This window comes from Balaenoptera musculus, chromosome 11 (assembly GCF_009873245.2).
Source record: "Balaenoptera musculus isolate JJ_BM4_2016_0621 chromosome 11, mBalMus1.pri.v3, whole genome shotgun sequence".
Taxonomy (NCBI): domain Eukaryota; kingdom Metazoa; phylum Chordata; class Mammalia; order Artiodactyla; family Balaenopteridae; genus Balaenoptera; species Balaenoptera musculus.
Genome location: NC_045795.1, coordinates 103,389,563 through 103,633,109, shown reverse-complemented (window position 1 = coordinate 103,633,109; position 243,547 = coordinate 103,389,563). Strand labels below are relative to the sequence as shown.

Sequence of the window (243,547 nt, the reverse complement as noted above, 5' to 3'; positions counted from 1 at the left end):
GTGCCCATGCTGGGCTTTCCTTTTTTTCCCAATCCTTCTGCAGATGGGTCAACTGATGTTATTTTCTTGGCTCAACCCTTGGACTTTGGAGGGATTTCCACATGTCCTAGCTTTCTCCTCCTCTTTCTCCCCCTAGGGGGGACACCTCAACCTAACTTTGACTCCCAAGGACCCACCAACCAGTTCCCTTATGGGCCCCAAGCCAACCTGTAAACCAGGGGTGAAATGAGCTACCATTTTGGAGCAGTGGGAAGGGGTGCCTGGGAGGGGAGAGAAAGGAGGGTGGAAGGCAAGGGTCTGTAGGTTCGAAGGGGCCACTATTCTCACCAGACACGGCTGACGTGAGCCCCTCTGATCGGGCTCCATTTCAGCACCAGTGCCGCTAACTGCTCAGATCTGTTTGCAAATCTGCGTGATGATTCGAGACTGAATATGGGTAGTGAGAAAGGCTTTCCACCGTGTTCTCTAAATAGTAACACTAATCAAATTTATAGAGAGAGCAGGACAGGAATTTTGAATAAGTATAATTAATGGCTTCAGAGAGATGCACGAGGATATTGCCTTTGTAAAAAAAAAAGATATTAAAAACTTGATTGCTAAATTAGGAAAAACAAAACCTCAATGGATGGGCTGAAAAATGGAATATTCACATTCTAGGAAACCTAAGTGAGGAATTATCATAAAAGTACAAAGAAATAGAAAGCATGAAACAAAAGTCAAGCGACACGAAGGACAGAGTAAAAAATTGTAAAAGCCATCAAATAGGAGTTCTGGAAAGAGAGAATAGACAGATTGGAAGGGAAGAGATTTTCCAAGAAGTGATAGAGGAAATTCCCCCCCAAACTGAAGAAATGCAGGAATGCTGAGACTGATGGGCCCCTCAAGAGATCAGCATGACACTACATCAGTATCTTCAAAGTTCTGGGTGAAAATCACTTGGAACCTATAACTTTATATGAAGCCTAACTATTCAGTATTACAAAGCTATCATTCATTGTGAAGGCAAAATAAAGACATTTCCAGGCATGAAAGAAGCCAAACATTTAAGGCCCACAGACACTCTCTAAAAACAAACAAATGCTGGGTGATGAGCTCTAGCAAGAATAAAAATGATAGGGTACAATGGTGATCAAATAAAACAATAAAAGCTATTTTTTAAGAGTAAATGAGTGTTGACTGATTAAAATAAGACATTTTAAATAACAACGTGATACACCACCTGGAAAAGTGACAGTGTACTCAAATGCTAAACAGTCGTGCCCTGTCCTGGGTGTGTATCCAAAAGGAATGCATAGATACCTGTTCCAAAGGACAGGTGCTAGAATGTTCCCGGTGGCGTAGTTCGCAACACCCACACAATGGGACCGACACAAATTTCACCATCGTAGAAGAGACCACCTGTGACACAGCCGTAGAAGGGACGAGGAAAGCACCACTGCCACGTGCTCCTGTGTGGAGGAGTCTCAGAGGTGTGACGCGGAGCAGGAGAAGCCGTACACAAGGGAACAGACGCTGTGATTCAAACATACAGGTTGAGAGACCTCACGCACTGACCGGTGGTGACGGGAGTGTTGCTGTGGTTTACCTGTGGCGGCGATGACAGGAGGTTCAACAAAGGCTTGTCGAGAACTGGCGATGTTCTGTGCCCCTCTGGGTCCTGTTTGCAGGGATGTGTTCACCTTGAAAAATTCATCAAGTTGTACACTTAAGATGTGGGCATGTAAAGTATGTCTTTATACTTTAATGAAAACAAAATGATCACAGAATAAAAATTCTAGGGAACTGGTAAATGGAGCAGAGGGAAGTAGCACGTGTTGTCTGACTTGGGGTGATTTAACTACAGATAGTGTTTTATAAATATAACCTTAATTAAGTATTTTCAAAGGGTGAAAAAAATTTTAAGAAAATTCAGTTGGTATAACAAAATGTAAGAAAGGGGAGAAAGAAAGAAAAAGTATAACACACAAAAACAAAAAAAAATGGAACAAACAATTCTAATAATATCAGTCATCACAATAGATTTGGGTTAAATTCATTAATTAAAAGAAAAAAACTCTGGTTGGATAAAAGTACAAATTATGTGAAACATATCTAAAAGAAATAATCCAGGAAAAATGAAAGTGAAGGAAAGAAAATGCTAATAAAACAAAAAAAAGATGGTAATATTAAATTCAGATGAAATAGAATTCAAGGTCAAAGCATTTAATAATAAAAGAAAGGGGTATGTCATGCTGAAGAATGGGAACAATCCACAGGGTAACTAATGATCATTTTACTGCACTTAAAGCACAACTTGAAAATACATAGAGCAGAAACCTGTCAGAATTACAAATAGAAAAAAACTAGATCCTCAATGTCTTAGTGGGCAATTTTGACAAAACTCGTAGAAATGAGTAAGTAAAAAGAGGATTTGAATAAAATAAGTAATGAGCTTAATCTAATTACCATTCTGCTCAACTGGCAGAGATTATATATTCTTTTAACCACAAATGGAATACTCTGAAAAACTGACCTATGCAAGGCCGTAAAGGATATTTTAATAAACTTCAAAGAGCTGCTATTATTTAGGCCGATTGAAATAGGATAAAACTAGAAGTTAACAAAAACATTTTAATAGCTCTTGAATTAAAGGGAAAATTCAAATATATAATGTATGAACTATTTAATGTCTGAACAATCACAGATGCACCATATTACAGACTCTGTTTTTCTGCCACAGCAATACTCAAAGGAAGAAGTATGACTTATATGCGTTTATTAGAAAACAAAAAAGATTGAAAATAAATGAACTAAACTTTCAAATAAATTATTTAAAAACCATTTAAACAATCCAAAAAAGTAGAATGATGAGATTAAAGCTAAAGTAGAAATTAATAAAATACAAACAAAAGCAACGCAGCTGGTCAATGAAATAGATGTTTCAATAGATGAAGAGACAAAGGAGAGGAGCTCAGGAAAATAAAGCTATATGCCGATCTTCTTCATAAACACGGGCGCAAAACACCCAAATAAAATGCCGTATAGAACGGAAACCTGAGGGCCGTACAGACGATGGGGTGCTGCCCATAAGGTCACTCTGCCTGAGAATCATCCTATCCTTACTGCAGTCTCAGCGTATATTCCCGGCTCTGCCTTCCTCTCTCTCTCCTCTCTCCCGCTGCCCCCATCTCTCTCTAGAGTTGTGTATACATCTATCTATTTTTCATCTATATGTCCAGCTATATGTCTTCCGAACATGTTTATTTCCGAGTCTCTTGGCCTTTGTTCTCTAATTTGTCTTTTTTCTTTAGTTTCACATTTTTAGTTTCTTTGTGTCTAGATGTTTGTGTGAAAGTGTCTTATTTCCATTTTCGTTTTTAACCTTTTTTTGTTTCTCTCCCTTCATTAAAAAATATCAAAAATATGTAAATGTTATGTTTTTATTAATTGAATGTGTTCCGTGTTTTTAATTTTAAATTATGATGAACAGAACATTTTTATAGTATTATATTTTAAATTAAATTGATTTTTATTTTTTAAAAATTAGCAAATTCAGTTTGGCAGTATATTAAGAGACATCCCAAGAATGCAGGTATGTGTTCAACTTTAGAATAAAAATCTACTGGTTTAAATCACTGCTTTTCTAGAGTACAAGAAAGATCACATAACTATTTTCACAGAGAACAAAAACACTTTTGAAAATATTCAACATATATACTTTCAGGATAAAAAGCAAAGCTTCTAGCAAATTAGGTTCTTTCTTAATATGATAAAGGGCATCGAGACTCTACAGTAATCGTCACCACTTGATAATGAAATAAAAAGAGTCAGTGTTAGTATCATTGTGCTATTCAACCTTTTTATTGGAGATTCTAGCCAGTACTACAATACGAGGGAAAATGTCATTAATACTGGAAAAAAGGAACAAAACTGAGATTATCTGCAGACCATACGATGATCTACCTGGAAAATTCTGAAGAGAATCAATTGGCAAAACCAATAAGAGAGTTTAACAGTGCAGCCACATATAAGATCAGCATAGAAAAAATCAATAGCTTAATTACATACTAGCAAAAGCCAATTATAAAATGAAATGAAAAATGAACTCATTCTTGAAAACAGCAAATTCCATAAAATATCTAGAGAGAAACCTCATAAAAATGTTTAAATACTAAATAAAGACAGCTACCAAAGTTTACTGAATGGCCTTCAAGAAGAGTTAGCTATATCAGCTCTCCCATAAATTAATCTATAAATCCAACGGAACCCCAGTTGAAATCTCAGGAAGACTGTTAATGGTATATGACAAGATGATTTCTTTCCCCGAGAAGGGAAATCTCCAGAGGTGGTCAAGAAAATTTAAAAGAGAAAAACAATGAGGGGACTTTCCTTGTCAGATATCCAAATATCTGATAAAGTTATAGTAGTCAAATCAGTGGTGAGTTGCTATAAAAAGCTAAAGAATAGAGAAACAAATCTAGCAATGTACTATGTACATATGGAAAACAGTTTATCATGAAGTTGGCTTTTTAAATTCAGTGCCAAAACAAAATATTCAATAAATGATAAGGGCTATATATAAAATCTACATAATTGGCTATTTATATGAAAACATTCTATCCAGCATAATCCCATAGCATAATAAAAAATAAACTGCAAATGGTTTTAAAAGGTAAATGTTAAAAAACTGTTTACAAGTTCAGTAGGAGATACTTCCTTACTAATACATAAAATCTACAACCCAAAAAAGAGCATGAATTAGATATCTGAATGAAAAAAGTTTAAACTTGTTTGTCAAAAAATGACCTACAGTTAAAAGACAAGTGGTAGATGGGAGAAAATAGAGCATTGGAAAAGAGGAGTGACATCTAGAGCATACAAAAGCTCCTGCAAACCAGTAACAAAAGGACAAACCAAAACAGAACAAAACAAGCAAGGTGGGCCAAGTATATGAGAAGGTGATTCACAGATAAAAGAATATCAAGGACCAGCACAAATGTAAAGATGCTTAGCTTTAGATACAGTAATAGTCAGGGAATTGCAACTAAAATTAAAACAAAATGTTCCTCTCTATCACACTGGTGAAAACCTGGGAGGCTATCTTGAAGCTCCATTTGCAATGCTAACACAAGGCTTCCACTTAGAGGGTATTTTGTTTAGCATGGCTGAGAGGGGTGACAGAGATGATGGGAGGGAGGTAACGGTCCCCCGCAACGCTCTGGTGTGGCCGCTGCTCTGTGTGGGACCTTGAATGCAGAAAAGGCACAGGCCGCTCTGAAGGAGCCTCCTGGGGCTGCTCAGAGCCCACGGGGCACTCCCCGCTCGGTCCCTCCCTTCCCCTGCTAATAGACGCAAAAGGCTGGAAAACCATCTTGCCAAGTAGGCAACCAGATTTACCACTGAGCTCTCTGAGGAATCCTGTCAATCTGTAGCTCTTATTACAGCCCAGTGTTATTTCCTTAAAGTCTGTGCGTACATTTTAATGATTCATAAAACTCTGTAAGAGTCTCATGGTGGGGAGCGGGTGCAGCTGCAGGGGGTGGAAGGGATTGAGAGTGGGGCAGGGAGCCAGTACCAGGACGGTCTCCCCAGCAGCCCCTCCTGCCCTCCCCCACCCCCACCCCCTTTCCTGGGCCTTCACCCCAGCTCCCAAGCCCCGCACCCAAGGGCCAGGCAGGCCACGCTTCAAGGGAGGCGCCAAAGCCAGGTGGGACCCTAGAAAGGGCTCTGGCTTCTGAGATGTTTGGACCAGGGTTCAGATCTCATATCTGCCTCTTTCCTGCTGTGTGACCTCAGGCAAGCCATGTCCCCTGTCTGAGCCTCAGCTGGCAGGCTTCTTTGGATGATGTGTAGCACAACAATAACTAGTGATAACTGAGTGTCTCCTCTTTGCCAGGTATTGTTCTGGGTCCATGACATGTATTAACTCATGCAATCCCACATCAGCGCTACAGGTAGGTACTGTGCTTATGCCTGTTTTACAGATGGGGAAACCGAGGCAGAGGGAGGTGAAGGAACTTGTTGGAGACCACACAGGCAGCCGAGCTGGGACTGAGATGAAAATCTTCACTCTTAATTACTCAGTTTCTTGCCTCTCTGAACCTGGAGCAACTCGCTCACCAGTAGGGGAGCCCATTCAGCCAGCCAGTCAGTCAGTGACTCAGTCACCGATGCCTTGAGCGCCCGCCCCGTCCCAGGCCCTGTGCCAGGTGCCGGGAATTCAGGGATGAATGAAGCAGACACAGTCCCTCTGCTCCGAAGCTTCTATTTTGGGAACTGTGTGTGTTGTGGGTGATATTGGCTGGAGACCAACGGTAAACAAGTAAGTAAGCAACAAAGATCCAGAGAGTGATCTTTTCAGGAGGGAAGAAAATAAGACACAGCAGTGTGAGGTGGGGGGGTGGGCCTGGCTGGGGAGGCGACATCACGGGCGGGCGGGGCCGCAGGGGCAGGTCAAGGTCTGCTGGCCCCCGTGGCAGTGCTCAGGCTGCTCCGGGGCCGGAGCTGGAGCCTCAGGGCCAGGAGCAGGGCCAGAGCCTGTGCTGGAGGCGGGAAGCCCAGCTCAGGTTACAGCTGTGGGCGGACACGTGCGTGCGCATGTGTGTACCTGCGCGTGCGTACCTGCGTGTGCATGCGTGTGTGGGGGTGGGGCGCGTAAAGAGAGACTGATTCACCAGGAGGCCGCATAGGCTGACCGGACTCTGCTCCGGCTACCCCGCCGCAATCCGTGGCCCACGCGGCTTTGCTAAGCCAACGTCTCTCTCTTCTCACTGAGCTCGCAGCCCCCACGGTCCCCGGCCGCCCACGCGCAGCAAGGTGCCCTCGGGAGAACTGCAACAGGGGGTGACCGTGCTGGAGAGGCGCTGGGGTGCAGGCTCCTGGCGGCCGGTGCACCCTGTCCCTCCCGGGCACACTCGCAGCGAGCGCTATGCACGCAGCTGCCCGGTCCCGAGAGCGGCTGGAAGGGGTGCTTGAGGGGGGCACCGTAAGGGGGCTGCTTACCGGATGCCGGCGGCTGGTTCTGTCAGGCCTGGGGAGTGATCGCGCAGGTTTAACCTGCCGTGGCCAGCCTGCCCCCTCTGCCAGGGCCAGGCCCTGGCTGGGGTGACCAGCGTGACTCCAGGAGAGACTGGCTTCTGGGAGAGATTCCTTTGTGCTGAAAGGGAGAGCGCCCTTCCGCAGCTGCTCCCTGCAGCTGGGCAGACAGAGGTGGGCAGGTGTGATGCTCCGAGCCCAGGCTGGCATCTCCACACCGACACCACGAGGGGAGATGCGGCCAACCTGCTGGGCAGGCAGATGGGAAGAGCCTCCATCCTCCACGGACCCGGACTGTCTGCACTGAGTCCCCCACATGGAGAAGCACACGCTCCAAGCAGGCAGGCAGACCTCAGAGAGGAGAGGAGAGAGCTGCCACGGTGTCACATGCCGAATCCTCGCAGGAATTTCTACCCGAGTGTCAAGCTAATGCCTGTCCCTCCCTGTGGAAGCACAAGGCTGGAGAGAGGAGGCTCCCCGGACCACCAGTGTGTGCCAGGGCGGGGCAGCGGGGAGGGTGCTGCAGTCCCCGTCAAATTCAGATGGTGGTGAAGGGCAGGCTGTGCTTCGGGGATGGGCCCTGTCATCAGCCATCTCCACAGCTACTGCAGAGATGTCCTCCACCGCGGGGCTGCAGAGCTTCCCAAAGCACAGCCCCCAAATCCACAGTCTTCCACTGCCACGCCTCAGGGTAGAAGGACATAGCCAGCATTCAAGGCCTCTGTCCTCATGACCCAACCAGCCTTTCCGGAGTTTTCCCCACCACAGCCCATTCTCCTCCTACTCAGGGCCCTGCCACTTCCTTCCCTAGGGCCACCGTTGGCCAACTATCCTCTAAAGGGTTCTTACCGATGGTCCAAGGATGGATTTGGGGGAGGTTCGTTGAGACTGCTTGGGGCCAGACACAAACTCTTTGCATGAAATTACCTAATCCAATTTAAAGGCACTGATGACTGAGGCAAACTTTAGTGAAGACGAATTACATGGACAGAAAGAGAGGGTCCTGCCATCTACTACTGAACAAAATCTATCCATCTGCCACTTGGAATCATAACCGCCTTTCCCAGATTTCCTCTTCAACCAGGTTTCTGCCTTCCTTCCTTCACTGCAAACCCCACTTCCCTTCAGCGGAGCCAACTCTGCCCCCATCCTCCACCTCCACCTCCGCCTCCACCTCCCGGAAGCCATCCAGCTCACGGTCCGCTCAGCAAAAGCCTCAGCGTGAGCCCAAATGGCCTGAACGCTACAAACGGCCCCGCATCCAGCTCCTCTCGTTTTCCAGGCCTGTAGGGGTGGTTACCAGGGGCTGAATCACCCCCATCCTACAGACGAGGAGCCTGAGGTTTCGCAGGTGAAGAATCACAGAAAACTCGGAGATGCCCCCCAGCACTGGGGCACCACCCCCTCAGTGACGCCTCTGGGTGGCTCCCAGACCGCGGGCCCACCCGAGCCTCCTGTGTGACAGTATCCTTCACTCCAGCCCCCTTCTCGTCAGGGCTCCACTCCTCCCCAGTGGTCTCCAAACTTTAGCCCAGAGGAAGCGTGTGTCAGTACACCGCAAAAGGCAAAGTCAGGCAAGTGACGAGCAGCAACAACTTGCTTTCAAAGGTACAAATGTGCCCGCGTCGCTGGGCGATAATCTTAGCACCCAGGAAACACCTTTGTGAGACAGAAGATCCATGAAACATAGTTACTGTGTGGCAGAAGATGCATGTATGCTGTCAGCACGACACCTGTGCACAGAATGCATTGTGATTTTGTCTCAGTGTGATCTTTCAGCGTCTGGAATTTCTCGGTTATTATCAGTACATCTTTCTTACATGGACCTTCTCAGGAAACAGTAAGGGGTCAATGAGCTGTTCATTCACCAGTGGTGCCTGATGGTCTAGTGTTTAGATGTTTCCTTTCTCCTTCTACTCACAGAAGACGGCACTTCCCCGCTCTTGCAGGTGGGAGGGGCAGTGGGCCTGCATGGCCAGTGGATGTGAATGGGGGTGACAGTTGCCGAGGCAGGGAAAGCTGGGGCTCAGTCCTCTAGGCTCTGAAGCTCACTCGTCCTGCTGAGTCAGCCGAGGAAGCCACATGTTCCAGATGTGCAGGTAAAGAGCATGGTAGAGCCTCTGGTGGCCGGGAATGCCATGTCCCACACAACCACATTTTGCCTGAGTGAGAAATAAAACATTATGTTGTTAAACCTCCACCTCAAATATTTTCAACTTCTACTGAGGTATAATATACATATCGTAAAATGCTTAGATGTTAAGTGCATGGCTTAGTATTGATAAATGTATAAACCATGTAGCCACTATTCCAAGTTTTATTCTCCTGTCCATTTCCATCCCCCTTCCTAGACAACAGTGTTTTTTAGTTTCCAGGATACAAGCCTTGTACTTCTTTGGCTAAATCTATTCCTAAGTGTTCTATTGTTTTTGGTGCTATTGTAAGTGGAATTGTTTTCTTAATTTTATTTTTGGATTGCTCATTGTGAGTATATAGAAATAGAACTGATTTTTGCATATTGTTCTTATACCCTGCAACCTTGCTGAATTTGCTTACTAGCTCTGTTGAGTGTGTGTGTGTGTGCATGTGTGTGTGTGAATTCCTTAGGATTTTTATATACAAGATCATGTCTTCCACAAATAGAGATCATTTTACTTCTTCCTTTCCAATCTTTTATTTCATTTTCTTGTGCAGTGTTGAATAGAAGTCGCGCAAGCAGACATCCTTGTCTCTTTCTTGATCTTATAGGAAAAGCTTCCTTTTGACTTTTAACATGGACAAAGCAAATTCCTTTTCTGACTTTTCTACTCTACCAGCCCATTTCTTCTTCTTCTCTGCTTCTGGAGAATCCAATTTAAGAGACACCAGCTCACACACCTCCCCCTCCCCCACCCCCTATACTGGTTGCCAAGTTATTTAAAAAAGAAACAACTCTCAATAATAATAGCTATTGCTGAATGAGTTCACTAAGTCCAAGCTCTGGGCAAGCACTCCATGTAATATTGGCACCACTCTTATATCAGGAAACTGAGGGGCACAGGTCTAGGAGGAGGCAGAGCTCAGCCTTGCATCCCATCTCACTGCTCTCTTTAGCACTGACTGCACTGTTCTCTGGGTACCACACTGCTCAAGAGCCATCTGACCAGATTTAGGTCACACAGTCACCTCCAGCTACAAAGGAGAAGGGAGTCCAGAGAGGGAAGTATTTTTTATTTCCCCAAGTGCAGAATTTTATTTCCTGATTATTATTCTGAAAAATTTCAAACCCATAGAAACAGTGGAAGATATAATGGATTCCAATATACATATTTCACCTAGATTCACCTATTGTTAACATTTTTCCCTGAACCATTTAAGTGCAGGTTGTAGACACTATGACACTCCCCCAATACTTCCAAATGCATCTCCCTAAAACAAGAAAATTAACTTTAATTCAATAATGTCACCTAGGACATATTCCATATATAAAACTTTCCCAATTGTCCCAAGTACCTTTTTATAGCTTTGTTGCTGTTGTCATTTTAATGCAGGATATAATCAAGATTCACTGCTGTGTCTCATTGTTATGCTTCTTTCATGTCTTGAAACTTGTTTTGTTTTTCATGACATTAGCCTTCTGGAAGAGTCCAGGACAGCTGTTTTGTAGGATATCTCACATTCTGGATTTGTCTGATTGTTTCCTCACGATTGGAGTCAGGGCACACATTTTTGGCAACAACACTCCAAAGGGGACACTGTGTGTCCCTTACATCTCCTGGGGAGGGACATCATGTCATGTTGTCCCACTGTGATGCTAAATTCAGCCATTTAGTTAAGGAAGTGACCTCCAGTTCGCATCAATGTAATAGTTTTCTCTTTATGATTGTTCAGAAATCTGTGGTGAGACTTGGGAGTTGTCACTCAACAGCTTTAGGATCCACTGACGATTTTTGCATGATTCAGTTAATTCACTGAGGGTCACAAAATGGCAATTTTTAAATCTCACACTGATTTGCTGGCATTCTTTTGTAAAGAAGAACCCCCCCCCCTTTTTCTACATCCCCCTTTTTTTTTTTTGGCTGTGTTGGGTCTTCGTTTCTGTGCGAGGGCTTTCTCTAGTTGTGGCAAGTGGGGGCCACTCTTCATCGCAGTGCGCAGGCCTGTCACTATCGCGGCCTCTCCTGTTGCGGAGCACAGGCTCCAGACGCGCAGGCTCAGTAATCGTGGCTCACGGGCCCAGTCGCTCCGCGGCATGTGGGATCTTCCCAGACCAGGGCTCGAACCCGTGCCCCCTGCATTGGCAGGCAGATTCTCAACCACTGCGCCACCAGGGAAGCCCCATCCCCTCTCTTTTAACACATGGACTATTGCATTTTTTAAAAAATGAAATATGTTATGGGTTCAAACTGTCAAATTGCTATAATGCTCAAGTTGTCCCAAGTTTGGCCAGTGGGAACTTAGGCACCAATTTTTCTAACCAGGCACATTGTTACACCTAAGGAAGTTGGGTTCTGTCATAAGGAAGGAGAGAATGGGTACTGGGCAGCAAACAGTGGGCCTGTCATAACACCTTACCTCCTCAAAGTCTCCATTTCCTGGGCCTTAGACTGGGGTAATACTCTCTCAGGATGGTTTCCAGGACTAAATGAGTTGGTCATGGATTAACTGCATGCAAAGCATGTGTGCCTGCATCATAGAGCCTGGTGCCATGAAGGTGCTCAAAAACCATGAACTTCTCTTCCCTTTCTTTCCTCTGCCACTGTTTTTATTAAAATCCTCACCCTTCTTTGGATTTATAACGTCACTATCTTCACCTTTTTGCAGTTCGGTTTTCTTTTCAGGGAAGTAGGGATACACGACTTGCTGGGTTGTCATGAGGCTTAGCTATGTTGGTGGTGTCAGTGTAACCCCACTCTCAGTCTTGTGGGATTCCAGTTCTCTCCCAGGAGTTTGCACATGGTGGGAGCAGGGGAGACCACACACAGGCTCATAGTCACCTGTGGCCCTGACTCTTGTTTTGAGGAATTAGTTCAGTGGTTAATTATTTCATCAACTCAGAAGTGAAATCCATCCCTTTCCTCAATTCTTATAACCCCTTCCACAGTCACAGGGTATTCGGGAGACCTTGAAAAACGTGAGGAACATGGAGTACATGCTGAAAGTGCCCCGTCCAGCCCGTGAGGCCGTCCCCTGGCTGCTGTGGGTGTGGGCTGTTGAGAGCTCACAGACGCCCCCTTCACTGGGCTGCCAATGACCGACTGCTGCGGGAAACAGACGGCCAGTCCCCTTGCCTCCGAGCCGGGCCAACTCTGGATATAATTTGTGCTCCAGAGCCCAGCTTTCACGGCATGTCAGCTTTCTCCTGAGGCACTCCCCCAGTAAACCACTTGCACCAGAATCCCCTACTCAGCCTCTACTTACAGGGAAGAGATGGAGGGAGATTTCCAAATCAAAGTATTCTGAAGGAAACTGGCAGATGTCCTTGTTATCCTAGAGGATAAAAATCCTCTAGTGCCCCCCCCTGCCCCCCCACAATGTCCACCGTCTTCTTCACCCAAGCCGCTCTCATCTCAGAGCATCTCACTTTCTCTTCCACCCTCTGCTCCACCCCGCTTCCCTTCCAGGTTCCAAAAGGCTCCAAATGACCCTTACTATTTCACGGAGCAGTCGTGGGTTCCCCAGTTCCAGATCCCAAACTCAGCTCCGGGTCCACTGTGGCAGATCGACGCGAGTCAGCAGCTCAGAGAACAAAAGGGGGCTTGGTTTAGGTGGCCGAGGCTGTGAGCAGCAGTCACCGCGTTCATTACACGTGTGACCCCGCGAGACAGGCGTGAACACGACGCTGGATGCACGGTGCGTGTCTCCTCAACGCCGAGGGCCGTTCACTGTCCTCCCCGGGCCTTTAGAACAAGCTCTGGCCCCGCCGACAAGGCCCTCTCCGCTCTGACCTTCAGCCCGCCTCCGGGTCTGCTCTGCACCCTCCCACACTCCGGGCCCGCGCTGGGCCCTCGCTCTCCTTCTCCTCCCTCAGGGCCTTTGCACGAAGTTCTTCCTCCACCGCCTCCCCCGCAGAGGGGCGCCTCCCGCCAGCTTCTCTCCTGGCACCGCGACGTCGCCGTCTTCCTCAGCGCCGAGGACGCTCATTCACGGGCCTGCTCACCGCGAACCTGCAGCGCCTCCGCCCGCCCAGCGCGGCCTCCTCGGTGGTGGTGTCCCGGTCACCGCGGCTCCGCTCCTCGGCCGGCCATCTGGCCACGCGCCGTCTGGGTTTGGGCGCAGCGCCTCGTGCTCCTGGTCCAGTGGGCGGCCACCGCGAGACTACAGCCCCCACAATGCCCCGCGACCCGCGCCGCGATTGGCTGAGCCCCGAACTGCGGCCAATAGGACGCGGCCTTGTTGGCAGGTGGCGCCGGTCCCGTAAGTGCCGGCGCACCGGACCCCCTCCCGCCATGGGCAGCGCCGAGAGCCGCGAGGGTCGAAGGGCGTACTTCGGAATGGACCAGGAGGAGCGGGTCCGGGTGCTGCAGGGCATCCGGGTGAGCGGGCGGCCGGCGGGCGGGCGTGGAGGCGTCTGCCGTCGCTCGCCGCGAGAGGGCCGCGAGTTCGGAGGGCGCCGCAGGCCTGGCCTCCTCAGGGTGGGAGGACGGACGGAGACCGGGGGGCGGGGCCTCGTTACCTGGACCCCTGCCCGGGTGCGCCTTGGACATTTGATCCTGTGCCCTCGCCGCCTGCGGACGCCCAAGCGTGTACGAGGACAACGAGCCGCCCCCCCTTGGGTTCCGGAGCCGCGCTGCTGACCTGACTGACCACCTCCCGTGCCAGTCCCCCCAAGTCCCCCCCGCCCCTGTTCGCTGGCCTCAGGGCCTCCTTGTCCCTCGAGGTGCCGGCCTGCTCGACTCGCGATCTCCGCACGGGTTGTGTTCGCGCCCCCAGTTTGCCTTATATCCGCTCTTGCGTTCTTGTAGTTCAGGTCTCACGTGAGGATCCTTTCCTGACCATTCAGTCCAGAGTGCCTGCCCGCCCATCCCCGCGGTCGCACACTGGTTTTTGTCGTAGCGCTCGCTCATCTCCATTTGAAACTTCTGTTGATGCTTTACTTCTTTGTGTGTCTCCGGCCGCAGTGTAAGCTGCTTGAGGCCAAGGCTCTTGTGTGACTGCAGACTCTATCCCCAGACTCTAGAGGAAGAATAAAAGCAGCTCACGTTTGAGTGCTTAGTGGGGGCCGTGGGTTGTGCTAAACCCTTGACGGGTACCCTGTCATTTAATTCTCAGCAGCTCTCTCAGAGGTCGGATTCTGTTTGCCCATTTTATGGATGGAGGACAGGCGAGGCACTGAGACATGAAGTACTTACGCAGGGTCACCTAGGTAACAAGCCAGCGAGCTGGGATTGCGCTCAGCGGGACTCCAAGGACTGCTCATTGAATGCTTCCTCCTGCACCTCTGCCTTGCACGTAGTGGGTGCTTTGTAAACCGTTGCTGAGTGATTAAATGGACGAACCCCAGTGAAGCAGGCACCAAGTGCCCATGGAATGCACAGAACCTGGCATAGGTGAATTAGTTAATTAGGGAGCTGGCTCAGAAAAGGACATCAGGGCACTTCCCTGATGGTCCAGTGGTTAAGACTCTGTGCTTCCACTGCAGGGGGCAAAGGTTCGATCCCTGGTCGGGGAAGTTCCACATGCCACGTGGTGTGGCCAAAAAAAAAAAAAAAAAAGAAAAGAAATGGACATCAGAAGGTCTGACTTCTGGATAGTTGCTCATTAGCTGTGTGACCTGGGGTGAACAACTTATCTTTTTGAGTCTCAATCACCACATCTTTTCAAAAACGGGGGCAGGCTGTGATAATCCTAGGTGCTGCCTTGGATAAGATGATGTGTGTGCACGTGTTTAGAAAAAGTACAGAGTGTTTTGTGGGAGCCTCTATTCTTAGCGTGCCTACTTAGCATATTTGGTACTTGCTAGGTGTTATCCAGTCTTGACCTGGCTTGGGGCAAAGTCAAAATGGAGAGAAGACGGCTCCGCTCACGTTGGAAGGTGAGAGGCAGTAGCCGAATCAGAATTTAGAAAGATGCCCCAGGCTCTGTGTGGGCGCTCTCGCACTGTTGTCACCTGCTTTGGAGAGTGTTGGAAAGTTCAGTCAGTCAGAGTCTTCTAAGGGAACGTCTTCCTTTTTTTTTTTTTTTTAACCTCTTTATTAGAGTGTAATTGCTTTACAATGGTGGGAACGTCTTCTAAGTGGACAGAGGAGCATCATCTCTTTCGGGTTTTATATCAGACAGGCACATTTTATTTCTAGTTCTCTTAGCAGTTCTGCAAGGTACAAATTCTCTTTAAAAATGGAGAATCAGGCTTAGAGAGGTTAAGGAGTTTGTACAAGGTGTTACTTCTGGGACTTTAACCCAGATCTTTTTGGGTACAAGAAATAGCCTTTTCTCACGACTCCAACTTCCCCTGCATGCTCCCAGTGATATGCAAGGCAGTGTGAAAATTCTGTGACAGCCTCTAGCTGTCCTGACAGGGTGCTGGTGCCATGCTTAGTTCTACCAGAGATTGTTAAAACTAGAGGGAGCTTTGGGCAAACTCATCAGAGGGAATAAAGAACTTGTCTAGAGACATACAGTTGGGGGCACCGCCCCATGCTCTGAGACCCCTTCCTTCCTTCCTTCCTTCCTTCCATCCTTCCATCCTTCCATCCTTCTTTCCATCCACTCATGTGCCTGTTTTGAGAAGGATACCAGAGAAAGGAGGTGATGGCAGTGCAGTGTTTGGTGTAAGGTTTTTCCTGCTAGCAAAGTGACTCAAGGGTTGGGAAGTCCACCTTGTCTTTAAGCAGGTGAGTGAAAATCACTAGAAAAGATCATTGGATGAACCAAACGAGAAGTTAATTTAATAGAAGGTATAGAAGGTGTGTGCCAAAGAAGAACATCTGCCCGCTCCTTCAGAGAAAGTTAAATATTCTTTTTTTTTTTTTTTTTTAATAAATGTATTTATTTATGGCTGCGTTGGGTCTTTGTTACTGTGTGCGGGCTTTCTCTAGTTGTGGAGAGCGGGGGCTATTCTTCGTTGCGGTGCATGGGCTTCTCATTGCTATGGCTTCTCTTGATGCAGAGCATGGGCTCTAGGCACACTGGCTTTGGTAGTTGTGGCTCGTGGGCTCTAGAGCACGGACTCAGTAGTTGTGGCGCATGGGCTTAGTTGCTCCACGGCATGTGGGATCTTCCCGGACCAGGGCTCGAACCCGTGTCCCCTGCATTGGCAGACGGATTCTTAACCACTGTGCCACCGGGGAAGTCTGAAGTTAAATATTCTTAAAGACCTCTTGTATTTAATTCCCGTGGCCTGGTCCTGGAAAGCATTCTAGTTTCCTTAAAATTAAATGCCAGGACCTTGCTAGTTTGCATACTTATTTGCATAAATTTACATAGTGAGTTCAAGCCCTAATTCCGAGGAAGGTAAAAGAAATTTAATTAATGCAAAAAGCTGCAATTATATTCACCTGTTTTTCAGAGCAAGCATGTGTGAAATACATAAAGATTTCATTTCAACCAGTATGTTTCATCTCATCCTCCAGTAAGAGGAGGTACACACATGGCCAGAACATCCCGCGTGTGACTGTCCCCTCTGCCCCTGCACAGCCATCTTTGGTGACACAGCTGAAGTTGATTGCATGTCAACATGCAGACCCCTGTTCTCCAGCCTTTGCCTCTTCCAACCACTTGGCTCCCGCTCTCCTTCCCAGGTCACTTCCCAAGGCTGCTGCTCTAGCTGTGTCCCAGGCTCATTTCACCCTCAGGGCTATACCACCTTTACCATCATTCATTGCCATGGGAGGCAAGTCTGGACCACTGCTGAGGGGAAGGTCTCGGAGGAGGTCGTGGGACACAAGGGACAGCACCCCGTGTGCCCACACCAGAGAGGCCACGTGTCCCCGACGTGTGGGTACCGCTTCACCGCCACCTCAGCAAGTGCTCACTGTGAACTGGGCCTGGTCTGGCAGAGACTACAGGGGACAATGCACAGGGCCCTGCCTCATGGAAACCTCATCCAGGAGGGGGAACTGACCAAGAGAAAGAAAGAGGCAGAAGAATAAGAAAGAATTGCAAGTGCCATGAAGAAAACAAAAAGGACGCGAAGAGTGATGGGGCTTCCTGCTCAGGTGGGCTGGTCAGATAGTGCTGTTCGGATGAGGTGACGGTGATGACGGGCCTGGGCCAGCGGGGAGAGGCTTCTCTGCTCTGGGCTGAGTGGTTTCAGGGCACTGTGTCACCTGGTCCCCAGGCTGACCTCGTGAGATCTCATCCCCATGCAGAGGTGAGGAAGCAGGTTCAAGGAGGTGAAGGAACCCCCGTCACAGCGAGTTGGTGGTGGAGCTGGAAGCTCAGACTTTCCGGCTCCATAGCCTGTGTGCTTGGCAGCCACACAGAGGTAGGGATGGTGGAGAAAGTTGGCCAGGTGATGAGGGCTAGATGGGTGATGCAGGGCTGTTTACACGTTTCTCTGGAGGCAACATTGTGGTTCTCTATTCAGGGGTGGAGCTTTGGAAAGATTTTATCTGATGATAGTGACTTTTTTAAAAATGGCTTTATTGAAATGTATTTTACATGTAAAATTCACCATTTCAGGGATTTTTTAAAGCAAATTTACAGAGTTGAGCAACCGTTATTCACAGTGGGATTTTAGAACATTTACGAGGCCTAAAAAGTCCCCTTGTACCTATTTGCAGTCACTCCCCACTCCCACTCCCAGCCCCACGTAATCACTAAGCCTTCTGCCTCTGTGTTGTTTGCATTTTCTGGACATTTCTTGGAAATACATCATGTATCTTTCGTGTCTAGTTCCCTTCACTTAGCACAGTGTTCTTGGTGTTCGCCCCTCCACGTTGTGGTATGTATTAGTCGTTCCTTTTTATTGCCGAATAGCATCTCATTGTATGGATATTCTGCACTTTGTATATTCAGTCAAACAATGATGGCTATTTGAGTTGTTTCCAGTTCTTGACTGTTATGAATAATGCTGCTGTGAACATTTGTACATAAGGTTTTTTTGTGGACATTTGTTTTCATTTCTCTTGGATAGATAACCTAAGAGTAGAATTGATGGGTCATTCTGTTTATGACTTTGGTGAATTATTAGGTTTAACTTTCTGAGAAACTGCCAAACTGTTTTCTACAGTGGCTGTACCATTTTACATCCGCCTCAGCAGTATATGAGGGTTCCAGTTTCTCCATACCCTCACCAACACTTGTTATCATCTTTTTGGCTATAGCAATTCTAGTGAGTGTGAAGTGGTATCTCATTGTGGTTTGAATTTGTGTTTCCCTAATAACTATTCATGTCGAATGTTTTTTCATGTGCTTATTTGCCACCCAGATATATTTGTTTTTTGGTGAAATGTGTATTCAAATCTTTTGCCCACTTTTAATAGCCTTTGATGGTGGTGTTTGTCCTTTTTATTGAGTTATAAGCCCTTTATCATGTTACAACTTGCAGATATTTTCTCCCAATCTGTGGCTTGTCTTTTCTTTTTCTTAATGGTGTCTTTGAAGTGCAAACATTTGTAATTTCGATGATGTTTAACTTATTTTTTTCTTTTAGTGATTGGGCTTTGGCATCATATCCCAGTAATCTTTGTCTAACCCAAGGTTATAGAAATTTTCTCGTATGTTTTCATCTAAGAGTTTTGGCTTTTATACTTAAGTTTGTCATCCATTTTTAGTTAATTTTTGTGTATGATGTGAAGTAAGGCTCTAACTCGTGTTGGCAAATCACTCTGCCATTTTAGGGTGAAAGCAACCATAGACAATATGTAAATGAATGGGTGCGGCTATGTTCCAGTAAAACTTTATTTTTTTAAAAAATATTTTATTTATTTATTTATTTATTTATGGCTGTGTTGGGTCTTCGTTTCTGTGCAAGGGCTTTCTCCAGTTGTGGAGAGCGGGGGCCACTCTTCATCGCGGTGCGCGGGCCTCTCACTATCGAGGCCTCTCCTGTTGCGGAGCACAGGCTCCAGACACGCAGGCTCAGTAGTTGTGGCTCACGGGCCCAGTTGCTCCGTGGCATGTGGGATCTTCCCAGACCAGGGCTCGAACCCGTGTCCCCTGCATCGGCAGGCAGACTCTCAACCACTGCGTCACCAGGGAAGCCCCAAACTTTATTTATAAACTCAAGTGTTGGGTTGGATTTGGCTCGAGCACTAGAGCTTGTTGAACTCCGCTCTAAATCCATCTTTTTTTGTTTGAAATATTTAATTTTCTCAAACTACATTTGTTGAAAAGACTGTCCTTTTCCCATTTGAATTACCTTGGGACCTTGGTGAACATCAATTGATCATAAACATAAGGGTTTAGGGTTTATTTCTTGACTTCAACTCTGTTGAGAATTCCATTGATCTGTGTGCTGTGTGTCTGTCTTTTTGCCAGTACAACACTGTCATGATTATTGAAGCTTTGTGGGAAGTTTCAAAATTGGGAAGATTAAGACTCCAGTTTTGTTCTTTTTTTCAAGATTGTTTGGCTGTTTTAAGTCCTTTGCACTTCCACATACATTTTAAGATCAGTTTGTCAACTTCTGTAAAATGCCTATTGGGATTTTGATGGGGTTTGTGTTGAATCTGTAAGATTACTTTGGGGAGAATTGCCATTTTAACAATATGGAGTCTTCCAATATGTGAATATGAAATCTCTTGTTCATTATTTAGATCTTTTAAAGTTTTTCTCAGTAGCATTTTATACTTTCAGTGTACAAATCTTGCATTTCTTTAAAAATTATTCCCAAGTATTTTATTCTTTTTGATGCTATTATGAATGGAATTGTTTCCTTAATTTCATTTGTGGATTCTTCACTGCTAGCATGTGGAAATACAGTTGATTTTTACAGTTGATTGTTTGTATATTGATCTTGTGTCCTGCAATCTTGCTGAACTCATTTTTTAGTTCTAGTAGGGTTTTTTGTGTATGTGGATTCCTTAGGATTTTATATGGGTAGGGGTCATGGTGTCTGCAAAATGAAGACAGTTTTACTTCTTCCTTTCCAGTCTGGATGCCCTTTCTTTCTTTTTCTTCCCATGTTGCATTGGCTAGACTCTCCAGTACAGTATTGAGGAGAAGTGGTGAGAGTGCATGTCCTTGCCTTGCTGCTGAATTCAGGGAGAAAAAATTCAGTCTTCCACCATAGAGTATGTTAGCTCTAGGTTTTTCATAGTTGCTCTTTATCAGATTGATGATTTTATCTTTTAATATTCTCCATCACCTCTTCCTCTCTGTCCTTATGTCCTGTTTTTCTTCTGTAAGCTTGTGGAGTACAGAGACTGCTCTTACTTATTTGCTTCTGGATCATTAGTAGGTGCATGTTGGATTACATGCTTGGATGGATGACTTGTTGATTGTTTTTACCCACGCTGGTGATCTGCAGCCTGAGAATCTTACTCTACTGCTTTTTACTCTTTCGAGGCTTTGATACAAACTTGTTCCACATGTGTGCAGCAAACTTCCTTTTATACCTTGCCGTTGCCCAGTGACATGCGTCTCGAATGTCTCAGTGTGATCCGCCTTATCGTGTCGCTTTACCTCGCGTCTTTCGTCTTAGCTCACTGCTTAGGGTTAGTGTGGCGAACAGGAGATCCCAGGGGACCTGGCCTGGAGCCCTGACTCTCAGAGGGGTATGTCTCCCTCCTTATGTGCAGGACAGGGCCGCTCTCAGTGCAGGTGCCTTGACAGACGTGGCCACGAGTCCTCCTCACTCTTCCCCTGCTCAGTGCTCTACCTGGCTGACTGTCTGGTGAGTGCCATGGATGGGCCACAACAGGAAATGCCAACTCAGAAAGCCGGGAGTCGGATGGCCCAGTTCTCCCCAGCTTTGCTGCGAGCACACATCTGCGTCTGGCGATGGAGTCTGGCATCGTGGCTTGGGTACTGGTCCCGGGGCTGGGCACTTTCCAGGTGGGTTCTCCTTGATGCTCCCAAAACACCACATCTCCCGCTACTGAGGAAACAAAGGAGCCGATTCTATAGGGAAGCAGAGCACTTTTGGTCCCTCCACCTGGCCCGCAGCTGCTGAGGGTGAGGGTCGTCCTAAAGATGGGACAGTGCCCTCATCGCTCAGCTGGGGGCTCTCAGACTCACGAGTACAGGGACAGCTAGGGCTTCTCTGAACACCCTGTACATTTCCTCCGGGTAGTACTGTGGCGTAACCAGTGATGACATTTACCTGGTGTGAGAGCTCAGGTGACTCTCGGGTGTGTCTCTCACGTAAGATGAAACTCCATCCTGGTACCTGTGACTGTGCCAGTGCAGTGTTGAAGATCTTTCTGTGTCAAGGATAAGCCGTAAAGTAACGTAAACGTAAGGAGGGTTATTGACTTTGGCTCCTACTAGGTTCATCTCGGGTCCACTCCCTCGCTGGGAGGTCTTGGACCCCGTGGGTTCCACCCTGGAGGGAGGTCACCGCATGTCTTCCGCAGCAGCCCTGGTCTCCAAGATCCCACCTGCCGTCTCTGCAGAGCGTTGCCTGGTTCTGCCCTCTTGCCCTCCTGCACTCCACCCCGGCCATCTCTTTTGTCCTCATGTGTGAGCTGTTGACCTCCGGGTTCTAAACACCCAGACCATAGGTGTCCCCATGCTGCTGGCCATGTCCCCCTGCAAGTCTCCTGGGCGCCCGTGATTCACTGCATCCCCCCGCTGCCTCTCCCACTCTCCCTGTTGCTGACGTGTGAAGGTCCATCCAGCTGGTCCTCACACCGGAAGCTGATCCCATGTGCCCTTTTCCTCTGCATCTAATGACAACTCTTGTGTCTTCCCTTCCAGCTGCTTCTGTTTAATCCTCTCCTCTTTACCCTCAGGAACTCTCCATCTCAGTCAGGCCCGCCCCACCTTCCCCTTGCCCATCTGATAAATCGTTCTTTCTCCCAACAGGCTTGCCTGCCACAAATCTGTGCTTCCTGGCGCTAGCAGGGTAATGTGTTTTTAAAAGGTACATTTTACTTTTGAGCAGCTCTCAGGCAGTGGGGATAAAATCCAGACAGTCCCGTTGGAGGTCCCTCCCTTCCGGGCCCAGCGGCCTCGCTCTCAGAGACGGCCCCCCCAGCTGATGGTGTCAGTGATCGTTCAGGGTTAAAGCTGAGGTGCGACCCGCTTACTTCCCACCCATACGCGCTTCCCGCTGTCTCCAGGTTCAATGCAGATTCCTGGGCCTGGCTCCTGAGGCCCTCTGTATGCTGGTGCCACCTTCTCCTGTCGCCGCCCATCCCTCACTGAGGACACGTGCTGCCGTGCTGTTTCGAGCTTCTGTGTTCCTCTGTCTGCAGGGCTCTCTCTCCCTTCCTTGGCTAAATTCCTCCTTGGCCTAGCGACCAGTTCAGGGGTTCCCTCTGTGCTGTCGCTGGTCACCGTCCTGGGTTGGGGAGCTCTGCCCCGTGAGCAGGACCTCGTCTCCTGGTCTCTGGCCCCAGCATGTGGCCCGGAACCGGGCTCAGGTCAGCAAGATCCTCGTTGGACAGAGGTTTAAGCTACTGGCTCCATATTTCTTGGATGAAACCATCAGCCCAGAAACTTTGTGGTATTAATCAACAACATTTAAAACTTGAGGCTTTACATCAATTCAAGCTTTAGTTTTTTGGGGGGAAAAGAATTGAAAGTCTGGTCCACGTTTCCATGTGGCGACCCTTGGCTGGTGCTACGAAGTAGCCACCCTCTCTGGGGCTTTGCTGTCGCCTGTCCTCGCCACGTTGTCCTGGCACTGCTGCTTTGCTGCCAGGCCCGCCTCATTTGTTTTTGTCACCTGCCTGGCCCCGTGGGCGTCGGTGGTTGCCACCTTTTTGCGGGGGGCCTCCAGGACTCTTCTCGTCCAGATACTCGGATTTAAATCTGTGGATCTAATTTCAGCTCACAGAAAACTGAAGGACTAGCCAACAAAATCTCCACAGCAACAGCCGCAGGCAAAGCAGAGGAATCTTCTTAGAGTCACAGGAGGGCAGCGCCTCCCCGGGGTCAGGTGTCTGGGCCCCAGGGGCCGCTGACAGACGGGCACACGCCGGGTGTGGAACCCGCCGGTGCTCAGCCTGCGCGGAGGAGCCGTGGGCCAGGAAGGCCGAGGGCAGCAGGCTGCACTCGGCGGGGGCTCGGAAGGCGGCGCGTGCGTGGCCGCAGCGGCGGCCGTGCAGGCCTCACTGGCTGCTGACTCGGGCCAGGGGCTTCTGCCCCTCCCCCCCCCACCCCCCGTGTGAGGACGTGAGGATGGTCCCCTGGTGAACACCAGAGCCTTCCTGACGCAAAGAGCAGTGCTTGGGAACCAGCCTCCACCTTGCGGCTTCTCAAACGTGTCTAGATGAGTAGCCTTCTCAGACGAGAAAGGTCTTGATTTTCGTACTGCCGTTTCACTAATTCAAGTAGGCTGTCTGTTTTGTGAACACATGCGTGCTCCCCCTTCCACCTCCCACCCCGGGCTCAGTAAAGCACCATACGTGGCAGGAAAGGGGATTGGCAGATCGTGTTTGTCTTGGATTGGCCCTCCTGTGTGCCCGGTGACGTGTCCCCTCTCCACGGAGTGGCTCCGCGTGGCTGCCAGCACTGAGCGTCCTCTCAGGGGCCCGGCTTTGGCTCCGGTCTTGGCCCCTGCACTTAGGACCCTCCGTGATCTTGGGTGAGTTGTGTCCCCTCCTGGCGCTCACTCCTTCGTCTGTGGAATGGGGTGGGCTTGGCTGGGAGCCTGGCAGGTGGAGGTGCTTGCCTACCTGGGCTGGGCTGTTTGCGTCACTGTTTTTCCATGGGAGCCCCTGGCACCCGCTGGGTTGAGTTTCTCCCGCAGCCCTGAGCTCTGTCGCCCCTTCCGGAGTGTGGGGACATTTCACCCCCTCTCCAGTCTGCCTGCCCCGGCGCTCCGATTCCTAATTTCTTGCCCCAGATTTGCCGCTCCCCGTGTAACGTGTCTGTTTCCTGTGGATCGGAGCTGTGGGACAGACTCAGGACCCGCGCACACAGAGCGGTTCCGGGCTTAGGGAGGACGCGCCGTCTCCAGCGAGCGGCTGTCACCTGCCCCTCATCCGTTCCTTTAAGGCTGCAGAATGCGTCTTACGTTTACATGCCGGCTGTCCCCAACTCCTGGTGAATCCTTGCAGGCTCTCCTAAGCCTCCACGAGGAGCGTGCCTCCCCTCTTCATGTCGGAACGAGGTCGCGCTGTGTGGACGGCGCTGCAGACCCCTCCGCTCGCCGCCCGTGCGTCCAGGTGCCGGGCCGCTTCACTGTGTGCTCCCCTCGCCCCGCAGCGTCCTCTTCCTCCTGCCTCCGGTCCTCTGCGGGCTCAGCCCCTCGTCCTGCGTTGCCGACTGTCCTGTCTGCTCCCAGCGGCCCGCGGCCTCTCTCCCCTGTTGTCCCGGGCCCTCAGCGAGCAGAACCCTGGACTTCTCTGGGTGCTGCCCCTCTGTGCCCGTGCCCTTCCCCTCTGGAAGCCCTCAGCCCATGTCCTCTGTGTGCCCGTGTTATCCCTGTCTGACCGAGGGCCTTTGAGGACGATCTTCTCGCTGCCGTGTCTACACTCCGCTGCACCAGTGCGCTGACGGCCCCGGGCCTGTGGTCAGCGTTACCTGGTCCGTGTGTTTGACGAGCACTGGAGCAGCTCAGTGTGCTGGGCGCTGAAGACACAGCAAGAGCCAAACAATCCCTGCTGCCCCGGAACCTGTGTCCTGGTGGGAGTGACGAGAAGCAGGTGCAGTGGAGGGTGTTTTGTGAGGAGGGGTGGGAGGGGGGCACAGAGCCTCGGAGAAAAGGGAGGCCGGGGGAGGGAGAGGGGCCGCGGGGTCACGACCTCTCTGTCAGGACACGCAGGAAGGGTGTCTGTGGCCAAGACGCTGGGACCCGGCTGGGGTGGTTCGGCTTCCAGCGAGCTCGGCTCTCGTCCCTTCCCAGCCCTGCCCGCCTGCCTACGAGGCTGCTGAGCGGTGGCACCTCTTTTTCTCCCGTCCTGGGGGCGAGTCGGGGAGCAGCCTTGGCCCCATGGCAGCCTCAGCCCTGGAGCAGGAGCCGGGCAGCCCGCCCTGCAGCTCGCGGCCCACGGCCAGTGCGCTGGCCTCCGCGCTGCTGCCAGGGGGACAGGCCATCGTGCTAGCTGGCAACGCTGGCAGGGTGTGGCCCTGTGGTGACTGTGACCGGGCTCTTCCCCTCCGTTGGGTCGGGGGCTCTGCTCACTCCCGCCACCTCTCCTGCGCCCAGAAATGGGCAAGGCCGTGGCACTTTTAAAGCAGTGCCTTCTCCCCAGCCTTTTGCTTGTGGGGTGGCCGTGCTACTTACAGGCCCAACTGGTTGACAAGGAAACTCTTTGGGAACTTGCCCTGAACTCAGCTGCTCTTGGGCGAGGGAAGCGATTTGGTCCCAGTCCTGGGGGTTAGGTCTCCAGCCGCGGCGCTTGTGGGAGGAGAGAACCCCTTCCCGGGCTCCACGTGGTTGGCGTGACTCGTGCAGGTGCCAGTCCCGGGCACCACAGTGCTGGCGGGGAAAGTCCGCCTGCACGGAGTCCCCGTGTTACTCCAGGCTGAGGGCAGGTCCACGTCTGAGCCACAGGACATCAGCCTTGGAGGGCGCTTTGAAGAGTCCGCCCAGTTAAACTTTGTGCAGGTTGCGGAGGAGGGAAAAGGCCTGCCAAGGTCACGGGGCCACACGTGGAACGGAATGGCCGGTCACAGTGCTCAGCGGCGACCCCTAACTGTCCGTGCTGTTGACTGGTTCTGGTGTTTTTACGCACCCGGCGTGTGCCTGGTGTGACGTAAGGCTGTTTGTACGCGGCCTGCCTTTCACGTGAGAGCCGGTGGTGGTGGTTCGCTCTGTGCCCGCTGCCCCGTGTGGCTCACCCCGTGTGGTCCTCACGAGTTGTTTCCGTGACACAGACGAATATGCTGACTCAGGCAAGGAGTCCCCTGCCCGAGGTCACACAGCTAGTAAGTTGCTTAGTTGGGATTCAAACCCAGGCCCATCTGACCCCAAAGTACTAATTCCTGAGCTGTGTGGCAGTCAGTCCAGCCTGCGGGGCCCCGTTTCCAGGTGCTGAACGAAAAGCTCTGGGAAGGTGAGGAAAGGGGTCAGGGACACACAGCTGGTGTGGGTGGGCTCCTCTTTCCCTGCACTGCGCTGGGTGGGGCCCTCCATCCGCTGACCACACAGGACTCCGTCTGGCCGGCTGTGACGGCCCAGTGACCAGTGCGCCTGTGGCACCGACTTCCCAGACCCGTTTGGCTCTGGGGGCCTCCACTGTGGTTCTGTTGGTACAGGGAGTACTGCCCAGATGGTGTTTACACACTACTGTGTGTGTGTGTGTATTTGTTGATTAAAAATATTGCTGAATTTTGTAGCAACATTAAAAAATATTATAAATCTCCTGCCAGCGAGAAGCTTGCCAATGTTTTCCTTAACCCCTTACTCACCAGGTGGTGCGGTTCGGTGGGTGCCCCCCCGCCCCCGGGGCCAGGACTAGGAAATCAGAGCCCGATTCCCCTGCGCAGAACCCCCCGTAGCTTCCCTCGCCCTTGGGTCACATTTGGGCTTGGGATCTCGGTCTGCCTCTCCGGCCTGGTCATCTGGTCCAGCCTCCTCCTCACACACGCCTTTGTCAGGCCCTCGGACAGGCCAGACTCGGCCCCTCTCACAGGCTTTGCACTCATCCTCCCCTCTGCTCAGAACTAGATCCTTTTTCCTTGGATCTCAAGATGTGGTTGTGGCGGGGCCTCCTCCCTCCAGGGCGGTGGTCTCCTGTTACTGCCATCTCCTCTGAGGGGTCCTCCTGCCACCCCATGTGCACCCGGCCCTGCCGGACTGTATTTTATTCTTTCCCAGCACTTACCACTAACATGCTTCACAGATTTTAAAGACATATTTTGAAATAGAGATCCCCTGTAATATTGATAGGTGGAAAAATCCACCTCTTACCCTTTACCATCAGTCCCTGTTTCCCCCCTCCCCCAAGCCCAAGGCAACCAATCTAGTTTCTGTCTCTAGAGATTTACCTGTTCTGGACGTTTCACATATGTGGGGTTATACAGTATGCGGCCTTTTGTGTCTGGCTTCCTTCACTGAGCAAGATGGTTTTAGGTTCGTCATGGTGTGGCCTGTGTTAGTAGTTCATCCCTTTTTATGGCTAATATTCCATTATTTTTGTTCACCTACCCGTCAGTTGATGGATATTTGGGTTGTTTCCACCTTTGGCCATTACAGATAATGCTGATGTGAATGTGCATGAGCAAATCGGTGTGAATGTGTATTTGCATTTCTCTTGAGTGGGTACCCGGGAGTGAAATTGCTGGGCCTAATGGTGACTCTGTGTTGAACTTTTGAGGAACTTCCAGACTGTTTTCCACTGTGGCTGCTCCATTTATTTGCCACCAGCAGTGTATTAGGGTTCCAGCTTCTCCACGTCCTTGCCAATACTTGTTACTATCTGACTTCTTGATTATAGACATTCTAGTGGGTGTGAAGTGGTATCTCATTGTGGTTTGAATTTGCATTTCTCTCATGACTAAGGATATTGAGCATCTTTTCATTTGCTTATTGGCCATTTGTGTATCTCCTTTGGAGAAATGACTCTTCCGATTCTTTGCCCATTTTTAAATTCGGTTATTTTTCTTTGTATTATTGAGTTGTGGGAGTTCTTTGTGTATTCTAGATACATGTCCCTTGTCAGATATATGATTTGCAGATTCTGTGGGTTGTCTTTTCAGCTTACTTGATTATGTCTTTTGAAAAACAAAACTCTAATTTTGATGAAGTTCACTATATGTTTTCTCTTTGATTGCTCATGCTGTTGGTGGCATATCTACAAATTCTCTGCCAAAGCCAAGGTCATAAAGATTTACGCCTGTGTTTTCTTCCAAGAATTTCATTGTTTTAACTCCTGCATTTAGGTCTCTGGTCCCTTTTGAGTCAGATTTTGTATATGGTGTGAGGTAGGGGTCTAACGTCATCCGTTTGCACATGGATGTCCAGCTCTCCCAGCACCATTTGTTGAAGAGACTATTCTTTCCCCATTAAATGGTCCTGGCACCCTTGTCAGTCAGTTGAGCACAGATATATAGGTTTATTTCTGGGTTCTCAATTCTCTTCCACTGCTGTGTATGCTTGGTCTTCTCTTGTTCTATAATCATTAATTAGCTATTTGATTTGTATCTGTCTTAAATACTAGAGGGACTCAATTATTATTATTATAATCTTTACCTGCTAAAAGAAGTGGTCATGGTAAAAAACTGAAACACAGAAGTGCCGAAAGGGAACGTCCTGGCCTGGCTACGCCTGCCCCGTGTGCAGGACATGCCCCAGGATGTCTGGTGTGTGCTCTGAGTGGATGCGTACATGGGGAATGTGCGTGTGCCAGGGTCAACGCGTATATATCGCAGGTCTGCGTCTTTATAATTGTGCATCTTCTTTACGAAGTCGAGCTACAAAGTGTCCTCTGACTCTCACGGGTCAGCGGTGGCATCCTTCCACGGCAGGCACGTCTTACCTGTCCTTTCTCGACAATTCCGCGGTGTTTCATAGGAGGCGCGCCATCATTTCTCTGACCACTGCCTGTCGTTGCTGTTATGTTGTTTACTTCTCCTGTGCGAGTCCAGCGCCGCTGTGCACACACGTGGGAGCACTTTCCTCGCCTGGATCCCTGAGGTGGAGCTGCTGATGGTGGACTTCGTCCTCAGGTCATCTTAACGTCTCCCCTCGCTGTGCTTTGTGATGCCTTGCACATACTGGGCACTTAATAAATATTTACTGATGTAAACTCTTAGGGGTTATTATTCTGGATTCATCCCTCACTGGCTGTTCATTTCAGTCACCTGTTTTATGACACCCTCTTACCCATTTCACTTCCTCTACAACGAAGGAAAGATTTGATTATCCAGTCGTCACTGGGGGAGCCAGGGTGAAATGAGTCAGGCCGTGCTGGATTTTCTGCTGTGACTGTGGCCCTGGTGGGACTCAGACGGGAGGGAGAGGTGGCCCCGGCCCTCAGGGTATTTACAGACCATTAGGTGAGGCCGGTAGAAGGTGAGGCACTTCCTAAGAGGTGCGCCTGTTGTAACAGGGAAAGGATTGGGAGAAGTGGTCCTTAACTTGGGTGCTGTCTGGAAGAGCCCACCATAGAGGGACCCTGGGACGCCCACAGGGAAGGGTGAGGTTTGCACAGCTGGAGGCGTCCACCCTCTGTACAGGGTGGGGCTGCAGTGGTTCTCAGCAGAACGGATTCAGGGCAGGTGAGAAGAAGGGGAACTCCGGGTCCCCTGAGTGTGTGGGAGCAGCCGGGAAGCCAGTGGGGGACACGCTGTGGCCCGTGCAGCCCAGGCTGGGCGTGGCGTTGACCTGGCGGGTGCCAGGCCAGCACGAGAGGTTCCTGTGTGGAATTCCTTACGTTGTTGGAGTTGGTCTTGCGGAATTAGTCTGCTCAGAAATCTGGGGCGTGGGTAGAGGGGAGTCTTCACTTCCAGAGGGTTCTGTCATTTAACTGTTCCCCTCAATCCTTCCCACAGCTGTCTGAAAATGTGGTCAACCGCATGAAAGATCCCAGCCAGCCTTCCAGAGCGGGGCCGCTGACCCCTCCAGCTGCCGCCCTTGGCTCCTCTGAAGGCCGGGAGAAAGGTAGGCCGGGGTGGCAGTTCTGGGCGGGGACGGAGTGGGCGGTCCTCCTGGAGATGAGCTGCCGGCTGAGCCCGCGGGCAGTGCATGACGTGAGCGCTTCCCAGGAGAGAGTGGCCCCCGAGCCGGGCGCTGTCCTGTTCAAGGACTGCAGCGCCGTGTAGTCAGAGCCTCTGTGACCATGACCAGGGCCGGAAGTTCCCCACTGTTCCAGCTTCTCCGCACGCAGGCAGTGAGTGGGTGACCTTGGCGCCAGCCCCAGAGCTCTGACCTGCCCTCACGCTCCGGGGTCCTGGCCCAGCTCCTGGGACGGTGCTCGCGGGGCTTCCAGGAGGGTCGCCACCCCGTGCCCCCGGCTCCTTCCCCAGCTCGCTGCGGAGCTGCTGCCTGAGCCGGGCTGGAAGCGCCTTTGTTCCCCTCTGTCGTGTCCGTCACAGGTGAAGAAACCTGTGCTTTTCTCCAAGTGACTCCTGTTAACAAACACAAAGGAACAATAGAGTTTGAGTGGAGAATGTGTGGTGCAGAAATATTAAGATACTACAAACAAGAGAAGTCCTCGTGGCAGCTGATTAATGAGAAGAGCTCGTTGATGAGAATCTGGGTCCCCCTGCTGTAACCTGAGGTGTGAGTTGTACGCTGACGGGCTGGAGGGGCCTGGCCGTGCGGGGCATGGACGCCGTCCCGACCCACAGTGAGTGACTGCGGCCTCACGTTGGCGCTGTCTTCTCCGCCGATCGGCCCCGTTTGGGTGCAAGCACGTAGGAGGCCACGCCCTCGTGTCCACCCGGCATGTCCTGAGTGCCGGCCAGGGATGCGGTCACGAGGCGCGCGCTGGCGCATGCAGGCAGGGAGACGGGGACCCTCCCCCAAGGCAGCCCAGCTCCCGTCAGGAGCCGCCTGCGCGAGCCTGTGGCTTACAGTGTCACGCGACAGTGCGACACGCGGCAGAAGCCCGCAGAAGACGCCCTCGTCCTTTTCCAGGGGGTCATCCTCACCGTCTCTCCAGCCGGCTGGAGAGAGGGTTGAAGAGGCCTAACGTGAGTGAGCGAGCTGTAGAAAGGGGAGAGGCAGAAGGGACGAAGAGGGCAAAAATTGCTGAAATATGTCAGGCCACGTCAGTTTCAGCCTTGGAAGAGAAAAGAAGCATTTGTTTCAGTCCTGCTACGTTTGAGCAGTTTAAAAAGCAAGAAGAGTGGTTCATCTGTCATTCGGTTTTGGTTTAACAAAGTACGTTGCTGTTTGAGGGTGAGTTTTGAGTTTCTGAAGGCTGGATTCGTCAGCATGGGCGGAATGCCCTGAAGTGGACTCATTTTAAAATACTTTTACTTTTAAAATCCAGTGTTTGCTTTTACTTCGGTGATAGAACAAGATTAGAAAAAGAGGTTAAAATTAAACCCTTATGCCAAACCATACCCCAGATGCGTGTCAGAGGAAGTCACAGACTGAACTGGGCGAGGCGGAGGCATGAAGCTAGAGTGGCAGGTAGCTTCCTAACCCCGTACCAGGCGAAGAGACCTTCAGTGAAGGGGAAGAGTGGAGACTGTGACTGTCACAATTAGACACGGTTTAGAAGAAATAAATGAACAAAGAGTGACAAACTAGGGAAGCAGGGCCCACACGGAGTGAGCAGGGTTCATATGTAAAGAGTCCCTGAAGCCCTCTGATGGCTGCACGGAGAATGTGTGCAAACGGTCAGAGAGGTGACGGGAGTCCCAGCTCCACGGAGGCTTGACACACTCGAACCGGCAGGCTGCCACGGAGCGTGGGCGCGGGGGTCCGGCCACGGGCTCTGCGGTGGGTGCACGCGTTACTTTTGTAGTCGTGAAAAAGGAAAACTGTATAGAAAGCAGAAATAAACGTGATAGACCTTACGTCACTAGAGTTGTTGTAAGTCAGGCCCTAAGCCCAGGGAGCGTTCACGTCAGATCCACACCAGGCAGCGGTGCCTCCTGCACGTTCCCGGCCGAGGACCTGGCGCGGCCCCGAGGGATGCCCTCCCCGGCCCAGCGCGCCTGCCCGGCCTTCCGGGAGAGGCGTAGGCCCGGGTGAGTCCCGGGCTGCTGCGCGCGGCGGGGGGCCTTCCCGAGGGGCTGAGCCCCCCAGCCTCCGAGGTCAGCAGCTGAAAAGGTCTTGGGAGAAGCACCCCCTCCCGTCTTCCTCCCAAAGCCAAAAGGTCTTGGGAGAAGCACCCCCTCCCGTCTTCCTCCCAAAGCCTGGTTCTCCGGCCGGGTCTCGTGTGGCCCGCGTGGCTGAGCGTGGAGGCCTGCGATGGGGTGGAGAGCATGTGACCAAAGCCTGAGCGGAGCGGGGACGCTGAAGCCTGGGGCAGTGGGGAGAACGTCAGTGTCACTGCGCGGTGGGAGAGGAGAGTGAATTGGGTTTGCTCGGAGATCCCCACGTTCTCGGCCATGGGAAGGTAGACCTACTGCGACAGCTTAAAGAGCCCAGTACTACTAGAGGTGAAGCAGGTGAAAGGTTGCATAGATGTTCTTAAGTGGGGCGTTGGCCACATTCAGGATCAGAACCCTACAGAAAGGGGTCTGAGAGAAACAAGACGCGAGGAGCCTCCCCCCCCAGCCCCCGCCCTGCCACGCCAGCCGAGACCCCGGGGCTGTGCTTTCAGCTCGGACAGAGCAGAGCTTCCCACAGCCGGTCTGGCCTTTGGGGAAGGTGACCTGGATTCCCAGTGGCCGCAGAGGGAGGAGGGGGGATTTGGATCACCGCACTCAGGTGTCCACGCTGACCCAGCGACCAAGCCGTCCTATGCAGGGCACGGGCAGAGGGGCCTTCGGGCCACCCCTCTCCTGCCCACAGAGTAAGGCTGTGTTCTGTGTCTGCCTGGGGCACATCCATCCATGGGGTGACGACCTGGGCCCTTTCCTGGGTGACACTATGCCTCTGTCCATCCGTGGGTTGCTGCTGATGGACCGACCTTTTCTTCTCCCCCTTTGCAGAGTCTAAGTCGCCCAGGCCGGAGAGTGGCGGTGGCCGGCGGCCCTCGGGAGCGGAGGTGGATCTCCTCGAGAGGTGAGCCGAGGGCCCACTCACCCCGGCCCTGCGCTCCGGCCCGATGCGCCTTCCTCACCGGGTACCTTCTCCTCCTAAAGGCCGAAGTGTTTGCGTCACAAATGCCGTCTTATTTAGGTGGGATGCCAAGCCTGTGATTTAGGTGGCACTAGTCCCAGTGTTTAGATGAAGACACTCCCGGGTGTGGGAGGGCCAGGACTAAATGGCCGAGTGGCCGCGCTGCTAGCCTGGTGCGTGCCGCTGTGTTTGCAGGAGCTGCCTCTGCAGGACTGGCTCCAGGGTGTGGGTGGCCTCTCCCAGCACAGGCCACAGCCCAAGAGCTTCCCTGCCCGGGGGCTGGTAGGCCAGCAGCCGGGCCCAGAGGTGCCCAGAGTGCACCGTGAGTCTCCAGGCCTCGGGGAAGGCGGAGCTGAGCGCCCCTCTCCCTGGGGTGTGGTCCGCGGAGCCCGGCGTGGAGTTGTCACAGCGCTGACTCAGTGAGCCGTCGGCTGGTACTGAGGGACCTCGTCTGCAGCCTCCGGGCCGTGGCCTCTGTAACAGGGACTCGGAGTTAGCGTAGGGGCCCCCCGGTCAACCACGGCTGGACGGCTCCCTCTGCAGGTCAGCCCAGCCATGGCTGTTCCGTGGTCAGGGGTCAAGACCCCACCTTCTGAGAATTTCCAGTCCTTAATCCCAAGAGGCCTCCCAAAAATAAATAACCAGAACCTTTTTAAAAAAATACTTTTAAAGAATTTTAAAACGTTGAAGTAACACATGCTAATGGAAGACTTAGGATAATACATATGAAAGGAAAAAACCTCCCATCGATTCATCATCCCTTGTTAATATTTTGGACTATTTCTTTCAAATGTCTTCTTTCCTCTAGTTTAGGGTTATTTTCTCAAAGTCATGTAAAACTTTGTGTCTTGCTGTTTTTACCAGTCTTCTAATTATCTTGCATTTGTTACACCTCGTTGTAGGCGTGTTTATTGCCGAAGGCGCTGTATGTGGGTGCTCAGTTTTAGAGCAGCGTGTGGCACGGTGGGCCGCGTGGCGCTGAGGGCCTCACGTCTGGCACGTGCCCCCAGGCCGACCTGCTGCGGCCCTTTCACTGTGTGCATTTTCTACACCCTAATAAATAACACTTCTGAGAACATCTCAGGGCCAGTACTTTTTTTCTCTCTCTAGGATGATTTTATTAAGAAGACTGGAAACAGGTCCAAGGACAGGGACACGTTCAGGATGGAGAGCTGAATGTTTAAAAGGCTTCTGAGCCTTCCCGCCCGCGGGTGGGGGAGGTGGGCTGCACCCCCCCCGCCCCTCTAAAGGAGCGGCTCGAGTGAGGGTTGATCCCCTGCCCCGAGGATCTCTCATTTGGCGTTTGGCTGTCTGATTCCTCACCTGGTTGTCAGGCCTCCTGCTCCCAATCTGTATTGTTCTGGCTGAGAAAGTGTCACACTGTCCCCGCACACACCACTCCCAGGGGATTGTCACTGGTGCCTGACCCTCTCTGGTGGCCGCAGCGTTCCACCAGCCTTCACATCCCTGGCCCCTGGCAGATGAAGCGAGCTGCGTCTGCATCTGCGTCTCCTGTCTCTCCCTGGCCCAGGTGTGACAGGGAGCAGGCCGTGGTCCAGGGCGAGCTGCTCCAGGTGGCGACGAGGGACACAGAGGCGGCTGCCAAGCCTCAGAGCGCGTCCCTGCGGCAGGGGGAGGGCGGCATGGACCTGGAGACGCAGCGGTCCGCCCAGCTGGTGAGTGTGGGTCCCTGGCTGGCCTCCTGGCTCAGTGGCCCTGGGAAACAGAGGTTGGCCCTGGAACCTGATGGGTCCGAAGTCCCAGCTTCTCCTCTGTGGAAAGGGTGTCTTTCTAGGGACCAGGAGCGGGGGTTCTTATAGCCCCGGCTCTGTCATTGATTTGCTTTGTGGCCTGTGGCCTCAGGTCTGCACAGTGGGAGCTGGATCGTTGGGTGCTGGGTCCCGGAACCTCATAGGTGTAAGTGCCGTGAGGACATGTGTTCCAGGAGGGTGCAGAGGGAGAGTACTGTGGGCCTGGGGCCTTGCAGCAAGCCAGAAACAGGAGGAGAAGGCCCCCTGGGTGCGGAGCTGAGCTATCCGCCCGCTGGCTGGGCGCGTCCTCCAGCCCCAGGCAGCGTCTCGGACCGTCCTGGTGGTCACACTCGGGCTTGCGAGGAGGTGGTGAGTCGGGGGCCCAGCAGTGCTGGCAGATCGCGGAAGCACACCGGGACGGCTGTTGCCATTCTGGGTACATTTAACCGACGGGAGGTACCATCAGGGTCTTTCTGCTGTGGGTTCAGGCTGCGTGTCACAGCACGTGAGGTCCCAGTGCCCCAGGGGCCACCACATCATCACGGCCCGGGTCCCCTCTCCTGCGGACCCGGTCGCGCTCAGCAGCGGGAGGAGGATGTTCCGGAAGCCCCAGCACAGGTCCTCTGACATCCCTCTGCCTGGACGGCGCCAGGGCCTGTGGCTGGGCCAGCCCTCCCTCGGCAGAGGGAACCGGGAGGGCTCCGCTGGCTGGAGCTGGGGCTCTTTTCTAATCATGTTTGCGGGGAGGTGGGGGTGGGCATCCGGATGGAACTAGGACCGTCAGGAAGTATTAATTCTCTCAGTGGTGGAGTGTGGGGTGTTCCCACACATCCAAGGAATTCTCGACACCAGCCGCGTGTCCTACAGTTCAGATCAGTTGTGACACTGTCTACCCGCGGTGGCATCAGATCCCCAGGTTAAGGGCTTCGTCCCACAGGGCTGCCCCCCCCGACCTCTCCCCCAACTTTGGATGCCAGTTGAAGCCAGGTTGTCACGTGTGCTTCTGACCCGCCAGCTGTAGATCAGAGGTTCCCACGACCCCCTCCTCAGGTTTGATGAACTTGCTAGAGCAGCGTGCTAGAGCAGAACTCAGAGGAACACTTTACTTGCTAGATCGTAGTCTTACGATAAGAGGATGTGACTCAGGAGCAACCCGATGGAAGAGATGCACCGGGGAGGGCGTGGGGAAGGGTCCCGAGCTTCCACGCCCCTCCCCGCACCCCACCCTCCTCTCCCAGTCTCCACGCCTTCCCAGCCTGGGCGCTCTCTGAACCCGCTCCTTCGGGGTTTCTACGGAGGATTCCTTACGCGGGCGTGATTGGCTACATCACGGGCCCCTGGTGACTGATTCCACCTCCAGCCCCGCTCCCCTCCCGGAAGGTCAGGGGCTGGGACCCACGTTCCAGGCCTCTGATCACACGGTGGCTCCGCTGGCATCCAGCCTCATCCTTGGGTGGTTTCCCAGAGTCACCTCATCGACATAAAGAAAGACACCTTCATCCCTCTCAGCACAGGAGATTCCAAGGGTTTCAGGAGCTCTGTGCCAGGAGCAGTGGACAAAGACCAAATACGTCTTTCTTATTATAAATCATGCTGTCATGGCCGGGAATGGGGTGGGGAACAGCTGTAGCAGCATCTGGCACCACGTGCTCCAGAGGCCACCGCCGGGACACCGGGAGCAGCTCACCGAGCTCCACGGAAGGAAGCTGGATGGTGTGAGGGTGCCACTTGGACGCCCCCTCCCGGGAGGGAGAGCGGGCCTCTACCCAGATGTGCAGATCATGCAGCAGGCACGTGAGACACGCAGGTTGAACTGGGCCCTCGGGAAATAGCAACAATGTAGGATCCTCGCCCCTGGGAAACTTTCAGCCTAGTGGGAAGACAGACTTGAACCAAAAACCGGAAACGACCAAACTGTTACAGTGAATGTGAGACGGAGGCAAAGAGAACATGCCTGGGATGCAAAGGCCGTGGTGTCGGCCGAGGGAGCAGCTGGGCTGAGCCGGGCGGGCGGGCGGGAGGCGGCACTGGACGTGGTGAGGGTGAGCGAGCGCGTGCGCACTGCAGGAGGCCGTGGACGAGGAGCCTGCCCAGCGACGCCGAAACTGAGACGGAGCCCCGGGAGCTGCAGGGGTGGGGGCTGTGCTGTGACCTGTGGCCGCCTGGTGGAGAATCATGATGCAGAGAGACACCTGGTGAGGACAGGCAGGCAGCCCGACAAGCTGGTGGGAAGGACCCAGGCCGGGGACGTGCAGGGTTCGTCGGCGTGGATGGAGCGAAAGCGCTGGCGCCTGGGACAGTTACACAGTGGGCGTGGCAGCCTGCAGGGGTGAACCGTCACCTGGAATGTGGTCACCACAGCCAAAGGGATTCACAGCTTCCCTCCCTCCTGCCTCCGGCTCAGGTGTGGCTTTCCTGGCAGGAAGGGTATCTTTAGAGGGAAGAAGACACATCCTGCCTGGACTCGCCCGGACGTCTGGGGGGACGGTGCCCTCTGCCAGAGCTCTGAGGACCCGCGGGGCCCGTGGCTGCCTTCACATTGCAGGTGTCCGTGACTCCTTGTTGGGGCCCCGCTTTTGATTGTTCAATGCCCACTTGCTCGTGCAGTTGGCGCCGCCATTCCCTTTTAGGAACTTACCTGCTTCCTGTCTTGTGTCCCTGGGTGGGATTGCAGCGGCCTCTTTCCCTGCTCAGGTCCAGGCAGGGTCTGGGCACATGGCCCAGGCAGCCAGTCACGCCCCGGCCCAGGACCTGCAGTGCTGGGTGAGTGGGAGGCCGCTGATGGGGAGGACCGCGTCCCACACCTCCGCGTGCCCTGGGCTTGGGCTGGGCAGACACAGAGAGGCATGTGGCTGGTTTGGAAGGCGAGGTGAGGCAGCTCAGGCCTGCTGTGCGCGTTGCCCGGGCAGAGGTGAGCGAGGCCGCCGCCGTCACCTTCACTTGGTCGGTGTGGTCGCAGCTTCTTTAGTGGAGGTAGCCTCAGAACTGTGCTTTGCAGGGTTTAAAGTAAGAGCAGAAAGACGGGGAGAAGAACCTGAGGGGAGCAGAGAGGCTTCTCCCTCCTCCCCCGAGTGCCCGCCGGGCGGGACGAGTGCCGGGCGGAGTGCTGAGGCTGGATCCAGGCTGGGCCCCGGGCTCGTGCCCCGACCCTACACCTGCAGCCTCGTCTGGAGGGTGCTGAGCGCGCTGACATTTAGCATGCCCTTTGCTCTGACTTTTACAGTATGGACTTTGCAATCCTCCTCTGCACGAGGGAATGATTGAGCTCATTACTGGGAAAAGTTCATAAAGCTAATAACAAGGAAAGGTAATAATTTTTATAACCTACTCCTGAGGACCGAAGCGTTCCCGTTTCCTGCCCAGCGGCGCTGCGGTGAGCTGCCGAGTGTTGATGCGCGTTCCTGCGCGTGCGTGTGTCTGACCCCGAGTTCCTGTGCCCGAGCACAGTGAGGCCGAACAAACATCGGTGCTTGGAGCAGAGAAAGGTTTCTTGCAAGGAGACAGAGGGCTCAACCCCCCATCTCCTGAACTCCCCGAAGGGTTTCAGTGAAGTATTTTTCAAGGCCAGGTGAGGGAGGGGAGTCGCAGGGTGTGTGATCAGTGGGTGCACAGTTCTCTGACGGAACATTGGCTGATGGTGGGGTAACGGGGTGGGGTCACAGGGTCCAATATCATCAGTCCTCCGGCTCCAGGAGGCCTGGGGGCTGCTCATGGTCATCAAGTAGTTACCATCTTCCATTTGGTGGGGATTTTCACATCTGTAAAACATCTCAGGAGTGTGCGATAGATACTGTTTTCTGGGCGCTTCTGAGAGGAACTAGAGCAGAGGAAGGGAAGGGCCTGCCCTGGGAAGGCCCCGTAGGGTCCTGCTCGGTGACACGAGGGCTGCGGAGCCTCAGGTGTAACTGGGGTGGAGGCCTGGGCGTCAGCGGGGCCTGTGTGACGTGTGCTTCCCTCTGAATCGGGGAGGAAGTTTGGAGCCCAGATCCCACGTTCCAGAGAGGAATATGAAAGAACAGAGCGGTTTCTTGGCCTCAGTCTTCTGGTGCCAGAGCTTTACAAACCCAGTGGATGGAGCAGCGAAGGCCTGGCAGAGCCTTCCTTTAGGGAGAGTGAGATTTACGACCCTGCCTGTTGGATTCCTGACACGTATTATTAGGAGTGTGAAATTGCAGTACACCTGATAGAAAGTAAAAACTTCCATCTCTTTTCTTTTCCAGTGAGCGATTCTTTTATGACGTTATGTATATGTTCTCTGGGTGCCTGTCATATGTCAGGCACTGGGTTAGTTTATTGATACATGGAAATAAGTAAGATATAGCTGCTGTCCCCGAGAGGCTCTGTGCTTAGGGGCGTTCAATGTTCTCACGAGTGGCCGCACAGAAGACCACGTGATCCCAGCACAGCGCCTCCCCTTCGGGAGGTGATCACCTAAGGAACAAGACGCACAGAGATGCAGGAGGGGAGAAGTAGAAAGAAAGGCTGCGGCTGAGGTCAAACCGAAAGGAATCTGCCCAGGCCCAGGAGGCTCCTGGCGTCTAGGGCCGTCCCTCCGCAGGCAGGCGGGGCCTCCACAGGCCTGGTGTAAGGGCCGCCCCGCCCTGCCTCTGGCCACCCCGCCCCTCCCACAGTCACATCTGCTCAGAGGGCGGGGGGGAGGGGGGGTGCACTTCATTCTTTTACGGAATTGGAGCAGTCAGTTAGAAGGGGTAGCGTGAGGCCTCCTGGGTTCCTACTTTCCTTGTTCAGGTCAAAGTTAAAATCACTCGGCCTTGGGGTTAGAGGACATGACAATTTTTAGAGAAAGGAAAACTACAGGTAGGCTCGTGTGAAAACTGGTTCAACCATATTTTAAGCTGGTTACACACCAAAAAAAAACTTTGGTTTTATTTCTCATATACTTTATACAAACTGGGGGTGGAGGGAGGGCGTGAATCCAGACGCGGGCTAAGAGCTGGCACCACGTCCACGGCTGGCCCTCGGCGCATCAGGCCTGTGTCATGAGGCTGCAGGGGTCGCGGGGACCGAGGAGGGAGCCTGGCACGAGTGTGGGCCCGTTAAGCCCGAGGTGGCGGGCGGGGCACAAGCAGGGAGGAGGGGGCACCTGTGGCGAGTGGACAGCGGGTGGCCCTTCCCTCTGAAGTGGGGCCGGCGCTCTGGGTGCCCAGCAAGGTGCCTTCGGTGCCTTCGGGTGAGAGGCTGGGGCTCCAGGGGCTTCGCAGCCCGGCCGTCTACCGGGTCTGAGGGGCCTCGGCCCGTAACGCCAGAGGCTGGAGACCCTCCTTAGTGCTGACCTCGTGGGGCAGATGGCCGACGCGGTGCCTTCCTGGTGCCACTGCTTCGTATTAGCAGGGCACGCGTCACGGGGCATGTCCGTTAGCGCCGGGGATGAGCACCGAGCCAATGGTGGGCTGGATCCAGGGCGCTGAGGGCAGCCTTCCCTCCTAGGCCTCTCCAGGGACTCAGCTGCTGGCCTCAGCCAGGCTCCTGGGCATCTGCATGCCTGATGGGCCCCCAGGGCCCGGGACGCAGCCTCCCTTGGGGAAACGCAGCCGCGGAGGCTGACCTGGGCCGTCTGACGGGCACCGGGGCTGAGGTGGTACCTTACTGACCTCCCGCTTCGTCCCTCGTGAGGCCCAGGGCCTGGCTGAGAGTCTGGGGCCTTCCTGTCTTGAGTGGGTCTCTTGTGGCCTGGGCGAGCCTGACAGCGGGGGAGACCCGGCACCCCTGCGCGCACTCCGTGCCCGCGGGTCCTGAGGGGCCGGCCCTCTGCCTGGCCCGCGGGTCCTGAGGTACCGTCCGTCCGCCTGGCCTGTGGGTCCTGAGGGGCCGGCCCTCCACCTGAGCCCCGTGGGTCCTGAGGGGCCAGCCCTCCGCCTGGCCCGTCCTGGCAGCAGCCTGTTTCCTTTTTCTGCCCCTGGGATGGAGCTGGGCCAGTGCCTGCCTGCTTCTATGCCTGCTCCAGGATGCCAGCAGGCTGGGGAGAGGGGAAGGCCATGGGTTATTTTAAGTCTGTTGATGTGGTTTATTCATATAGTCTTTGGGGAGCTACCATTCTGCCTGCTCCTTTCTGTGAAAAAAAGGAGCTACCATTCTGCCTGCTCCTTTCTGTTTCAGATTTGTCAATTAGCAGATTGTGTTTGCCTCTTGGGTAGATGCCATTGCTGGCTACTGGCAGGGTAAAGAATGGGAAAGAGGTTATTTGGCTGACAAACCCAGCAGTGGGACAGGGGAGAGTCTCAGGTCTTCAGTAACCCCCATGTCTGCTCAGTGACCAAGCCAGGTCCCCGTCTTGTGTGAGTGTCTGGGTCAGCACGGCATGTGCGCCCATCGGGACAAGTTTGGCTGTAACAGAAGCCCAGGTGCGGTGGCTTAAACGGTGGGGGGCGTGTTTATTTCAAGAACAAGTCGTTGGGCAGAAGGCCTGGCAGGCACTGTGGCTCGCAGTAGGCTCCCTGTCCTCCTTCCCTCTTGATCCGGCAGCCTTCTCAGGGCTGCAGCGTGGCTGCTGTGCCTCCAGGCATCACGTCAGTTTTCCAGTTGGGAAGAAGGAAGGGCCCAAAGCCTTTCCTAGCGAGGTTTTGTTGTTTATGTGGGAGGGGCAGCCTCCCTAGGGGCCTCCTCGGCAGAATGGGGTCATAGGGCCACCTCTGGCTGGAAGCGGAGCTGTGGTGGTGATTTTAGGTGGACATTTGACACCCCCAGATCAAAGAAGGGTCTGGGTGCTGGTCGGGTGGTGGGCTGGAAGGCTCCCTGCTGTGGGACCTGGGGACCTGGGTGCAGAGTCTCTATGGACACAGCACAGCCTGCACCAGCCTCGTTTCCTCGCGTGTCCAGTGGGAACGTCTGGAGCTGCTGGGAGCAGGTGGAGCGTCCAGCTCGCCGTCTGGCTGGTGGGGGCAGGGGTGCCTGCTCCCTCTGCGTCCTGCCCGCCTCCCACAGGATGAGGGGAGGAGGAGCTTCGTCTGGAGGAGGCAATGGGGGTGATTATGTGCAGAGGGGACGCTGCACAGGGGCTGAGGTCCCGTCCTCCTTCCCGAGGATCCGGCACCCCTCACCTGGGCTCCTTCGTTCTGAAGCCGACCTAGGCTCCCACGGGGCCCTGTGCTCTCCTGACTCCCAAGGGTGTGGGGTGGAGGGGCCGTGCTCTCATCGAAGCCCAGGTGAGAGTGCTTCCTGGGCCCCGGGCTCTCGTGAGGCTGAGGGAACCCGCTGCCCGCATTCTTCCCCACGGCAGGCAGCGTATCCCACTGCTGGACGAGTCGGTAGGCTTTCTAAGGGAGGATTCCGGCGCCCTGTGCTTTGCTAGGACCGGGGGGGCCGGGGGTGTGGCTACTGTGTGAGGCCTTTCCATGATGCCCCTGGGCCACACGGCCCTGCCGCCCTCTAGCCTGGGCTTGGCCCCATGTCCCTTTGCTCCTGCTAACTCTGCCCTCTGGGTCCTCCCCTAACGCACCTGGCGGTGTCTGCCCACAGGCCTGCACCCCTGCCCCGTGGCCTCTCCGTCCTTCCGCTCCTGTCCCTGGGCTGTCGGTGTGCAGCCAATGGATGATGGCACGGATAGGCTCTGGGTGTCAGACGGTGTGCAGCACAGACGTTTGTGGCCGGCCGGTGGACCCAGGGCCGCCCTTGTCTTCCCACTGACATGCTGGCCATTAATAGAAGAACATTGTGGGCGCCCTGGGGAATGTCAAGCAGCTGCAGGTTGGCGCGGGAGCCCATCGTGTGCTTACCCTCCTCGGGGAGGGTTCCTGAGCCTGGAGTAGCTGGTCTGTGGCGGGTGCCCCGTCTTCCTTTGTCCCTCCGACTGTCTGCGGGGCTGCCTTGGTGTTCGCTCCAGAGCGGAGGGCTTTGCACCTCAGGGTTCCCAGCCCCAGCCACTGCTGGGCCCCTGGACTGGGGCCGGGCCGGCCTGGGGGCCGCCGGGGGCCAGGTACCTGCCCGAGAGCCTCACCTCAGGCCGGGTCGCTTGGCCCAGTTTCTGGCCCTGGTCCCAGCCCCAGTGGAAGCCCCTTCATGACTGCAGGGGGCCACTGGGACCACTGGCTCCTCTTCCGGCTCTAAGCTTCCGGAGCCGTTTTCTTTTTTCGCTTTCACCTTGTCTCCTTGTTCTCCTTGAGACCGGCTGGTGCTGCCCCGCGTTTCATGACTGGGGTCTGAAGCCCGGGAGCAGATGACTCGCCGGAAGAGCTGGGTCTTGCTCTGGTCAGGGGTGGTCCTGCAGGAATTGCTGGAGGCTTGGGTCGGCTGCGTTCTCCTCTGCTCCGCGTGTGGGGTCTTCCTGCACCTCAGTTTCCCCCCCAATACGGTGGTGGTGAGGATGCCCGCAGCTCAGAGGTGTAGTGAGGGTTAAACGAGGTGTATTTTAGCCTCTAGGAAGATGTCCGCACTTAGTCGGTCCTCAACAAAAACTGCACCTGGACGTTTCTCAGCCAGGCCTGAAGTGAAAGCCTTCCTCCCTGTCGGTTTCAGGCTCATGCTCCTCAGCTCCCCGGTCGTTGTTGCTGCTCTGCTGTCACGTGGGCTCTCCTGACCTTGACCTTCACCCCAGGCGTCTGCCCGACCCGGAAGGGTTCGCCCCCTCCTTCCCTTTGTCCTCCTGTCTGGCCCCACGCCCGCTTCCTCTGCACCTGGGCCTGGGCTCCCAGGGCCACTGCAGGGGGTCACGCTGGGCTGGAGGGTCTTGGGCTCTGACTCCATCACTGCTGCTGGCTCAGCCCTCTCTTCGCCCTGTTCCAGGGGCCCCTGTGCCCCCGACCCGGCGCTGTGCCGTGCCCGGTCCGCACCTGCTGGCCCAGTCCTGGCTGGGCTTTCTTCGTCCTGGCCTCGCCTCCCTCTCTTCCCCTTGGAGCTGCTCTGTCCCCTTCGCCTGCCGTCTGAAGTGCCCCCGCCCTTTGCTGCAGTGTCTTGAGATCAGAGTTCGCTTCTCAAACTCCTCGAAGTTTGCTTTTCACGGCCGTTGATCCTTCGTTCTCAGAAACAACAGATCTGGTGACTCTCCTTCTTCACGTTTCCTCCGTGGGGTCCTTGACACAGAGGAGCTGCCCTGTCCTTTAAATTCTCCTTCTGCCCCCCCCGCACCTGCCTTTCTGCCTGCTTCACCTGCCATCCACCCGGTCCTGCCCTGCCAGAGCCTGCGGGCCGGTGGGAGAGGCAGACCCCGGCCAGTAGACGCTCACTGGATCACAATGAGGGAAGCGTGACGCGGCCGGAGGGCCAGGAACTCAGAGGACCAGCAGGACCTGCGTTAGACGGAGGTCAGCGAGGGCTTCTCTGGGGGGCGGACCTGGGAGTCAAGACCTGGAGGAGCAGAAGGGGCGGGGCCGGGGGCCTGGGGCCAGGGGTGGGGTGGGGCGGTGAGCTGGGGAGCTGCCAGCACAGTGTGGGGACGGGGCAGGGCCACTGTGGAGGGGCTTGTGGGCCTGGGGGGCGTGCAGCTTGGGTGCAGTAGGGGCCCCCAGGGGGGTTTTCACAAGGTTCTGTATGGAGAACAATGGGAAGCCGCCACAGTCCTGCTGAGAGGCCATGGCGGCCTGGACAGCGGACGGCGGCCAGTGGGCGGGAGGAATGGGGGGAGGAGTGGACACGTGGGTGAGGGAGAGGAAGAAGGAAGGCTTGTGCGGGGGTCTCAGTGCCCCAGGGGGGCCCGAGGAGTGCACCCTCTCTGGCCTCCTGCCTGTCCCCATTCCCAAATAGGCGAGCTGTCTGGGGGGGTCCTGGTGTCCAGGAGGGCAGAGAGCAGGTATGTGAGGAGGAGGCCCCCAGGTGCTCCTCCTCCAGGTAACAGGCCAGGGTGGGGGGTGGTCCGGCGGTTCCTTGTCCCAGGATGGGGAAAGGGACCATAGTGCACGTGCCCACTCAGTAGTTTGAGGGCAAGACCCAGGCGCCCTCCTGGACAAGCCTCGTTGCCCAAGGTGGCCGCGTGGCCGTGCCTAGCTGCAGGCTGGGGGCAGCGGGAGACCTGCTCTGGGGTCCCCACAGAGCCCCCCTCATCTGCTGTGCCCTGCCCTCTGCTCAGGGCCTGTGGGTGCTGCCCAGACGGAGCCCTCCGGCAGAGCGTGTGCAGAACAGCCAGCTTCCCCCCGGCCCTGGGCCCTCGGTCACTCGCCCTCACTGTGCTGCTGTGACAGCACTCCGTTCCGCACGTCCGGCAGCACCTGCAGTAGGCGCCGTGCCCCCAGCTCCGCCCGGACTCCACACGGCTGTGCGGGAGCAGAGGTGTCCCTGAAGAGTAGACTGTTTTTGGCTGTCCCTTCCCAGTGGCCACTGGCCGTCCAGGCAGCTGGCCTCGGGGCTTCCGCGGAGGCCTCAAACTTAGGCCTGTTGTTGTGAAGAGGCCCCGTCGGGAGGCTGAGTGTGCTGAGGCCCGCGGCTCTTCCTGGGCCACCTGCCCACGGTTGGGCCCCGGCCAGGTCTCACAGAGGAACGGTGGTTTCCAGCAGGTCAGGTGGAGTCAGACAGGGGAAGTCCTCCTGGGCTGGAGCAGGATGCGGGGGCGGGACTGAGGTCGGGTCCCAGCTGGCCCGGCCGCCGGTGCCGGAGTCGCGCGGGGGCCTGGTCCTGGTCGAGGACGGCCGCCTCTGCAGCGCGAGGCCCTGGCTCAACCCCCGGTTCCCTCCCGGGCCCTCCCCTGCGAGTAGAGCCACGGGCTTTCGTGCTAACTCCCCTGCCGTAGCCTGAGCCTCGTGCATCCCGGTTAGCGCTGCCCCACCTGTCGCCGTAAGCGGAAAGCCCTGTGGCAGGTGCTCAGCCGCTCCCATGCTCACGCGGGATCCGGCGGCAGTGTCCAGGCCCAGCCTGCCCCCTCCTCCCGGGAAGACGCAGCTGACTGAGGGCGGCTGGTGCTCTGCTGACCCCAGCACAGCCCTCCTGACCGCCAGAGGCTCTGGAAGGCTGTCAGGGAGAGATGGACATGGAGGGGTTTTCCCTGGAGCCCCGTGGGGCTGGCGTTCGGCCCCGGCCTGTCCTGGCACTTCCTCACTCTTTCTCCCTGAGAAGAATTTGCCTGTGTTGCCCTAACTTGCTTCCTGTCTCTGCTCCCTTGGGGGAGCTGGGGATTCTGGTCCTTTGCTGGGCTCTCTGGCCAGAACAGTCCTGAGTTTCTAGGATCTTAGCGTGGAGAATTTTTAATCATTTGGTTACGTCCAGCAGCTGGCATTGGAGGCTGTGGCCTAGCCTGGGCTCAGGAGCCAGACAGCCTGGGACCAGTCCTGCGTCCTGGCTGTGCTCCTTGGTCGTCAGTTAATCTCTCGCGTCCCTTCTCTTAAAGGGGGCAGTGGTCATGCCTGGTCAGTCCCTAGGTTTTCTGCAGAGTCTCGAGATAATGCACGGAAAGTACTGGGGGGTACTTGGCACACGGCAGACTGAACGTTGCCCTCGCGCGGCTCAGTGGGGGCAGGGGTGGGGGGCACGTGAGTCCTGCTGTCCCCCCCGCCCCAGATGCGCCCCTCACGCCTCACGAAGCTCCCTCCTTTGAGGCCCTGGAAAGGGGTTTCTGTTCTGAAGAGGTCACGGCCGGGTTTGGACCAGACAGATCTGGTAACCTGGTACCTGCGGTTGCATTGCCTGCGCTCACGGGGCTGGGGGTTCAGGTCGGTGCTGCTTGTGCGGGTTTGGGAAGGTGGGGAAGAACCCAGCGACCCCATCCTGCTTCTCATCCCGTCACGGGAGCGGGCGGAATGACTGTGGTGTTACCACAGCCCGCATCCTCGTGCCCTTGGTGGTTGGAGCCTGAGGCCGAGTCCTGTCCTGCATGTTGGGCCCACGAGGTGGCAGTCCTGGGCCGCGCTGGCTGGGAGGCCGGCTGCAGGGAGCAGGCCTGGGCGGGAGGAGGGCCTGGATCTAGCTGAGGGGCTTGAAAGGCCCCTCGTCCTGCCTGACCTTCCCCTGCCCCCTTCACCTTCTGCCGGGAGATCTAGGCCTCTGTCCGTCCCCAGGCCTCCCTTTGTTGTGCTGCTCTGGGGGCTGGTCCCGATCCCCCAGTGGGGCTGCCCAGAGGGACAGGGGTGCAACCTGTCTTCCCGCCCGGTGGGGCTGCCTGGGGGAGGGCTCCCCTCTTCTCCTGCGGTATTCTCACCCAGAAAGTCGCTGGCGTCCTGTAGAGGAGGGACAGCGGGGACCAGGTGAGGGATGGGAAGCGTTGGGGTTTCCTGCTGGGCTGAGCTGCGCTCCCGCTCACAGCTGCCCGCCGCTTTGCTCCTGGAGCAGCTAAGTCCCTGCTTTCCTGGCCACATACTGAGATTGGGGCCAGAGAAGAGTCTGCAGTCCTCGTCCCGGTGGTCTTCCCAGCCGGCAGACGGAGGCGACATGGGGTTCCCTCCACAAGCGCCTCCTGCGGGGCCAGGCCACCGCACGTGCCTTCTTCTCAGCTCCCTTTTGCAAAATGAGCAGATTCTGACTTTGCTGTGGGTGGACAGATGCTGCGGTTTTGGCAGCGCTGGGATGTTTCAAGGCCCGGGGAAGTCAGCTAACAGCACCGACTGGAGCTTCCCACGGCGAATAGCTGTTGGGCTTCAGGACCCTCCAGCTGGCCTCCGAGGTCAATTGGCAGAAGGTACCTACCTTCAGTTGACTTTCCTGCTGAAACCAAGATCCTGGGGGCTCCTGCTGCCCTTTCCCGGAGGCCGAAGAGGAGGGGTCTGCAGGCGCTCAGCTGGGGTCTGTGGCCCCTGCTCACCTGCCGTAGCTCCTTCCAGGCCACTGGCCGCCGGGGTGGGTCCTGGGCAAACACTGCAGAGCTTGTGAGTCGGGACCTTGTCGGGCCTGGAGACCAGCACCTCCTGCCTCTCTCCCACCTCCCCTTCCCCCAGCAGACAGGCACTCTGCCCAGAGCCTTCGTGGGCCGCCTTCCACACCGGCAGGGAATCAGGGCCTTTGGGCTTTCTTCTCTCTCCCCCGTGGGCCACGGCGCTCCAGCGTGCGTCTCAAGTCAGAGCCCCCGGACCTGGGGCCACCCGAGAGACCCAGCGGGGCGTCTTCCCTGGGGGTGGGGGATGGTGTCCCGGTTCTGGGTGGAGAGTTCCCGGCAGCACAGACGTCCCTGTGGCCCTGGGCTTTAATCTCCGTTTACAGGGACCTAGGCCATGTCAGTCCATAAAAGAATCACAGTGGGGGCTTCCCTGGTGGCGCAGTGGTTGAGAATCTGCCTGCCAATGCAGGGGACACGGGTTCGAGCCCTGATCTGGGAAGATCCCACATGCCGCGGAGCAACTAGGCCCGTGAGCCACAACTACTGAGCCTGCATGTCTGGAGCCTGTGCTCCGCAACAAGAGAGGCCGCGATAGTGAGAGGCCCGCGCATCGCGATGAAGAGTGGCCCCCACTTGCCGCAACTAGAGAAAGCCCTCACACAGAAACGAAGACCCAACGCAGCCATAAATAAATAAATAAATAAATAAATAAATAAACCCAAAGTTCAAAAAAAAAAAAGAATCACAGCGGACAGAGTGACAGGTCTCTGAGCCATAGTCTGCACGGACCGGAGAGGGAGGTGCTGAGTCGTAGAAAAGCCCAGAACATCCACCTGTGTTACTCAGACCAGTTGTGTGGCCTTGGTGCCGTGTCTGCGGGCGTCAGTGTCTCCACCTGTGCCGGGGCCGGGTGCCCCTTCAGAGCCTCCCTCGGGAGACGTGCCAGCAGCCGGCTCAGGGTCAGGCCCGCACAGCGTCTCCTTCAGCCCCTGCGCCCGCGCGCGGCCCGTGGAGGGTGTTCAGACCCCTGTACGCGTTGTGCCGGAACACCCCGTGGCCCCCCTGGGCTGAGCTCCTTCTGAGGTGCTGGCTGTTGGCGGAGGAGGGAGCTGGGGCAGGAGGCCAGCCCGTCCAGGAACATTCTTCCTGGCGTTTCCTCTCCAGAGTGGGCAGCTTCGAGTGGCTCAGCTGCCAGATGACAACCCTGTGTGCTCTCCCTAATTGGTGTTCAGGGGAGATTGATTTTTGCCTGTGTCACTGCTGCTGGAGCCCCGACGCCTCTCTCCTCAGGGACTACGTACCTCCAGATGAGTTTTGTTTTCAGCCACCGCAGCATCCATCCTCCACTTTTCTAGAAGGACGCGTTTAGGAGAGATGAAGGTAGGTACCTTCTGCCAATTGACCTTGGAGGCTGTCCCTTGGAAGGGTCCCAGGAGAGAAGCTGACGGTGGACGAGCAGATGGCCACCAGCAGGAAGTGAGTCTGTGGCCAGTCTTCCTGGATCTGAAAAGTGGTCATCTTCTAGACTCCTGGGGAAGGGGGTCTGCAGGAAAGTCGGAGCCCCTGAGCAGACGTACGATACCCTGCCAAAGGGGGAGCCAGGTCAAGCGCAGGGCGGACGTCAGGCGCAGAGGGCACCAGGAGGGGACTGAGGACGGGAAGGGTACAGGAAACTCCAGCTCTCCGCACGGTCGCCCTGGCTGGCTCGCGGCGGATGGACCTCGGCGGGGAGGGGTGTGCAAATGCAGACCATCGGAGCTGGGAGCAGGTTCCCAGCCTGTCACTGGGTAGGGGACTGAGGCCCAGATGAGGTGGCGGTCCTGTCCAAGGACCTGAGCTGGTGCCCGTGTCTGAAAGCCCCTGGCCTGTGTCTTGGGCTCTGGGCTGGCCGCGCCGGCTGGGGTCATCTCTGAGGCTGGGCTGCACACGTGGCCTCAGGAAGTGTCTCTCACACCGTTCCTTGAAATCTGGTAGTTTCCCTGAGCTCCCCAAGGATTCTGCAGTATATCTGTATTTGAGTCACTGTAGCTCTGTTTTTGGCAGCCTGATTATTTAGGCCTGACAGGTAGGCACAACTGTCTCATTAAATGCAGATATATTTGTGTGGCTTGGAAAAAAAAAATGGAACATTCCATTAGTCTAAGAAAAGAATACCGGTCGTTCCTTTTATTCGTAAACTCAGTGTATTAGAATTTGCTGTCATGAAATGTATGAAGTGGAAACGAAGCCTGTCTTGTCCCTCGTTGCTGTGATCTGCTCAGGTGCTGGGTGCTGTGGTGCGTCCCGGCGGGTGTGTGTGCAGACCCTCCTGTTGCCGGGGCAGGGACAGGCTCTGCAGACGCGCCAAGGCTGGAGGGCCCCTCGCCCAGAGCCCTGCAACAGGTCTGGGCTCTAGGCGACATCCCCCCGGGCGTGTGACAAAGAAGGAAAGCAGGGGGTTGGGTTGGAGAGTGGAGGACAGGTGTGCTTTTCTCTCTTCTGAGGTGGAATTCAGGTCACACATTTTACATTTAATTCAGCGCATTTCCTGCATTCACATTCTTGTGCGACCGTCACCTCTACGTAGTGGCAGAACATTTCCGTCACCCTTGCGCGGCTCTTGGGTGTGCTGTTTCCTATGGGACATAGCCTATGAGCAGGGGCGGGCAAGAAGTGAGGAAGCGACCGGGGAGGACCTGGGGCAGAGCTTGCCCGGTGGAGGGGACGGCGAGTGGGGCGGAGCTGCTCTGGGGACTCAGGGGCCTCACCGGGAGGCCAGGAGCTGGGCACCGAGCAGGGGGAGGGGGCACTGGAGGCGGGTGGGGGCCTGCGCGGCTGGCACCTTGATCCGGTGGGCATGCTGCAGGCACTCAGTAGGTGCTGCGTCCTCCCCGGCTGCCCCCCTGGGTCCCGTCATAGCTCTTTGTTTATCTCAGTCTGGTTACCTGCGTGTATCCTGTTAAGCGAGGCAAGAAGGCGTGACGTGTGTTTCGTTTGTGTCCTGCTCCTGCAAACTGACTAGTGGTCACACATCTCTACCTCTTCCTCCCATTTGTTTCCTCATGGATAAAAATCTTGAAAAAACATCAAACAGTATTTACGATTTCCTTGATAAAATTGCAGTTCTACTTTTCTTGAGGGCATTGCCTCAAGAAAAAAAAGATATGACCTATCTGGCGAAGGTCCAGGGAAAGAGACCTAAAATTAGTAAAGCAGGGCTGAGGTGGTGGGGTGAGAAGGAAGCAGGGCTTCTCTGGGAGCAGTGCTAACAGTGGGGCTCCTGTGCCCCGTCAGGCCAGGGCTGCGTTGTTCACAACGCACGGACTCCTTCACCAAACCCAGACCAGGGCCAGGAGGGGTTTCTCCAAGATTGAATGGGAAGTGCTGGTCTTACTGAGCACAGGGCATCTTGGGGGGAACACCATGAGGTGGCACACGCCAGAAACCTGAGCCAGTTTTAAGGAAAGTTTAGATCAGAAGTGGCTGAGCAGGCTGCAGAAACAAGTGAGAACTGGCAACGGAACACAGCAGCGTGCGGTGAGGACTCACGGGGCCCCTCCCAGCCGCCTGCTGCCCCGAGTGTGGGCCCAGGGGTGCCGCGCTGGAGATGCGGGGCTTATGGGAACTTTTAAATGTCAGCAAGTATTCAAACTGAAAAAAAGAAGAGGAAGGAGTCGGAGGAGAAAGAAACTGTGATATAAACAGGACCAGCCTAGAGGCTGAACTATGGTCCAAGGCACACTGACTTCCAAACTCTGGTTTGGATGAGCCTCCCGTCAGGTCTTTCGGGGGAATGCAGGCTGTCAGTAAGTTTACGAGCTGCAATTCAGGACCGGATGAACTCTTGTAAAAGCCCTCTGCGGCCCCGTTGTAACCTTAACTTTGTCGTCTGTAAAACAGGCCACCAGGAGCATTAAAATGTTGATTAAAAGGCGCAGTTAAATAGAGGAGACCCTCGGCGAATTGACAGATCTTCCTGTGGCCATCCGTGCCCGTCAGCAGTGCTGCCCGGTGTCCCCTCCAGCCTGCAGCCGTCTGCTATTTTTAGCTCTTCTGTAACCCCATTAAACCATACTCACCTCCCCGGGCCACTGTATATTTAATTATGTAAATGGCATAACAAATCACTGTGGTGTTGAACTACATCTCATTTCTCAGAGCAAATCAAAGCACGTTCCACCGTGTCTTGTTGATCATCCATCCCGCCTGGAAGTAGGCGCAGGGCAGGGCGGCGGCTTTCTCCTCGGGAAACAAGTCGGGGAGAGGGTGGTGTGTGGGGAAGGGCCTCATGGGATGGATGCGGGATTGCTCTGAGCAGTGACTTTCCTCTCTTAACTCAAGGTGTGCGTTTCGTGTCTCTGTTAAGCTAGCTCATGGCAGACTCATTTTCTTCACTTGGCTTTAACTCTCCAGCCGCCATGCAAGGTGGTGTCTGGGCGAGGAGGTGGCTGGCTGTGGAGGGGAGCTGGCACGCTGTCCTCTGGAGGCCCCCGCGGGAGCCCGCTCTGACCCCGGCTCAGGTTGAGGCCGGGCGCCTGCTCCCAGCAAGGCCACTGTCTGTCTGGCTTGCGTCGCTGACGTTGGAATTCAAGCTCCTTTTCGTGTGATGGGTCTTCAGTAAAGAAGAAGGAGTGAGCTCCCTTCTTGGCCTCCGTCGTGGTCTCAGGTGCTCTGTGGAGTTCTCTGCTCGTCCTCTCAGCTCTGCAGCTGCTTAGCTCCTCCGTCCCGCAGCCCAGCCCTGCGGGCCGGCTCCCACATCCTGCCTCCCCTGGGCCAGGGCTTTGATTCTGGCCACTCCCTGCAGAGATTCTTTCCGGGGCCGTGTCTCACGACACGATTCTCTTCCTGCCGGGCTGGTGCTGGGTCTCCCTGCACCGCTGTGCTGACGGCTGAGCTGACCGCTGGGTCCTGTGAGGTCCTTGCAGGTACCGTCCTCTCCTCCGTATCATCGGGGACCTCGTCTCCCGAGAATGAGAACATTCTCCCCAACAGCAGCGAGGTGACTGTGCTTCATACCTGACACGGAAGCCGGGGGCAGGTTTCCTGGGTGGCCCAGTCACGTCCTTGAGGACTGGCTCCTGAAAACCCAGGGTTGGGTCAAGGGGCCTGCGCTACGTGTGCCTGTGCCTCCGCGGTGTCCCTCCATCTGTAGAACGGCCGCCAGGCACCGGGCAATCTCTCGTGACGCTGGCGGTGCCGAGGCATCCAAGCCGTGGTTTTCTAGCGTGTCCCTGAACTTGGTGCAACTGGTCATTGCCTCACGATTAGGTTCGGGTCAGAGCTCGTGTTCCTCTTGGCGAATCAGCTCAGGGGCACGTGATGCCACCTCGCCTCAACGTGTGGGTGATGTTAAGTTTGATTGTTGGTTGAGGTGGGTGAACCAGATTTCTCTATTTCACAGCACCTTCTCCCCTGAGGTGAGCTAGCAGTCTCGGGAGTCACGCTTTGGGACTCTGGAATATGCTGCTTCCAGCCTTTTATCCAGTGATTTTCTGTCCATTCTATTCGTAACATTCTTCACATTTTTAAACCATTCTTCTACTGTGGTGAAGTATATATAACATAAAATTTGCCATCGTAACCATTTTAAGTGTACAATTCAGTGACATTAAGATTATTCACAATACTGTACAACTGTCACCACCATACGTTTGCAGAACTTTTTCATCTTTCTAAACAGAAACTCTGTCCCCATGAAACAACTGCTCCCCAGTCCCTCCCCCAGCCCTTGGTAACTCCCACTCCACGTCCTGTGTCTATGAATCTTACTGCTCGAAGGGCCTCATGTGAGTGGAATCACACAGGATCTGTCCTTTTGTGACTGGCTCACTTCATGTGGCATAATGTACTCAAGGTTCATCCATGTGGTAGCAGGTGTCAGAATTTTCTCCCTTTTAAAGGCAGAATCGTATTCCATTGCATGTGTAGACCACATTTTGTTTATTCATGCACCTGTCACAGACACCTGGTCGCTTCCACCTTTTGGCTATTGTGAATAATGCTGCTGTGAATGTGGGTGTACAGATATCTCTTCCAGACTCTGCTTTCAGTTCTTTTGGTATACACCCAGAAGTGGAATTGCTGGATCATATGGGAATTCTATTTGTAGTATTTTGAGCATGGAACTGCCATGCTGTTTTCTGTAGCAGCTACAGCATTTTCCATTCTTACCAGCAATGTATAAGGGTTCCAATTTCTCCACTCCCTCACCAACATTTATTCTTTGCCGTTTCTGTTTTGTTTTGTTTTTTTATAGCCATCCTAGTAGGTGTGAAGTGGTATCTCGTTGTAGTTTTGAGTTGCATTTCTCTGATAACTAATGATGTTGAGCATATTTTAATATACTTCTTGGGCATTTATATATTTTCTTTGGAGGAATATCTCTTTAGATTCTTTTGCCCATTTTTAAATTGGGTTGTTTTTTTTTATTATTGGGTTGTAGGAGTTCTTTATGTATTCTAGATACAAGTTCCTAATCAGATATATGATTTGCAAACATTTTTTGTTTGATAGCTTCTTGATAATGTCCTTTGATACAAAAAGTTTTTAATTTCAATAAAGTTCAGCTTATCATTTTTTCTTTTGTTGCTCATGCCTTTAGTGTTGCATCTAAATCTATTTCCACTTAAAAGGTCATGAAGATTTACCCCTGTGTTTTCCTCTAAAAATTTTATTGTCTTGATCCTTGGTCCATTTTGAGTTAGTTTTTTATATGGTGTGAGGTAGGGGTCCAACTTCAGCCTTTTGCAGGTGGACATCCAGCTGGCCCAGCACCATCTGTTGAAGGGACCATTCTTTCTCCATTGGATGGTCTTTGCACCCTTGCCCAACATCAATGGCCACACGTATATGGGTTTATTTCTGGGCTGTCAGTTCTCTTCTGTTGGCCTACCATCTATCCTTATGCCACTACCGCACTGTTTTGATTGCAGTAGCTTTGTAGGAAGTTTTGAAATTGCAAAGTGTGAGTCTTTTAATGTTGTTCTTCTTTTTCAAGATTGTTTTGGCTATTCAGTCCCCGCTGCAATTCCATGTGAATTGAAGGATTGATTTTCCATTAACAGGAAATAAAAGATGTTAGAATTTTGATAGGGATCGCATTGAATCTGAAGATTGCTTTGGGTGGTTTATTAGTTTCCTAATGCTGCCGTAACAAAGTAGCACAAACTGGGATGCCTTAAAATACAAATAAAGGAGTTCTCAGGACCATGCTGTGTCTGAAGGAACTCAGGAGGAATCTGTTCCATGCCTTTCTCTTGCCTTCTGGTGTTTGCTGGAAATCCTTAATGTTCCTTGGCTTGCAGCTGCATAACTTCAATCCCTGTCTCTCTCTTCACATGACAGTCTTGCCTCTGTGTCTCTGTCTCTATGCCCATATTTCCCTCTTCTTGTAAGGACACCAGTCTTACTGGATTTAGGTCCCACCCTGATCCATTGTGACTTCATCATAACTAATTACATCTTTCCAAGTAAGGCTGCATTCTAAAGTTTTGGTGGATGTGAATTTTAGGAGGATACTATTAAATTGTTAGTATTGATTTCTTTTTCTTTTTTTTTTGATTTTTTTGATGTGGACCATTCTTTTAAAGTCTTTATTAAATTTGTTACAACACTGCCTCTGTTCCATGTTTTGCTTTTTTGGCTGCGAGGCATACAGGATCCCAGCTCCCCGACCAGGGATTGAAACCACCCCCCACACAGACCCCCCACCACACACATTGGAAGCTGAAGTCCCAACTGCTGGACCGCCAGGGAGGTCCTGGTATTGACATCATAACGATATTAATTTTTTCTAACCATGAACATGAGTGCTTTTCCATTTATTGAAGTCATTTAAATTTCAGCAGTGTTTTGTAGTTTTCGGTGTATAATTCTTTCATATTCTTGTTAAATTTATTCCTAGGTATTTTATTCTTTTATATGCTCTTGTAAATGAAATTGCTCTCTTAATTTTATTTTTGGATTGTTCATTCCTGGTGTATAGAAATACAGGTGATATTTGAGTGTTGGTCCTGTACCCTACAATTTTGCTGAAATCATTTTATTAGTTTTAATAGCTTTAGAAGTAATAATACCTTTAGCTATTGGAACTAATAGCAAATGGAAGTGTCCTTCTATTGCTAACTTTTCTGAGAGTTTTTATTATGAAAAATACCTTTTCATAATAAAAACCGTTGGAGTTTGTCAGATGCCTTTTCTGCATCAATTGAGATGATTACATGTTTTTTTCCCTTTTGTTCTATTATTGTGATGTATTATATTGATTGATTTTTGTCATGTTGAAACAGCCTTGCATTTCTGGTATAAATCCATTTGATCATGGTGTATAATTCTTAGACTATGACGTTGGGTTTGGCTTGCTAGTGTTTTGTTGAGGATTTTGCCTCTGTGTTCATAAGGGATATTAGCCTATATCTTTTTTTGTGATGTTGTTATCTGGCTTTGCTGTCAGAGTTATGCTGGCCTCATAGAATGAGTTAGAAAGTGTTTCCTCCGCTTCAGTTTTTTGGAAGAGTTTGAGAAGGATTGGAGTTAATTCTTCTTTCAGTGTTTGGTAGAATTCACCTGTGAAGCTATCTGGTCCTGGCTTTTCTATGTTGGGAAGTTTTTGATTACTGACAGAATCTCTCTACTTGTGATAGGTCTTTTGAGATTTTCCATTTATTCTTGACTCAGTTTAAGCAATTCATGTGTTTCTAGGAATTTGTCCATTTCCTCTAGGTTATCTGAGTTGTTGGCATACAGTTGTTTATAAAACTTTCTTATAATTCCTTTAATTTTTGTAGAGTCAGTCCCCACTTTCGTTTCTTGTTTTAGTTATTTGTATCTACATCCTTTTTTCTTTCTCAGTCTAGCTAAAGGTTTGTCCATCTTTTCCAAGAACTGACTTTTAGTTGATTATCTATTTTTTTTCCATTCTCCATTTTGTTTACCTCTACTTTTTTTTTTTAATTGAAGTATAGTTGATTTACAGTGTCATGTTAGTTTCAGGTATACAGCACAGTGATTCAGTTATATATATATGTGTCTGTATATATATGTGTGTGTATGTATGTGTGTATATATATATATATATATATATATATATATATATATACACACACACACACACATATATATAGGGAGAGAGGGAGAGGGGGAGAGAGGGAGAGAGAGAGAATCTTTTTCAGGTTCTTTTCCGTTATACGTTATTACAAAATATTGAATATAGTTCCCTGCTACACAGTAGGTCCTTGTTGGTTATCTGTCTTATATATAGTAGTGTGTATATGTTAATCCCATCTTCCTAATTTATCCCTCCCCCCTCTTCCCCTTTGGTAACCATAAGTTTGTTTCCTATGTCTGTGGGTCTATTTTTGTTTTGTAAATAAGTTCATTTGTGTCTGTTTTTCCAGATTCTACATATAAATGATATCTTATTATATTTGTCTTTGGCTTACTTCACTTAGTATGATAATCTCTAGGTCCATCCATGTTGCTGCAAATGGCACTATTTCACTCTTTTTTATGGCTGAATAATATTCCATTATATATATATATATATCATACACATATATACACACCCCACATTTTCTTTATCCATTAAACTGTTGATGGACATTTAAGTTGCTTGCATGTCTTAGCTATTGTAAATAGTGCTTTAATGAACATTGGATGCATGTATCTTTTTTTTTATAACTTTATTTTAATTTATTTATGGCTGCATTGGATCTTTGTTGCTGTGTGCGGGCTTCCACTAGTTACAGCGAGCGGGGGGCTACTCTTCATTGCGGTGCACCGGCTTCTCATTGTGGTGGCTTCTCTTGTTGTGGAGCACGGGCTCTAGGCACATGGGCTTCAGTAGTTGTGGCATGCGGGCTGAGTAGTTGTGGCTTGCGAGCTCTAGGGCGCAGGCTCAGTAGTTGTGGCTCATGGGCTTAGTTGCTCCATGGCATGTGGGATCTTCCCGGAGCAGGGCTCGAACCCGTGTCCCCTGCATTGGCAAGCGGATTCTTAACCACTGCACCACCAGGGAAGTCCCATGCACATATCTCTTTTGAATTATAGTTTTCTCCAGATATATGCCCAGGAGTGGGATTTCAGGATCATAGTAGTGTTTACCTCTACTTCTAACCTTTACTGTTTCCTTCCTCCTGTTAGCTTTGGGTTTAGTTTGCTCCCCTATTTCTAGTTCCTCAAGGTGTAAACTTGGATTATTTATTTATTTATTTATTTTTAAAGATTTATTTATTTATTGATTGATTGATTGTTATGTTGGGTCTTCGTTTCTGTGCTAGGGCTTTCTCTAGTTGCGGCAAGTGGGGGCCACTCTTCATCGCGGTGCGCGGGCCTCTCACTATCGTGGCCTCTCTTGTTGCGGAGCACAGGCTCCAGAGGCGCAGGCTCAGTAGTTGTGGCTCATGGGCCTAGTTGCTCCGTGGCATGTGGGATCTTCCCAGACCAGGGCTCGAACCCGTGTCCCCTGCATTGGCAGGCAGATTCTCAACCACTGCGCCACAAGGGAAGCCCTAAACTTGGATTATTGATTTGAGACCTTTCTTCTTTATTAATGTAAGCATGTATGGTATAAATCTCTCTCTGAGCAGTACCTTCACTACATTCCATAAGTTTTGGTGTGTTGTGTTTTTATTTTCATTCATATCAAAGTATTTTCTAATTTCCCTTATTTTTTCTTCTTTGACCCATTGGTTAAGAGTGTGTTATTTAATTTCCACTTATTTGGGAATTTTTTCAGTTTTCCTTCTCTTATAGATTTCTGGCTTCTTTCCATTGTGGTCAGAGAAGATACTTTCTATGATTTCAATCTTTCAAAATTTGTTGAGATTTGTTTTGTGGCCTAATATAAGGTCTGCAGCAGGGTGTTCTACATATGTCTATAAGGTCTAATTGTTTTATAGTGTTGTTGAAGCCCTCTATTTTCTTATTAATCTGCTGTCTAAAGTTCCATTCATTATTGAAAGTGAGGTATTGAAATCTCCAACTATTATTATAGATCTTTGTATTTTTCCCTTTTATTTTGTTGATATTTGCTTCATATACTTTGGGCTTTTGTTATTTGATGCATATATGTTTATAATTGCTATCTATTCTTGATGGATTGACCCTTTTATCAATAAGGGTCAATTATTTATATCCTTCTTTGTTTCTTGTGACTATTTTTGACTCCAAGTCTATTTATTTCTGATATTATTATAGCCATCTAGTTTCTTACTTTCGCATGTTATATCTTTTTTCATTCTTTCAGTTTCAACCCATGTGTCTTTGGATTTAAAGTAATTCTCTTGTATACAGTGTATAGTTGGATCATGTTTTTCATCTATTTTGCCAGTCTCTGCCTTTCGACTGGAGTGTGCATTTACATGAAGGTAATTACTGAGAAGGAAGAAGTTAATTCTGCCACTTTGCTATTTGTCTTCTGTATGATTTATTGCTGTTTTTGATCCCCATTTCTTCCATTACTGCCTTTTTTGGGGTTTATTGATTTTTTTATGTAGTGAGCCATTTTGATTTCTTTCTCATTTCTTTTTGTGTTTATTCTTTAGATATTTTCTTTGTTGCTTCCATGGAGATTGCATTTAACATCCTAAATTTATAACAGTCTAATTGAATTGATGCCAACTTAACTTCAATAGCATAAAAAAACTCTGCTCCTACTCACAGAGATGGAAAGTAGAATAGAGGTTACCAAGGCCTGGGGGAAAGGAAAAGGAGGAGTTATCACTTAATCAATATAGAGCTTTTCTTTGGGATGATGAAAAAGTTCTGGAAATGGTTAGTATGATAGTTGTACACCATTTTGAATGTACTTACTGCCCCTGAAATTGTGCACTTAAATCTGGTTAAAGGGTAAATATTATGTATATTTTATTGCAATAAAAAAGTTAAAAAAAACTGCTCCTATACAGCTCTGTCCCCCCTTTATATTATTGTTTTCACAGTTATATTTTTATACGTTCTATGCCCAATAACAGACTTGTAATAATTTTTTAAGACATTTGCTTTTTAAATCACCTAGGAAATAGAAAATGGAATTACAAACCAGAAACATGACAGTACTGGCTTTTATATTCGCCCATGTATTTACCTTAACTGGAGGTCTTATTTCTTCATACAGCTTCAGGTTACCCTCTAGTGTCCCTCATTGTAACCTGAAGGGCTCCCTGCAGCATTTCTTATAGGGTAAGTCTAGTGATAATGAACTGGCTCAGATTTTGTTAATCTAGGTTTGTCTTAATTTCTCCTTCATTTTTGAAGGACAGTTTTGCTGGATATAGAATTCTTGGTTGAAAGCTTTTTTTTTTTTTTCCTAATACTTTGAATGTGTGTTTCCCATTGTCTTCTGGCCTTTATGGTTTCTGATAAAAAATCAGCTGTGAATCTTTTTTGAGGATCCCTTGTGTATAACAAGTCTCTTCTCTTTTGCTGCTTTCAAGATTTTCTCTTTGTTTCTTCAGTAGTTTGATTATAATTTAACTTGGTGTGGGTGTCTTTGAGTTTATCATACTTGAAACTTTTTGAGCTTTTCAGATTTGTAGATTCATGTCTTTCATCAATTTTGGGGTGTTTTAGCCATTACTTTTTCAAATATTCTTTCTGCCCCTTTGTCTGTTTCTTCTCCTACTGAGACTCCCATAATACAGATGTTAGCATTCCACAGGCTCCTCAGATTTTATTCACTTTTCTTCCTTCTTTTTTCTTCCTGCTTCCCAAACTCAATACTTTCATTTGTCCTATCTTTACGTTTGCTGATTCTTTCTTCTACTTGCTCAGACCTGCTGTTGAACCCTTCTCATGAATTTCATTTCAGCTCCAGAGTTTTTGGTTGGTTCTTTTTTATAGTTCCTATATCTTTTATTGATATTCTCATTTTGTTTATATATCATCTTCCTGATTTCCCTTTTTAGATGTCCATGATTTCCTTTATCTCTTTGGACATATTTAAATGATTTTGTTTAATAAGTCTGATGTCTGGGTTTTCTTGGGGATGGTTTCTGTCAGTTAATTTTTTCCCTTTGAATGGGCTATACTTTCTTATTTCTTTGTATGCCTTTTTACTTTTTTTTTTGGACATTTGAATATGATAATGTCGTAACTCTGGAAATCAGATTTTTCCTCTTTCCTGGGGTTTGCATTATTTTTTTGATTTTTTTTAAGGCCATAGTAATCTATTTGTTTAGTGACTTTTCTAAATTATTTTTGAAAGACTGTATCCTTGTGTGTAGTCACTGAAACCTCTATTCCTTTAGCGTGTTCAGCGAATGTTTTGATAGAAATTTCCTTTTATGACAAGGGATTAAAACAGAAACAAAATACACCAGAAAAAAAGAAAAGGAAAACAAAACCTAAGCCCTTTCCCACTCTTTGCAGATTGGCTCTGTGCTGGGGAACCCTTTCAGCAGTCAACCAACTTGTACTGAGCCTAGAGATCAGCCCAAGGTAAAAGGTTAGAGGCTTCTCAAGTCTTTCCTGAGCATGAGTCTTATCACTGGCCCAGATATTTCTGTGTACATGGTTGCTTTTAAACGTCCTAATGTTTCAAAGACTCTCCTCCAAGTCTTCCTCCCAGTTGGTTGTTGTCTGTCTGAACTGTAATCTTTTCCCCAGCAACGCCTTTCCCTTTCCAGCCTGAGTTCTGAGTTAGGTGAAGAGAGATGTGCCTCTCATCAGCCCTTCAGGCAGCCCCAGACAGGGTTAGAACAAATGTACCCAATAGTTTACAAATAAGATCTGCTCCTCCTGGAACCTGGGTCCAGGGCCCCATGTTGGAAATGTGGGCTGCTACCTGCCACGGGAGGGGCAGGGAAGGGCATTTGAGAATGCCACAGAGCTTTGCTACTGTTTTCACGTTGCCTTTTTCTTGATTCAGCATTCACTTGGTTGCTGTCAACCTTTGGCTGTTTTTTAGAGTTCTGACAAAGCTGGTTCTGAGAGTTTCTGCGTATTTTTCAGAGTTTTTGTGGGAAGATGAGAGCTTGGAGCTGTTTACTCCACCACTATCCTCGCCATTGACGATTCTTGTCTGAATCAATAAGCTGGTGGTTGCAAAATTGTCATTTTGTATTTCTACAGTTTCCTCTACATTTATTAGTTGGCATTGTTCTAGAAAAAGAGCTTTATTTTCTGTCTCTTCTGTTTATTTTATTAGTATTGATAGGGATTTAGATTTTTAAATAGCTCATTAATTTAGATAAATTTAGTGAGGTGTAATTTATATATAGTAAAGTCCATACGCTTTAAGTATCAGCTTGATGACCTTGGCAAATGTAACATGTAACAACTACCTAACAATCACCTCAATCAGCTTATAGGACGTGTCCTTTTCCCCAGAAAGTTCTCCCATGCTTTTTTGCAGTGGCTTTTTTGTTTTTACCATTTATTTTGAAGTAATTATAGATTCACAGGAAGTTGCACAGATAGTGGGGAGGGTCCCCATGTACGCTTCATGGAGTTTTCCCCTAAGATTACATCTTGTGTAGCTGTAGTGCGGTATCAACACTGGGAAGCGGATACATTGTGTAAGTGTAGTTCTGTGTCATTTTATCTGGATTCCTGCAACCAGGAGGTCTCTGTGACAGCTGGCAGGGTGGGGTTGTGTGGAGATCAGCCTCCCCCGCTGGTCCTCTCTGATCCCCTCCCCCCACACCTCCCACAGCTGGAAGGTGGGGGGGCCCAGACTGGTGAGGGTGGGGCTGCAGTTGTTTTCTGTGTCAGGCTGGAGCTGGGCAGTTACCGTCGGAAAGTTTCTGTCTTGCCTGGCTGCTTCTTTCCTGGTCCTTTGGTAGAAAAAACAGGCTTTCCTGGGGGCTTTTGGTCACTCCCACTGGCATCCCCTTGAGCACCAGTCCAGGATACATGGGGCAAAAAGGACACAGGAAACACACTGCTGGGTGCGTGTGAGTGTCCTGAGGCCCCAGCCACACGCCCCCTTCTCTCCACCTCTCAGGGTCCTGTCGTGTTTGTTTTGTGCGGAATGTTCAGAGTCCTTAGCTGTCTTACCAGAAGGAAGGGGAAGAAGCCTGTCTCCTCCTGCGGTGTCTTATTTTTTAAGCTTCAGATGGTAAAAATTCTTGATACCTGCTGTGAACTCCTGTCCACAGGGTGGTGATGCCCGTCTGCATCCTGCCAGCAGTGTGGGAGGGTCACGTGCCAGCCCTGGGGATTATCGGCCTGCATAACGCGTGTTGCTCTGAGACGCAGAAATTGGTGTCTTGTAGTGTTATTTTTTGTTTCTTTGGTTTCAAGTGGAGACTGAGTATTCTTCACGTTCGTTAGCCTAAGTTTTTCTTCTCTCGTGATTTGCCTCTTCATGTCCTCTGAGAGAGAGAGAACTGAAAACTGAGCGGGTGATCAGCTACTGTGTTGGTCACGGTCCAGCGAGGAGACAGAAGCCACAGGCCTCATTTGAACAGAGAATGTGTATCGAGAATTGGTAACTAGGTTATTGAAAGGGTGTGACGGGAACACGGAGGTGTAAGGAGGCAGCTCCTGACGCTCGGGCCGGGGTCGGGGAGAGGCCTCTGTCACCAAAACGGGGCCCCACGAGAGCCCAGCGTTTCGGGGAGGGTGCTGCTCGGCTGGGGCTTCTGTGACCCGCGGAGGGTGTGCATGAAGTCTGTCCTGCAGGTTTTGGGGAAAGCTGCAGACCAGCGTCAACTGCTGCTCTAGGAAGCGCTGTGCTGCTGGTGAAGGGGCACAGTGATGGGGGAGGGGCGGGGCGGGGGAGAGCAGAGCAGGGGGCGCGCCCTCCCCTCCCCTCCCCTCCCCTCCCCTCCCCTCCCCTCCGTCCTTCCATGCAGCCTCCTCCCAGCGTCCCCTGATGGAGACACGCACCGTGGGCAGCTGGCCAGGCCTAGCATCAGAGGCGATGGGAGGGTGGGCTGGGACCTGAGACCCCTGTGGGCAGGGCCTCTGCTGGGTGTGGGCGGAAGACCCGGCTCTGCTGTGCCCACCGTCTCAGTCCTTCTGCCCCGTCTGTCGTTTGAACGTGTTGCGGTCGTGACGGATTTTAGCGCTAACGTGTTTTGGTGTAGTGTGGCCCCTGCTCAGTTTTTGCGTATGAATGCTGTCCTGTGTTCCCTGCGTGTGCTACGCGTGTGCCGTCATACAGGATCAGCTGTGAAGACACGTACGCATCTCGCAGGGGATGAAACAGGTTTTCAAGGGTGATTTTAATCCCATTTGCTTCTCCCTTTGCTTTAGGACCTGTCTCCCCCTCACCTCCCAGTCCTGGAGGGTGAGACCTCATGTTCCGGTCAGACCGGGACCCCCGTGGCTGGAGCGGACACACGCATCCCCTCCTGTCCCCACATCCATGCATCCTCCTTGGGTAGATTTTGAATTTGTAAGGACTGGACCGTGTTGGTTACCCACAGGGCTGAGGCACTTAGTAGTGGCTCAGTAATTTTTGTTAAGTTAATATTGATAGCAGCAGCAGCAGTATTTCTTTTATATATAATTACTCATTAAATCTCACATCAACTTTGTGAGAAGTTATCATTACCATATGTCATCGATTCTGAGGTGAAAATCTTTTTCACATCTCATCTCTGAATTGGGGATGCATTTTATCATCAGTGGCATCTTATCCCTCATCTTTTTTCTTGGCGATAATAGAATATGGTTCATCTTACAGTTGCAGGTGTCTTAGGTTCAGTTAAATCTGGTGTTATTCCCATTTTATGGATCAGGAAGCTGGGGCTCCAGGAGGCTGGGCTTGGGAGCCTGGCTCTAGCCCCCGGTCCTGGCCCCTGCTGGCCCTTCCTCTCCGAGCCTCCACGCCACCCCCCTGCCTGGTCTGGAGCAGACTCCGCGGCCCAGCTGGCCCTCCCCTGCCCAGGCCCCTCGCAGGTCAGCTGACAAATGTCTATGACTTCCATTTAGTGGAGCTGCATTTTCCAGTCTAGACTCCAACTCAGCTCATGGGGTAAAAACCACACATGGTCAAAAATCCCTGCGTACACCCGTGAGGAGGGCGGGCTGGGCTGGGCGTGGGGTTGCACTTGGGTTTCCTGCCACATGAGGTGAATCGCTGTTCTTTAGCTCCGCACCAGGTGAAATGGTGGCTTGGGTTTTGGGGTCTTGTTGTCGGAAGGATACTGACCTTCAACCCTAGACTTGCACTTGTGAGTGTAATGAGACAGTCATCCTCCAAGAGACACACGGCAACTGAGGTGGCCTGAGGGAGGTACGTCTTCTGCTTACACAGGGCCACCCCACAGCTGGTGTCCACGGCAGGGCTCAGCTGCGTGGCAGATGTGGCAGCCCCACAGCAGGCTCGCCCGGCTCCTCTCCCAGGCGGTTGTGTGCTGGGGAGAGTGGCGATCTCAACACCTTTATTGAGATGCGACTCACATGCCATACAGTTCTCTCTTAAAGTGTCCAATTCTGTGATTTTTAGTATGTTCCTAGAGTTGGGTAACCAGCACCACAGTCAATTTTAGAACATTTTCATCACCCCCAAAAGAATCTCTTCTCATTAGCAGTCACTTCCTGCTTCCCGTCCCTGGGGTCTTCCTGTTCTGGGCATGTCAGGATGTGGTCTTCGTGTCTGCCTTGTCATTTAGCCTAATGGTTTCAGGGTTCATGTATGCCCAGGCACGTGTCAGTACTTCTTTCCTTCTTATTGCTAAAAAATATTCTATTGTGTGGTTACGCCACATTTTATGTATCCATTAATCAGTTGGTGGACATTGGGGTTGTTTCTTAGCTTCTTGCTTAGCTGTTTTGAGTAACGTACATTTGTGTACAAGTTCTTCTGTGGACGTGTTTTCATGGCTCTTGGGTGTATACCTAGGGCTGGAATTGCTGAGTCAAAGGGTAACCCTGTGTTGAACCTTTTCAGGACTGGCCAGACTGTCTTCCGAAGCGGCCGCCTGCACTGTGTTACATCTCCCAGCAGTGTAGGAGGGTTCCAGTTTCTCCACATCCTCGGCAATACTTGTTGTCATGTTGTTTTGAGTACAGCCATCCTGGTGGGTGTGAACTCGTATCTCATTGTGGTTTTGATTTGCATTTTCTTAATGGCTAATGGTGTTGAATATCTTTTCACATGCTTATTGGCTGTTTGTGTATCTTCTTTGGAGAAATGCCTATTCAGATCCTTTGCCCATTTTAAATTGGGCTATTTGTCTTCTGTTGTCCAATTGTAGGAGTTCTTTGTATATTCTGAATAGTGATCTTTTATGAGATATATGGTCTTCAGAATTTTTCTCCCATTCTGTGGATGTCCTTTCACTTAGTTGATGGAGTCCTTTGAAGCACAGTAGTTTTAAATTTTGATGAAGTCCAGTTTGTCTATTTTTTTCTTTGTTGCTTTTGATGTCACATCTAAGAAACCCCGTTGCCTAATCCAACGTCCCGAATATTCACACCAGTGTTTCTTCTAAGAGTTTTATAATTTTTTGAGTTCTTACATTTAGGTCTGTGATCCACTTGGGTGAGGAATGGGTCTAACTCCACTCTTCCCAGACAGAAGTCTGGGTGTCCAGTTGTCCCAGACCGTTTTTCAACCATTTGTTGAAATGAGTATTCTTTCCCTTGTTGAAATGTCCTGACATCTTGCTGAAAATAAAACAACTTAGTTTTTGCTGGGCATGTATAGTTGATTTCATACTAGATAAACGTGGGTATGAAGCACTTCTACGTGTTTATCTCATCTCCGCCCCACTAGGTTATAAACTCCTCAGGGCAAGAAGTCACATCTTCTTTATCTTTGATTCCTTCCACATCCAGGCGGTGTCTGATGTACTCTGGACTCCCGTGGGAGGGTCGCAGGCAGTAAGGGCCTGATAATGAGAGTGCAAGGGAATATTCCTCTCCGTGTGGTCCGGTCCCGCCAGAGCCCGCAGCACTGAGGCTGCAGTCAGACAACCACGTAGGGACTGGGATTTTCCTTTTCACTTTTATTTTAACGTCTGATTATTTAAAAAACAAAATCTTGATACGCCGCTCGTGTTGGTACACAGGTGCCCCTTTTAACGGTGTGCGTGTCAGGCCCGAGAACCCAAGGATGTCTCCTCATTCTGTCTGTGCTATGGCTTCCGTCCAGGGCAAGTGATCGTGATGATTTCCCATTTTTGCTAGTTATATAAAGTTTTAAAACCAACGTAAGCGAAAAATCGAAGGTAGATTTTAAGAAGAGCACTAAATAAGGTGCTGCACAGATGTTGCAGAAATCACCAGGGAACACTTGAATGATGAAAGGGAAACACTTAAGCGGGGGGGCTTTTATTTTTTCTATTCATTTTTCACCTGTAATTTTATTTTTGAACAGATAACACACTGACATAGCTGAAAAGTCAAAAAGTACAAAAGGCCCCTTCAGCCATTCCTCTGGCCGCCCGGTCCCCCGTCTTGGGGTAAAACTTACTGATTTCTCGTGAGGTCGTTGACTACTGTACAGGGAAAAGCACCAGTGGTCCCCTACCCTTTGCCTGGTTCTTTCTCGCGTTGGAGGGTCATCCTTGACCCAGACTGGCGGTCTAGACGTGCGGTGGCCTCAGTGTCCGCGTGCTGGGGCCCTTGACTCTCCTGTGTCTGTGCGGACATTTCAGGCGTTCTGGGCTCGTTAGGCGCGTGGGGAGGCTGTGCTCCGGGGCGCAGTCGTGCAGTCAGGGCTGCTGCTGGCTGCAGGGGACAGGCACCCGACTGCGGGAGACTGGGCGGCCCAGGCGCGTGTTGTCGTCCTGCACAGAAGATGGGGCGGCTTCTCCACGGCTGTAGGCCGTGGCACCCCCGCGGTCACATGGGGCGTGGGTCCTCACGCCACTGTCTCAAGGGCGTCAGGACGGGGCAGGGGCATGGATCTGTCTCTTGATTCTGGCAGGACAGCTGTCCAGCGATTTACGTGCGCATCTCCTTGGCCGGACCTGGGACCTGGGACCTGGGACCCTCTCAGACCATCACTGGCAGGGGACAGTGGGTGACCATGGCTGGTTGAGGTCGTCACAGTTCTCTCCAAGGCTGGCAGAGGGCTTGCCTTTCCTGAGATCAGCTGCGGGCCTTTGCCGGGACGTGGGGGATGAAGCTGGGACAGGGGTTCATGCTCTGAGGCGTTTCCAGCTGGCGTGGCCACCTCTGAGCTCAGGGACGGGAAACAGTAAGTTCTGATGTGGCCCGAGGCAGGCAGAGGTCGCTTCAGACACAAGTTCCGTGCAGTAGAGCTGGATCCCTGGGGCTTTTGCTTCAAAGATTCTTCCCCCAGGAGTGCGTCCTTCGGGAGAAGTGCATGTCGCAGTCTGTCCGTGAGAAGAAAGCAGAAATGCCTCTGCCCGGGTCTGTGGAGTCTGCCTGAGTGGTTGGGCACCACGGAGGGTTGGGGCGGCCAGGGTGACTCGGGTGGGCAGCAGGTGACTCCTGCCCGGTGCTCCCCCTGCCTTCCGCTCTTGCCCCCATCCCCTGCTCTGCCCACGCCTCCCCCGGCCCCTTAGATCGCTGCCTGCAGGCTGGGAAAGGGCCTGCTTTCCTCCGCACGGGGATGGGGAGGCGGAGGGGGAGGGGGACGGGGACTCGGGAGGCAGGTGTGGAGACCCCGCCTGGTCTGGCTGGGGCTGCCGGGAGGGGCCGGGGAGGCCGGCCGGGCCATGCTCATCTGCGTGTTGGTCCTCCCGTGGCTGTGCCAGTGCCCACGAGCCAGCGGCTCCTGGTGAGGCAGGGAACAAGCCGGTGATTAATTGCCCTTTTTAAACTGTAATTATGTCACTCACCAGAACCCGTGAACATTAATTCTCGATCCACAGAGTGAGTAATTGAATAATGAAGGGCTGCCTGCTTGCTGTGCTGTGTTCGTGCCCTTGCCTTTCGGTGATGCCGGGCCCTCCGTCTCTCCTGGTCTTTGGATGGTGCCCACTCCCCTGGTGATCTGGTGCCGGTTCTGCGCTTCTGACTGCGGGCTGCTGGCCTCACCTTTCATTGGCGGTGATGTCACCTGCTCTGGGGACAGGGACACCAGCCATTTCCGACTCCAACCTGATGCTGCTTTTGACTAAGTCCTCTTCCAGCAACAGAAGGCTGCCTTGGCTAACTGCAGCAAGAGCCTGAATTTACTGGAAGGATCCTGGAAGGGTTTTGGGAGGCTCACGGAGGCAAAAGGAAAGATGAGGAAGGGGGAGGCCTGAAAGAAGAGAGTGGACCCGGGGCGGGCGGGGCACCGTCGGGTGGTTAGTCCTGTGAGACGCGGGCAGGGGGTCTGCGCCCGCCTGGCCAGGCTGCCCCCTCACGTTCCAGCAGCTCACATTCGGAGCCAGTGGCACCCTCGGCAGCGGAGGGCAGCGCCTTTGGCTGACTGTGTCCCCCCCTCCCCCGTCCCCATCCGCCAGCTCTTACCGAGGGCGGGAGCTGGGCAGGCCCGTGCAGTAGAGGCCCGTCCTCAGCCCTGGGCGTCCAGCTCTGGGCTGTCACAGCAGGGAGTGCCCGAGGCGGGAGGGAGGATGGCATGCCGGGCACCGCGTGTCTGCCCCTCCAAGCTCTGGCCTCCCTCCTCACAGAAACCGCCGCGCACGTCCGTGTGGGACTTCGCTGGCTCCGCGTCCCTGAGACTGGCTGCTCCTGGTGTCCTGTTACGTCACGCCGTTCGCCGCATTGGGAGCTCCTGGGCAGGCTCATTGCATTTTGGACGAGGAGCGTCAGAAAGACCTTGTGTTTTAAGAAACGCTTAGACAGGGCGTGCACCTCCAACACCCCTGCCCCCAGAACAATCCCACGTCCTATTGGTTTGGCTCTTCCAGTGAAGATGCGTGGTGTGGAGCCACGGCTTCCTTTTGGTCAACAACTGTCATGTATGAGATATTGGGGGGGCTGGAGTGCAGGCTGGGGCCCCCGTCAGCTGTGCTGGCCGCCAGTTTACCTGGGGGGCCTCTTGGGTACACACTGGGGTCAAATTCACAACCTTGGCTTCGTCGTTGAGGAACTGAATCTGGGTTCGTGGTTTGCGGAGGGAGGGGGGCCCCCTGACTCAGCACTCGCGGCCCCGCCCTTCACGTGCTGCCTGTGACTCTGCGCTCAGCTGGCCCCTTGACCTGTGATCTTTTTTTTTTTTTGACCTGTGATCTTGATGGGCTCCTAGAGAAGGTCTCTCCTGGGACTTTCATCAGCCAGTGTCCTTCTTGCTTATATATATATATATATATATTTGAATTTTTAATTCAATTTTTAAAGGTTACTTTCCATTTACAGTTATTATGAAATATTGGCTCTAGTCCCCTGTTGTACAGCATGTCCTTGAGCCTGTCCTACACCCAATAGTTTGTGCCTCAGGCTCCCCATCCTATACTGCCCCTCCCCCTCACCACCAGTAACCGCTAGTTTGTTCTCTGAATCTGTGAGTCTGCTTCTTTTTGTTTTATTCACTAGTTTGTTGTATTTTTTAGATTCTACACGTAAGTGAGATCGTACAGTATTTGTCTTTCTCTGCCTGATTTATTTCACTTAGCACAATGCCCTCCAAGTCCATCCATGTTGCTGCAAATGGAAAAATTTTGTTCTGTTTTATGGCTGAGTAGTATTCTATTATATATATACCACATCTTCTTTATCCGTCATCTGTTGATGGACACTTGGGTTGCTTCCACATCTGGCAATTGTAAATAATGCTGCTGTGAACATGGGGATGTGTGTATCTTTTCAAATCAGTGTCTTTTTAAAATATATACATACACACACACACCCGTGAGTGGAATTGCTGGATCATATGCAAGTTCTATTTTTAGTTTTTTGAGAAGCCTCCATACTGTTTTCCACAGTGGATGCACCAGTACATTCCCATCAACAGTGTACAAGGGTTTCCTTTTCTCCACACCCCCTTCAACATTTGTTATTTGTGTTCTTTTTTATGATGGCCATTCTGACCAGTGTAAGGTGATAGCTCATTGTCATTTTGATTTGCATTTCCCTGATGATTAGCGATGCTGAGCATCTTTCCACATGCCTGTTGGCTATCTGCATTTCCTCTTTGGAAAAATGTCTATTGAGTTCTGCCCATTTTTAAACTAGGTTGTTTGTTTTTTTGATGTTGAGTTGTATGAGCTGTTTATATATGTTTTAATCCCTTATTGGTCATATCACTTGCAGATATCTTCTCCCATTCAGTAGGTTGCCTTTTTGTTTTGTCATTGTGTCGATGGTTCCCTTTGCTGTGCAAAAGGTTTTAAGTTTAATTAGGTCCCATTTGTTTATTTTTGCTTTTATTTCCTTTACTTTAGGAAACAGATCCAAAAAAATATTGCTTCAATTTATGTCAAAGAATGTTCTGCCTATGTTTTCGTCTAGGAGTTTTAGAGTATCTGGTCGTATATTTAGGTCTCTAATTCATTTTGAGTTTATTTTTGTGTTTGGTGTTAGAGAATGTTCTAATTTCATTCTTTTACATGTACCTGTCCAGTTTTCCCAGCACCACTTGTTGAAGAGACTGTCTTTTCTCCATTGTATATTCTTGCCACCTTTGTGGTTGATTAACTGACCATGAGTGCATGGGTTTATTTCTGGGCTTTCTGTCCTGTTCCATTGATCTATATGTCTGTTTTTGTGCCAGTACCATACTGTTTTGATTACTGTAGCTTTGTAGTATAGTTTGAAGTCAAGGAGCATGATTCCTTCAGCTCCGTTCTTCTTTCTCAAGATTGTTTTGGTTGTTCAGGGTCTTTTGTGTTTTTATACAAATTTTAAAATTATTTGTTCTAGTTCTGTGAAAAATGCCATTGGTATATTGACAGGGATTACATTGAATCTGTAGATTGCCTTGGGCAGTATGGTCATTTTAATAATATTGATTCTTCCAACCCAAGAATATGGTGTATCTCTCCATCTGTTTGTGTGGTCTTCAGTTTCTTTCATTAGTGTCTTGATTATGTTTTTAATTTTTTCCTCTCTGTTGACTCCTTCCCCTTAGCTTATATTTGCCCAAGATTCCCAAAGCACTTTATTTTTTTTACCCACTTCCAGTGGTGTAGAAGCTGTGCCTCCTTCTATTGTCCTTGTGATTATGTCTGTATATTTAAAAAATTTAAAATTTTGAAACAATTTTAGGCTCACACAGAAGTTGCAGAAACAGTGCAGAGATCCCCATGTACCCTCCCCCAGTGATGACACCTTACATGCACCACAGTACAGGGTCTGTCAACCTCAGCACAGTGACACTTGGGACTGGACATGCCTTTGTTGGGGAGGGGGTGTGTCCTGTGCCCCGTGTGATGTTTAGCAGCACCGCTGGCCTCTACTAGATGCCAGTGGCGCCCCCACAAGGTGTGACAAACAAAATTGTCTCCGGATGTTACCAAAAAGTCCCCAAAGCATCCCAGTTGAAAATTACTCTGTATTGAGTTTTCTGTTACTGTTCTAGAAAGTCACCACTCGCTTCCTGGCTGGAAACAGCACTGCTGCTCTGTTGGTCAGAAGTCCGACGTGGTGGCCAGATTCTCTGCTTGGAGTCCACTGGGCCAAAACCAAGGTGTCATCTGGAGCCTTGGTGCTCGCTGGAGGCTCTGGGGAAGGAAAATGCTCCCAAGCTACTCTGGTTGTTGGCAGAATCCAGCTCCTCCCCACAAGGCCCGTCCTTCTCAAGCCAGCAGCAGACATCCACTTCTTCTCGTGCTTTGATCTCCGATCCTCTTTTCTACCACCAGCTGGTAAAAGTTGTCTGCTTTTCCTGAAAGCAGTGTCTTATGTGGTGACACTGGGCCCACTGGATAATCCAGGATAATCTCATCTCGTTCACAGTCTGGGGATTAGGGTGTAGACATCATTGATAGGCCCACCTGCTGAATACTGCCATAGTGCAGAGATCACAGCCGGGAAGTTACAGCGGCAGTAAAACCTCAGCTAACCGCAGACCTCCTTCAGAATCATCAGCTTTCATATGTACTCATTGTTTACCATTATTACTGTTTTTTTGGTGTGTAGAGCTGTCAGATTTTATCATAAATTTTTATCATATACATACACGCATACACACATATTTTTTCACGTAACCACCCCCACATTCAAGGACACAGAGCTGTCCCATCAATCCCACAAAGTCCCCCTTCCTTCAACCCTGACCTAGCAACCTTTGTCTCTTCTCTGTGAGCATAATTTTATCATTTTGAGGCTGTTATGTAAGTGGAATTATATATGTGTCACCTTTTGAGATTGGCTTTTTATTTCATTCAGCATAACGCCACTGAGATCCATCCAAGTTGCTGTTGTGCATCAATAACTTGGTCCATTTTATTGCCGAGTAGTGTTCCATTTTATGGATATATCAGATTGTGTACCTGTTCACCTGTTTGAAAGCCATCTGAGTTGTTTCCAGTTTTTGACTGTTACAGGTAAAGCCACCATCTATGTATACACATGCCCAGGCTTTTGTGTAAACCTAACTTTCACTTCTCTGCCATAAATAACGCAGGAGGGGGATTGCTGGGTCATTTGGTGAGTGTATGTTTAACATTATAAAACACGACCAAACTGTTTTGCGGGGTGGCTGGCCTATCTTACATTCCTAACAGCTGTGTGTGAGTGATCCAGTCTCCATATATCTTTCCCATGCTTGGTACTGGCAGTATTTAAAATAAAAAATGTCAGTAAATAAAATAATTAGCTATTCTAGTCGATGTGAAGGGGTAGCTCACTGTGCTTTAATTTGCACTTCTCTAATCGCTAATGACATTGTGTAGTTTTTCACGTGCTCCTTTAGCATTTGTAGATCCTCTTTGGTAAGGTGTCTTTTCAAGTCTTTTGTCTGTTCCCTAATTGGATGGTTTGTTTTCTCACTGTTCAGTTTACAGAGTCCTCTGTATCTTGTCCCTTATCATATATGTGATTTGCAAATATTTCCTCGCAGTCTGTGCCTCACCTTTTCATTCTCTCACCAGTGTCTTTGCAGAACAAAGTTTTTAACTTTGAGGAAGTTCAGTTCATCAGTTATTTTCTTTTATGGATCATGCTTTTGATGTCATATTTAAGAGCTCTTCGTCTAACTCTAGGCCATGAAGATTTTTCTCCTGTATTTTCATTTAAAAGGTTTATGGTTTTACGTTTTACATTTAGATCTATAACCTGTTTTGAGTTCATTTTTGTATAATGAATGGTTTAATTTGAGTTTCATTTCTTTGTTCTAACACTGTTGAAAAGACTGTTCTTTCTTTATCAAATTGTTTTTGAACCTTAATCAAAAGTCAGTTGATCATATTTGCTTCAGCTGTTTCTTCAGTTCTATTGATCTGTGTTTATTCATCTGCCTATACGACACTGTCTTGATCACTTTAGCTATGTGGTGAATCTTAAACGTGGATACTGTGATTCTCTCAACTTTATTGTTCTTTTTCAAAATTACTTTAGCTCTTTGATTTGCTTTGCCTTTCCATAGACATTTTAGAATTTGTCTATATCTGCAAAAAGTTCTACTGAGACTTTGATAGGAATTGCATTAAGCTTATAGATAATTTGGGGGAGAGTTGGGATCTTTATAATGTTAGGTCTTCCAATTCATGAACACAGAATGTCTCTTTAAATTTTAAAATCATGTTTGATGTTTATCAATGCCTTGAGGTTTTCAGCATACACATCCACATGCATTTTGTGTGTGGGGTATGTGTGTGTGTGTGTCTGTTGCGGGGAGGGGGGAGCTGTTGTAACTGGTATTGAGTTTGAAATTTTGGTCTCCAGTTGTTCATTGCTAGTATTTGGAAATAAGATTGATATTTTTTTCTTTGTTTTTTTGGCTGTGTCGGGTCTTAGTTTTTTTTTTGCAGCATGCGGGATCTTTGTTGAGGCGTGTGGGATCTTTCGTTGCGGCACGGGCTCTTTGTTGTGGCGCCCAGGCTTCTCTCTAGTTGCAATGTGTGGGCTTCTCTCTAGTTGCGGCAGTCGGGCTTCTCTCTAGTTGTGGTGCAGAGGCTCCAGAGCACGTGGGCTCTCTAGTTGCGGCACTCGGGCTCTCTAGTTGAGGCACACGAGCTCAGTAGTTGTGGCACATGGGCTTAGTTGCCCCGCGGCATGTGAGATCTTAGTTCCCCGACCAGGTATAGAACTGGGTGTCCCCTGCATTGGAAGGTGGATTCTTTACCACTGGACCACCAGGGAAGTCCCAAATAAGATTGATTTTTATGTGACGGCCTTGTATGTATCCTGTGACCTTGCTAACCCAGGAGTTGTTCTGTTAAGTCCTTAGGTTTTTCTGCTTAGATGGGCATATCTGCAAATAGGCATAGCTTTTTATTTCTTCTTTTAACAATCTATTTGCTTTTAATTTTTCTTGCCTTGTTGCATTGGTTAAAGCTTCCAGTACTATGATGAATAGGGGTGGTGAGAGTGGTGGACCCCCTTGTCTTGTTCCTGATCTTTGGTTGAAAGCATTCAGTCTTTTCATTATGACTTTAGCTGAAGATTTTTATAGATGCTATTCATTAGATTGAGGAAGTTCCCTTTTATTCCTAGTTTGCTGAGAGTTTTTATGATGAAGGGGTATTGAATTTTGTCAAATGCTTTTTCATCACTTGATATGATCACGTGGTTTTTCTCCTTTAGACTTTTAATGTGGTTGTTTACATTGATTTTTGTGATTATTGAACCCGTATTGCATTTCTAGAATAAACCCCACTTGGTCATGCTGTGTGTGTGTGTGTGTGTGTGTGTGTGTGTGTGTGTGTGTGTGTGTGTGTGTATGTACACATATATCTATGTACACACATGTGCTGAATTTGATATGCTACTATTTTGTTGAGGATTTTTACATCTGTTTTCATTGTTATTAATTATTGGTAGCCTTTATTCCTTCCTTCCTTCCTTCCTTTGTAAATGTTAATCTGGTTTTAGTATCAGGGTAATGCTGACCTCATAAAATGATTTAGGAAGTATGGCTCCTATTTTCTGGAAAAGAATTTATAGAATTGGTGATGTTTCTTTTTTCCAGTGCTTGGAAGAATTTGCTAGTGAAACTATTCAGGCCTGAGATTTATTTTTCAAAAGGTTAACTATGAGTTCAATTCTTTAATAGTTACTGGACTATTGAGATTATCTATATCATCTTGGATGAATTTCGGTTGTTTGTAGTTTTTGAAGAATTGGTCCATTTCATCTAAGTTGTTGAATTTATATGTGTAGAGTTGTTATAGTATTATCTTATCCTCTTAATGTCTCAGGGGTCTGTCGTGATATCTCCTCTTTGTTCTTGATGTCGGTAATTTGTTCTTCTCTTTTTTCCTTTGTAGTTTTATTAGAGGTTTATCAATTTTATTAATCTTTTCAAACAACCATCCTATGGCTTGATGGTTTCTCAGTCTTCAATTCCACTGATTTCTGTTTTTAGTCTGTTTCTTTCTGTCTGCTTACTTTGAGCTTATTTTGTCTTTTTTCCTAGTTTTTTGAAATTAGAGTGTAGAGTATTGATTTGAGACCATTCCTCTATTTTAATATAAGCATTTAGTGCTGTGTTAGTTACAAATTATCCCCAAACTTAATGGATTAAAATGACATTTGCTATTTCAGTTTCTGTGGTCAAGAAACTTGATGTAGTTTAGCTGGGTCCTTTGCTTCAGGATTTCTCCCAAGGCTGCATTTAGGGTGTTGGCTAGGGCTGTAGGCATCCCAAGACTAGCTTAGGAGGACCCACTTGCAGGCTCACTCATGCAGAAGTCACTGCCTTGGTGGCTGCTGGCCAGAAACTGCCCTCGGTTTCCTGGCACATGGCCTCTCCACTGAGGTGGTGACAACACGGCAGCTTGCGTCAGGAGAGCAAGCGAGAGAGAAGAGCCAGAGTGAGTCACAGCTCTTGTAACCTAATCAGGAAAGTAACACTCAGTCACTTTTGTTGTGTGCTCTTCATGAGAAGCAAGTCACTCAGTCCAGCCCATGTCTAGCAAGGGGAGGGCCTTACACGATGCTGTGAATATCATAAGACAGGGGTCACTGGGTGCTGCCTATCGTAGAGGGTGTAGCTTTCTCCCTGAACTCTAGCTGCAGCCCAGAGAGTTTGAAAAAATATGGTAAAATATACATTTACCATGTTAACCATTTTTTAAATAAACTTATTTTTTAATTTTATTCATTTATTGTTTTTGGCTGTTGGGTCTTCATTGCTGCGCATGGGCTTTCTCTAGTTGCAGGGAGCGGGGGCTACTCTTCGTTGCGATGCGCGGGCTTCTCATTGTGGTGGCTTCTCTTGTTGCGGAGCACGGGCTCTAGGCATGCGGGCTTCAGTAGTTGTGGCAAATGGGCTCAGTAGTTGTGGCTCGTGGGCTCTAGAGCACAGACTCAGTAGATGTGGCGCACGGGCTTAGTTGCTTCGCGGCATGTGGGATCTTCCCAGACCAGGGCTTGAACCTGTGTCCCCTGCATTGGCAGGTGGATTCTTAACCACTGTGCCACCAGGGAAGCCCATGTTAACCATTTTTGATTGTATAATTCAATGGCATTAAGTATGTTTACCATGTGGTACAACGATCACCAGTGTCCATTTCCAGATCTTGTCATCACCCCAAACAGAAACTCTGTTCCCATCAAATAGTAACTCCCCATTCCTCCTCCCCCAGCCCCTGGTAACCTCTATTCTACTTTCTGCCTCTATGAATTTGCATATTCTAGACACCTTATAAAGGTGGAATCATATAATATTTGTCCTTTTTTATCTGACTTATTTCACTAAACATAATGTTTTCAAAGTTTGTCCATGTTTTAGCAGGTGTCAGAGTTTCATTTTTTTTTAAAGGCTGAATGATACTCCATTGTATGTATCGAACACATTTCATTTATCCATCCTAGTGTTGGTGGCCATGTGGGTTATTTCTGTCTTTTGGCTACTGTAATGCTGTTACAAGCATTTGTGTGAAAGTATCTCAGTCCCTGCTTTCAGATCTTTTGGGAGTATATCTAAAAGTGAAATTGCTGGATCATATGGTAGTTTTATGTTTAAGTTTTTGAGAAACCACAAGGCTATTTTCCACAGTAGTTGCACCATTTTTCGTTCTCACCAGCAATGCGCAAGAGTTCTAACATCTTCATGTAGCCTACAGATTTTGATGTGTTGTCATTTTGTTTTTATTAGGTTCTGTATAAACACTGCATCATTAAAAATTTTTTTGTGTCCCATGGTTTTTTAGAAGTGTGATGCTTAATTTTCAAGTTTTTGAAGATTTCCCTGTTATCTTCTATTATTGAAATCTGATGTAATATATTATGGTCAGAGAAGATATTTTGTATGATATCAGTTAATTTGAATTTGTTAAGCTTTGTTTTATGATCTAAAGGTGAAGGCTCCACATATTCTTGAAACTAATGTTTATTCTTTTGTTAGGTGAAGTGTTCTATACATTTTAGATGGGTCCTGTTGGTTTGTGGTATTGTTGATTCTTCTGTATTGTTGCTTATTTTCTGTCTAGTGGGGTTTTTTTCAGGTTCTTAGAGAGTTGTGTTGAAGTCCCTAACTGTAATTCCAGAATTGGCTATTTCTGTGTTCAGTTCTGTTATCTGCTTCATGTGTTCTGGAGCTCTCTTTGCATACACACTTAGGATTGTTATGCCTTCTTAATGAGTTGACCCTTTTATCATTATGTAATCACCACTTTTTCTCTGGTAATGTTCTTTGCTCTGAAATCTCTTTGTTCAACGTTAATATAGCCTGTTTAGCTTTTTTTGATTACTATTTGCATGATACATCTTTTTCATACTTGATCTTTTTCTTTAATATATAGTTTTTTTCATTGCTTCTTTTTTTAGTAAATTTATTTATTTTTATTTATTTATTTTTGGCTGCATTGGGTCTTCATTGCTGTGTGCAGGCTTTCTCTAGTTGTGGCGAGCGGGGGCTACTCTTCGTTGCGGTGCGTGTGCTTCTCGTTGCTGTGGCTTTTCTTGCTGTGGAGCATGGGCTCTAGGCATGCGGGCTTCAGTAGTTGTGGCTCGTGGGTTCTAGCTCTAGAGTGCAGGCTCAGTAGTTGTGGTGCGCAGGCTTAGTTGCTCTGTGGCGTGGGGGATCTTCCTGGACCAGGACTTGAACCCGTGTCCCGTGCATTGGCAGACGAATTCTTAACCATTGCGCCACCAGGGAAGTCCCATACTTGAACTTTTTTTTTTTTAATTTATTTATTTAATTTATTTTTATATTTGGCTGTGTTGTGTCTTTGTTGCTGCGCACAGGCTTTCTCTAGTTGCGGCGAGCAGGGGCTCCTCTTTGTTGCAGTGCGCGGGCGTCTCATTGCGGTGGCTTCTCTTGTTGCGGAGCACAGGCTCTAGGTGCGCGGGCTTCAGTAGTTGTGGAGTGTGGGCTCAGTAGTTGTGGCTTGCGGGCTCTAGAGCACAGGCTCAGTAGTTGTGGCGCACGGGCTTAGTTGCTCCACGGCATGTGGGATCTTCCCAGAGCAGGGTTCGAACCCGTGTCCCCTGCATTGGCAGGCGGATTCTTAACCACTGTGCCACCAGGGAAGCCCCCATACTTGAACTTTTAATCTACCTACACAAAATTCTTTGCTAGCATGTAGTTTGGTCATTTTTAAAGCTGTTCTGAATTCTCTTATTTTAACTGGTGTGTTTAGATCATTTATATTTAATATAATTAATGATATATTAGGATTTAAATTTATCGTCTTTTGTCTGTATCCACCGTTTTTCATTTCTATGGTTTTACTTTCCTATCTTCTTGTAGGTTACCTGAACATTTTATAGTACCTCATTTTAATTTATCTAAAGCAGTTTTGAGTATCACTTTTTCCTTTTTTTTTTTTTTAAATGAAAAGCTTTCCAGGCAGATGTCGGAAAGCCACTTCTACGGCATTGAGAGTTACCAAAAAAGGGCCAGGCTTTCTCTCCCCGTCAGCTGACTGCGATTCCACATCTGTGCTGCTCGCAGAGGAGGAGAGGCTCCCGGCCTGGCCACCTCCAGCCCCTCCCGCCCTGCACGCCCCCTCCCCTGGGCCGGGTCAGTGCCACCAGGCGGCCGTGGTGCGTGCTGAGGATGGTCAGCCAGGCCCGGGCTCTGTCCCTGGGCCGTTTGCCTCCTCCTGGGGCTTCCCCTGACCAGCAGGTGGCCTGCGGAGCCCGGTGCAAACCCTAACCCACGTCAGCATGGGTGGGCCGGCCTGGGGAGCCCGGCTGGCAGAGGGCAGGGTTCCAGCTTGTGGTCCTCTTTTGTTTTCCATGGAGCCCTTTCCTGACCCTCCTAACTCAGGGATCTTCTCCCCTGGAGTCGTGTGCATGTGGGAGGCCCTTTGCCATGGGGCTCACGGACGAGCTTCTCCTGTCTGCGAATAGGTGCTTTGGGGCGTTTGATGCCGGCCCCTCTCGGGCTCCGTGGCTGCCTGCCCAGGGCGTGCACATCCCTGGAGACTCCACGGCCGTCTTGCAGAGGTGACCGGTACCCTCGGACACAGCCGGCCTACCTTTCACTATGTTTATTACCTCTACTGGTTGTGACTCTACATTGAATGCAGTTTCTAAGAGGAAAAAAACGAAGGCATATGAAGTGATCGCCTATCCATGTGGGCCCAGTGTTCTCGGATACAAGTCACCATGGCAACCTGGTGGCCTTCACATCTCACCAGTTAGGAAGATGAACTCTCCTGCCTGCAGATGTGAGCAGATTGGCCATTGTTGTTCAGTGCTCTGTGCCAGCAGGCCTCGTGACCTGGAGCTTCCTGGACGGGGAGGGAGGGCAGCAGACGGCGGCCTGGCCCCGCCGTCCCCCGTGCCTACCTGTTGTCTGAATCCGTTCTCTGTGACAGCCTGGTCCTCCTGCAGTGGGCTCGGCACCGCCAGTGGGTCTGAGGAGGCCTCTGTGAGTGCAGACTGGGATGCCGGCCGTGGGGCTGTGGTCTGCACACCTGTTGTGTCTGCTCCCAGGCCCCTGGGCAGGTGTGAGGATGGATTTTTAAGGTTCAGTTTGGCAGGTCAGCTTGCAGCTGCTGGTGTGGTCCAGGTAACTCTGCTGTCTCTCTCAGCCTCCGTTTCCGCTGGCTCAGCCCTTTCTGTAAAGCCTGCCCATCCTCTGAGCCACACCCCATCCCCCCACCCCACCCCACCGCATCATAATGGGAAGGTGGGCTTGCAGGCTCCGGGTTTAGGCTCTTTTTCCAGAACACACTGAGATCAGGTATGGGTACGTGGCCCTGGACTTTGACAGCCGCTCAGAGGGTGATCTCGGAGCCATTGTCTGAGAACAGGCCGGGCCTGTTCCTGGGCAGCTTGGCTTCCCTTGTCCACTGTCTGAGGCCGAAGGGCCAGACTCTGCGTGCTGCCTGAGGGCGGTTCCAGCTTCTGCGGCAGCCGCAGGGCTGGAGAGATCAGCAGAGAACTATACATATCTATGCTTGCCCCTCAGGTCCCTCCCGTGAAGAGGCCACGCAGGCAGCAGCGACACGGGCTCGCCTGCCCCTGTGCCCCGGCCCAGGCTGCGGCCTGTAGCCAGGCGGTGACCGGCGGGGTCGCATGGAGGCCGGCTGGCCGTGCCTTCGCGGTCTGTGTTCCTCAGCCCTCGCCTCCGAGTGGCCTGAGATCACAGTGGCCACCCCTGATTGAGGCCTCTTGGGACAGACGGGTGTCTAAAGGGACGCCCGCGTGCGTGTCGGAGGCCACTTGCCTGTAAGTGTGTGCACAGGGCATGTGGGCCCCAGCAGCCCCAGAGCCCCACACAGGGAGCCCCTCAGGCCCAGACCCCGGCCGTGTCCCTGAGGGGCGTAAGGGCCTCGCGAGCCTGGCTCTGGAGGAGGACTCCCCGCCTAGAGGGAGATGCGAGGAAAAGCCAACGGAAGGAGCCTTTCTAGGCCGGCTCCTGGGCTTCCTTCGTTACGAGAGACCATGTGGCTTAGTGGAAAGAGCCAGCTTGGAGGCCGGCCTGGGTTCCAATCCCGGCCCTGACACTTGCCAGCTGTGTTCTTGGGGTGGTGGGCACCCCTGGCGGTACCACTGTCCTGTCTGTGCCCGGGACCCCTTCTCCAGGGAGCCGCCCTTCCTCTGCTGGAACCTCTTACTCCTAATGAGTGGGCAGCCTTCTTACTTCGTCAAGGTATTTAAAAATATATATATATTTTTTATTGAGGTATAGTAAGAAATGCAGCGATCTTAAGTCAGCACACGTTTCTCCCCAGGTGTGATAGCCCCTGCATGAAGATCCAGCTCACTTCTGTATCGCAGACGGCCCCTCGGCCCCTCCTGGTCAGCTCTCCCCACAGATGACCCTGGCCAGCCCCGGCCACCATGGGTCGGTCTGCCCTCCCTCCCTGGGTGCCCTTTCTCCCCGTCTGCTGTGCTCCGCTGTGCTTTCCCTGTGCCGTGGCTGGGGAGCATTTGTCTGTGGAGACCACAGCTCACGGACCAGGCTGCATGCGGACATTTAGTTGTTTCCAGTTTGGGACCCCGATGAGCGATGCGTTTTCGTACGTGTGCTTTGTGGACATAGCGCTCGTTTCTGCTGCGTCTTTAACTGAAGGGGAACAGCCACGCAGCTTTCTCAAGTGCTTGTGTGGATTTCCGTCCCCTCCAACAGCGCGTGAGAGTTCCGGGGCTCCCGTCCCCACCCCCCTTTCTTACTGTCAGTTGTTTTAGTTTGAACTGTTCTGCTGGAGAAGCAGTGGTTGTGATTTGCATTTCCCGATGATTGTGGAGGTTGAGTAGCTTTTAAAATGTTTATTGGCCATTTAGATAGCCTCTTTTGTGAAATGTCAGTTCATATCTTTTACTTATTTAAAAAAAAAATTGGTTTTTTTTTTTTTTTCTATCAGTTTGTAGGAATTCTTTATACATTTTGAATCTAGTCCTTTGTTGAAAATGTATAACGTGCATGTATCTTCTCCCAGTCTGGGGCCTGCCTCTTCATTCTCTTAGTAAGCTCTTTTGTTAAGTCCCGTTTGTCACACTTTTCTTTTACATTTAATTCTTTTTGTTTCCTGTTTAGAACGTCTTTGCTTATACTATGGTCATGAAGATATTTTTCATTGTTTACTGTTTTCTTCTAGAAGCACTTAAGAAAATGACAGCTTATTGTAGATATCATTCACATATCATAAAATTTACCCTTTTAAGGCATACACGTTACTGTTTTTAGCATATTCATTGAATATTGCAGTAATCACCACTAATTCTAGAGCATTTCGCACCATCCCCCCAAACAATTACCGTTAGCAGTAATTCCCTATTTCCTCAGCCCTGTCCCCTGGAAACCATTCATCTATTTTCTGTACCTATGGATTTCCCTATTCTGGACATTTCATGAAATAGAATTATATAATGTATGGGCTTTGTGTCTGGCTTCTTAAACTGGGCATAATAGTTTCAAGGTTCATCTATATTGTAGCATGTATCAGTGTTTTATTCCTCTTTTATGACCAAATAAGACTCCATTGTATGGGTGGACCACATTTTATTTCTCTGTGCATCAGTCGATGGCATTTGGGTTGTTTCCACCGTCTGGTTATTATAAATAATGCTTATAAAAACGTTCATAAATAAGTTCTTTTTAGACATAAGTTTTCAGTTCTCTTGTATTGTTATTACTTGGTAGAATTATTCATGTATACGGTAACTCTTACCTTTATCCTTTTGAGGTTCTACCAGACTGTTTTCCGAAGTGGCTGCACCATTTTACATTCCCACCAGCATGTGGGAGGGCTCCTGGTGCTCCATCCTTGTCAACACTTGTTATTGTCTGTCCTTTTGCCTAGAGCTGTTCTAGTGGGTGCGACTGGCAGCTCTTTGTATTTCCCTAATGATTTTGAGCATCCTTCCATGTGCTTATTGGCCGTTTGTATATCTTCTCTGAAGAAATGTCTGTTCAGATCCTTTGCCCTTTTTAAGTTAGGTTATTTGCCTTCGTATTTTTGAGTTGTAAGAGTTCTGCGTACAAGCCACTTGTGAGATAAATGATTTGCAAATATTTCCACCCATTCTGTGGGTATCTTTTCACTTTCTTGATGATGTCCTTTGAAACACAAAAGTTTTAAATTTTGATGAAGCTCAACTGATCTATTTTTTCTTTAGTTATTTGTGTTTTTGCTGTCATATCTAAGAATCTGTTGCCAAATTCAAAGTCATGAAGATTTATCCCTGTATTTTCTTGTAAGAGTATAAAGTTTCAGCTCTTAAATTTAGGTCTTTGATCCATTTTAAGTGTTTCTATACGGTGTGAGGTAGGAGTCCAGCTTCTTTCTTTTGCATGTGGATATCCTGTTGTGTTAGCATCATCTGTTGAAGGACTGTTATTTCTCCATTGTATGGACTTGGCACCCTCATTGAAATCAATTGACTGTAAATATAAGGGTTTATTTCTGGCCTCTGAATTCCTCCCATTAATTTACACATCTATCCTCATGTCAGTAGCACACTGTCTTATTACCGAGCTTTGTGGTAAGTTTTGAAATCAAGAGGTGTGAATCCTCTACCTTTGTTCTTTTTTCTGATTCTTTTGACTGTTCGGGGTCCCTTGAGATTCTGTATGAATATTAGGATGTATTTTTATGTTTCTGCAAAAGAAAAAAGTCAGCTGAGATTTTGATAGGGATTGTACTGATGCTACCTTTCAATTTTTAAAAATCTTTCTCATTTAGGTCTCTAATCCAGTGTGAATTAAAGTTTGTATAAGGTACAGGTAGGGATATACATTTATTACAAAGGTGACTCTTCCCTCCCTGGATTGCAAGAGAACCTCTGTCGTTCATCAGTTAGCTTTATGTGTGATGGCTGTTTCTGGACTCTGTTCAGTTCAATCAGTTTCTTTCCTTTTATAGTAGGTCTGATTATCTTGTGTATTAGTCCTCTAGTTTTGTTGTTTTCAAGATTATTTGGCTTTTCTAGGTTCCTTGCATTTCTATATCAATTTTAGAATCAGTTTGTCAGATTAATATCTGTAGATTAACTTGGAGAGAGTTGAAATCTTAACATTCTCGAGTCTTCAGTTTCTCCCCCCCCCACCATCTCTCTCTCTCTCTCTCTCTCTCTCTGTGCGTGTGTGTTTAGGCCTTCTCAGCAATGCTTCATAGATTTCTGTGCAGTGATCTTAGATCTCTTTTGTTAGATTTACTCCTGGGTGTTTTATATTTTTGGATGCTAATGAAAATGGTATTGCTTTTCATTTTAATTATTTTTATTTATTACTAGTATATAGAAATGTGATTAATTTTTATTTAATTTTTATGACGTATCCTGCGACTTTGGTAAATTTACTTATTAGTCCACGTATTGTTGTGTAGTTTCCTTAGGTTTTTGTACATACAGTCATGTCATCTGAGTGTCATGGCAATTCTACTTTTTCCTTTCCAGTTCAAGGATGGGAATTTTTAAAAATTTCATTTATTTTCTTGCCTTGTTGCACTGACTGGACCTCCAGTACAGTTTAGGATAGAAATTATTATCTGGGTGATGTTCTCTTAGTTGTGGACATAGGAGGAGATGATCAGTATTTCACCGTTAAGTCTGGTGTTAGTGCAGGTTTTATAGATACTCTTTGTCAGATTTCTGGGCTAAGTTGCTGAGTTTATCACGAGTATGTGTTGAATTTTTCAAATACTTTTCTGAATCTGCTCAGGCCCATGTGTTTTTCCCCTTTTTTCCATTAAAGTGGTGAATTATAACTGATCGTTTTAAAGGAGAGATTATTGAGATATAATTTACATATAGTAACCTCTGTCCTTGATGTCCAGCTCTGTGACAGCCCCTCCAGGGTGTGGCCCAGCTTCTGCTCCCACCCTGGGGCCAGTTTGTGCAGAAAAGCCCAGATGGGATCCAGTCGGTGACTAACGGTGGGGGAATCCTGGAGTTCTTGGGAGTCCATAGGGAGGACTCCTGGGCTCGGGGGATCAGGGAAGGATGGCACCCAGGCTGGGCTTGAACTTCCTGCCGCCCTCTGCCTGCCTGATGATGAGAGGTCCACCGTTCTCGTAGCTAAACTGCGGGCTTGTGAGCAGGGGTGTGGTTTATGCGCAGAGCACGGGCTTAGAGCCTGCAGAGGAGAAAGCAAGGAGGCTGCTGAGAGCCAGGAGTCAGGTCTGCCCTCCCCTTGGAAGCTGAGGCTCCCTGTGCTGGCTCCCGCTGGCTCCCGACACTCGGTTCCCCAGGCCACCTGGGGATGGGCGAAGGCGGTAGCGCTCGCCTCCCCAAATGCTCCTTTGGGGAGAGCACCTCCTTGCCAGGAAGGGTTGCTGTGTCCATCCCAGAACCTCCGGGCAACGCCTTGCCCCAAGAGATTTCTTGTTGCCGCCTCTCCTGTCATTTCTGGCTCTGGCCTGCCCGCCTGTCCGGAGGCCTGGGCTCTGGGGGCCTGTGGGGCAGAGGGGAAGGACTGGTCTGAGTTGGGGCGCAGGTCCCACCGCGTCAGTGCCGCCTCTGGCGTCAGCTCCTGGTGTCCTCCTCCTGTCTGAGTTGCTGGTCCCCGTCCCCTGGCTGCCGTGTCATCCCCTGTGTCCTAACCGGGTGCCTGTGTCCCTGGTAACAGCCAGGATTCTTTGGCTGGAGACCAGCTCTGACCTAAACAAAAGGGCGTGTGTTGGAAGGGTATGGTGGACCCGGACCTGTCAGTCTGGAGCCTGGATGGGACAGGACACCGGCATCTTCTCCTTTGGGGCCTCTGCTCAGGGTGGTCCCCGCCGGGCCATGTGTGGTCCTTCTGAGAAGAGGGAGTGTTCAGTCTTGGGGGGAGCCAGTGGGGGTCCGCCGGCCTGCTCTGCACCCTTGGCGACACCCTCCTGCGTCCCAGGGACCTGTCACCACACGCGCTCTTCTCGCGTTCCAGCCAGGAACTTATCAGTTTTATTGATCTTTTCCCAAAACCCACTCTTGACTTTGTTGATTTTCTCTATTGTTTGCTTTCTGTTTCCTTGATTTCCACTCCTGTTCCCTTATCTCCTCTCTTCTACTTACTTGGGTCTAATTAGCTGGTTCGTGTTTGTTTTCCAGCTTTGTGGGCTGGACAGTGGACCGTGGACACTTCGGTCCTTCTTTGCTGAAATAGGTATTTAAACCTCAAGTTCCCTCTAATGAGCGTTCACTGCACAGCACGGGCAGGTCAGGGTCAGCCTGAGATGGGAAGAGTTCATGTGCAGGGCTCGGGGCTCTCCTCTTTGGGGTCTTCCCCTCACTCTCCAGCGTGGCCCCGAACTCAGATTTCTCATTTTCTCTTCGGTTTCTCAGCTCCCAGTGTGGCACCAAATGGGACCAGTTCTTGAAAACTCGTGGAAATGGCGGCCCCTCCTGCCGTGTCCTCCTTCCACATGGCAACCCTCCTCCTGCATGAAACCGTGTACAGGCCCTCGTGTCCTTGTCTATTGAAGTAAATGCTGACTCAGGAGTGAATGATGGGAAATGTGAAAATGGAGAAACAAAGAGTAGCTGTTGGGCTGGGGAACTGGGAACAGCTGAGACTACAATTCTGCCACATCACAAAATCACTGAACTCCCAGTTCCCTGAAAGATGCAGACAAAGGCCTGACGCACGTTCCTAAGTTGCTTTTGCAGGAAGCTGACCCACCAGATGAAAGCTGCTGACCACAAGCACATAGACAACCCCCCCCAGACGTGTTGAAACCAGAAGGGTGATGATGCTTGATGTTTCATCAAGGTGAAACTTCACCTTGATGCCATCCAATCCCAGGATTGTCCACGAGCTGACCACGCCCCGCCCCTTGAACACTATACAACCCCTCACTACCCCCTCCGGGGGGGGACACACAGTCTTGAGGGCATTAGCCCGCTGTGGCCCCCTTTGCCTGGCAAAGCAATAAAGCTGTTTCTTTGCTACTTCACCCAAAACTCTGTCTCCACGTTTCTATTTGGCACCGGCGCACAGAGGCTGAATTTCAGCAGCAAGCTGCTGGCTGTGCTTGCTTTTCTCCAGGGCCTTCAGATGGTTGTCCCTTGTGTTTGGTCCAGAGCTTGTCAGGGCACTTGGTCCGGGAGGAGCAGTTCTGCCACGTGGGCCACGGGCCGTCTGTGTCCACAGACTCCGTAGGGCTCCCGCTGCAGGAAGGGGGCCTGCCCAGCCAGGCGTGCGGGCAACTTTAGCCAGGCCCCCCCGACAGCTGCTCCCACCAGCTGAACCCCCATCTCCATCTTTGCTCAGGGGCCATCGCCCCACCGACCTGGAAGGCCGTGTGCCGGGCCCTCCCTGCCCCTCGCGGCCCCCGGATGAGACCTGTCCTTCCCTGTCTGTAGTCTTTTCTCACAGAGGCCTCGTCAGGGACACGCCCTGGGTCCCGGCCTCCTCATTGGTTGGCTAAACAGGATGTTGGCCACAGGGTTTTCCTCTTCTTTGCGATCGGCTTCCAGCACCGCCGGAGACTGGCCTTCGCGACGGGCGATTCTGAGTACGAATGTCCCTCGTTGAAACTCTCAGTGCCTCCCCATTGCCGAGACCCTCACCATGGCTCGGGCGGGGTCCCTTGGACCCCGTTCCTGGTTCCTCCTTCCCCTCCCCCTGCTGCTCCTTCGCTGAGAGGAGGGAACGGACGGCGTCTTCGGCTCCTGGCGCTGTTGTGGTCCCCATAAGGGCACTGGCTTGTTCCCTCTGCTTCCCGGGTCCCTGGGAACAGGACTCAAGCGGCAGCCTGACCCGGTAGGGGGGCTGGTGTGGGACCAGGTGACCAGAGCCACTGCAGGCCCGTGAGAGGATGATGGGCCGGGTGGGGCAGGCCCGCGGAATGCGGTGCTGGGAGGGTGGGGAGGCCCCACGTCGTCGCTGTGGGCCGATCAGCTTACAGACCCAGCCCTCGAGTTACGCTCCCCAGGGCTTAGAGGTTAGTGGGGCAGACGAGGCCCAGAGACACAGTCCCCATGGGGGGACCGGGGTGTGACGGGAGGCTCACGCACACAGGTGTACACGCGTGCACGTGTGTGCACACACCCGCACCCCTTCAGCACTCCGCGGGGCGGAAACCCCGCACTTGCCCCCGGAGCAGGGAGGTTCCCCCTGGGGTCGGGGTGCCCACTGCACACTGTGTGGCTGGCTCTGCCCCCACCTTGGGGCAGCTCACCTCCTTCCTTGGCCCCGGTACCGAAGCCTTCTGGCTCTTTCCAGAAACTCAGTACCTCTCTTAAGGATGGAAGATTTACACTGTTAAAGACAGGCGTCAGCATGCTAGTTCTGAGCAGTACTTTGAACAGCGGCAGCTTTGTTAGAGTGACTGGGGGGGGGCCTGGCCTGTGGTGCTTCTCTGACAGAGGCCCTGAGCCCCAGCCCGGCCCTGCCATCGGCGTCCACGCCTGGACAGTGGCAGTCGTGGGATGAGCCGTGTGGTGGACAGCAAGTGGATAACCTCCCAGGAGATTCTTGAAGGTTTGGCCCTTGCGTAAGGGCCTGAGTCATGCTTCTGATAATGTGAATGTGTAAGTTCAGTTCTGAGCTCGAATGGCCAGTGCCTGCATGCTAGGTGCACTGCCGGATGGACAGAAGGGGCTTGGGGCTTCCCCCCACAGAGCGCGGCTGTCGGCAGGGGGATCAGTAGATCGCTTGGTGTAACAACAGTTAGAATAACTATAAAATCTATTTAAGTGCCCCGGGAGCACAGATGGGAGAAGCCGTTGTGTTTGGATGCCGAGGGAAGAGAAGATACGACAGTCAGATCTTGACTGCAGCCGTAGAAACCAGCCCCGCTGTTGTGAGCAGGGAGGGAGGCTGGGGGCCCGGATTCAGGGGATGGTGACTGTCGGAGCCTGAGCCAGGTGCCCGCCCCGACGAGTCGTCCCCAACACACCTGCCCCACAGAGAAGTAGGACAGCACACCCCTGCCCACACACCTCAAGGCAGGAGTTTACAGGGGGCTGGAGAGTCCAAGAAGGAAGAGCATGTGGGCAGAGCCTCAGAGAAGCTGCCAGGCTGGCAGGCAGGATGCAGAAAAAGAGGCATTTCTGGCAAAGAACAGTAGGAGCCAAGAGCGGAGCCGTGGAAACCCTGGCGTGCCCGTGAAGGGGGCGGCGTTTTCAGGTGGTCGAGTCGAGGTCAGAGGAGAGTGGTCCTTCAGTGCCGCCTCCACGAGGCGGCCTGGCAGAGACTGTGGGCGGGCCCGCAGGGTCTGAGCAGACCTGGGATTGGCCCCGTACCATCGTGTGTCTCGAAGGCCATCAGGGTGGCCGCCACCGTCCCCCGTAGCCTGGCCTCTGGGCTGTGCCACGGAGGCCCCACGCCAGCGCTGGGGCGGCTCTTCCAAGTTCTCGCGTCCTCGTGGTCTCCGCCCAGGTCGTGGGAGCCAGCGGGGGTGGTGGGACAGTGCTGCACGGAGCCCGGCTCCCTCTGGGCGGTTGGAAGCTTGGCCCGCCTGCCTGCTGACGGCCACGTGCTCAGGCTGTGACCAGGCCCCTGGCCACCCGCTCCTGGTGAGTCAGGGCCGCTCCCCCGAGCCGTTCACCTCTGAGAACGTCTTCAGTTCACATCAGGCCGGGAGGGTGCTCTGGACACCTCGGCACGGGGTGGGGTGGGGGGAGCCCCCACTCGCAGCGGTGGCTCTGCCCGGTGCACGCGGCCCCTCTGCCCGTGGCCTGGTCCTGTGCGAGAGCCGCGGCCCAGGCACCGTTGTGTTTAAGCCATGTCTCTCAGCTCTGATACCTGCAGCAGCAGGCGGCGGAGTGGAGTGCGGCCCCCTCCCCCCGCCAATCTTGTCAGCCTGCAGATCTGATCACAGGCACTCCTCGGCCCGACCGGCTTATTTCAAGTGGCGTGTTGTTACCCTGCGCTGAAAGACAGCCCCTGCCTCGCTCCCAGGCGGAGGTTTATTCTCCATCATTACTTTTTAAAAGGTGTTCGGCTAGAAGATTGCCTATTATTTCCTCTGTGAGCCTCTCCTCACTGCCGTTGTGTGGCGACAGCTGACACAGCCGCGGGGGGTGCTCTGTGCGCCTGCCCGCGAGTCACCGTGCGCGACAAGAGGGAATCAGGACGTCTTCCTGGGCAGCAGCCTTCCGGTTCGGCTTTTATGAACTGGGTTTAAAAAATAAATAAGTCAGATCGTATTGGTCTCCTGCTTAGAGCTCTTGGGTGCCCCCTTCCTTTGAGCACAGCTGACCTCTCTCCACTCCCAGGGCCCGGGCACAGCAGCCTGTTCCCCCGGGAAGCCTTCGCGTTTGTGTCGTGTCCTCAGAGGCCCTGAGTGGTCACCACCCCCCTCTCTGGCTGCCCCTGTCCTCCCAGCCCTTCCCCACGTCCGTCCGGCATCCTAGCCGCTCATCAGCATGTCCTCAGCCTGCCATCCCCCTGCTGTGTCCCTCGCTCCAGGAGGGCTCCGGACACACGAGCCGCCGGGACGCTGTGGTGGCTGATAGTCTGAACAGGCGGAGACTGGGAAGCAGCGGGGCCTTGGTGTGGGGAGAAGCAAGGCCAGAGAGGGTCGTGCAGTGCCGGGGAGAGGAGGGCACCTGCAGACGGGCCCAGCACTTGGCTCTGGGAAGGAAGACGCACGGCCCCGGGCAGAACTGTCCACGCTGGGTTCATGACCCATTTTCCATTTTCTCGTAGGCAAGTCCAAATGTTTTTCTGTAAAAATCCCGGTTTGGTAAACGCTGGTGACCAATTCAATTGAAAACCAAACCAAACCAACACCACCCAGTAGACCAGAGGAGGACCAGGCAGTTCATGGCCATGAGCGGGCCTCTCCTTCCTTCCCTCCCTCCCTCCCATCTTTCATCCACTCAGCAGTGACCCTCGCTGACTTCACAGCTTCAGTCCCGTCCTCCGTGCCGCGTGGAGAGGTCAGGGCTGTGACCCAGTGGCCCCCTCTGGGTGGCCTTCCCGGAGGAGGCTGGGCAGTCCCCGGCTTTCCCCAGCAGGAGACCCACGCGGCCTGTCGCTCTGCCCAGCCCCCTAGGCAGCCACCTTAAGCGGAGTCGTGCACGTGGTTACATTTAGTTTCCTGACCTTTCCCCTCCCAGGCCGGAGCCCCCCTAGAAACCTCGGGGATGGTAGCACCTTCCAGGACGGTTTGCTTGGAGACCCACGCGTGCTGGGACTCTGTCCCTCTGGGAGGGGGGCCATGACTTTAGCATCTCAGCTCTGCGTGACCTCACTGTGTGGCTCTGGGTGACTGCATCACTCTGTGCCTCGGTTTTCTTGCCTTTTAAGTGGGTTTAATGGTTCCTTCCTTATCGGACGGTTGGGTGAGTTGAAGGAGCACTTGAGTCATTGTTTATAAACTGTTGATACGTGGTCACTGCTGTTCTTACTGACTTGGCCCTGTCGTTCAGGAGTCGTCTCTGATCCCTGTTTCTGTTACAATCGAGGTGGTACCTTCCGCCCAGCACCTGGGTGCTGCTGAGAGGAAGCGAGGGTGCAGGGCGCGGGGCCGACAGATCAGACGCAGTGGATGCGAAGGGGCACGGCGGACGCACAGGGACGCGGCGGCCTCGTGTTTTCCTGGTCATGTCCTCTTCTTACTCTGCTGCCTTGGAACCCTCCTGCCCTGTGAGCCCTCCCTGTTTAGTTGTTCTATCAGTATCTTGAGAGATGTTAAAGTCTTTGACTATGATTGTGGATCTATTTATATTCTTCTTTAATCTGTCAAATTTGTTTTATGTATTTGGGATTTTTGTTATCAGGTGCATACACATTTACAATTGTTATCTCTTCTTGACTAATTTTCTCTTTTATGATTGTGAACTGCCCTTCTTTATATCTGGTAATATTTTTTTGTCCTGAATTCTCCTTTATCTGATATTAGTATAGCTATACCAGCTTGCTTATACAGCAAGTTCACTGCATACAAATGAGTTCTGTTCCGAGAGCGCATTCGTAAGTCCAGTTTGTTCATAAGTCCAACAAAGTTAGCCTTAGTTAGTTAGGTACCCAACTAACACAATCGGCTATATAATAATGTACTGTAGTAGGTTTATAATACTTTTCACAGAAATAATACATAAAAAAACACAAAAAGTAAAGAAAACATTTTTAATCTTACAGTACCTTGAAAAGTACAGCGGTGCAGTACAACAGGTGGCACACAGGGGCCGGCATCAAGTGAACAGGCAAGAAAAGTTACTGACTGGAGGAGGGAGAGGAGGTGGAAGATGGTAGAGATGAAGGATTGCTGGCAATAGGAGACAGAGGGCAAGCTGCAATTTTACTCACGCCTGACGTTGATGGAACGCACGTTCGCATCTTTGAAAGTTCGCAACTTGAAGGTTCATGTGTAGGGGACTTACTGTACTTGGTGCGCACGATACACCTTTTCCCATTTTTTAAAACCTGTTTGTATTATTTTTTATCAATAACATATAGCTGGGGTTTTGCCTTTGCATTGGTGTGTATGGTAAGCAGAATAATGGCCCCCCAGAGACGTCCGCCTCCCAATCCCCAGGACCTGTCAATGTACTCTCTTGCATGGTAAACAGGGCTCTTCAGATGTCACTAAGTTAAGAATATATGGTGGGGAGACTATCCTGTATTATCCAAGGATGCCCGGTGTGATCTCAAGTGTCAGGGAGATTAGGAGAAAGTGAAATCAGGGAACGATCAGGGAAAGAGGGAGACAAGAGAGTCAGAGAAGGAGACGTGATAACAGTAGCAGAGGTCAGGGTGACATGGGGCCATGAGCCAAGAAATGCAGGCGACCCACGCACCGCGCTGAAGAGTGTCCCCCACTCGCCGCAACTGGAGAAAGCCCTCACACAGAAACGAGGACCCAACACAGCCAAAAATAAATTAAAAAAAAAAAAAAAGTATATATATAAAAAAAAAAAAAAGTATATATATAAAAAAAAAAAGAAATGCAGGCGACCCCTAGACGCTGGGAAGGGCGAGGAAACGGGTTCTTCTCCAGAGCTTTCAGAAGGACACAGCCCTGCTGACACCACACTTGTAGCCAAATAAGACCCATTCGAGACTTCTGACCTCTAGAACTGTAAGAGAATAAATTTGTAGTATTTTAAGCCACTAAGTTTTTGCTAAGTTCTTACAACAGCAAGAGGGAACTAATACAGGGGTAAGTCTGTTTATATTTAATATCATTATTGGTATGAGCGCATTTAAATTGACCATTTGTTATTTCATTTGTTTGTTCCATCTGTTCTTTGTTCCTCTGTTGCTGCTTTCTTGTAGGTTTTTTTTGAGGGAGAGGGTGGAGATGAATCAGTACATTTTAGAATTCCGTTTTATCTCCTCTACTGACTTTTTATTTGTGCTTTCTTTGGTTACATTTTTAGTAGTTATTCTAGAAATTACTTTTTAAAAAATCTATGCTCAAGAAGTATTCTGTTACTTCAGGAATTATTTAAGAACTTCACAAAAGCACCCTGCTTGGGATTTTTCTGAGCTTCTCAGATCTATTTGTGGTCTTTAATTAATTTTGGAATATTCTTGGCCTTTATCTCTTCCCTTTTTTTGCCCCATCTTTCTCTTTTCCTACTAGGACTTAAATTAAAGGTATGCTCTGTTGTTTAATATTGTCCTGTAGATCTTGGGGGCCCTGTTTCATTCTGTTTTTCATGCTTTGTCTGCTTGGGTTTCAATTTGAATAATTTCTAATCATTTGTTTCCAAGTTCATTGATTCTTTCCTCTGCTCTGACCAGTTTGCTAGTGAGCCCACGATTTCTTGCGTTTTCGTTTGGTTCTGTCCTAGTTTGGGTGGTGTCAGTGAAGGTGGAGGAGGGACCCCTGAAGACCCTCTCTTCCATAAAAGCAATGAAAATGGACAGAGCCTATTTTTTCAGAACTGAAAGTTAACCAAAGACTTGTGGCCATCCAGGAGCATTTGTTCAGGAAAAATGGGTGAATCTCAGTAAGGAGAGTGAGGTTTGTGGCATTTCAAATTGTCCTATTCCCATCCTCCTCTTCCCAACCTGAGACTAGCGGCTGGCGTCTCCTCAGGAGTAATGGGAACTGGAGGGTTCCTGTCTTCCTGTAGGAAGTCTCCATGACTTCCCATGCGGTGCCCACCCTTTCCTGCTAGAGTCTCCGCCGTGTTAACCCTGGTGACTTTGAAGTCCCTCTGGGCTAACTCCGGGCCATTGTTGCATCTGGCTCTATTGAGTATTTCCTCTCTATGGTACATCTTTATTTTCTTGTGTGTGTGTGTGTGTGTGTGTGTGTGTGTGTGTGTTTAAATGTTTGATTGAATGCTGAACCCTTTGGGTAAACAAGACAGAACACTGGGCACTGCAGTATATATTTGTGCCAGTGGAGGGTTTTCCTTTGTTCTGTGAGACCCTTAGTGTGGGGACTGGGTCCCTTGTAAGTGGCATACAGTTGGATTTCCTTTTTCTTTCTTTTACCCAAAGTGGTGATCTTTTTCCTTTAAGGCTGAGGTTATTTGGTTCGTGGTCTATATTCATTATCTGTTGCTAAATAACAAGTTACGCATTTAGTGGTTTAAAGCAGTAACCATGTATGACCTCACAGTGCCCGCAGACACCTCATGGTGGACACCTCGTGGGTCCTTGGGGCTGGGACTGGGCTTGGCTGGGCCTCTGCTTCTGGCCTCTCATGGCTGCAGTCCCGTCCCAAGGCCCTTAGGCCATTGGGCTGAGGCCCCTCAGCTCCGTGCCACGGGGGCATCTCCGGAGGGCAGCCCACAACACCAGGGAAGCTGGCTCCATGGGTGTGGACAAGCAGGCGGGTGCCAGACAGAAAGCACGACCTTTGCCCCTGGAACTGCCCCCTCTCGCTCCAGTCATAGCTGCTCATCAGGATTTGGGTTTCACTCCAGGGCCCAAGCTGGGGGACGTGGGATCCCGGGGGACCATCTCAAAAGCTGTGATCCCTGATTACTTATACTGATTCCTGCAACCTTGCCTGGTCTTTCCTGTTCCGTCCTCTCCTCCCCTCATTCTCCTCCAGCCCCCGCCTCACCTGCTCGGACCTCCCCCTCCTCCCCCTCCTCCACCTGCCCTCCCTGTGCATCTGTGTCCCCCGAGCAGCCACAGGGCAGTTGGACTCGGGCCCATGCTCTGCCCTCGAGTTTTCTGGCTCCTCTGTTGCTGTGCGTCCTTGTCCCCGTTGCAGGACAAAATCTCTCTACTGCGTCCCCATTTCCTAATTTCCCCCTAACTGCCCTCAGCTTGGGGCTTGTCTCATCCATTTGATTCCTTGTTCCTTGAAGAAATTTACCTTTATAATATTTACCTGCTGGGGGGCTTGCCTGTTTCAGGTTCATTTCTTCTTTTTTAATCAGAAGTTCATTTATTTTTTTGAGCACCTTAAACTTACATGTTTAAAATCCTTTATCAGTTGGAAATTTGAACACTGGCTGAATATTTGATGATGTTAAGGAATTCATTTTTTTGGTATGCAGTGCTACTGGTTCTGATTAGGAAAATAAAAGTCTTTATCTTTTAGAGAAATATATTGAAGTACGTGCGGATGAAATGACCTGCTGTAAGGAATCTGGGGGGAGGGAGGGGTGGGTGCTGTAGGTGAAACAGGATTCCCGTTAATCATTTTTTTTAATATTTCCTTTTTTTTAAAGTTAATTAATTAATTTTATTTTTGGCTACATCGGGTCTTAGTTGCAGTCTTGCAGGATCTTTGTTGTGGCATGTGAGATCTTTCACTGCAGTGTGTGGGCTTCTCTCTCTAGTTGTGGTGCACAGGCTCAGTAGTTGCAGCATGCAGGCTTAGTTGCCCTGCAGCACGTGGGATCTTAGTTCCCCAACCAGGGATTGAACCCGTGTCCCCTGCATTAGAAGGCGGATTCTTAACTGTTGGACCACCAGGGAAGTCCCTAGTTTATCATTTTGAAGCTTAGTGATGGCTATCTGGGTTTTTAAAAATATTATTATAAATTTTTATTTATTTCATATTATTTAATATATATTTTAATATTATAATATCTGGGTTTATTTAGTATTATTTTAGTACAGTAATACAATTTTGCATAATAAAAAGTTTTTAAAAACCGTGTCATAACGTCCCATCACGTGAATTTTGTCTGGAGTGAATTCGCATCAGCTGCTGGTTTGATGGGCAGCCTTTCTAAGCTTACGCATCCTCACCGTATTTGGCGTATGGTTTGCAGGCTTGTTTTGAGCACAAGTTTTGGTTTTGGTCTTGTTGGCTTTGTTTCTCTCCTATTTCCTTGTCTCCCTGTCGAGCATTTTCGTGGCACCAAGTGCCAGCCAGTTCCCGTGCCACCCAGCTGGGGCCCTGGGTTCACGGGGCTGGAGCTGTGGCCTCTGGGCTGAACCCAGCTTCCGGCAGGTTGAGAACCACGGCCCGACATGGGGTCCTCAGGATTTTCAGGTTGGCTTCTTATTCTGGGGGAGCCCTGGCCCCACGCCCACCTCTGCCCAAGGTGGTGGCTTTGGCCTCGCCTGCCTCTGTGCCCGTCTGTTCTGTTGGACGTTTGCATCTTGTTAGCAAATTCGGCTGTGTCTCCGTGGTTTTATCTGCCTTGTGTTTGGAGCAGGGCAGGTGCATCGAGCGTGCTCATCCGACAGGTCCCTTCACTTCCCCCTTCAAAGACTGTGACCCGAGAGCGGGCACGCATAATGGTGACATGTTACCTTTGTGTTGGAGACAGTGTGCTTTATTCAGTGTTTTTCCCCAGAAGGCCGACGGGGAAATGTCTTAGGGAGAATGACGGTCGCTACCATGCAAGCTGTCCGTCTGTGGTTCCCCAGCCCGTGTCCATCTGCAGTTGTCCTGTTTTTCTGTCTCTTCTGCTGGGATCTAAGCTCCATGAGGACAGGAGCTCCCCCTCACCCCCAGTGCCCCAGCCACCTTACAGGCGTGTGTGTCACGTGGCAACACCCGCTAACGTCTGGCTCTGACCTGAGGGCCACCTGCCTGCCGTGCGCCAGGCAAGGGCCGGACGGTGGCCGCTCTGCAGAGTGGGCACCTCCGTCCGCCAAACCTGCGTCACCGGCACAGCCTCTGGTCCAGGCGCCAACACCGGGCGTTTGCGCTGCATGCACTTTCTACAGCCCCTGCGCCAGGCCAGCCCTCGTTTTTCTCAGGCAGAGGCAGGCCAGGGGCCCTGACTCAGGGAGGTCCCAAGGGCTCCGGGGACATGGGCCTCCCCGTGAGGAGGACGTGAATTCCTGCTTCGTCTGAGGTAGCATCGTTGTGCGTGGGCCTAATGTGACCCTGGCCTTGCCGTTGGGGTTTCCTTTGACCCCTGCACAGCCCGTGGGGGGAGTCATTCCGGGTTTATGTGTCACACATGCGTGAGCTGGCGCTTGGGGTCAGGGACTTGTTGAAGGACCCCTGGCTGGTTGAGGGTGGGGAGGGGGCTGGCCCGGGTAGCCTGCTGTGACCTTGTGAGGGTCCTCGGCCGTGTGCACCAGTGTTCTGTTTGCTCCCGTCAGGAGGCCGAGGGGCAGCTGTCCCCCGAGGCCTAGGATTCTGGGTTCCAAGGCTGCTCACCTTTCAGCTCCCTGGCCCTTGGAGACAGGTGGTTTGCTCAGCAGAAGGAGGACATCAGGGGGTCCCTGCCGCTCAGAGCTCAGGGAGTGAGTCGGCGGCACATGTGCTCTGGGGACGGCGCAGTGCTTCCGGCCTGCGTGCCTTGAGGCTGCACAGCTTCCGTCCAGGCCCTTCTCTGCCCAGGCTCGACCCCAGCTCCGCTCGTGGCTTTGAGCTTCAGGGCCGTCACCTAAGCCGCTGTGTTTCTGCGTTGTGATGGGGCCCTAGTCACCCTGCCTGCCTTTGGAGACCGTGGGGCGCGTGTGCACACGCTTGCCCTGGTCAGTGCTGCAGGGTCCCCTCTTAACGGCAGTAGCAACGTGGCACTGCGTGGGCTTCCGTTCGTAGGTCGCAGACGGCTAACTGGACTCTGCTCTCCCCGCAGGCCGGGGAGCTGGAGAGCCGAGAGGCAGAGCTGAGACGCCGCGACGCCTTATACAAGGAGCAGCTCGGGCGCCTGGAGAAGCAGGTGAGCGGTCCGGCGGGAGGGCGGCTGGGCCCCGAGCTCCGGGCGGGCTCAGGAAACTGACCCCGCAGTTCTGCGCCGGAAAGAGGCAGTGACAGTGTGACCGTCGCGGTACAAATACACGAGCACCGTTACTGATTTTCTCCTGGGGGTCAGGGATCAGAGGGCCCTTCTCTACTTTTCTGAAGATGAGCCTTTGAAAGGAACAAGTTTCAGAGGCACATCACCTGCCCTTTTTCAAATCTGCAACAACGAAAATTCATTTGGTAACTTTGTAACTTGCTTCCTGTTTGGGCGGCTTAGTATGTTGATCATGAAGGAGTTTTCAAAGAGACGCTGAAACCGTGGCAGGCGACGGTTGGCAGGTTAACCCATGGCTCTCCCTATGCCTGAGACCGTGGCCAAGCCACCGCACGCCTGCTGTCCCCGCGGGTCCTGGAGTCCCTTGTCTCGGTTTGGAGCTTTGAGGTTGGCGGGGTCTTGCAGGCTTCATGGCAGGCACGGGCACTGGAGCCTGTCCGTGGGGACAGAAGGGGGCCACCCGTTGGTGTCTGGGGGACGCCAGGCGTGTGAGGTGTGCAGCACGGAAGGTGACTCTCCTCCGGTTGTCCTTACAGCCCGTGCCCTGCTTCTTTCTCACCGTCCTCCCGCTCGTCCTAGGTCAGCTCCAGACTCCTCACATAGGCAGATGGGCCCCTTCTTTTAAGTGAGGTTTGCCTGCGTGGTTGAGAGCAGTTACTGAAAGCTTCCAGAAGAGGTGTGCAGATGCTTAAACACTAGCATTTTGCAAAACAGGAGCCGGGTCTCTGGAGGGAGGTGGGGTGGAGGGGGAGAGGGGCTGGGCAGGCCTAGTGGGCCTTCTCGGGGGACAGTTGTGTTCCTGTAGTGGCTGGGACCACGGAGAATCTTCTCCAGTTGCTGTTGCTGTTGTATTTTTATATAAATTCTGCCTCAGTTGTTGAATGCTCAGACTTTGACATTTTCAGCTTCTGCACCTTCCAATCGTCAAGCTCCTTTTTTTTTTTGGTTTCCTTTTACGCTTGGAAATTGATGGTGGAAAGCTGTTTGGGGCAGACTTGGAACAGCGGCTGGATCATCCTCGACCCCTCAGCAGCTGGGAGCCAGTCGGGGTGGGGAAGGTCGGGGCGGGAGGCGCAGAGGCCCGTTGCCCGGAGGACGCCGTCTGGACCCGGCCGTGTGATCGGCGGCGATGGGCAGGAGAGCCCGCGGAGTCCAGACCAGTGTTCAGGGGAGGGGACTTCGTGACCCTTCTGTGCCCGTGACGGTTATTCCTGAGTGAGGGGAGCATGTTTTGTGGGGCGCCTGTGCCTCGTGATCTTCCTGCACAGTTGTTCCTGGTGCCCAGGCCGCCAGGCTGGAGCGAGGAGGGCTTTCCTTTTCCCGCGAAGAGAGGTGCGCTGCTGTGTTCACAGCGGCCTCGCCAGGGTCTCGGCCCAGGAAGCACAGCCGGCGTGATGTCCGTTCAGGCGGGAGGCAGAGAGCAGCGTGCACTGACGGTGGGGGGCTGGGCACCAGCCCCGCCGTCCGCTCCGTGTTCTCTCCCCTGCAGACTGCAGGCCGCGCTCCAGCAGCAGCGGGTGTGTCTGAGGCTGTCTCATCTCCAGGGATGGCCTCTTCTCCAGGCCTCGCTGGGCCCAGGGCCAGGCAGGTGGGGCGGGCGGCTCCAGGGTCCAGCAGAGCTCAGCCCTGGTTCCGCCTCAGCAGCACAGCAGCCTGGGACTTGGAGCAAGTTGTCTAAATTCCGGAGCCTCAGTTTCCTCGTCTTTGAAACGGGAATTTCAAACTCGCGCTGCCAGCTGTCTGGGGGACGCGTGGTTGTGTGCGTAAAGCAGCCCCCGGAGTGCCTGGAGGACCCACCCGTTCATCCCGCGTTAGTTTGGCTCTGTTCAGTGCTGGGCAGTGGTGGTTCCTGCCACACGGAGCCCACAGTCCAGGGTGGGAGGGGAGGGGATGCTGAGGGCTAGGGCCCCAGACGAGGGACGCCTGAGACCTTCCTGTGACCAGTGGGCCTGCCAGCTCCGTCAGTATGGTCTTACTTTTCTAAACTCAGCAGCTGCAAGTGGAGAGGGCACTTTTGGGGTCTAGTTTCAAAGAGTGAGGCAGGGAGAAAGGGAGGACCTTGGAAACGTGTGTTCTTCCTGGATTTCGGGCTCTTTCCCCAAGAGGTGCACCCACTCCCCGCCATCCCAGCCTCTGCCTGTGAGCAGTTAGTGCTTCTCCTGGTTTCCGTTTTTTTCTCCTTGGGCTTGCTTTTCCTAAGGAGCGGCTGTGCCTTGATCCTGCCAGGCCTGCAGCCTTCTCAGTGCGGCACGAAGCAGCCCTGCCTGGAGTCCCTGAGCCTCTCCAGGAAAACAGGAGCTGCTTAAGGTTCCGAGGAAGGGGAGTAGGTTCAGGGAAGTCCGCTTCACAAGAGAAGGTGGCTGCTGGTCAGGGGTGCAGGAAGAGGGCCCAGCCTCACGCTTCGGGGAAATGAGTTACAGCCCAAGGCGACCCTGTCACACACTCAGTGGAGCGGCCGCCGTGGGAAGGATGGGCACCAAGGATGGCGGTTCAGCCTGTGCTCCCAGGGGGCCGCCTGGCCAGGCCCCCTTGGGAAGCTGTCACCCAGGGTCCCTGGAGCTGAGCAGAGCTATGCCCTGAGGCCCGGCCTTTCCTAGCAAGAATGGGCTGCTTATACCTGTGCTAGCCGCCTCCGATAAGGTGAGACAGGAGGACCCTTGATCCAATCCGATTCTTTTCACATGTAGGAAAGCGGCCCCAAGGCAGCTCAGTGGTTTGAGAGTCAACTGGTACAGCGGTGAGTGCTGTGCTCTTAGACCTAGAGGGACCTGGGCCGTGTCCCTGACACCTAAGACAGAAGTGGGGAAGTGGGTCAGCCTGACCTGTGTCCCATCTGTGGCCACCCTGGTTGCCGGCACTTCTGTTTCTAAGGACTCAGACGATAGAATCCTGTCGGGGGTGTGACTGGTCACCAAACTTAGGTTTCCCAAAACCCACCTTTTCTCCCTTTGCTAACGTGGACATGGTCCTGTCTGGTATCTTCCCATTTTCTCTGAATTCTTAGTTGCCAGAGCAACAAGAGTCTCCGTCAGGGAGTTCAGAGCTTGCGTGACTCGCCTGGGTGGGGACGAGAATTCATCTAGCATGCCAACGCTGTCTGCAGCTGACCCCAGGTATCCGTGTTGGATTCACTCTTTTCCATCTCCTGGGCGGAGGCTGGGGGTTCCGGGGCTCTTTCTCTCCACCCCCTGCTGACCGCACCCCTTCTCACCAGCATGGGCCTGTCCTGGTCCCCGTCTCTCCTAAGCAAATTCTAAAGCCCTGTCTTTGTGCTCGGCATTTCCCAGCAGCTCAGCCTGCCGGGGCCTCAGCCCTCCTGGCCCTACTCCCCGGCCTGGCCATCCGTCCCATGGCCCCTGTGCCCTGTCGGGAGCACAGGGCAGAGGTCACCTTTGTGCCCTTCCCGGAGATCACCTGCACAGGTGCACTGGGCTGAGGCCGGCTCTCCATCCCGGGTCTCATATCAAGATCGGTTGTGATTGTATTTCTCGGAAGAGTGTTTTTAAAGACCTTACTGCTTAAGCTGTCCTCCTGCCGTGGAGGTGTCTGGTGTCCTCGCCGCCTCGCCGGCCGCCGCAGTCGGTCCCCAGCTGCCGGCACTGCTCTCACCCTGGCTTTCCAGTGCCCACGCACAGCTGCTACCTCTGCCCGGGGGGCAGGCACCTCCCAAGGCTTTGTTTGCCTCCTGCAGGCCCCGTGTGTGGACGTGGCCCTTCCTGCTGGGTCTCAGGGATCACGTGCAGCTTGCACGCGGCCCCACGGCCTCCTCAGTGGTGGACGTGGGATGTACGTCTGGGGCTGGCTGACTTCAGAATCCTAGTCCGGCCGCCCTGTTCACACTGGGATTTATCTTTTTAATGGGCAGGCAGATATGCTCCAGAAAGGAAATAGCCACGTGGCCCTGCCTATTCTGCATCCAGACTGCGTCCTCCTAGACAGTCTGATGCCACGTCCTGCACTTGGAGGTGACTGTCCGAGGAGCTGTCCCCTCAAGGCAGCCCGTGGCGCTAAGTGCCCAGGTTGGTGTTACGCCTGCTGTAGTAGAAGGTCTGCCTGCACCTCATCCTGCCCTCAGGGTCAGTGACGGGGGTCACAGTGCAGTCGAGCTGGGAGGAGCCTCAGGAAGGAGAGTGGTCGCTGAGTCAGGAGGAAGCGGCCGCAGAGCCGCGTGGCAGGGACGGTGCAGTGGCCGAGCGCATAGCATGGCCAGGCACGCGAGGCGGTGGTGGGTGTGGGGGCCATGCGAGGCCACTGCAGTGGCTCTGTATGCAGGGCTCACGTCTCCACACGGACCGTCTTCCTGGGAACTCGCCCCGCAGCTGGGAAAGCCAAGGTCTGCTGGACTCTTTCCTCTCCCTGTCTGTGTGTTTCCTACACTCCATCCATCCCCACACTTCCCGATGGTTAAAACTGTCCCCTCCTCTGCATCCACATCTCCGTCATCTGTCACCCACATGAGGGCATCGTCCCTGATGGTCTCCTGGCCTTAGTGGCCGTCCCTCTGTCCCGTCCAGATTTCTCGTTGCCTTGTCTGCACTGTGCTTCCTCACCCGGCCCTGGACGTCACCTGGTCGGGCCCTGCACGCCCTTCAGACTCCACCCCACCATCTGCTGGCCCAGCTCAGTGTCCCCAGCCCCTGATGGGGGTCGGCCTCTTGCCCCAGCTTGAGCTCCAGGTCGGGACGTGATTCTTACACGTACAGCAGCAAACCTGCAAATCCAGAGCAGAGGAAGCGGGGGAGGGAAGGGTGCTCTGTGGACACACGCCCAGCACAGGTTCTGGGGCCGCGGCCTGTGTGCCTACCCACCCGAGGCCAGCCCGCGGGTCCCTGCAGAGCGAAGGCCTTCCCACCTCTGTCAGCGGCACCTCGGGCCCGTCGCCAGACACGGCGGACGTGGGGCTGGGCAGGCGCAGCTCCCACTGCAGGGCAGCCGGGCCGGGGCCGTCCCGGACACTCGGAACCCGGGGATCACGTGGGAAGGGTGTGGAATGTAAAGATTCTGGGGCTCTTGGTGGCCTCTTGCCTGGTGCCTTCTTAAATACACCAGAGTCAGTTTGGGGGGGTCTTGGCGCTCTTAGGATCTCACAGTACCAGCCTCTAAACTCAAGCAGAGGGAGGTTAGGTTATTTACCCGAGTTAAACGGCTCAAGAAAGGACTTCATGTCTTGCTTGAAATGCCTTGGGATGTAAAGATTCCGGCCCATCACTGTCTCCGCGAGGGCTGTCCGTGTGGACCCCGTGGAGCCGGGTTCCTGCCGTCCTCCCAGGAGGAACACAGGCCGTCCCATCTCTCGTTCAGAGGGTCACACTTGGCAAGTGTTGTGGACGTGCTCATGGCCTCTGTCGAGAATGCCAGGCGTCACTAAAACAAACAGACGACGTTGCGGCACCTCGTTGTTGGTTACCAGCTGGCAGCTTTGCGTAGAACAGCGGTACCTGCGGACACCTGCCCCAGGCGTCCCTGTGGCACCTGCTCCCACGGCCCACTTCCCTGTGGACGCCCAGGAACACGTGTTGTCCAGCGGAGAAGCCGATCGGAAGGCGCTGCCAGTGGTCCCGAGTGGAGCCCCTTCCCATCAGGTTGCCGGTAACCCCTGGACCCAGGAGCGGTGTTGCTGGCCTTGTGGGTGGGGCTCTTGGGAGGGGCCCGGGGAGCTCTAGCGATACGAAGCGGCAGGAGGCGCTTGGGGGAGAGCTGGTGTGAAGCGCGAGCTCGGTGAGGAGTGGCTGAGCTGAGCTGCCGGGACTGCGGGGCTCCGGGAGGCAGCGGGGCCCCTGCCAGCTGACGTGCGGCTGTGAACGTCCCGTTTCGTCGCAGTGTTGCTGACAGCACCTCTCTCCCCCAAACACGTGACCTTGAGCACACAGGCGGCTCTGTCCAGGCTGCTCCTGATCCTCTCCTGGACTGCCCTTCCCCAGGGCGCCCCAGGGGCTTCCTGGGGAACAGGATTCGCTTCGCGGAAATCGCCTCACTGCAGACTCCCATCAAGGCCGCGCCTTGTTTCTTTGAGATCGCCTCTCAGATGTGTTAATGATGGAAGAAAGAATGAGAACGATGAGGAAAGTCTGGAAAAAACTGGATCAGTAAAATTTAAAGAGGGAAAGCAGACAAACGACTCAACAGATGGAGGAATTGAGCAGAAAGGAGAGTGGGTTTAAATGGAATCAGAGAGGCATCTGAAGGGGTTTTGAAAGGGAAACACAGAGATTACGAAGATTTTAAGTCGCTGGGCTCTGAATGATTAACTGCTGACTGAGGTTCTGAGGCCAAAATCATGCCTCTGCTGAAATGAGAAAAAAAGACAGATGTGTACGAATCTCCTTAGTTTTCAAAATGAACCTCAAGAAGGATAAACCAGAAACTAATGAGATTTTTTACCTACAAGCGGGAGTGGGAATGGGCTGGGAAGACAGGGAGGGTGTGGGACATCTCTGAGTGTGTTTTTTATAAATAGTTTGACTTTTGAACCATGTTAATGTTTTTCTTATTTAAAAATTAAATCGACAGAGATGGTTTTAAAAATTAATACAAGCAGAAATAAATGAACCCAGCCATCTATCAGACAGATACCACCCACAGAGAGGGACTTCCAGAGAGAAGATGTCTGGGCTCCCCTCTCCCTGCTCTCCCCACCAAGTATAGATGGGAACCCTGGAATAAGTTGAGAGGCACCACAGGACTGTGAAAGGAAGGAAGACGAAGAGCTGGTGAGGGACCCTGGGCTGGAGGAACAGCGCGGTGGCCCAGGTGCTCACAACCCCCTCCCAGTGACAGAAGGCAACCAGGGCCAGTGTCTTCGGCCCCAACCTAGTGGCAGACGGCTTCGCAGGTCGGCTCACATTCCTCCAGATTGAGATGGAGCCCCCCAGCCATACTGGGGGTCTGGTGAGAGCCCCTGGCATGCACCCCCAACAAGTGTTCTTCGTCCCTGGGGCCAGAGACTCCCTTCTTCCCCCGAGACCCCAAATGGCTCGACAGCACACCAGGGGGACCCTGCCACAGCAGGGCTGGGGGCAGCCAGGGAGCACTGGCCTGGCAAGAGCACTTTGTCCTGTGGACCAGAGGGTCCTTGCTCCCACCCAGATCATCGGTGAGCTGCTGGCCGGCAGGGGATGTCCCGCCCACAAGTGGCTGGGGCAGTGCTCCTTGTGCCCTGTAGGCAAAAGATGCCTGACAGTGGCAGGGGGACCCCTCCCCAACAAGTGGCTGGCGGGGGAGCACAGCCTGGGGAAGCACTTCCTGCTCCGCAGGCAACCCTGCAGGGTCAGCAGGAGCCCCAGTGCCTTGGAGGAACCAAGTGGACACAATAGTGCAGTAAAGGCTCTGAATCCAGATGCTGAGCAAATCCCAAAGATAAACCCAAAGAAAGCCACACCTAGACTCACAATCATGAAACTTCTGAAAGCTAAAGACAAAACTTGAAAGCAGTCAGAGAAAACCAATGTTACGTATGCAGGGAGGCCGATTTGATCGATGGTGGAATCTCATGTAAAATCATGGAGGCCAGAGGAAGTGGTGTATTTCCTGAGTCCTGAAAGAAAAACTCTGTTAGCCATGAATTCTACACCCAGCAAAACTATCCTTTAGGAATGAAGAGGAAATGAAGACGTTCTCGGATTACAGAGAGCTAAGAGAATTTGTGGCTGCCCAGTGTACCCGTAAGGAATGGCAGAGTAAGTTCTTCAAACAGAAGGAAAGGATAAAAGAAATAATTTGGGAATATGAACAAGAAAGAAATAACAAAGGAGAAATAAAAAAATGCAGATAAATACAACATAATCCTTCTTCACATGAATTTTTAAAATCATATTTGATTGTTGAAACAAAAAATATAACATCGTATGATGTGAGGCAAATGCATGTACAAAAAATGCTCAAAGTAGACTTTAAAAAGTGGAGAGGCTGGAGGAACCTCAGTGGAAGTGAGGCTTGCAGACTTGACCCTGAGCGGTAGAGCGTCGGCAGCAGCAGGTTGTATATTACATGTGTGCATTGTAATGCTCAGTGCAGCCACTGAGAAAGTTAGGTGAAGCAGTGACTCAGACACACTATTAATAAATCAACATGGAATCTGGTGAAATGTTTAACTGACAGGAAGACAAGAAAAGAGAAATGGAGGAGGAACAGAGGGAACAAACAGAAAACATGTGATAAGATGGAAGACTTAAGCTCTAACTGTCAGTAATCACCTTAAAGGTAAATGGTCTAAATATACCAGTGAAAAGGCCGAGATTGCCAGAGAAGATCACACAAACATGCACACACACAACTCTGCTGTCTATAAAAAACTCAGTTCAAATACGGTGACATAGATGGAAAGTAAAAGGGTGAAAAAAAGATATGTCAGGGCTTCCCTGGTGGCGCAGTGGTTGAGAATCTGCCTGACAATGCAGGGGACACGGGTTCGAGCCCTGGTCTTGGAAGATCCCACATGCCGCGGAGCAACTAGGCCTGTGAGCCACAATTACTGAGCCTGCGTGTCTGGAGCCTGTGCTCGGCAACAAGAGAGGCCGCGATAGTGAGAGGCCCGCGCACCGCGATGAATAGTGGCCCCCGCTTGCCGCAACTAGAGAAAGCCCTCGCACAGAAACGAAGACCTAACACAGCCATAAATAAATAAATAAATAAATAAATAAATAAATACAATTAAAAAAAAAGTAGATTAAAAAAAAAAAAGATATGTCATGTAAACATTGATCCAGAAAAACATAGGAGTGGTCATTAATATCAGATAAAGTACTTCAGAGCAAAGAAAATTACTAGACACAAAGAAGGGTGGTATATGATGATAAAAGGATCAGTCTACCAGGAAGGTAATAGTAATACACATACACATAGTAATCCTAAATGTGTATGCACCGAAGAAGAGAGTCTTAAAACATGTGAAGCAAAAACTGAGTGGGCAGAAAGAAACACACAAACCTAAAATAATAGTTTGGGGACCTCAATATCCCCTTTTCTCAGCAACTGATAGAAGTGCTAGACAGAAGATTGTCAAGGATGTAAAGGGTCTAAATGACACAACCAACTAGCAGGATCTGACATATAAAGGATACTCCAACAATAGCAAAATGCATGTATTTTTTAAGCACCTGTGGGACCAGGATAGTCTATATCCTGGGCCCTAAAACTAACCTTAACAAATTTGAAAGAATAGAAACCACATATCAAAATATATGGGATATAGCTTAAGCAGGGTTGAATGGGAAATTTATACCAGTGAATCCCTAAATTAGAAAAGAGGAAAAGTTTCAAATTAAAAGGTCAAGAAATTAGAAAAAGAACAGCAAAATAAACCCAAAGCAAGCAGAAGGAAGGAAATAATAAAAGATAAGAACAGAAAATATAATCATAATAGGAAAACACTAAAGAAAATTTATGAAACAAAATGCTGGTTCTTGGAACAATTTGATAAAATTGATAAACCTCCAGCAAGACTGACAAAGGTATAGAGAAGACACAGGTCACCCCCATCAGCAGTGAAGCAGGTTGTATCCCCACAGATTCCATGGCCACTGGGAGGGAATGAAGTAACACCACTTTATGCTCATAAATGCCACAACATAGAAGAAATGGACCAATTCTTCGAAAACCACAAACTGCTAAAACTCAGCCAAGATGAAACTGATAAACAGAATAGTCCTGTAACCACTGAAGAAATGAACTTCATGACTTTAAGACTCCAGGAGAAGAAATCTCGAGGCCCAAATGGTATCTCTGGAGATTTCTACCAAACAGTTAAAGAAATTAAAACCAATTCTACGCAATCTCTTCTAGAAAAGAGAAGCTCAGGGGAAACTTCCCAACTCATTTTATGAGGCCAGTATTATTCAATACTTTGTCAGACAAGCAGTGTTACCAAACCAAAGACAAGAGAAAACTACAATGTCTCTCATGAAGTTAGACACAAAAATCCTCAACAAAATATTTGCAAACCAAATTCAGCAATGTATGAAAAGAATTATATACTATGTGTGTATACACCATGTTGTGCAAAGTGGGGTTTATTCTGGGTGTGCAAGGCTGGGTCAGTGTCTGAAAATCAATGAAATCTGTTATATCAACATGCTGAGGGAAAAAACGTATGATCATACTAATTGATACAGAGAAGTATTTGACAAAAATCTACTCCCATTCATGACAAAAACTCTTGGAAAATCGGGAATAGAAGGGAACTACCTTAACTTGTTAAAGAGTGTGTACCAAAACCACCAGCTGTCACCAGAGACATGGATGAGATTCTGAACGCCCCCCACCCCACCACGGCAACAAGGTGCCTGTCAACACGTCCACTAAAAGCAGGGTTAGAGTTACGCCACCAGTGAGACACTAGCCTCTGCAGTAAGAGAAGAAAGAGAAATTAAAGGCTGTGGGTTAGAAAGGAAGAAATAAAACTGTCCCTGTTTGCATAGGATACGATCATCTGCATAGATGACCTAAGGAATCCAAGAACAAAGAAGAGGAGACCCTAGGACTCATAAAGGCTTTTAGCAAGGTCACCATACACAAGACCCACACACGAAAATCAACTGCATTACAGATTGCTATGGACTAACAACATCTGGTACTGAGATTAAAAGCACCAAAAGCAAGATCCATAAAAGGAAAAAAATGTTACAATGGACCTCATCAAAATTAAAAACTTTCGTTCTGTGGAAGGCCCTGTGAGGAAGATGAAAAGAGGAGCTACAGACGGGGAAAAAAATATCTACAAACCACACACCAAGCAAAGGACTAGTGTCTAGAATGTAGAAAATACTCTCACGATGCACCAGCAAAAAATAAATAAATAAAAACCAACAATCCAATTAGAAAAATCCACCAAGGGGATATACAGATGGCAAATAAGCACATGAGAAGACATTCACCATCATTAGCTATTGGATATGCAAATTAGACCTGCAGTTAGACATCGCAGCGTACCTATTGGGGTGGCTAACATCTTATCTTGTGAAAAAGTGAGGCGTGTTCAGAACATGGTGAGGGCATGTGAGTCTATACGGAACCCAGGAGATGGCCTGAAAGAGGTCCCACGAGCCGAGTTCGGACACCTTGTCTGCGCAACACAATAGTGACGACAGAAATGGATTATAACACGTTGGATTTTAAAAAGAGAATCTAAGTCCAAACTGACATAAAAACATACAGGAACAAAAGGAGGAAAGGAGAGGAAAACTGTCTTTACGATGGAACAACAACTAATAAATGTGCAGAGAATGATAGACAGTCACCCATTTGCCACTGTTGTAATAATAATCAATTCAGGCAAAAACCATGACTGTTGGGAAGTAGGGTAATTATGCTTTTACAGCATCACTCTTCAGGTCACGTGCTTGTGGTCGAGGGAAAGGGTGTGGTCGCAGGTCTATGGTCCTACATAGCAAATCACCTCGAAGCTCAGAGGCATCAAGCAGCCGTTGGTTAGGGTCACGGGCTCTGAGAGTCGGGGGCTCAGACAGGACACAGGAACAGCTTGGCTCTGTTTCCTCAAGTCAGAGGCCTTGCCGGGGGCCATATGGTGGCTGGGGGCTGGAACCATCTAGAACCTTCTCCCCCCCACCCCTGGCAGTGGATGTGGCCGTGCTGGGGCTTCACTGGACTGTTGGCCGAATCATTTACGTGTCCCTTCCGGGTGGGCTGTTCCAGGCTTCCTCCCAGAGAGCGAGGCACCAGTGTGCCAGGTGTTCACGATCCCACCTCCAAAGCCACGTGATGTCACTTTGAAGCAGCCACAAAGTTCCACCAGGGTCGGGGGAGGAGTGTCCCGTGACCTCATACACCGACGTGTCGATGGGGGACATGGCTGCAGCCCCTCGGGAAAGCAGAGCAGCCTAGCGGCCACCCCCTAACTCCTCATCTCAACGGTGGGACACACTGAGGGACGGCTGCCTCACCTCTGCCGTTTCTCCGCCAGGAATTTTAACCCGAATCTAATCATGACAAAACAAGTGCTCAAACTGAGGGACATTCTCTGAAACAACTGTCCTGGCTTCTTGAAACATATCAGTGTCCTGAAAGGCCAAGAGAGGGTGGGAGCAGGTTAGACTGAAGGGCAGGCAGGGCCACGTCAGCCAGGCACGACCTGTGACCCTCGACTGCGTCCCGGATTGGGGGGGCTCCCTGGGGCAGCTGGGAACAGTCAGATACAGGTGATATATTAGAAAATTATCCTATTGATGTGAAGGGTCCCGACTGTGGTAGTTGTTTAGTGTTTACTCAGAATATCAGAATTGATTTGCTCTTGGGAGATGCAGCTGAAGTGTTTGGAGGCAAAGGGTCGTGATGAGTAAAATATCGATAACTCAAGTGGCTTCAGCCAGAAGGAGCGTGCGAGTGGGTGGATGGGCAGAGCCCCAGTGAGCGGTGAGTCCAGGTGACGCGCACCTGGTGCCTGTCACGCTCTTCTCCGAGGTGCGAGATTTGAACGCGGGGCTGGAAGGAGCCCGCGCCACACTCTCCGCCTGAGCAGCAGAAATAAGGTTTCCAGGAGGATGGAAGGAAACAGAGGATGTTAAAGGAAGAAGGGGCAGAAAAGGCAGCTGCAGGGCTGCTCTTTGCAGGAGGGTCAAGGTTCCTCCAGGTGCAAAACTTTACCCTTTCAGCCGCGCGGCCTGAGCGGGATCAGCGGGCGGGGAGGAGAGGCCGCATGGCATCTTCCAGAAGGGCGGCCCTGGCGGAAGCAGAGGCCATCAGGCTGGACCGAAGGGCCCTGGGCATGGCCCCGGAGGCCGGGCATCAGTGCTGAGTCGGCAAAGGAGGGCAGTGGGGCCTGCCCTGGGCTCCATCTCCCCCTGCTCCCCCCACGGTGCCTGCGGGTGGCGGGAAGGGACGTGACCTGGCTCGGCCACCCCAGCCCGAGGCTTGGGGTTGGTGGGGGGACAAGAGCCGCCCCTGCCGCCTGCCAGCCGCTGGCCTGGGGCCGTTCTACCCTCTGCGCCCGGAACTCGTGCCGGGAGCTGCCGGCCCCCAGGGCTGTGGCCGGTGGACTCCGCTCCGTGGGAGAACAGAGCACCTGGGGGTCAAGGTCCTGGAGCCCCCCATCAGCTGCCGCCGCCTTGGGGTCCTGCAGCCTCGGGGTCCCGCCGCCGTGAACACTGACCCCCCCTTGCTCCCGATCCGTGGTTCCAGAAGCTAGTAGTTTAATTTCCTCAACAGATCACTTGTTGGTAACAATAGTGGTCACGACAGCTCCCGTTCCTTCAGCACCGACTGCTGCCCCCGAGGGTGACACGTCAGGAATCGTCTCCCCCGGTGGTTGTGAGGGGCTGTCACTCCCCCCCACGCAGCAGCAAATGTCCCCAGTAACCGTGCTGGCCTCTGTCCCTCCTCGCGCAGACGGCCCCCTGACCCCCGAGGGCGGCTGCCACGTGCTGCTCAGGCCAGAGGGAGATCTTTTTAAACGCACCTTACTTATTTCTGGTGTATTTATTCGTTTATTCTTGGTCTTCTCCCACTCCTCTGAGCACAGCCCAGCACCCCCCGACTCCAAGCCTGTTTCATTTAGGAGCTCGTGCTTATGAGCTGTCTCTACAGCCCATAAGCTGTTGGGCTCTATTTGCGGGTATGAGAATGGGACCTTTTAAAAAATACCCTTTTGCAGCCCCCAAACTTCAGGCTTCCGTGAGAACCTGTGCGGATTTCTTCGGTGCTGTGACATTTCCTGTTTGCATTTGCACAGCCCGGAGAGCAAACACATACCGGTGGTTCAGGTGTGTGTTCGTGCATGTCTCAGCTCATCAAGGTATTCGTTCTGTAGAAGGACCAAAACCCTCATTTGCATCTGTTCGTCTCTTTGTGTCAAGCGCCTGGACTAATCCTTCCCTGGAGGAGGCTCCGGGCAGACGCGCCCGGTGGGTCCGGCTCCCAGCCTCAGGCTCTGTCTGCAGAACAGACAGCGTGAAGTGTGTAACAGCACCTGGGGACTGGCGGGCAGTAGGTGCTCCTCACAGGCGAATCCCCTCTCCTGGAGGTGAAGTCAAGAAGAAAAGAAATCTTTTCCCAGAGTCTCTTAGAACCTTTAGTAAACACTTAGCAGGAACCTTTACGGTACTTGAATTGAGTTAATTAGTCATTTTTGCAATAAAGGAGAGAATTATTTTTAACTTAGGTAATTTATACCTCATACACATTGAGCTATATTATCCCCGCAAAGCCTGCTGTCTACCAACATTTTGAAACTGTTCTAAAATTAGAAGTTGGAATCAGAGGAGGTGACAACCATGAAGAAAACTCACCTGTGTTTAGGAGAAGCAAGAGGAGGTCTGGTGTTTCCGCAGAACTGACGACGGGGTTGAACGTGTTTCCAATTACTTTGGAAGCCAAGGGGGCCCATGAGACGGGGGCACGGAGGTCGCCAGACTTCCCCTTTTCCTCTTCTTTTTTTCAGCCCTCTTTCCTCCTTTGATTTTCTTTTAAAACTTCTCAGACCACAAAATATCAAGCAGCTAGGAAACTTAATACAAAGGACCACATTTTAGTGTCCCACTGTAGTTTCCGATGTTGAAATAAAAGTCAGGTTTCTCAGAGGATGGAGCTCTTTGTGGAGCGGGAGCCACAGGCGGAGGTACGGACTAGTCAGTGACAAGGCAGGCTTAACCTCAGGGTTTCCGGGACCGGGAGCAGCGTTTCCCACCTTGGGTGCCAGGGAACCCCCGGGATCTTCCTTAAACACCGACGCTGGGGCCCCACCCCAGACCACCCAGCAGCCTATGGGCTGGGCTCAGGCGGCCCCGCGGCTCCAGGGTTGAGGGCCACAGCGAGCTGCCCGCGGGTGCGAGGCCTCGGGGGCGGGAGCCACGGAGGGCAGGGCGCCGCCAAGGGCGCCGGGATTTTAGGAAACGGCTGTGGTGGCCGTGGGGGCCCTGCTTCTGGGCACCTGCGCCCCCCAGGTGTCCCAGGCACTCAGGTCCCCCGGGAGCTTGTGCTTGGTGGTGCCGGTGAGGCCTGGAGCGGTCCGCCCGACCTTCCCCGGACGGGCTGGGCCGCGTGGGCCGCACGCCCGACTGGCCAGAGGGCGGGGAGGCTTTCGGGGGTTGGGGGGGGGGGCGGGGGACAAGGCTCTGGGAAGCAGGGCGTCCAGCCTGTAGCTTCCGCCGGCAGCGCCCTCTGGTCCCAGGGCCGAGTCTCAGTGCTGAGGACCTGTGCGTGCCGAGCCTGCCTCCCCGGGCGCCTGATCAACACCCCTGTGGCCTGAGTCACTGCCCGCGGGGGCCGATCCTGAGACCTTGACTCTGGGGCCCTTTGCTCGGGGTCGGGTCACCAGTAAGTCACAAAAGTGGGGTTAAAATTCATGTCCCTTCATTTTTAAAATTCCTTTTTGTTTTCTATTGTGCTCTGCATTTTGTTTTCACACTCTTTAGATATTCACGTAGCCAAACATGTTTCTGGAAGTGTAAAACCCAGCTAACCGGCGCACAGGCCCGGCGGGCTGCCTGGCTTCCTTGTGAGGGCAGTGCTGCCCGCCTGGCGGCCGTGTTCTGGCCCCTTCCCCTGCACTCTCCGCAGCCACCCCTCCCCGGGCCGCCCCCCAGGAGCTGACCCCGGTCCTGACCGCCCCGTCTCCGTCTCCGAGGGCGCAGTCAGTGGTCCCTCCAGAATGGAAATCAGACCGCATTGTCCCCTGAGCAGCCGCCGGCTTCCTGCCAACCCTGAAGCGGGCCCTGTGTGAGGTGGCCAGGCCCCGGCCCAGCCGCCCGCTGACCGACTTCCAGCCACACGCCTCCTGCTTTCCCAAGAGCGCGCCGCGGTGGTCCCAGCCTAAGCCTCCCCTGAATCTCGTTTCCCTCTCCATGTCCTTCAGGTCTCCACCCACGCTGTCCCGCAGAGTGGCCTTCCTGGCTGTGTCTTACCCCTACCCCGCCGTGTCCTTTTGGCACTGGTTCCTGGGTAGAATTGTTGTTTTTCAGGAGCCAGGCTGCTAGCTCTGCGAAGGCCAGGGCTGCACCTCTCTCGTTTACTGCTGTGAACAGTAGGCACTCATAAATGAGGGGAAGAAACCGACGAGCCCTGGCCTGCTGGTCACTGGCTCCTCGGAGCCCCAAAGATGGCCCATCACTGCCCAGGGACCCGGGGCCCGGCGGGGGTGGGCGAAGGCAGAGGCACCCTGGCGCTGGGGAAACCCTCCTGTCTGTGCCTGGCTGCAGCCTCCGTCGTCTCTGAGGTCGGGAAGCGGCCGTCTGCCCACGGCAGGAACTCAGCCTCGGAAACAGGCCTGGTGGGGGCAGCGGTCCTGGAATTTCGCGAATTACAAGCTGTGGGGAAGGTTCATCTGAGGTTGGAGCCTAAGCTCGTTGTGGGGTCTCCTGGGCCGAGGGGCGGACGCGGCAGGTGGGTTGGATCAGCCAGGCCTGGAGTGTGACCGGGTGCAGAGGTACCTGGGTGAGAGCTGAGGGTTGCGGGGTGTGATGGGAGGGGCTGGAAGCAGGGCCCAGGGAGGGAGCGGAAGTGAGGGCAGGAGAGTGTGGGAGGAGTGGAGGGTAAAGGCGTGGTCAGTGGGGTGAGAGGGCAGGTGTGCCACGTGGGGCTTTCCGGGGGGCGGGGTGGAGGGGGGGGGTCACAGGTGGGACCATCCTCAGGATCAGAGGGGGTTCTCAGGTGGGACTGTCCTGGGGATGCTTGAGGATCCTAGGTAGGACCGTCAGGTTGCAGTTGGGATCCCAGGTGAGGCTCTCCTGCAGGGTGGGAGGCCCTGGGTGTGGCCCTGAGGATGGTGGCCGTGGATGAGTTTGGATGGTGTGCCTGAGGATGAGGAGATTGTGGAGGGAAGGGACCCCGGGGTTGAAAGGCTCTCAAGTGGACATCCATGAGGGCAGGCAATGGGGGCAAGATTGGCCCTTACCCATCCTGGGTAAGTGTCGGAGCAAGTCTGGAAAGGGGTGCCTTCTCCACTATCAGCAGAGTAGAGCATAACCGGCCAGCTTCACTTGGTCATTTTTAGCAATAGTAGTTGCTGAAAGGGCAGCGCAAGGGGGTCGGGGGAAGGAGCAGAGAGGAGGGAGGAGCGGGGTCGAGGTGGGGTCTGGTGACTGGGGAAGGAGCCGGCACCAACGGCGGGGAGGGGCAAAGACGCTGAACTGGCTTCACAAATAGCCAGTTGTTCAGTCCCTCAACAAAACAGAATTTCTGTCCCTTCACCTACTGTGTCACTGACTGCACGCCCAACAGTTTTAAAAGTTTTATGTTGACTATTTGGACTTTTTACAAAACACTTTTGTCTTTTCTTTTCTTTCTTATTATTTTCAAGTCAGAGATTCTCCAAATGCCCTTGCGTTCCTGTGGGCTTGGAGAGCCTTTGGTAATTAGGCTGGTGAGTTTCCCGTATCCCTGATGACTGGCTGGACGTGTTGAAGCCCCGCAGGGTCTGGGGTCTCCCCTCCTCAGTCTGCTCCCTGCAGAGTCTGGTGCTTCCTTGAGCCCCGGCCCCGGCCCCGACAGCTGCGCTGACTTTGCCGGAAGTGTCCCGGCTCCGGGCCTTCAGGTTCCTCTAGGCGTAACCGCGCGTCTGCCCTGAGTCCAGTCTGCGTGGCCCTCGGGACGTCGGACCCCTTGCTGGAGGCGTGCACGTATGCGAGGCTGATGGGTCGGCTCTGGGACCTGCCTCTTTCCCTCGAGGTTCTGGCCCCTGGGCGGGATCGTCTGCCTCTGACCATCTGTCTGCACCGGCAGAGGGATAGACATTCCTACCGGAAGCATAGCTCTGGGTGTGAAGGGCCAGTCTGTTGGCCGGTCCCAGCCACAGCGCCTGGCATGGGGGTCCGCTTGAACCCCGTGGGCCCTGTGTCCCCGGTTGATGGTTCAGAGCAGAACCAGTGACTGTCTCTCTTACCCTCACCCGAAGTGTTGCTGAAGCGCTCTCACCTGGGGGAGGGGTCCCAGCTCCTGGTCCTCACGTGGCCCCTGCGGCCTCTCTGGGCCCGGCGCTGCCGGTGGGGCTGCGTCCGCGGAGCGGCAGCTCAGAGACTTCCACTGACCAGGCAGACGCTGCGTGCTCGTCACGCTCTTGATCTGCCCGGGCGGAGCTGCCCCTGCTCCCCTTTTTCAGCCGCTCCTGGTGGGGCCGCTCTGTGCCGGCACCGCCGGCAGCTCTGGGGATAGGTCAGGCAGAGGGGCTGAAAACCCCTCCCTTGGTGGAGCTCGCCTCCTCCAGGAGATGCTCCTCTCTTTCCCTTGGCTGACGTGCATTTGGGTGTTAAGTGTTTAAGACGTTTATTGTTTCCTCTGTGCCAGGCCCCACGAGCTCGAAGCGTTTTATATGTGCCATCTCAGCGGCATTTGTAGCGATTCCCACGACACTGTGTGGAGGGCGCTCTGGGACCGTCCTCGTTTCACACAGAAGCCCGGGAGCCAGACGCCCCCCGCGGCCTGCACCCACCCTCACGGCCCGGCGGCCTCTCACCGTTCCTGGGGCTCCCCTCCAGGCCGGCAGACCGAGCTCTGCCGTAGGGACCCCCGTCCTGGCTGCAGTGGGGACGGACAGCCCCCCTCAGTCCCCAGCCTCCTCCCTCCCCCTGCCCTCTCTTTTGATCTCCAGAATCCAGGCCCTTGGAGAAATCAGACAGTATGAAATATGAAAACTGCTTGGGAAGTGATTGAAGAAACACTGACTCTTGAAGCCTGTTGAGATAAGGCTCACACCTTCTCACTCACGTTATTTAATTTTTAATGGCAGGCTTAATTAATCGAGATCAGGTCTTCTGGTTTCAGACTCGCTCGCAGCAGCTGGAGGGGGAGGAGGGCCTCTGAAATCGTGGGGTCTGAATCTAGGGGAGGAGAGATCACCGGTCGGGGGGAGCAGGGGGCGGCGGGGCTGCGGGGGTCGCTGTGTCGTCCGTGCGGCCGCCCCACCGCTCAGCACACCCTGAAGAGTGGAGCCTTGCTCAGCCCCATGGCCTGCGGCCCGGCTGCCGTGGGACCTTCAGCGCTCAGCAGGGTCTTGGTGGGGGGGCCCCCGGTCCTTCCAGAAGCCCCTTGGTGAGTCTGCGAGGGCCCTGCTCTCACTGGCTGAGGCCTCAGAGCGCACGGCTTCCGGCGGCCCCAGGAAGCTGGGTGGACCCGGAGCTGCTCCCTCGGGGCGCGTGCGGGGCGCAGTGCGGGGCAGGGGGTCGCTGGCGGTGCTGTCCTGCTCAGGCAGGTTAGATGGGCAGAGGGCGCAGCAGGGGGCGGTCCTCTGAGCCATCCTGAGGCTGTAGAGGAAGCTGCGCTGGGCTATCACCACTTCTTGGCCTGCGGGCACTTCCTGCGACTAGCCTCACCGACCACAGGTTCGAGCTGAGGTCGCAGTCAGTGCAGCCGCTGACGCAGGTCTCCCCAGCCGGGCGGTGCGTCGAGGTGCAGGGTCCCAGCGTCCGTGGGCCCATCTGGGCCGCGGGTGCTCCCCTGGGAAGGGACGGTGCCCAGCTGCTCTCCCAGGGGGGCAGGGCTGAGCCGCGAGGCTGTCTGTAGGAGGGGACGGGCGGCGTGGCTGGGGGCTTGTGGCTTCAGAAGGGGCAGTGGTGGCGTGTGGGTGGTACGGTCGTCCCCTGAGCCCGCCCCCCTCGGCGCCCCGCGGGGAGGGCTGCCCGCCTGACGGCTAGGAGACAGGGCTCGGGGGAGGAAGTGACCCAAAGAGCAGACGCCATGTGCAGAGAGAGTTGAAACATGGACCTCCCAGGAGAGCATCTGCTCAGCGGAGAGGGCCTGACCTGATCCACCTGTGTCCTTACGCCCTCCCCAGGGTCAGTGTCGGTTGACCGTCCACTGGTTGAGGTGGAGTTGGAATCTCTTGGCTGGAGCGTCGGGGCTGGACGGCTGGGCATCAGCATGTCCCTGTGGAGGGGGGCAGCCTGGCTGGGTGGGGAGAGCCCCCGTTTATTTCATGCCTGTTGTGCGCTGGGTGTTCGCAGCTCCTGTTGACCATCAGAGGGGCCTCGGCTGTCTCCCCGGTTCAGAGGTGGGGAACATGCCAGGGAGCGGCGGGGTGGCCTCAGTCAGCAGCTGGGGGTGGCGGCCCGGCAGCGGGCTCGCCCCAGCACAGCCCAGAGCAGAACCCCTGCCCTTCGTGGGCTCAGCTGCGCCTCGGAACACCCTTCCGCGTCCCTCCCAGCTGGCCCTTCCCAGAGGCCGTGGTACCAGGATAGGGCTGCCGGCCTAGTTCCGCCCCCCACCCCGGGTACAGACTCCGCCTTCGCTGCCCTGCAGGTGCTTCGGGGACGTGCTCCCCGCGCCCGCCTTGGTTACCTTCCCTGCAGGTGGATGATGGGGCCCATGGGGTACGGCGCTTGCCCCGCACGGCTCTGATCTGGGCACCTGTCACCTCTTCTGGTCCAAGTGGTCTGTTCCTTTTGGGCCAGGCTCCCTGTGTACTCAGTGGAGGTGGAGTTGGGAGAGCCGGGCTCGGAGGCCGACGGGCCGTGGGGTCTCCGTTTCTGTGGGTCCCTTCACCTGCCTCACTGGCTCCTTGCAGGGCCTGACTGACCGGCACCCGCGGGAGCCCTGAGCCACAAGCCTGCGTTTGCCCATCTGTGGTGGGAAGGGGCTGCCCCAGGCTTGCGCGGGCCCAGCAGCTCCACAGGGCATCTTGCTGGGGCGTCCGACGCCAGACCTGTGTTGGGCTTCCTCTGGGTGGTTTTGTTCTCGAGCCTGCGTCCTTGGAGGTGTTGGGTCCACCTGTGAGGCTCACGGGGCTCAGCCAGGAGCTGGTGTTGGGGGGCAGCTGTGTTTACGTTGGTCTCCTCTGGAGACGTGGCATGCGGGGTGCTGGGCCTGGGTGGCCTGAAGCCACTCGCCTTGGGGCACAAAGAAGTGGAGTGACTGTCCGGAAGGACGCTGCGGTGGCCCCAGGCTCCAGCCCAGCTCTGTCCTGCTGCCATCCCCACACTGCTGGCCCTGTGCACACACGGGGTGACCTCGGAAGGAGGGCAGCATGTGCCTCTGGGACTGCCTGGCAGTGCTGGTGAGTGCGGGGGTCCTGGGCTGTGGTCCCGGCACTGCTGCCTGCTGTGTGGCTTCGGGCAAGTTGCTTCACATCTCTGGGCAGCAGAGTCCACGTATAAGATGGGGTTGGACCAGACGAAGGCCCGGCAAACTTTTTCTTTAAGATAGTGACTGTCTTAGGCTGTGTGGGCCTCGCTGTCTCTGTGGACACTGTCGTAGCCCAGGAGCAGCCACAGCCGTGCGGTCACAAATCGTGGGCAGGGCCGTGTGCCCATAAAACTTTATTTACACGGTGGGGCAGGCCGGGCTGGGCCTCGCTCGCGGCGGGGGTGTGACCCCTGAGCCAGGGGCTCCATGTGTCCTGGCGGCCACGGCTGGTCCATGAGGAGCTGGGCCCTGCCTGCGATCCTGGTCAGGAAGTCGGCATGTGTGGACTCAGTACGGCTGCGGGTGGGGTTGCGGCCGGAGAGAAGCTTCCATCTGGTAACGGGTCGGGTCTGTTTTCTCTTTGCAGAATGTCGAGACGTACAGACTGTCTTCACAGCAGTTCCACAAGGCAGCCTCGAAGATGGAGGGTGCGATCAAGTAAGAGCTTCCTCCTCCTGAGCTCCGCCTGCGTTTGTAGAATCTCCCTGCCCCGAGGCCTGATTTCAGGCTTCTCCAGGGTCTCAGATCCCTGCGCCCGGGGTCGGGGCAGAGCCAGCCTCTCCAGGCCCAGGTCCTGCGTGTCCTGTGAGCTGGGCCGGGCACTGCGCTCAGGCCCCTGCGGGAGTCGAGAAGGGGTGCTGCTGGCCCCCCCGCCCCTGGGCGGGTTCCGGAGCGGCCTGGCCCTGAGCCGCGAGCCTCTGCGTGACTCTCGGTCGGGGCTGTCTTGCCTCCGGAAGGATGGGGTCGAGTGGCACAGGGCTGAGCACCAGGCTTCTGTCCGCCTGTCCTGCTCCTGCGCTGGGGGCCCGGGAGCCGAGCGTCAGGGACAGGGGCGCGGCAGCCTGTCCGCTGCAGACGCGGCTGCTGCTTCGGGTGCAGGTCCAGGAAGGTCTGCAGGGGCCCCGTGGGGAAGGGAGAGCCGGTCCTTTGTGTGCAGGCGTCCCTGGGGACCCGTCGACCTTCGTCAATCCGCTGGGGCCCCCACGCCTGCCCCTCCCCCTCCCAGGCCCGGTGCAGGGGGGACCGGCTTGGATCTGCCACCTCGAGGTGACGGCGTATGGAGGTTTGGGGGACCAGGGGTGAGAGGCCGCTGCTGAAAGCCGTGGGGGTGCCCAGAGGGGGCACATCCCGTCCAGACCTGGCACCGCAGGGACCCCCGAAGCCGGGGAGGTGCCGCGAGTCCTGGTCGAGATGACTGAAGGGAGGGTGTGGGGAGGAGAATCTTCTCTTGCAGTTCAGCCCTGGGGCAGTGACGGGAGCTGGGGAGCAGGACCCTCCCGCTCCCCGGGGGGCGACGGAGACCTGGGACCCCGAGGACGGAGCGTTCTCGCTGCCCCGGTGGAGTCCCCACTCCTCCCAGATGAGATTCCGGCTCACCGGCATCACAGGCACTGAGTGACAGGGAGAGGCTGGGTGACAGCCACCCAGGAATGTGACCCCCAGAAGTGGGCAGGCCCTCGCCAGGCTCCCGAGTGGGGCAGCCCCCGCCCTCTTTCCCTGGATCTCGACCTACCTGCAGGGGAAGGAGCTGGAGAGCTGCCAGGACTCTGCCGTCAGCGCTGCCGCGTTTTGTCACCCACCATGTGGCCCAATCCTGAGGGGGGACTCGGGTGGATTTGACTGTCACCTCCTTATTCATTCTCGTGCCCTCTGAAGGCAAAGGGGGTTGGCGTGTGTGGTGCAGGAGGGACTCTGTCCAGGGCATCCTGGACGATGCTCCCCGTAGAGCGTGTGACTGAAGGGTCGGTGCCCCTCGTCTGCTGTCGGTGGTTCCATCTCGCAGACCGGGAACTGGGGCCAGAGAGGTCGGATGGCTCCCTCACCTGCACAGTCACGCCTGGACGTGCGGCGGGGGCCAAGCCCGGCTCGGACAGCTTCGGGGCCTCTGGGCCTCACTGTTTGTCTTGGCGGCTTTGCTGTCCCGTGGAGGCCCCTGTGGACGTAAGGTGGGCGGCGGGACGGAGGTGAGAGCCCAGCAGACCTGGACTCAGACCTCGGCCCCGCCTCCTGCTGGGTTTCCTGTCTGCAGGTGAGACCCCCGTGGACAGTGGACCTGGGCCGTCAGCGGCTGCTGCCGTGCCTGCGTGACAGTGGCTAGCGATGGCGGTCGTTTATTTAGTCGTCCCTTCACCACACCTAGCATGGCATAGTGTGGAACAGATTTAACATGTAAATTGAGTTTACTAAAAAAACTGTTGCAATTTCCCAAACAGAGCCAACAGGAGGCAGAGTTAGAGATTGTTTTACTTAAAACCTGGGGTGGGGACCGACCGAGTCCTTGGTAGGAGAGTTCTTGCATTTGCAAATGTGTGTCGACTGTATGGTAAATACCACAGAAGTAAATGCAGCTGCTGACCGGTCACATCGGAGCATTTTCTTCTAAGACAGTGGGCGTCTTTTAGCAACTCTGAGTCCATGGAGTGGTCACTTAGGTGGTTAACCAGATGCCTGTGCGTCTTTCACACACGGACATGGAGCACAGAGCACCTCCATCCGCCAGGCACCTTGCTTGGCACTGGTGACAGGACCACAAAGAAGACAGCTTCCGTTCCTGCCAGCCAGGCACTTACAGCATTTAGGGGATGACAAACAACATTTAAAAACTAACTGCACAAAAAGCATTTGCCCAAACAATGGCTGATTACAGTGATGAGCCGTGAAAGACAGTGAGTGAAGAAGCCCAGTCTGAGGCCCCGACCCAGACCCCAGACCCGGGCGGGCATGGGGTGGGGGTGTCCTGCACTTAAACTGACTCCTCAGGACCCAAGACGTGGGCCAGAGCGGGCAAGGAGGGAGAGAGGGCTTCCCAAAAGAAGGTCAGCAGGTGCGGAGGCCCCAGGCAGGAAGCGATTAGCATGTTCAAGGCACTGCTGGAGGAGTGGATGAGGAGACTGGGCAGAAGCCAGAGCCCAGGACTTTGTAGCCAGTTCCAACCCGCTCTCTTTCCTAATATATGCATTTGAAGTGGCAATTGCTCTCCGGCTTTAGCTGCACCCTACAAGTTTTGGTATATAATTCTGTTCAGAATTTTTCTGATTTCTTTGACTCATAGGTTGTTTCAAAATATATTGCCTACTTTCCAGACACTGGTAATTTTCTAGTTCCCTTCTAGAGCGTTGACTTCTGGTTTAATTCTGTGATTAGAGAACATGCTGTAAGTCCTCGAGACACTCTGAGAGTCTTCACGGCCCAGCGAGAGGTTGGCTCCGGCGACCTTCTGTGTGCGTGTAAAGTAGTGGCTCCGCGGTGACATCGCTCAGCCGTGCCCAGATCCTCTGCATCGTTACCCTGTGTGGATTTATGGGTTCTTCCTGGGATCACTTCCTTCTCACTGAACTACTTCTTTAGTGTAGTTTGCTGATTACAGAGTCTCTCTGTTTTGAATTGTCTGGAAACATCCTTACTTTACCCTTAATTGGAAGCAGATAGCAGTCCTTGCCGTTGGCTTTATCAGGGACTCTTTCTACTCCATGATACCTATTTTTCCCTGGAGAAGTCGGTGTGGATGTTATTGTTCCTCCTTTGTGCTAGTTCCTGTTTTCTCCGTCTGATTTTCAGACTTTGTCTTTGGTTCTTTAGCATTTTGACTCTGGTGTGCCCAAGTTTAAATTTTCTTTCTTTTTTCCTGCTTGGGGTTCATGCCTTGGGGTTCGATGTCCTTTCATTAGTTTTAGAAAATTTTCAGTCATTCCTTTTTCAGATAAAACTCTGCCTGTCTTATCTTTCTTCCTCTCTGGAATGACTGTGTCTCCCGTGTCTCCGTGCTCTTTTTTCTGGTTTTCCTCACTGTTTCTTCATCTCCATGCTGTAACCTGAGTCTTCTCTACTGACTTTTCACTTCACTAATCCTCTCTCTAATGTGTCATCTGCTTTAAACCTATTTATTGAATTCTGAATTTCAATTACTGCATTTTTTCAATTCTAGAAATTCTGTTTGCATTTTCTCCCCCGGTGTCTGGTGGGGTTCTGGTTTTTGCCACCTGAATTCTTGAACATATTAATTGTAGTTATTTTGAAGTCATCTGCAGGTCTGTTTCTGTTGCCTGTTTTTCCCTCGTGGTCCTGTTTCTCCGTGTGCCTGGTAATTCTTGATTGAGTGCCAGGCGTTATAGAGAAGGTACAGAGGCTTCCCCAGAGGTGCTCGCCCCCTTCCTTGATGGGCCAGTGTGAAGGCAGATCACGTAAACCCTGAAGGGCTGAGCTGGCTGGGTCCTGCCTGCAGTCTTGGTGGAGCTCAGGCTTCTTGACTGACCCCTGTCCCTAGGGTCTGGCTGTCCAGGGCGCCTCGTTCTTGGCGAGCTCTGAAGCCCTATGTTTGCTTCCTCAACTCTATGAAACTTCTGAGAATTCTACTCTGCCCTTCAGTGGCTTTTTACTTAGGTTCTGAGTTTCCTGCCATGAGGCTTCTTGAGCTCAAGGATCTGAAGAATGCTCTAAAGGAGGAAAACCCCTGCGTGTGCCTCCCTTCTCCCTGGAGTCCCGATCCCTTGAGTCCCAGCCATGCTGTGTCTCTTCCGTCCCAAGAGAGCTCCAGAGGCCCTGCTGGCTTCTCCGCCTTTTAGCAGAAGCTGTTTGCCCAACACTAAGAATTGGCAAAAACTCAGGGGGATGGGGGGGGAGGCAGCTCCAGGAATGAACACTCACCTCCAGGTTCCCTTCTCCTCAGGAGAGCGTAGTTCTTCCACCAGCCACTCCCCTGTGGCTGGGCGTCCCAGCTTCGCTCTTGAGGAAGGGGTTAGAGTTTGCCAAGCAGAAAACAGCACCGTGGGTCACATTGGCTGGGTTAGACGCTGATGGACAGTGACCCTCCCAACGTCACGCTGGCCTCTCGAGCTTCCCTGAGGCTGCCAGGCCCAGCATATCCTCGGGGCTCAGCAAGCACTTGACCTGAGGAGGAGCACGGGCGGCGAGGCCAACATCCACAGGCTGGGGCTCTGGTTTCGGAAGAATTCCATTGTTGGGGCAGAAGCAAATCACCCAGTACACACGCACACACGCACACACGTGCACACATACCCTCTACCTCACAGCAGCGCGGAAGGCGGAACTGCTCAGGTTTCCTGAAGGAAGAGATTAAGACCCCGGGGAACATCCTGCATTTATTGTCACATCTATTTTTTATGATAACCTCTGTCCTCTTCCTGTGGGAGTCATCCAGAGCTGCTCTCGGCTCCCTCCTGGCAGGAAACTCGTACAGCCCCCGGCCCCACAGAGGGCGGCCCTCAAAGAGGTCAGCACAGCGGAGCCGAAAGAAGAAGGCTATTAACTGTTTCCTGGGACTGAGTCACCATGCTGCAGGGACCGTGACCAGAGAGGTCTGGTCCGCGAGGACACGGCTGCTGGGCTGCCCACCTCACCTGGGCCGGGCTCCTGCCTGCCATGGGCCCACCTGAGGGAGGGGCTGGTTTTCAGGTGTGTGGGCTTCCCCGTCTGCATCTGTCTGGGACCTAACGATGGGGTGGTGATTGTCTATGGAGACGGTGCTTGTGGGCTTGAATCCTGAATAGGACGGGTTCAAACATCCCCTAATCCAGGTGGTGCTGTATTAGCCTGAATTCAGAGGCTGTTTCTGTCTCTGACTTCCTTTCCTTACCTAACCTGTTAAAAGGAGGAGCATTTTCTATTCAGAAATTTACCAAAACACGTGGTTTAAACGGGTGTACCTGGCTCTTTGAGAGGTTGACAAATTAAAACCCATTTAATAATTCATTCACAAGACAAAGTGCAGGTGATCCGTTTCTTTCAGGATATCACGTGCGGCGGCTGTGCCGGGGCCTGTGTGGTTCAGGGTCTCCTGGTGTGAAGCGCGTGGCAGGGGCCGAAGCCGCGTCCAGCACCTGGCGGGCTCGCTTCCTGGGCTGTGAAACGGGGCGGGGCTGGTGCCTCTTTTGCTCAGGCTCCTGCGCGGGCTGAGTGGTCCCCACGGGTGCTCCGGACCCACGGCAGGGGTAGCGCGGCATCCGAACCAGGTCCGAAGGAGCCCAGACCTGCTCTTTCCTCCTGGGCCGCGGTGCCCGCTCACAGACGTCCGGCAGAGACGTCGCTGCAGGCTGGCAGGCTGACTGGCTCCCATGGCCCGCGGGCAGCGGCCACCAGGTTTCTCCGGGCAGAGTCTCCTTGTGGTCTGCTCGTGACTGGCCTCGAGCGGGGAGGCTCCCCCTTCAGGGACTCTCCCCGTGGCCTGCCCCGGCCCAGGCCACGTCCACAGAGACGGCTGGGTGTGTTTGCCATGTGACTCGCCGCCCCCGTAGGGCTCTCTGTCGTCCTTTCTCTCTGCAGACAGGACTAGGTGGCGGTGATCTGGGGCCTCTCCCATGGCTGGTGCCACGTGTCAGGGCGCACGGACACAGCTCCCCAGGCGGCACCGCCCTCTGGGCTCGCCGGGGTGGGCCTGGGGCCGAGACCCCTGCTGGGCGCCCCTTCTGTCCCCACACCGTGCTCCACTGGCCCTCAGGCTTGTGCGGGCAGGAGCCGTCTTTGCTGCTCTGTGTCCCGGGCCCCGGACCGGAGCACCCGCGCGGTATATCCGGTGTGATCATTGCTTTACCAGCGCGTGAATGACGCCCTCCTGGGCAGAGGCCGCGGGGCTTCCTGGCTGATTCGGCTCTGCCGTCAGGGCCGTGTGGGCAGAGACCCGGGTGCGGTGCCGGAGAAAGCAGGGACCTGCATGGGGGAAACAGGTGTCAAGGGTGGGCCTGAGGCTCGGGTGCGGCTGGAAGGGCGGCCTGGTCGCAGGCGTGAAGGGCCTTCTGTGCGTGTGAGAGAATTGGAATGCGTCCTGCAGGCAGCGGCAAGCCGTGAGAAAGCTTGTAAGTGGGGATTCGTGTTTTAGAAAGATGACTGGCAGCATCTGGGAGAGGCCGAGATGGCGCCAGTGCCGAGGTGGAGGTGGGGAGCCCACGTGGGACCCGCTTTGGCACCGCCAGCCGGGGACTCTCCACCTTGGCGGACACACGAGGCCCCTGCACATGAGCTGGTCCCCCGACGCACAAGCAGTCAGTTAGGCAACGCGTTGCGAGGAGGATACAGTAGGACAGTGGGTGGAGGGTGGCTGAGACTCTGGGGGCTGTCCCTGACTCCGGAGCAGAACCGAGAGATGAGAAGGGGCCGTGCAGACCCCCAGGCTAGGGCGCCAGGTGGGGAGGCCGGGGTCCAGCAGGAAGGAGGGAGGCTCCTGACCGGGGAGAGTGTCTGGGGGTCCCCAGCCAGGAGGGGCAGGGCAGCCTTCTGAGGACCACAGGCGGTGGGCTCAGAGCCTGTCCTGTGGGGTGTGAAGTCCCCGGCGGACCCCACCCCACGTGGCCACAGCCTCCAGGGGCGGCCGGCCTCCGCCCGGTGCCTTCTTACTGCTCAGAGACCCATGACTCAGGAAGCTGGGCTCAGAGACGACAGTCTGTTAATCCCTCCCCTCGACAAAGACGAGATTGCCCTGCATCCCAGCTCTGTTAATGACTCGCTTCGGGAATAAAGCCACCGTCCCGAAAGCCTCCGTTCTTTGTGCCACTTTCGTTTTTCTTGGAGTGTCACATTTTAGATCAGCTTCTGGGGATTAGATGCTGTTACAGTGGAGGAATCTTCTTTTTCAGTCAGTGAAGGGGTTACCACTGAGTGGCGTCATCCTTGGGTTTATTCTTCCTAGTCTGTTGCCTCCCTGTTCCGCTTCCCCAGAGAAAGCTCTGCTTAGGGTCCCGCGTGGTCATCTGTGCCAGCACCGCACGCCCTGTCCTCCCGAGAAGCAGCCCTGCCGAGGACTCGGGACAGTCGAGCGGTTATTGTGTAGGTCTCAGAGCCCCTCAGATCTGGGCCCCGTGCACGGGCTCCCGTCCCTTGGCGGCGACAAGGGCAGGGCTCTGCTGACCTCCCGGGACGCCGCACCGTCTCCGGGTGCCAGGTGCCACAGGACCAGGGCGGGGGTTCCCGGAAGGGTGATCTCTGCAGCCTCTGCGAGCACGTTCGTGAGAGGTTCGTGGTTACGTGTTAGCATCCCGACAGCCTCCGGGCCCCTGGAGGAAAGGCTGCAGGGTCTGAAGGGTCGGGGGCTCCACCCACCCCGTCCAGGAGCTCTCTGTCCTGAGGGTCCGCCTCCGGAGAAGCGGCGTGTGTGGTACGGGCTGGCCACGTGCCACCCTGGGGCTTCCCTTGCACTCACTGCACGGCTGTGGGTCCAGGCTGGAGGGGACCCTGGTTCTGTCGTCCAGGACAGGCCCCGTGTTCCTGGTGTGGTCAGGCCGCAGAGAATCGAGAGCCACCACTCCGAGGCTTCTCCACAGTCCAGTCTCTGGGAAGTTGAGGGTACGTACCCTGGGCCATGATTCCTAGGAACTCCTTAAAGTGTCCCCAGACCGTCACTCCTGCTGTTGCCCCCTGCCCCCGCCCAACGCACGCACAAACGAGGTGAGGCCGTGAGCCACCGTGTGGAGGCACCCCGAAACCACAGGGCCCGTGGGCAGCCCCGCAGTGCCGTCCCAGCTCGGTGCCGCCGCCTGGTCAGCTGGACCCCACTGACCGTCCATGCAGCGCTGCCGGCAAACCGACCCCCAGCTCCTACGAGAGACTCCTGGCGGGGTCGTGGCGCTCTGACTCTGGCTGCCCCACTCTTCTGTGAATTCCACGCGGTGGATGGACCGCCTTTCAGGCGTCTCGTGAGGACAGTTGTCCCACTGCCTGGGGGTTTCGCTTAAGCTGACACACGATGTCCCTCCCCACCTGTCCTGCAAGCAGCCTGACCGGTGAATTGGCTCATAGCGGTCACCTCGGGGTCCTTGGCCCCGGCAGGGCTGGCACTGTCCCCTAGGGCGTCACTGTCACAGCCCTGCTTTTGTCAGAGCCGGGCTGCGGGAACGTGCTGCCCCTTTCTTTCCTTTGACATTGTCTCCTTCGTCAGGTAAACAAGCTTCTACCTCAGGCAGGTACGAATTTCTAAATATGGGTTAGAAATATAAAATGGTTTAAAAGTAAAAGATTTGGTCACCTCGGTCCTAGATGAGAAAAATGTGTTTATGATACGTGGTTCCTTGTCTTAAGGACGACTGCTCAGATCTGGGAGTCGTTTTGGGAAGAGCGTGTATCTTGAGCGTGGCTCTGGGGTTCCCAGGTGACTGCATGTCCCCTGCCGTGTCTTGGGTGATGCAGGATGCTAGCCGCAGCCGTGGGCGCTGTTTCCGCCTGGACCTTGGTTTCTGGTGGCAGGACGGCAGTGCTGGCGTGAAGCAGAGGGGGCCCTGGTGTCCCTGTGATGCCCCTTCCTCTATGCCTCCCACTCTTCAGGGCCTCCCTCCCTCCCTCCCTCCCTCCAGGGACCGGGCATTGAGGCCCAGCACAGCCTGTGCCGTGCTGACCACTAGGTGATCTTGAGCCAGGTGTGAGCACTCCCGGGCAGGCAGCCCCCTCCGCCCTAACCCAGTCTCATGATGTCTAGTCCTCCAGACCCTGACCTGCATGGTAACTAGTCCTCAGGGCCCAGGCTGAAATCCCGGAAGGAGGACAACACCACGCGGTGAAACAAGGTGCGGCCGCGTCTGCTTGCCTGGCTGGAGAGTGTAGGGTGGGAACCATGGTGACAAAAGGCTCTTTGCTCTCAGGGTTTGGTGCTGTAGCTTCTGTGTATCAGCTCAAAACCATGTGCAGCTTAGTCCAAATGCCTGTTTAAGCACAGGCCAAAAGTCTGGTTGAAGCTATAACAGGAAAAATAGGATTTTTATAATACAAAGCTTGCCATTTGTCTTGGATATAAAATTTATGACACTTTCCGTATGGTAAAAATGACCAGTGAAGCTGTGTTTATTTCTTCAAAGGTAGCAGAATGCATCTTGAGGAATTAAGAAAAATTATGAAGGGTGATTGTGCAGCATAGCGAATCTCTGACACAGATTAAACGGAACCGTTGGGGAGGTGAAATGCATTCCAGAGAGGGCCGAGCAGTGCTGGGGCGGGTGGGGCAGCTGGGCTCCGGCTTCGCTTGGGGCCGACGTGGCAGGAAGTTGCCGGCGCGAGGCCCACGGGTCCACGTAGATGCCACAGCAGGACGGCCTGGGCGCCTCCCGTGCGGCGTGTGTGTGCTTGGCCTGTGCAGCGTGGGTCCCACACGACACCTCGCACAGTGAGCCCAGCCGGAGCAGGGGCCGCAGCTCCTGTGGGCGGGCGAGGCAGACGGGAGGGAGGCCCTGGCACTCGGCGGATGCTGCCTGTGGCCCAGGCACCTGGACGATGTCACCTCACTCGTTCTGTGGACAGGATCACGGGGAGTCGTGCCGTGAACGGGCTTCCCAAGGGGACGGCGCCAGTGGTCAGGAGAGGCCCGTTGCCCAGGCTGCCCCTGCCAGCCTCCCGCGTCCGCCGAGTCCACCCGAGGGGAGAGGGCATGAGTGCCGGGGTCTGGGCTTCCTCTGAAGGCTTGGGAAGCTCTGAACTGATGGGAGTGGACGTGTTTCAGGACAATGGCCCTGGAGGTAGCGGATGAAGTGTATTGAGCTCAGGCTGCCGTTCGGCCCTTGTGTGGTTGATTGTTGTTACGCCCGAGTGTCTCTGCCCTGATTCATGCTCGTTTCAGCCTGTTGTGCCAGCCTGTCTCTCAGTGTGTGTGCTTGCGTGTGCACGGCGGGGCGGGTGCATGCGCCAGGGGAAAGGAGAGAGGGTGCCCGTGACACCTGTGATTTGTGACCACGGGGAAGGCAAGGGTCACGTCCTTCCCGTTCCTGAGCAGCGATGGGACAGGTGGGGTGCTGGAGCCATACGGTTGGTCTCGTAGCAGATCCACCAGAATAGGCGTGCATTCCTTTGACTCTGTGAGCAAGTTGATTTCTATTTCAGACTTTTCAGAGAGAAGCATTTCTTTATTTGCTCGTAATTCAACAAAGATTTAGCTCCTACTTTGTGCACGTACCCATTTGCTTTGCATTCTACACCCACCGGTCTTCGTCCTGTCTAATTGTGTGTGTGCGTACAGATATACATAATAACTTGCAGTGCACTTGTAGAATCCATCCAGATCTATAACGTATGGATGTGGTGTCTGCACATTGTTTGATTTGCTATTTACTGTAGCACCTTGAAGTCATCAGTGATGAAAATATCCAGATGATTATGTATCTTTACAGTTTTTCAAAATGAAAAATAGTTTTGTCTTCTGATTAGAAAAATGATACATGAATATTGTAAAAAATCAAACGATGCAGAAAAGAATTAAAAAGTTAAAAAAGCCCAAATTTCGCCCTGCTTAAGTTGTGGTGACGTCACTCTGAGCTGAGCACACACACAGTTGGACATAAGTGGGCTCGTGGAAACACACGTCACCTCCCTCGTCCGCATTCTGTGGGCCTGTGTCCATGTCGGTAAATGTGCATTTACATGTTCACTTTTAATACTACATTGTTATTCTAGAGGGTCAGAATTTATGTAATCGATCACTTATTGATGAATCCTGGGGAGTTTTCTGATTTTTTTTTTACCAATATAATGATAACTGCAACAAATAGGTTTATCTGTCGTCATGCACTTATTTAAATCCTCGTAGAGGGAATTGTTGGGTCAGAGAACACACACACACACACAAACTGTGTATTTATATGTGTATATTCATGTGTTTACATTTTACTTACTGGCTGTCCAGAACAATGGAGGTCCTGTACCAATTTTCACTCCAAACGGTGATGCTGGACGGTGTCCGTTTCCCCAAGCACAGGATTTTAACAATATTTCTAGAAAACGTCTTTGCCAATCTCACAACCAAAACCAAACAAACAAAACCTCTCTTTTTTTTTTTAATTTTATTTATTTATTTATTTATTTATGGCTGTGTTGGGTCTTCGTTTCTGTGCGAGGGCTTTCTCTAGTTGCGGCAAGTGGGGGCCACTCTTCATCGCGGTGCGCGGGCCTCTCACTATTGCGGCCTCTCTTGTTGCGAAGCACAGGCTCCAGACGTGCAGGCTCAGTAGTTGTGGCTCACGGACCCAGCCGCTCCGCGGCATGTGGGATCTTCCCAGACCAGGGCTCGAACCCGTGTCCCCTGCATCGGCAGGCAGATTCTCAACCACTGCGCCACCAGGGAAGCCCAAAACCTCTCTTTTTTAAACTCCCTCATTTCTTCCAGGATCAGTGAGGTTAAACCCTTCCAGAAATTACTAGCTGTTTGCATTTCTTCTTTTGTGAACTACTTACTTATGGCTTTCGCCCTTTTTTCCTTATTAATTCTTTTTAAAAGGTCTTTGTGTGACGGTGTTATTAATCTTTTATTTCTGTTGTGACTATTTTTTGAGTTTAATTTTTGCCCTTTGGAAGTTGATGGGGGGATAGGGACCCAGTGCATTTTTGCTGTTGTTAATTTTTCTGTTTGTGACTTAGGTTATATCACAAAGGCCTTCCTTACCACCATACCCATATTTTTAGGACGAGTACCGCTATGACTTATTCCCCGCTAAGGCGTGCTCCAGATGACCCCACTGTGGTTTCTTAGGTGTGGGGTGTGAAGTACAGATGCACCTTGGTTCTTTCCCAAATGGGGAGCCCTCTGTCCCATCAGCAGTGATGTAAAAGTCCACCCAATCCTGCGCTAACGTCCTTGGGTCTGTTTCTGGACTCTTTTCCGGGGCCAAGCCTGCACGTTTTAGATATGTATAAAACATATTATGCAGCTACACTAATTTAAAATATTAAATATCCATCAGAGCAAGTTTTCTACCTTGGTGACCTTTTTCCAACATGCTTTTTCAAATGAATTTAGAATCACTTTGTCAAACTTTCCCTACCCCACTCCCAGCTGGAAGAAAAAAAGGAAAACCTGGTGGGCTCTTTTTTGGCATAAATACATCCTTTTGAATACATTCAGTCCTCTCAAACTGCCGTCCTTGTTGTGTTTTATTTTGCCTTGTTTTGAAATAATTTCAAACCCATAGAAAGGTCACAAGAATAAGAACTCTTGCCTTAAGCCAGGTGCCCGATTGGTCATGCTAGAGTCTGCGTCCTCACCGCCTCCCTCTGGACAAAAACGCTGTCTCTTCCTGACGTGGTGACCTGTTGCCACTAAGTACTCTAGTCCAGCGTGTACCTCCCAGGACCGTCCTCCGTGACCACACAGAGCTCTTCCGGTCGGGAAACCCTCGCTGACTCAGCCGCAGACCACAGGCACGCCCCGCGCTGCCCGCCGCAGCCCTCTCCTTTCTGGCCCAGGAGTTTGTGCTGCAGCTCCGTGACCGTCAGTCTCCAGTTGGGACAGTTCCTTGGTCTTTCTCTGTCTCTCGTGACCTTGACACTAGTCTAAAAGGGTACAGGCCTCTCCTTCCGAAGGGCGACCCCAGCCTGGGTCCGCCCGATGTTTCCTCGTGGCCAGCCTCAGCCCGTGCGTTCCTGGCAGGAAGGCCCCCCAGATGGTGCCGTGCCCTTCCTGGTGGGTCCCATCCCTCCACTAGGGGTGTGGACCGTGACCCGGTCACGGTGGGTCTGCCTGGTCCCTCTGCACAGGCTGTGTCCCTTGTGCTTGATCCCGGCTGTGCGGGAGGCTCTCCAGGGTGTGTCCAGGTCCTGATCCCTCAGCCTCGGCCTCCAGGGACTACTGTCCCCTGAACCAGCCACCACAGTCGGGGTGGCCCATGGCAGTTGTTGACTTCCGTCGTTTCCTCTACATTTATGAATTGGATTAAAGGGAGAGTTTCCCTTCTCCCCCACTTAGGTGTTCGTTTGTTTGTTTACGTTAGGAAAGAGTCAAGGAGTCACAGTGCCTTGCTGGGTTGTAATAAATTCCCTCGTTTATGTTGTTGTTCACGTGGTCCAGGATTCTGCCTTCAGACAGACTCTTCTGTCCTTTTGATGTGTGGCTTCACGCTCTGAGTGGCCTTCACTCTCTGGCACGGGTGTTCCGGCCCCCGCCCTGGAATCAGCCACGTCTCCAGTCTGTTCTGTTTACTGCAGAGTGGTGCTTAGAAACCAAGGTCTGGGCGCTGGGCGTGCCTGCTGCTGCTGGGGTGTCAGTGTTTCCAGGTGCTCCCGCACAGGCGTGCACGTTTACGTGTGTGAGTTTACGCACACTCACGCGTACGTGTGTCTGAGCACGTGAAGTTGACACGGGTTCCCCGGGTTCCGGCTCTAGGGTTCTTGCAGCTTCTCCGTGTTTGGAGTTCCCTCCTCGACGGGCCTGGCTCCCTTGTCCTCCGCGTGCTACACCCTCACTTGCTCCATCACTGACCTTTTGTGCTCAGTGTAAACCGCCCTCACCGCTGCTCTGGCCGCTTCCCCGCCCTGGGCTGCACCGCGCACTCCCTGCGGCCCCTCCGGCAGGAGGGCAGGAGGGCGCCCACCCTCGTGCTTTGTGCTCGGTGACTCCAGGCTGACGGGAAGCACAGCAAGCCCAGCGCTGCACGGCTGGGGGCCGCGTCCCTCCGCCTCCCGGCTTTGGCTCCCCCTCCTCGGATCAGGTGGCGTCAGGGTCTCGCTGGGCTCCGGGGACCGCAGGCGACTCGGATGCTGCTGAGGGTCAGCTGTGGTTCAGAGCGTAGCTGAGGGTGAGGAGGGGGCTGACCGTCCCGGTGCTTCCTGCACGGAGACTCCGGCCCCTCCCCGCCCTCGGCGACGTGTGAGGTGCATGGATGGGTGACGCCCTGAGGCCCTTTGCACCCCTTGTGTCGGCGACAGTGGACGGGGGTGTGGCCCACAGAGCCAATCAGCCCCAGCATCCAGGGACGCCCCTCAGAACACCGTGGGTCAGCCAGGTAAAGGCCCCTGTGGTTTCCAAATGTGCTGGGAAACCGTAGAGCGGGGGACGGACCTGCGAAGACCCCACCGCGCCAGCTCTGCACTAATCTGTTTCTTCACTAAGATTATGTGTCAGGTTTCAGCTGAGGACACATTTCTGCAGGCTGAGGGGGGAAAGCTGCGTGGCGGGTGGAGGGTTAGGGTCTGGTGGGCCGGCGGCGGGCAGGGCTTTGGGAAGGGTCTGAGTCAGCGGACGCAGGGGCCGGGTGGGAGGAGGCCCCGGGGAGGCAGTTCCTGTGACGACAGGAGGCCTGTGCGGGCCGGACGCAAGGGCCGGGCAGGACCAGGGGTGGGGGGTGCCCAGGGGCTCCAGGCTTCAGCTTCGGTCCCATCACAGAGGGGATGGGGGACACCCCAGCCTCAGAGTCACTGCAGGGACGGCCCAGGGTGGAGCAGCTGTGCCTGCTCACGTCACCGGGGGTATTTCTGCCTGAGTCTCACCCGACGGCGTCGGGGGTTAGTTCCTGCCTCTGTCCCTGTGTCCCCTGTCACCAGAGCACACCACACCACACCACAAGCCTATTCGGGGGCTGGGAAATGCTGGCCGTCCTGCACTGAGGCTTATGGTCTCCGCCGACCTAACTCTGCCGCGTGTGGAGGGCTGTGTGGTCCGGCCCAGCCCAGAGGGAGGCTCCTTGGTTTGTTGGTTTCCAGTCGACACTGAGCTCCTGGCTGCTGCGAGGGTCCCACCCCCGGGGCTGGGCACAGGAAGGGTCCCCCAGGAAGTGGAGTCCGTCCAGAGGCAGCTGGAGAGCAGGCCCAGGGCCACCCACAGGCCACAGAGGCAACAGGCTGGACCAGGCGGACATCTGGACGGTCAGGGGGAGACTGTCTCCCTGGGCTGGGTCATCTGCTGAGCTCGGCGTCGGCGGGGACCCTGGACGCAGAGGTAGTAAGCTGGTCCCTGCCCGCGGGGCACTCCCGGTCCAGTGGGGCCACTCCGCGCAGGTTTGGCTCCAGCCGCCGGGTGCCCTTGTAGGTGTGAGCCGTGCCAGCCCCTCGTGGGTGAGCAGAGGTGACACAGTCGATCGGGGACACTTGGCTGCAGTCAGAGGGGACGGGAGGACGGAGGCCGGCAGTGAGTGCACGCAGGACCTCGGCCCACACGGTGCCTGTGATGGCAGCCTGCTACCAGGACACCAGCCAGCACCCCCCCGGAAGTGCCCCTGTGCGGCACCTTGAAGGGCGGGCGCATCCCGGGGGCTGGGAGCCAAGGGGCAGCCTGGGGAGTCGCCCCTGCCGTGTCACGCCCGCCGCAGGAGAAGCCTCAGTGTGGCCTCGGCCGCTCCGTGCACTGTGGACCGGCAGGCAGGAGGCCTGAGCCAGTGTTTGTGGCACCGTGCTCTTCCTGGGGCCAGGGCCCTGCAGCAGAGGGACGTGGGCCGGGGTCCCTGCGGGGTCTGGGCCTCGGTGAGACCTTACATGAGAGCAGGAGGTGCCGGCCCGTCCCTGGGCAGCAGGCAAGTGGCCGGGCCTGCACGGAGAGGAGGGGGCACAGCAGGGCTTGGAGAGGCCCCCCAGGTGTGTCACAAGGAGGTGGGGGAGGCAGACTGGGGGCGACACCAGCCAGCAGGTGCCGTGGCCCAGGAGACAGGGAGGCCTCGGGGAGGGGAAACAAGAGGATGCCGGCAGACGGGGTCCCGGGGGTCCTCAGGCGCTGCTGCTGCCGCCCCCTCCCCTGGAGCCTCCAGCCCCCCGGCCACTGAGGGACCGTGAGGAACGGCTCTGCGGCCCCAGTGGTCCTGGTGTGGCCCTCTTCGGACCCCCGCGACCCCCGCGACCCACGCCTCCTTGGGCTGCGTCCACCCCACACGTCTGGTGAATCGGGAGGCTCCTCGGGCGGGACGTGTGCTTCCCCTGCGGCTTCTTCGCAAAGGACCAAAGCCAGGAGCGGCCTCCCTGTGCCGTGCACGTGTGCGCCTGTGCACGTGTGCGTGCGGTGGCAGTCCCAGGGAGGAATCCTGTCACTGGCTAAGCAGCCGTGGGGGCCACTTTGCGCTTCGTTTCCTCGGGACCAGAGCTCTGCTAGGCCTGGGCTCCCAGAAGAGCGGCCCCCCGGGGGGGTCCCGTGGGGCCTCTGGCGACGGCGCGTCTCTGGGCCCCACCCGCCCGGGCTGAGTGGCGCGTGGTCGGCAGCGGCCGGCGAAGCGGGTCCTCAGCGAGCAGCTGGTCTCGTCGGCCCCTGGGCCCTGGCCGGGCCGCCGCGGAGCCTGCCCCGCGGCTCAGCTGGCCCTGACAGAGATGGATGTGCAGCTCCGTGGAGCCCCCGCACCTCGCCCCCGAGCCGTGGTAGAAAGCCTGCTCCGTGCGTTCACCCCCGCCAGCGCGTCTCTGAGATGAAGTGTCAGGAGGATGTCTGATGGCCCAGTTCCACACCAGCGGTGGTAATGGGAGAAGGCTGAGGTGATGAGATGTCGGTCAGTGAAGCAGAGCCCACAGAGGGACGTGCTTGACGTCGCACTCGGGCCCGTGAGCAGCCGGGCCTGTGTGAGCTCGGAGGGGGCCCGGCCCCGCGCTGGCCGGTGTCGGCCCTTCCAGTTGGCAAACTTCTGGCTCCCCTGGGAGCCTGAATCCCATGTGTCTTTTGCTTCTTCTCTGTACCCTTGGTTCTTTCTCCCTTGGAACTTTGGGGGAATTTTCCAGACTTGGAGTGGAGCTAAATGGACACAGCGTGGAACCAGATAACCGGGCTCTTATGCTGGCTCCGTCTCTCGCTGTGTGGCCTTGGGCAGGTCACCTGACCCCCCTGACACTGGTGTCTCCACCTGCAGGATGGGCTGCTGTGCCGGGTTAGGACCTGGCAGGGGCTGGTCCTTAGCATGACCTGGACCTCAGGCCCGGCCTGAGATGCAACCTGGGACGAGAGGCCTCCCACCTGAGCCATTTACCGCAGAGCCTCTGTCACGCAAGATGCGTGTTTCTGTCTGTCAGGGGTGACTGGTGAGCCGTCTGCCTCCCGCTAACTTCTGCCCAGCCGGCACTCGGCGCTTTCCTGCGGGGCTGGCTGCGTGCTTCCCGGGGCTGCTGTGGCCCACAGCCGCTCTCTCTGAAGCTGGAGGGCTCCCGGGCGTTTGTCCAGCTCCTGGTGTCACCGGGAGGCTTGGCATCCTCGGCCTGTAGGCGCATCACCGCAGCCTCTGCCTCCGGCGTCACGTGGCTTCACCTCTGGTCTGTGTCCGCGGTCAGTGTCTCTCCTCCTCTTAGGAGGACACCAGCCACGTTGGATCAGGGCCTCCCTGCCCGACCGTGACCCCATCCTGACTAACTGTACCTGCCAGGACCCCATCTCCAATCAAGGTGACATGCTGAGGCTCCAGGAAGGGCGTGTTTTGGGGGAGGCGCCCCTACCCGCTGGCCTTCACGTGCGCAGCGGGTTCCCAGGACCTTGGCTCCACACCTTGCCGCAGACGCCCCTTCCGGGCCGGCACAGCCGAGCGTCTCAGCTTTGCCACAGGAGAGCTGAGAGCAGTTCCCAGCCGCGGACCGAGAACTTCAGGCGGCGTGAGGGTCCGGTTCCCTGGGGCCGGGGCCGTGGCCGTGTCTTCCCTGCAGGGGTGTGGTTTCAGCCCTGTCCCTTTCACTGGGCTCCCCCAACCCCCATGCGGACCACCCCTGCCCTTGGGGGGAAGGAGGGCAGAGCCGGGAGTGAAGGGGAGGTGCTGGGGGCTGCAGAGGGCAGGTCCCTCCCCAGTGGCCTTGGTGGCCTTGCTGTGTGACTCGGGTGAATGATGGGTGAGCATGTGCAGTGGTTGTTTCACGAAGCTGTGTCCCCCTCCGTCCTGGTGCCCTCGCGGCAGGGTGGTCCTCCAGGCCACGCCCATCATGGGCTCCCCCGCAGCTCCGAGCCTCCCCGGGCCCTGCGCCCTTGTGGGGACAGACTGGCCTCGGACGGGGGACCTCTCGAGTTCAGCAGGGGGAGAGCAGGGCCAGAGAGAAGGGAAGGACGCGGATAGGAGGGACTGCTTAGCACAGGGTCCAGCGAGCTGTAATCGCCCCAGAAATGGGTTTGTTAACCTCCTTGGAGTTGTGGAAACCCGTGGGCTGCTTTATGTTCTAGGACAATCAGTGCTCGCAGTGGAGAGGGTGGGCTATGGGGGTGTCGGGGACAACGTGCCCAGCGTACGAGGTGCAGGAGGAGGAGGGTGTCGGGCCCCTGTGGACGCCCACTGGGCCGCTCGTCCCGCAGAGACCACACTGGCCGTGAGTCTGGCGCAGAACTGTGGGAATAGCGGGGGCCCCACGTGGGGCTCGGGGGGCATGCGTGGAGGGAGAGCGCTAGTGGAGTGGAGGGAGAGCGCTAGTGGAGTGGAGTCAGAACGGGGCCTCCAGCCTCCAGGGTCAGGTGGGCTGCGATGGGCCCCTGTGCAGGAAGAGCCTGTGAGGCTGGACCAGGGGAGTGGGAGCAGAGCCCTGGGCAGAGCCTCTGGGAGAAGAGAGCGGGCTGGGGGCGGGCGGGTCAGGAGCAGAAGTGGTTTGGGTTTGTGGTCTTCTTAGACTCTAAAAAGGTGAGGTGTCTTCAGCAGAGAGCGGAATAGCGAAGGTACGAGAGGGAAAGGCCACTGGGAGAGGCCACCCAGGTGCTGGGGGAGAGACGGGGTGGCTGATGGGGTGCCTTGGCCCTGCAGAAGGACCTCCTCTAGGTAGGAGGCAGGGCTAGTGAGGCTGGGATGCCAAGGAGGGGTGTCTGTGCCCTTAGGGTGCTGGTGGCCCTTGGGGGGCAGGGGGACGGGGAAGCAGACCCCAGACTGTGTGGGGAGTGGCACGGAGGGCTCAGGAGAGCTGGGCCCCAGGGCCTGAGCACCAGAGGGGGAGGAGGCCCTTCTGGAAGGGTCACTGTGGCCTGGGGGCAGCTGCTCTGGGAACCATGCAGAACTGCAGCCGGCAGGGGGTGCAGAGGAGGCAGGACACGGGCGGGTTTGGCCTCCGCGGACCCGAGCCAGGGGCCAAGAGGAGCGAGCGTCTGCGGGGACTGAAGGCCTCTGGGGAGGAGGGATGGAGGAGGGGAGGCAGGAGGAGGAGCGGTGGCCTCTAGAGCAACCCAGGTGGGGTGGGTTAGGTCCAGGGAGAGAGAGGATGACCGTCCCTGCTGTTTGGGAGTTGCAGTGGATACATCTGCGGTTTTCAGTTAGATTGGAGAGAAGCAGGAACGTTATAGTTAGAAGGTGAGAGGGAGACATCTATGATGGCGGGGGAGGGGGAGGCATCTAGAACGAAGGAGGTGGGGGAGGCATCCAGAACGAAGGAGGGGGAGGGGAGGCATCTGGAATGAAGGAGGGGGAGGGGAGGCATCTAGAACGAAGGGGGGGGGGAGGCATCCAGAACGAAGGAGGGGGAGGGGAGGCATCCGGAATGAAGGAGGGGGAGGGGAGGCATCTAGAACGAAGGAGGGGGGGGAGGCATCCGGAACGAAGGAGGGGGAGGGGAGGCATCCAGAAGGAAGGAGGGGGAGGGGAGGCATCTAGAACGAAGGAGGGGGGGGAGGCATCCAGAACGAAGGAGGGGGAGGGGAGGCATCCAGAAGGAAGGAGGGGGAGGGGAGGCATCCAGAACGAAGGAGGGGGAGGGGAGGCAGCCAGAACGAAGGAGGGGGAGGGGAGGCAGCCAGAACGAAGGACGGGGAGGGGAGGCATCCAGAACGAAGGAGGGGGAGGGGAGGCATCCGGAACGAAGGAGGGGGAGGGGAGGCATCCGGAAGGACTCCTGGCTTCTGACTAGGTGGGTGACCGGAGTGGCAGGGACGCCACTCACCAAGATGGAAACTAGGTGGGAAGTGGGTTCCTTGGCGCTTGATGGTGAACGTGGTGAGGAATTGGCGGGTTGGGGGTGACATGCTAGGCTGGAAGTCTCCAGGGACCCGGGGGGGGGGGGCCAAGCGTTGGAGTTTGGGGTGTGTGTTGTTGGGATGGACTGGGGTTGGCCCTGGGGGGAGAAGTTTAGGGTGTTTGGGGCAAAGGAAAGGGAGGAGGGCCCTCTGTGCCCACGCAGGTGGGGAGGGCCGGGTTCCCAGCGCGGGGTGCCTGGCAGTGAGAGAGACATGGTCGGTCTCCCGAAGCTGGCAGGAGGCAGCGGGCAGTGGTCAGGCGCGCCCAGGGCAGCTCTTCCCTCTGCCTGGTTGGTGGGCAGTGTTGGTTCCTGGACAGAGGGAGGAGAGGGTTGATTCCTGGCTCGTGTGAGCCTTTTATCACAACTCTCATCCTGGAAACGTGTCACTTCCACCGGGGGGTAGAGCTCGGTTCACAGGTGGCACTGGGGTCATGGTTTCCATTCCCAGAGGTGACCACGGTGCCGAGGCCAGCTGGCCTGTGTGAGACCCTCACTCCCCACAGCGCCTGGTGGTCTTTGCGCCTGTCACTGTGCAGCCCTGAGGGCCGTCGGGGAGGCGGGCTGGAAGCTGGGTCCCTGAGTACCTGTGACACTGCCAGATGGCAGCCGTGTGGGTGTTGAGAACTGACCCCACAAGCCGATCCTGGGCTGCTGTGCGCAATGGGCCCTCCTTGCCCCCTGACCCTGAACTCACAGCAGGACGTGGCAAAGCCCCCAAAACCTGTGTGCCCCCCCACTGGCCCACAGGGCACCTGCTTGGGGTCTCTTGGCTCCTTGGAGAAGGGACACCACGATGGGTGCCTTAAGATTCCTGAGAAAGGAGCACCATCCGGGCCTGGGTGAGCCGTGAGCTGTGAAGCACAGGTCAGACGGGGCCCATCTTCCAGCCGACACCTGGGCCCAGCCCCAAAGCCTCCTGTCGTCGCTCTCGTCTGCCAAATGCCCACCCCGTTCTCCGCCCGCCACACCTGCCCTGCCCCCCTCACTCTGCAGGCTCCTGTCTGGCGTCTCAGCCCCTCGTGCAGAGGAGGAGAGTCTGGCAAGTAAGGGGCGCTGACCTCTGAGGGGGCCAGCGTTCACCCCCCAGAGCCTCCCAGACGGGAATCCTAACATGTCCCTCAGCTGGGGCGGCAGGACTACTCTCCGTCCCTGGAGAGGTCACTGCCCTGGGTACCTTCTCTGTGTGTCCAAGCAGCCTATAAAGCCTGAGCTGTTTGCATGCAGTGGACGGGGTTGCCGCGGCCCCAGCTGTGTGACCCAGCCTCGCCTGCTCCCTGCCCCGTCCCATTCACGGCCGGTTTGCAGGCAGACAGGTGAAATTTCTTGTGACTGACATTTTCCTGACACCCTGTCTCCTCGTGTTGTCGCTGACAAATGCCAGAGCAGAGGGGCGTCCACAGGCCCACGGGTGGCCCTGGTGTGAGGGGCCGGATTCTGCTCGGCTCCTCCCTCTGTTTCTCCTGAACTGGGAGCCCACTGGGTGCTCTGCGAGGTTTGCCCTCAGAACGCACAGGGGCCCTGGTCCAGGGACCTGAAGACAGAAGGTGGGGGGCAGAGTTAAGAAGCCGCTGCTCTGCCCATTTACAGCCAGCGGTGAGTCGCTTCTGCCGTCGGTCTGGAGAGGGTGCGGCTCCAGGACGAGCCCCACACCACTGGCCAGGCTGCCGGCCGTCCTGCCCGCGGACGCCTCTTTCCATGAGACCTGCAGCTCCGACAGCTCTGCTGGCCGCACCCTCAGGGGCCACGGGTGGGAGCTGTTCATGGGGAGCGGGGCTGGATGGGAGCTGCAGCTCCAGGGGCCGCGGGGCCAGGGGAGCAGGAGGCCCGTGTGGGAGGACGGCAGGCGGGTGCCAGGACGGAGCCCGAAAGATGGGGCCTCGGGGGCTCCCCGCCAAGGGCAGGTGGGGACGGAGGAGCCCAGAGGGAAATGCAGAGGGAGCTGTTTCCAGGGGAGGGCAGCAGAGAGGAGATGCCCGTCCGGAGGCGTTTAGAAGACCCACCATTGGACGTGCCCGTGTCAGAAAGGTCTTGAACGCGGAGGGAGGCGCATCCTGCAAGCACTGGGCAGCCAGGCGGTCACCCCACTACAGCGGCAGACGGAAGCCAGTGAGGGGACCCCAGGGCCCGGGAGGAGAGGGTGGGCCCGGGAGCCCGTCTGTTCTCCCGTGCGAAGGTCAGCGCCGAGGAGAGACACGTGTCCTCCTCAGGTAGGGAGCCTCCGAGCCCGTCTGCACGGTGCAGGCAGGAGCAGGGCCGCGTGGGGCTGTAGGGCCGCTGCGTCCCCTGGATGCGCCCTCAGGACCCGGTGGAATCCCGGGTGGCGGGCAGGGCCTTGTGGGGAAAGGGGGCCGTTTCTCCCACCACAGCCTTGACCTTCGGAGCCGTGGACCTCAGCGTAGGCGTGGCGGCTGCTCCGCCCCCGTCCCCCCTGCCTCCTGCCTGTTCAGCTTGTAAACCATCAGTTCTGTCCAAGCCACGGATCTTAGCTGATCACGGTCACTCCCTCGTCAGGGATTGTCTGGGGGTGGGGGGCGGCGGTGGGAAGGGAGGGGGCTGCAGTGTGTGGTCAGCAGGCCTGAGGACCAAGCCCACACGTGGGGCCCGGGGTCCCGTGGGCATCGCTGCCGGGATGGTGGCGCCGGGCGTGTCGGCCGCAGATGGGTAACGAGAGCCGCTGAGCCCTCCGTTCCTGGTCTTAAGGGATGGATGTGGGTGGTTGAGTTGCGTTAAAACCAACGTTCCAGCCCAGCACCTGCTGCAAGGCTGGACTTCTGAAACTAGATCCGGGGCCGGGGAGCTGTCGACCTGCAGGCCCCGGGTGACAGGAGCAGGGGTCCTTCCACTGCCGAGGCCTCCCCGGCGCCCGAGCTTGGGAGGGCAACACGGGGCCCAGGCTTAGCCGCGGCTCCGAGGTTCCTGGTGGACCTGCCAGAAACCGTGGAAACCCTGTGAGTGTGTGTCCCGGAGCCCCTGCATCCTAGTGTGGGACCTGGGCCGGCCACCTGCCTCCTCGTCCTCTGCTGCCTGGTTTGGGGTTGGGGCGGGCGGTGAGAGATGGCAACCCCGCCCGGAGCTGCGAGGAGCAGGGGCCTGAACACGTGAACACAGGAGCTCGGGGGCGTGAGTGCATGTGCGTGTATATATGTGCACGTGTGTGAGTGTACAGCTGTGTGCACAGGTGTGTGTGCATGCACACGTGTGTGCACGCATGTGTGAGTGTGAGAGGGTGCGTGTACAGGGGAGCATGTGTGAGGTCCGGAGAGAGGGGAGGGTGGGAGGGGCAGCGGGCGAGGCGTCAGGAAGAAGACCCCCGTGACGGACTTGAGAATAAGCTTTATTTCCCTTTTCCATCTTTGTTTCATATTTTTAAAAAGAGAACATAAAATCATTCTTCAAATGAATACGTTTAGAGTCTAGTTTTAGGCTCTGAACCTACCTTGATAAACAAAGAAAGAAAAAATAGTAAATTCCTCTAAAATGCTGCAGTGATATTCTCTAGGAAGTGACAGTCTGAACACCTTAGTTTTTTTTAAACATTTTGTGGTTATCCAGTTTTCCTCATCGTGCATGTATTAGTTTCAAAATCAGAAAAACAGCTTTGTGGGAGACGATGGTGGCCCACACCCGGGGCGGGAGGTGCCCTGGAGGCCTTGGGCGGGCGGGGTCCCCCAGGGCCACCTCGGCCCCTCTCTGGGGGGTGACCGGACACCGCGGCCCCCATGCCTGGCCCGTGGCACTGCCCCAGGCTGCCTCCTCCTCTCCGCAGGCCCCGTAGGGTGGAGCCCGTGTGCTCGGGGCTGCAGGCCCAGATCCTGCGCTGCTACCGCGAGCACCTGCAGGAGGTGCTGCTGTGTGCGGACCTGGTCAAGGCCTACCAGCACTGCGTCGGCTCAGCGCACAAGGTAGGCGTCAGCTGCGGCCTCCCGCCCGCCCTGGGCTCCACGGCGGTGGGCGGGGAGGGGGTCTGTGGGTGCCGCTAGGCCAGGTCCGAGAGCAGCTCTGGGTGAAGTCAGGCCCTGCTGTCCGGGGTGGCCACCGGTCCTGACCTCTGGGCAGCAGGGGGTGGAGAGGCCAGGGTGCAGGGTAGGGGTCGTGGAAAGGGCCAGGCTGCCCTGTGGAAGGGGGAGAGCTGAGGGGGCAGAGGGCAGCCACTCCCGCGCTGGCCTGACAGGGCCCGGCCTTTGGTGAGTGGAGGTGGTCATGGTTGTCCGGGTCCCACGCGCTCCCCAGCCCCATGTTGGGGGGCACTGCAGGCTGTCCTAGAGGCCCTGCCCTGAGGCGTGGTCCTCCTTCCTGACCCTCCCTGCCAGGTCCCCAAGGTCCCAGGCCCCGCCAGTCTCCCCTCAGGAGCCTCCGGCTTTAAAGGGTCCCTAAGAGCACTTTGCTCCTGGGAGCTGCCGGGCAGCAGGGAGGGAGCAGGTCAGAGACGCAAGGCTCCTCCCCAGGGCTGCTGCGCGAGCTCCAGCCCCGCGAGGTGCTGTGTCCCACGCGCCAGCGCCTGGGTGTGAGGGCTCTCCAGGCGGTTTCACTCTAAGCTGAGAAGAAGAGAACAGAGGGGAGACCTCGTGGGGCGAAGGAGAGCTGGGTCTCTGGGCCAAGACCGTGTGCACAGGGTGCAGGCGGGAGGCTGGCGGCAGGCCACGGGCACGTGCTGTGTGGGCACCGGGCACAGAGGTGAGGAGGCCCCGTGCAGGCCTGGGGACCCACGGGGCAGGACCCTCTCCATGAAACGGGCCCTCGTGGAGCAGAGCCTGGGGGACACGCGCGCTCCCGGTGGACCTAATCTCTGTCCTCCTTTGTAGGGTTGACGCAGGCCCACTCCGGGCCTGGCAGCGACTTGGAGCCTGAAGAGGGGACCTGTTGTGGGACCACAGTCCAGAGACCGCAGGCGCCGGCACCCCTGCTGGCACCTCCGACGCCCCCGTGCTGGAGAAGTAGCGTGTGTGCCCCTGTCCGCAGACAAATAAAGCAGGCGTCCTTGTCTTCAGTCGTGTCTGGGCTGCCAGGCGGGCCTGCTGCCACCTCCGTGCCTGGAGCGTGGCCCCAGGTCAGGCTGGAGGACGGGCACCCACCAGCGCCAGTGGGGCAGGCGGGTGCGGGCCTAGCCGTGCCCAGAGCGGGCGGAGGTGCGCGAGGGGAGCAGTTCCTCGTCGGGGCGCAGCAGGGGAGCAGGCCAGCTTCCTGACAGGCTGAGCTTGAGTCCAGCGCCGGGTGGAGGGCTCCCGGGCAGCCAGAGGCTGGGAGAGTGGGAGCCCAGATGGGGGCCGGGGGCGGGGCACAGACTGTGCACAGCTGGGCGTCTGCAGAGAGTAAAGCTGGGGTGCAGGGCCAGGTGTGGGTGCCAGGCTGGGAGGAGGTGCTCCTGAGGGACCAGCGCAGTCCAGCCCCTCTGAGGGGTGTCGCCCTGGCCTTGGGGGGAGGTGGGCTCAAGAGAAGAGCCTTGCAGACACCTGGGGTCACGAGTGACCCTCGGGGGCCGGGGGCGAGTCCGGGGACAGATCAGGCCGAGCCTTAGGCGCTGGAACTGGCATGAGTGGACTTCACTGGGCGAGGGGAGGACCTGGGTGGTTTCTGCGTGTTTGGCTTGGGTGCTGGTGATTCTGCAGACTGAGCAAGGGTTGCGGGTCGAGAAGGGCAGGTGACGGCTGGGCTGGGGTGAACTCTGCTCGGTCGGCGCCCACCTGCCAGTCCTTCACCCTCGGCAGGGCCCCCGCTGAGGCGCCCTGACCGCCCGGTTGCACCTGCCAGCCCAGCGCTGTGCGGGCAGCAGGAGGGGGACGCTCGGCTGGTGAGCTTGATTTCCTGCCACGGTTCTCTGGAGCCCAGGCCCTCTGGAGCTGAGAGCCGGCGGTCCTGATGCCGGCTTTGCAGCCCCGGCTCATCCCCCAGTTCTCGCATGTGGAGCTGGAGGTCCGTGGGGCTTGTCGGCGTCCGGGGGGCTGGCCAAGCTGCCCCCGCAGCCGTGTCAGCCCAGCTGCATGTTGGCCAAGGAGATGCCCACCCAGAGGTCCTGGTCAGCTTCCCCAACACACTGGGGAACAGTCAGAAACACACAGCAGCCCGGTAGGTGGAGGGCGCCCAGCGAGGGGCCCTCTGCGAGGTCAGCTCAGTGGGGTCACAGGTCACCGGCTCATTGACCCTAAGTGACATCAGAGCCACCCTTCAGCCAGAAACTGCCAAGGCCCTTCTGAGGCTCTGTCAGAAGCGTGTGGTGTCCAGGGCCGCGTCCAGCTTCCTAGTCTCAGACCCTGTTCTCCCACCCAGGGGGCAGCCTGCGTGTGCACCGGTTTGTCTGCACCTGGCCACCTGTGCCTGTGTGTGTGTAGGCCCCTGTGTGTGAGCAGACGTGTGCACTTGTGCCTGTGTCTCTCACAGGCAGCCAGCCGTGCTGTCCACCTGCTCGTGCCCCTGCCTCCTTCCTGGACCTCAGCCCATTCCCCGGACTCCCCTGGCACCAGAGCCAAGCTTCCATGGGCTGAGCGCCACCTTCCCCTACTGTGGCCGTAGGGCTGTGTGTCCGAGTGTTACTTTGGTGGGGGGTTGCGTGTGCTCAGGGTGCGGGCTCTGTGCACACGTGTGTGGGCCTTTGTGCACAACGTGCCTGCGTGTGGGCCCGCGGCTCCAGCCCCTGCACGTGGCCATACGTGGCAGGAAGTGGGGCCTGAGAGAGTGTGGCACAGGTGAGGCTTGTGTCCAGAGGGTGTGGACCTCGAGGCAGGCATTCTGGGCCCAGGCCCCGGCTGTGTGACTGTTGGGGAGTTATACTCATCCTACCCTGTGGCTGGGGATTAAATGTCATGACGTTGGCTGTGACATCCAGGGTCCAACCAGGAGCCAGAAAGCACTGATTATGTAAACAGAGGAGCTGAGTCCAGGGAGTTGGCCCCAGAAGAGGTGGAGGAGCTAAAACCCCGGATGGGATGCTGTGATAACGCAGAACTTAGCAGTAGCATGAAGCTCCTGTCACCCAGGGCTGGAGGGACAAAGGGAGGGCGCAGGTCACCCAGTGGAAGCTGGCTCAGGGAGCTGGAACCACAAGGGACCTGGCCGCTGCCCATGGCCCCCCCTCCTCCCGCCCTGCAGCCTTCACAGGCGGTTCTCCCGGGGTCATGTGACAGGCGGCCCATGGTCAGTGCTCAGCAAGCGTGAGAGCAGAGGGCCCGCCACCCGGAACCCTCAGGCCACCTGCCGGCGTCCGGCCTTTGACCCGAGTCCGCTCCCTCTGGGAAGTCGCTGTGCCCAGGAGCCACCTGGCCAGAGTCACCCTCGAGGGGCAGAGCTGCATCCAACGGCGGCCTGGTGGAGCGGGTACAGAGGCCGGGCTGCCGCGCCGCATCCCAGGGCAGCCCGGCTCTGCCTCCGCCCTCCGCTCCCTCCCCTTACGGGCAAGCGCTGACCCCAAGGTCAGTGCCTCATGGAAGTCCTGCAGGCTGCTCTCTGCCCGGGAGGCCCAAGGGGCTGACCCTGCCACCCTCACCACGTCCCGGGTGCTGGGAAGCAACGGCGACACCTGGTCCGTGCCCCGGGCCTTGGTGCAGCAGGAGAGCCGACCTCGGACGTCAGTTGGCGAGGCCCTCGGGAGAGGCCCGGGCAGTGGCCGGAGGGGGCTCCTCTGGGGAGCTGGGCCCCACTGGGTTTATCACAGTGTCGGTGACGTCGGCAACACACTGGAAACAACCGAGTGCCTAGCAGCAGAGGACGTGTTAAATGAAACATGCTCCGCCCACCGGCTCTGTGGCCTCTGACAATGGCGATTCAGCCTGGAGCGTGAGTCCGCTTAAAAGCTAAGTCGCGTTAGCTGCGTGAGCCCGCTGTTTGGAGGAACAAACACCGCCTGGACACAGGTGGAAACACAAGGAGCGAGGCCAGGGGGTGCCCACCAAGACGTTTCCGTGGTTTAGGGTTATGGTGTGTTTTGTTAGGGTTTTTATAATTAGCTATATTTTCTGTTGTTCCACACTGACCAGAACGGTTTTCTAACACCACCGCCCCCCGCCCCGCCCCGCCGGCTCGAAGCCTCCGAAGGCAGGTGGCGGGTGCAGCCTCGCGCCTGGGCGTGGGTCCAGGGTGCCGGCCCTCCCTTCCTGCCGGCTGTCGGGCCCAGCGGCGACCCCTCAGCAGAGCCTGGATCTCCCTGAGCAAAGAGCTTCCCGCCTGCTAAGCGGGCAGTGGGGGTGTGAAGCCTGCCGAAGGGACGTGGGGAGGCCAGGCAGGGTCCAGGGTACGTCGGGATTGGGGGGCCGGGGAACTGAGGCGGCAGGAGGGGTCTTGAAGCTACTCAGACGAGCATTGGCAGCGAACGTCCACTCTGGCAGTCATGGCCCTGGCACGGGAGGTGCAGCGCTGAGCAGACGGGAGACCCTCCCCCAGGGGCCCGGAGGTCGCTGGGGAGATAGACCGGACGAAATCCAGGCTAGAGGGTGTCACGCAATGGAGAGGACGTGGGGCTGGGGAACCAGGAGTGAGGGCTGCCCGCACACACCCGCGCCGCTGCCTGGCTGCCGGCACCCAGACCAGGAGCTCCGCGCAGCCCCGGCCCGGGAACCAGCCCTGACAAGTCCGGGTCGCGCTTAAGGAAGACACTTCCGCTTCGTACCTGACAACCTGCCTCATTAAATTTAATGGGCTGGTTGTTCCCGTTAAATAAACATCAACTAATTAGGAAAAACATATTTGCTGAGGTTTGGCTATGGAACGGATAAACCAATTACATGGTTATTCAGCCTCAAAACACACGCGACCATGAGGAGGGTGCAGACCACAGCAGGGAGGGCTGGTGGAGCCCTGGGACTTGGAGGCTCCCCACCGCAATTCACCTCCTCCCCAGGGCTTGGTGGGCCCCCAGAACGTCACCCTGGAATGACACTCCAGGCTCCCGGATCTCAGGAGTCCGGGCAGGATGGACCCAGACGGGCGCCGACTCCTGCCCTGCATGAGCCAGGACCCTGCAGCACGAGGGACAAACTCCTACTCAAGTTGACAAGCGAGAGGAGTGCTGGCTTGTGTGACAGAAAAGTCCAGAAGGAAGTTTCAGGCATAGCTGGATCAAGGAGCCTAGACACAGGCGTCAGGATCCGGCCGCTCTCCTTCCACCTCAGCCCTGCTCTCCGCCTTCATCCTTGGGCTCCGTGAAGGGCCCAGCGACTCTCGCCTTACAAAGAGTTTCTCTTTCCCTCTAGGTCCAGCTTGGGGGTTATGGGCAGACAACAAACTGCCCTAGAGCTGACACAGTAATATCAGAAACCTCTTGGGGAGCCCAGGAAACATGAAAAAGTGCTCCACAGCCTTATGATTCATCAGGAGATTGCAGAGAAATACCCGTGCAATGGCTGGACTTGGAGGCCAGACAGCACAGCCGTGGGTGCTTCTGCTGGGTTGGCACCCCGAGACGAGTGCGTATGTCGTCTTGAGGGCGACGTAGGGTCGTTGGCACGGCGGCAGCCTCGGCGTTGGAACCACCCAGATGTCCAGGGCCAGCTATGGGTGCACTGAGGTCTGTTCTTCCACGAAGCGCTGCTGGCGGCAGAGAAGCACAAACCGGAGCTCCCGGAACTGCCTGGACGCACCTTAGGCATCTTGTCAGCAAGAGAAGCCGGGCAGAGAGGACTTCCCACCTGACCCTGGCAGCTCGCAGCCACGTCTCTGTGGCCAGGGCCTGGGTGCAGCCCAGCAGGTCCCCTGCTCAGTGTCCCACAAGGCTGCCGTCAGGCTGCGGCCAGGTGGGCTCCCCTCCCTCAGCAGGGCCAGCGGCGGAGCCTCTTGGAGACCTACAGGAGTCCAGCAGGATCCTCCACCTCCGCTGTCCTATCAGAGTCACACAGCAGAGTGACTCCCGGGGCACCTGGCGTGTCTGCCTCGGAACTGGGTGCTTCCACTTGTGTGACTTCCAAGAGGGAGAGGGAGGGGTCCTGAGGTGGCTCTTGTGGGATGACCTCCAAACCCTGTTAGTGAGAAAAGAAGACGTGCAAAGGTGGTTCGGAGCAGGGGTACAGGTGCATCTTTCAGCAGACAGAGAGGCAGGAATATCCTTGTACATGTTGCTGCCAGGACGCAGGAAACTGGGGACAATTTTCACTCCCAGGAGGTGACCTGGGGGCCCAGTGGGGGAACATACCTTTTCACTAGGGGTCCTTTCATGCACCACTTGGATTTTTTTTTTTTACCATGAGCATAATATTTTAATAATTAAAAGGCCTGTTTTAATTGTTAAAAAACCCAAAAAGTCCAGACCTCTTGGAAGGTAAAGGATTCTGGAGCAGCTGTCCCACCAGAGGGGTTGCCCCCTCCTGACCCTAACGTTACAGTGAGCAGTGGGGAGGGGGGATCAGTCACACGACTCCAGTAGATCCAGTGAGCTGCCAGGGTTGTCTTGGCCAACAGGTAGGGAGAGCACACCTGAGAATGCAGAGGAAGGCAGAGCTGAGAGAGAGATGCCCGATGGCATGTTTGGGCCTGTGGATCCAACCGTGCCTGAAGCTCAGACCTCCTTGGACCTTTCAGAGAAGCAAATGAGTGAATGTGTTGCTGTATGAAGCAAAGCTAGGTTTTCATCAAGGCTTGTCCTGTCCTTTGTCTATGTCTGGTGTCCACTCTGGCTGTTAAAGATTTTGAATGTCACCTCTGGTGTTTGTCCCAAAACAGCCCTGCCTGCCCTGGAGGGGGTTTCCAGTGAGCCAGCTTATTTGTTCAGGGCCCAGCCCCTGACCGGCCCCTCTCTGCTGCCCCCTGCTCCTTGCCAGGCCTGTGTCCAGGATGGGGAAGCAGCATGGCTGACCGCTGCCCTCCCCACCAAGGACGCAGAAGACACGGGCTGGTTCTGTCTACTCCTCACACCCCCTGCCAGGGACCCTGTGGAGGAGACCCAGGCCCAGAAACAGGTGGTGACGTCCACGCTGAGGTCCAGAGCCCGCGAGCCCAGGGCTGCTGCTGACCAGGCGGTGGGTTGGTGCTTCAGGAAGGCCTCCCTGGAGAGGAGGGGCTGCCCCGGGGCCGCGGGCAAGGTCAGCAGGGTGACCTCGTGGGGACAGAGGAGCCGCGTCACATGCAGAGCGCGTGGTAGATTAGGGAACTCAGATTCCCTGTGACAAAGCGGGGGTGGGGCAGGAAGGGGGTGCCCAGCAGGCCCAGCGTATCCCCTGGGTTCCTCACTGTGAAAAGGGCAGTCACAGCCCCTCCCGGGCCGGCGGGTGGGGTGGGGGTGGAAGAGCTGTCGGGAGAGCTCCCTGCCCCGTGTTTCTCTGGTCCTCACAGCGACCCTGGGGGCGATACCATCTGCCCCGTGACCCAGAAAAAGCACTGAGGGGTGGGCATGTGATGGGAGCGGAGCCGGGGAGGGGGCTGGGACCCCGTGTTTCTGCCCCCGAAGCCTGTGCTCTTCTGGATGGAGCACTAGTGGCACAGGGACCTCCTCCAGAGGACGGTTTTCCCAGAAGGGGTGACACTGAGGGGACTGTGGGTGGTTCCAAAGCCTCCCCAGAAATTCCAACTTATCTCTCCATTGCTGTGCTCACCCTGAGGCTGACTGTGCCCACGGGGCAGGCAACCACCGAGGGGGCACGTGGGACGGGGCAGGAGGCGGGTCTGGGCCTGAATGCTGGGGAGGCTCTGTCCAGCCGACTGGAGGGCCGGGCCTGCCCCGCTGCATCCCCACGTCCCCGCAGGGACCCTCGGAGGCGGTACACGGTGCTGTTTGAAGCTACTGGATTCAGGGCGATCCGTCGTGCGGCAGCGAGTGAATCATGCGGACTGGTACCTTGTGTCCCCACCCTGAGATGAGGCCCTGGCTTCCTGGGATCTCCCCGCCCCACCCCATGACGGAAATACCAGGGCGTTGGTGCTGTCGTGACTCTGAGGGGGTGGGGCCAGCCTGCAGGGAGCCTGTAGTGTCCCTGAGGAGGTGACATGAGCTCTGAGCCTGGAGACCAGGAGACGAGGCCGGCCGGGGGCGGGGCAGCAGGGCAGGCCCAGGATACCTGCGGGATCTCTGCCGGTGGGACATCTGCTGTCTAACCTGCTCATCCACGGGGCCAGCCCTTCTTCCGGAGGTGGTGGCGTCAGCAGAGCCGGGCCTGGGTCAGAGCAACAGGAAGGGTACTCTCTTACCTTCTTACCGTGAAATCATCATCATCTACAGTAACAATAGCTTCACGGGAAGTTGGGAAGATAGTGCGGAGGCCCCATACCCTCTCCTGGCCTCCAGCATTCGCATCTCAGGAGGCTGTCGTACAACGTGGAAACCAGGACGCCGACGTCCACACCAGTTGTGTGTGAGCTCTGTGTCCCTCATCACAAGTGGATTCCTGGGACGGTCACCGCGAAGGAGAAACAGAACCACCCTTCCCCGCCCCCCAAGCCACGAATCTGTTCAGCACCACAAGTCTGTCGTTTCAGAGATATTCCAAGGGTGGATTGCGGAGCGTTGGGGTCGACTCTGCCCTCTCATCTGTGTCTGCTGCCTCCCGCGGCTGGAGCGCGTGCCGGGTGGCACGTAGGTCAGCGCGTGTCTGATGCTGAGCGGCAGCCGTGGGTGTAGCCTCCGCTCCGCAGGAGAGCGGCCCCGTCCCGCGCGCAGCCTTCACCTGTTCCTGTCTGCACGTCTGCGCCCGTGTTGCAGCTGTCCCAGGTGCGCCGCCTTCCGCGCTGAGACCTCCGAGGGCGGCGGGAGTGGCGGCGGCTTCCGCGCAGCCCCTGGTTCTCCGACCCTCTCCCCCGTTGCTTCCCGGGGGGAGGACTCCTGCCAGCCATTCCCTCTGTGTCACCTGCGTGTTGGCATCTGTCGGTCCTGCGCCCCCACGCAGGCTCCCTGGTGCTTGCTCTGACGGCGACCCTGGATGGGGTCCCGCACATTTGGGGGCCGTGTGCTGGGCTCCTCGGCCGCACCTCCATCTGGGGGTCGCAGCTGGCCTCCTCTGACCCCGCGTGGGTGGGCAGCCTGGGGGCTGCCCGTTACTTTGGGTGGGAGTCCAGCCTCCCGCTTCAGCCCACGGAGTTTCGCAGGGTGAGAAGGCCTGGACTGCTTCCCCATCCCCAGGTTCTCACTCCTGGGGCTGCGGGTTGCAAGGGCCACTGTGTCCCACAGAGGGTGGAGGGGTGGCTTTTCCAGAGGCCACGGCCCTGCAGAGGGCATCCATCCTTGGGAACATCATCTGTGACCTGACTGTGAGCCCCAAGGCGACAAGCACCCACTCTGGACCTCCTGGGCGTGGCGTGCGCTGCACCAACTGCAGACCCCTGGCCGGGCTCTTCCCGCCGGTGCATCTTGTTCCCTCCACCCTGCCTGATAGCACGTTCACGCCACTATCCGCGGGGCAGGTGCCCTCCAGCCAGCCCCTCGGTCCAGCCTGTCTCACTGTTTACATCCCTCACCTGCTTGGCCCCTGGAGTCATCTCAGTTTGCAGCCCCAGGACAAGGTGAAGCTGAGCCCTCCAGGGCTCCGTGTAGTGGTGGGCAGGAGCTTTGCTACTGTCTTCTATACAGTGTAGTGCTGACGGTGACCTGGCTTCGTCCCCAAGGTCGGGACTCTCAGCCCAGGCTGGTCACCGCTGGTACTGAGTGGGACAGAAAGCCCAAAGAGGGCTCATGGGTGCGGAGGGAGCTGCAGTCAGGGAGGCTTCCTGGAGGAGTGGGGGAGGGAGCTTGGGCCTTGAGAGATGAAAGGTTGCAGTGGGGGCACTCCTGGTCAAGGGCACAGCATGGGCACAGGCCTGAGGCGTGAAGGCATCTTTGGAGCAAGAATGCTGGGCACCTGGGGGAGAAGGTAGGCAGGCGGTGGTCCGCTGGCACCACGGGGTCCTGGGTGCCCTGCCTGTTCTGCTTTGGGCCTACTTGTTTTAACACCTGCACCTGGACTTTCTCTGGGGGACCACCCCTGGCTCTGGAGAGCTCCCTGTGCCAGCCAGCCCACCGTCAGGTTCTACCCCCAGCCAAGGTGACTGGTTCAGGGGGGCCCTGTGATCCAGCCCACTTCATGAGGGTCCATTCTGGGAATTTTCTGGACCTATTGGGAAAGAAGCACCTGGAGCTGCAAAGGCCACCGGGCACAGAGGCTGGGGGGGCCCTGCAGAGCCCACAGACGGGGAGGCAGCACCATGACCACGCTTCCCTGCTGCTCACCTGAGCGGCCCTGGGAGCTCGGGCCCAGGTGAGGCTTGTCTCCTGGACCACAGCACCCGCTGGGGAGGGCGGGGTGGGTGGGGATGCGCCTCCGGGCTGCGCCCCATCCTGCTCTAGGGGACCGCTCTGTGCACACCCCTCCATCGGCCTCACCGCGCTGCTGGCCCCCGACAGACCCCCACTCCCGTCTCCACCCAGCGGCCAGCGTGGACTTCCCAGAACGCGGCGGTGACTGCAGCCGCCCCGTGTGCACAGCGGCTGCCTGGGGGCTGAGGCTGGCGGCACCCACCCCACGGGGTGGGAGAGGGTGGGCCACGGGGACCCAGGGTGCTGCACGCTCAGGGCCAGCCCCGTGTGTGCATTTGCACATGTGCATGTGTCCGTGCGTGCACACGCCACGGGTGTGGGGTGGGGGGCTCCGTGTGTGATGCAAGCCCCTGGAGGGTCTGCCCAGGGAGGGTCCCAGCCTGCGTCCTCCCTCCTCTCAGACCCTCCTGCAGCCGCATCCCTCTCCATCCGTCTGCGTGGAAAGCTGCATGGGGAGGGGCGGGTGGGAGCTGGCGCATCGGGGCAGGAGGTGACAGGTCAGGGTGAAGGCCAGGCAGGAGTCAGGGCCTCCCTGGCTTTGGGCCCGGTGGCCGGGAATCAGTGGCCACCCCCAAGGGGCTGAGGTGTCCGGCCCTCTCTGCTACCCCGAGCCTCTTCCTCCTGCCCCATCAGCGGTGGGGTTCTGCCTCGGGGAGGGGAGAGGCCCCCCAAGTCTACTTCTGCACAAAGCTCTGAGTCACAGAAACACAGAAGCGGCCCTGGCATGGCTGCAGAGGCAGGAACACTGGAGGTTTGGAAAGGCCCTCCTCCCCGCACCCCCCCATGATCTGTTTCTGGTTCTAGGAATTGTTTTCCCTGCCTCACCACACACTGCCTGCCCTTCTGAAGGGTGACAGAAGCGAAACCCACGCAGGAAACCCAAGGAGGAAGAGCCCAGCGCCTGCTGACTCATTTCCCTCCTTGTGAGGTGGGATGGGGGGGCGCCTGAGCTGTAGTCCCCACCCCCCATGAGCCCCCGCTGTGCTCCCCCCTCCATCTGCACCCGGCCGGCCTCCTCAGGGGCAGGGACACACTGTGCCAGGCTTTTAGGAGCAACAATTTGCCATCTTTGCTCCAACAAACTGTGTGCTGGGGATCTCAGCCCTGTGTCCCTGTTGGACTGTGGGCTTTCCTTGTCGATTCTTGGGAATTTCTCCTAAATCCTGGATACGCAGCTTTTGTCAAGTGTACGTGCGTTGCAGATGTGTTTTCCTAAGTCCTGGCTTATCTTGATATTTCCTTTCCTAACTTTTAATGAACAAAAATAACCAATATTAAGGTAGTCAAATTGACCCGTATTCTCCTTTATTTTTGATTTGGGGTTGAAGAACTCCTTCCCTGGCCCACGGTCATGAAGACAATCTGCTCTACTGTCTGGAGTGCCTTTACGGGGCCCACCTGGATTGACAGTCCTGCGTGGTTCTGAGCGTTACCTAATCAGGTCTCCTCTGGGGAGCGGACCACAGGTGAGGGGCAGGAGCAGGGAGTGGAGGGAAGTGGAGTAATCTGCAGTGTTTTCAGAGAGACCCCACGGGGCTGGGGCTGGGGCTGGGGCTGGGGCTGGCGGGTTCGGGGGCCCAGCGGCGGCTCTGAGAACAGGTGGGACTGCTGTGCTGAACCAGCCACGCTGGGATCCGCGCACCTTCGGGGGACGCCGCAGAGCAGAGCGAACGGCCCGCCTGCCTGTCGGCCACTCGGCCGCGTCCCCGCGTCCCCACGTCCCCAGATGAGCACAGCGGGCGACGAGCGCGACGTCCCAACAAGCCAGCCACGCCGGACCCATAGGAAATGGAAAACGATCAGCTCAGAAACCGGGACGTGGCTGCGTGAGGCGGGGAGGGGCGGGGGCTCACCCGGGCCTGGGGGGGGGTCCCTCTCCTAAGGGGTGACCGCCCGGCTCGCGGCCCCCGCTGCGGCCCTCGCTGCGCCCCAGCTCGTCCTCCCGCACGGGCCCCCGGCCCTTTGGTTGTTTCTATGGCTCCGGCCGCCTCGCCTCCCCTCGGCCAGGTGCCCCTGCGGCCTCACCTTCGGGCGGCTCTGGGGCGCGCGGGCCGCTGCGGGAGCGCGGCCACGGGGACCGCGTCTGCCCAGCCGCCCGGCGAGTTCGGACCCGCGCCCCCCGGACCCACTCTCCGCCCCGCGTCCCACCGCCGCCCGGCCCCGCGCCCAGCCCGCCGGCCTCGTCCCGGACCGCGCGCCCCACGCCCCGCCGCCCCCTGAGGACCCCGAGCCGTGACCGCCGTCCTCGGCCGCATCGGGACCAGGTTCCGTCAGCTCCTGGCGGCTGCGATGCCCTTTGAAGCAAGCGGTGGGCTAGGGCGGGCGGCGGGGATCGAGCGCCCCCTGGAGGCCTCCGAGAGCCCCGCCCCGCGCAGGCCCCGCCCCCGCGCAGGCTCCGCCCAGGCCCGGCCCGCCCGGGCGGCGCATGCGCGCGACGCTCCGCGGGCGGTGAGAGCGAGGCCGGTCCGCATCCGCGCGGCTGGCGCCCCATTCATGCTGGGCAGCGGCGGCGGCCACGCAGTGGATCCCGGGCGCGGCGGCCTCGGCCTGGGTGGCCTGCGAGGCTTCGGCGGCCCCGCGGCGGGGCGGGGCGGACGGTGGCGCGGGCGGCGGGCGGCGATGGCCGGCGGCGGGCGCGCCCCGGGGCAGCCCGTGAGTAGGGGTGCAACTTTCCCCGCGGCGGGGCGGGCGGGGGTCCGGCGGGGGTCCCACGGTGGTCTGGGCGTGGGGCGGCCTCGGGCCGGGGTCCGGGCGCGGGGCGGCCTCCGCGGGGTTGCGGGCGGGCGGGCGGGGGTCGCGTGGGGGGCGGCGGCGCGCGTATCCGCGCCCCCGCGTGTCCGCGCCCCGCTTGTCCCTGCGTCTCCGGCCCGGTTCACGCGTGTCCGGGCGCGGCCGCGGCGCCGAGCCTGCGCGTCCCCGCCCGGCCGGGATGGGACCCTGCCCGCCGCGCTCGCGGGGCCGCGCCGCCTCCTCCGGGCCGGGCGGGGAGAAAGTTCGCGGCGGCGCCGCCGGGAGGGCTCTGCGGCCGGACCGGGCCGACGGAGTGCGCTGGATCTCCGGCGCCGGCAGGCCCGCGCGGCCGGAGTGGGCGCCGGTCCGCCCAGGCCCGCAGGCCCGCGCCGGCTGGGAGGGGCGGTGCGCCAGCCGCGCGCCCGGCCTCCTCGCCGCCCCGCGCGGGGCCTCTCCAGGGTCAGCCGCTTCCCGCGGCCACTCCGAGGGCTGCTGCGCGGCCCCGGGCCTGGTGGGCGGCGGGGCTGGCGGCGACGGGGCGCGATCGAGCGGCTTCGGGGAGGGGATTGCGGCTCCGGGGACCCCCGCCCGTTCCCAGACCCTAGGGGATCCCGGGAAGGGGGCGAGAGGGGCTCCGGTGGCCGCCTAGAGCCGGGAGCTGCCCCTGGCTCATCTGTGGGGTGCTGGTGCCACGCCCCTTGAAAGAAAGAGGGGTGTGTGTTGGGGGACGTGGACCGAGCCTCTGCCCGTGAGCCTGGGCTCCGGCAGCGCGGCCGTCCGCGCTGCTCCACCTTCTTCCGAGCTGAGGCCGGTTCTCTGGGTCTGCGCGGGGGTGGGCTCAGCCTTTGCTCCTCCGGCCCTCGGGAGGCCCTGGGCCCTCGGGAGCTCACCCCAGGCAGGTCCCCTGGCGCCCTGCTGGTTTGGGGTGTGCAGGAGAGACCAGGTGCTGCGCTAGGCAGCCCAGAGCCTGCCCGGTCCTGTGCCAGAGGCAGACTTGGAAGCCAGTGATTCCCTTCAGGGCCGGGCAGCAAGTGGGCCTGGGAGGGGGCCCTGGAGGCCCCAGAAGGGCATTTCAGGCAGGGGAGACAGCTCTGCCGAGGCCTGGCCCGCCCCGGTGTGGCTGAGGTGTGTGCTTGGGGGTGGGAGGGGATGAGGGCTCTGGACAAAGCAGACAGCCCTTTGCTGGCTCCTGGTCGTGGCTTGTGTGTTTTAAGCTCCCCCGCACCCCCGAAGGTCCCTGTGTCTGGAGTATGGGGTCAGGAGGAGAGGACCCTCAGGGAAGCCCGAGGGCAGGCACTTTTTCTGAGGAGCAGGACTCCAGTGGCCCTGGATCCTGGTCCCATAGGACAGGCCTGGAGCGGAGCAGACGGCTGGGGACCACCTCCCGGGGCCTCTGCTGGGGGAGGTGGGGTGACGGGGCAGCTCTTGGTCCCAGTTGCTGACAAGGTACCTTTGGGTAGGAGGGCCGTGTCTTCTCCATCCCCCACACCTCAACCTGTCCGTGCCCCAGAAGAATCCAGATCCCGTGGCGGGGGTGGGGGTGGGCGCAAGATTGGGGCTGCCCCTCCGTGAAGAGGCCTCTGAGGGCCTTTTTTTCTCAGGGTGAGGAGTGGTGGTGGCCGCTGGGCCCGGGAGAGAGCAGGGCATGACGCTCGCTCCACGCTCTGCTGGACAGCTGAGCCTGTCCGGTGCCGGAGTGGCGGCCACTGTGCCGGCCCATCTGGCCTCTCCCTACCCTGCTCACCTCCAGTCGGCACACCCAGCACCAGGCCGCTTCTCCTGCCCGGTCTGGTTCTGATTGGCCAGGCCCAGCCCGCTTCCTGTGCCGGGCGCTGCGGTCCCTCTCAGTACCCTCTGCGTGGTCCAGCGGGTTCCACCCCCGGCCTCTGCTCTGGCTCCTCTGTGCCCAGGATGCCCCTCCCCCCCCAGCTCTGGGGCCTGGTCCTTCTAGAGCAGGTGGAAGGGCCTCCCCAGACCCCAGCGCTGGTGCTGCTCTGCCCGCCCCCACCCAGCCCGGAGCGTGCATCTGTTGGTGTTCCCCTCCCCCTGCCCAGCATGGAATGAATGCGTTTTCTCCTGGGCAGACCAGAGGCCTGTGGGAGTCCAGGTCTCTGTAGGAGTGTTCAGAACTAGCTGGGTGACCTTGGGTGTATCCAAGCCGCGGGCCCCGTTCCTCTCGGGTAGGGGAAGTCACCCAGAGTCTTCGGTGGCCCCTGTGAGGTGGTGGTCACGAGGACTCAGCCCCAGGCCTGGGTCCCCCTTTCCTGGCTGCAGCCCCGTGCCCCTGGCTGGTCCTTTCGGGCAGCTCTGTTGGGGGAGGGGCAGCAGGCCCCCGGCCAGGCTGGAGTTTGGATGGTGCTGCTTCAGCTGGGTTCCTCCTGTTTAATATAAAAAGTAGGGTCCGTAATTGAGTTAAGACGTGTATAATTATCCCAAAGGAGGAGAGAGCCCAGCCCCTGGTAATTGCAGGCCTTCTTTGAACTGATAAACGGTGAGTGATTCATGTTTTCTTTGGAGTTCCCAGGCTCTCAGCCCAGGCCCCGCCGCCACCCCGGGGAGCCCCTTCTCCGGCTCCAGGTCTGCCCTGGGCTCCTGAGCTGGGGGCAGGGGCTGCCTGCCAGGTCCCTGGCGGCCATAGTTCCTGGGGTGTCTGGGCGGAGATCTGCAGGAAGGCAGCTGACAGCCTGCTGGGGGCCCTGCAGGCAGCACAGCCCTGTCCCCTTACTGCGGGATCCTGGCTAGAGGCCCTCATTTCCTAAGCCTCAGCATCCCCCCTCCCTACCACCTGAGCAGAGGTGTGGGTTTTCAGTGGCAGAGGGGTGAGTACGGAGTGAGGACACAGGGAGGGAGCAGGTCCTACTCTGCAGGACCCAGTCGTTCACTCTTTCATTCACAAGTGCTGGGTCCTGGGCCGGCCTCTGGGGTTCAGTGGGAAACCACAGAGCCAGGCCCTGCTCTCGCAGAACCGCCACTCTGGTGGGGAGAGCATCTGGGAACAATACGTAACAAAACCGTTAGCAAGCGCCATGCCACAAATTAAACGGGGTGACTGAGAGGGAGCGGCTGCTGCCTTCGGCCAGCAGGTCGGGGGCTGTGGGCAGGGAGGGAAGAGCACCCCGGGAGAGGGCCAGGAGGCCAGAGGAGCCCTGTGCTGCAGGGGCAGACGTGGGGGCCCAGAGACCCACAGGCCCTGGGGCCAGTTTCCAGCCTGGACTTGGCAGAAGGCACCTATCCTTTGGGCCTCGGCTTCCCCACCTGTAAAATGAGAGGCGTTGTCTGGGGGCAAAGAGTGTGTGCAGCGTGCCTCAGTGCCTGCCTGCAGTGGGGACCCGGCGTTGCTGTGGTCAGTTTCCATCCAGGAGTGGGGTGAGGCCCCAGCAAGCACGTCTGGGGGCGTGACCAGCAGAGCCAGGGCGGGACCCCTGCTGGCCCTGAGAGGGCACGCCGCCCCACGCGGGAGACGAGCTGTTGTCATGACCATTGCACGGATGGGGAGACCGAGGCTGGCAAAGAGGAGTGACCCCACCGGGGCCACATGGCCGCAAAGCAACAGGGTCTAGGTTTAACCTGGTGCCCGACTGCCAGCTTCCGGGCTGCGGGGAGCTGAGACTTTCCGAGAGGAAGTGGGGCCAGGGCAGTATTCGGGGACCTCACGCACGGGACGGGGGCACCGGTGGGCTGGGGGTGGGGATGATGGGTGGGAGGTGCAGGGCTGGGGGCTGGGCCAGGGTCAGCAGGGAGCAGCCCTGGGGTCAGTGTGACTGGCCCGCCTTCTGCCGGCCCCGCCCGAACTTCCTTGTCTCCCTGAGAGTAGGACTGCCCAGGGCCTCGGGCAGAGAGGTGGTCACCCGCCTTGGGAGCTTGGGGCTGGGGGTCTTGCTCCCTAGGGCGTGGGGAGGCTTGAGTCAGAGGGTGATGGCCTCCAGGTTTGGGTGTTGGTGGGGCTCCCGATCTAGACCCTGAACCCTTGTCACCCGCTTTCTTGTTCTGGGTTCATTTTTCTCCTCCACCCAGCCACGGTGGCCCAGGCAGCGATGCAGCGTGTGTGGCCCGTGCTGCCCGCAGGTCCTAGGCTTGGTTTAGCTGCTTGCAGGGTTCCAGGTGGGGAGGTGCGCTTCCTGCACCTCGGGCTTTTCCTGGAGAGTTAGGTCACGCCCCAGAATTGGGACGTCCCAGCGGAGGACGGGCGCGTGGAGCTCGGTGACGGCACGTGTGCGTGTGGGCACGTGAGGGCTGCTAGCGCTCACACACTTTGTCCCCCGTTCTCCCCACAGGGCTGAGGCTCCCGGCCCCGTGAAGCGCATCCCTGCAGGACCTGAGCGCCGCAGCCCGAGGCCGCAGCCCGTCATGCTGCTGCCGCATCTGAGCCCACGGGCGCTGCTGCCGCCACTGCTTTTGCTGCTGCTGCTGCTGCTGGGGGCCGCGCCGCGGGCGGGTGGGGGTCCACAGCCCCCTTTCCGCACCTTCACGGCCAGTGACTGGGCCCTCACCCACCTGGTGGTCCACGAGCAGACGGGCGAGGTGTACGTGGGCGCCGTGAACCGCATCTACAAGCTGTCGGGGAACCTGACGCTGCTGCGGGCGCACGTGACGGGCCCCGTGGAGGACAATGAGAAGTGCTACCCACCACCCAGCGTGCAGTCCTGCCCGCACGGCTTGGGCAGCACCGACAACGTCAATAAGCTGCTGCTGCTGGACCAGGCCGCCAACCGCCTGCTGGCCTGTGGCAGCGCCTCGCAGGGCATCTGCCAGTTCCTGCGGCTGGACGACCTCTTCAAGCTGGGCGAGCCCCACCACCGCAAGGAGCACTACCTGTCGGGCGTGCGCGAGGCGGGCAGCATGGCGGGCGTGCTGATCGCCGGGCCTCCCGGCCAGGCGCAGGCCAAGCTCTTCGTGGGCACGCCCATCGACGGCAAGTCCGAGTACTTCCCCACGCTGTCCAGCCGCCGGCTCATGGCCAACGAGGAGGATGCCGAGATGTTCGGTTTCGTGTACCAGGACGAGTTCGTGTCCTCGCAGCTGAAGATCCCCTCGGACACGCTGTCCAAGTTCCCGGCCTTCGACATCTACTACGTGTACAGCTTCCGCAGCGAGCACTTCGTCTACTACCTCACCCTGCAGCTAGACACGCAGCTGACCTCGCCCGACGCCGCCGGCGAGCACTTCTTCACGTCCAAGATCGTGCGGCTGTGCGTGGACGACCCCAAGTTCTACTCCTACGTCGAGTTCCCCATCGGCTGCGAGCAGGCGGGCGTGGAGTACCGCCTGGTGCAGGACGCCTACCTGAGTCGGCCTGGCCGCGCCCTGGCCCGCCAGCTGGGCCTGGCCGAGGACGAGGAGGTGCTGTTCACCGTGTTTGCCCAGGGCCAGAAGAACCGCGTGAAGCCGCCCCGGGAGTCGGTGCTGTGCCTCTTCACCCTCAGGGCCATCAAGGAGAAGATCAAGGAGCGCATCCAGTCGTGCTACCGCGGCGAGGGCAAGCTCTCGCTGCCCTGGCTGCTGAACAAGGAGCTGGGGTGCATCAACTCGGTGAGCTTCCCGCCGTCCCGCAGCGAGGCGCCCACCGCTCGTCGCGTGGCGCCCGCCCTGCGCTGGGGGTCGCTGCCGGCCCGTCTCCCAGGGTCAGGGCTGCACCTGGGCTGCGGCTGTCCTGCCCGTTAGAAGACGGGGTGACGTGACCGTGTCCGCGAGTCCACGAGCCCCCGCGGCCATTGGGCGGAGCCCACTGACCACGCGCCTGGTGCTGTTCTGGGTGCTTGCGGGCCCCATCTTGTCTCCATTTCAGAGACAAGGTTGCCCAGGGGTGGGGTGACTTGCCCAGGGTACACGGCCAGTAAGGGGCGAGCTGGGGCCAGACCAGGGTCAGGTGGACAGCAGACACCGTCTTCCTTCTCTCTGTGTCCTGTTGATAGGCTCTTCTGACTCTTGCCCTGGGCGCCCGGCCATGCACTTGACCTGGGAGCAGCCTGAATGCCCAGGAGCTGGGTGCTCAGTAGCCGGCAGTCCCGTCTCTAGGCCCTGACGGGGTCCTCTAGGGGCCAGCTGCTTTTTGGGGGGTGTCTTTTGCACACCCCCAGGCAGTAGGACCCATTGTTTCTCTGAGTAAGACCCCAGGCTCTGAGAGGGTAAGGGACCTGTTCAGGGCCACTGGGTAGAGGACCTCCAGTGCCAGGCCTTAGCCCCTCTGATGCTGCCGCCCGGGACTTGCTTGTGGCCTAGGGAAAGCCCGGCCTCTCTCTGGCCTCAGTTTTCCCATTTCCGTCCTGGTTTGTCTTCAGAGCAGGGTGGGGTGGCCCTTCTTTCTCACATTTGTTGCTGTGGGTGGCGGGGCCCCATCGTGGCAGGGCTGCCCTCCAGACCTCGGTCTCAGGTGCACAAGGCTGATGCATCGCCCATCCTCCCCTCGGCCTCTCGAGGAAGGCATTTGGTCTCCATTGTACAGGTGGAGAGACCGAGGCTCGGAGGGCCAGCGCTTGCCGAGATCGCTGTGTGCTCTGCACGCCCTGTGCCACGGCTGGTCCCCCCTGCCTGGGCATGGTCCCCACTGCCCCCGGCATCTCCACTGGCCCCTCTTTCCCTGGCCCAGCCCTGACCCCGCCTCCCGTGCTCCTTCTGCATCGGTGACCTCGCGCGCTGCAAACCTCAGACCCCCAGCCTGCTGCAGCGGAGACGCCCAGACCCCCTCCCCCCGCCCCCGGCGTCTGCCTTGCCCTCCCAGGCCCTTCTCCGGAACCTCACGCTATCGATTGTTTCCTCTCTGACCGTAGTTGTCTCCTCTCAGCCGGCCCCTCCCTTTGCCTTTTAGGTGTAACGCTGTGTTCTGTCTTGAATAAGCCGTCCTAGTGCCCCACCGGTCCCTGGCCACCGCCTGTGCGGCCTCACTGTGCAGCAGGCCTGGCCCCTCCCTGCCCACACCTAAGGCTGCCTCTTGCCTGCTCCCCCCTCAGCGGTGGATGCAGGGCCTGTGCCTGGTGGGTGTGAGAGGTGCCCACCCCCGGCGCCTGCTCCTGGGCCTCGAGTGGCTTCCAGGGCCTCAGTTTCCCCATCTGTCAAGTGGGTCCAGGAATCCCTGACCCCCCACCAAGGTCTGTACAGGCTGCCCCCAGGCCGCTGCCCCACGTGTGGCCTGTGCAGGCCTTGGAGAGCGGCCCCTGAGACCCCGCCCCAGCCTGGTGAGGGGAGCCGGCCGGTGCTGGCCGCGCCGCCCCCCAGGGCCCAAGGCGCCTGGCCTCACCCCCGACCCTCCGCCGCTCCCGCAGCCTCTCCAGATCGACGACGACTTCTGCGGGCAGGACTTCAACCAGCCGCTGGGCGGCACGGTCACCATCGAGGGGACGCCCCTGTTCGTGGACAAGGACGACGGCCTGACCGCTGTGGCCGCCTACGACTACCGGGGCCGCACCGTGGTGTTCGTGGGCACACGCAGCGGCCGCATCCGCAAGGTCAGCCTGGGCCGGCAGAGCGTGAGCTGCCTCGCTCTGTGTGCCGGTGGACGGGGCGGGGGCTCCCCCGTGCCAGGCCTGGTGACCTCCAGGGGCTCAGGGGCCGGGCCAGAGCGCCTGCCTCCGTCCCCTTGTGCTCCCTGTGGGCTGCTTCCGCGTCCGGCCCGAGGCCCTGGCTGGGCGTCGGGGCCTGGTGACGCCGGAGCTGCTGGCCCTGCTCCCCACGGGTGTGGGCGGCAGGGGCGGGGCAGGCCTGTGGGGCCCCCTCCCCTCCCGGGATCCGGTGTCTGCTGAGGCAGCACTCTGCCCTGGAGGGAGGCCCCATCCTGCAGGGAGACGGCAAGGCCGAGGGCAGGGCAAGGGGGGCGCCCTGCCCCCGCTGGAGCGCCACTGTTGGGGTGCTCTGGAGTGGAGGTCAGCTCCTGGGCCCCTCCGTGGGCCCCTGGGGCGGGGCCGGTCCCGTGCTTCCAGGTCTCCGTCCCCGCCGGCAGGTGCCGGGGTGAGCGGAGCCGGTGCTGAGCTGGGCAGGGGCGGGCTTCCTGGGGCAGCGGCCCGCCGAGGCTCAGCCGCGACCTGGTGGGTGGGTAGGGGCCAGGCCAGGGGAGGGCCGGCCTGCTGTGGAGGAAGTTCCTGGGGCACAGCGGGGTGGGGGGGCCTGGGAGCCCCGAGGATCAGCGCAGGGGCGGGGCCCGGTGCATGAAATAACAGCCGTGCCGAGGCCACTGCTGACACAGCTCCCCAGCCGGCGTGCGCCCGGGGGTGGGGCCTGGGCCCGGGGCCAGCGAGAGCCTTGCCTGCTCCCAGAGCTTGCGGGGCGGGGTGTCTCCTGTCCCTGCCATGCTGGGTGCCCTGGGAATCACGTCCCACCGCCGGCTGGCTCTGTGGCCTCTGGGAAGGGCCCTGCCCCCAGCCTCAGCTTTCCCACCTGTGAAATAAGCCTGAAGCAAGGGCTTTGGGCAGTGGGGGCCGTGCTGGCCGAGGGCCCCCCGGGCCGGGTGCCGCGGAGTTCTGCTCACAGCGCTTGGGGGCCTCTGGGGTGGTGGCAGCCCAGCTCGGGCCCCTGCCACCCTCCGGGCCAGCCCCTGTGCCCCCCGTCCTGGCCCTGGTGTCGGATCCTGCCTGCGCCCTGGGTGAAGGGCACTCTCCCTTGCTAGGGGTGGGGCCTCACCCAGCTCACAGCTCGCTGCTGCTGCCCCAGGGCTGGGGGAGCAGAGGAGAGGGGCCGTGGACCCCCGTGTGTGTGCGCTGGTGGGCTGTGCCTGGCGGGGCCTGCCCCACTGCAGCAAGAGCCCCCGTGGGGTTTGGCTGCGGGTGAAGCACTTGGAGACCTTCCTGCGAGGCCCCAGAGCCTGTCACCAAGCCAAAGGCCGGGCTCCAGGGGCTGGGAGGGGCCCTCCTGATGGCTGGTGGGCTGGCGGGCAGCTGGCCCGGCACCGTCTTGTCCCACAGTAGCCAGCCTCCCTGTGAGGCCGGGGGAAGGACTAGTTAGTCCAGCGCGGACTCCCCCTGCCGCCTGCCGGTCTCGCTCCCTGCCCCGGTCCCACCGAGGGGAAACTGAGGCCCCGAGAGTGGACCGCGGGGGTGGCCTGGGCTCTCCTGTGAGAAAAGGCTGCTTCGGGAGTGAGGAAGCCACAGCTGAGGTCCCCTCGTCCCTCTGCGCCTCCCCCGCACCTGCCTACCAGGGTACCATCCACCCCGGTGCATCCAGCTGGGCACCACACACCGCGTGAGTGGACGGCACCCTTTTTCGGGTGTGTGGGGTCGGCCACACCCAGGGGCTGTGCTGGCTTGAGGCTCTGGCCCCTTGCCCCCAGACCGGCCCCCCACACCCCTCCTCGCTGCGCGCCCCTGCCCCGTGGGGCGGGGGACGGTCTGCGGCCCGGGCACCAGGTCTCGTGGGTGGCCCAGCCCTCTTCTCTCTGGGCCTCTCTGTCCCGCTCTGGGGCCTGGGGCAGTGTGAGGGCCGGGGGGAGGGGTGTCCCCTCCCTGCCCCTAGGCCTGGGCTCCCGTCCCCTTGGCCCGCCGGTTCCTGGACCTCCTGAGGTCCCCAGGCAAGGCCTCTGGCCTTGGCCCGCTTGAAGGACGCTGCTCCCTGCTGGCGCCCACGTCTCCCCGGCCGGGCCTGGCCTTCAGCAGCAGAATTCCCGCCCCTGCCTCGTCCCTCTCATGTCATCCTGACCCAGCCCGGGGGTGGGTGCGGCTGTGGTCCAGGGGCCGCGGCCAGGGCAGGGGGCGCTCCAGCCGGCACGGTGCCCCCTCCCTGCTGGCCTGCCTGGCTGTCTCCTCCGGGCCTGGGGCGGGCTGGGCCCTCGGCTCTGTCTCCGGGGTTTAAATCCAGGCCCTTCCTGCCCGGGCCTGGCCCCACCACGTGAGCCGCGAGCCCTGGCTCCCTGTCTCGTGTCCTCTGTCTGCCCCGAGCGGGAGCCTGGGCCTGAGGGCTCGCCCGCACCTTTGGCCCAGGGACAGGCCCGCTGCGCTGACACACCCCATCCTCCCCACGTCCGGTCTTTCCCGGGCTTTAAAAAGCGACTGGGCAGCCCTAGGGACGTGGCTGGCTCTGGGCCATCTCCGAACGGTGTTGTGTAAAATTGTAGCTGATTAATTTAAGAGCTGCCAACTTGAGCTGCTGAGGGCTGGCTGGGGTGCCCCCTGAGTCCTCTGCCCTTCCCCAGAGGCCCTGCCCGCCACCTGCCCCTCCGACCCCAACAGAGGCCGTCATGCTCCTGTGCTGACACCCCCAGACCTCCGCCCTGCCTGTCCCCTCCTGTGCCTCCCCTGCCCAGTGGCCTCCGGGTCCTTGGGTGCCCGCGGGGGAGTGGGGGGTTGGAGCACAGGCTGTGGTCTCCTGCTAGGGGTGCCTGCCCTGCCACTCCCCAGCTGGCAGCATGGGCCTGGTGAGGGCAGTTGTCCTGCCACTGCTGCAGGGCCAGACTGCTCTGGGGACACAGCTGGCCCTGCCGCTTGGTGGCCATACCAGGCAGGAACATGGCCCCGTCCCCCTGAGTAGCCGGTTTTTCGAGAGAACCTGAAAATCTGTGTTTTGTGTGATGTCTCTTGATTGTTAAGTGTTGGCAGCTAATCTACATCTTAAGAAAGCATTGTGGTCCAGCCTGAGCGGCGGGGGTGCCCACGGGGCGCCGGGCCTCGGGGTGGGCCCCGGGGCAGCGCAGCTGGACTCCCGGGCTGGGCCCACCAGTGGGTTCACACTGCTGCCTGTGCGGTGATCCCGTAGGGAGGAGAGACCGTGGGCTGCGGTCTCAGTGCTCTGTCCCCAGAGTGGGCCTGGGGTGGCCTGGCCACCGGCCCCTCGGGCACCAGTGCTCTGTGTGCCTGCCGAGTGCAGCGCTCTGGGCCTGGGTTGCCGGGACGGGAATGTCCTTTACCCTCCAGAGATCTTGATCTCTAGAAGCTGCCTCTGAAAGATGGCAGCCCCTCCCTTCACGGCCCCCCCTCCGCCCTCCCCGGGATTCTGAAACTCAGAGGCCCTGGAAGTCGAGTGGCTGTGGGTAGGTCTCTGCATCAGGGCGGTCAGGGCGGCCTGTCCGCAGGGTCCCTGCTCCTGCTTGGTGCATCAGTGGAGACCCCTGCTCCCCAAAGCCCAGGCCTGTGCGGGAGGTGGGTGGGGGAGGCCCCGTGGCGCTGGGGACGCTGACGTCTTGAGAGATGCTGGTGGGAGCTGGCTGGGCCCCACCCCCGGCCTGCTGCCTGCACCCCCGTGGGGCTCGTCTCGTGTGTCTGGAGGACGCGCTGATTTCTAGCAGCTTGCCCTCCAGTGGCCTGTGTGTCGCGGTGCTGAGACTCAAGCCCCGAGCGTGTGCACGTGGCCTCTGGGGGTGGGGGCAGGGTGGTATCCAGTGTCCTGCGTGAGGCTGGCCTGCCACTGGCATCCACTCTGAAGGTTACTCACCCTCAGGAAAGCGCCCGGCCCGGGAAGTGTCACAGGAGAGCACGGCGGGCGCCTACTTGGGCGCTGCCCTTCCCGTGGGTCCCCTCAAGGCCTGACCATCCGTCGCTGGGCCTGGCTGTGGCCCGAGTCCCCCAGCACGTCGTCCGTCTACCTCCGCTCAGCACCCTGCGAGACTCACCTGTGCTGTGCGGTCAGTCCCGTGCCGTGGGGGCGTCCTGTGCTCCAGACACTCTTGACGACGTCCCCTCCTTCTGGGCGGACGTGACGTTGTTTCTGTCTGTGCTGCCGTTTCCAGCGCCCGGCGGGGGGTGGGTCAGCGGTCACCACGCAGCCCTGCTCGTGGACGGTGTTGGGTCCCTGCGGTGCTCCCTGCCCGAGGAGTTGTCGGTGGGGAGCGGAGGGGCTTCAGCCGCCTGCTTCCCGCGTGTCTCAGCTGCCGTGCCCGTGGGGCCCCGTGGGTGCACTGCCCCTGCCCACCCAGGGCGGGGGTTCCCGGAACCTGCGGGTGGCGTCGCACGGTGCCCTGGATGTTGCTGTGTCCTGGGGGACGTGATGTCGCCTCTCTGGCTCCCGAGGGTGGCTGGCTGCGGCGGGCTGAGCCAGCGGGCACAGGGACCTGCTGGTCACCCTGTGGGTCTGACCGCCCCACCTCAGCCCTCACCCCAGGGCCAGTGTTGCACCAGGGCACATGCAGTGGCGGCCAGCGGGGTTGCCCACGGGGGTCTTGCCCCAGGTCCACCTCCCTGTGGGGTCTGGCTGGTCAGGCTTAGGCCCAGCGTCAGCACCGGGGCACCTTTGGGAAGAATGATGTCCTCGGGTGCAGGCCGGCAGTGGCCTTCCTGTGCCCGGTCCCCCGAGTGCCCAGGCTCAGGGCCAGCCTGGTGGGGGTGGCCTCACAGGGCCCAAGGTTACCGCCCACAAAGTGCAGGACCCCTGCCCCCTGGGCAGACAGGGCTCTGCCCTCCAGGACCCATCTGCGGTGGGGAGTGGGAGCCCCTGGCAGCCCAGGAGATGGGTACGGAGGCCGGAATAGGCCAAGGAGCTGTGGAGTGCGCGGGAAGGGCGTTCTGGGGGGGTGGGAACAATAGGGCACAGCTCAGAGGTGCCCTAGCACTGCTGGGGACAGAGCAGTGCTGGAGGGGGTTGGGGGCTTATTCTGTGTGTGGTGGACACATCACTGGTGACCCTGCGGTGGTCATCAGAGGCTGCAGAGCTCAGGCCTGGGGACGGAGCTGGAGGGCAGTGGTGGTTTTGGGAAAGTGGAGGGGCTGCGTCAGCTGCTGGTGCAGAGGGGGTAGAGTGGGTAGGTGGGTCTTGGGTTTGAGGCAGGGACATCTGGCCAGGTGGTCACTGCTGCCTGCTGCGGCATCCGTGGCTGGCCTTGGCGCCACTTGAGTCTCAAGCCGCACTGGCACCCAGGCCGTGTCACTGCCGTGTGATGGAAGGCTGTACGATCGCAGCTGCCTCCTGGCCCAACTTTCTGCAGCCTCCATAAGCAGTGGGACAGATTCCCCAGGACAGCTGTCACCTCCTCCCCCTGGCAGGGCTCAGCCTTGGGGGCCCACCTCCAAGCAGCTCCCGATTAGGCTGGCCTCTCCGCTTTTAGGAGCTGTGAGTTTCTTAATTCTCACAGTTCTGTGAGTGGGGTGTCTGTGGGCAAATGAGGAAACAGGGTCAGGGAGGACCACTGCTTGCGTTGGTTGGTTCCTGCTCTCCTGTCTGCGTGTTGAGGGTTGAGAATAGGAAAGATGAGATTCCTGGGTCCCCGTGCCCCAACCTTACCAGGTGTATCTGGCCCAATTACAACCATCAGGCCTCCTGCAAATCATGTTTTAATTACCTAATTACTGCCAAGAGGAAATTGCTAATTGCTTTTCCAGTATCAAATTCCTCATGGCCTTTCTGAGAACGGACCCAGGAAGGGGCCTGGAACCCGCCCCCAGTCAGAGAAGGGGGGATGCTGTGGTGGCCTGTGAGGGGGTGGGGAGGGGTCTGGGAGCTGGGCCCATCGGGGGGCCTCAGCCCTGTCCGGGAAGGAGGGGGTGGCGGGGGCTCCCGTCCCTGGTAGCCCCTCCCTGGACCACCCTGCCTCCTGGGGGCTGGGAACAGGTTTGGCCGCTGCATCTACAGGAGGAGGGGGTGCCTGTGAAGTCCCAGCACCGTGGTGGCCTGCCGGCCGCTGCCCGTTCTCTGCCTGTTCCCCGACCCAAGGGCCTGTCCTACTCCCCCGCCCCATCCCCGTCCGGAGACCAGGAGTCTTGCTCAGCCAGGGCAGCCCCACTTTGCAGGTAGACACGGGGGCTGCTGTCTTGGGGTGGGCAGGACAGGGAACTTGCCCTTCCCGGAAGGGGCCGAGCCGGGCAGCCCCCTGCCTCCGGGGGCTAGGGCGCGTGCCGGCCTTGGCATGCAGCCTGGACGGCCCAGACATCCTCCCTGGTGCCCACGCCCGCCCTCGGCCCGGAGAATGGACCCTTTGTTGGCTCTGGGCTGGACAGACAGCTGACCTGGCCGGGCCGTCAGCTGCCTGCCCGCAGCCGTTGGCCAGGGCTTCGCGGTGATGGGTATGGGTCAGCCAGCTGGCCCAGCCTAGGGCTGGGGCCTCCAGGGCCAGGGGCCCCCTCCCCTTGGCCCTGGGCAGGGGTTCCTGTGCAGGACTTCCTGTCTGTTGGGCCCTGGGCCCCAGGGTCCTGCTGGCCTGGGGATGCCGAGGTGAACCCATTCCCTGGCCTGTCTGTGGGGTGCGGTGGGCCCGTGGTGGCAGTAGGCGCGCAGCCTGTGGTCAGCGTCTTGCCTGGCCCTGGCTCCCAGAGGCTGCTGGGGCCCAAACCCTTCGTGGGGGCACTGACAGCCCTTGTGCCTCAGCTCAGAATCCAGGGGACCCCCCGCCTTGTACAGAGGGATAGGGACAACCCCGGTGGAGAAGTGAGCAGGGGCCAAGGGTCTGGGTCAGAGCCGGGCTGGGTGGGTTTCTGGGCCTGGTGCAGCCTGGCAGGCGTGCCAGGGCAGCTGAATGGCTCCGCTCAAGCCAGAGGGACCGAGCTGGGTTTGGGGAAGGAGGGCTCTCAGCTGGTAGTGGAGAGTTCTGGTGGTCTTCAGGGGAAGGTTTGCAGAGAACAGCGGTGACAGCTGGAGGTCAGGGAGGACACCAGGGGACGAGGAGTCCGGGGTGGGCCGCCCCAGGTGGGTGGCCCTCGAGTGACAGCTGTGGGCAGGGGTGTGGCGTCAGCACGCGCGCTGCCGGTGGTGTGTGTCCCGCTGTCCTGCCAGCTGCTGGGCCCCGTACCCGCCCTGCACGCCCCTTCTCCCCGGAGCGCCCTCCTGGTGGCCTGCCGCGTCCCTCCTCCCACTTTTGGAGCAGACGCTGCATCCCCAGCTGCAGCGGGCGGTCTGGAGCCCGGGGTTTCTCTGGCAGGTCCTTGTGGGCCTTCGTTTACCTCGGTGCTGCCTGGGCTCTGCAGCCCGAAAACCAGGCTCCGCGGCAGGTGTGTCCCGAGGACTGGCCGGAAGCCCGTCTGTCTCGTGTGCGTGCGGGGCTCCTGCGGAGCCTGGACGGGGCAGCACGGCGCACGGGGTGGGGCGTGTCCACCCACTGGCCTGTGGGCCGTGCCTCCCCGGCCCCCCCTTGCTCCGTGCCCTCCGGAAACGGGGGAGCCTTGCGGGTTTAAGGGCTGGGGCCGCCCAGTGCAGGGCAAGGGGGGGTAGATGGGCGCGTGGCGATGGACAGCTGGACGAGCACACTCCTGCCGCAGCTGCTGGGAGCCGCCTGTCGAGTCGCGGTGCTTGGCAGGCCTGGGGGCGGGGGCGCTCTGGAGACGGGCTGGCCGCCCCCCCACCTTGCCCGGGACTGTGCCTTCCCCTAGGTGCCCGCCTTCCCTGAACTGTCTCCCTTGTCCCCTACGGGGGTGGGGGCACCCCTGATGCGACGTCCATGCCCCAGCCCGCGCCCTCGGCCCTGAGCGGGGAGGGGTCGGGCCCTGGGGGTCTGGGTGGGAGAGCCTGGGGCCCGGCAGTGTCCCAGTTCAGCGCCCCCTGCACGAGGGCCAGGGGTGTGGTGGTCCCAGGAGTCCCAGGGGCCGGCAGTGCCAGGTCTGGGCTCCAGGGGGGCTGCAGCGGGTGGAGGCGCCTGCAGGGAAGAGGTGTAGAGGACCCTGATTTGGCCCATTTGTGTTGAGATGGGTCTGGAGCTCTGGGCCCCCACTGGTGCCCTGCCCTGCCCTCTGGCCGTCCAGCCTGGCCTTGCTGCGCCTCTGTGGCCGGCCCTTGGGTTTCGGGGGTTGCCTCGGGGCCTGGCCCCCCGGGCACCCTCTGCTGGGTCATTTAGTCCCCGGAGTGGCTCTGGTGTGGGGGGAGGCGCCCGTCGCCCGGGGTGTGTGGGGGACCCTGAGGCAGAGGCCCCACAGCGGGGACGCGCCTGAGCAGGGCTTGGGCCCAGGCGGTGCGGGTGCAGAGGCCAGCCTCCCGGCCTCCCGGCCTCCGTGGCCGGGGCCCAGTCAGCTCCCTGTGAGAGCAGGGCAGCAGGCTCTGGGGTTTGGGGGTGCAGGCTGGGGTCCCCTCCAGGCCCTACCCGCGGGGGCTGAGGCTGGGCTGCTGCGCGCCCCCTGCCCCCCTCCTCCCTCTCGGCCCAGTCCTGGTTGCCTCCCCTGCCGGCAGGCGCCGGACTCGGCTCTTCCGGGTCTGGTTTGACTTAAGCCTGCCTGCCCGGCGGGGCGGCAGCTGAGCGGAAGTGGGGGGGTGGCCGCGGGCGCTCAGGAATGCGGCCCTCCCCTCCCCCTTCCCCGTGGCCTCCCCGGCCGGCCGCCCTCTCCCAGCCGCCATGGAGCTGGCCCGAGCTAGGGGTGTTCGCCTGGCCGGTCAGGCCTGCCCTGCCCTGTCCAGTCAGCGTGAGGTGCCAAGGAGGGGCGCTGGGCCAAGGTGGAGGTGGGCCGGCGGCCCCGGGAGCCTGCCTGCGGGCTGAGCCGGCCGCCCCACGTGTCCCGTCTCTGGAAAGCCCCTCGGCTCTCTCGCTGTTAATTAAATACGTTTGTTTGGTAAAAGCAACTAAAAATACTTGCAGCGTCGAGCGCAGCGGGCGAGAGCTGGCTGAGTGAGCCCCAGCGTGTTCGGGACGTAGACAGTGTATTTCCTTATGCGTGCGACGTCCGCCCCCCCTCCCGCCTTCGTGCTGGGGGTGCCCCCTCTCTCGGACCCGGCTCCCACTGCCTCCCACTTGGGAGGTTCCTGGTCTCTCTTCTCGGCTGCACTGGACACCCCTGCGGGCCCGCCGCCCCTCGTGCCCCCTCCCCTCTGCACAAATAGCCCTTCCTCGGCAATGGGGATGCCCAGCCTGGCCCCAGGGAAGGCCGCCCCGGGCTCCTGCCGCCTCTGCCCTGGATGTGGCTGTGCAGCTCGTGACGGGTGGTGGGTGGCGGGCTGTGGTTTTCTCCAGCCCCCAGAGACCCCCACGCCTGGCGAAGGGGCTGGGCCGGGACCAGCCTGCCGGCCACAGTTGGTCCTGCACCGGCTCCTGGGCGTGGCGGGGTGGGGGTGGGGGGCTCGGCCTTATTCTTCAAGGGCTGGGAGGGTGGCTGGGGGGGCTCCCGACCCCACACCTGGGCTGGGAGTGGGCAGCGGCTGGAAGGCACTGGGGCAGCACCACGTGGGTCTCGCTGCCGCAGATCCTGGTGGACCTGGCGAACCCCGGCGGCCGGCCGGCCCTGGCCTACGAGAGCGTGGTGGCCCAAGAGGGCAGCCCCATCCTGCGTGACCTGGTCCTCAGCCCCGACCGCCAGTACCTGTACGCCATGACGGAAAAGCAGGTGGGTGCCCCGGGCAGCTGGGCGGGGCCCTCCCTGTCCAGCCAGCCTCCAGGGTTGCCCCGGCGGGGTCTGGAACTGCCCCCGGTCCCTGGACGACTGCACACCCACGGGAGCAGATGCTCAACGAGAGCGTTTTCAGGGTAGTGATGTTGGGGGTTGGGGTGTCTGTTGGGGCCCCCGAGTTCCCGGGTTCTGGCCCGGCCAGCTCGTCAAGGTCACGTACCATGTTTCTGGTCCAGCCTGCTTGGAGCCGGCCTCTGCCCTTCTGCTCCACCTGGTGACCCCGTGGCAGCCGGAGGGGTGCAGGTGGGGCCGGGCCTCCCTGCCGTCCTGGTGGCTCCCTTCCCCTTTGCCCCTTCCCGCTGTCGGGTTACTTGGTCGCTCTGTGTCTCGGGCCAAGCCGGCGAGGTTGGGGTAAGCGGCGCCCTGCCTGCCTCTGGGCTCAGGATTGGGGCTGGAGTGCCCATGGCTCCCCTGGGAAGCTTGGGGTGCAGCAGAGCGAGAGGGACTGGCCAGAGCTGTCGCCCGCACCGACGCGCTCCCTGGAGACCGGCCCGGCCTGCTTGGCCTGGCTCGGCCGGGTCAGGGTCACCCAGGACTGGCCCTTGGAGAGACGAAGCGGGAGGAAGGCCTGAGACGGGGGCTCCCTGGTGTGTGGGGCGCAGGGACGGGTCCGAGAGGACCTGACGCCGAGGTCCCTCCTGCAGGTGACTCGGGTGCCCGTGGAGAGCTGTGTGCAGTACACGTCGTGTGAGCTGTGCCTGGGGTCACGGGACCCCCACTGCGGCTGGTGTGTCCTGCACAGCACGTGAGTCCGCACAGGCCGTGGGGGTGACAGGGGGCCCGGCGGCCTCACTGGGAGCCTGGGGGCCCGGCTCCCGTGACCCGCCGAGTGACAGGAGCCCAGCTTCCCGGGTCCGGACGGGGTGCAGGGTGGGCCAGGGGCTCCGCTGGCCTCCCGTCCGAGCCCGCCCCACGCCTCTGCCCGCAGCTGCTCCCGCCGGGACGCCTGCGAGCGGGCGGCCGAGCCCCAGCGCTTCGCCGCGGACCTGCTGCAGTGCGTACAGCTGACCGTGCAGCCCCGCAACGTGTCCGTGACCACGTCTCAGGTTCCGGTGAGCGCGGCCGCTGGGGCCGGGACGGGGCGGCGCGGGGGCACAGGGGGATGGGCCGGTCACCCTGTCCCCCTGCCGCCCAGCTCGTGCTGCAGGCCTGGAATGTGCCCGACCTCTCGGCCGGCGTCAACTGCTCCTTCGAGGACTTCACCGAGTCCGAGGGCGTCCTGGAGGATGGCCGGATTCACTGCCGCTCCCCCTCTGCGCGGGAGGTGGCGCCCATCACGCGGGGCCAAGGTGAGGCCAAGTGGGCCGGCCTGGGCAGCGCAGGGGCCTCCTGTCGGGGGTGGACGGTCACAGGGACGGTGGGTGGGCGTCCCGTGGTGACCGCGGAGGGCGTCAGGGGAAGGCACAGCAGGGCTGCGGGGTGGGGGGCGGGGGCGGGGGCGGTGCCCTTGGCCGTTGGGAGGGTCCTCGGCGAGGCCTTTTTCTGCGCGGGGCTCCTGGCTTCGGCGGCCCCAGGGCCCTGGTGACGGAACCTGTGCCGCTGGTACAGGAGACCAGCGGGTGGTTAAGCTCTACCTGAAGTCCAAGGAGACGGGCAAGAAGTTTGCGTCCGTGGACTTCGTCTTCTACAACTGCAGCGTCCACCAGTCGTGAGTGTCTCTGCTCTCCTGCACAGCGTCCCGCGGGGCAGAGCTTGGTCGGGTCGCAGGAGCCAGGACGGGGCCTCGAGGGGGAGGCCTGAGGCCGGGTGGCGGGAGCGGCAGCTGGGGTGTGACGTGTGCTGATTCCCCTCGTGTGGGGAGTGGGCCGCGGGCACCAGAGCAAGGCAGGGAGCTGGGGGCGCTGCTGCATCGTCCAGGCAGGGGACGGCCAGCCGGGGCTCGGGCCCTGGATGCCTGCTGCTCTGGGGCAGGAGGGGTCCGGGTCCCTTCTGGGTCGGGCAGCCCCTGGGGCACGGACAGCCGGGCGTGGGCGCTCTCCCCGGGCCTCTGGCCTTCTGCGAGCACGCCAGCCTCAGAGGAAGAACAGGAGGAGCTGAGGGCCCCCTGCTCGTCCCACGGGGTCCAGAGCACTGGGCCTGCAGGGGGTCCGCCTCGAGCCGAGGGGCTTAATTTTTCAATCGTGTCTTCGTTTGTCGACCGACTTGCAGGCTGATGCCCTCCTGGCTGTTCGTGGGGCGCCCGCCGTGGGCCTGGGTGTTGTCGGCCCCGGGGTCCAGCCTCCCCATGCTGGGCGGGCGGAATCTTTGGGGCAGGGGCTGTGCGCCAGAGGCTTGGAGGGGTCGAGGGTCTCTGTAGAGGCAGGGCGGTGGGTTACGTGGAGCTGCAGGCACGGTGAGGTGAGGCGTGGGCTGTGCGGCCCGTCCAGGCCCTGGAGACACGTTGGAACGAATCAAGCCCTTGCCAGCCGAGCCTGCTTTCTGGTCGGGGAGGTGACGTCTCCCATGGCCGTCCAGCCTGCAGCCGCCACTCACCACCTACGTTTAAATCTTAGCGTATTAGAACAAGGTGGATTTTAAAACGCGCTTCTCAGCCGCACTAATGCGTTTCCAGTGCTGATGGTCACACGTGGCCTGGCGCCGGCTGTACACGTGTGCGTCTCTGAGAGGTTCTGTCGGCCTGTCAGGCAATGGAGGGAGGAGGGAGGGGAGCCCCGGCGGGCAGAAGCAGACCAGCTCCGAGCAGTGAGGAGCAGCCTGTGCAAAGGCCCTGGGGCGGCTCCGTGATCGGCAGCGAGGTGGGGGCCCAGGCTGCGGCCTCACCCCCCGCCCTCTGCCTGCAGCTGCCTGTCCTGCGTCAGCGGCTCCTTCCCTTGCCACTGGTGCAAGTACCGCCACGTGTGCACACACAACGCCGCCGACTGTGCCTTCCTGGAGGGCCGCGTCAACGTGTCCGAGGTAAGGCGTCCTGGGGGCTGGGTTTGGAGGTGGGGAGGAGTTGGGTGCCGCCTGGGGGTGGTGGGGATGCTGGCCGGACGGTATAGGGGGACGCCTTCCGGGGCTGTATCGGCCTGGGGACCTCAGCCAGTGGCGTTGGCTTGGGGACCTCAGACCCAGGGCACGTCCGGGGACCATGAGGGCAGGGACCGTCCTCCCAGTGCGCCAGGAACTAGCTGGGAGCGTGTCTGGCTGGGTCCACGTGGACGGAACTGGCTGGGCGAGGTGCGGGCGGCGGGTCATTCCTGGAGTCGCTTGCAGGGCTGCGTGGTCATCAGTAGCCATCAGGTAGTAGTTGTTTTGGAGCCGAGCGAGGCGCTGACTTCATCGTGAGCAGTGGGGCTGAGCCCCAGGCCGGACTGACCCGGGCCTGCCAGGCAGGGGGTGGGGGCAGGGCTCCCCGCGTCCAGCCTTCAGGTGTGGAGCCAGGGCCTGATGCCAGGCCTTGCCTCTGCGGTGGATACCACATCTGTTGGCTGGATGGGGTAGGAGGGTGTGAGTCCCACCAGCCACGGGGTGCTTGGGGGCTGCATCTGGGCCGCACTTGCCTGGGGCTGGAGGATGCCGCCGGCACGGGGCCCCGTCACAGAACCTGCCCTGGCTGCCCCGCCCCATTCCCTGGGGCTTTGGTTCTTCCACTCCCCGGTGACGATACACAGGACAAGACGGCAGTGGCGGGGGCGGGCCAAGAGCGGGCGGGGACATGCGGTGGGCAGGTGGGCTTCCCAGGTGTGCGGCCTGCTTGAGGAGCTGGCCCAGGGGTCCTGGGGGTGGGGTAGGGGGCGGGGGCAGCAGGAAGCTGGGGGGCTGAGCCAGCTGGGGGTGGCAGCAGAATGGACGTGTGAGGTGGGGGCCTGGTCTTCACTGGCTGTCTCTGAGCTCTCTGCCCATCCAAACTGTTCCAGCGGAGCAGGCCGCCCGGCGGGGCGCTCGGGGAGGGCTGGCATGGGCGTCGGCCGGGACAGGGAGAAGCAGGGGTAGACCCTGCTCGGGAGCTCGCCTGAGCCAGGCGGGGCTGGGGGGCTGGTGGGGGTCAAGGGGGGCTGTCTGGGGATGGACTTCACGGACGGTCCCTCCTCAGCCAATCCCAGGTTGCGTGGGGATGTTCCTAAGGAGTGTGACGTTGCCACAGTCCCCCCATCCCTGGTTCAGGTCTGGTTCTCGGGGCGACCCCTCCCCAGCTCGTGCTCAGGCCGCAGGGCCCCAGTCCCAGCGTTTCCCTGCTTCCCGCCCGGGGTGGGACGGGGTCCCTGTGCTCCCGCGTCTGCCCGGTTGGCTTCGCCTGGGGGGGGCCACCAGAGCATGGTGGGGACGGGGTGGCCCGGCAGGGGTCCCACGTGGAGCAGCCCTGGGAGGTGGCCTGCGCCCAGACCCGGCCTCCCCAGGATCAGGGTCGTGTGCTCCCCCTGGCAGCCTTGCCACCAGGAGGCTCTGGGCCTGAGGCCGGTGCCCCTGCGAGCGGAGTGGAGGTCAGTCTTCCAGACACGTCCCTGATTTGTGTGAGCGGAGGGGTTCTAGGTTAGGGGAACCTAACTTGAGTTATGAAAACGGAGTCGTGGTCCCTCATTCACTCATAGGCCCCGAATTCCTTGGACGGCGGAGCCTGTGCGTCCACGCTGCTTATCAGCTCCCGGCTGCCTCTGGCTCAGCCTGGTCTCAGGCCACTCAAGGAGGTTGGGGCCAGGCCTGATGACGCCCGTGCATGGCTGGGGTCACGAGGTGCCGAGGCCCAGCCACAGGGAGGCTGTGGCCTGATGGGGGCGTGGAGCCTGCACCCCGAGACCCACAGGGGGACAGACAGCGGTGCTGGCCTCCCGGCAGCAGAGCTGGTGTCGGTGGAGAGGGAAGGTGCGAGGTCGAGGGACAGTGGGAGTGGGACCTGGTGGCCAGGACGAGCTGGGGCTGCTGAGGGATGTGGAGGGGCAGCGGGGGCGTCCCTGGGCTGGGGGCTGGCACGGGCGCCCTTTCAGGTGGCCACCGTGCACACCGGCAGCTCCCGCAGGGCTGCAGCCTGAGCCCCAAACGCAGCCCACATGCCGGTCAGTGCCCCGTGAGCAGGTGGCCGTCAGGGCAGCCGCAGACCCGGCGGTCCGTAGTCAGCCTGCCAGCCCTGCCCTGCTAGCTGTGCCCCCCCAGTGCCCCCAGGGGCCCCAGAAACCTCTGCAGAGCCGGCCCGTGGTGCCTCGGGAGCTGCCATGGGGCGTGGGGATTGCAATCTGTTTTCAGTGTCTCTATTTAAAGCACCTTTTGCAGGGTTCCCGCGGGCCGGCTCCTCCACGGTCGTTGCAGCCCTGCTGCAAGGGAAGCCAGGCCGTTGCATCAGTTAGTGTTGCTGAAACGCTGGTCCTGGGGGCCGGGCTGTTTTTCTGCTCGCTCTGGCTATTTTTACCTACTCCCCGGGCCCCCAGCTGAGAACTTGCTCCTGCTTCTGCCTCAGGGGCCTGTCGGCTGCTGCCAGATGGGGCCCCTCTGGTGGGGTCCTAGGACCCTGGGGCAGGGCACTCGGGCCCCTGGGGCAGGCCTGCCCAGGTCACAGTGTGCAGCCCGGAACCCGGGCCCGGCTGGCTGTCATCGACGTCCTCAGTCTGCCGGTGTGTAAAATGGGCGCGGGGCGCTTGTCTTGGAGGAGCTCGGGCTCCTCGCAGCCCGCCCGCCAGCCTCCACCCCGGCTCAGCTGAAGCCTTGTCCCCCAGGACTGCCCGCAGATCCTGCCCTCCACCCAGATCTACGTGCCGGTGGGTGTGGTGAAGCCCATCACCCTGGCTGCCCGGAACCTGCCGCAGCCGCAGTCGGGCCAGCGGGGCTATGAGTGCCTGTTCCACCTCCCGGGGGGCCCGGCCCGCGTCGCCGCCCTGCGCTTCAACAGCTCCAGCCTGCAGTGCCAGAACTCCTCGGTGGGTCCACTCGGCGCGGGCGGGGCCGCCAGGACCCCGAGCGCCGTGTTTCTGCTTTAGCAAAAGGGCTGCGCGTAGTCAGGTCTGCCACGCCCTGTTCGGGGGGCACCTCGGGCTCCCAGGCCATGCCAGGCTCTCAGCTGGGCCCGGGTGAGCAGGCTGCAGGAGCCACGCCAGCATTTGGAGGGAGCGTGTCTCGGACGTGGCTTTGCGTGCCGTCTTGGGGACCTGGGTGAGGGGGCTGGGGTTGAGGGCGTGGGGGCGTGTCCCTGGGGGCCGAGGTCAGGGTGACAGCACCGGCCCCTTGAAGGCGTCCTGTGTCCGGACACAGAAGCCGTGCGGGGTGGCCGGGGCGTTCCCACGACCCAGACGTGCCAACAGGCAGCCCCCTTCGGAGCCTCAGATCTAACTCGTCCCACGGATTAGGAACGGTGGTCTTTGCAGGGCCAGAACCTCCTGGTGGGCGAGGGGAGAGGGCCAGTGGGTGGTCCTGAGGCCGGCTGTGCCTCGCTGCCCCGGCTCGCCCCGTGACTGCCAGCAGGCCTCGGTCTGCCCATCTGTTCAGGAGAGCAGTGGGCTTCCCGGGCTAGCCAAGGCCCTGAGTGGGGAGTGGGTACCTCTGGGCCGTCGGCAAGGCCCCCAGAACCCTGCGGAGGGGCATAAGGTCGGAGGTCAGGGTCCATTGCAGAGGTGGTGGACCCTTGGCCCAGCAGCTCTGTCCTGGCAGGGGGGGCTGGGGTCCAGCGGTCAGCACAGTCTCCCAGCCCAGGCCGGCCACTCGGCCGGGCCCCAGGCTCCCCGAGCCTGCCTGCCTGTCCGGTCCTTCTGCCTCCTCTCGGCTCCGCCCTCCACCTGCGTCTCGCTCTGGCCCCCCTGGCCTGGCTGCCTGCACCCTCTCCTTCCTTCCTGCGCATCCCTGAGGCCAGCTGTCTCTCGGTTTCTCCCCCATCCCCGAGCCTCTGTCACCTCTGTCCCTGCACCCCCGCCCCCCCAGGCCCACATTTATCTTTCTCGCAGCTCTTGTGTGAAGGGAGAAGAGAGCGTCAGGGAGTTTGATAGGATCCAATTACATTCCTGCAGATAAGACGATGATGAATCGCCCTGGGGTGGAGCGCAGGTCTTCAACTGCAGAAAGTGGGACACAGCTGGGCGTCCGGGGAGGGCTGAGTCCCTGAGCCTAGCCCAGCCTGGGGTCGGGGCTGCCAGGGCCCAGGGGACACATGTCTCGCACCTCAGGGCAGTCCCGGAGCGGGGCTCGTTGAGCCCGTTTGGAGACGAAGCCGAGGTTCACAGAGCAACCCTGACATGTGTCCAAGGGGTGCGGGGAGTCCTGGTCTCCTGGCGGGGGCTCACCCTGGAGGCTGTGCCCCCGTAGCTGCTGGAGGTTGGGGGCCGTGGCTGTGCTTGCGCAGAGGGGGACCCGGGTGGGGCAGCAGACGCTCAGCCCCCTCCGCAGGCGGGCAGCGCCGTGGGGAGTCTGCCTCCAGATTGGCCCCCAGACCCCGCCCTGCTGAGCCCGGGCCCCCAGCGGCCGGTCCCGCAGGTGGCCACAAGGGACACACAGGCCCTGAGGAGCGGCCCGGGCTCGGGCCGTGTGGCCTGACGGCTCCTCCTGCCGCCGCAGTACTCCTACGAGGGCAACGACGTCAGTGACCTGCCCGTGAACCTGTCCGTGGTGTGGAACGGCCACTTCGTCGTCGACAACCCGCAGAACATCCAGGGTAAGCTGGGTGGGGCGGCTGGGGGGCGGGGCCGAGGGTGGCCGCTGACGCCCACCCCCTCCCTGCAGCCCACCTGTACAAGTGCCCGGCCCTGCGGGAGAGCTGCGGTCTCTGCCTCAAGGCCGACCCTCGCTTCGAGTGCGGCTGGTGCGTGTCCGAGCGCCGCTGTTCCCTGCGCCCCCACTGCCCCGCGGACTCGCCCGCTGCCTGGATGCACGCCCGCCACGGCAGCAGCCGCTGCGCCGACCCCAAGATCCTCAAGGTGGGCAGGGCTCCCGGGCCTGGGGGGCGTCGGGGGTGCTCCGAACGCCCGGCCCGCGTCCCAGCCTCTGCCTCCGCAGCTGTCCCCTGAGACGGGCCCGCGGCAGGGAGGCACGCGGCTCACCATCACGGGCGAGAACCTGGGGCTGCGCTTTGAGGACGTGCGGTTGGGCGTGCGCGTGGGCAAGGTGCTGTGCAGCCCCGTGGAGAGCGAGTACATCAGCGCTGAGCAGTGAGTGTGGCCGGCGGGGCGGGGGGAGCCGGCGGGGGCCTGGTGCCCACAGCTGCTGAGGCCCCCCCGTGCCCGCAGGATCGTCTGCGAGATCGGGGACGCCAGCGCCGTGCGGGCCCACGATGCCTTGGTGGAGGTGTGCGTGCGGGACTGCTCCCCCCACTACCGCGCCCTGTCGCCCAAGCGCTTCACCTTTGTGGTAAGCCCGCCCGCCTGGCCCTCTGCTCCCGCCGCCACGGGGGCCCTGAGGGCTCTCCTGGGGGGCTGGCCCGGGCCACGGGCAGCCTCAAGTGATGGGCCCCCGCCCCCTCCCCCGTCGCCGCCAGGGCCTGATGCCGGGGCCCCCGTGCGCCGTGGGCCCTGCCTGTGGGCGACGTCTCACACCCAGTGAGCGCAGGCCTGGGCCTGGCTGGAGATGCGGGCGCTTCCCTGGAGCTCCAGCAGGTCCCTTCTCCCCCTAGACGCCGACCTTCTACCGTGTGAGTCCTGCCCGAGGGCCCCTTTCGGGGGGCACCTGGATCGGCATCGAGGGTAGCCACCTGAACGCAGGCAGCGACGTGGCTGTGTCTGTCGGCGGCCGGCCCTGCTCCTTCTCCTGGTACGGGGTGCGGACGGACGGGGACCCCAGGCACAGGCTGCCTTCCCCTTGTGGTGGTTGGTTCAGATGGCTGGTGCCCCCTCCCATCGCCTGGGAAGCTGGAGGGCTGTGGAGAGCTGGGCTAGGGTGATCGCTATGGAAACCTGGAGGCGGAGACGGTTACCATGGAGACAGGCAGGCTACCCCGGAGCGGGAGGGCAGGGTGGTGGGTGGGGCCTGGGTCTGATGGGCGGGCACAGCCGCTCTGCCCTGGGTTTTGGGGGAGTCCCGTGGAACATGAGAAGCGCGTTTAGAAAAATTCTTAAGAGGGAGAAAGGAAAACTTATCAAAAGCCCGGAGCCCTGAAGTGGATAATTTTAGATTAGGGATGATAATGGAGCGGGCCTTTAAATATTTTCTTGTAGTAATTACCTGTTATCAGACTAATTATTGGTGTTTGCAGCCTGCTGTGCGCGGGCCTGGCGGCTGTGGTGAAGGCACTGAGGGGATGGGGCAGGTGCAGGCGGTGACCGGCGGCTGCCCTGGGGGGGGACCCAGCGCCCCCAGCCCCGCCAGCTCGTTTCACCCACTCACAGCCCAGGCCCACGATTAGCCTGTTTTCAGATCAGGGATGATGGGGGCGGCGGGTGCGTGTGTCCTGTGCCTCCCTCCAGCCCTCCCAGGACGTTGAAGCCGTGGGCCCCGCCCGTGGAGGAGCCCCGCCCGTGGAGGGGCCCTGCGGCTGCATCCTGCCCGCCCTCCCCGGGTGACTGATGGGGCCGCTGCAGGGCTGCTCTGAGGCCCGTGAGCCCTTTCCCGCCCGGCAGGCCTGCTCTCTGCACCCGTGGGCCAGGCTCTTGCAAGCTGGGGCGCGGGCAGGCTTGCCGGTTGACGCTGCCAAGGAGGCAGAGCCGGGGGTGGGGGCCACCTGGGCAGCGAGCTGGTGAGGCAGGACCCACCCCCCTCAGCCGGGGAGCCAGCCACGCTGAGCCTAGGACGCCTCCCGCCCACGCAGGGCAGTGTCGGGGGAGAGGGCCAGGCTGCGGCCCAGGTAGGCACAGACAGCACCTGGCCCCTCGCAGGGGCTGACGGGGAAGGGGGCCCCGCCTAGAGACAGGCCCGTTGTGGCCTGTGCCACAGGTAGGCAGACGCAGCGGGCGGGCTGGTGACTAGCGCTCAGCCTGTTGGTGGTGGAGCCTGGGCGCTCGGTGGCGTCGGAGGTGAGCTCCAGCACCTGCGTCCTCAGGAGGAATTCCCGGGAGATCCGATGCCTGACGCCCCCCGGGCAGAGCCCCGGCAGTGCCCCCATCGTCATCAACATCAACCGCGCTCAGCTCACCAATCCCGAGGTCAAATACAACTACACCGAGGACCCCACCATCCTGAGGATTGACCCCGAGTGGAGCATCAACAGGTGGGAGCCCGCCCTGAACCCCCCGACCCCCATCCCAGGTTCCCTGAGCCCCCCGATCCCCTGCCTGCCCACTGAGTTCCCCCCGAACCCCGTCCCTCCCGCCCTGAACCCCACGACCCCCATCCCAGGTTCCCTGAGCCCCCCGATCCCCTGCCTGCCCACTGAGTTCCCCCCGAACCCCGTCCCGCCCGCCCTGAGCCCCACGCCCCTGTCCTGAGCCACCAAAGACCAGCACCAGGTGTGGGGCTCCTGCACCAGGCCCTCCGCTCCCCCTCCTGTGGTCCTGCCGCCAAACGTGGTGCTGAGAGACTAACCCGCTTGCTGTCTTGCAGCGAGCCAGGTGGTGTGTCTGGTATCTCCCATTTGTGCCGGGCCGGGGCAGAGGGCCCCGGAACTTCCACCCCTTATTTCCATCTCCCTCATCTTTTAGCGGAGGGACCCTCCTAACGGTCACGGGCACCAACCTGGCCACCGTCCGCGAACCCCGCATCCGGGCCAAGTACGGAGGCGTCGAGAGGAAGAACGTGAGTCCTCACTGGGCCCTGCCCCCCGCAGCTCCTGCCATCCCGGCTGCACTTGGAGGCCCTGGGAGGGGTGGGGGCCGTGTGCAGGCGTGGCCGCAGCCCCGCAGTGTCACAGCCTGGCTTTGCACGGGTCAGCCAGCCCGGTGTCCCTGTCTTGCGTCCCCAGAGCTGCCTAGTGTACAACGACACCACCATGGTGTGCCGGGCCCCGTCGGTGGACAACCCTGCCCGCAGCCCGCCCGAGCTGGGCGAGCGGCCTGACGAGCTGGGCTTTGTCATGGACGACGTCCGGGCCTTGCTGGTGCTCAACGCCTCGACCTTCCTCTACTACCCGGACCCCGTGCTGGAGCCGCTCAGCCCCACCGGCCTCCTGGAGCTGAAGCCCGGCTCGCCCCTCATCCTCAAGGTGGGCTGCTCGGTGGGGCGGGGCTCGTGTGGGGGCCGGTGCGGGGGGCCGGCGAAGCCCCCGCTCACCCCGTGCTGCCCCGCAGGGCCGCAACCTCCTGCCGCCGGCGCCCGGCAACTCTCGGCTCAACTACACGGTGCTCGTCGGCTCCACGCCCTGCGCCCTCACCGTGTCGGAGACACAGCTGCTCTGCGAGTCGCCCAACCTCACCGGGCAGCACAAGGTCACGGTGCGTCCGCGTGTCCTGGCAGCTCCGGCCTGCTGGGCCCCATGTAGGGCAGCCCCTGCTCCGAGCAAGCCCCAGACTTACCTCCCACCCAGAGGGAGCCCCTCCCTGGTGCCCCTGGCGGGCCCAGCGTCTGCCCTGGGTGCCGGCGCCCCCACCTCGCCGACGGTGCGGGGCGGGGGCGCCCCCTGAGTGGCCTGCACCCCCAGGTCCGGGCCGGCGGCTTCGAGTTCTCGCCGGGGGTGCTGCAGGTGTACTCGGACAGCCTGCTGACGCTGCCCGCCATCGTGGGCATCGGCGGGGGCGGGGGCCTCCTGCTGCTGGTCATCGTGGCTGTGCTCATCGCCTACAAGCGCAAGTCGCGGGACGCCGACCGCACCCTCAAGCGCCTGCAGCTCCAGATGGACAACCTGGAGTCCCGCGTGGCCCTCGAGTGCAAGGAAGGTGGGTGGGAGCCGCGGGGAGGCGTCCAGGGTCGGGGGGGTGCTGGGGGTGCAGAGCTCGCTGAGCTGGGCCTGCGCTGCCTGCCAGCTCCTCTCCCTTTACCACCTTCCCCACGGCCTCGCTGTGCCGGGCTCGGTCCGGGGGTTGGGCAGGGGCCTGACCAGGGGCAATCACAGGGTGTTGCTTGAAGCACAGGCTCTACCCAGAGAGCCCCCTTTGCGTCCCAGCCTGTCCGTGGGACCCCAGGTGGGCACACGACGTTTCTGTGCCTCCGTCTCCTCCTCTGTGGAACGGACGTAGCACCAGGTGCGGGGACGCTGGGCCTGCCCACTCCGGGTGGGGGGCCGTTTCCCCGGGGGTTGTGGGCCCTGCTCGTCCACGTGCTGGCACGGCTGGTTCCCTCCGGCGGCCGGTGGGGGGCACTGAGGCAGGGGCCCTGTCTTCAGCCGCCCTGTGCGCACCCAGACCCGGGGCGCTCGCTCGGGGGTGTGTCTGTCTCGCCCTGGGGTGCACGTGACGCAAACCAGCTCAGGCCGCTTCGGCGGGGTCTGGGGCCCAGCCAGGCCCTCACTCCGTTCTCAGGAACCCCCTTCCTCTGCGGTTCCCCCTCCCTGTGGTGCTAGGACGGCCACAGGGGGCAGGCTCGGCGGCGTCCCCATACCTGGTCACATGCCCCCTTCCCCCAAGCCTGCTCCTCCGGGAGCTCCCGACCGAGAGGTGGACCCCAAGGGCAGATGGGGGCGGCCCAGGGAGTGGGAAGGGCAGGGGCCGCAGGCGGCATTGGAAATCTGAATGGTTGGCCGGCGGGTGGGCGGGAAGGGCCAGGACGGTGGCCTCCAGCTGGAATAGAGCTGTCTCCGGGGACCGATGTGTCCGGGAGACCAGCAGGCCCAAGGCTGGTCCCCGTGGAGCAGATGCTGCCGTAGCCGCCGGTGCTGAGCACTGGGGTCGCGGCTGCTGGGAGGCCAGCGGGTAGGCGCTGAGTGGTGGGTGCCCAGGCCAGGGCCGCGGGGGCCCTGGGGGTTCAGCTCCCATGTGCCCGTGTGGGCTCCAGGCAGCAGCCTGCGCCTGTGCTGGCCTCTGTCGAGCCCGGCTGGCCTTTCTGGCTGGCATGAGATGGGCCTCAGGGCTGGGTGCCCCCAGCCAGCTGGAGGCGGGGGTGCTCCACTTGAGCCCCGGCTCACTTGTGCCTCTGGGAGCCCCGTCAGGGTCCAGGGCTGTCACGAGGAGTGAACAGAGCAGCGCGGGTGGCGCCTGGCGTGTCAGGTGCCGGGGTGGGGGAGGCCGTGAGTGTCCTGCAGGGTCCGCGAGTGAACGCTGGCAGCCCTGGGGCAGACGACAGGCGTCGTCCCGTTTGGGGACTAGGGCAGGGGGCTGGGCGGGGTCGGAAGCCCTGCCTGGGGGGCCTCGTGCCTAACAGGCCTGGCTCTGGGTGGTCACTAATTCCACTGGCCTGGGGTGTCCGGTCTGCCCAGGACCCCGGCCCGTCTTAAGACAAAGGCCCGTGTCCCAGCGCCCCCTCGGTCCCTGGCAGACTGCCCCCCGAGGGGCTCCGGCACGTGTTGGGGGCTTGGGTGGGAGGCAGCGGCCTGGGCCTTCCTGGGACAAGGACAACCGTCTGCCCGTCCTGTCTGGACTGACCTGTGATGCCTGTATCTGGCAGCGTGTGTGCGGGCCCCCAGGGCCGGCCAGGTGGAGGTGACCAGACTCCAGGCAGCAGTGCCGGGGGGGAAGGGCCGGCTCCCGTGAAACCTTCCTGGCATCCCCAGTGCCCCTCTGGCTCCTGACCAGACAGCGCATCCTTGGGCTGCCGCAGGGCTCACACCTCACGGCTCTGGAATGTCCTGAAAGCAGCGGAGCCGCCCTGAGCGAGCGGGCGGGCGGGCGTGTCAGGGGCCCCTGGCCTGAGCTGTGAGGGCTTGCTTGTTGGCGTGCAGGGCTCTGCCCCTTCCCAGCCGGCCTCATCCCCGCTCTTCCCCAGTGGCCAGAGCCAGGGGGCCACAGTTGCTCTGGTCCCTGCTGCCCGATCGGGACGTGGAGGCCCCTTTCAGCCCCATCCCGGCACCGCCTCTGCTCTCGTCTTGGTGAATTCTGCAGCAGTTCAGGGGCGGAGGGCTCAGCCTCTGTGTCAGGACTGGGGAAACCGAGGCACAGGAATTTCCTCAAGCTCACCCAGCTGGCGAGTGGCAGAGCCAGGGGCTGGCCCGACCCTGAGTGTGTGTGGGGGGAGTGGGGGGGTGCTGGGGGGCCCTGAGTGTGTGGGTGGGGAGCTGGGGGGCCCTGAGTGTGTGTGGGGGAGTGGGGGGTGCTGGGGGGCGGGGCAGCTGCCGTGACACCTCGTCTGGCCGCAGCCTTTGCGGAGCTGCAGACGGACATCCACGAGCTGACCAACGACCTGGACGGTGCCGGCATCCCGTTCCTTGACTACCGCACGTACGCCATGCGGGTCCTCTTCCCCGGCATCGAGGACCACCCGGTGCTCAAGGAGATGGAGGTGGGCTGCTGGCTGGGGTTCACCGCTGCCTCTGCCTGCGGGGGCTCCTTGGGTGCTGGGGCCGGGCTTGAGCCTGCCGGGAGGGGGGCCGGGTGTGGGGGGCCTCGCCCCAGCAAACCACTCTTAGCCTGGGCTCCCCAGGGCCCAGCTCTGTTTCGTTGGGCCCCTAGTCTACTGCATACCACCTGCAGCTCCTCCGGCCTGGCTCCTGGGTGGGCCCAGGTGCCGAGCTTCACTTGGCCAGGGGGGCTGCTGCCATGCGGGCGCTCAGCTGGGCTCTGCGCGGCTCATGCGGCCCCCGAGCCTGCCGAGGGGAAGCCGCCTGGCACCCACGTCCTCCCGGGCTCCCCAGTAGCCGGCCAGGCGCCCAGGCCCCCCAGCTCGGAACGGGTAGGGGCTCAGCGAGTCTGCTCTGCTGTGCTCTCCGGGGGTGGGGGTGTGTGTCGCATCCTGCACCCCTCGGATGTTGGGGAGCCAACCCCCTCCCGTGGCTGTGTTGGCGGGACATTCCCTCTCGAGCTGCACCTCAGCGGGCCTTCCTCTCGCGCTGGCTCGGGCCCAGGGCGCCCTGGGCTGCTCATTGCCTGCTTGTTTGCTGGGATGGCTGCCACGCTGGGGGTTCCCCATCCGCCATCGGGTGTCTCTCCCAGCGTTGCCGTCTGCCGTGCTGGTCTGACTGTTCTCTTAGCTGTGAGTGTGTGTTCTACCTGGTACCTGTCACCTGTCTTGCCTGGGCTGGGAGTCTTGTGTCATGCCATGACAAGCCTCGGGGCAGATAAGAGTGAGCAGGGCCCTGGAACCAGCCGTACCTGGCATTCCATCCCCGCTTTCCCACCTCTGTGCTGTGTGGCCGCAACACGCTGCTCCCCTCTCTGGACTTGAGTGTCCTTTGTGAAGGGGGGAGGGTGGTTTCTGCACTGGTGCTGGCTGTGAGGGACTGTGGACGGGCACTCCTGGTGCCCGCTGGGCGAGCTGGGCCGCACAGAGGGTGGCTGGAGCAGGCCCTCCTTCTGCACCCGCACGCTGCTGTGCCCCGGGCCTCTGCCTGCTGCGGCTTCTCACGCAGCTGCCAGGCCACACGCATTCTGCTAGGACAGTTGCGGCTCAGGGACCCTCAGGGTGACCTGCCCTTTGTACCGGGCCTAGACGGCTCCTCGGCCAGCAGGGGCCGGTGCTCTCTGAGGTCTGAGCAGGCCCGCGGCCCCCCAGGTGCAGGCTAACGTGGAGAAGTCGCTGACACTGTTCGGGCAGCTGCTGACCAAGAAGCACTTCCTGCTGACCTTCATCCGTACGCTGGAGGCCCAGCGCAGCTTCTCCATGCGGGACCGCGGCAACGTGGCCTCGCTCGTCATGACGGCCCTGCAGGGCGAGATGGAGTACGCCACGGGCGTGCTCAAGCAGCTGCTGTCCGACCTCATCGAGAAGAACCTGGAAAGCAAGAACCACCCAAAGCTGCTGCTGCGGCGGTGAGTCTGCGCCCTGTGCCTGCCCCTATGACGGCGTGCCCACCGGCGCAGCCCGGGCGCTGCCGCCGCAGTTCTGGAAACCCACCCCGGGGCTGGCCTTGTCTGGGACCCCTCGGCGCAAGGCGACACCTGCTCTGAGGCCGAGGCCTGACCTCTGGCCCTGGGGAGGGTGGGGTGGCGGGGCGGTGGTGTGGGCGGGCCTGGCGGTAGGACTGAGGCCGCCCCTGCGTGTGTTCTGTTCCCAGGACTGAGTCGGTGGCAGAGAAGATGCTGACCAACTGGTTCACCTTCCTTCTGTACAAATTCCTCAAGGTGGGCGGGCCCCAGGGGGCCCCGGCGGGGGTGGGGGGCCAGGGGCGGCTGGTGGGGCCTCAGCCGAGAGGCACGAAGGGGCCAGGGCCTCGGCGGGACCGCCCCCGGCTCGCGTCTGTCCTTTAGCTTCTTCCCTGCCCCTTGTGGAGGCTGTCCTGTCCTCACTCAGCCGCCGAGGCAGGGGTGGACACCCGGGTCTAACGTGGGTCCCGCAGCTGCATGTGGCTGAGCTGGGCCGTGCGTCCAGGCTCTGGTGGGGCTCGTGCAGTGCCCGTGGCCCAGGCCGTGCGTCCAGGCTCCGGTGGGCCTCGTGCAGTGCCCGTGGCCCAGACCTGAGGTCAGAGGGAGCACCCGGGCAGGGGCGTGTGTGTGTCCAGCAGCTGGCCCTGGGCCAGCCTGAGGAGGCGCCCGGGGGGTGGGTCCTGTTGGCCCCGTTGTGAGGAGGCGGGCAGCTGCCCGGGCTTCCTCTGTCGTTGCCCAGACAATTCCTTTTCGGGCTGGGAGAGCCCCTACCCCCAGACAGGCCCTGGGGAGCCAGGCTGTCCTCGGAACGGGTACAGCCTGCAGGCCGGCTAGACGTGGGTCCAGGTGGACTTTGTCAGGGCCGTGAGCAGCTAGATGGGCCGCCTGCATTTTAGAACTGCGAGGTCGTCAGACCCAGATGTCTGTCTGGCTTCCCTTGAAAAACCCGAAGGCTTGGCAGCCGGGCCCGGTCCTCGCACGGTGGCCCCTGCTTAGCGCTCCACGGTGGACGAGGGAGCGGGCCGTGGAGCCTCGTGACGCGGGCGGCCTGGGTCTGATCTCTGTGGCGGCCGTGTGGCTGTGCAGGCTCAGCTCCCGGCAGCGTCCCGAGCCGGGGGTGGCGGGGGCTTCCCGTCCTCCGTGCAGGGTGCTGCGCCCGTCTGCCGCGGCTCAGAGTGCTCAGGACGGAGTCCCGGCTGGGCTGAGGGGCGCAGATGGGGAAGGGGCGCGGTGTCCACGGGGGTGTGAGAGTGTGGATGGGGCGGTGAGACGAGAGCATGAGGGGGGGCAGGAGGTAGCCCGACGGGGACCCAAGGCCCTGAGGTGGGCGCGAGGTCAGAGAGGAGGGGTCGGGCGGGGTGGGGCTCGCCCAGCGGGTGGTGGCACGGCGACGCCCAGAGTGCGAGGACGTTGTTGTCATGCAGGACGGGTGGCAGTAACAGAGCTGTGCCTCTCCTGTAAAGCGCGCTTGTTTGCAGACCGCGTGACTTGGTCACGTGCTCATTAAGTCGTCTCTGCGGACCTGGGGGAGCGGGCTCAGAGAAGGCCCGCTTTGACGGCTCTGTCTGAGGACCCGGGCTGGGCATGTGGCCCGTGCAGGACACAGCCGGCAGAGGCTGAGGGTGCCGTGGCCTCGGGCATTGCCCACAGGACGGGTGGGAGAGTGGAAGGAGGGAGGGAGCCAGGCTTGGCCGAGGGAGCAGGACTGAGGGAAGCCTGGAGGGCAGGGCAGAGTGTTGGGAGCCTGCGGCGGAGCTGCCCCCGGCACCCGTCGTCCCCGGCGGGGTCCCGGCCGAGAGGCTGGGTGGGGTCAGGTGCACACACTCTCGCTGCAGACCAGGAAACGCCAGGCAGGGACGCGGCATGGCTGGACTGCTGCCCACACGGCTCCAGGAGGGGACCTGGCACTGGCCGCTGGGTTCCCTGTGCCACGGGCTGAGTGTGTACGTGTGTTAGACAGACTTTACATTTTAGAGCAGGTTTACGTTTACGGCAAAGTCGAGCGGAAGGTCCAGAGATTTCCCAAATATCCTCTGCCCCCCCCTCCACGCCCCCACCAGCGTGGTCCATTTGTCACAGTTGGTGACTCTACACCGACATCAGCATCACACAGTCTGTGGTTGGCCCTGGGGCTCACCTGGGGGGTGTGTGTTCTGTGGGTTTGGATAAGTGTGTAACGGCGCGTTTCCATCATGGTGTCGTACAGGTCGTTGTCACTGCCCTACAAACCCTCTGTGCTCTACCTGTTCGTCCCCCCTCCCCCCAACCCCTGGCAACCACTGATCTTTCCACTGCCTCCATGGTTTTGCCGTTTTCAGAATGTCCTACGGTCGGGATCGTGCAGGGTGTAGCCTTTTCGGATTGGTTTCTTTCACCTGGTAGCGCGCAGTTAAGGTTCCCCCAAGCCTCCTCCTGGTTTGGTAGCGCCTTTCTTTTTAGCGGGCCACAAGCTAGTTTTCAACAACGCAGATCCTTTTCATTCCTCGCTCTCTTTAGGAAAAAAAGTTAACTAGCGAGGTAATCCATGCTCTCTGTAGTGCCCCTAAACGGCAGAGCTGAGCCCCCCACCCCAAGTTCTGGAGGTAACGACCATCTGTTTGGGTGTGTGTCCCCAGGCTGGTTTCTGCAGTGAAGCAAATATCTCTAAACAGACTGTACTTGTGATGATGAGAAGTCCTAGTGTCGTACGTTTTCCTCAGTGTGGGGTTTTTCCTCTTTGGTGCCGTGCATTTTGCACTGCACTGGGCATCCCCCGCTGTGGCCATCTTTGCAAGTCAGGACAGAGACAGGTGTCCCATTCTTTTTAACAGCTGTATAATGTTCCTTAATACGGGCATTCAGGGGAGCTTGATCTTTCCCCGGACAGTCCTGCAGCTGGCATCCTGACCTGGGGACCTTTGCTTGCCATGTCAAAGCTCAGGTGGGTTTCAGAAGAGTGATGGTGATCAGGCTTATTTTTCGTCTGAATACGTGCTGCCAGGTTGTCGTGCGAGAGAGGCTGCCCCTGTTCATCGTTCTGAGTCTTACCTGCCCAAGCCGTGGACAGGACCTGCCCCCACTGGCCTTTCCATTCTTGCAGACTGCTTGGTGTGTTGGCAGCTGTTTCTTTAATAAGTTGTCACCTTTCGTTTGTCTGATCAACCACTTTTATTTTTATCTTGACTTGTATGTTTTTATCTTGTGCGTGTTTTGGGGGTGGTTATTTCTTTTGGAAGAGAAAGAGAATGTTTTTGAGTCTTTGTTGAATTTGTTACAGAATTGTTTCTGTTTTATGTTTTGGTTTTTTGGCCTTGAGGCATGTGGGATCTTAGCTCCCCGACCAGGGATCGAACCCGCACCCCCTGCATTGGAAGGTGAAGTCTTAACTAATGGACCGCCACGGAAGTCCCAAGAGAATTTTTAACTTTTCTGTCATTTACAGCTCCTGTGTTATGCTGAGGAATGTTTTCTGTTAGTATATGGTGTGAGGCAGGGATCTCACTTGATTTTCTTTCCCAAGTGGAGAAGGGCTTGTTCTAACATTTATCAAACAGCCTGTACTTGTCTCATCTTTGCACTTGGAGATTCACTGACGGTTTCTGCACATTTCTTCCGGCTGGGCCTGAGACACCGAGGTGGTCCTCCTCTCCCTGTGCAGGAAATGGGCCCAGCAGGGAAGGGCTGGGTTCTGGGCCTTCCCGTCTCCGAGCCTCTCTGCTCCTTGGTTCCTGCTTCCCAGCATCTGGGCGGGCCCGTGGGAGTGGGTCAGAGCCTGCCATCCAGGCCGAGAGTGAACAGCCTGCTCAGCCTGCCTGTTCTGTAAGGACACGTGGCTTTTAAGGACCAGCTGCTTTAGCGGTAGATTGTCTGGGTTCGAATCCTGGCTTCTTGTGATTTGCTGTGTAACCTCACCCTCTGACCTCCTGAGGTGCCCCTTTTCTTCCGAGAGGAGCAAGTCTCGTGGCGTCTGCAGGGAGAGGCAGCTGTTAGTGGCTGTGCCTCTGTCCTAGCTGATGGAACGCAGCCAAGTTTGCAGATGAAATGATTTCAGAGAAGGGCATGTTGCTGGAGGGTCTCGGGATGACCTGTGCTCACTGCCGCTCCTTGGCAGCTGTCTCTTTAATTACCGCAGAGGCTAACGAGCTGCCTGGAGCATCTGGTTCCGGGCAGGGCCGCTCTTGGTGGGCCAGGGAGCAGGCCGACAGCTGCCTGCTTGGGCCACACTCACTCCCGAGCTCCGTGGGGTGGGGGGCGAGACGAGAGGGGCCTGTGTCCGGCTGAGGTGGGGACTCAGCCGTGCAGGGCACGCAGCAGCTCGGTCACTGCAGTCGGGGCAGCCCTCCGGGGGTCAGGACGGGAACCCTCCTTCCACAGCTGCTTGTTAACGGTGTTTGTTGTCCAGCAGCATCTGTAGAGCCCCCCACGCGCCCGCTCCGTGCTGGGCACTGGGGAGGTAGCGGGAGGGGCCAGGCACGCCCTGGCCTGCAGACAGCTTCCACTCCAGAGGGGGAACGGCAGGGAAGCGGACAAGACCATTTAAGAGGGCTGGCTCTGTGTGATGGCAGTGAGGGCCAGGGGGCTCGGCCCAGGGCCCGGGAGAGCCTTTCTGACAAAGGGACGTCGGGTAGGGTCTGGGAGGGGCAGTGAAGACCTGAGGGGGAGAGTTCTCGTTGTAGGGGGAGCAGGTGCAAAGGCCCTGAGGTGGGGACGCGCCCAGTGGCTGCAGTGGGGGTGGGGGGCGGCGTGTGGTCAGAGATGGGCAGCGCAGACCTTCCCCGAGTGCCCGGACAGCCGCCCTGCCAGCCTCCTGCCCTGGGTTGGTGCGTCTGCACCTGTGATTGCGTCGGCCACGTGCTCTGGAGGGAGGGGCGGCCCTCTCCTGCAGGCGGGTCCTGGCTGAGGGCGCCCCCCCATCTGATAGATGATGGTCACACCCGTTGTGGTCCCCTGGGCCCTGGGGGCGGCACCGGGGCCTGCGCCTCATCCACATGCAGCACTGGCTGCTTTGGGCAGTGAGTGGCGCCGGGGCAGTGGTCCTACCGAGGCCTGAACCGGGCGAGGCTTCAGGCGGGGTTGACTGGCCTTGGTCCTCCCCGCTTGGTCCCTTTGCTGAGGTTTTTTTCTGGGATTTTCATGCCCATCTCCGTGGGGGGATGGTCTGCCATGAAGTGGTTTTCACGGTCTTCCTTGGACTTTGGAACCAAGGTTCTCAAATTTGGCCATGTTGCCCTTTCTCCGTGCGGGGGCCGGTGTAGACGCTGGGGCCAGGGCAGTGGCTGGGGCGCAGCCCGGGGGTCCTGCACGGCCTGACGCCGCCCACCCGCCCCCAGGAGTGCGCCGGGGAGCCGCTCTTCCTGCTCTACTGCGCCATCAAGCAGCAGATGGAGAAGGGCCCCATTGACGCCATCACGGGCGAGGCGCGCTACTCCCTGAGCGAGGACAAGCTCATCCGCCAGCAGATCGACTACAAGACGCTGGTGAGCGCCGCCCGCCCCGCCCCGCCCCGCCCCTCCCGCCCGCCAGGGAGGAGGAGGGGGCTGACGCCCTGCCCGCCCACCTGCAGACCCTGAACTGCGTGAACCCTGAGAACGAGAACGCGCCCGAGGTGCCGGTGAAGGGGCTGAACTGCGACACGGTGACGCAGGTCAAGGAGAAGCTGCTGGACGCCGTGTACAAGGGCGTGCCCTACTCCCAGCGGCCCAAGGCCGGGGACATGGACCTGGGTGAGCCCGGCAGGGGCTCTGTCGCGTCGTCCCAGCACCGGGCGCTGGCCCGGAGGGTTGGAAGGAAGGGGTGTGTGACCCAGGCTGGGTCTGTCGGCTGCTCCCCGGGGTGGTGGAAGCAGGGTGGCACTGAGAGGGCTGCACCCCTGCCAGTGGGGGCAGGGGTGGGGTCCCCGTGTGCTCTAGGAGGCAGGTGGGCCCTTGGAGCTGGGGGCTCTCGAGATGGCTCACGAGCGGGGCGTGGGCAGGGGCACCTGCTAAGTAGGAAGGGCCAGGGGAGCAGAGCCGGGCTGGACCGGTCTGGTCCCTTGGTGGATGAGGCTGGGGCCGCGATGGAGGGAGGCCTTGAGTGCCAGGCTAGGAGGCCGGCCTGGAGCTCCGGAAGGTGGGCACACCACGTGGGGCTGGGCTGCCCAACGTTGGGCAGGCGGGGGGCTGCTAGAGGGGCTGGGCAGCAGCAGGGGTGTGGGGCTTCTGCTCTGGGCTGGGCCTGTCCCTCTGCTGCCCGGCCTTCACTCAGAGCCCCTGGGACCCTGCCCTCTGGGCCTGTCCAGATGGAGGGAGCAAGCAGCAGGGCAGCACCTGCCGGCTGCCCTGCCCCTCCAGCGCTCCCCTCCTCCTCAGAGTGGCGCCAGGGCCGCATGGCCCGCATCATCCTGCAGGATGAGGACGTCACCACCAAGATCGATAACGACTGGAAGAGGCTGAACACGCTGGCGCACTACCAGGTGACCCCCGACCTGCGGCCACGGCTCGCGCCCCTCTTCCCACGATGGGGCGCAGCGGTGGGGGCCAAGCTGCAGGAGGAGAGGGCACGGTCACACGTGGGGTCGCCCAGGGTTGGGGGGGAGGCTGAGGCCCAGGTGAGAGACCGGCCGCGGGTGGTGGGTCATGCGTCACCCGGCCCCCTGCCCGTAGGTGACGGATGGGTCCTTGGTGGCCCTGGTGCCCAAGCAGACGTCCGCCTACAATATCTCCAACTCGTCCACCTTCACCAAGTCCCTCAGCAGATACGGTGAGGGCCGGCGGGGCAGAGGGCCGGCGGGGGCAGAGGGCCGGCGGGGGCAACGGGCAGACCACTGACCTGGGCAGAACGCCTCTCTGGGCGCCGCTGTGGCAGCCTGGGACGGCTTGGTTCCAGCCTGTCCCGGGGACACTCGGCCTTTCCCCGGGCAGCACCGTCCCCAGATACCCAGGGAGGTAGGGGCGGACGACCCCAGCTTTCAGAGGGGGAAACTGAGGCTCACACAGGGGAGCTGCCTGCCCAGGGCGCCGGGCAGGCGGGGGCGGGAGCGGGACGCAGCAGCTGACGGCGCCGTGCCCGCAGAGAGCATGCTGCGCACCGCCAGCAGCCCCGACAGCCTGCGCTCGCGCACGCCCATGATCACGCCCGACCTGGAGAGCGGCACCAAGCTGTGGCACCTGGTCAAGAACCACGACCACCTGGACCAGCGCGAGGGCGACCGTGGCAGCAAGATGGTTTCCGAGATCTACCTGACGCGGCTGCTGGCCACCAAGGTGGGCGGAGGGAGGGGGCCTGGGCGGGTCACACGGGGCCGGGGCAGCCCCTGGAGCTGCGCCCTGCCCCCCCACAGGGCACGCTGCAGAAGTTCGTGGACGACCTCTTCGAGACCATCTTCAGCACGGCGCACCGGGGCTCGGCCCTGCCGCTGGCCATCAAGTACATGTTCGACTTCCTGGACGAGCAGGCCGACCAGCACCAGATCCACGACGCAGACGTGCGCCACACCTGGAAGAGCAACTGGTACTGGCCGGGGGCGGGGGCGGGGCGGGGCCGAGGTCCCCGCCTGGGACCTGGGGGCAGCCCGGCCAGGCTGGGGGCTGCAGTGCCGGGAGGCCGGCCCCGTCCACTGCCCCGGGCTGCGGCTGGTCCCTCTCCGTGGGGGCCTCTCTGACTCAGCCACCGGGGGCATCCGCTGACCCACTTGTGGGGCCCCCTCAGATGTGGGTGGCCGGGGTGTGTGTGTGTGCACACGCGTATCCGTGCGCGTCTCTGTGCGTGCACGGCTGCGTGCAGGTGTGTAGGCTTCTGCGTGAGAAACGGGCTCAGTGGGACAGAGGCCCATCCCACGCTGGCTACAGCGATGCGGGTGACAGTGAGACCAAACACTCCTGGGGCCCTCAGTCCTGTCGCCCCCTCACTGCCGGTGTGGCTTTTGCCTCCGGAGCTGACCGGGCCCCTCGGCAGGGTCTGTCTGGTCCTCACAAGCTCTGTGCCTCTGGCCTCCTCCTCCCCATGCCCTGACCCCCCCCGCGCACTGCTGCTCCACAAGCCTGGGATGCAGCCCGGGTCCTCTCCAAGTGAGCCCACCCTGGGCCTCCAGCTCCACCCGTGCTGCCCACAGCCCCTGAGGGGGTCCACCGGGCACCAAGGGGGGGCAGTGTAGGTCAGGACCGTCCAGGGGACCTTTCTGGCATGATAGAAAGTTCTAGGTTTGTGCCATCCACGTGGCCACTCGTGACTAGGAATATGTGACATAACTGGTGCAGCCGAGAACCTGAATCTTTAACTTTTTAAGTTTAAACAGCGACACGTGGCTAGAGGCTGTTGATAGTCCAGCTGATGGCTGCAGTAGAGGTGGCCTTTGGGGATGGGGTCAGCTGTAGTGGGGCTGCGTCTTCCGGACCCTTTCCTGGTCTTGTTACCGAGACTCACGGGGAGCCGGCCCGGCCGTGAGCAAGCACTCAGGCCTGGAGGACTGCAGCCGGGCACAGTGGGTGCCCAAGGGCAAGAGAGCCTGTGGGTGTGCACACCCTCCCCTGGGACCGTGGGGGAGGGGCTGGCCAGCAGGAGCAGCCCTCGCTCACGGCCCGGCTCTCTGGGCGTGTCTCCCCGGCTGCGTGGAAATACATGGTCGCCGTGAAGGCCAGAGCCGGGAGGATGGTGAGGCCACAGGTCAGCCGCTTCTCCCCGCTGGCCCGAGGGCTGCCGAGGCCCGTCTGACCGTGCGCCCGCCTGCCCGCAGCCTGCCCCTGCGCTTCTGGGTGAACGTGATCAAGAACCCACAATTCGTATTCGACATCCACAAGAGCAGCATCACGGACGCCTGCCTGTCGGTGGTGGCCCAGACCTTCATGGACTCCTGCTCCACATCTGAGCACAAGCTGGGCAAGGACTCGCCTTCCAACAAGCTGCTCTACGCCAAGGACATCCCCAACTACAAGAGCTGGGTGGAGAGGTGGGGGCACGGGCCCAGGGCCGGGCGGGGGAGGGGCCGGGACCCAGCTCACATGCCCGCCCGCCCGCCCGCCGCAGGTACTACGCAGACATCGCCAAGATGCCCGCCATCAGCGACCAGGACATGAGCGCGTACCTGGCTGAGCAGTCGCGGCTGCACCTGAGCCAGTTCAACAGCATGAGCGCCCTGCACGAGATCTACTCCTACATCAGCAAGTACAAGGATGAGGTAAGCTCGCCAGCCTCGCCGAGCAGGCTCCTGCCCCAGCCCGGGCTGCCTGATGGGTCTGGGCGCGTCTCCAGGGCAGGGCACGGGCCATCCTCGACCCTCGGCGCCCAATCTGCTTCTGGAGCCGGGCGTGCGCAGAGCTGGGCCTCCCTGAGACGTCGGGACGGACGACTGGCTTGTGGGCTGCACTGGACGGACAGAGCCCAGGGCCGGAGGGGCAAGGCGGGGGCGGCCAGAGCCCAGGCCCTGAGGCCAGAGCGGGCCGGGCTGCAGAGGCCGCGAGGCTGAATCGGAGCGTCCTGGGAGGGGAGGGGGAGGCGGGGCCGTCGCTGGGTGTGCAGGCTGCAGGCTCTTGGGCTGCTCCCGAGGGAGACGGCCTTTGGGGTTCAGAGACGGGGCCTGACTGCCAGGTGCGGGGGGTGGGGGAGCAGGGGCTGCGGCCGGGCTGCCCAGCTGCAGGGGCCACGTCAGGAGCCCGAGGGCTCAGGCGCCAGCTCTGACTTCTGTGCGGGTTTGAGAGGACGGGGCTGTGAGCGCAGGAGACCGGGCTGCAGGTCAGAGCATGGGGGTTGCAGCTGAGCAGGAGGCCCTTCAGCTGAGACTGGGGGAGGTGGCCCCGGGGGGAGCCCAGAGCAGGGAAGGGGGTGGCCGAGCCCCGGGGCCGACGGGCAGAGGCCGCAGGGCAGGGCATGGAAGCAGGGCCGCGGAGGACGAGCCGTGACCTGGGGGTGGCGGGCTGCGGTTCTTCCCGAGGGGCTGTGCTGTGAGGGGTGCAGAGACGTGGGGCGATGGGGCTGTGAAGGGAGACGGCAGCACGGCCACGTGCTGGGGGCTGACTGGCCGCCACGGGAGACTGGGGTGTGAGCACAGAGCCCAGCAGGCCCCGCGGGTGCAGGGGGCGGGCCCTGGTGCTCGGGGACCTGGAGGGCTGGCGGGGACCTGAGACCTGTTCGGGTGGTTTTGGGGGATGAGGGGCGGATGGAGACCCCAGGGACGCGGGGTCTGGGGGTCCCGGCTCCAGGCCCAGGTCCCTCAGCTGCGAGTGGGAGGGACACAGTGGCCTCAGCCTGGAGCCCACTCTGGACACGCCCACTATGTGCGACCCCGAGCCCCGGACAGGCCTGATGCCCCCCTCCCACCTCCGCAGATCCTGACGGCCCTGGAGAAGGATGAGCAGGCACGGCGGCAGCGGCTCCGGAGCAAGTTGGAGCAGGTGGTGGACACCATGGCCCTGAGCAGCTGAGCCGTCGCCCACGGCTGCCTGGCCAGCAGGAGAGTGAGAGGGCCCTCGGGGGCGGTCCCTGTGCAGCGGCCAGAGCTGGGAGGTCCACGGAGGCAGCCTCGCCCCAGCCATGCCAGGTGCCCTGCGCCGCGGGCCGGGTGTGCAGTCCTGGTCCCCCTCGCCGCCCCTGTCCCCTTCCCGCCTGCGGGGGTCCCGGCTCTTATTGGTGTGGGTGAGACGGTGCCTGCAGCACCCTCCACGCCCAGAGCTGCTCGCCGTGGGGCTGGGGAGCCCAGGTGTGGCCGGGGGCCTTCTCAGGACAGTGGGTGACTGCTGAGGTCCCCGGGGTGAGGCAGGAGTCCTCCTGTAGGGAGAGGTTGGGCTGCCGAGGCCAGGAGGGCCAGGCCCAGGGGCTGGGAGGGGGTCAGCTGTGCCCGGCTCCCTAGGCAGAGTCTGAGGGCTGGGGCGTGGCTGGCGGCTGGGCGGGGAGACTGAATGCTCAGGGCCCAGCCACGGTGAGCTGAAGTCGGTCCAGGCGTCACCACCCACCTGCCACGTGCCGGCAACCCTACACTCACCAGTGCACCGCCGCTGCCATCCTCCGATTCACCGCGTGCTCTCCGCGGCCGAGGCCAGAGCGCCACGTCGACCTCGCCCAGAGAGAGGCCCCCGGCTCCCTCCCATGGAGGGGCTGCAGGACGGCTCCACGCAGGGCCCAAGTGACTTCCAGAAGGACTCGGATCCCGTTCCGTCCTCAGGGCTGTGCCTCTGGGAGCCGCTGGGGCCTGGGGCTCCGGGTCATGTGTGCACGTTCCCCTTATTTATTCCCCCCACCGCGCCCACCCCCGTCCCGGGCTGAGCTCTCGGCTGTGGAGGTCCCGGGAGCAGCCCCGAGCACCCTCCTCCCCCTCCCTGGCCCCGACCCGCCTTCCAGCGGCGTCAGTCTGGCCCCTCAGCAGCGTGCTGGCCCCTCGGAGCGGGGGGACATCTGGGGGCTGTTGCTCGTGTTTTAGGGGAGCAAGGGGGTCCTACTGTGCTCTGCTTGGGCAGCGGGGCCGTGGGGGCCTCGGACCACACCCACTGGCCTGGCCAGGAGCAGGACGCGGTGACCAGGGGGCCTACAGAGCCGGTCTGCCCGTCCTGCTCTCAGCGAGCAAAAGAACGCGTTTTTAATTAAAAAATCTGTACATATATATCCATATATATATATATATATATATGTGGCTCTAGCCTGTCTCCAGCCCCAGTGGGGTCCTGTACAGTTACCTGGAGGAGGAGGAATTTTACACTTTAGAATAAGAGAATTAAGGGAGCGGGAAAGCAATACCAAATGGTCGTGGAGAAAGTGGCCAGAGCTTCCCCGCTGGAGCACCCCCGAGGCCTCCGCCCTCGACCTGCGGGTCGTCCTGTTTTCGTTTTGACGTGAGAAGGAGAGGACTTCTCGGGCCGAGAGCTTCCCGGACGCGGGCCGTGGATTCCTGCATGACTGTGCTAGCGTTTAGTCTGACTTGATCTTTTTAAAACTGCAAGTGTTGAATACTAGAGGTTGTTAGGCCTTTTTTTCATGTTTTTTAATTAATCAGTCACTTGTGAAGGCAGTGGCCTGTCCCCTTTTCAATTCACTTTTTCGACGGTACTACAGATTCCCGCGGACTTTCAGGGACAGCTAGCTGTGGCCGGCCCCGCGCCCCCGGCCGCCCGTCTTGGGTTCCCCCCAAGCAGCGTGAGCCAGACCGCACACCACCATCAGCCAAGGAGCTGCTCCCTCGCGGGAGGAGGGGTGAAACCCGCCACCTCCTGACTCAGGGAGCTCCTGGAACCGGGGTGAAGGGGTCCCTGGGCCCCGTGGGCACTGAGCAAGGCTCGGGCCCCCCACGCGGTGGGTGTCCAGCAGGAGCTCAGGCCGGGCGGGCGCCGGCCGGGGCCGGGTTCCGTCCGGGTTCCGTCCGGGTGCAGGTCTCGCTCCCCCCGAGTCTTCCCTGAAGCTGCTTCTGATCGAAGCCCCCGTTCTTCCAGCCCCGCTCGGGTCAGGGGGCTCCTCAGCCGCTGCGCCGCCGTCTTCAGAATCCAGTCCCAGCCCCCGTTCCTCGGGCCTTCCCGGCCCCGTGCTTGCCCCGCGGGCGGCGGGCTGGGCGGTGGTGACGCAGGAGGGGAGCCAGCCCTGCGGGCGCGAGGCCTCGTGGAGCGCGTGCGCGGGCCAGGTGCAAGCACTTTAGCGCCGTCTGTTTACACACGAGCTGATCGCTGACCTACGCCTGCAGTCCAGTCCGCAGCACGGCCGCCCCTTCCTCTCCCGGGGCTGGAGTCAGGCCAAGTCCTCCTCCTCGCTCGTCTCCATGGTCCTGCTGGCCCTACTGCACCTTCGGCACTGGGCCCAGGCGCCCGCCGTCACCTCCCCGTCCTCCTGCCGGGCACTCGGACCCCAAGCTCCGGCTCTGGCCTGAGGGTGGCCGGAGTGTGGTGTGGGAGCGCTGCTCCGCGCAGGTGGGCGGCCCCCAAGGCCCCTCTGCAGCCCCAGGGCCGGGGGTCTGGGCCGTGGTGTGGGGCGGTGTGCCGGGATGCCTGCCGCCCCGGGCCCCCTCCCGCCCTCGCCCGCACGCGTCTCAGGAGCGCCAGGACGGCTCGGCCTCGGTCGGGAGGCTAGCCTCTCCATATACCTCGAGCTTGCCCGCACTCCCCGACCCGGGCCCCAGGCCGACGGGAGAGGTCCCCCCGCCCTCCCCGCTTTGCCCTTGCTGAGCGAGCCCCGCCAGTGCTGGAGCTGAGGGCTCACGCCGTTGGTGCTACACAAGCTAGAATAGATATATTTAGAGAGAGAGATATTTTTAAGACGAAGCCCACGATTAGCTGTCCTTTGACGCCGCAAACCCCCACCCAAAAGAAGAGCGATCGCTCGGCAGCCTGAGCGGCCCCTCTGCCGCCGCCTCTCCCGGGGGCGGTGTGGCTCGCAGGCTGTGTAAATACACGGCCATTTCCTATTTTACTGTCTCAGATTTAGTACTTGTAAATAAACACACATTAAGGAGAGAATAAACATTTTTGCTAAAACTCGCGGCTCTGGGTTCTCCTTACTCAGCGGTGGGGTGGGGGTGGGGTGCTGGGTTGGGGCCACGCGGCCCGCAGAACTGCAGGCACATCCTGTGCTCCCCCCTGGGAGCAGGGTTGCCCGGGATGCCGGGACTCCTGCCCTCAGGGCGTGGCCAGTGCAGCAGGGCCTCCCCAGGACCACAGGTGCAGATCCTCCGCCAGCTGTGTTTCGGGGGGCCGGGCATCACAGAGCTCCTGTGCTCTGGGCCCCCGGGCCACCGGGGAACCGTCAGCTGAGACTGAAAACACAGGGTCCGAGCCCCACCCAGGGGGTCCTGTTGACCTGGGCCCACGCAGTGTGCTCTCAGGTCCCCTGGGTGTTCTTCTGCCTCGGCTCAGAGCAGTTGGTCCCTGGAGACCCTGTTAAAGTCCAGAGGGCCTGGGGAAGCCTGGACATTGGCCTGGGACCCCACCCTGAGCAGCAGCGTTGGAGCTGCACGTGCCAGATTTTCTCAGCCAGGAGCACCCCACTGGGAGCCTTGCAGCGGAGGGGCCCAGTTTGGGCAAGGCTGGCCCTCCCAGCACAGGCCCATCGATCCATCCCATGAAGGTTTTGGCAGGTGGTTTCCTGCCCTGACGGAGAAGGTGTCGGTGCAGCCTCTCCCAGGGTGTGGCTCTGGGCAGCACCCCATCTGTCCCTGGGTTGTTTCCTCCAGGGCCCAAAAGGGACAGCCATTCCTGCCCCGGGGGGCGTGGGTATCAGAGGTGACAACCGGGAGAGGCAGGCCTGGGTCTGGACGGGATGAGCGTGATGGATCCCAAAGGGCGACCTGCACGTCTGCCTGTGCCTGATCTGCAGGCGGACGCAAGCAGCTACAGTGATGAGGCTGACGGCCCACTCGTGGTTCAGCCACTGTTGTGGCCAGTGCACTTGTGTGGCCCTCACAGTGACCCAGGCAAACAGGAAGCTGAGGGGCACGGTGGGGAGTGGCCTCGCGGGACTGAAAGCCGGCCACCGCCTCACAGGAGAGAGGTCCCCAGAGAAGCCCAGCGGCACTCCAGCCTGCCTTCCTGCAGTATCTCCGACCCAAGAGCTCTGACGGTGGACCATAAATCATCATCAGTACCTCCGGCTCCAAAATGGGCCCATCCTGACAGCCAGGGCTGCAGGCGGTGAGCTCAGCGCCAGGCTCAATTACTAAAGAAATCAGTGTAATCAGCATGAAATTGCATCGGAAACAAATTTAGCAAACACGGACCTGTTTGGGGTGTGACGCAGCCTGTCCCCACAGCTCTGTCCCCTCCGGCTTTCCGGCACAATCAGCCCTGCCTCAATTACCCTCATTAGGCTGCGGAGGGCCCCAGCCCCACCAGCCTGAGAGCAGGCGCCGTCTCTGGGCGCAATCAGCGCTCACGGTGATCAAGCGTGATTATTCAGGGAGCGCAACGCGGCAGGGAGGGTGGTGCCTTCTGATTGCCGTGCACGTGGGCTCATCCCGGCTGTTAGCCATCGGCTGTCAAGGCTGGGACTCGCCAGCCGCTCTGGGCAGGGCACGGGGTGGGAGTGTCTGGGCGGCGGGGGTGAGGCTGGCTGACGGTCCAGCATGTTGGGCTGAGCCCTTCTGGGTGCCAAGCTCTGCGCTAAGCCCTGGTGATGGGGTGGCTGGTGGAGCAGGGATAAAATAACAGGCAAGGCTGGGTAGCACCCAGGTGACTGCAGAAGGGGCACGTGGCGGCAGCCAGCTGGACAGACAGGGAGAGCCATCTGGGGAGGGGCAGTAGCGTGGAGACCCGAGAGGGAACAGTGTCCCCTGGGCGGGGGCGACCCAGGCGTGCTCCATCAGGGAGCAGAGCCTGGGGCGGGGGGCAGCGTGCGAGGCCAAGGATCGTCCACGCTGAGAGGGGGCCTCAAGCCCAAGAGAAGCAGAGGCTGTTCTAGGCTCCTTGGGAAGCAAGGAGGGCAGGCTCTGATTCGCATTTGGAGGCTGTGTGTCTCCAGGGGCCTTGGCCCTGCTGCACCCCTCTGGGCCCTTCTGGAGACCCTGTAGCCTGTCAGGTGATGTTGCTTCATGGCATGTGTGGCGTTTCTGAAAACGGCTGGGTGGGGCCTTGGGACTCGTTCTGACCATGGGGGTGTCAGTGGAAGATGCTCGGGTCACATCTGCGCTGGACATCTCGCTCCTGGAGTGAGGGTTCCAGAGAGCAGGGCCGCCAGCCAGCATGCATTGGGGGCATGGCGTGAGCTTGTGCAGGACATAGACATTTGGAGAACTGTTGTTTCTGCAGCACAGCCCAGACCACACCGACTGTTACAAGCTGGTAGCATTCAGGACACAGGAGGACCTGGGGACAGAGCTGTCTGTCAACCAGCTCGCTTGGGGTCTAATTATTTAGTTTGAGAAATCGGCTATTCAGGCATCATTGCTGCGCCCAGCTGAAGACCCGCCCCCCCCCCCCAGCACGTGTTCCTTGCTGGGTGCCCAGCTCTCAAACATCTCCCTGTTTACTTTTAGTGGATAAACACTTTTTCCTTATATAACCCCGTGACATTGTCAAAGTTAGTATTTGCATATTCGAATCTCCTCAATTGTCTCAAAACTGCGTTTATCCAGGTGGTTTGCTGAATGAGGCCCCTTGGCTTTGTGTCCTCCTCTTCTGGAGCCCTGGGTCCGAGGCTCTGGTTACCGCCCTCCTTGGCCCTTGAGGCCTCGGCTGGCGGCCCCGCCCCCACCCCGGGCGGCCCTTCGCGGGTCCTTCAAGCCGCCTCCTCTAAACACGCTTGTCCAGTTTTAACTCGAAGACGTTTTTTAAAGGGAAACTTTATGACGCTGTCATCACTGGATGACCAGTATCGCCTGCCATCGATAGAAAATGGCCATAAAAATAATACGATGAAAGTGAAACTAATATGAAATTCTAACAACCAGCAGCTACCTGCGCGAAGTTACCACGTGCCGGCCCCGCCCTCCTCCGCCCCCTCCCCGCGTTCCCACCCTGCACTTCCGCTTCCGGTCAGGTGCTGCACCGCGGTTCTCCGGCCTCTCCTTCCCGACTGGAGGATGCCGCAGCCTCGTGGATGGCAGGTCTGTGCCCCGAAGCCCCCGCAACCCGCTTCCCGCCGCCCTCAGGCGTCTGCCCCGCGGCCCAAGGGCCTTTCCTGCCTCGTCCATCCCGCCCCCCGGGCCCGGAAGCCCCCAGGGCTCGCCCCGCGCCTGTGTCTCCCTGTGGGCTAGTCTCTCCTGCGACATCACACACACAGGTGTGACACCGCGGAGGGGACGCGGGGGAGGGCGCGGAGCAGCTTTTAGGGCAAGAAAGAGCCTCTTTTCTCTTCTTTGAATGAATTTCTCAAATAGAGTTTCTCAGACACACATTCCTCTAAAATGATCAGTCCGCTCTCCTGGCTTGGAATCCGGGTCTCGTACTGAGTGCCGTGCGACCGCGGGCAGGTGTGTGTCTCTGCCTCGGCCTTCTGGTAGGTAAAGGGGGAGAACAGCTCTAGCAGACCCTGCGGGCTGACGGCTTGAGTCATTATTACCCTGGAAGGTGGAGGCCGCCTCGAGCCAAGGAATCCCCTCTTCGCTCCGGCCACAGCCTGAAGGGAGGGGCCCTAAACCCCGTAAGCCTCACGTGACACAAGCAGAGTTTCAATGCGCAGAGGACTCAGGGTCCCTGCCGCAGGCGCAGGCTTGGGGGCCAGCCGACTGAGGCCCCTGCCCCACCTGGTGAGGGAAGGGTAGGATGAAGGTCTGAGGGACAGCGGCCCGGGGCACAGAGGTGCTGAGGGGCCCACCAGCAGCAGGAAGGAGCCTGCAGTCAGCAAGAGGAGGCTGCGGGGCGGGGACCGGAGCCGCATCCGGAGTCACTACAGAGGAGCACCTGCCTGCAAGCCGTGGTGTTCAATGAGGACTGAGGCTGAGGACCAGAGGTGAGTGGGATCAGGGCTGCTGCCCACACAATTACAGGAAGACCTGTATGCACTGTAGTCTGAGCTGACGGTTTCCCATGGAGTTGTGCAGTGCACAACCTGTGCAGCTGTACAGGGAGGCCCTGAGTGCGTGAGACACTTGCACTGGAGGCCGGCAGAGGAACAGACCTCCCCTTCCTAGTGTCAGGAAGCCCTGTCAGCTTTGCCTCAGACCCCACCACTCTCCTGGGAAGAAGCAAAAAGGAGGGAGAGCCCTGTTAGGGAGTTGAACTGTGACCTGGACTTGCCATTTTCCCAAAAGACACTGTTTAAATACCACAGATTGAGATATTTGAAAGTTTAAGGTTTGTTTCTGCTTCTCATAGGGCAGAAGCTTGGGAGCAAGATTAGATAAGTTACGGGCAATTAAGAAGTTACATTAACAAAACACCAGCAGAGCTGTGTGCGTTTTCAACCCCAGAGGCTGCACTGGGCTGCGATTCAGGGCGCAGGTGTTGGGCTCTGCCTGTGGCCTGAGTCCTTGGTCTTGGGAGCTGCTCCTCCTCCTCACTCGGGGGATGCTCCAGTGGGGCTGCCACACCTCTGATGGGCACATGACCCCGACTGGCCAATAAGAGCATCCCTTCTGGTCAGGCTCAGCATGTCACCTGATCAGGAATAACGTTTTTCCCTGAGACTGTTGAAAACGGAGAATACTCCTTAATGTGGGGTGTTCTGGGGGCAGGGGGGGCAGAATTCGTGAACTTGCCTAAGAGTGACACCAACTCAAAAACGTGGAGCCAAGAGATGAGGGAGAGAGAGACAAACCTCCTGGACCCAGCCCCACCTGTAGACAAGATCTACTGTGGCCTTCCGTTACATTAGCCAACAGATTCTTTTTTATGGCTTTGCCCAAATGGATCTGTCACGTGGGATGTAAGGAATGAGCCCCGCACTGCTTGATGCTCTGCAGCTGGTCGTTTGGGAGCATTAGACTGGCTGCCTGACCTGAGACATGCTGTGGGTACACACCCGATGTAAAATATCTCAGTAAATTGTTTATGTTGATGATGTGTTGAAATGATAATCTGTTGGAGAGACAGACTTAAATAAGATGATATTAAATTAAGTTTTACTTGTTTGTGTTAACTTTTCAAATATGGCCACTAGAAAATTTAAAATTACATTTCTGGCTCATGTTCTATTTCCACTGGACAGAGTAGGACTAGACCAGTTTTTTGTTTTCTTTTTAAACTCTCAGGTCTGTCAATGATCTTTTTTTTTTAATTAATTAATTAATTAATTAATTTATTTATTTTTGGCTGTGTTGGGTCTTCGTTTCTGTGCGAGGGCTTTCTCTAGTTGCGGCGAGCAGGGGCCACTCTTCATCGCGGTGTGCGGGCCTCTCACTGTCGCGGCCTCTCTTGTAGCGGAGCACCAGCTCCATATGCGCAGGCTCAGTAGTTGTGGCTAACGGGCCCAGTTGCTCCGTGGCATGTGGGATCTTCCCAGACCAGGGCTCGAACCCATGTCCCCTGCATTGGCAGGCAGATTCTCAACCACTGCGCCACCAGGGAAGCCCCCTAGACCCAGTTTTCTAGGGATGAAAGAGCATGGTGTGTGTGTGTGTGTGTGTGTGTGTGTAGGTGTCCGTCTTAACTCCCGTTTCTTCAGAGAGTGAGTTCTGTTAACCAGAGGGGTTCTTGGTTTTCTGGGCTGTGGTGGATCTCAGCAAGTTTGGGGAGAGAACTGGGGAAGAGAGGAAACGCTGATTTTTGTTTCCTAAACAGCTTTGCTGAGCTGCAGGTCACATACCACACAGTTCACCACTCAGAGTGTACAACTCAGTGCTTCATGTTCACACAGCTGTATGACCACTGTAATCCCTTTTAGAACCCGGTCGTTGCCCCGGAAGAGCCCCATACTCCTTAGCTTCCACTTCCTCCCTTTCTCCCCACCCCCTGCCCCACTCATCTGCTCTCTGTCTCCATCGATCTGCCTGTTCTGGACACTTCATATAAGTGCAGTCACATAATATGTGGCCTTTTGTGTCTGGTTTCTTTCCCTTAGCATAATGTTTTCAAGGTTCATCCCTGTGGTAGCCTGTGTCAGTGCTTCGTTCCTTTTTATGGCTGAATAATACTCCATTGCATGGATGGACCACACACTGTTCATCCGTTCATCAGTTGAAGGGCATTTGAGTTGTTTCCAGTTCTTGACTTATGAACAATGCTGCTGTGAACATTTGTGTACAGGTTTTCGTGTGGACATATGTTCATTCTTTTAGGCATGTACCTAGGAGTGGAATTGCTGGATCATATGGTAACTCTGTGTTTAGTTATTTAAGGAACTGCCAGACCAGTTTCCACAGTGTCTGCACCATTTTACATTCCCACCATTAGTGCACAAGGGTCCCCATTCCTCCAAATTCTCACCAACAGTAGTGATCGTCTGCCTTTTTGACCATTGCCAGCCTAGTGGGTGTGAAGTCGTGTATCATTGTGGTTTCGATTTGCATTTCCCTGGTGCCTAGTGACACTGAGCATCTTTTCACATGCTTATTGGCCACTTACTGGCTATATATTTTCTTTAGAGAAACATCTACTCAGATCCTTTGCCCATTTTTTTTGTTTTGTTTTGTTTTTCCTTTGCCCATTTTTAAGTTTGGTTATTTGTCTTTTCATTATTAAATTGTAAGAGTTCTCTATATATTATAGATACAAGTTTACTATCAGATACATGATGTGCAGAATTTTTTCTCCCATTCTGAGTTTTCTTTCTTTTTTTTTCCTTTTCTTTCTTTTTTTTTTTTTGGCTATGCCACGCAGTTTATTTGCAGGATATTAGTTCCCCGACCAGGGATTGAACCAGGACCACGGCAGTGGAAATGCTGAGTTCTGACCACTAGACCACCAGGGAATTCCCTCTCTTCACTTTCTTTTTTTTTTTAATTTTTTTTTCACTTTCTTGATGTTGTGTTTTAAATGCTTAACTTTTAATAAAAGAATGGGAAATCTGATGTTGGGTTCAGGGGTGAAGGATGGAAGCCAGGAAACAGATTAGAGTAAGCAGGCAGAGTGGTGCCTGGGAAAGACAGGAGAATGAACTCTGAAAAACAGGATACTGAGGCCTTCAAACCTGTCACTTCGTGATAAACTCTTGTTTCTTTTAATTTTTTTAAAATTGTAAAATACATATAAGAAAACTTACCATCTTAACCATTTTTAAGTGTCCAGTTCAGTGGCATTAAGTACATTCACACTGTTGTGCAGCCATCACCACCATCATCTCCAGAACTTTCTCATCTTCCCAAACTGAAGCTCTGTCCCCATCAAACACTAACCCTCCCTTCCCCTCCCCAGCCCCGGCCCCCACCATCTACTTTCTGTTTCTATGAATTTGACTCTTCTAGGGACCTCATCTAAGTGGATCCCACAGTATTTGTCCTTTTGTGACTGGCTTATATCACTGAGCATAACGTCCTCAAGGTTCATCCATGTTGTCACATGAGCCAGAATTTCTTTCCTTTTTAAGTCTGACTAATATTCCATTGTGTGTATGGACCATATTTTGTTTCTCCATTCATCTGAGGATGGACACGTGGGGTACTTTTACCTTTTAGCTGTTGTGAATAATGCCATGAGACAGCAAATGCTTCTTCTGAGACCCAGCTCTCAATTCTTTTGGGTACATGCCCAGAAGTGGAATTGCTGGGTCATATGGTGATTCTATGTTTAATTTTTCGAGGAACTACTATAATGGTTTCCACAGTGGCTGCACCATTTTACATTCCCATCAGCAATGTGTTGGGGTTCTAATTCCTCCACATCCTTGTGAACACTTGTTATTTTCTGTGTGTTTTTTTTTCTCCTGATAGTAGCCTTTGTAACGAGGTGGTATATCATTATGGTTTTGATTTGCATTTCCCTAATATTAGTGATGTTGAGCATCTTTTCATTTGCTTATTACCATGTGCATATCTTCTTAGGATCTATTCAAACCCTTTGCTCATTTCTCAGTTGGACTTTTGTTGTTGTTGAGTTTCAGGAGTTCTCTCTATATTCTGGATATTCATCCTTTATCAGTATGTGATTTGTAAATATTTTCTCCCATTCTGTGAGTTGCCTGATACTCTGTTGATACTGTCTTTTGATGCACAAAAATTTTTAATTTTCATGAGGTCCAGTTTGTCTATTTTTTCTTCTGTTGCCTGTGCAAAGAAAAAACTGTTTTATTTTCTCTGAAATTATCTTTATTTCTTTTCATCCTTTCCTTTGAAAGATAGTTTTACCAGGTACACAATGCTGGTGTTATTTTCTGCCATTGTCATGGCCTCCGTCATGCCTCTCGAGAAGTTGGCTGTCTTTCCTCGAAGGTGACCTTCTTTACTGGCTACTTGAGTGTCTGCTTTCCATCTTTGGTGTTGTGCACGTTCCATCCCATGTCTGCCTGATCGTCACATCACAGCTACGGCAGAATGTTCTGGATATCGACACTTCCAGTGCGGGCCATCCAGAGGCCATTTCTTGGTCTTTCCAGCCATGGTGCTGGGGCTTTGTTCCCCTCATTCAACACCTTTCTCATGGAATTGCTGGAGTGTTTGTTTTGTGTAAGGAGCCCTCATGGCCATGGGGCCTCACCCGTGACCACACTGCCCTGAGCTGCATTTTGCCTTTCGTTTGAGTTGCACCAGCTCTGACCCCAGTGCCTCTGAGGAAGGTTGTGGGGGGCGGGGCTTATGGTTCCCAGGCGGTGGGTTGGGGAGCCTGCATCCCCCCATGCGTTTCCAGTTCTCTCCTTCCCTTGTTCCTACTAACCCCCCTACTCGTGCAGCATTGTGGGGGAGGCCAGGGGGTTCCCTGTTGGCCACCCCAGGGATCATCATTATTTCTCTGGGTGAGCTGCACCAAGGCACAGAATGTTGTCCAGGAGTGTCACTGCCCAGCCCCAGCCTCTGACAGTTCCTTATAAACCACCAGGGCTCCTCCCTGGCCTTTCTTGAAATCCGAGAGTCTTTTCCAGCAGTCCCCTTCTCTGCCTGCAGCCCCTGGCCCATATGTGGTATCAGGGGCATCTGTCCAGAGCCGCCGTGGCCACGAGCAGCTGAGAGGTTGGAGTGCTCCTCAGCTGAGCTCCCCACTGGTTGAGACTGTCCCCTCTGCCTCCATCCACTGAGGTCAGCGGACAGCTGGGGATCCTGCTTGGACATCACTGAGAAGGCTGGGAAGCCTCGGCACTACCTTATGGCAGGCAGCTCTGGGTTAGGCAGCAGCTGCTAAGCCTCGGAGCCACTCCACTGCAGGGGCGAGCCCCCAGCATGCCTGATAAAGCCCACTAAATCTCTCGGGTGGGGGCCCTTGAAGGCGCACAGGCAGCTGCTCTTGACTTTCAGATTCCTGCCAGTTGAAATAGTTCCATAGCAACTGACTCTCAGAACCCCTCCTGCAGGGAGGCTGCTTTGGAGTCAGGAGAAGGAATGTCCCCGGCTCCGTGCACAGGGGCTCACAGACCCGCTGGGACGGCCGGCGTGATGAGCAGACGGGCTGTTGCCCTGGCGCGGGGTCCCGGGTTATGACCGCTGGATCCTAGCAACTGAACAAGCATCAACTCTAGTTATTCTAAGGTTTGTGAGTCTGAATTCTCCATCCGTTTAATCAGGTGCCACCTTCTAGCGAGACCTCTGACCAACCATATCCCCAGAGCTGTCTCAGCCTCTGCTCTGCTCTGTTTGTCTCCCAAGCATAGGTCATCATCATTTTGCTTGTCTTGTTGATTGCCCTGTGAGGCAGGGGCTTTGTCTGTCTTGGTCCCTGCTGGGTCTTCTGTACCTAGAACAGTGCCTGGCACACAGTAGGCCCTCAGGAAATGTCTGTGGAATGAGTGATGCGGGGATGCCCAGTCTCTGCACATGCACGGCTGCACTTCCATGTGGACGCCTCACCCGTCTTCAGCCAGTGCGTTGGCATCCGTTTCTCCTGCAGGTGAGCAGAGATGTCACCCATTCAGAGACAGGATTATCTGTTTCCACAGCCTGCTTCCATGGTTCTGCAGGACCCTGTACAGGCAGACCTTGTTTTACTGTGCTTCTCAGATATTGTGCTTTTTACAAATAAGGTTTGTGGCAACCCTGCCTGGAGCAAGTCTACCAGTGCCATTTTTCCAACAGCATTTGCTCACTTTGTGTCTCTGTGTCACATTTTGGTAATTCTTGCAATGTTTCAAAGTCTCCACCAGCAAAAGAATTACAGAACACTGAAGGCTCAGATGATGGTTAGCATTTTTTAGTAAGAAAGTATGTCTTAATTAAGGCAAGTACATTTCTTTAGACATAATGCTATTGCGCACTTAATAGACTGTAGTATAGTGTAAACATAACTTTCATGTGCACTGGGAAACCAAAAAATTCACGCAACTTGATTTATTGAGATATTTGCTCTATTGAGGTGGTCTGAAACCAAACTTGGAATAGCTCCAAGGTATGCCTGTTATTAGTTGTGATTGATAACTTCCCATCTCAGAGCAGAACCTCTGGGCTTTGGAGAAATCATGTGCCCTCCTACACTGAGGACCATTTCCCCCCAACCCCATGACTATGGCTCCCACTTAGCTCTGTGTCCGAACTCCACCATGCCACGCGGAAGTCACCATGGACTCAGTTTGGGTGGCTCCAAGGCTGCCAGGGTAGATTGAGTGCAGGAGTGTCCCTGTTGTACTCCCAAAGACATTCTATGAAGCCACCATCAATCACCTTGATACCAAAACCAAAGACACTACCAAAAAAGAAAATTACAGACCAATATCTTTGATGAATATAGATGTAAGAATTCTCAATGAAATATTAGCAAACTGAATCCAACAACACATAAAAATAAATGATACACCGTGACCAATTTGGATTCATCCCAGGGTTACAAGGATGGTTCAACATACACAAATCAATCAGTGTGATACACCACAGCAACAAAAGAAGAGATTAAAAACCACGTGATCATCTCAATAGATGCAGAAAAAGCATTTGATAAATTTCAACATCCATTCATGATAAAAACCCTTATAAAAGTGGGTAAAGAGGGACCATATCTCAACATAATAAAAGCTATTTATAACAAACCAACAGCCAATAGAATACTCAATGGTGAAAGCCTTCCCACTAAAATCTGGAACAAGACAAGGATGCCCACTCTCACCACTTCTGTTCAACATAGTATTGGAAGTCCTAGCCACAGCAATCAGACAAGAAAAAGAAAAGGTATTCAAATTGGTAGGGAAGAGGTAAAATTGTTATTATATGCAGATGACATGATACTATATATAGAAAACCCTGAAGACTCCACACAAAAATTACTAGAACTGATAAATGAATTCAGCAAGGTAGCAGGATGCAAGATTGAAATACAGAAATCGGTTGCATTTCTTTACATTAACAATGAAATATCAGAAAGGGAATGTAAACAAACAATCCCTTTTAAAATTACATCAGAAAAGTACTTAGGAATAAACCTCACCAAGGAGGTGAAAGACTTACATGGTGAGAACTACAAAACATAAAGGAAACTGAAGATAATTCAAAGAAATGGAAAGATATCCCATGCTCTTGGATTGGAAGAATTAATATTGTTAAAATGGCCATATGACCCAAAGCAATGTACAGATTTAATGTGATCCCTACCAAATTACCCATGACATTTTTCACAGAACTAGAACAAATAATCCTAAAATTTACATGGAACCACAAAGGACCCAGAATTGCCAAAGCAATCCTGAGGAAAAAGAACAAAGCAGGAGGCACGACCTTCCCAGACTTCAGACAACACTACAAAGCATGGTAATCAAAACAGTGTGGTATTGACACAAAATGGACATATGGATCAACAGAACAGAATAGAGAACGCAGAAATAAACCCACACACCTGCTGTCAATTAATCTTCAACAAAGGAGGCAAAAATATGCAATGGGGAAGAGTCCCTTCAGCAAGTGGTGTTGGGAAAGTTAGACAACCACATGTAAATCAATGAAGTTAGAACACTCCCTTACACTATACATAAAAATAAATTCAAAATGGCTTAAAGACTTAAATATAAGACAGGACACCATAAAGCCCCCAGAAGAGATCACAGCAAAACATTCTCTGACATAAATCATACCAAAATTTTCTTAGGTCAGTCTCCCAAGGCAATAGAAATAAAAGCAAAAATAAACAAATGGGACCTAATCAAACTTACAAGCTTTTTCACAGCAAAGGAAACCATAAACAAAACGAAAAGACAACCTACAGACTGGGAAAAAATATTTGCAAACGAAGTGACTGACAAGGGCTTAATTGCCAAAATATACAAACAGCTCACACAACTCAATAACAAACAACCCAATCAAAAAATGGGCAGAAGGCCTAAATAAACATTTCTCCAAAGAGAGATACAGGTGGCCAATAGGCACATGAAAAGATGCTCAACATCACTAATTATTAGAGAAATGCAAATCAAAACTACAATGAGGTACCACCTTATACTAGTCAGAATGGCCATCATTAAAAATCTACAAATAACATGCTGGAGAGGATATGGAGAAAAGGGAACCCTCCTACACTGTTAGTGGGAATGTAAATTGGTGCAGCCACTATGGAAAACAGTATGGAGGTTCCTCAGAAAGCTAGAAATAGAGCCACCATATAATCCAGCAGTCCCACTCCTGGGCATATATCCATAGAAAACTCTAATTGAAAAAGATACATGCATTTATAGCAGCATAATTTACAATAGCCAAGACATGGAAGCAACCTGAATGTCCATCGACAGATGAATGGACAAAGAAGATGTGGTATATGTACACAGTGGAATATTACTCAGCCATAAAAAGAATGAAATAATGTCATTTGCAGCAACATGGATGGACCTAGACATTATCATACTAAGTGAAGTCAGAAAAAAATATCATATGATATTGTTTATATTTGGAATCTAAAATATGACACGGATGAACATATCTGTGAAACAGACTCACAGACATGGAGAACAGACTTGTGGTTGCCAAGCAGGGGGTGGGGGAGGAATGGATTAGGAGTTTGGGGTTAGCAGATGCAAGCTATTATATTTAGATGGATGAGCAACAAGGTCTTACTGTATAGCACAGGGAACTATACCCTGTGATAAACCACAATGGAAAAGAACATAAAGGAGAGTGTGTGTGTATATATATATATATATATATATATATATATATATAACTGAGTCATTTTGCTGTACAGCAGGAATGAACACAACATTCTAAATCAACTCTACTTCAATAAAATGGAAAAAAAAAAGGGTCCCCCATCCTTATTCCTCCCTGTTACATGTTAGGCTGCCCCTCCCGTGAGGATGCAGGGTCCATCCCCCCACCCCTGGAGTCTGGGCTGGCCCTGTGACTTGTTCTGACCCAGAAAATGTGGCTGAAGTGTTGGTGTGCCAGTTCTGAAGCCAGGCCTCAAGGGCCTGCAGCGGTCACTTTCTCCTGACTCACGGGAACAAACCTGGGCCAACCTGCTAGCGGATGACAGACCATGTGGAGGAGAGGCCAGCTGCCCAGGCAAAGGCCAGCCAAGACCGGCCTACAGCCAGCTGACCCCAGACAGTTGGCCTGCCGGCCTGTGAGCAATAATTAGTGCTTGTGATTTTAAGCCACAGAGTTTGGAGTGGTTTGTTAAGCATAAGGTTGCCAGATAAAACACAGGACACTTAGTTAAATTTGAATCCCAGATAAACTACAGAAATGGGGTGCTTATCTGAAATTCAGATTTAACTGGGTGTCGTTGTGTTCTTATTTGCTAAATCTGGCAACCCTAGTTAAACAGCAGTGTTATGGACTGAACTGTGTCTCCCCCCGCAATTCATATGTTAAAGCCCTAACCCCCTGTACCTTAGAATGGGAGTGTATTTGGAGATTGGGCTTTGAAGAGATGATTAACTTAAAATAAGTTAATCAGTGTGGACCCTAATCCAGTCTGGTTGGTGTCCTTATAAGAGGAGATCGGGACACAGACACGCACACAGGGTGGCCGGTGTGAGGACACAAGGAGAAGACCATCTACACGCCAAGGAGAGAGCGCTCGGGAGGAACCAGCCCTGCTGATACCTGGATCTCCGACATCCAGCCTCCAGGACTGAGAGAAATAAACGTCTGTTGCTTACGCCGCCCCTTGTGTGGTATTTGTAACGACCACCCAGCTGACGCTGAGGCAGTAACTGACTGAGCTGTGGGGCTGCCTTCTCAGGGGCAGGGGATGGTCCGCCGCATCTCCCCTCTGCAGCCCCTGCTCCACCCCAAGGACCACCCCCTCCCAGTCGAGGCTGGGTCTGCAAAGCCCGGGCGGCTGCACCGTTAATTCTCAGCCTTTAACAGCGAACTGCCAAGTGGCCAGTTCTGTGCCAGTAAATTGAAGAGGCCAATTTCTGCTCACGGTTGGAAGATTCTCCTAAACTGAATCTACGTCTGTGCTGAGAGCTCGCTCTGGGGCCCCCCATGGGGGAATGGATGGGCGTGTTCCTCAGGAACCCCCAGGTCTGCATGGCCCCCACCTTCTGAGCTGGGTCGCCAGATGCCGTGGGGACAGCTGGACCCTGAAAGCACCTGCATTGGTGTGAAGTCCTGGCTGCCGGAGGCGGGAGGCCGGGCGGCCCCACCCCCAGCCGCCCCGCCCCCGCGGCACAGCGCACGCGCCAGCCTCCCGCGCCCCCTACTTCCGCCCCCGTTCCCGCGGCCGGGACCTACAGTCACCCTGTCCGGAGACGAGTCGGCGCTCGCTGGGCCGCCCTGGCCGCCTACCCCGGCTCTGGGTGTGGCGCCTGCCTGCCGGCCACACTTCTTGTCCTCGCAGTTAGGGTTAGGGCTCCCAGAACCTTCCAGAGTCCGCGGAGCAGAGCCTGACAGAACGGAGCCGGGGCTCCCAGAACCTTCCGGAGTCCGCGGAGCAGAGCCTGAGAGAACGGAGCCGGGGCTCCCAGAACCTTCCGGAGTCCGCGGAGCAAACGCTGAGTGAAAGGGAACCAGAGCTCCCCGGCAGGCTCTGGGCTCACAGAACCTTCTCGAGTACGCCACGCAGCCCTGCCTCGCTGGCCCGGTGCTGGCGGCTGGTCACGCGGCCGCTGGGCCGTCGCCGCCCGTCCTCGCAGCGGGCTGCTCTGACCCTCCGTGGCGCGGGCCGCGGCCGTGCGGCGTGGCCGCCTGTCTTCGGTGGACCGCGGGCGCCCGGGGCGGCGCCTCCCGCACTGCTGACTCCTAGGCCTGGGGCAGCGGCCCGTTAGCGAGTGCGCCTTGGCCCTGGTTTCCCAGTTATCTGCTGCGCCACGACCAGTCACTGCAAACCGTAGGTGCTAAAGACGGAAACATCTCTGAGTCGCGCTGTTCCGGAGGGTCACTGCTGGGGTGGCCGTAGGTGGGGCAGCTCGTCATCGCAGCGCCTGTCCGCCCCATGGGACTGCTCGAGTGTCGTTACAACGCAGCGGGTGGTCCAGAGAGCCAGGACGAAGTCCCGGTGCCTCCAGAGTCACCTGTGTCGTCGCCCAGTTCGGCCACTCCGACCGGGAAGGACGACCGGGGCCGTGACACCGACGGGCAGGATCCCGGGGCCGACGCGAGGCTGCCGGCCGCTCCCGGTGCAGGTGGAGAGGCACCAGCTTCCCTCGAGCTCGCACCGTGACGCCCGGGGGCTGGAAGGTAAGACCCGCTGTTTCGGGGGGCTCTGCTCACGAGCAGGACGGCCAAAAAGAACCGCCAGGGTCGTTTTGTCCTTTCCGAACCTCTTAAGTGGGCTGGTGATACTGTGATTTATCGTAAGAAGTTGGTGTTTGCTCTGTCCCCATGCCTGGCCCGGGGCTCCTGGAACCCTTGGAGTTTGCTGAGTGATGAGAGGGATGAGGATGACTTTCTGCCCCCGAGGTGACTGTTGGAACGTCTCATGGTCCCATAGGGTGGCGGCTGATGATTAGAGGGTTGGAATTTTTTCAGCCCCCGCCTCCCCCCCCGCGCCGCCCCGTGGAGGGGAGGGCAGAGGGCTGGAGATGGAGTCCACTCACCAGTGGCCAGTGGCTTAATCAGCCATGCCCGTGTCATGAGGCCTCCATTAAACCCCCAGCGCTTCCTGGTGGGTGGGCACGTGGTGATTCACGGGGAGGTGTGGGCTTGGGGAGGGTCGTGAAGCCCGTGCCCTTTCCCTGTTAAAAAACAGAACTCACCTGAGTCCATTTGAAAGCTCTGATTGGCTTTATTTTCGATTGGTGAGGCGGGCAGCCTGCAATTAGCAGATGGGAAGGAGCTGAGCAGGATGAAGGACTTTTACAGGCAGAAGGAATTACACAGGCAGAAAGCGGGCTGGTTATGGCGGGGTTGCTGTCCTTTAGGGGAGGCAGGGCCTCCCGGGCAGGTGCTGGTGGTCTGGTTTGAGACCCCATTGCTGGGCGAGCCGAGACCAGAGTTACGTCTAAGTTTGGTGACCTGTTGTCTTTGCCTTGTCCTGTGCGTCCCTTCTGTCTGGCTGTTCTGGAGTCATCTCCTTATACAGTAAATCCGTAATCTCACGGGTAACAGGTTTCTCTGAGTTCTGTGAGCCATGCTAGCAAATTAACCGAACCCGGGGAGGGGGTCGTGGGAACCTCCAATCTACAGCCGGCGGGACAGAAGCACAGGTGACAACCTGGGCTTGTGTTTGGGGTCGGGGGTCGGGGGCCGGGGTCATCTCATGGGACTGAGCCCTTCATGGGACTGCGCCCTTAACCTGACGTTCCCTCCAGGTAGAGTGTCAGAACTGAGTTGAATTGCAGGATCCCCAGCTGGTGTTGGAGAATTGTTTGGTGTTGTGTTACAAAATACGTACATTGGAATTGGTATCAGAATTGTAGGGATATTTAATTCAGTTATTTTCATTGCTTCTTGTTTATTAATATAAACATTTAAGGCTATGAATTTTCCTCTGAGGAACGTTAGCTCCGATGTACTGTTTTTAGTATATCTGGATATTCCAAATATGGGTTTTGATTTCTTCTTTAATCCAAATGTTGCTTAAGAGAGAGCTTTAAAATTTCCAGGTAAAGGGCTTTTATATTGGTTTTACGTCATTGTATTGAATTGTGATTAAAGACTTCTTCTGTACTTATTTTTTAACCTAATAAAATGTGTATAGCTTACAAATTCAGATTGTAGCGCATCAAGCTTAGAACAAAAGTCCTGTGCCTTGTCCTACCCAGACCCCTCCCCTGCGGCAACTCTTTCCAGTCCTCTCAGATGTGTGTCCTTCTTGGTCTCAAGGACAGAACTGCTGATTCTGGGCACTTGGGTGTTAGGCATAGTCTGCTGAGATCATCTTTATAGGATCAGGGTGCAACTTTTTATACCCTAGTGACTCATGCACACGCCCCCTTCGTGTCCTGCATTTAACCTGAAACATCACAGTTTCCCGTTAAATCAGTGTCCCGAGGTTCTACTGCTCTAGGTGTGGATGTGTTCACAATATCCCTGACCCCATTGTTTTCTTAGGCACTTTTCCCCTGGAATGGCCCTCCTTGCTTTTGTTGTATTATTATTCAAACACATCAGGTAAGCCGCCAACTTAAATGGATGACAGCCCTGGAGCCCCAGGTGCTTACCTGGCGGGTGCTGTGGTCGCCTTGGTCCTGGGTGCATCCCGGATCTGGGGTCCCCATGCCTGTCCCTCCCTGGCTTGTGCCCTCGTGTAGCCGAGTGCATTCTCAGGGGGCTCCTTCATAAGTGTGTATATGGGGAGGCAGAATTTTTGAGACCTTGGTGTCCAGAAATACTGTATTTTACATACTCTTTAAAAGGCATGTTTTCCATTTATCCTGAACTCCAGGTGGGAGTACGTTTTCCCTCAGTATTTGGGCATCGTCCAGCTTCCGTGTTGCTGCGGAGAAGGTGGACGCCCCTGGCCTCCCGACCTCGTGGGCCCTGGGCTGGCCCGACACAAGCGCCTGTGGCATTGATGTGTCTTAGTTGGGGTCCTGTTTTCATTCGTTGGCCCTTCGCGAGGCCTCTCAACGTGGAAACTAATGTTATTCAGTTCTGGAATGTTCTCTTTTATTGTTTTCTGGATAATTTTCTGTCCTTAGTTTTCTCTAGTCTCCCTCAGTTCCTGTTACTCAGACGTTAGATGTCTTGGATCGACTATCTGATTTTCTTATGTTTTCTTCCCTTTTGTCCTTTCATCTTACTCCCTGGAAGATTTCCTCAAGTGTGTCTTCCAATCATCCTATTTAACTTTAAACTTCGTGCTCCCACAAATTTAATTTCTAAGCGCTCCTTAGAAACTGTTCCCCGAATTTCCTCTGTTGTTTCCTCTACGGATCCTCCCTTATTGCTCTGCAGGCACTCATTTTCGTCTTACTTTGAAGTTTTGCTCTGCGGCCTGCATCACAGGCTCTCTGAGACCCTCTGTTTTACTCCGTTTTCCATGTTTGAAGCTTTCTCCCGGTGATCCTTGCCTGTCTCTTCATATTTAGAAGGGAGACACTAGAAGCTGATTAAACACACGATGAGTATTAGTAAGAGCTGAAACTGGACGTTAGCCCAGTGCCCATCAACAGTAGGGTGGATGAAGCCGTATATTCCACAACGGATACTGTGTTGCAGTGAGAGTGAGTGATCTGTACACACGTTCGTACAGGCAATTCTCACAGATGTGATGTTCAACAGAAGTTGTGCACATGCATGATTCAACTTACAGAACCATAAAAACAGCAAAAGGAATCTCTGTCACCAGACGTCAGCACAGTGGTTGTCTTTGAAACAGGGTGGGGCTGGCAGGGGATGAGGGGCTTCTGGGATGCTGGTGACAGGTGGTTGGGTTAGCGAAAATCCATCCAGCCAGACACACGTGATGTGTGCACATGGCCGTGCATGGATTATGCTTAAACACAGTTCAAAGCATATGAATGAAACTGTGTGTTTGGGGTGGGGCTTGTGGATGGGCGTTCCTCCTGGTGGTGACCCCACGCCCTCCCCGTGGTGCACGTGCTGTGAGTGCAGCAGGCAGCGGTCTGGGGGCTCGAGGCGCCATGTGCAGACCTTCTCCTGCTCCCCACTTTCTCAGTAAGGAGGCTCCCGTCTGCCCCAGCGAGCCTCTGGCCCACCTTCTGCGGAGAGTACAGCTGCTGTCTTCTTTGGGGTGGGGAAGGGGGTCCCCTGGCCGCACAGGTCGGTGGGGAGCCATGCCGTCCAGCCGCCAGACCCGTCTCCAAGGAACCCGGCATCTCCGATTTGCAGCCTTTCTGGGACTCTTGACTGTGAGGTGGCTTCTGTGTGGCTTCCCCAGTCCTGGCATCCAAACAGTGTTCATCTCCCTGCAACTTCTCTGTTGTCTTTCTGGGCCTCCGATCAGTAAGTGAGGGGCCATCTGGACTGATTCTCTGAGGCTTCTTTTTTCTCTCATATTTTCGTCTCCCTTTCCTTTTGTTCTACTTCCTGTTAGATTTCTTCAACTTTATGTTCCAATCCTCACATAGATTTTTAAAAAACAGCTGTCATAGCTTTACATTTTTAATTAAACTGTTTATCTCGCGATAGTCCCATGCAATTATAAGAAATAATACAGAGGGATCTCATGTACTCTCTACCCAGTTTTCCCCAGTGGTGACACAGGAGAGTATCAAAAGCAAGATACTGACATTAAGACAGTCAAGATGCAGAACATTCCACCACCAGGATCCCTGTACTACCCTTTTACAGCCACACCCACCTCTCCCTCCATCCCTGGTCCCAGGCAGTCACTTGGCTGTTCTCCAGTTTTATCATTTTGTCATTTCAAGAGTGTATGTGAATGGAATCACGCAGTGTGAAGCCTTCTGTGATTGGCTTTTTTCCACTCAGTGTAATCCCCTGGAGAGTCACCCTGGTTGTCCCGTGTGTCCGTAGTCTGTTCCTTTATTGCTGAGCAGGATTCCACGGTGCGGGTGGACCACAGTCTGTTTAACCATTTACCTGTTGAAGGACATCTGAATTGGTTCAGTTTTTGACTGTTATAAATAAAGCCGCTGTGGATATTCATATTCAGATTGTTGCAGGAACGTAAGTTTTCATTTCTCTGTGACAAATGCCCAAGAGTGCAGTTGTTGACGATAGTTGCACGTTTAGGTTCGTGAGAAACGGCCACTGTTTTCCTGAGAGGCTGCACCCATTCACAGAAATGTAAAAGCAATACAATTTCTCTGCATCGTCACCAGCATTTGGTGTTATCACTATTTAAAATGTTAGCCATTGTGGTAGGTGTATCTCATTGCAGTTTTAACTTGCATTTCCCTAATGGTAATGATGTTGAACATCTTTCTGTGTTCTTATTTGCCATCTGTCTATCTTCCTCAGTGAAATGTCTGTTCATGTCTTTTGCCCATTTTCTAATTGGATTGTTTGTTTTTTTACTGCTAAGTTTTGAGAGTTCTTCATATATTCTAGAGACTAGTCCTTTGTTGGACTTGCGGTCTGCAAATATTTCTCCCAGTGTGTAGCCTTTCTTTTCATTCTGTTAGTATGGTCCTTTGCAAGCAAAAATGTCTGATTTTGATGAATTCCAGTTTATCAGTTTTTCCTTTTACGGATCATGCTTTTGGTGACAAGTGTAAGCACTGGCTCTAGATCATGAAGATTTTCTTCTGGTTTTTTTTTCCTAAAAGTTTTATAGTTTTACCTTTTACATAAATCCCATGATCCATTTTGAGTTAATTTTCATATAACAGGTGAGGTTGAAGTTCATTTTTTTTGCAGCTATCATCTGAAAAAGTTCATCATTAGATTTATTTTTTTTAGAACAGTTTTAGATTTACAGAAACGTCGAGTCAGTTGTTTGGAGAGTTCCCTTATAATCTGCCTCTCTCACACTTAGTTTCTCTTATTATAAGCATCTTACATTAACGTGGTGCACATGTTCCAATTAATGAACCAATATTAGTGCATTATTGTTAACTGAAGTCCATAGTTCACTCTTACTGTTGTACATTCTGTGGGTTTTCACAATGCATATAGTTGTGTGTCCACCATTACAGTCCCATGCAGAGTAGTTTCACTGCCCTAAAAATGCCCGTGTTTAGTAATCACTGACCTTTGTACTGTCTCCGTAGTTTTTTTGTTTGTTTTAACATCTTTATTGGAGTATAATTGCTTTACAATGGTGTGTTAGTTTCTGCCTTATAACAAAGTGAATCAGTTATACATATGTTCCCATATCTCTTCTCTCTTACATCTCCCTCCCTCCCACCCTCCCTATCCCACCCCTCTAAGTCGTCACAAAGCACCGAGCTGATCTCCCTGTGCTATGAGGCTGCTTCCCACTAGCTATCTGTTTTACGTTTGGTAGTGTATATATGTCCATGCCACTTTCTCACTTAGTCACAGCTTACCCTTCCCCCTCCCATATCCTCAAGTCCATTCTGTAGTCGGTCTGCGTCTTTATTCCTGTCTTACCACTAGTTTCTTCATGACCTTTTTTTTTTTCCTTAGATTCCATATATATGTGTTAGCATACAGTATTTGTTTTTCTCTTTCTGACTTACTTCACTCTGTATGACAGACTCTAGGTCCATCCACCTCACTACAAATAACTCAATTTCATTTCTTTTTATGGCTGAGTAATATTCCATTGCATATATGTGCCACATCTTCTTTATCCATTCATCCGATGATGGACACTTAGGTTGCTTCCATGTCCTGGCTATTGTAAATAGAGCTGCAGTGAACATTGTGGTACATGACTCTTTTTGAATTATGGTTTTGTCAGGGTATATGCCCAGTAGTGGGATTGCTGGGTCGTATGGTAGTTCTGCTATCTCCGTAGTTTTGCCTTTTCCAAAATGTCGTAGATTTGGGACCATGTGGTATGTAGCCTCTTCATACTGGCATCTTTCAGTTAACAATAGGCATTTAAGGTTCCTCCATATGTATATTTTTGTGTTTGTGGCTTGATAGCTCCTTTCTTTTTTATCACTGAATAATATTCTCTTGTGTGCATGTATCACATTTGTTTAGCCATGCCAACTGTTGACAAATACTTTGAATCCTTCCAATTTTGGGTGATTATAAATAAAGCTGCTATAAACATAGCAGTAGGTTTTGTCTGGACCTAAGTTTTCAACTCAGTTGGGTAGATACCTAGAAGCATGGTTGCTGGATTGTATGGGAGGACTGTGTGTAGCTCTGTAAGGAACCTCCAGTCTTCCAGAAAAGCTCTACAACTTTGCGTTCCCACCAGCAGCAGATGAGAGTTCCTGTTGCTCCACATCCTCACCAGCTGTTGGTGGTGGCGGTTTTTAAAACGAGCATAGTGTTGTTGTTTGATGGACTGGATGAAGCATTTCTCTTATCTCCGTAAGAATACTAATTAGCATTTCTTCGCAAGTGCCCTTCTGTTTCCTACCTTACTTTGGTTGCTTCAGTTCCTTTTCTATGGTCATTTTGTTCTCTGTCCTTCATGTTGGGGCTTTCTGCACATGTCTGGTCATCCTTGGCTTTCCATTCACAATCAAGAGCTAACTGGACGCTCTGCGCTCTCGGGCTGGGCTTTTTGGTTGGTGAGTGGGCAGGAGCAGCTGTTTTACTGGGGGGAGGCCAGATGTCTGATCCTCTACTGGGTGGAGGAGGTGGGCAGCCTCCTTCCTGCTGGTGTTGTGTGTGGGGTGGAGGGGCAGTCTCGGGGGGTGTCCACTCTGCATCAGCCCTGGGCCTCATCCTTGTGGCCTCATGCACTCACCTCCCCGTTCAGCACACCCGCAGAGGGAGTCTGCAGTCCTGCCCGGTGCAGGGGGGCCAAGAGGGGGTTGGCATCTGCCAGGTGTCGGGCGCGGGCCTCGCAAGGGACTTGCCGTAATGCGTAGAGACTCCAGTCCAGCCCTGGTTTTCTTCCTGGCGCCCCTTCCCTTTCCTGCTGGTGCTCTCGCGCCTCTGCGGGGACACGGGCTCAGTCTCAGCGGTTCTCTTCGCTGTCCCTTGGGGTCGGGACTTTCCTGACCTGTTAAGTCAGGTGTCCTTTTTCACACCTTCCGAAGGGTGAGAAAACCTCTAGCTGCTGACGGTTCCCTCTGATGTTTCTTATGTCTTTATGGGTTTAAATTTTTAAACATCTTAAATTCTTTCAGTATGGTCTTGGGTGAAAGCAGAAAGAAACTCATGTGGTTAGTCTGTCACCTTTAACCCCAATCCCTCAATTATTTTATAAATATAAATTAGTAGATAGAGAAATACTTTAAACCTTCCAGCAGCATGTAAAGTAAAAGAAAAAAGGTGACATTTTCTCACTACCTTCTGCCACTTTTCCACTTCCCAGATGTCACGCTATCAACTGTTAGGGTGTCTGTCGACGTAGGTGGGTGATTACAGACTGAGAGAACACTCCTGTGTGGGCACATCCCCACAGACTGTGACCACACCACGTGTGCAGACATGGGACGTGCCCCCTGGATTCCCTTTCTAGAAGGGGCTCCCTGGTTCTAAGGCAAGATCGTGTCTTCTTGGGGAGCCTGGGCCAGGAGCAGCAGGAGGGAGGCACCGGTCCTGCCCATCTCGGCTCCGGAGCTCCCGTCGGGCGGCCGGACTGTGGGCTCTGTGTGGAGATGGGGGCCCCCGCCCAGCCCTGCCTTGCCCTTCCTTCCCCGGGTGGCCCTCCTGACAGGCCTTCAGCACCACCTTGATGTCACAGCTGCCGCCTGCAGGGTCCAGCAGACCTGCTCTTTTTCCCATCCTGACGTCTTTCCATGTCAATGCATGTAGGTCTGTCCCTGCCTATTTCTTTTTCTTTTCTTTTTAAAATTTTGGACCGTGCCCCCAGGCACGTGGAATCTTAGTTCCCCAACCAGGGGTGGAACCCATGCCCCCTGCAGTGGACGTGTGGAGTCTTAACCACTGGACCGCCAGGGAAGTCCCACCGCCCCATCCTTTTTAACATACGTATAGTACTCTATAGCACAGAAGTAGTGTAATTATTTCACCATTCTCTTTTTGATGAACCTTTAGAGCTCTCTCCCTTTTACTAAAAATCTTGTGATATTTGAAATCTGTATGTTTCAACACAACAGACTAGTGCCCAAACAATGCGTGCATCTGTTGATCTTCTCTTAGCACCTCTCACTCAGGATACATGCACAGCAGACCCCAAAACACCTCTCCCGTAGAGCAGCCCTTGTACTCAGAGGGAGGGGAGCGGGCGGGGGACGGAGGGACGCGAGGGCTGTCACTCGCTGCGCCGGCCTCGCTCTGGAGAGCTGTTTACACACAAACCAACGACAAGATAATTACGTGCCACTCCTGCCCACTCATTAAACCCGCCCCGAGAGGCCCCGGGTAGATGCTGCTCTATTAGCTCTGTTTGAATTACTACACAAATCAGAGAATTTTAAAAATATGAATTTTATTCTCCTCAAATGTCGCTGTAGGATTTTGACAGGTATTTCTTACATTTTGATTCTTAAAAATATTTTCCGTTTTCCATGCTGGTCACCCACAGTTAAATTGGTCATCTGGTCTCTCCTTCCCTGCCTCCTATGACCCTGAGCCCCGCCCCCCCCCCATAGCCCTGACTCTTCTCAGTGTCTGGAAGGGGGCTCCCCTTTCTCATCCCGCCCCTTCCAGCAGGGGTTTGTGCCTGGGGACCCTTTCATGGACTCTCCCCTTCCTCCCCAACGTAGCCAGGAGTGGACACTTGACAGTGTTGTTTTTAGCAGTCCAGCACCAGTCCCCCCCCCCCGCTACCTTTAGTTTAGTGGGTGTTGTGTGGAAAGTTACCTGATGCAATGGGACTACACTGTCTGTAGCATGGGCGTGCATACCCAGAGGTTACCAGCAGAGGTTCATGGACCATAGCAGATGCTCAAAGCGCACGGCTTGTTAAATAAATAAAAATCACACAACAAGAAGCAGGGGGCTAGAGGTGGGAGGGATGCCCACACTCCCTGCATCTGCTCTGCGATGCCCCAATGTCCAGGCTCCCTCCCCGGTGATGGCGCCGTAGGAGGACCAGAGTTGAGGACGGGTCAGGGGGCCAAGGACACGTGCTGGCCCTCCTGGCGATGCAGGAGCAAGGATGCCAGCCAGGAGCTGTCGCAGCCAGCTGGCCAATCGGCAGCCAACAGCAGCTGCAGGTTTTCTCTGGAAGAGGACCAGAGGGGCCCAGTGAGTCACCAGTGAGTGACTGACGTAATGCCTCACAAAACTTTTCTCCTGTATGTTCTCAAACTGTATAGTAGCAAATGCACATTACAGTCATCTTCGTTTTGAATTGCTTTATGAAATTATGTGATGTTACATCAAAGTGTGTGTACAGCGTATATGAGTCTCTACATTTATAACAAAACAAATACCTGTGCGTCACTCTCAGGCTAACACAGGGGCGTAGATGGTCCTTCAGAGGCCCCGTGAGCCCCCAGCCCCCAAAGCAACTCCCTGTTCTGTAATTTGTGCTGAAAGTTTACAGCTTTCATCGATAGTTTCATCCCAAAACAACATATCCTAGAACGGCCTTGCTCGTCTCCCTGCTGCAGACGCCTGGAACACACCTCGGCTCACAGACTGCCGACTTGGGGGCCCTTTGCACAGCATGGTGGCCGCCACGCACCACTGTCTTCCAGGGGCTCGGGCAGCTGCTCTCCCACCAGCGCCTCCGGTGCTCCACTTCCGGCAGCACTCGGTTTTTGTCCACTTTCTATTTTTCACCCATTTGATGGGTGTGAAATGGATCTCGTAGTTTTCATGTGAATTTCCAAGGTTACTAATAAGGCTTGTTAGACGTTTAGATTTCCTTTGTGTGAAATGACCATTTTTCTACTACACTGTTTTCTTTCTTGACCACTGGCCTCCTTTATATATTTTGGATATTAATCCTTTGCAGTTACACGTCTTACTAATATCTTCTCTTAGTTTGTGGCTAGTGATTTCACTTTCTGTGGGGTTTTGTGAACAGAAACTCGTCATTTTGATACAGTTGACTTTGTCTTTCCTGTTTTCTGCTCCTTGGAGGAAGGGCTCTAACCTGAAGTCATGATACACTCTCCTGGCCAGCCTCCTGGAAGTTCTGCATTTATGCCTCTCATCACCTGGAGCTGATTCCTGCTTAGGGTATGAGGCAGGCTCTGATTTATTCTGAGTTCCGTGTGGATCACCCATGATCACATCCTGTGTTTTGACCAGTTGGTCTTTTCCTGCTGACCTGCAGCATCACCTGGGTTATGAAACGAGGGTCCACGGACATGTGGGTCTGTTCCTGGGCGCTCCTCTGTTTTCAGTGAACAACTTTCCTCCTACACCTGCCATCCTTTTGGCAGAATCCTACTCAGGGTCGTCTTGGTGGGAGGGGAGGCTGCCTCACAAGCGGAGGTGCACCTGGGCCAGGGTGCCAACTGCTCCTCACTCCTTGCGGGGTTTCCTGGGCTCCGTCGGCAGATGCCCTAGCACAGCGTGTTCCGGGCAGGTCTGCCTCCTGCTTGCCTCTGGCCCATCAGGCAGGGCACATGTGCCTCAGGGCCTTTGCACCAGCTGGGCCCTCTGCCTGGACACTGTTTCTCCAGGTGCCTGCACTGCATGTTTGCTCCCTCACCTCTGTCTGGTCTTTACTCAAAGCTCCCTCTTCGAGGGAGACCTTCCCTGACCACTCTTTTGAAAATTACAGCCCCATGTCCCCCTGATAACTCCCTCTCCCCGCTTCCAGCTTTAATTATCTTCGCTGAACCTTTACCAACTGACATACTATATAATTACTTGCTTATTTTGTCCATTGTTTCCCCTCCCCTAAATGAGACTGTGCCCTAATGCCGGACACATGGTAGGTGCTTAGTCACGAGTCACTGAATGAATAAGTGAGAGAATGAGGGATCACTGGGGCCCAGGGCCCAGCACAAAGCGGGTGCTGAGCGAGTGTCGAAGAAAGAACATTCATGCTGGGACCAGTCATTTTCTTGATGCACTTGGGGCCCCTCAGGGCCCCTCCCATGTGCAGCCATGGCTCCGCCTTTATCCCATCTTGGCTTCCCTGCATCCTTTCAAGTAAGACAGTTTAGACGTGATCCCAGTTTGACAGATGACAACATGACATCCAGAGCCGGTAATGGGCATTTCTCAAGGCAGCCCAGCCTGGCCAGAGAGCTGCCCACATGCAGGCCGGCCCAGCACCCGGTGACACTCATTTCCTCATCCCGACCATGAAGCAACCACCAAATTCTTCCAACGTTTCTTTCTGAAGAGCTGTTGCTTGGCAATGGTTGCTAGGCAAAAATTCATAATTAATGAAGAGTTCAGGGCTGTTGATCGGAAGCCCTCAGGAATGCCGAGACACCTGCAGGCTGAGGTGGGCAGAATTCTGAGACGGCCCGAGATGCCTGTCCCCAGGGGCACACACCCTGGGTGATCTCCTTCCCTTGAAAATGGGCAGAGCCTGTGATTCAGTGGGATAGCTGCTCCCTGGATTAGGTTACATTACACGGCAGAGGGGTGTGTAGGACGGTCCCTCCCCTGATCACGCTGAGTCCAGTCGGCTCCGTCCCAGCAGCTGGAGAGCGTTCTCCTGGGCCGTGAGGAAGTGGCGCTGTGCTGTGGCGGCGCCCGCTGGCAGCCAGCAAGGAGCCGGGACCTCGATCCCACACCTGCAAGGAATGAATCTTGCCAACAACCAGTGAACCTGGAGGAGGACCCAGCCAGCACCTTGATTCTGCCTGGGAAGCCCTCGGGCAGAGGACAGGCTAACCCAGGCCAGTACCTGACCCACAGAAGCTGCGGGATCGTAACGGGTGTTAAGTCACTTCATTCGTGGTGATTTGTGCAACACAAGAAACCAACACGCAGGCCTTGGGGCACGGGGTGGGGATCAGCTTTTCGGATTGGCCTTGGTGCTGCAGTTGGCCGCCAGGACCATGAGGAGAGGAAGGAAGGACCCAAGACGACTGCACTGACGCTCAGACCTCTTCCACGTTAACGCAGGTGGGCCGACCTCGCTCTTTGCAAGGCTGCGTCGTCCTCCTCTGGACGCGTGTGCCTAGCGATGGAATTTAGGTGTCCCCCCTTTTCTATCTTACTGTCCCAAATTACTTTAAAAATGAAGCGTGGGCATGTTGCATTTTGAGAAAATCTTGCTCTGAGCCTTTGAAAGAAGATCCACTCAGAGGTCAGGGCATGGGCAGGCTGGGCCGGGTCCCCCGTGGGCTCAGGCTCCTTTCCACCGGCTGTTGAGAACTCTGGCGCGCCCGCCTCCCTGCCCCACAGCCACGTCTGAACGATGGGCGGGCGAGCCTGGGCTTGAGGACGGGCTCCCAGGTGTGCCCTCTGGGCTGGTGGTGGAGGCCCCTCAGTCCTAGAAAACCATGGGGGCCTCTTCCCAGAGAGAGGGGCCCGGGCCACAGGTGCCGCTGGTAGACGGGAAGGAGCCGTGGCCCCGCAGTGCTGGCGCCGCCCTCAGCCCCGCCCACCTGCCTGCTGGCCCTGCCCACCGCCCTGCTCCCGCTCCCGCTCCCTGTCCTGGTCCCTGGTCCCCGGTGGACCTGCGGTTGTGAGGAGGCCCCGGAGGCACAACAGCCGGTGGGAAGAGGGGATGCAGATTAGGTGACTCAGAGGAAGGCTGGTGAGGGTAAAATGAGGAATTAGGCATAACAGTAAAAGAATGGATCTTGTTATAACGTGTAACATAAGATTTTGAAACAAGGGATTTAAGGAAAGATGAGACCTTTAGAACGTAAAAAATCATAAAATAAAAGATATGAAAATGAGATTCAAGATAAAGAGATGAAGGAAGAAACCAGCGAGGTGCTGGAGCAAAGATGAATGAGGTTGGAGTTAACACCCACGACATGATGTTTTAAGTAGATGAAACCGTAGATTGAACGTGAGAATTAACGGCTGAGTTGTTATGACTGAAAATGAACATAAAAATACAATAAAAGAACAATACTTTAAACGATCCCCCCCAACCCACCATCATAACACAAAAGCAACCCAGCCATTCTCAAATAAAACCAGGAAGGAAGTTGGAAGATGGCAGATTAAGTAAGAATGCAAGTAAGGTCAGTTCAAACCACAGACATCAACAAAGTGACAACAGATCATGAGCTTGAAAGTTGTAAAATCCTATTTTCTTCCTCCAAAAGCCCACAGCCCCAAAGGGGGGGATTTCCAGAAGCATTCGAAGCCCTCCACTCTGGCCCAGTGCTCTACCTGCCCTGCTGCCACCCTGGCCATCTTGTCGCCCCTGCAACCCGTCCCCCTCCCTCTGAGTGTGGACCCTGTGGAACTCCCCGAACTACAGCCACTGGGCCGTCCTGGTTATGTCACGAATGGACGGATGGACGGACAGACGACCGGGTGAGAGAGGCCCCCAGCTGCGAGCCTGTGGCAGAATTGCCTGGAGGCGTGTGGAGCCCGGCCCCAGGAGATGGGCAGGTTCAGCACTAAGGCCTGCAGGTGAGCAGGTCGCTGCTGCTGCAGCCACATTCGGGAGTACCTCTCGGGACACAGGCACCCGGGAGCTGGCCCTCTGCCTGCCCACTGCCCGTGTTATGGGCCAGTGCCCTTGACCACTACGGGGTGGAGGCCGGAAGGTGTCGGGATGGCTGGTCTGCCTTGGCTGATGCCCCTCTTACCCCGGCCCCCTTCTCCCACCCCCGCCCAGACTTTGCAGGGAGCGTCCACGAAGCTTCCCACTCCACACCCAACTCCCCCCATCCTGGTACTCTTCCTGAAAGATGCATGGAGTTTGAAAATTTCATCAAAGCTGCTTGCTTCCTGGGCTCACAGGCAGGAGGGCGGTGCTGGGAGCCCTGGGGGGCCTAGGGCCGTCATGCTGCTTGGCCAGCACTGGACGCTGCTCTGGGTTTTCACAGGACTCAGGTGAGGAGCAGACGGGCTGGGGGGAGCTAGGGGAGCCCCTGGTGTGCATACGCGCACAGTGGCGGGGGTGAAGTGTGGGGTCGGCAGGAATAGGGGTCAGTGAGTGGGCAGGGGCGTCCCCTGTCACTGGACAGCACACATCCACTCTCTTGTCCTCTGCAGCTTTTTTCTTTGTTATTTAAAAACAGATAATGCATTTACACAGTTTAAAAACAAGGGTGGACATGCTAGACTGTTCCTGTTCCTTTGCTGCCATGAACGCTGCGGGGACACCTTCGCCCAGGTGCCATTGCAGGTGGGCAGGTGCGTCCGCAGGGCAGATCTGGAGGTGGGACTGCGGGGTCCGTTTGATGGCATCCCCCGGCTTCCCTCACACAGGGTGCTCCGTGGGGCGCCCCAGCAGCAGTGTAGGCAGTGTGTGTTTCCCGTGTTCTCGCCAACAGAGCGCTTTGCAAACACCTGGGGATTTGCCAATTTGATGGGGAGACATTTGGAAAACTATAAAGAAGCTGGTTTTCCCTGTCCTCTTCAAGCCGCTTTCTTAGCAGACAGTGGCAGGATGAGCTCTCCTGTGACCGGGGGATGACAAGCTTGTTTAACCTCGTTGGTGTATGTGCTTGCACACGTGTGTGCGTGTCTTACTCAAAGCATCCCCACCTCTGAATCTGCAGGGCCAGTCACGGAGCAGGAGGCTTAATGTGAACGCAGAGCCCGTTGCCTTCTGTGGGGAGGGAACGAGTGCCCTCAGCCCTGCTCCCCGAGATAAGTTAGGGGGACCTGGCGGGCGGGTCTGCGTGACGAGGGGCCAGCTCCAGTGAGGGCTGGGCGGGGAGGTGGGCGCAGCTAAGGCTGGGCCGTGGGGTTGGCTTGGCCCTGGCAGAGAGTGTGCTGAGGCGGGGTGCTCCCTGGAGCCAGAGGCAGCACCCACTTGCCAGGGAGGCGTGGCGGTGTGCTGCTGGGGCAGGTTATGAGGCCACCTCCGGGCATCGGGCTTTCAGCAGGAGCGTTTACTGTTTCTCCAGGTGGAGGTGGGTGGGCTGAGCTAGGCTGGTGTGGGCCGGTGTGGACTGGTCTAGGCTGGTCTTGGGCTGGGCTGAGCTTGCTTGAGCACCAGTGGTCAGTTGCAGGTCTGCTGGGGCTGGCTGGTCTCGGTTAGCTCTGCTGGCACAGCTGGCCGTCTTCCACGGAACCTCCCACTCTACGGCAGGCTGGCTGGGCTTGTGCTCGGGCAGAGGCTGGCCCTGGGAGAGAGACTGTGGGCTCAGCACTGGCACAGTATCATCTCCACTCCCCCCCCTCTCCCGCCACCATCGAGTGGCCAGAGTGCGTCACAGGCCAGGGCAGGCCAGACTCTCAGGTGGGGACATGGACTCCAGTCCTTGACGGACACTCTATACCGTTACATGGCCCAGGGTGTGGACACAGGGAGGGGGAGCCGTGCGGCCAGCACTGGGATCCATCTCTTGCAGCAGGACAGGCGTGCTCGGGCCCTCTGTGCAAAGCTGACCACCAACACTCAGCACTCAGGACACAGCTGGGGGCCGGGACACGGAGACGGGCACGATGTGGCCGTGGCTCCTGGGAGTGGGGAGAGCACGTGGATCTGATGGGAGATGTGCGGAGGGTCCCTGGGGAGAGGTTTGGGCAGGGGTTTGAAGCACGTGTAGGAGGTCACCTGCGACAGTAGGGTGGGGCAGGGACCTCCTGACTCCTGGGTCCCCCTCCTGAGCCTGGAGTCAGAAGGCAAAGGAAACCCAGCCTAGAGCTGAGGGAGGGGGCGCCTGTGTGCACGTGGCAGTCGCTCTGGAGCCGGGCCCCAGTCCTGTACTGGCTGCTCCTGACCAGGCAGCCCAAGGATTAAACAGACTTCGTTAGGATTACTGCTGCCAATCAAGTTCAAGTGCATTTTTAAGAGCTTAATTTGCGGCCCTAGGTTTCAAATAAAATCATCAAGTCCAGTCGATTAAACTCATTAAGGCGGGTGGACTGGCTGGCGTTCGTGCTGCCATCAGATTCGGAGAATTAATTAGGGGCCTGTTATCCTTTGTTGGGATTAGCGGAGCCAGCCCAGAGGCCCAGGGTTTCACTGAAAGACAGGCCAGTAATCTCTTTAGCGGGGTCCCAGGAGACAGAGCTCTGGGCCGCTCCTGCGAAGCAGGAAGCACCGTGCTGGGCGTCTCTGATCCGCCCTGCAAACCCGGGAGCCCGTGGGTGGGGGTGGGAGGCTCCAGGGACCCCACCCTGGGTGGCACTTCGGATCACATGGCCTGCACACCATCCTGACCTCACAGTCAGTCACCTAGGAGGAGGGGGGCTTGTGTGGAGGACGTCTGTGGGCACGTTTGCTTTTCAAAAGTGTCCCCCATCCCAACTGGTGGGATTTCAAGGCTCCATCTTCTTGTTAACCCAGCCATGTGACCAAGCTGGCCGCCAAGAGCATCCTCATCTCTTGGGGGGTGGGGGTGGGAAGGGGGGGTGGTGGTGGTTGGTTGGTTTCTGTGCACCGTGAAGAGCCAGTCAAAGCATGCAAGGGGTCTGGTATAGCCCAGGGTTAAACAGTAGCCTGGAACTGCCGAGCCAAGCATGCACTGCCTGAAATGTAAGCCAACCCTGAGGAGGATGGAGACAAGAGAGATGAGTTTCTAATGACACTGGGTGAGTGCCTGGATCAAGCCATACCTGAAGCTTTTCCTTGGACTTTTCAGTTTCATGAGCCAATATGTTCCTTCTTTTTCTTCTTATGCCAGTTGAAACCAAAAGGGTCCTGATAAATCAACCCAGATCTCAGGTCTTCTGCCTTCCATGCATCGGAGCTGGGAAGGACTTTAGAGGATCTCTGTTCCTCCCATTTTATATGTGGGAAAACTGAGACCCAGCGCATCGGAGATGACTCTGGGTGGGACTCTTGGTTACAGGGACAGTAGAGATGGTAAACTAACTCAAAGTGGCCCAAGAAAAGAATATATGGGGTCCCAGGGCAGAAAAGGGGGAGCCTTTGGAGGTGGCTGGAACAACTGCTTCTGTAGGGGTCCCAGGCCTCTCTCCATCCCTCGGCTCTGCTCTGGGGCAGCTCCCCCCAGGCCAGGCCAGGGCCTGACTGTGGTCTCTTCAGCCCCTCCAGCAAAAAAAGAGAAAGTGGGAAACTTTCTCTTTACGTCCCAGGATTGTGCCTGTTTGGCTCTGACAGGGTCACGTGCCTATGACCAAATGCCAACTCAAGGAAACGCAGTGCCCCCACCGGCCAGGGCAGGTCACACCTGGGAGCTGGGGATGAAGGCCGCACCAAGAAACCATGTGGCCTGAGAGCTGGGGGGACCTCACGAATGCCTGGGGCAGTTACTATGCACGCCAGGCAGGCAGAGACCACGGAAACAGAGTGAGAGCGGGTGGCAGGAAGAAGGGATGCACTTGAGGAGGGGGAGGGGCAAAGGTGCGGTCCCTGGGGCAGGTGGCAGGTACAAGAGCCTGAGGCCCTGACGATCTTGGGTGTGAAAGCACTGTGCAAACCTTGAGGTCCTCCTGCAGCCTGCAGTCAGGATGCCCCTGGGGAGGGGTGGGTGCACTGGGGTCATCCCTGTCTGCCAGGCGCCGGGTCAGAACACGTGGTTCCGGGCTGCAGTGACTGGCTCAGAGGTGGGCAGTCAGGTGTGCAAAGGACTCTTTCCACACGTGACGTTGGAGACTCTGGGCCTGGGGCAGGTAGGGGCCCCGTCCGCCACGAGGAGAAGCTGGCAGGAAGGACAGGCTGGCCCGAGAGGTGGGAGGTTGAGGTGGGTGCCGAGGATGCTGCTGAGCCGCGCCTGAAGCTTGTACCCGCCTGGGGCCCCCAAACCTGTGGGCCGACAGCAGAGGAGTCCAGGTGTGACCGGGCCCTGGGTCCCAGCTCCCTGTGCCCAGAGGAGGCCTGTTCTGTGCTCAGCAGTGCAAACGCCCCCCCCCTCCTCCGCAGGGCCCGCCCATTCTCTCCCCAGGCCTCCCGCCGGCTCCCTCTTGCAAAGCGGGGTGAGAATCCCGCACAGGGATGCTGCGTGTGCGCATGCGCGCGTGTGGTCCAGTGCTGTTCGCTGATTCAGCATCTCCCTCACCTGGGAGCCCCCGGCGCAGTCAGCCTGGCTTAGTGAGGCCCTTGACCAACGCCCAAGTTCGGGCTCCGCTCTAAGCGTGTTCCCATCGCTGGCTCGGGCCGTCCTCACCGCAGCAGGGGGTGGGCGTGGTCGCTATCCCCGCGGAGGCCACCCATGAGCTACGCTGCTGCTGCCCGAGCGCCATCACCTCTGGCGCAGCCTCTCCTTGCGCCCCTCCTCAGTTCTCCCCGGGAAGCTCCCCCAGGTCCTTTCTTCTCCGCTGATCAATAGGCCTGGAAAGTCTCCTCTGATGGTTTCCTTACCAACCAGCCCGCAGGCAGCTGCCCTCGGTCAGCTTGCTTTCTGATCCGAAACCCAGCTCAAAGGCCCTGCCAGCACCTCCTGTGCCCGGCTGAGGGCTGCAGGATACAAAGCCATCCTCTTGTCAAGTGGGCAATGCTGACGCTCCTGGGTGAGCCCAGGACTGTGGGTGGACCCGCAGAGGGAGTCTGGGTTCAAAGGCTGCGGGTGTCGGGGGGATGCCGACCCGAGTTGACCATCTGCTGTGGGCCAGAGCAGGGAGATGGCCCCAGTGTGTGACAGCTGGTGATCTGGGCGCTGGCCAGTCACCATAGGCCCCAGCATCAGCCACCTCGGGGAGCGAGGGCTCCCTTCCCCTGCTGTAGAGGAAGCAACAGACTGCGGTGGGGCAGTCTATGAAATGGGCCTTGACAGCACTGTCCCCACTGGGGAGTCGACCCAGGCACCCAGCTCAGAGCCGGGCCAGCCCCCGCCTGCCGGTGCTGACCGTCACCGGAGCTCTGTGCTGGGGCTGCAGCTCAGCCGCCTGGCCCTGTCCCCCCACTTACGACAGCCTCCCTGAGCCACTGGTCCCCTCCCCGCAGCGGGTTGCTGTCCCTGGTTCACCCTCTGAGCCCTCCCCATCCTGGACGGTTATCCTTCCTGAGCTTGGGGCAGTGAACTGGTGGCTAGACACCACGTCTTTCCTCCCAAGATTTGTTTGTCTTAATTTGGGGCTAACAGACTTCTGTGTAGTTTGCATAAAAATCCTGATTTCTGGCTTCCCTTGAACCACGGGAGCCACTCAGCTGGCTTGGCACTTGGGACACCGGCCAGGGTTGAGCAGGCTGGCCCTGTGGCCATGAGACCTGCAGTGCTTCACCCCAAGTGGACAGAGGCCTTTTAATACTTCTGTGAGCTGGGGGAGGCCCAGGGCCCAGGAGAGGGAGGTCCAGGGCCCAGGATGGGGAGGCCCAGGGCCCAGTGGGGGAGGCCCAGGGCCCAGGAGAGGGAGGCCCAGGGCCCAGGGTGGGAGGCCCCAGGGCCTGTGAGCAGGAGGCCTGGAGCTGAGGAGGGGGAGGCACAGGCACCTGGCATGGCTATCACTTTTCCTGACCCCCAGTCCCTGGGAAAGCCTCCTGCCCCCACACCAAGTACCTAGCCAGGTGGGCTCTGGAAATGCACAGTTCCTTTCCTCCTACCTGCGCTGGGGAAAGGTGACCTCTAAACTCACTCCCTGTCATCCACTTGGCCTCTGACCTGAGGAGCCTGACCTGCACTACAACGACCACCATCCTGGACACCCCAGGCCGAGGTCAAGGGGTGTGTCCCGCCCCCGCCCCCCCCCCCGCCAACATAGCGGGCCCCAGCCCTCTCTCGGGGAAGCCACCAGCTGGGATAAGGCCAGGAGTGGGGAGACCCCCACTTCTGAAGGCTGAGGTCTGCCCTTGTTGCCGAACCAAACCTACTGACCCCGGGTTGTGGTGAAGGAAAGTACAGTGTTTATCGTACGGACAGACAAGGAGATTGGGCAGCTCCTGCTCAAAAGACCCGAACTTCCTGATGGTTTTCAGGGGAGAGTTTTTAAAGGCTGTGTGAGGGAGGGGCTGCAGGGTGTGTGAGCAGCTCGTGGACAATTCCCAGACTGGTTGGCATCAAGGTGAAGTTTCGAGCATCGCCAGCCTTCTGGTTTGAAGTGGTCTGGGGTCTACATGCTTGCGGTCAGCCGCTTTCATCTGGGGGTCGGCTTTCTGTAAAGACAGCTTAGGAAGGTGTCTCGGGCCTTTGTCTGTACTTTTCAGGGAACTGGGAATTCGGGGACTCTGCTACGTGGCTGGTCCAGAGTCTACATTGTTTCCAGTTGCCTGGCCCAACAGCTATGCTTTGCTTCTACATCTTTACATTTCCTTAATCACTAACTCTTGAGCCAGCTGTTTTGAGGCCCAGGGAGGCCTGGGAGACTGAAGTGAAAGCCTTTCATTTCAAAGGACAAGGACATGCGCTTGTATATGGTTTCAGCCTCCTGCCAGACCCCCAGACCCTTTGCATGCCCACCTCCCACCCAGGGACCACCACCACTCCCCTGGGTATTGGGGCCCAACAGCTCAGCCCCACCATGGGTGGGAGTGGGTGACACTGGGCTGTCCCCTACCTGTCCCTCATGCTACTGCCCCCCTCAGTGGAAGGAAGGCCACCTCCTAGCACTGCTCTGTGGGTCTCTCCTCATCAGGAGCTTCCAGAGATGGCAGGAGAGAGGTTTAATTACAGCCCGCCCAGGAGCCCCCGTGGCACTGATCCGCCCTGGGTACACCCTAGCCGTGGCACGCTTTAATGAAGAACAAAGAACTGCTCCCAGGAGCCCCACTCAGCCTGTCTGCCTTCCACTGGTGGGCAGAGCTGGGCTGGCACGGCCACCACGGGATGGCCAGATGACTGTCCAGGGGCGGGAGTGGGGTCTCTGCCTTCACACTGAGGGACAGAGGGTAGCAGTTGGCACATGGGGGCTGGTTTGGGCCAAGTTGCTGGGTTGTTATTTTCTGATCTGTTGACTGCAAACAGAGCAAAACATGAGCCTTGGAGCTGCCCTTTCCTGAAAACACACCTCCTTGTGGATGACCCACCTTTGTTTCATCCTTGGCACACCTGTGAGCCACGCCAGTCCCGCCAGAGCCAGTGCTGGTGGGGGCATCCCTGGTCCTTCTCCCAAACGCCAGAGTCTTATCCACCGGGCACCACAGAGCGTAGGCTGAGCCCACGAGCTCCTGGCCGTGTGGCCTTGGGCAAGTCACCCAATCTCTCTGATCAGAGGTCCTCATGTGAACAGTGGGAGGAGCACGGCAGCCTCTCTCCAGGACTGACCGATGGGCAGTATGGTAACCCCAGGGGCGTCCTCACCCCACCTCTGCGGCCCCAGGGCTGGGCTGCACCGGGACTGCATACCCGCCCACGTGCCTGCGTCCCTCTACTCCTCTGCCTGAGACCCCTCTCCTGTGTCACAGGGGCTTAACAGCCTGGGGACAGGGTGCCCTGGAAGGGTAGGCCTCAGTCAGGGCGGGATGGGAGGTGGGAGGTGAGCACCCAGCTCCCCACCCCCGCAGTCCACCGTGGCAGTTCTTTGTTTAAATTTGTTATTTTTATTTTTTCTTGTATAGTTCTTCCTTATTTCCTCATTTAGTTCTTAGGTTTATTTCATTAAGGATATACTGTCTAATTACTGTTTGCTTGTTAGAAATTTTAATCGTAGTAAAATACACATAATGTAAAATTTACCAAACCTAGCCATTTTTAAGTGTACAGCTCAGTAATGTTAAGTACATTCATATTACTGTGTAACCAATCTCCAGAACTCTTCATCTTGCAAAACTGAAACTCTGTCCCCATTAAACACTCACTCCCCACCCCCCTCCCCCAGCCCCTGGCCCCGCCGTCTACTTTCTGTCTCTGTGGATGTGACTCCTCTAGGGACCTCCTGTAAGTGGAATCAGACAGGATTTGTCCTTTTGTGGCAGGCTCATTTCACAGAGCACAATGTACTCAAGGTTCACCCGTGTTGTCACATGTGTCAGAATGTCCTTCGTTTTTAAGGCTGAATAATATTCCGTTGTATGAATGGACCACCCTTTGCTTATCCAGTCATCCCTCCATGGTCATTTGGCTTTTGTGAATAATGCTGCTGTAAACGTGGGTGTAGAAATATCTGAATCCCAGTTATCAATTCTTCTGGGTTTATACTTAGAATTGCTGGATCATATGGTAACTCTGTGTTTAACTTTTTGAGGACCTTTCATACTGTTTTCCACAGTGGCTGCACCATTTTACATCTGCATCAGTAGTGCACAAAGCTTCCAATTTCTCCATATCCTTGCCAACATTTATTTTATCCCTCCCTCCCTTCCTTCTTCTCCTTCTTCCTTCCTTCCTTGTTGATAGTGGCCCCTTAATGGTTCTGAGGTGACATCTCTTTATGGTTGTAATTTGCATTTCTCTAATAATTAGTGATGTTGAGCATCTTTCATTTGTTTATTGGCCATTTGTGTGTCTTCTTTGGAGAAACAGCTATTCAAGTCCTTTGCCCATTTTTTAATCAGGTTGTTGGTTATTCTTGTTGCTGAGCTGTAGACACTCTTTATGTACTTTGGGATATTAACCCCTTATCAGATATATGATTTGCAAACATTCTCTCCTGCCCCATGGGTTACCTTACCTTTTCACTCGGTTGTGTCCTTTGATGCACTGAAGTTTCTAATTTTGAAGCAGTCCACGTTATTTATTTTTACTTTTGTTGACTGTGCTTTTGGTGTCACATCTAGGAATCTGTCACCAAATCCAATGTCATGAAGCTTTCCCTGGTGTTTTCTTCTAGGAGATTTACAGTTTCAGCTCTTCCATTTAGGTCTTATATCCATTTTGAGTTAATGTTTGTAGATGATGTGAGGTATGGGCCCAGCTTCATCCTTTCCCTTGTGGACAAACAGTCTTCCCAGCACCAGTTGTGGAGAAGACCATCCTTCCCCACGAATGGCCTTGGCCCCTCGTCAAAGCCCAGCTGACCATGTACAGGAGTGGTTACCCCCACGGCTGGCACTCTGAGGCACTCTCTCCACGGGCTCTCGGAGGGCCGCTGCCCACTGTCACACTCTGTGCAGGTTGTTCCCTCTTGCTCTCACCGCCTGTCCCTCTTCTATTTTCTGGGTCATTTTCCAAGAACCTGCCTGCACCCAAGTCCTTGTCTCAGGTCTGCTTTGGGAAACCACACAGACATCCGGCACATAGTAAATGCTCAGCAAATGTTTGCTGTATTGTCAGTCTTTCTACGAGAGCTTGTTTCTCTAGAGCCTCAAATGAGCTGCTTTACACTTTACATCCTTCAGTCACCAGGGCAACCCTGAGAGGTGCTTCTTATAACCCTTGTCTGACAAAAGGGGAGGGGCTCCCAGGGGTGAGTGCTCGGCCCGAGATTACAGCTGCAGGAGGCTGGCCTGGGGTCACATCTGGGTCCCCTGCCTGCCTTACCCTGGACCTGGAAGCAGGACAGAGGTTGCTCAGAGCCTGGCCCCATGCTGGGCTTGGGCGCATCGCAGCCTTCCATAACGCCTTGCCTTCTTGGTGTTGGAGCCAGGCCATGCTTGCGGCCTGAAGCATCCAGTGGGGCCAGTGTCAGAGCCTTCACCCCGGCTGATACCACTGCAGCCAGGGAGGCTGGGAAGCGGGTATTTAAAATCCCGTTGGAAAAGTGGATATGTGCTCCGGGGAGCTGATGGTGGATGAATGGATGAATGGACAGTGAACGTAAGAGAGTGCTCAGGAGGTCGGGGGCGGCCATGAGTGACAGGTGTCCACTGCCCCTGGCAGTGCTGTTCCTCTCCAGTGACCTTGAGGGGTCAGTAAGGAAGAGGCTGTGATTCTTTCCTGACGGGCGAGGCACAGAGAGGGGAAGTCACCCGCCAAGGTCACACAGCTCCTGAGAGGAGGGACAGAGGTTCAAATTCAGGTCTGTCCACCTGCACACTCTGCACTCTGCTGGGAGCTTGGGAGCGTGACAGAGGCCGAAGCCCAGGCGCACAGTGAGCCTCCAAAGGACGGGTGGCACGGGGAGAAGCCCCAAGCACGTCGTGCCCTCGCCCCGCCCCCCCCATGCAGCCCGGGGGGCTGAGAGGAGGAGGGAACGCCCATTCACTGACCTCTCGGCCAGAACCAGCAGGCCGGGCAGGCCTCCCCACCAGAGTTGGAGACTGCAGAGCACGCGCCACTGCCTCTTTTGGTGAATGAGGTGTTGTTGGAACACAGCCACGCCCTTTCACACCACTTCCACGAGACCGTAAATGGCAGAGCTGAGTAATTGTGACAGAGGCTGTGTGGCCTCCCTGCGAAGCCAAAAATATTTACTGTCTGATCCTTTGCCGAAAAGTTCGCCAACCCCTGATCTATACCAACGACCGCCTGTCCTTATGCCTAGAACACGACCATTAAGATTCCTTTGAATTTTGAAAGCATTTCATCCCTCTGGAGTCCTTCAGGACCATGTAAATCACCCATAATAGAACCGGTGTTCTTTCAGGGCTCTTTGGATTGTAAGTGACAAAATACTCAAACCAGCTCTAACAAAAACGGAAACTTACTGGCAGATGTAACTAGAAGTCCAGGATGATTGGCTTCAGGCATGGCTGGATCCAGGTGCTCAAATGACATCTCTCTGCCTCTTGGTTCTGGTTTCCTCTGGGTCATACTCATTCTCAGGCAGGCTTTCCCCATGTGGTAGCCAAGGGGACCAGTGATAACTTCAGGCCAGTAGCCTTCCACGAGAAAGAAAGTGTTTCAAGCCCAGTAGCTGCTGTAAAAGTCCTAAAGGCGGTTCCCAGTGGGCTATGTGCTAAAATCCTCAACTGGTCACTGTGGTCATGGGCTGAGTAGGTGTGGGTCAGGAACTGGGCTGGGTCAGTTCTATCTGGGCCATGAGCACTGAGAGTTGGGGGGCAGGGGTTCCTAAAAGAACAGAAGGGGACAGGGCCTGGTGGGCACACAGAGCAGGCATGCACTGCTGGCATCACCCCGGGGCGGCCCTCCCTGTGGCTGCTCTCCTGGGGGCCCCGCCTTGCCATGCAGTCTTCACCTCGTCCTCGTTCCCCGCTCCTGAGCCCCACCCTCCTGTAGGGGCCACCTTAACCCTGAGTCTCCCAGCACAGCTCCTCAGCTGCTGGCAGGATTCTGGGAACTCAGAGGTGGCCAGCAGTGGAGGACGTGGGGT

At 56.7% G+C, this 243,547-nt stretch overlaps 2 protein-coding genes across 6 annotated transcripts; both read left to right on the top strand.

Moving 5' to 3' along the window:
• Positions 1 to 13,394: 13,394 nt before the first annotated feature.
• CHCHD6 (coiled-coil-helix-coiled-coil-helix domain containing 6) lies at positions 13,395 to 144,524 on the top strand. Its single transcript, XM_036867806.1, has 8 exons — positions 13,395 to 13,529; positions 29,488 to 29,596; positions 32,548 to 32,620; positions 34,209 to 34,353; positions 97,751 to 97,834; positions 119,340 to 119,410; positions 143,304 to 143,439; positions 144,340 to 144,524. The coding sequence occupies exons 1-8, from the start codon at positions 13,443 to 13,445 to the stop codon at positions 144,343 to 144,345; spliced, it is 711 nt and encodes a 236-aa protein (XP_036723701.1). The 5' UTR covers positions 13,395 to 13,442; the 3' UTR covers positions 144,346 to 144,524.
• Positions 144,525 to 156,196: 11,672 nt separating this feature from the next.
• Positions 156,197 to 202,719, top strand: PLXNA1 (plexin A1). 5 transcript variants are annotated; one of them, XM_036868515.1, is made up of 32 exons: positions 156,197 to 156,389; positions 160,742 to 161,996; positions 163,727 to 163,909; positions 173,471 to 173,611; positions 174,319 to 174,419; positions 174,603 to 174,726; positions 174,810 to 174,963; positions 175,223 to 175,322; positions 176,455 to 176,569; positions 179,302 to 179,502; positions 181,127 to 181,223; positions 181,292 to 181,485; positions 181,565 to 181,716; positions 181,795 to 181,915; positions 182,178 to 182,314; positions 183,540 to 183,707; positions 184,138 to 184,231; positions 184,371 to 184,637; positions 184,723 to 184,866; positions 185,073 to 185,307; positions 187,659 to 187,801; positions 189,017 to 189,267; positions 189,513 to 189,579; positions 194,631 to 194,777; positions 194,864 to 195,023; positions 195,648 to 195,751; positions 195,942 to 196,038; positions 196,351 to 196,541; positions 196,619 to 196,788; positions 198,011 to 198,223; positions 198,301 to 198,451; positions 199,599 to 202,719. In XM_036868515.1, exons 2-32 carry the CDS (start codon positions 160,815 to 160,817, stop codon positions 199,692 to 199,694), a joined length of 5,700 nt encoding a protein of 1,899 aa, XP_036724410.1. In that variant the 5' UTR covers positions 156,197 to 156,389; positions 160,742 to 160,814; the 3' UTR covers positions 199,695 to 202,719. The 5 variants fall into 5 exon arrangements, with proteins under 5 accessions (XP_036724410.1, XP_036724408.1, XP_036724413.1 ...); XM_036868513.1 differs by having other exon boundaries at positions 189,011 to 189,267; XM_036868516.1 differs by having other exon boundaries at positions 156,202 to 156,389; positions 184,398 to 184,637; positions 189,011 to 189,267.
• The last annotated feature ends 40,828 nt before the right edge of the window (positions 202,720 to 243,547 follow it).

Excerpts from the sequence above, each read along its gene's own strand:
- PLXNA1 (XM_036868513.1), top strand. The coding sequence starts at position 160,815 with ATGCTGCTGCCGCATCTGAGCCCACGGGCGCTGCTGCCGCCACTGCTT. Across the intron at positions 174,420-174,602 it reads TGGTGTGTCCTGCACAGCAC|CTGCTCCCGCCGGGACGCCT; the intron begins GTGAGTCCGCAC and ends CTCTGCCCGCAG. Across the intron at positions 179,503-181,126 it reads TGCAGTGCCAGAACTCCTCG|TACTCCTACGAGGGCAACGA; the intron begins GTGGGTCCACTC and ends CTGCCGCCGCAG.
- CHCHD6 (XM_036867806.1), top strand. The coding sequence starts at position 13,443 with ATGGGCAGCGCCGAGAGCCGCGAGGGTCGAAGGGCGTACTTCGGAATG. Across the intron at positions 13,530-29,487 it reads GGGTGCTGCAGGGCATCCGG|CTGTCTGAAAATGTGGTCAA; the intron begins GTGAGCGGGCGG and ends TCCTTCCCACAG. Across the intron at positions 34,354-97,750 it reads CGCAGCGGTCCGCCCAGCTG|GCCGGGGAGCTGGAGAGCCG; the intron begins GTGAGTGTGGGT and ends CTCTCCCCGCAG.